Source organism: Mobula birostris, chromosome 20 (assembly GCF_030028105.1).
Source record: "Mobula birostris isolate sMobBir1 chromosome 20, sMobBir1.hap1, whole genome shotgun sequence".
NCBI classification, from domain to species: Eukaryota; Metazoa; Chordata; class Chondrichthyes; order Myliobatiformes; family Myliobatidae; genus Mobula; species Mobula birostris.
The window spans coordinates 7,068,014-7,356,371 of record NC_092389.1 but is presented as its reverse complement, the minus strand read 5'-3'; the positions used below and the strand labels follow the sequence as shown (position 1 = coordinate 7,356,371).

Sequence of the window (288,358 nt, the reverse complement as noted above, 5' to 3'; positions counted from 1 at the left end):
TGGAAGCGTGGAGCCCCCAACTCCCATGCTCCAAGAACGGAAGCCTAGAGCTGCAGTTCCCAAGCTCCAAAAACGGAAGCCTGGGGCCCCCAGCTCCCAGGTTCCAAGAACGCAAGCCCTGAGCCCCAAGCTCCCAAGCTCCAAGAACGTAAGCCTGGAGCCCCCAGCTCCCATGCTCCAATAACGGAAGCCTAGAGCCGCAGCTCCCAAGCTCCAAGAACGGCTGCTTGAAGCCTCCAGTTCCCAAGCTCTAGGAACGGAAGCATAGAGCCCCCGACTCCCAAGCTCCAAGAACAGAAGCCTGGAACCCCCAGCTCCCAAGCTGCAAGAACAGCAGCGTGGAGCCCCCAGCTCCCAAGCTCCCTGAACGAAAGACTGGAGCCCCCTGCTCCCAAGCTCCAAGACTGGCTGCTTGGAGCCCCCAGTTCCCAAGCTCCATGAACGGAAGCCCGGAGCACCCAGCTCCCAAGTTCCAAGGACGGAAGCACGGAGCCCCAGGCTCCTAAGCTCCAAGAACGGAACCCCATAGCCCCCAGCTCCATAGCTCCAAGAACGGAAACCGGAGCCCCCAGCTCCCGAGCTCCAAGAACGGAAGCCCGGAGCCCCCAGCTCCCGAGCTCCAAGAACGGAATCCCGGAGCCCCCAGCTCCCGAGCTCCAAGAACAGAAGCCAGGTGCCCCCAGCTCCCGAGCTCCAAGAACGGAAGCCCGGAGCCCCCAGCTCCCAAGCTCCAAGAACGGAAGCCCGGAGCCTCCAGCTCCTAAGCTGAAGAACGGAAGCGTGGAACCCCCAGCTGCCAAGGTTCAAGAACGGCTGTTTGGAGCCCCCAGCTCCCAAGCTCCATGAATGGAAGCCCGGAGCCCCCAGCTCCCAAGCTACAAGAACGAAGGCGTAGAGCCCCGAGCTCCCAAAACGGACGAGTGGAGCCCCCAACTCCCGAGCTCCAAGAACGGAAGCCCGGAGACCACACGTCCCGAGCTCCAAGAACGGAAGCCCGGAGCGCCCAGCTCCCGAGCTCCAAGAACGGAAGCCCGGAGCCCCCAGCTCCCAAGCTCCAAGGACGGAAGCCCGGAGCCCCCGGCTCCCGAGCTCGAAGAACGGCAGCCCGGAGCCGCCGGCTCCCGAGCTCTAAGAACGGAAGCGTAGAGCCCCCAGCTCCCAAAACGGAAGAGTGGAGCCTCCAGCTCCCAAGCTCCAAGAACGGAAGCCCGGAGACCCCAGCTCCCAAGCTCCAAGGACGGAAGCTCGGAGACCCCAGCTCCCAAGTTCCAAGAACGGAAGCCCGGAGTCCCCAGCTCGTAAGCTAGAGAACGGAAGCGTGGAACCCCCAGCTGCCAAGCTCCAAGAACGGCTGCTTGGAGCCCCCAATTCCCAAGCGACAGGAAAGGAAGCCTGGAGCCCCCAGCTCCCAAAACGGAAAAGTGGAGCCCCTAGCTCCCAAGCTCCAAGAACGGAAGCCCGGAGCCCCCAGCTCCCGAGCTCCAAGAAAGGAAGCCCGGAGCCCCCAGCTCCCCAGCTCCAAGAACGGAAGCCCGGAGCCCCCAGCTCCCGAGCTCCAAGAACGGAAGCCAGGTGCCCCCAGCTCCCGAGCTCCAAGAACGGAAGCCCGGAGCCCCAGCTCCCAAGCTCCAAGAACGGAAGCCCGGAGCCTCCAGCTCCTAAGCTGAAGAACGGAAGCGTGGAACCCCCAGCTGCCAAGGTTCAAGAACGGCTATTTGGAGCCCCCAGCTCCCAAGCTCCATGAATGGAAGCCCGGAGCCCCCAGCTCCCAAGCTACAAGAACGAAGGCGTAGAGCCCCGAGCTCCCAAAACGGACGAGTGGAGCCCCCAACTCCCGAGCTCCAAGAACGGAAGCCCGGAGACCACACGTCCGGAGCTCCAAGAACGGAAGCCCGGAGCGCCCAGCTCCCGAGCTCCAAGAACGGAAGCCCGGAGCCCCCAGCTCCCAAGCTCCAAGGACGGAAGCGTAGAGCCCCCAGCTCCCAAGCTCCAAGAAAGGAAGCCCGGAGCCCCCAGCTCCCAATCTCCAAGGACGGAAGCCCGGAGCCCCCGGCTCCCGAGCTCGAAGAACGGCAGCCCGGAGCCCCCGGCTCCCGAGTTCCAAGAACGGAAGCCCGGAGCCCCCAACTCGTAAGCTAGAGAACGGAAGCGTGGAACCCCCAGCTGCCAAGCTCCAAGAACGGCTGCTTGGAGCCCCCAATTCCCAAGCGACAGGAAAGGGAGCCTGGAGCCCCCAGCTCCCCAGCTCCACGAACGGAAGCCCGGAGCCCCCATTCCCCAGCTCCACGAACCGAAGCCCGGAGCCCCCAGCTCACAAGCTCCAAGAACGAAACCCAGAGCCCCCAGCTCACGATCTACAAGGATGGAAGCGTGGAGCCCCCAACTCCCATGCTCCAAGAACGGAAGCCTAGAGCTGCAGTTCCCAAGCTCCAAAAACGGAAGCCTGGGGCCCCCAGCTCCCAGGTTCCAAGAACGCAAGCCCTGAGCCCCAAGCTCCCAAGCTCCAAGAACGTAAGCCTGGAGCCCCCAGCTCCCATGCTCCAATAACGGAAGCCTAGAGCCGCAGCTCCCAAGCTCCAAGAACGGCTGCTTGAAGCCTCCAGTTCCCAAGCTCTAGGAACGGAAGCATAGAGCCCCCGACTCCCAAGCTCCAAGAACAGAAGCCTGGAACCCCCAGCTCCCAAGCTGCAAGAACAGCAGCGTGGAGCCCCCAGCTCCCAAGCTCCCTGAACGAAAGACTGGAGCCCCCTGCTCCCAAGCTCCAAGACTGGCTGCTTGGAGCCCCCAGTTCCCAAGCTCCATGAACGGAAGCCCGGAGCACCCAGCTCCCAAGTTCCAAGGACGGAAGCACGGAGCCCCAGGCTCCTAAGCTCCAAGAACGGAACCCCATAGCCCCCAGCTCCATAGCTCCAAGAACGGAAACCGGAGCCCCCAGCTCCCGAGCTCCAAGAACGGAAGCCCGGAGCCCCCAGCTCCCGAGCTCCAAGAACGGAATCCCGGAGCCCCCAGCTCCCGAGCTCCAAGAACAGAAGCCAGGTGCCCCCAGCTCCCGAGCTCCAAGAACGGAAGCCCGGAGCCCCCAGCTCCCAAGCTCCAAGAACGGAAGCCCGGAGCCTCCAGCTCCTAAGCTGAAGAACGGAAGCGTGGAACCCCCAGCTGCCAAGGTTCAAGAACGGCTGTTTGGAGCCCCCAGCTCCCAAGCTCCATGAATGGAAGCCCGGAGCCCCCAGCTCCCAAGCTACAAGAACGAAGGCGTAGAGCCCCGAGCTCCCAAAACGGACGAGTGGAGCCCCCAACTCCCGAGCTCCAAGAACGGAAGCCCGGAGACCACACGTCCCGAGCTCCAAGAACGGAAGCCCGGAGCGCCCAGCTCCCGAGCTCCAAGAACGGAAGCCCGGAGCCCCCAGCTCCCAAGCTCCAAGGACGGAAGCCCGGAGCCCCCGGCTCCCGAGCTCGAAGAACGGCAGCCCGGAGCCGCCGGCTCCCGAGCTCTAAGAACGGAAGCGTAGAGCCCCCAGCTCCCAAAACGGAAGAGTGGAGCCTCCAGCTCCCAAGCTCCAAGAACGGAAGCCCGGAGACCCCAGCTCCCAAGCTCCAAGGACGGAAGCTCGGAGACCCCAACTCCCAAGTTCCAAGAACGGAAGCCCGGAGTCCCCAGCTCGTAAGCTAGAGAACGGAAGCGTGGAACCCCCAGCTGCCAAGCTCCAAGAACGGCTGCTTGGAGCCCCCAATTCCCAAGCGACAGGAAAGGAAGCCTGGAGCCCCCAGCTCCCAAAACGGAAAAGTGGAGCCCCTAGCTCCCAAGCTCCAAGAACGGAAGCCCGGAGCCCCCAGCTCCCGAGCTCCAAGAAAGGAAGCCCGGAGCCCCCAGCTCCCCAGCTCCACGAACGGAAGCCCGGAGCCCCCATTCCCCAGCTCCACGAACCGAAGCCCGGAGCCCCCAGCTCACAAGCTCCAAGAACGAAACCTAGAGCCCCCAGCTCACGATCTACAAGGATGGAAGCGTGGAGCCCCCAACTCCCATGCTCCAAGAACGGAAGCCCAGAGCTGCAGTTCCCAAGCTCCAAGAACGGAAGCCTGGGGCCCCCAGCTCCCAGGTTCCAAGAACGCAAGCCCTGAGCCCCAAGCTCCCAAGCTCCAGGAACGGAAGCTTGGAGCCCCCAGCTCCCATGCTCCAATAACGGAAGCCTAGAGCCGCAGCTCCCAAGCTTCAAGACCGGAAGCCCAGAGCTCCCGAGCTCCAAGAACGGAACCCGGAGCCCCCAGCTCCCGAGATCCAAGAACGGAAGCCCGGAGCCCCCAGCTCCCAAAACGGGAAGAGTGGAGCCCCCAGCTCTCAAGCTCCAAGAACGTAAGCCTGGAGCCCTCAGCTCCCATGCTCCAATAACGGAAGCCAAGAGCCGCAGCTCCCAAGCTCCAAGAACGGCTGCTTGAAGCCTCCAGTTCCCAAGCTCTAGGAACGGAAGCGTAGAGCCCCCCGCTCCCAAGCTCCAAGAACAGAAGCCTGGAACCCCCAGCTCCCAAGCTCCAAGAACGGAAGCCAGCAGCCCCCAGCTCCCAAGCTGCAAGAACAGCAGCGTGGAGCCCCCAGCTCCCAAGCTCCCTGAACGGAAGACTGGAGCCCCCAGCTCCCAAGCTCCAAGAACGTAAGCCTGGAGCCCCCAGCTCCCATGCTCCAAGAACGGAAACCTGGAGCCGCAGCTCCCAAGCTCCAAGAACGGCTGCTTGAAGCCTCCACTTCCCAACCTCCAGGAACGGAAGCGTAGAGCCCCCAGCTCTCAAGCTCCAACAGAAGCCTGGTACCCCCAGCTCCCAAGCTCCCTGAACGGAAGACTGGAGCCCCCAGCTCCTAAGCTCCATGAACGGAAGCCCGGAGTCCCCAGCTCCCAAGCTCCAAGGACGGAAGCGTAGAGCCCCCAGCTCCCAAGCTCCAAGAAAGGAAGCCCGGAGCCCCCAGCTCCCAATCTCCAAGGACGGAAGCCCGGAGCCCCCGGCTCCCGAGCTCGAAGAACGGCAGCCCGGAGCCCCCGGCTCCCGAGTTCGAAGAACGGAAGCCCGGAGCCTCCAGCTTCCAAGCTCCAAGGACGGAAGCTCGGAGCCCCAGGCTCCTAAGTTCCAAGAACGGAAAACTGGAGTCCCCGGATCCCATGCTCCAAGAACGGAATCCTAGAGCCGCAACTCCCAAGCTCCAAGAACGGCTGCTTGAAGCCTCCAGTTCCCAAGCTCCAGGAACGGAAGCGTAGAGCCCCCAGCTCCCAAGCTCCAAGAACAGAAGCCTGGAAGCCCCAGCTCCCAAGCTCCAAGAACGGAAGCCAGCAGCCCACAGCTCCGAAGCTGCAAGCCGGCAGCGTGGAGCCCCCAGCTCCCAAGCTTCCTGAACGGAAGACAGGAGCCCCCAGCTCCCAAGCTCCAAGAACGGAAGCGTGGAGCCCCAAGCTGCAATTACTGAAGCCTGGAGCCCCCAACTCGCCAGCTCCTAGAACGGAAGCCTGGAGCCCCAAGCTCCCAACTTCCAAGAACGGAAGCGTGGAGCCCCCAGCTCCTAAAACGGAAGAATGGAGACCCCAGTTCCCGAGCTCCAAGAACGGAAGCGTGGAACCCCAAGCTTTAAGAATGGAAGCCCGGAGCCCCCAACTCCCTATCTCCAAGAACGGAAGCGTGGAGCCCCAAGCTCCCGAGCACCAAGAGCGGAAGCCCGGAGCCCCCAGCTCCCGAGCTCCACGAACGGAAGCCCGGAGCCCCCAGCTCCCGAGCTCAAAGAACGGAAGCCCGGCGCCCCCAGCTCCCGAGCTCAAAGAACGGAAGCCCGGCGCCCCCAGCTCCCGAGCTCCAAGAACGGAAGCCCTGAGCCCCCAGCTCCCAAAACGGCAGAGTGCAGACCCCAACTCCCAAGCTTCAAAAACGGAAGCCCGGAACCCCCAGCTCCTAACCTCCAAGAGCTCTAGGAACGGAAGCCCGGAGCCCCCAGCTCCAAAGCTCTAGGAACGGAAGACCGGAGCCCCCAGCTCCCGAGCTCCAAGAACGGAACCCGAAGCCCCCAGCTCATGATCTACAAGGATGGAAGCGTGGAGACCGCAACTCCAAGAACGGAAGCCCATTGCCCCCAGCTCCCGAGCTCCAAGAATGGAAGCCCGGAGCCCCCAGCTCCCAAAACGGGAAGAGTAGAGCCCCCAGCTCTCAAGCTCCAAGAACGGAAGCCTGGGGCTCCCAGCTCCGAGGTTCCAAGAACACAAGCCCGGAGCTCCAAGCTCCCAAGCTCCAAGAACGTAAGTCTGGAGCCCCCGGCTCCCATGCTCCAATAACGGAAGCCCAGAGCCGCAGCTCCCAAGCTCCAAGAACGGCTGCTTGAAGCCTCCAGTTCCCAAGCTCTAGGAACGGAAGCGCAGAGCCCCCCGCTCCCAAGCTCCAAGAACAGAAGCCTGGAACCCCCAGCTCCCAAGCTCTAAGAACGGAAGCCAGCAGCCCCCAGCTCCCAAGCTGCAAGAACAGCAGCGTGGAGCCCCCAGCTCCCAAGCTCCCTGAACGGAAGACTGGAGCCCCCAGCTCCCAAGCTCCAAGAATGAATGCTTGGAGACCCCAGTTCCCAAGCTCCAGGAAAGGAAGCCTGGAGCCCCCAGCTCCCTTGCTCCACGAACGGAAGCCCGGAGCCCCCAGCTCCCAAGCTCCAAGGACGGAAGCGTAGAGCTCCCAGCTCCCAAGCTCCAATAACGAAAGCCCAGAGCCCCCAGCTCCCAATCTCCAAGGACGGCAGCCCGGAGCCCCAGGCTCCTAAGCTCCAAGAACGGAACCCCATAGCCCCCAGCTCCATAGCTCCAAGAACGGCAACCGGAGCCCCCAGCTCCCGAGCTCCAAGAACGGAAGCCCGGAGCCCCCAGCTCCCGAGCTCCAAGACCGGAAGCGCAGAGCCTCCAGCTCCCGAGCTCCAAGAATGGAATCCCGGAGCCCCCAGCTCCCAAATTCCCAAAACCGAGGAGTGGAGCGCCCAGCTCCCGAGCTCCAAGAACGGAAGCCCGGAGACCCCAGCTCCCAAGCTCCATGAACGGAAGCCCGGAGCCCCCAGCTCCCAAGCTACAAGAACGGAAGCGTAGAGCCCCGAGCTCCGAAAACGGAGGAGTGGAGCCCCCAACTCCCGAGCTCCAAGAACGGAAGCCCGGAGCCCGCAGCTCCCGAGCGCCAAGAACGGAAGACCGGATCCCCCCGCTCCCGAGCTGTAAGAACGGAAGCCCGCAGCCCCCAGCTCCACAGCTCCACGAACGGAAGCCCGGAGCCCCCATTCCCCAGCTCCACGAACCGAAGCCCGGAGCCCCCAGCTCACAAGCTCCAAGAACGAAATCCAGAGCCCCCAGCTCACGATCTACAAGGATGGAAGCGTGGAGCCCCCAACTCCCATGCTCCAAGAACGGAAGCCTGGAACTCCCAGCTCCCAAGCTCCAAGAACAGAAGCCTGGAACCCCCAGCTCCCAAGCTCCAAGAACGGAAGCGTGGAGCCCGCAGCTCCCAAGCTCCCTGAACGAAAGACTGGAGCCCCCTGCTCCCAAGCTCCAAGACTGGCTGCTTGGAGCCCCCTGTTCCCAAGCTCCATGAACGGAAGCCCGGAGCCCCCAGCTCCCAAGTTCCAAGGACGGAAGCGTAGAGCCCCCAGCTCCCAAGCTCCAATAACGAAAGCCCAGAGCCCCCAGCTCCCAATCTCCAAGGACGGAAGCCCGGAGCCCCAGACTCCTAAGCTCCAAGAACGGAAGCCCGGAGCCCCCAGCTCCTGAGCTCCAAGAACGGAAGCCCGGAGCCCCCAGCTCCCGAGCTCCAAGACCGGAAGACCAGAGCCCCCAGCTCCCGAGCTCCAAGAACGGAATCCCGGAGCCCCCAGCTCCCAAGCTCCAATAACGAAAGCCCAGAGCCCCCAGCTCCCAATCTCCAAGGACGGAAGCCCGGAGCCCCAGGCTCCTAAGCTCCAAGAACGGAAACCGGATCCCCCAGCTCCCGAGCTCCAAGAACGGAAGCCCGGAGCCCCCAGCTCCTAAGCTGAAGAACGGAAGCGTGGAACCCCCAGCTGCCAAGGTTCAAGAACGGCTGTTTGGAGCCCCCAGCTCCCAAGCTCCATGAATGGAAGCCCGGATCCCCAGCTCCCAAGCTACAAGAACGAAGGCGTAGAGCCCCGAGCTCCCAAAACGGACGAGTGGAGCACCCAACTCCCGAGCTCCAAGAACGGAAGCCCGGAGACCACACGTCCCGAGCTCCAGGAACGGAAGCCCGGAGCCCCCAGCTCCCAAGCTCCAAGGACGGAAGCGTAGAGCCCCCAGCTCCCAAGCTCCAAGAAAGGAGGCCCGGAGCCCCCAGCTCCCAATCTCCAAGGACGGAAGCCCGGAGCCGCCGGCTCCCGAGCTCGAAGAACGGCAGCCCGGAGCCCCCGGCTCCCGAGTTCGAAGAACGGAAGCCCGGAGCCGCCGGCTCCCGAGCTCTAAGAACGGAAGCGTAGAGCCACCAGCTCCCAAAACGGAAGAGTGGAGCCTCCAGCTCCCAAGCTCCAAGATCGGAAGCCCGGAGCCCCCAGCTCCCAAGTTCCAAGAACGGAAGCCCGGAGCCCCCAGCTTGTAAGCCGAAGAACGGAAGCGTGGAACCCCCAGTTGCCAAGCTCCAAGAACGGCTGCTTGGAGCTCCCAATTCCCAAGCGACAGGAAAGGAAGCCTGGAGTCCCCAGCTCCCAAAACGGAAAAGTGGAGCTCCCAGCTCCCAAGCTCCAAGAACGGAAGCCCGGAGCCCCCAGCTCCCGAGCTCCAAGAAAGGAAGCCCGGAGCCCCGAGCTCCCAAAACGGAGGAGTGGAGCCCCCAACTCCCGAGCTCCAAGAACGGAAGCCCGGAGCCCACAACTCCCGAGCTCCAAGAACGGAAGCCCGGAGCCCACAGCTCCCGAGCTCCAAGAAAGGAAGCCCGGAGCCCCCATTCCCCAGCTCCACGAACGGAAGCCCGGAGCCCCCAGCTCACAAGCTCCAAGAACGAAACCCAGAGCCCCCAGCTCACGATCTACAAGGATGGAAGCGTGGAGCCCCCAACTCCCATGCTCCAAGAACGGAAACCTAGAGCTGCAGTTCCCAAGCTCCAAGAACGGAAGCCTGGGGCCCCCAGCTCCCAGGTTCCAAGAACGCAAGCCCTGAGCCCCAAGCTCCCAAGCTCCAGGAACGTAAGCCTGGAGCCCCCAGCTCCCATGCTCCAATAACGGAAGCCTAGAGCCGCAGCTCCCAAGCTCCAAGACCGGAAGCCCAGAGCTCCCGAGCTCCAAGAACGGAACCCGGAGCCCCCAGCTCATGATCTACAAGGATGGAAGCGTGGAGACCGCAACTTCAAGAACGGAAGCCCATAGCCCCCAGCTCCCGAGCTCCAAGAACGGAAACCGGAGCCCCCAGCTCCCGAGATCCAAGAACGGAAGCCCGGAGCCCCCAGCTCCCAAAACGGGAAGAGTGGAGCCCCCAGCTCTCAAGCTCCAAGAACGGAAGCCTGGGGCCCCCAGCTCCCAGGTTCCAAGAATACAAGCCCGGAGCCCCAAGCTCCCAAGCTCCAAGAACGTAAGCCTGGAGCCCCCAGCTCCCATACTCCAATAATGGAAGCCAAGAGCCGCAGCTCCCAAGCTCCAAGAACGGCTGCTTGAAGCCTCCAGTTCCCAAGCTCTAGGACCGGAAGCGTAGAGCCCCCCGCTCCCAAGCTCCAAGAACAGAAGCCTGGAACCCCCAGCTCCCAAGCTCCAAGAACGGAAGCCAGCAGCCCCCAGCTCCCAAGCTCCAAGAACGGAAGACTGGAGCCCCCAGCTCCCAAGCTCCAAGAATGGCTGCTTGGAGCCCCCAGTTCCCAAGCTCCAGGAAAGGAAGCCTGGAGCCCCCAGCTCCCTTGCTCCATGAACGGAAACCCGGAGCCCACAGCTCCCGAGCTCTAAGAACGGAAGCCCGGAGCCCCCAGCTCCCGAGCTCAAAGAAGGGAAGCCCGGAGCCCCCAGCTCCCAAGCTCCAAGAATGACTGCTTGGAGCCCCCAGTTCCCAAGCTCCAGGAAAGGAAGCCTGGAGCCCCCAGCTCCCAAGCTCCAAGGACGGAAGCGCAGAGCCCCCAGCTCCCAAGCTCCAATAACGAAAGCCCAGAGCCCCCAGCTCCCAATCTCCAAGGACGGAAGCCCGGAGCCCACAGCTCCCGAGCTCCAAGAACGGAAGCCCGGAGGCCCCAGCTCCCGAGCTCCAAAAACGGAAGCCCGGAGACCCCATTCCCCAACTCCACGAACCGAAGCCCGGAGCCCCCAGCGCACAAGCTCCAAGAACGAAACCCAGAGCCCCCAGCTCACGATCTACAAGGATGGAAGCTTGGAGCCCCCAGCTCCCAAGCTCCATGAACGGAAGCCCGGAAAACCCAGCTCCCAAGCTACAAGAACGGAAGCGTACAGCCCCGAGCTCCGAAAACGGAGGAGTGGAGTCCCCAACTCCCGAGCTCCAAGAACGGAAGCCCGGAGCCCACAGCTCCCGAGCTCCAAGAACGGAAGCCCGGATCCCCCAGCTCCCGAGCTGCAAGAACGGAAGCCCGGAGCCCCCAGCTCCCCAGCTCCACGAACGGAAGCCCGGAGCCCCCATTCCCGAGCTCCACGAACCGAAGGCCGGAGCCCCCAGCTCACAAGCTCCAAGAACGAAACCCAGAGCCCCCAGCTCCCGATCTACAAGGATGGAAGCGTGGAGCCCCCAACTCCCATGCTCCAAGAACGGAAGCCTGGAGCCGCAGCTCCCAAGCTCCAAGAACGGAAGCCTGGGGCCCCCAGCTCCCAGGTTCCAAGAACGCAAGCCCTGAGCCCCAAGCTCCCAAGCTCCAAGAACGTAAGCCTGGAGCCCCCAGCTCCCATGCTCCAATAACGGAAGCCGAGAGCCGCAGCTCCCAAGCTCCAAGACCGGAAGCCCAGAGCTCCCGAGCTCCAAGAACGGAACCCGGAGCCCCCAGCTCCCGAGATCCAAGTACGGAAACCCGGAGCCCCAGCACCCAAAACGGGAAGTGTGGAGCCCCCAGCTCTCCAGCTCCAAGAACGGAAGCCTGGGGCCCCCAGCTCCCAGGTTCCAAGAACACAAGCCCGGAGCCCCAAGCTCCCAAGCTCCAAGAACGTAAGCCTGGAGCCCCCAGCTCCCATGCTCCAATAACGGAAGCCTAGAGCCGCAGCTCCCAAGCTCCAAGAACGGCTGCTTGAAGCCTCCAGTTCCCAAGCTCTAGGAACGGAAGCATAGAGCCCCCCACTCCCAAGCTCCAAGAACAGAAGCCTGGAACCCCTAGCTGCCAAGCTCCAAGAACGGAAGCCTGGAACCCCCAGCTCCCAAGCTCCAAGAACAGAAGCCTGGAACCCCCAGCTCCCAAGCTCCAAGAACAGAAGCCAGCAGCCCCCAGCTCCCAAGCTGCAAGAACAGCAGCGTAGAGCCCCCAGCTCCCTTCTCCATGAACGGAAACCCGGAGCCCACAGCTCCCGAGCTCCAAGAACGGAAGCCCGGAGCCCACAGCTCCCGAGCTCAAAGAACGGAAGCCCGGAGCCCCCAGCTCCCAAGCTCCAAGAATGACTGCTTGGAGCCTCCAGTTCCCAAGCTCCAGGAAAGGAAGGCTGGAGCCCCCAGCTCCCAAGCTCCAAGGACGGAAGCGTAGAGCCCCCAGCTCCCAAGCTCCAATAACGAAAGCCCAGAGCCCCCAGCTCCCAATCTCCAAGGACGGAAGCCCGGAGCCCACAGCTCCCGAGCTCCAAGAACGGAAGCCCGGAGCCCCCAGCTCCCGAGCTCCAAGAACGGAAGCCCGGAGCCCCCAGCTCTACGAACGGAAGCCCGGCACCCCCATTCCCCAGCTCCACGAACCGAAGCCCGGAGCCCCCAGCTCACAAGCTCCAAGAACGGAACCCGGAGCCCCCAGCTCACGATCTACAAGGATGGAAGCGTGGAGCCCCCAACTCCCATGCTCCAAGAACGGAAGCCTAGAGCCGAAGCTCCGAAGGTCCAAGAACGGCTGCTTGAAGCGTCCAGTTCCCAAGCTCCAGGAACGGAAGCGTAGAAGCCCCAGCTCGCAAGCTCCAAGAACAGAAGCCTGGAACCCCCAGTTCCCAAGCTCCAAGAACGGCAGACAGCAGCCCCCAGGTACCAAACTGCAAGAATGGCAGCGTAGAGCCCCCAGCTCCTAAGGTCCAAGAATGGAATCCCGGAGACCCCAGCTCCCAAGCTCCAAGAACGGAAGCCCGGAGCCCCCAGCTCGTAAACTGAAGAACGGAAGCGTGGAACCCCCAGATGCCAAGCTCCAAGAACGGCTGCTTGGAGCCCCCGGTTCCCAAGCTCCATGAACGAAAGCCCGGAGCCCCCAGTTCCCAAGATCCATGAACGGAAGCCCGGAGCCCCGAGCTCCCGAGCTCCAAGAACGGAAGCCCGGAGCCACCAGCTCCCCAGCTCCACGAACGGAAGCCCGCAGCCCCCAGTTCCCCAGCTCCACGAACGGAAGCACGGAGCCCCCAGCTCCACGAACCGAAGCCCGGAGCCCCCAGCTCACAAGCGCCAAGAACGGAACCCGAAGCCCCCAGCTCACGATCTACATGGATGGAAGCGTGGAGCCCCCAACTCCAAGAACGGAAGCCTATAGCCCCCAGCTCCCGAGTTCCAAGAACGGAAACAGGAGCCCCCAGCTCCCGAGCTGCAAGAACGGAAGACCGGAGCCCCCAGCTCCCAAGCTGCAAGAATGGCAGCGTAGTGCCCCCAGCTCCCAAGCTCCAATAACGAAAGCCCAGAGCCCCCAGCTCCCAATCTCCAAGGACGGAAGCCCGGAGCACCAGGCTCCGAAGCTCCAAGCACGGAACCCCATAGCCCCCAGCTCCATAGCTCCAAGAACGGCAACCGGAGCCCCCAGCTCCCGAGTTCCAAGGACGGAAGCCCGCAGCCCCCAGCTCCCGAGCTCCAAGACCGGAAGCCCAGAGCCCCCAGCTCCCGAGCTCCAAGAATGGAATCCCGGAGCCCCCAGCTCCCGAGCTCCCAAAACGGAGGAGTGGAGCCCCCAACTCCTGAGCTCCAAGAACGGAAGCCCGGAGCCCACAGCTCCCGAGCTCCAAAAACGGAAGCCCGGAGACCCCATTCCCCAACTCCACGAACCGAAGCCCGGAGCCCCCAGCTCACAAGCTCCAAGGACGAAACCCAGAGCCCCCAGCTCACGATCTACAAGGATGGAAGCTTGGAGCCCCCAGCTCCCAAGCTCCATGAACGGAAGCTCGGAAAACCCAGCTCCCAAGCTACAAGAACGGAAGCGTAGAGCCCCGAGCTCCGAAAACAGAGGAGTGGAGCCCCCAGCTCCCGAGCTCCAAGAACGGAAGCCCGGAGCCCACAGCTCCCGAGCTCCAAGAACGGAAGCCCGGATCCCCCAGCTCCCGAGCTGCAAGAACGGAAGCCCGGAGCCCCCAGCTCCCCAGCTCCACGAACGGAAGCCCGGAGCCCCCATTCCCGAGCTCCACGAACCGAAGCCCGGAGCCTCCAGCTCACAAGCTCCAAGAACGAAACCCAGAGCCCCCAGCTCACGATCTACAAGGATGGAAGCGTGGAGCCCCCAACTCCCATGCTCCAAGAACGGAAGCCTGGAGCCGCAGCTCCCAAGCTCCAAGAACGGAAGCCTGGGGCCCCCAGCTCCCAGGTTCCAAGAACGGAAGCCTAGAGCCGCAGCTCCCAAGCTCCAAGACCGGAAGCCCAGAGCTCCCGAGCTCCAAGAACGGAACCCGGAGCCCCCAGCTCCCGAGATCCAAGTACGGAAGCCCGGAGCCCCAGCACCCAAAACGGGAAGAGTGGAGACCCCAGCTCTCAAGCTCCAAGAACGGAAGCCTGGAACCCCCAGCTCCCAAGCTCCAAGGACAGAAGCCTGGAACCCCCAGCTCCCAAGCTCCAAGAACGGAAGCCAGCAGCCCCCAGCTCCCAAGCTGCAAGAACAGCAGCGTGGAGCCCCCAGCTCCCAAGCTCCCTTAACGAAAGACTGGAGCCCCCTGCTCCCAAGCTCCAAGACTGGCTGCTTGGAGCCCCCAGTTCCCAAGCTCCATGAACGGAAGCCCGGAGCCCCCAGCTCCCAAGCTCCAATAACGAAAGCCCAGAGCCCCCAGCTCCCTTATCTCCAAGGACGGAAGCCCGGAGCCCCAGGCTCCTAAGCTCCAAGAACGGAACCCCATAGCCCCCAGCTCCATAGCTCCAAGAATGGAAGCCCGGAGCCCCCAGCTCCCGAGCTCCAAGAACGGAAGCCCGGAGCCCCCAGCTCCCGAGCTCCAAGAACGGAAGCCAGGTGCCCCCAGCTCCCGAGCTCCAAGAACGGAAGCCCGGAGCCCCAGCTCCCAAGCTCCAAGAACGGAAGCCCGGAGCCTCCAGCTCCTAAGCTGAAGAACGGAAGCGTGGAACCCCCAGCTGCCAAGGTTCAGGAACGGCTGTTTGGAGCCCCCAGCTCCCAAGCTCCATGAATGGAAGCCCGGAGCCCCCAGCTCCCAAGCTACAAGAACGAAGGCGTAGAGCCCCGAGCTCCCAAAACGGACGAGTGGAGCCCCCAACTCCCGAGCTCCAAGAACGGAAGCCCGGAGACCACACGTCCCGAGCTCCAAGAACGGAAGCCCGGAGCGCCCAGCTCCCAAGCTCCAAGAACAGCAGCGTGGAGCCCCCAGCTCCCAAGCTCCCTGAACGGAAGACTGGAGCCCCCAGCTCCCAAGCTCCAAGAATGAATGCTTGGAGAGCCCTGTTCCCAAGCTCCAGGAGAGGAAGCCTGGAGCCCCCAGCTCCCTTGCTCCATGAACGGAAGCCCGGAGCCCCCAGCTCCCAAGCTCCAAGGACGGAAGCCCGGAGCCCCCAGCTCCCAAGCTCCAAGGACGGAAGCCCAGAGCCCCCAGCTCCCAATCTCAAAGGAGGGAAGCCCGGAGCCCCAGGCTCCTAAGCTCCAAGAACGTAACCTCATAGCCCCCAGCTCCATAGCTCCAAGAACGGTAACCGGAGCCCCCAGCTCCCGAGCTCCAAGAACGGAAGCCCGGAGCCCACAGCTCCCGAGCTCCAAGAACGGAAGTCCGGAGACCCCAGCTCCCCAGCTCCACGAACGGAAGCCTAGAGCCGCAGCTCCCAAGCTCCAAGACCGGAAGCCCAGAGCTCCCGAGCTCCAAGAACGGAACCCGGAGCCCCCAGCTCCCGAGATCCAAGTACGGAAGCCCGGAGCCCCAGCACCCAAAATGGGAAGAGTGGAGCACCCAGCTCTCAAGCTCCAAGAACGGAAGCCTGGGGCCCCCAGCTCCCAGGTTCCAAGAACACAAGCCCGGAGCACCAAACTCCCAAGCTCCAAGAACGTAATCCTGGAGCCCCCAGCTCCCATGCTCCAATAACGGAAGCCAAGAGCCGCAGCTCCCAAGCTCCAAGACTGGCTGCTTGGAGCCCCCAGTTCCCAAGCTCCATGAACGGAAGCCCGGAGCTCCAGGCTCCTAAGCTCCAAGAACGGAACCCCATAGCCCCCAGCTCCATAGCTCCAAGAACGGAAACCGGAGCCACCAGCTCCCGAGATTCAAGAACGGAAGCCCGGAGCCCCCAGCTCCTCAGCTCCAAGAATGGAAGCCCGGAGCCCCCAGCTCCCGAGATCCAAGTACGGAAGCCCGGAGCCCCAGCACCCAAAATGGGAAGAGTGGAGCACCCAGCTCTCAAGCTCCAAGAACGGAAGCCTGGGGCCCCCAGCTCCCAGGTTCCAAGAACACAAGCCCGGAGCACCAAACTCCCAAGCTCCAAGAACGTAATCCTGGAGCACCCAGCTCCCATGCTCCAATAACGGAAGCCAAGAGCCGCAGCTCCCAAGCTCCAAGACTGGCTGCTTGGAGCCCCCAGTTCCCAAGCTCCATGAACGGAAGCCCGGAGCTCCAGGCTCCTAAGCTCCAAGAACGGAACCCCATAGCCCCCAGCTCCATAGCTCCAAGAACGGAAACCGGAGCCACCAGCTCCCGAGATTCAAGAACGGAAGCCCGGAGCCCCCAGCTCCTCAGCTCCAAGAATGGAAGCCCGGAGCCCCCAGCTCCCGAGCTCCAAGAACGGAAGCCCGGAGCCCCCAGCTTCCGAGCTCCAAGACCGGAAGACCAGAGCCCCCAGCTCCCGAGCTCCAAGAACGGAATCCCGGAGCCCCCAGCTCCCGAGCTCCAAGAACGGAAGCCAGGTGCCCCCAGCTCCCGAGCTCCAAGAACGGAAGCCCGGAGCCCCAGCTCCCAAGCTCCAAGAACGGAAGCCCGGAGCCTCCAGCTCCTAAGCTGAAGAACGGAAGCGTGGAACCCCCAGCTGCCAAGGTTCAAGAACGGCTATTTGGAGCCCCCAGCTCCCAAGCTCCATGAATGGAAGCCCGGAGCCCCCAGCTCCCAAGCTACAAGAACGAAGGCGTAGAGCCCCGAGCTCCCAAAACGGACGAGTGGAGCCCCCAACTCCCGAGCTCCAAGAACGGCTGCTTGGAGCCCCCAATTCCCAAGCGACAGGAAAGGGAGCCTGGAGCCCCCAGCTCCCCAGCTCCACGAACGGAAGCCCGGAGCCCCCATTCCCCAGCTCCACGAACCGAAGCCCGGAGCCCCCAGCTCACAAGCTCCAAGAACGAAACCCAGAGCCCCCAGCTCACGATCTACAAGGATGGAAGCGTGGAGCCCCCAACTCCCATGCTCCAAGAACGGAAGCCTAGAGCTGCAGTTCCCAAGCTCCAAAAACGGAAGCCTGGGGCCCCCAGCTCCCAGGTTCCAAGAACGCAAGCCCTGAGCCCCAAGCTCCCAAGCTCCAAGAACGTAAGCCTGGAGCCCCCAGCTCCCATGCTCCAATAACGGAAGCCTAGAGCCGCAGCTCCCAAGCTCCAAGAACGGCTGCTTGAAGCCTCCAGTTCCCAAGCTCTAGGAACGGAAGCATAGAGCCCCCGACTCCCAAGCTCCAAGAACAGAAGCCTGGAACCCCCAGCTCCCAAGCTGCAAGAACAGCAGCGTGGAGCCCCCAGCTCCCAAGCTCCCTGAACGAAAGACTGGAGCCCCCTGCTCCCAAGCTCCAAGACTGGCTGCTTGGAGCCCCCAGTTCCCAAGCTCCATGAACGGAAGCCCGGAGCACCCAGCTCCCAAGTTCCAAGGACGGAAGCACGGAGCCCCAGGCTACTAAGCTCCAAGAACGGAACCCCATAGCCCCCAGCTCCATAGCTCCAAGAACGGAAACCGGAGCCCCCAGCTCCCGAGCTCCAAGAACGGAAGCCCGGAGCCCCCAGCTCCTGAGCTCCAAGAACGGAAGCCCAGAGCCCCCAGCTCCCGAGCTCCAAGACCGGAAGACCAGAGCCCCCAGCTCCCGAGCTCCAAGAACGGAATCCCGGAGCCCCCAGCTCCCGAGCTCCAAGAACAGAAGCCAGGTGCCCCCAGCTCCCGAGCTCCAAGAACGGAAGCCCGGAGCCCCCAGCTCCCAAGCTCCAAGAACGGAAGCCCGGAGCCTCCAGCTCCTAAACCGAAGAACGGAAGCGTGGAACCCCCAGCTGCCAAGGTTCAAGAACGGCTGTTTGGAGCCCCCAGCTCCCAAGCTCCATGAATGGAAGCCCGGAGCCCCCAGCTCCCAAGCTACAAGAACGAAGGCGTAGAGCCCCGAGCTCCCAAAACGGACGAGTGGAGCCCCCAACTCCCGAGCTCCAAGAACGGAAGCCCGGAGACCACACGTCCCGAGCTCCAAGAACGGAAGCCCGGAGCGCCCAGCTCCCGAGCTCCAAGAACGGAAGCCCGGAGCCCCCAGCTCCCAAGCTCCAAGGACGGAAGCCCGGAGCCCCCGGCTCCCGAGCTCGAAGAACGGCAGCCCGGAGCCGCCGGCTCCCGAGCTCTAAGAACGGAAGCGTAGAGCCCCCAGCTCCCAAAACGGAAGAGTGGAGCCTCCAGCTCCCAAGCTCCAAGAACGGAAGCCCGGAGACCCCAGCTCCCAAGCTCCAAGGACGGAAGCTCGGAGACTCCAGCTCCCAAGTTCCAAGAACGGAAGCCCGGAGTCCCCAGCTCGTAAGCTAGAGAACGGAAGCGTGGAACCCCCAGCTGCCAAGCTCCAAGAACGGCTGCTTGGAGCCCCCAATTCCCAAGCGACAGGAAAGGAAGCCTGGAGCCCCCAGCTCCCAAAACGGAAAAGTGGAGCCCCTAGCTCCCAAGCTCCAAGAACGGAAGCCCGGAGCCCCCAGCTCCCGAGCTCCAAGAAAGGAAGCCCGGAGCCCCCAGCTCCCCAGCTCCACGAACGGAAGCCCGGAGCCCCCATTCCCCAGCTCCACGAACCGAAGCCCGGAGCCCCCAGCTCACAAGCTCCAAGAACGAAACCTAGAGCCCCCAGCTCACGATCTACAAGGATGGAAGCGTGGAGCCCCCAACTCCCATGCTCCAAGAACGGAAGCCCAGAGCTGCAGTTCCCAAGCTCCAAGAACGGAAGCCTGGGGCCCCCAGCTCCCAGGTTCCAAGAACGCAAGCCCTGAGCCCCAAGCTCCCAAGCTCCAGGAACGGAAGCTTGGAGCCCCCAGCTCCCATGCTCCAATAACGGAAGCCTAGAGCCGCAGCTCCCAAGCTTCAAGACCGGAAGCCCAGAGCTCCCGAGCTCCAAGAACGGAACCCGGAGCCCCCAGCTCCCGAGATCCAAGAACGGAAGCCCGGAGCCCCCAGCTCCCAAAACGGGAAGAGTGGAGCCCCCAGCTCTCAAGCTCCAAGAACGTAAGCCTGGAGCCCTCAGCTCCCATGCTCCAATAACGGAAGCCAAGAGCCGCAGCTCCCAAGCTCCAAGAACGGCTGCTTGAAGCCTCCAGTTCCCAAGCTCTAGGAACGGAAGCGTAGAGCCCCCCGCTCCCAAGCTCCAAGAACAGAAGCCTGGAACCCCCAGCTCCCAAGCTCCAAGAACGGAAGCCAGCAGCCCCCAGCTCCCAAGCTGCAAGAACAGCAGCGTGGAGCCCCCAGCTCCCAAGCTCCCTGAACGGAAGACTGGAGCCCCCAGCTCCCAAGCTCCAAGAACGTAAGCCTGGAGCCCCCAGCTCCCATGCTCCAAGAACGGAAACCTGGAGCCGCAGCTCCCAAGCTCCAAGAACGGCTGCTTGAAGCCTCCACTTCCCAACCTCCAGGAACGGAAGCGTAGAGCCCCCAGCTCTCAAGCTCCAACAGAAGCCTGGTACCCCCAGCTCCCAAGCTCCCTGAACGGAAGACTGGAGCCCCCAGCTCCTAAGCTCCATGAACGGAAGCCCGGAGTCCCCAGCTCCCAAGCTCCAAGGACGGAAGCGTAGAGCCCCCAGCTCCCAAGCTCCAAGAAAGGAAGCCCGGAGCCCCCAGCTCCCAATCTCCAAGGACGGAAGCCCGGAGCCCCCGGCTCCCGAGCTCGAAGAACGGCAGCCCGGAGCCCCCGGCTCCCGAGTTCGAAGAACGGAAGCCCGGAGCCTCCAGCTTCCAAGCTCCAAGGACGGAAGCTCGGAGCCCCAGGCTCCTAAGTTCCAAGAACGGAAAACTGGAGTCCCCGGATCCCATGCTCCAAGAACGGAATCCTAGAGCCGCAACTCCCAAGCTCCAAGAACGGCTGCTTGAAGCCTCCAGTTCCCAAGCTCCAGGAACGGAAGCGTAGAGCCCCCAGCTCCCAAGCTCCAAGAACAGAAGCCTGGAAGCCCCAGCTCCCAAGCTCCAAGAACGGAAGCCAGCAGCCCACAGCTCCGAAGCTGCAAGCCGGCAGCGTGGAGCCCCCAGCTCCCAAGCTTCCTGAACGGAAGACAGGAGCCCCCAGCTCCCAAGCTCCAAGAACGGAAGCGTGGAGCCCCAAGCTGCAATTACTGAAGCCTGGAGCCCCCAACTCGCCAGCTCCTAGAACGGAAGCCTGGAGCCCCAAGCTCCCAACTTCCAAGAACGGAAGCGTGGAGCCCCCAGCTCCTAAAACGGAAGAATGGAGACCCCAGTTCCCGAGCTCCAAGAACGGAAGCGTGGAACCCCAAGCTTTAAGAATGGAAGCCCGGAGCCCCCAACTCCCTATCTCCAAGAACGGAAGCGTGGAGCCCCAAGCTCCCGAGCACCAAGAGCGGAAGCCCGGAGCCCCCAGCTCCCGAGCTCCACGAACGGAAGCCCGGAGCCCCCAGCTCCCGAGCTCAAAGAACGGAAGCCCGGCGCCCCCAGCTCCCGAGCTCAAAGAACGGAAGCCCGGCGCCCCCAGCTCCCGAGCTCCAAGAATGGAATCCCGGAGCCCCCAGCTCCCGAGCTCCCAAAACGGAAGAGTGGAGCCCCCAACTCCTGAGCTCCAAGAACGGAAGCCCGGAGCCCACAGCTCCCGAGCTCCAAAAACGGAAGCCCGGAGACCCCATTCCCCAACTCCACGAACCGAAGCCCGGAGCCCCCAGCTCACAAGCTCCAAGGACGAAACCCAGAGCCCCCAGCTCACGATCTACAAGGATGGAAGCTTGGAGCCCCCAGCTCCCAAGCTCCATGAACGGAAGCCCGGAAAACCCAGCTCCCAAGCTACAAGAACGGAAGCGTAGAGCCCCGAGCTCCGAAAACAGAGGAGTGGAGCCCCCAGCTCCCGAGCTCCAAGAACGGAAGCCCGGAGCCCACAGCTCCCGAGCTCCAAGAACGGAAGCCCGGATCCCCCAGCTCCCGAGCTGCAAGAACGGAAGCCCGGAGCCCCCAGCTCCCCAGCTCCACGAACGGAAGCCCGGAGCCCCCATTCCCGAGCTCCACGAACCGAAGCCCGGAGCCTCCAGCTCACAAGCTCCAAGAACGAAACCCAGAGCCCCCAGCTCACGATCTACAAGGATGGAAGCGTGGAGCCCCCAACTCCCATGCTCCAAGAACGGAAGCCTGGAGCCGCAGCTCCCAAGCTCCAAGAACGGAAGCCTGGGGCCCCCAGCTCCCAGGTTCCAAGAACGGAAGCCTAGAGCCGCAGCTCCCAAGCTCCAAGACCGGAAGCCCAGAGCTCCCGAGCTCCAAGAACGGAACCCGGAGCCCCCAGCTCCCGAGATCCAAGTACGGAAGCCCGGAGCCCCAGCACCCAAAACGGGAAGTGTGGAGCCTCCAGCTCTCAAGCTCCAAGAACGGAAGCCTGGGGCCCCCAGCTCCCAGGTTCCAAGAACACAAGCCCGGAGCCCCCAGCTCCCAAGCTCCAAGGACGGAAGCGTAGAGCTCCCAGCTCCCAAGCTCCAATAACGAAAGCCCAGAGCCCCCAGCTCCCAATCTCCAAGGACGGAAGCCCGGAGCCCCAGGCTCCTAAACACCAAGAACGGAACCCCATAGCCCCCAGCTCCATAGCTCCAAGAACGTCAACCGGAGCCCCCAGCTCCCGAGCTCCAAGACCGGAAGCCCAGAGCCCCCAGCTCCCGAGCTCCAAGAATGGAATACCGGAGCCCCCAGCTCCCGAATTCCAAAAACGGAGGAGTGGAGCCCCCAACTCCCGAGCTCCAAGAACGGAAGCCCGGAGCCCACAGCTCCCGAGCTCCAAGAACGGAAGCCCGGATCCCCCAGCTCCCGAGCTCCAAGAACGGAAGCCCGGATCCCCCAGCTCCCGAGCTCCAAGAACGGAAGCCCGGATCCCCCAGCTCCCGAGCTGCAAGAACGGAAGCCCGGAGCCCCCAGCTCCCCAGCTCCACGAACGGAAGCCTGGAGCCGCAGCTCCCAAGCTCCAAGACCGGAAGCCCAGAGCTCCCGAGCTCCAAGAACGCAACCCGGAGCCCCCAGCTCCCGAGATCCAAGTACGGAAGCCCGGAGCCCCAGCACCCAAAACGGGAAGAGTGGAGACCCCAGCTCTCAAGCTCCAAGAACGGAAGCCTGGAACCCCCAGCTCCCAAGCTCCAAGGACAGAAGCCTGGAACCCCCAGCTCCCAAGCTCCAAGAACGGAAGCCAGCAGCCCCCAGCTCCCAAGCTGCAAGAACAGCAGCGTGGAGCCCCCAGCTCCCAAGCTCCCTTAACGAAAGACTGGAGCCCCCTGCTCCCAAGCTCCAAGACTGGCTGCTTGGAGCCCCCAGTTCCCAAGCTCCATGAACGGAAGCCCGGAGCCCCCAGCTCCCAAGCTCCAATAACGAAAGCCCAGAGCCCCCAGCTCCCAATCTCCAAGGACGGAAGCCCGGAGCCCCAGGCTCCTAAGCTCCAAGAACGGAACCCCATAGCCCCCAGCTCCATAGCTCCAAGAATGGAAGCCCGGAGCCCCCAGCTCCCGAGCTCCAAGAACGGAAGCCCGGAGCCCCCAGCTCCCGAGCTCCAAGAACGGAAGCCAGGTGCCCCCAGCTCCCGAGCTCCAAGAACGGAAGCCCGGAGCCCCAGCTCCCAAGCTCCAAGAACGGAAGCCCGGAGCCTCCAGCTCCTAAGCTGAAGAACGGAAGCGTGGAACCCCCAGCTGCCAAGGTTCAGGAACGGCTGTTTGGAGCCCCCAGCTCCCAAGCTCCATGAATGGAAGCCCGGAGCCCCCAGCTCCCAAGCTACAAGAACGAAGGCGTAGAGCCCCGAGCTCCCAAAACGGACGAGTGGAGCCCCCAACTCCCGAGCTCCAAGAACGGAAGCCCGGAGACCACACGTCCCGAGCTCCAAGAACGGAAGCCCGGAGCGCCCAGCTCCCAAGCTCCAAGAACAGCAGCGTGGAGCCCCCAGCTCCCAAGCTCCCTGAACGGAAGACTGGAGCCCCCAGCTCCCAAGCTCCAAGAATGAATGCTTGGAGAGCCCTGTTCCCAAGCTCCAGGAGAGGAAGCCTGGAGCCCCCAGCTCCCTTGCTCCATGAACGGAAGCCCGGAGCCCCCAGCTCCCAAGCTCCAAGGACGGAAGCCCGGAGCCCCCAGCTCCCAAGCTCCAAGGACGGAAGCCCAGAGCCCCCAGCTCCCAATCTCAAAGGAGGGAAGCCCGGAGCCCCAGGCTCCTAAGCTCCAAGAACGTAACCTCATAGCCCCCAGCTCCATAGCTCCAAGAACGGTAACCGGAGCCCCCAGCTCCCGAGCTCCAAGAACGGAAGCCCGGAGCCCCCGGCTCCCGAGGTCCAAGAATGGAATCCCGGAGCCCCCAGCTCCCGAGCTCCCAAAACGGAGGAGTGGAGCCCCCAACTCCTGAGCTCCAAGAACGGAAGCCCGGAGCCCACAGCTCCCGAGCTCCAAGAACGGAAGTCCGGAGACCCCAGCTCCCCAGCTCCACGAACGGAAGCCTAGAGCCGCAGCTCCCAAGCTCCAAGACCGGAAGCCCAGAGCTCCCGAGCTCCAAGAACGGAACCCGGAGCCCCCAGCTCCCGAGATCCAAGTACGGAAGCCCGGAGCCCCAGCACCCAAAATGGGAAGAGTGGAGCACCCAGCTCTCAAGCTCCAAGAACGGAAGCCTGGGGCCCCCAGCTCCCAGGTTCCAAGAACACAAGCCCGGAGCACCAAACTCCCGAGCTCCAAGAACGTAATCCTGGAGCCCCCAGCTCCCATGCTCCAATAACGGAAGCCAAGAGCCGCAGCTCCCAAGCTCCAAGACTGGCTGCTTGGAGCCCCCAGTTCCCAAGCTCCATGAACGGAAGCCCGGAGCTCCAGGCTCCTAAGCTCCAAGAACGGAACCCCATAGCCCCCAGCTCCATAGCTCCAAGAACGGAAACCGGAGCCACCAGCTCCCGAGATTCAAGAACGGAAGCCCGGAGCCCCCAGCTCCTCAGCTCCAAGAATGGAAGCCCGGAGCCCCCAGCTCCCGAGCTCCAAGAACGGAAGCCCGGAGCCCCCAGCTTCCGAGCTCCAAGACCGGAAGACCAGAGCCCCCAGCTCCCGAGCTCCAAGAACGGAATCCCGGAGCCCCCAGCTCCCGAGCTCCAAGAACGGAAGCCAGGTGCCCCCAGCTCCCGAGCTCCAAGAACGGAAGCCCGGAGCCCCAGCTCCCAAGCTCCAAGAACGGAAGCCCGGAGCCCCAGCTCCCAAGCTCCAAGAACGGAAGCCCGGAGCCTCCAGCTCCTAAGCTGAAGAACGGAAGCGTGGAACCCCCAGCTGCCAAGGTTCAAGAACGGCTATTTGGAGCCCCCAGCTCCCAAGCTCCATGAATGGAAGCCCGGAGCCCCCAGCTCCCAAGCTACAAGAACGAAGGCGTAGAGCCCCGAGCTCCCAAAACGGACGAGTGGAGCCCCCAACTCCCGAGCTCCAAGAACGGAAGCCCGGAGACCACACGTCCCGAGCTCCAAGAACGGAAGCCCGGAGCGCCCAGCTCCCGAGCTCCAAGAACGGAAGCCCGGAGCCCCCAGCTCCCAAGCTCCAAGGACGGAAGCGTAGAGCCCCCAGCTCCCAAGCTCCAAGAAAGGAAGCCCGGAGCCCCCAGCTCCCAATCTCCAAGGACGGAAGCCCGGAGCCCCCGGCTCCCGAGCTCGAAGAACGGCAGCCCGGAGCCCCCGGCTCCCGAGTTCCAAGAACGGAAGCCCGGAGCCCCCAACTCGTAAGCTAGAGAACGGAAGCGTGGAACCCCCAGCTGCCAAGCTCCAAGAACGGCTGCTTGGAGCCCCCAATTCCCAAGCGACAGGAAAGGGAGCCTGGAGCCCCCAGCTCCCCAGCTCCACGAACGGAAGCCCGGAGCCCCCATTCCCCAGCTCCACGAACCGAAGCCCGGAGCCCCCAGCTCACAAGCTCCAAGAACGAAACCCAGAGCCCCCAGCTCACGATCTACAAGGATGGAAGCGTGGAGCCCCCAACTCCCATGCTCCAAGAACGGAAGCCTAGAGCTGCAGTTCCCAAGCTCCAAAAACGGAAGCCTGGGGCCCCCAGCTCCCAGGTTCCAAGAACGCAAGCCCTGAGCCCCAAGCTCCCAAGCTCCAAGAACGTAAGCCTGGAGCCCCCAGCTCCCATGCTCCAATAACGGAAGCCTAGAGCCGCAGCTCCCAAGCTCCAAGAACGGCTGCTTGAAGCCTCCAGTTCCCAAGCTCTAGGAACGGAAGCATAGAGCCCCCGACTCCCAAGCTCCAAGAACAGAAGCCTGGAACCCCCAGCTCCCAAGCTGCAAGAACAGCAGCGTGGAGCCCCCAGCTCCCAAGCTCCCTGAACGAAAGACTGGAGCCCCCTGCTCCCAAGCTCCAAGACTGGCTGCTTGGAGCCCCCAGTTCCCAAGCTCCATGAACGGAAGCCCGGAGCACCCAGCTCCCAAGTTCCAAGGACGGAAGCACGGAGCCCCAGGCTCCTAAGCTCCAAGAACGGAACCCCATAGCCCCCAGCTCCATAGCTCCAAGAACGGAAACCGGAGCCCCCAGCTCCCGAGCTCCAAGAACGGAAGCCCGGAGCCCCCAGCTCCCGAGCTCCAAGAACGGAATCCCGGAGCCCCCAGCTCCCGAGCTCCAAGAACAGAAGCCAGGTGCCCCCAGCTCCCGAGCTCCAAGAACGGAAGCCCGGAGCCCCCAGCTCCCAAGCTCCAAGAACGGAAGCCCGGAGCCTCCAGCTCCTAAGCTGAAGAACGGAAGCGTGGAACCCCCAGCTGCCAAGGTTCAAGAACGGCTGTTTGGAGCCCCCAGCTCCCAAGCTCCATGAATGGAAGCCCGGAGCCCCCAGCTCCCAAGCTACAAGAACGAAGGCGTAGAGCCCCGAGCTCCCAAAACGGACGAGTGGAGCCCCCAACTCCCGAGCTCCAAGAACGGAAGCCCGGAGACCACACGTCCCGAGCTCCAAGAACGGAAGCCCGGAGCGCCCAGCTCCCAAGCTCCAAGGACGGAAGCCCGGAGCCCCCGGCTCCCGAGCTCGAAGAACGGCAGCCCGGAGCCGCCGGCTCCCGAGCTCTAAGAACGGAAGCGTAGAGCCCCCAGCTCCCAAAACGGAAGAGTGGAGCCTCCAGCTCCCAAGCTCCAAGAACGGAAGCCCGGAGACCCCAGCTCCCAAGCTCCAAGGACGGAAGCTCGGAGACCCCAGCTCCCAAGTTCCAAGAACGGAAGCCCGGAGTCCCCAGCTCGTAAGCTAGAGAACGGAAGCGTGGAACCCCCAGCTGCCAAGCTCCAAGAACGGCTGCTTGGAGCCCCCAATTCCCAAGCGACAGGAAAGGAAGCCTGGAGCCCCCAGCTCCCAAAACGGAAAAGTGGAGCCCCTAGCTCCCAAGCTCCAAGAACGGAAGCCCGGAGCCCCCAGCTCCCGAGCTCCAAGAAAGGAAGCCCGGAGCCCCCAGCTCCCCAGCTCCACGAACGGAAGCCCGGAGCCCCCATTCCCCAGCTCCACGAACCGAAGCCCGGAGCCCCCAGCTCACAAGCTCCAAGAACGAAACCTAGAGCCCCCAGCTCACGATCTACAAGGATGGAAGCGTGGAGCCCCCAACTCCCATGCTCCAAGAACGGAAGCCCAGAGCTGCAGTTCCCAAGCTCCAAGAACGGAAGCCTGGGGCCCCCAGCTCCCAGGTTCCAAGAACGCAAGCCCTGAGCCCCAAGCTCCCAAGCTCCAGGAACGGAAGCTTGGAGCCCCCAGCTCCCATGCTCCAATAACGGAAGCCTAGAGCCGCAGCTCCCAAGCTTCAAGACCGGAAGCCCAGAGCTCCCGAGCTCCAAGAACGGAACCCGGAGCCCCCAGCTCCCGAGATCCAAGAACGGAAGCCCGGAGCCCCCAGCTCCCAAAACGGGAAGAGTGGAGCCCCCAGCTCTCAAGCTCCAAGAACGTAAGCCTGGAGCCCTCAGCTCCCATGCTCCAATAACGGAAGCCAAGAGCCGCAGCTCCCAAGCTCCAAGAACGGCTGCTTGAAGCCTCCAGTTCCCAAGCTCTAGGAACGGAAGCGTAGAGCCCCCCGCTCCCAAGCTCCAAGAACAGAAGCCTGGAACCCCCAGCTCCCAAGCTCCAAGAACGGAAGCCAGCAGCCCCCAGCTCCCAAGCTGCAAGAACAGCAGCGTGGAGCCCCCAGCTCCCAAGCTCCCTGAACGGAAGACTGGAGCCCCCAGCTCCCAAGCTCCAAGAACGTAAGCCTGGAGCCCCCAGCTCCCATGCTCCAAGAACGGAAACCTGGAGCCGCAGCTCCCAAGCTCCAAGAACGGCTGCTTGAAGCCTCCACTTCCCAACCTCCAGGAACGGAAGCGTAGAGCCCCCAGCTCTCAAGCTCCAACAGAAGCCTGGTACCCCCAGCTCCCAAGCTCCCTGAACGGAAGACTGGAGCCCCCAGCTCCTAAGCTCCATGAACGGAAGCCCGGAGTCCCCAGCTCCCAAGCTCCAAGGACGGAAGCGTAGAGCCCCCAGCTCCCAAGCTCCAAGAAAGGAAGCCCGGAGCCCCCAGCTCCCAATCTCCAAGGACGGAAGCCCGGAGCCCCCGGCTCCCGAGCTCGAAGAACGGCAGCCCGGAGCCCCCGGCTCCCGAGTTCGAAGAACGGAAGCCCGGAGCCTCCAGCTTCCAAGCTCCAAGGACGGAAGCTCGGAGCCCCAGGCTCCTAAGTTCCAAGAACGGAAAACTGGAGTCCCCGGATCCCATGCTCCAAGAACGGAATCCTAGAGCCGCAACTCCCAAGCTCCAAGAACGGCTGCTTGAAGCCTCCAGTTCCCAAGCTCCAGGAACGGAAGCGTAGAGCCCCCAGCTCCCAAGCTCCAAGAACAGAAGCCTGGAAGCCCCAGCTCCCAAGCTCCAAGAACGGAAGCCAGCAGCCCACAGCTCCGAAGCTGCAAGCCGGCAGCGTGGAGCCCCCAGCTCCCAAGCTTCCTGAACGGAAGACAGGAGCCCCCAGCTCCCAAGCTCCAAGAACGGAAGCGTGGAGCCCCAAGCTGCAATTACTGAAGCCTGGAGCCCCCAACTCGCCAGCTCCTAGAACGGAAGCCTGGAGCCCCAAGCTCCCAACTTCCAAGAACGGAAGCGTGGAGCCCCCAGCTCCTAAAACGGAAGAATGGAGACCCCAGTTCCCGAGCTCCAAGAACGGAAGCGTGGAACCCCAAGCTTTAAGAATGGAAGCCCGGAGCCCCCAACTCCCTATCTCCAAGAACGGAAGCGTGGAGCCCCAAGCTCCCGAGCACCAAGAGCGGAAGCCCGGAGCCCCCAGCTCCCGAGCTCCACGAACGGAAGCCCGGAGCCCCCAGCTCCCGAGCTCAAAGAACGGAAGCCCGGCGCCCCCAGCTCCCGAGCTCAAAGAACGGAAGCCCGGCGCCCCCAGCTCCCGAGCTCCAAGAATGGAATCCCGGAGCCCCCAGCTCCCGAGCTCCCAAAACGGAAGAGTGGAGCCCCCAACTCCTGAGCTCCAAGAACGGAAGCCCGGAGCCCACAGCTCCCGAGCTCCAAAAACGGAAGCCCGGAGACCCCATTCCCCAACTCCACGAACCGAAGCCCGGAGCCCCCAGCTCACAAGCTCCAAGGACGAAACCCAGAGCCCCCAGCTCACGATCTACAAGGATGGAAGCTTGGAGCCCCCAGCTCCCAAGCTCCATGAACGGAAGCCCGGAAAACCCAGCTCCCAAGCTACAAGAACGGAAGCGTAGAGCCCCGAGCTCCGAAAACAGAGGAGTGGAGCCCCCAGCTCCCGAGCTCCAAGAACGGAAGCCCGGAGCCCACAGCTCCCGAGCTCCAAGAACGGAAGCCCGGATCCCCCAGCTCCCGAGCTGCAAGAACGGAAGCCCGGAGCCCCCAGCTCCCCAGCTCCACGAACGGAAGCCCGGAGCCCCCATTCCCGAGCTCCACGAACCGAAGCCCGGAGCCTCCAGCTCACAAGCTCCAAGAACGAAACCCAGAGCCCCCAGCTCACGATCTACAAGGATGGAAGCGTGGAGCCCCCAACTCCCATGCTCCAAGAACGGAAGCCTGGAGCCGCAGCTCCCAAGCTCCAAGAACGGAAGCCTGGGGCCCCCAGCTCCCAGGTTCCAAGAACGGAAGCCTAGAGCCGCAGCTCCCAAGCTCCAAGACCGGAAGCCCAGAGCTCCCGAGCTCCAAGAACGGAACCCGGAGCCCCCAGCTCCCGAGATCCAAGTACGGAAGCCCGGAGCCCCAGCACCCAAAACGGGAAGTGTGGAGCCTCCAGCTCTCAAGCTCCAAGAACGGAAGCCTGGGGCCCCCAGCTCCCAGGTTCCAAGAACACAAGCCCGGAGCCCCCAGCTCCCAAGCTCCAAGGACGGAAGCGTAGAGCTCCCAGCTCCCAAGCTCCAATAACGAAAGCCCAGAGCCCCCAGCTCCCAATCTCCAAGGACGGAAGCCCGGAGCCCCAGGCTCCTAAACTCCAAGAACGGAACCCCATAGCCCCCAGCTCCATAGCTCCAAGAACGGCAACCGGAGCCCCCAGCTCCCGAGCTCCAAGACCGGAAGCCCAGAGCCCCCAGCTCCCGAGCTCCAAGAATGGAATACCGGAGCCCCCAGCTCCCGAATTCCAAAAACGGAGGAGTGGAGCCCCCAGCTCCCGAGCTCGAAGAACGGAAGCCCGGAGCCCCCAGCTCCACGAACGGAAGCCCGGAGCCCCCATTCACCAACTCCACGAACCGAAGCCCGGAGCCCCCAGCTCCCAAGCTCCATGAACGGAAGCCCGGAGCCCCCAGCTCACGATCTACAAGGATGGAAGCTTAGAGCCCCGAGCTCCAAAAACGGAGGAGTGGAGCCCCCAACTCCCGAGCTCCAAGAACGGAAGCCCGGAGCCCACAGCTCCCGAGCTCCAAGAACGGAAGCCCGGATCCCCCAGCTCCCGAGCTCCAAGAACGGAAGCCCGGATCCCCCAGCTCCCGAGCTCCAAGAACGGAAGCCCGGATCCCCCAGCTCCCGAGCTGCAAGAACGGAAGCCCGGAGCCCCCAGCTCCCCAGCTCCACGAACGGAAGCCTGGAGCCGCAGCTCCCAAGCTCCAAGACCGGAAGCCCAGAGCTCCCGAGCTCCAAGAACGCAACCCGGAGCCCCCAGCTCCCGAGATCCAAGTACGGAAGCCCGGAGCCCCAGCACCCAAAACGGGAAGAGTGGAGACCCCAGCTCTCAAGCTCCAAGAACGGAAGCCTGGAACCCCCAGCTCCCAAGCTCCAAGGACAGAAGCCTGGAACCCCCAGCTCCCAAGCTCCAAGAACGGAAGCCAGCAGCCCCCAGCTCCCAAGCTGCAAGAACAGCAGCGTGGAGCCCCCAGCTCCCAAGCTCCCTTAACGAAAGACTGGAGCCCCCTGCTCCCAAGCTCCAAGACTGGCTGCTTGGAGCCCCCAGTTCCCAAGCTCCATGAACGGAAGCCCGGAGCCCCCAGCTCCCAAGCTCCAATAACGAAAGCCCAGAGCCCCCAGCTCCCAATCTCCAAGGACGGAAGCCCGGAGCCCCAGGCTCCTAAGCTCCAAGAACGGAACCCCATAGCCCCCAGCTCCATAGCTCCAAGAATGGAAGCCCGGAGCCCCCAGCTCCCGAGCTCCAAGAACGGAAGCCCGGAGCCCCCAGCTCCCGAGCTCCAAGAACGGAAGCCAGGTGCCCCCAGCTCCCGAGCTCCAAGAACGGAAGCCCGGAGCCCCAGCTCCCAAGCTCCAAGAACGGAAGCCCGGAGCCTCCAGCTCCTAAGCTGAAGAACGGAAGCGTGGAACCCCCAGCTGCCAAGGTTCAGGAACGGCTGTTTGGAGCCCCCAGCTCCCAAGCTCCATGAATGGAAGCCCGGAGCCCCCAGCTCCCAAGCTACAAGAACGAAGGCGTAGAGCCCCGAGCTCCCAAAACGGACGAGTGGAGCCCCCAACTCCCGAGCTCCAAGAACGGAAGCCCGGAGACCACACGTCCCGAGCTCCAAGAACGGAAGCCCGGAGCGCCCAGCTCCCAAGCTCCAAGAACAGCAGCGTGGAGCCCCCAGCTCCCAAGCTCCCTGAACGGAAGACTGGAGCCCCCAGCTCCCAAGCTCCAAGAATGAATGCTTGGAGAGCCCTGTTCCCAAGCTCCAGGAGAGGAAGCCTGGAGCCCCCAGCTCCCTTGCTCCATGAACGGAAGCCCGGAGCCCCCAGCTCCCAAGCTCCAAGGACGGAAGCCCGGAGCCCCCAGCTCCCAAGCTCCAAGGACGGAAGCCCAGAGCCCCCAGCTCCCAATCTCAAAGGAGGGAAGCCCGGAGCCCCAGGCTCCTAAGCTCCAAGAACGTAACCTCATAGCCCCCAGCTCCATAGCTCCAAGAACGGTAACCGGAGCCCCCAGCTCCCGAGCTCCAAGAACGGAAGCCCGGAGCCCCCGGCTCCCGAGGTCCAAGAATGGAATCCCGGAGCCCCCAGCTCCCGAGCTCCCAAAACGGAGGAGTGGAGCCCCCAACTCCTGAGCTCCAAGAACGGAAGCCCGGAGCCCACAGCTCCCGAGCTCCAAGAACGGAAGTCCGGAGACCCCAGCTCCCCAGCTCCACGAACGGAAGCCTAGAGCCGCAGCTCCCAAGCTCCAAGACCGGAAGCCCAGAGCTCCCGAGCTCCAAGAACGGAACCCGGAGCCCCCAGCTCCCGAGATCCAAGTACGGAAGCCCGGAGCCCCAGCACCCAAAATGGGAAGAGTGGAGCACCCAGCTCTCAAGCTCCAAGAACGGAAGCCTGGGGCCCCCAGCTCCCAGGTTCCAAGAACACAAGCCCGGAGCACCAAACTCCCGAGCTCCAAGAACGTAATCCTGGAGCCCCCAGCTCCCATGCTCCAATAACGGAAGCCAAGAGCCGCAGCTCCCAAGCTCCAAGACTGGCTGCTTGGAGCCCCCAGTTCCCAAGCTCCATGAACGGAAGCCCGGAGCTCCAGGCTCCTAAGCTCCAAGAACGGAACCCCATAGCCCCCAGCTCCATAGCTCCAAGAACGGAAACCGGAGCCACCAGCTCCCGAGATTCAAGAACGGAAGCCCGGAGCCCCCAGCTCCTCAGCTCCAAGAATGGAAGCCCGGAGCCCCCAGCTCCCGAGCTCCAAGAACGGAAGCCCGGAGCCCCCAGCTTCCGAGCTCCAAGACCGGAAGACCAGAGCCCCCAGCTCCCGAGCTCCAAGAACGGAATCCCGGAGCCCCCAGCTCCCGAGCTCCAAGAACGGAAGCCAGGTGCCCCCAGCTCCCGAGCTCCAAGAACGGAAGCCCGGAGCCCCAGCTCCCAAGCTCCAAGAACGGAAGCCCGGAGCCTCCAGCTCCTAAGCTGAAGAACGGAAGCGTGGAACCCCCAGCTGCCAAGGTTCAAGAACGGCTATTTGGAGCCCCCAGCTCCCAAGCTCCATGAATGGAAGCCCGGAGCCCCCAGCTCCCAAGCTACAAGAACGAAGGCGTAGAGCCCCGAGCTCCCAAAACGGACGAGTGGAGCCCCCAACTCCCGAGCTCCAAGAACGGAAGCCCGGAGACCACACGTCCCGAGCTCCAAGAACGGAAGCCCGGAGCGCCCAGCTCCCGAGCTCCAAGAACGGAAGCCCGGAGCCCCCAGCTCCCAAGCTCCAAGGACGGAAGCGTAGAGCCCCCAGCTCCCAAGCTCCAAGAAAGGAAGCCCGGAGCCCCCAGCTCCCAATCTCCAAGGACGGAAGCCCGGAGCCCCCGGCTCCCGAGCTCGAAGAACGGCAGCCCGGAGCCCCCGGCTCCCGAGTTCCAAGAACGGAAGCCCGGAGCCCCCAACTCGTAAGCTAGAGAACGGAAGCGTGGAACCCCCAGCTGCCAAGCTCCAAGAACGGCTGCTTGGAGCCCCCAATTCCCAAGCGACAGGAAAGGGAGCCTGGAGCCCCCAGCTCCCCAGCTCCACGAACGGAAGCCCGGAGCCCCCATTCCCCAGCTCCACGAACCGAAGCCCGGAGCCCCCAGCTCACAAGCTCCAAGAACGAAACCCAGAGCCCCCAGCTCACGATCTACAAGGATGGAAGCGTGGAGCCCCCAACTCCCATGCTCCAAGAACGGAAGCCTAGAGCTGCAGTTCCCAAGCTCCAAAAACGGAAGCCTGGGGCCCCCAGCTCCCAGGTTCCAAGAACGCAAGCCCTGAGCCCCAAGCTCCCAAGCTCCAAGAACGTAAGCCTGGAGCCCCCAGCTCCCATGCTCCAATAACGGAAGCCTAGAGCCGCAGCTCCCAAGCTCCAAGAACGGCTGCTTGAAGCCTCCAGTTCCCAAGCTCTAGGAACGGAAGCATAGAGCCCCCGACTCCCAAGCTCCAAGAACAGAAGCCTGGAACCCCCAGCTCCCAAGCTGCAAGAACAGCAGCGTGGAGCCCCCAGCTCCCAAGCTCCCTGAACGAAAGACTGGAGCCCCCTGCTCCCAAGCTCCAAGACTGGCTGCTTGGAGCCCCCAGTTCCCAAGCTCCATGAACGGAAGCCCGGAGCACCCAGCTCCCAAGTTCCAAGGACGGAAGCACGGAGCCCCAGGCTCCTAAGCTCCAAGAACGGAACCCCATAGCCCCCAGCTCCATAGCTCCAAGAACGGAAACCGGAGCCCCCAGCTCCCGAGCTCCAAGAACGGAAGCCCGGAGCCCCCAGCTCCCGAGCTCCAAGAACGGAATCCCGGAGCCCCCAGCTCCCGAGCTCCAAGAACAGAAGCCAGGTGCCCCCAGCTCCCGAGCTCCAAGAACGGAAGCCCGGAGCCCCCAGCTCCCAAGCTCCAAGAACGGAAGCCCGGAGCCTCCAGCTCCTACGCTGAAGAACGGAAGCGTGGAACCCCCAGCTGCCAAGGTTCAAGAACGGCTGTTTGGAGCCCCCAGCTCCCAAGCTCCATGAATGGAAGCCCGGAGCCCCCAGCTCCCAAGCTACAAGAACGAAGGCGTAGAGCCCCGAGCTCCCAAAACGGACGAGTGGAGCCCCCAACTCCCGAGCTCCAAGAACGGAAGCCCGGAGACCACACGTCCCGAGCTCCAAGAACGGAAGCCCGGAGCGCCCAGCTCCCGAGCTCCAAGAACGGAAGCCCGGAGCCCCCAGCTCCCAAGCTCCAAGGACGGAAGCCCGGAGCCCCCGGCTCCCGAGCTCGAAGAACGGCAGCCCGGAGCCGCCGGCTCCCGAGCTCTAAGAACGGAAGCGTAGAGCCCCCAGCTCCCAAAACGGAAGAGTGGAGCCTCCAGCTCCCAAGCTCCAAGAACGGAAGCCCGGAGACCCCAGCTCCCAAGCTCCAAGGACGGAAGCTCGGAGACCCCAGCTCCCAAGTTCCAAGAACGGAAGCCCGGAGTCCCCAGCTCGTAAGCTAGAGAACGGAAGCGTGGAACCCCCAGCTGCCAAGCTCCAAGAACGGCTGCTTGGAGCCCCCAATTCCCAAGCGACAGGAAAGGAAGCCTGGAGCCCCCAGCTCCCAAAACGGAAAAGTGGAGCCCCTAGCTCCCAAGCTCCAAGAACGGAAGCCCGGAGCCCCCAGCTCCCGAGCTCCAAGAAAGGAAGCCCGGAGCCCCCAGCTCCCCAGCTCCAAGAACGGAAGCCCGGAGCCCCCAGCTCCCGAGCTCCAAGAACGGAAGCCAGGTGCCCCCAGCTCCCGAGCTCCAAGAACGGAAGCCCGGAGCCCCAGCTCCCAAGCTCCAAGAACGGAAGCCCGGAGCCTCCAGCTCCTAAGCTGAAGAACGGAAGCGTGGAACCCCCAGCTGCCAAGGTTCAAGAACGGCTATTTGGAGCCCCCAGCTCCCAAGCTCCATGAATGGAAGCCCGGAGCCCCCAGCTCCCAAGCTACAAGAACGAAGGCGTAGAGCCCCGAGCTCCCAAAACGGACGAGTGGAGCCCCCAACTCCCGAGCTCCAAGAACGGAAGCCCGGAGACCACACGTCCCGAGCTCCAAGAACGGAAGCCCGGAGCGCCCAGCTCCCGAGCTCCAAGAACGGAAGCCCGGAGCCCCCAGCTCCCAAGCTCCAAGGACGGAAGCGTAGAGCCCCCAGCTCCCAAGCTCCAAGAAAGGAAGCCCGGAGCCCCCAGCTCCCAATCTCCAAGGACGGAAGCCCGGAGCCCCCGGCTCCCGAGCTCGAAGAACGGCAGCCCGGAGCCCCCGGCTCCCGAGTTCCAAGAACGGAAGCCCGGAGCCCCCAACTCGTAAGCTAGAGAACGGAAGCGTGGAACCCCCAGCTGCCAAGCTCCAAGAACGGCTGCTTGGAGCCCCCAATTCCCAAGCGACAGGAAAGGGAGCCTGGAGCCCCCAGCTCCCCAGCTCCACGAACGGAAGCCCGGAGCCCCCATTCCCCAGCTCCACGAACCGAAGCCCGGAGCCCCCAGCTCACAAGCTCCAAGAACGAAACCCAGAGCCCCCAGCTCACGATCTACAAGGATGGAAGCGTGGAGCCCCCAACTCCCATGCTCCAAGAACGGAAGCCTAGAGCTGCAGTTCCCAAGCTCCAAAAACGGAAGCCTGGGGCCCCCAGCTCCCAGGTTCCAAGAACGCAAGCCCTGAGCCCCAAGCTCCCAAGCTCCAAGAACGTAAGCCTGGAGCCCCCAGCTCCCATGCTCCAATAACGGAAGCCTAGAGCCGCAGCTCCCAAGCTCCAAGAACGGCTGCTTGAAGCCTCCAGTTCCCAAGCTCTAGGAACGGAAGCATAGAGCCCCCGACTCCCAAGCTCCAAGAACAGAAGCCTGGAACCCCCAGCTCCCAAGCTGCAAGAACAGCAGCGTGGAGCCCCCAGCTCCCAAGCTCCCTGAACGAAAGACTGGAGCCCCCTGCTCCCAAGCTCCAAGACTGGCTGCTTGGAGCCCCCAGTTCCCAAGCTCCATGAACGGAAGCCCGGAGCACCCAGCTCCCAAGTTCCAAGGACGGAAGCACGGAGCCCCAGGCTCCTAAGCTCCAAGAACGGAACCCCATAGCCCCCAGCTCCATAGCTCCAAGAACGGAAACCGGAGCCCCCAGCTCCCGAGCTCCAAGAACGGAAGCCCGGAGCCCCCAGCTCCCGAGCTCCAAGAACGGAATCCCGGAGCCCCCAGCTCCCGAGCTCCAAGAACAGAAGCCAGGTGCCCCCAGCTCCCGAGCTCCAAGAACGGAAGCCCGGAGCCCCCAGCTCCCAAGCTCCAAGAACGGAAGCCCGGAGCCTCCAGCTCCTAAGCTGAAGAACGGAAGCGTGGAACCCCCAGCTGCCAAGGTTCAAGAACGGCTGTTTGGAGCCCCCAGCTCCCAAGCTCCATGAATGGAAGCCCGGAGCCCCCAGCTCCCAAGCTACAAGAACGAAGGCGTAGAGCCCCGAGCTCCCAAAACGGACGAGTGGAGCCCCCAACTCCCGAGCTCCAAGAACGGAAGCCCGGAGACCACACGTCCCGAGCTCCAAGAACGGAAGCCCGGAGCGCCCAGCTCCCGAGCTCCAAGAACGGAAGCCCGGAGCCCCCAGCTCCCAAGCTCCAAGGACGGAAGCCCGGAGCCCCCGGCTCCCGAGCTCGAAGAACGGCAGCCCGGAGCCGCCGGCTCCCGAGCTCTAAGAACGGAAGCGTAGAGCCCCCAGCTCCCAAAACGGAAGAGTGGAGCCTCCAGCTCCCAAGCTCCAAGAACGGAAGCCCGGAGACCCCAGCTCCCAAGCTCCAAGGACGGAAGCTCGGAGACCCCAGCTCCCAAGTTCCAAGAACGGAAGCCCGGAGTCCCCAGCTCGTAAGCTAGAGAACGGAAGCGTGGAACCCCCAGCTGCCAAGCTCCAAGAACGGCTGCTTGGAGCCCCCAATTCCCAAGCGACAGGAAAGGAAGCCTGGAGCCCCCAGCTCCCAAAACGGAAAAGTGGAGCCCCTAGCTCCCAAGCTCCAAGAACGGAAGCCCGGAGCCCCCAGCTCCCGAGCTCCAAGAAAGGAAGCCCGGAGCCCCCAGCTCCCCAGCTCCACGAACGGAAGCCCGGAGCCCCCATTCCCCAGCTCCACGAACCGAAGCCCGGAGCCCCCAGCTCACAAGCTCCAAGAACGAAACCTAGAGCCCCCAGCTCACGATCTACAAGGATGGAAGCGTGGAGCCCCCAACTCCCATGCTCCAAGAACGGAAGCCCAGAGCTGCAGTTCCCAAGCTCCAAGAACGGAAGCCTGGGGCCCCCAGCTCCCAGGTTCCAAGAACGCAAGCCCTGAGCCCCAAGCTCCCAAGCTCCAGGAACGGAAGCTTGGAGCCCCCAGCTCCCATGCTCCAATAACGGAAGCCTAGAGCCGCAGCTCCCAAGCTTCAAGACCGGAAGCCCAGAGCTCCCGAGCTCCAAGAACGGAACCCGGAGCCCCCAGCTCCCGAGATCCAAGAACGGAAGCCCGGAGCCCCCAGCTCCCAAAACGGGAAGAGTGGAGCCCCCAGCTCTCAAGCTCCAAGAACGTAAGCCTGGAGCCCTCAGCTCCCATGCTCCAATAACGGAAGCCAAGAGCCGCAGCTCCCAAGCTCCAAGAACGGCTGCTTGAAGCCTCCAGTTCCCAAGCTCTAGGAACGGAAGCGTAGAGCCCCCCGCTCCCAAGCTCCAAGAACAGAAGCCTGGAACCCCCAGCTCCCAAGCTCCAAGAACGGAAGCCAGCAGCCCCCAGCTCCCAAGCTGCAAGAACAGCAGCGTGGAGCCCCCAGCTCCCAAGCTCCCTGAACGGAAGACTGGAGCCCCCAGCTCCCAAGCTCCAAGAACGTAAGCCTGGAGCCCCCAGCTCCCATGCTCCAAGAACGGAAACCTGGAGCCGCAGCTCCCAAGCTCCAAGAACGGCTGCTTGAAGCCTCCACTTCCCAACCTCCAGGAACGGAAGCGTAGAGCCCCCAGCTCTCAAGCTCCAACAGAAGCCTGGTACCCCCAGCTCCCAAGCTCCCTGAACGGAAGACTGGAGCCCCCAGCTCCTAAGCTCCATGAACGGAAGCCCGGAGTCCCCAGCTCCCAAGCTCCAAGGACGGAAGCGTAGAGCCCCCAGCTCCCAAGCTCCAAGAAAGGAAGCCCGGAGCCCCCAGCTCCCAATCTCCAAGGACGGAAGCCCGGAGCCCCCGGCTCCCGAGCTCGAAGAACGGCAGCCCGGAGCCCCCGGCTCCCGAGTTCGAAGAACGGAAGCCCGGAGCCTCCAGCTTCCAAGCTCCAAGGACGGAAGCTCGGAGCCCCAGGCTCCTAAGTTCCAAGAACGGAAAACTGGAGTCCCCGGATCCCATGCTCCAAGAACGGAATCCTAGAGCCGCAACTCCCAAGCTCCAAGAACGGCTGCTTGAAGCCTCCAGTTCCCAAGCTCCAGGAACGGAAGCGTAGAGCCCCCAGCTCCCAAGCTCCAAGAACAGAAGCCTGGAAGCCCCAGCTCCCAAGCTCCAAGAACGGAAGCCAGCAGCCCACAGCTCCGAAGCTGCAAGCCGGCAGCGTGGAGCCCCCAGCTCCCAAGCTTCCTGAACGGAAGACAGGAGCCCCCAGCTCCCAAGCTCCAAGAACGGAAGCGTGGAGCCCCAAGCTGCAATTACTGAAGCCTGGAGCCCCCAACTCGCCAGCTCCTAGAACGGAAGCCTGGAGCCCCAAGCTCCCAACTTCCAAGAACGGAAGCGTGGAGCCCCCAGCTCCTAAAACGGAAGAATGGAGACCCCAGTTCCCGAGCTCCAAGAACGGAAGCGTGGAACCCCAAGCTTTAAGAATGGAAGCCCGGAGCCCCCAACTCCCTATCTCCAAGAACGGAAGCGTGGAGCCCCAAGCTCCCGAGCACCAAGAGCGGAAGCCCGGAGCCCCCAGCTCCCGAGCTCCACGAACGGAAGCCCGGAGCCCCCAGCTCCCGAGCTCAAAGAACGGAAGCCCGGCGCCCCCAGCTCCCGAGCTCAAAGAACGGAAGCCCGGCGCCCCCAGCTCCCGAGCTCCAAGAACGGAAGCCCTGAGCCCCCAGCTCCCAAAACGGCAGAGTGCAGACCCCAACTCCCAAGCTTCAAAAACGGAAGCCCGGAACCCCCAGCTCCTAACCTCCAAGAGCTCTAGGAACGGAAGCCCGGAGCCCCCAGCTCCAAAGCTCTAGGAACGGAAGACCGGAGCCCCCAGCTCCCGAGATCCAAGAACGGAAACCCGGAGCCCCCAGCTCTCGAGCTCCAAGAATGGAAGCCCGGAGCCCCCAGCTCCCGAGCTCCAAGAACGGGATCCTGGAGCCTCCAGCTCCCGGGCTCCAAGAACGGAAGCCCGGAGCCCCCAGCTCCCGAGCTCCAAGAACGGAAGCCCGGAGCCCCCAGCTCCCGAGCTCCAGAGCTCCAAGAACGGAAGCCCGGAACCTCCAGCTCCCGAGCTCCAAGAACGGAAGCCCGGAGCCACCAGCTCCCGAGGTCCAAGAACGAAATCCCGGAGCACCCAGCTCCAAGAACGGAAGCCCGGAGCCCCCAGCTCCCGAGCTCCAAGAACGGAAGCATGGAGCCCCTAGCTCCCAAGCTCCAAGAACGGAATCCCGGAGCCCCAGCTCCCAAGCTCGAAGAACGGAAGCGTGGAGCCCCCAGCTCCCAAGCTGCAAAAAAAGGAAGCGTGGAGCCCCCAGCTCCTAAAACGGAAGAGTGGACACCCCAGGTCCAAAGCTCTAGGAACGGAAGCCCGGAGCCCCCAGCACCCCAGCTCCAAGAACGGAAGCCCGGAGTCCCCAGCTCCCGAGCTCCAAGAACGGAATCCCGGAGCCCCAGCTCCCAAGCTCCAGGAACGGAAGCCCGGAGCCCCCCTCCCAAGCTCGAAGAAGGGAAGCCTGGAGCCCACAGCTCCCAAGCACCAAGAACGGATGCGCGGAACCCCCAGCTCCCAAGTTCCAAGAACGGAAGCGTGGAGCCCCCAGCTCCCGAGCTCCAAAAACGGAAGAGTGGAGCCCCAGCTCCAAGTACGGAAGCCCGGAGCCCCCAGCTCCCGAGCTACGAGAACGGAAGCCCGCAGCCCCCATCTCCCGAGATCCAGGATCGAAAGCCCGGAGGCCCCAGCTCCCAAGCTCCAAGAACGGAAGCCCGCAGCCCCCAGCTCCCGAGCTCCAAGAACGGAAGTGTGGAGCCCCCAGCTCCCAAGCTCCAAGAAGGGAATCCCCGAGCCTCCAGCTCCCAAGCTCGAAGAACGGAAGCGTGGAGCCCCCAGCTCCCAAGCTGCAAAAAAGGGAAGCGTGGAGCCCCCAGCTCCTAAAACGGAAGCCCGGAGCCCCCAGCACCCCAGCTCCAAGAACGGAAGCCCGGAGTCCCCAGCTTCCAAGCTCCAAGAACGGAAGCGTGAAGCCCCAAGCTTTAAGAATGGAAGCCCGGAGCCCCCAGCTCCCTATCTCCAAGAACGGAAGCGTGGAGCACCAAGCTGCAAGAACGGAAGCCCGGAGCCCCCAGCTCCCGAGCTCCAAGAACGGAAGCCCGGAGACCCCAGCTCCCGAGCTCCAAGAACGGAAGCCCGGAGCCCCCAGCTCCCGAGCTCCAAGAACGGAAGCCCGGAGCCCCCAGCTCCCAAAACGGAAGAGTGCAGACCCCAACTCCCAAGCTCCAAAAGCGGAAGCCCGAAACCCCCAGCTCCTAAGCTCCAAGAACGGAAGACCGGAACCCCGAGCTACTAAGCTCCAAGAACGCAAGCCCGGAGCCCCCAGCTCCCAAGCTCCAAGAACGGAAGCCCGGAGCCCCCAGCTCCCAAGCTCTATGAACGGAAGCGTGGAGCCCCAAGCTGGAATTACTGAAGCCTGGAGCCCCCACCTCGCCTGCTCCTAAAACGGAAGAGTGGAGACCCCAGCTCCCAAGCTCCAAGAACCGAAGCCCGGAGCCCCCAGCTCCCTATCACCAAGAACGGTAGCGTGGAGCCCCAAGCTGCAAGAACAGATGCCCGGAGCACCAGCTCCCCAGCTCCAAGAACGGTAACCGGAGCCCCCAGCTCCCGAGCTCCAAGAACGGAAGCCCGGAGCCCCCGGCTCCCGAGGTCCAAGAATGGAATCCCGGAGCCCCCAGCTCCCGAGCTCCCAAAACAGAGGAGTGGAGCCCCCAACTCCTGAGCTCCAAGAACGGAAGCCCGGAGCCCACAGCTCCCGAGCTCCAAGAACGGAAGTCCGGAGACCCCAGCTCCCCAGCTCCACGAACGGAAGCCTAGAGCCGCAGCTCCCAAGCTCCAAGACCGGAAGCCCAGAGCTCCCGAGCTCCAAGAACGGAACCCGGAGCCCCCAGCTCCCGAGATCCAAGTACGGAAGCCCGGAGCCCCAGCACCCAAAATGGGAAGAGTGGAGCACCCAGCTCTCAAGCTCCAAGAACGGAAGCCTGGGGCCCCCAGCTCCCAGGTTCCAAGAACACAAGCCCGGAGCACCAAACTCCCAAGCTCCAAGAACGTAATCCTGGAGCCCCCAGCTCCCATGCTCCAATAACGGAAGCCAAGAGCCGCAGCTCCCAAGCTCCAAGACTGGCTGCTTGGAGCCCCCAGTTCCCAAGCTCCATGAACGGAAGCCCGGAGCTCCAGGCTCCTAAGCTCCAAGAACGGAACCCCATAGCCCCCAGCTCCATAGCTCCAAGAACGGAAACCGGAGCCACCAGCTCCCGAGATTCAAGAACGGAAGCCCGGAGCCCCCAGCTCCTCAGCTCCAAGAATGGAAGCCCGGAGCCCCCAGCTCCCGAGCTCCAAGAACGGAAGCCCGGAGCCCCCAGCTTCCGAGCTCCAAGACCGGAAGACCAGAGCCCCCAGCTCCCGAGCTCCAAGAACGGAATCCCGGAGCCCCCAGCTCCCGAGCTCCAAGAACGGAAGCCAGGTGCCCCCAGCTCCCGAGCTCCAAGAACGGAAGCCCGGAGCCCCAGCTCCCAAGCTCCAAGAACGGAAGCCCGGAGCCTCCAGCTCCTAAGCTGAAGAACGGAAGCGTGGAACCCCCAGCTGCCAAGGTTCAAGAACGGCTATTTGGAGCCCCCAGCTCCCAAGCTCCATGAATGGAAGCCCGGAGCCCCCAGCTCCCAAGCTACAAGAACGAAGGCGTAGAGCCCCGAGCTCCCAAAACGGACGAGTGGAGCCCCCAACTCCCGAGCTCCAAGAACGGCTGCTTGGAGCCCCCAATTCCCAAGCGACAGGAAAGGGAGCCTGGAGCCCCCAGCTCCCCAGCTCCACGAACGGAAGCCCGGAGCCCCCATTCCCCAGCTCCACGAACCGAAGCCCGGAGCCCCCAGCTCACAAGCTCCAAGAACGAAACCCAGAGCCCCCAGCTCACGATCTACAAGGATGGAAGCGTGGAGCCCCCAACTCCCATGCTCCAAGAACGGAAGCCTAGAGCTGCAGTTCCCAAGCTCCAAAAACGGAAGCCTGGGGCCCCCAGCTCCCAGGTTCCAAGAACGCAAGCCCTGAGCCCCAAGCTCCCAAGCTCCAAGAACGTAAGCCTGGAGCCCCCAGCTCCCATGCTCCAATAACGGAAGCCTAGAGCCGCAGCTCCCAAGCTCCAAGAACGGCTGCTTGAAGCCTCCAGTTCCCAAGCTCTAGGAACGGAAGCATAGAGCCCCCGACTCCCAAGCTCCAAGAACAGAAGCCTGGAACCCCCAGCTCCCAAGCTGCAAGAACAGCAGCGTGGAGCCCCCAGCTCCCAAGCTCCCTGAACGAAAGACTGGAGCCCCCTGCTCCCAAGCTCCAAGACTGGCTGCTTGGAGCCCCCAGTTCCCAAGCTCCATGAACGGAAGCCCGGAGCACCCAGCTCCCAAGTTCCAAGGACGGAAGCACGGAGCCCCAGGCTCCTAAGCTCCAAGAACGGAACCCCATAGCCCCCAGCTCCATAGCTCCAAGAACGGAAACCGGAGCCCCCAGCTCCCGAGCTCCAAGAACGGAAGCCCGGAGCCCCCAGCTCCTGAGCTCCAAGAACGGAAGCCCAGAGCCCCCAGCTCCCGAGCTCCAAGACCGGAAGACCAGAGCCCCCAGCTCCCGAGCTCCAAGAACGGAATCCCGGAGCCCCCAGCTCCCGAGCTCCAAGAACAGAAGCCAGGTGCCCCCAGCTCCCGAGCTCCAAGAACGGAAGCCCGGAGCCCCCAGCTCCCAAGCTCCAAGAACGGAAGCCCGGAGCCTCCAGCTCCTAAGCTGAAGAACGGAAGCGTGGAACCCCCAGCTGCCAAGGTTCAAGAACGGCTGTTTGGAGCCCCCAGCTCCCAAGCTCCATGAATGGAAGCCCGGAGCCCCCAGCTCCCAAGCTACAAGAACGAAGGCGTAGAGCCCCGAGCTCCCAAAACGGACGAGTGGAGCCCCCAACTCCCGAGCTCCAAGAACGGAAGCCCGGAGACCACACGTCCCGAGCTCCAAGAACGGAAGCCCGGAGCGCCCAGCTCCCGAGCTCCAAGAACGGAAGCCCGGAGCCCCCAGCTCCCAAGCTCCAAGGACGGAAGCCCGGAGCCCCCGGCTCCCGAGCTCGAAGAACGGCAGCCCGGAGCCGCCGGCTCCCGAGCTCTAAGAACGGAAGCGTAGAGCCCCCAGCTCCCAAAACGGAAGAGTGGAGCCTCCAGCTCCCAAGCTCCAAGAACGGAAGCCCGGAGACCCCAGCTCCCAAGCTCCAAGGACGGAAGCTCGGAGACCCCAGCTCCCAAGTTCCAAGAACGGAAGCCCGGAGTCCCCAGCTCGTAAGCTAGAGAACGGAAGCGTGGAACCCCCAGCTGCCAAGCTCCAAGAACGGCTGCTTGGAGCCCCCAATTCCCAAGCGACAGGAAAGGAAGCCTGGAGCCCCCAGCTCCCAAAACGGAAAAGTGGAGCCCCTAGCTCCCAAGCTCCAAGAACGGAAGCCCGGAGCCCCCAGCTCCCGAGCTCCAAGAAAGGAAGCCCGGAGCCCCCAGCTCCCCAGCTCCACGAACGGAAGCCCGGAGCCCCCATTCCCCAGCTCCACGAACCGAAGCCCGGAGCCCCCAGCTCACAAGCTCCAAGAACGAAACCTAGAGCCCCCAGCTCACGATCTACAAGGATGGAAGCGTGGAGCCCCCAACTCCCATGCTCCAAGAACGGAAGCCCAGAGCTGCAGTTCCCAAGCTCCAAGAACGGAAGCCTGGGGCCCCCAGCTCCCAGGTTCCAAGAACGCAAGCCCTGAGCCCCAAGCTCCCAAGCTCCAGGAACGGAAGCTTGGAGCCCCCAGCTCCCATGCTCCAATAACGGAAGCCTAGAGCCGCAGCTCCCAAGCTTCAAGACCGGAAGCCCAGAGCTCCCGAGCTCCAAGAACGGAACCCGGAGCCCCCAGCTCCCGAGATCCAAGAACGGAAGCCCGGAGCCCCCAGCTCCCAAAACGGGAAGAGTGGAGCCCCCAGCTCTCAAGCTCCAAGAACGTAAGCCTGGAGCCCTCAGCTCCCATGCTCCAATAACGGAAGCCAAGAGCCGCAGCTCCCAAGCTCCAAGAACGGCTGCTTGAAGCCTCCAGTTCCCAAGCTCTAGGAACGGAAGCGTAGAGCCCCCCGCTCCCAAGCTCCAAGAACAGAAGCCTGGAACCCCCAGCTCCCAAGCTCCAAGAACGGAAGCCAGCAGCCCCCAGCTCCCAAGCTGCAAGAACAGCAGCGTGGAGCCCCCAGCTCCCAAGCTCCCTGAACGGAAGACTGGAGCCCCCAGCTCCCAAGCTCCAAGAACGTAAGCCTGGAGCCCCCAGCTCCCATGCTCCAAGAACGGAAACCTGGAGCCGCAGCTCCCAAGCTCCAAGAACGGCTGCTTGAAGCCTCCACTTCCCAACCTCCAGGAACGGAAGCGTAGAGCCCCCAGCTCTCAAGCTCCAACAGAAGCCTGGTACCCCCAGCTCCCAAGCTCCCTGAACGGAAGACTGGAGCCCCCAGCTCCTAAGCTCCATGAACGGAAGCCCGGAGTCCCCAGCTCCCAAGCTCCAAGGACGGAAGCGTAGAGCCCCCAGCTCCCAAGCTCCAAGAAAGGAAGCCCGGAGCCCCCAGCTCCCAATCTCCAAGGACGGAAGCCCGGAGCCCCCGGCTCCCGAGCTCGAAGAACGGCAGCCCGGAGCCCCCGGCTCCCGAGTTCGAAGAACGGAAGCCCGGAGCCTCCAGCTTCCAAGCTCCAAGGACGGAAGCTCGGAGCCCCAGGCTCCTAAGTTCCAAGAACGGAAAACTGGAGTCCCCGGATCCCATGCTCCAAGAACGGAATCCTAGAGCCGCAACTCCCAAGCTCCAAGAACGGCTGCTTGAAGCCTCCAGTTCCCAAGCTCCAGGAACGGAAGCGTAGAGCCCCCAGCTCCCAAGCTCCAAGAACAGAAGCCTGGAAGCCCCAGCTCCCAAGCTCCAAGAACGGAAGCCAGCAGCCCACAGCTCCGAAGCTGCAAGCCGGCAGCGTGGAGCCCCCAGCTCCCAAGCTTCCTGAACGGAAGACAGGAGCCCCCAGCTCCCAAGCTCCAAGAACGGAAGCGTGGAGCCCCAAGCTGCAATTACTGAAGCCTGGAGCCCCCAACTCGCCAGCTCCTAGAACGGAAGCCTGGAGCCCCAAGCTCCCAACTTCCAAGAACGGAAGCGTGGAGCCCCCAGCTCCTAAAACGGAAGAATGGAGACCCCAGTTCCCGAGCTCCAAGAACGGAAGCGTGGAACCCCAAGCTTTAAGAATGGAAGCCCGGAGCCCCCAACTCCCTATCTCCAAGAACGGAAGCGTGGAGCCCCAAGCTCCCGAGCACCAAGAGCGGAAGCCCGGAGCCCCCAGCTCCCGAGCTCCACGAACGGAAGCCCGGAGCCCCCAGCTCCCGAGCTCAAAGAACGGAAGCCCGGCGCCCCCAGCTCCCGAGCTCAAAGAACGGAAGCCCGGCGCCCCCAGCTCCCGAGCTCCAAGAATGGAATCCCGGAGCCCCCAGCTCCCGAGCTCCCAAAACGGAAGAGTGGAGCCCCCAACTCCTGAGCTCCAAGAACGGAAGCCCGGAGCCCACAGCTCCCGAGCTCCAAAAACGGAAGCCCGGAGACCCCATTCCCCAACTCCACGAACCGAAGCCCGGAGCCCCCAGCTCACAAGCTCCAAGGACGAAACCCAGAGCCCCCAGCTCACGATCTACAAGGATGGAAGCTTGGAGCCCCCAGCTCCCAAGCTCCATGAACGGAAGCCCGGAAAACCCAGCTCCCAAGCTACAAGAACGGAAGCGTAGAGCCCCGAGCTCCGAAAACAGAGGAGTGGAGCCCCCAGCTCCCGAGCTCCAAGAACGGAAGCCCGGAGCCCACAGCTCCCGAGCTCCAAGAACGGAAGCCCGGATCCCCCAGCTCCCGAGCTGCAAGAACGGAAGCCCGGAGCCCCCAGCTCCCCAGCTCCACGAACGGAATCCCGGAGCCCCCATTCCCGAGCTCCACGAACCGAAGCCCGGAGCCTCCAGCTCACAAGCTCCAAGAACGAAACCCAGAGCCCCCAGCTCACGATCTACAAGGATGGAAGCGTGGAGCCCCCAACTCCCATGCTCCAAGAACGGAAGCCTGGAGCCGCAGCTCCCAAGCTCCAAGAACGGAAGCCTGGGGCCCCCAGCTCCCAGGTTCCAAGAACGGAAGCCTAGAGCCGCAGCTCCCAAGCTCCAAGACCGGAAGCCCAGTGCTCCCGAGCTCCAAGAACGGAACCCGGAGCCCCCAGCTCCCGAGATCCAAGTACGGAAGCCCGGAGCCCCAGCACCCAAAACGGGAAGTGTGGAGCCTCCAGCTCTCAAGCTCCAAGAACGGAAGCCTGGGGCCCCCAGCTCCCAGGTTCCAAGAACACAAGCCCGGAGCCCCCAGCTCCCAAGCTCCAAGGACGGAAGCGTAGAGCTCCCAGCTCCCAAGCTCCAATAACGAAAGCCCAGAGCCCCCAGCTCCCAATCTCCAAGGACGGAAGCCCGGAGCCCCAGGCTCCTAAACTCCAAGAACGGAACCCCATAGCCCCCAGCTCCATAGCTCCAAGAACGGCAACCGGAGCCCCCAGCTCCCGAGCTCCAAGACCGGAAGCCCAGAGCCCCCAGCTCCCGAGCTCCAAGAATGGAATACCGGAGCCCCCAGCTCCCGAATTCCAAAAACGGAGGAGTGGAGCCCCCAGCTCCCGAGCTCGAAGAACGGAAGCCCGGAGCCCCCAGCTCCACGAACGGAAGCCCGGAGCCCCCATTCACCAACTCCACGAACCGAAGCCCGGAGCCCCCAGCTCCCAAGCTCCATGAACGGAAGCCCGGAGCCCCCAGCTCACGATCTACAAGGATGGAAGCTTAGAGCCCCGAGCTCCGAAAACGGAGGAGTGGAGCCCCCAACTCCCGAGCTCCAAGAACGGAAGCCCGGAGCCCACAGCTCCCGAGCTCCAAGAACGGAAGCCCGGATCCCCCAGCTCCCGAGCTCCAAGAACGGAAGCCCGGATCCCCCAGCTCCCGAGCTCCAAGAACGGAAGCCCGGATCCCCCAGCTCCCGAGCTGCAAGAACGGAAGCCCGGAGCCCCCAGCTCCCCAGCTCCACGAACGGAAGCCTGGAGCCGCAGCTCCCAAGCTCCAAGACCGGAAGCCCAGAGCTCCCGAGCTCCAAGAACGCAACCCGGAGCCCCCAGCTCCCGAGATCCAAGTACGGAAGCCCGGAGCCCCAGCACCCAAAACGGGAAGAGTGGAGACCCCAGCTCTCAAGCTCCAAGAACGGAAGCCTGGAACCCCCAGCTCCCAAGCTCCAAGGACAGAAGCCTGGAACCCCCAGCTCCCAAGCTCCAAGAACGGAAGCCAGCAGCCCCCAGCTCCCAAGCTGCAAGAACAGCAGCGTGGAGCCCCCAGCTCCCAAGCTCCCTTAACGAAAGACTGGAGCCCCCTGCTCCCAAGCTCCAAGACTGGCTGCTTGGAGCCCCCAGTTCCCAAGCTCCATGAACGGAAGCCCGGAGCCCCCAGCTCCCAAGCTCCAATAACGAAAGCCCAGAGCCCCCAGCTCCCAATCTCCAAGGACGGAAGCCCGGAGCCCCAGGCTCCTAAGCTCCAAGAACGGAACCCCATAGCCCCCAGCTCCATAGCTCCAAGAATGGAAGCCCGGAGCCCCCAGCTCCCGAGCTCCAAGAACGGAAGCCCGGAGCCCCCAGCTCCCGAGCTCCAAGAACGGAAGCCAGGTGCCCCCAGCTCCCGAGCTCCAAGAACGGAAGCCCGGAGCCCCAGCTCCCAAGCTCCAAGAACGGAAGCCCGGAGCCTCCAGCTCCTAAGCTGAAGAACGGAAGCGTGGAACCCCCAGCTGCCAAGGTTCAGGAACGGCTGTTTGGAGCCCCCAGCTCCCAAGCTCCATGAATGGAAGCCCGGAGCCCCCAGCTCCCAAGCTACAAGAACGAAGGCGTAGAGCCCCGAGCTCCCAAAACGGACGAGTGGAGCCCCCAACTCCCGAGCTCCAAGAACGGAAGCCCGGAGACCACACGTCCCGAGCTCCAAGAACGGAAGCCCGGAGCGCCCAGCTCCCAAGCTCCAAGAACAGCAGCGTGGAGCCCCCAGCTCCCAAGCTCCCTGAACGGAAGACTGGAGCCCCCAGCTCCCAAGCTCCAAGAATGAATGCTTGGAGAGCCCTGTTCCCAAGCTCCAGGAGAGGAAGCCTGGAGCCCCCAGCTCCCTTGCTCCATGAACGGAAGCCCGGAGCCCCCAGCTCCCAAGCTCCAAGGACGGAAGCCCGGAGCCCCCAGCTCCCAAGCTCCAAGGACGGAAGCCCAGAGCCCCCAGCTCCCAATCTCAAAGGAGGGAAGCCCGGAGCCCCAGGCTCCTAAGCTCCAAGAACGTAACCTCATAGCCCCCAGCTCCATAGCTCCAAGAACGGTAACCGGAGCCCCCAGCTCCCGAGCTCCAAGAACGGAAGCCCGGAGCCCCCGGCTCCCGAGGTCCAAGAATGGAATCCCGGAGCCCCCAGCTCCCGAGCTCCCAAAACGGAGGAGTGGAGCCCCCAACTCCTGAGCTCCAAGAACGGAAGCCCGGAGCCCACAGCTCCCGAGCTCCAAGAACGGAAGTCCGGAGACCCCAGCTCCCCAGCTCCACGAACGGAAGCCTAGAGCCGCAGCTCCCAAGCTCCAAGACCGGAAGCCCAGAGCTCCCGAGCTCCAAGAACGGAACCCGGAGCCCCCAGCTCCCGAGATCCAAGTACGGAAGCCCGGAGCCCCAGCACCCAAAATGGGAAGAGTGGAGCACCCAGCTCTCAAGCTCCAAGAACGGAAGCCTGGGGCCCCCAGCTCCCAGGTTCCAAGAACACAAGCCCGGAGCACCAAACTCCCAAGCTCCAAGAACGTAATCCTGGAGCCCCCAGCTCCCATGCTCCAATAACGGAAGCCAAGAGCCGCAGCTCCCAAGCTCCAAGACTGGCTGCTTGGAGCCCCCAGTTCCCAAGCTCCATGAACGGAAGCCCGGAGCTCCAGGCTCCTAAGCTCCAAGAACGGAACCCCATAGCCCCCAGCTCCATAGCTCCAAGAACGGAAACCGGAGCCACCAGCTCCCGAGATTCAAGAACGGAAGCCCGGAGCCCCCAGCTCCTCAGCTCCAAGAATGGAAGCCCGGAGCCCCCAGCTCCCGAGCTCCAAGAACGGAAGCCCGGAGCCCCCAGCTTCCGAGCTCCAAGACCGGAAGACCAGAGCCCCCAGCTCCCGAGCTCCAAGAACGGAATCCCGGAGCCCCCAGCTCCCGAGCTCCAAGAACGGAAGCCAGGTGCCCCCAGCTCCCGAGCTCCAAGAACGGAAGCCCGGAGCCCCAGCTCCCAAGCTCCAAGAACGGAAGCCCGGAGCCTCCAGCTCCTAAGCTGAAGAACGGAAGCGTGGAACCCCCAGCTGCCAAGGTTCAAGAACGGCTATTTGGAGCCCCCAGCTCCCAAGCTCCATGAATGGAAGCCCGGAGCCCCCAGCTCCCAAGCTACAAGAACGAAGGCGTAGAGCCCCGAGCTCCCAAAACGGACGAGTGGAGCCCCCAACTCCCGAGCTCCAAGAACGGCTGCTTGGAGCCCCCAATTCCCAAGCGACAGGAAAGGGAGCCTGGAGCCCCCAGCTCCCCAGCTCCACGAACGGAAGCCCGGAGCCCCCATTCCCCAGCTCCACGAACCGAAGCCCGGAGCCCCCAGCTCACAAGCTCCAAGAACGAAACCCAGAGCCCCCAGCTCACGATCTACAAGGATGGAAGCGTGGAGCCCCCAACTCCCATGCTCCAAGAACGGAAGCCTAGAGCTGCAGTTCCCAAGCTCCAAAAACGGAAGCCTGGGGCCCCCAGCTCCCAGGTTCCAAGAACGCAAGCCCTGAGCCCCAAGCTCCCAAGCTCCAAGAACGTAAGCCTGGAGCCCCCAGCTCCCATGCTCCAATAACGGAAGCCTAGAGCCGCAGCTCCCAAGCTCCAAGAACGGCTGCTTGAAGCCTCCAGTTCCCAAGCTCTAGGAACGGAAGCATAGAGCCCCCGACTCCCAAGCTCCAAGAACAGAAGCCTGGAACCCCCAGCTCCCAAGCTGCAAGAACAGCAGCGTGGAGCCCCCAGCTCCCAAGCTCCCTGAACGAAAGACTGGAGCCCCCTGCTCCCAAGCTCCAAGACTGGCTGCTTGGAGCCCCCAGTTCCCAAGCTCCATGAACGGAAGCCCGGAGCACCCAGCTCCCAAGTTCCAAGGACGGAAGCACGGAGCCCCAGGCTCCTAAGCTCCAAGAACGGAACCCCATAGCCCCCAGCTCCATAGCTCCAAGAACGGAAACCGGAGCCCCCAGCTCCCGAGCTCCAAGAACGGAAGCCCGGAGCCCCCAGCTCCCGAGCTCCAAGAACGGAATCCCGGAGCCCCCAGCTCCCGAGCTCCAAGAACAGAAGCCAGGTGCCCCCAGCTCCCGAGCTCCAAGAACGGAAGCCCGGAGCCCCCAGCTCCCAAGCTCCAAGAACGGAAGCCCGGAGCCTCCAGCTCCTAAGCTGAAGAACGGAAGCGTGGAACCCCCAGCTGCCAAGGTTCAAGAACGGCTGTTTGGAGCCCCCAGCTCCCAAGCTCCATGAATGGAAGCCCGGAGCCCCCAGCTCCCAAGCTACAAGAACGAAGGCGTAGAGCCCCGAGCTCCCAAAACGGACGAGTGGAGCCCCCAACTCCCGAGCTCCAAGAACGGAAGCCCGGAGACCACACGTCCCGAGCTCCAAGAACGGAAGCCCGGAGCGCCCAGCTCCCGAGCTCCAAGAACGGAAGCCCGGAGCCCCCAGCTCCCAAGCTCCAAGGACGGAAGCCCGGAGCCCCCGGCTCCCGAGCTCGAAGAACGGCAGCCCGGAGCCGCCGGCTCCCGAGCTCTAAGAACGGAAGCGTAGAGCCCCCAGCTCCCAAAACGGAAGAGTGGAGCCTCCAGCTCCCAAGCTCCAAGAACGGAAGCCCGGACACCCCAGCTCCCAAGCTCCAAGGACGGAAGCTCGGAGACCCCAGCTCCCAAGTTCCAAGAACGGAAGCCCGGAGTCCCCAGCTCGTAAGCTAGAGAACGGAAGCGTGGAACCCCCAGCTGCCAAGCTCCAAGAACGGCTGCTTGGAGCCCCCAATTCCCAAGCGACAGGAAAGGAAGCCTGGAGCCCCCAGCTCCCAAAACGGAAAAGTGGAGCCCCTAGCTCCCAAGCTCCAAGAACGGAAGCCCGGAGCCCCCAGCTCCCGAGCTCCAAGAAAGGAAGCCCGGAGCCCCCAGCTCCCCAGCTCCACGAACGGAAGCCCGGAGCCCCCATTCCCCAGCTCCACGAACCGAAGCCCGGAGCCCCCAGCTCACAAGCTCCAAGAACGAAACCTAGAGCCCCCAGCTCACGATCTACAAGGATGGAAGCGTGGAGCCCCCAACTCCCATGCTCCAAGAACGGAAGCCCAGAGCTGCAGTTCCCAAGCTCCAAGAACGGAAGCCTGGGGCCCCCAGCTCCCAGGTTCCAAGAACGCAAGCCCTGAGCCCCAAGCTCCCAAGCTCCAGGAACGGAAGCTTGGAGCCCCCAGCTCCCATGCTCCAATAACGGAAGCCTAGAGCCGCAGCTCCCAAGCTTCAAGACCGGAAGCCCAGAGCTCCCGAGCTCCAAGAACGGAACCCGGAGCCCCCAGCTCCCGAGATCCAAGAACGGAAGCCCGGAGCCCCCAGCTCCCAAAACGGGAAGAGTGGAGCCCCCAGCTCTCAAGCTCCAAGAACGTAAGCCTGGAGCCCTCAGCTCCCATGCTCCAATAACGGAAGCCAAGAGCCGCAGCTCCCAAGCTCCAAGAACGGCTGCTTGAAGCCTCCAGTTCCCAAGCTCTAGGAACGGAAGCGTAGAGCCCCCCGCTCCCAAGCTCCAAGAACAGAAGCCTGGAACCCCCAGCTCCCAAGCTCCAAGAACGGAAGCCAGCAGCCCCCAGCTCCCAAGCTGCAAGAACAGCAGCGTGGAGCCCCCAGCTCCCAAGCTCCCTGAACGGAAGACTGGAGCCCCCAGCTCCCAAGCTCCAAGAACGTAAGCCTGGAGCCCCCAGCTCCCATGCTCCAAGAACGGAAACCTGGAGCCGCAGCTCCCAAGCTCCAAGAACGGCTGCTTGAAGCCTCCACTTCCCAACCTCCAGGAACGGAAGCGTAGAGCCCCCAGCTCTCAAGCTCCAACAGAAGCCTGGTACCCCCAGCTCCCAAGCTCCCTGAACGGAAGACTGGAGCCCCCAGCTCCTAAGCTCCATGAACGGAAGCCCGGAGTCCCCAGCTCCCAAGCTCCAAGGACGGAAGCGTAGAGTCCCCAGCTCCCAAGCTCCAAGAAAGGAAGCCCGGAGCCCCCAGCTCCCAATCTCCAAGGACGGAAGCCCGGAGCCCCCGGCTCCCGAGCTCGAAGAACGGCAGCCCGGAGCCCCCGGCTCCCGAGTTCGAAGAACGGAAGCCCGGAGCCTCCAGCTTCCAAGCTCCAAGGACGGAAGCTCGGAGCCCCAGGCTCCTAAGTTCCAAGAACGGAAAACTGGAGTCCCCGGATCCCATGCTCCAAGAACGGAATCCTAGAGCCGCAACTCCCAAGCTCCAAGAACGGCTGCTTGAAGCCTCCAGTTCCCAAGCTCCAGGAACGGAAGCGTAGAGCCCCCAGCTCCCAAGCTCCAAGAACAGAAGCCTGGAAGCCCCAGCTCCCAAGCTCCAAGAACGGAAGCCAGCAGCCCACAGCTCCGAAGCTGCAAGCCGGCAGCGTGGAGCCCCCAGCTCCCAAGCTTCCTGAACGGAAGACAGGAGCCCCCAGCTCCCAAGCTCCAAGAACGGAAGCGTGGAGCCCCAAGCTGCAATTACTGAAGCCTGGAGCCCCCAACTCGCCAGCTCCTAGAACGGAAGCCTGGAGCCCCAAGCTCCCAACTTCCAAGAACGGAAGCGTGGAGCCCCCAGCTCCTAAAACGGAAGAATGGAGACCCCAGTTCCCGAGCTCCAAGAACGGAAGCGTGGAACCCCAAGCTTTAAGAATGGAAGCCCGGAGCCCCCAACTCCCTATCTCCAAGAACGGAAGCGTGGAGCCCCAAGCTCCCGAGCACCAAGAGCGGAAGCCCGGAGCCCCCAGCTCCCGAGCTCCACGAACGGAAGCCCGGAGCCCCCAGCTCCCGAGCTCAAAGAACGGAAGCCCGGCGCCCCCAGCTCCCGAGCTCAAAGAACGGAAGCCCGGCGCCCCCAGCTCCCGAGCTCCAAGAACGGAAGCCCTGAGCCCCCAGCTCCCAAAACGGCAGAGTGCAGACCCCAACTCCCAAGCTTCAAAAACGGAAGCCCGGAACCCCCAGCTCCTAACCTCCAAGAGCTCTAGGAACGGAAGCCCGGAGCCCCCAGCTCCAAAGCTCTAGGAACGGAAGACCGGAGCCCCCAGCTCCCGAGATCCAAGAACGGAAACCCGGAGCCCCCAGCTCTCGAGCTCCAAGAATGGAAGCCCGGAGCCCCCAGCTCCCGAGCTCCAAGAACGGGATCCTGGAGCCTCCAGCTCCCGGGCTCCAAGAACGGAAGCCCGGAGCCCCCAGCTCCCGAGCTCCAAGAACGGAAGCCCGGAGCCCCCAGCTCCCGAGCTCCAGAGCTCCAAGAACGGAAGCCCGGAACCTCCAGCTCCCGAGCTCCAAGAACGGAAGCCCGGAGCCACCAGCTCCCGAGGTCCAAGAACGAAATCCCGGAGCACCCAGCTCCAAGAACGGAAGCCCGGAGCCCCCAGCTCCCGAGCTCCAAGAACGGAAGCATGGAGCCCCTAGCTCCCAAGCTCCAAGAACGGAATCCCGGAGCCCCAGCTCCCAAGCTCGAAGAACGGAAGCGTGGAGCCCCCAGCTCCCAAGCTGCAAAAAAAGGAAGCGTGGAGCCCCCAGCTCCTAAAACGGAAGAGTGGACACCCCAGGTCCAAAGCTCTAGGAACGGAAGCCCGGAGCCCCCAGCACCCCAGCTCCAAGAACGGAAGCCCGGAGTCCCCAGCTCCCGAGCTCCAAGAACGGAATCCCGGAGCCCCAGCTCCCAAGCTCCAGGAACGGAAGCCCGGAGCCCCCCTCCCAAGCTCGAAGAAGGGAAGCCTGGAGCCCACAGCTCCCAAGCACCAAGAACGGATGCGCGGAACCCCCAGCTCCCAAGTTCCAAGAACGGAAGCGTGGAGCCCCCAGCTCCCGAGCTCCAAAAACGGAAGAGTGGAGCCCCAGCTCCAAGTACGGAAGCCCGGAGCCCCCAGCTCCCGAGCTACGAGAACGGAAGCCCGCAGCCCCCATCTCCCGAGATCCAGGATCGAAAGCCCGGAGGCCCCAGCTCCCAAGCTCCAAGAACGGAAGCCCGCAGCCCCCAGCTCCCGAGCTCCAAGAACGGAAGTGTGGAGCCCCCAGCTCCCAAGCTCCAAGAAGGGAATCCCCGAGCCTCCAGCTCCCAAGCTCGAAGAACGGAAGCGTGGAGCCCCCAGCTCCCAAGCTGCAAAAAAGGGAAGCGTGGAGCCCCCAGCTCCTAAAACGGAAGCCCGGAGCCCCCAGCACCCCAGCTTCAAGAACGGAAGCCCGGAGTCCCCAGCTTCCAAGCTCCAAGAACGGAAGCGTGAAGCCCCAAGCTTTAAGAATGGAAGCCCGGAGCCCCCAGCTCCCTATCTCCAAGAACGGAAGCGTGGAGCACCAAGCTGCAAGAACGGAAGCCCGGAGCCCCCAGCTCCCGAGCTCCAAGAACGGAAGCCCGGAGACCCCAGCTCCCGAGCTCCAAGAACGGAAGCCCGGAGCCCCCAGCTCCCGAGCTCCAAGAACGGAAGCCCGGAGCCCCCAGCTCCCTATCACCAAGAACGGTAGCGTGGAGCCCCAAGCTGCAAGAACAGATGCCCGGAGCACCAGCTCCCCAGCTCCAAGAACGGAGGCCCGGAGCCCCCAGCTCCCGAGCTCCAAGAACGGAAGCCCGGAGCCCTCAGCTCCCGAGCTCCAAGAACGGAACACGGAGCCACCAACTCCCGAGCTCCAAGAAAGGAAACCGGAGCCCCCAGCTCCCGAGCTCCAAGAACGGAAGCCCTGAGCCCCCAGCTCCCAAGACGGTAGAGTGCAGACCCCAACACCGAAGCGCCAAAAACGGAAGCCCGGAACCCCCAGCTCCTAACCTCCAAGAACAGAAGACCGGTTCCCCGAGCTACTAAGCTCCAAGAACGGAACCGTGGAGCCCCAAGCTGCAATTACTGAAGCCTGGAGCCCCCACCTCGCCAGCTCCAAGAACGGAAGCCCGGAGTCCCCAGCTCCCGGGCTCCAAGAACGGAAGCCCGGTGCCCCCAGCTCCCGAGCTCCAAGAACGGGATCCCGAGCCCCTCCCCAGCTCCCGAGCTCCAAGAACGGAAGCCCGGAGCCCCCAGCTCCCGAACTCCAAGGACGGAAACCCGGAGCCACCAGCTCCCGAGGTCCAAGAACGAAATCCCGGAGCACCCAGCTCCAAGACCGGAAGCATGGAGCCCATAGCTCCCAAGATCCAAGAACGGAATCCCGGAGCCCCAGCTCCCAAGCTCCAGGAACGGAAGCCCGGAGCCCCCCTCCCAAGCTCGAAGAAGGGAAGCCTGGAGCCCACAGCTCCCAAGCACCAAGAACGGATGCCCGGAACCCCCAGCTCCCAAGTTCCAAGAACGGAAGCGTGGAGCCCCCAGCTCCCGAGCTCCAAAAACGGAAAAGTGGAGCCCCAGCTCCAAGAACGGAAGCCCGGAGCCCCCAGCTCCCGAGCTACGAGAACGGAAGACCGGAACCCCGAACTCCCAAGCTCCAAGAACGGAAGCCCGGAGCCCCCAGCTCCCGAGCTCCAAGAACGGAAGCCCGGAGCCCCCAGCTCCCGAGCTCCAAGAAAGGAATCCTGGAGCCCCCAGCTCCCGAGCTCAAAGAACCGAAGCCCGGCGCCCCCAGCTCCCGAGCTCCAAGAACGCAAGCCCGGAGCCCCCAGCACCCAAAACGGAAGAGTGCAGACCCCAACTCCCAAGCTCCAAAAAGGGAAGCCCGGAACCCCCAGCTCCTAACCTCCAAGAACGGAAGACCGGAACCCCGAGCTAATAAGCTCCAAGAACGGAAGCCCGGAGCCCCGAGCTCCCAAGCTCCAAGAACGGAAGCCACGAGTCCCCAGCTCCCAAGCTCTGAAAACGGAAGCGTGGAGCTCCCAGCTGCAATTACTGAAGCCTGGAGCCACCAGCTCCCGAGCGCCAAGAACGGAAGCCCGGAGTCCCCAGCTCCCGAGCTGCAAGAACGGAAGCCCGGAGCCCCCAGCTCCCGAGCTCAAGGAACGGAAGCCCGGAGCCCCCAGCTCCCGAGCTCCAAGAACGGGAGCCCGGAGCCCCGAGCTCCCGAAACGGAAGAGTGCAGACCCCAACTCCCAAGCTCCAAGAACGGAAGCCCGGAGCCCCTTGCTCCCGAGCTCCAAGAACGGAAGCCCGGAGCCCCCAGCTCCCGAGCTCCAAAAACGGAAGCCCGGAGCGCCCAGCTCCCAAAACGGAAGAGTGCAGACCCCAACTCCCAAGCTCCAAAAATGGAAGCCCGGATCCCCAGCTCCTAAGCTCCAAGAACGGAAGCCCGGAGCCCCTTGCTCCCGAGCTCCAAGAACGGAAGCCCGAGCCCCCAGCTCCCGAGTTCCAAGAACGGAAGCCCAGAGCCCCCAGCTCCCGAGCTCCAAGAACGGAAGACCAGAACGCCGAGCTCCCAAAACGGGACAGTGGAGCTCCCGAGCTCCAAGAACGGAAGCTTGGATCCGACAGCTCCCAAGCCCCAGACCCAAGGCTCCAGCCTGAAGCCTCAAGAGCAAAGATCCCAGCCTGTCTCCAAACTCAGGCCTCTAGACCCCAGCCATATCCTGTCCTGAAGCCATGTCCTGCCCTTGCCTGGTTCTGGGGTCCGAGCCCAAGGCAAGGTCCAGTATCTGTGTCCTTTTCCAATATCGGGCTCAGATTCGAAGCCTTACCTCCTCGTCCATGGTTTCTAGTCCTGGTCCCGCTTACCCTAGCCCAAGTCTCCGTTCTTGTCCCTGCACCTGGTCTGTATACTGTCACGTCCCTTCTCTAGTCAAGTCCTGCTCCTAGTACTTCAGTATCTGTGTCTCGCATTTGGGTCCGTTCCCAGCACTCCATTGTGACACTTTTAATTGTCTCCTTGTTCATTAGACTGCTGAACTTTCTAGCACTTTCTCAAGTGTGTAACACTAAATTGACAGATATATATTGGCTTCAAGCATGGTCTTGGCCTGAAGCATCCACTGTTTATTCTTTTCCACAAAACTATAAGAGATGGGACAGAATTAAGCCATTTGGCCCAGCGAGTGCTCCACGCTTTCATCATAGCTGATCATTTTCCCTTTCTAACCCATTCTCCTGCCTTCTCCCCATAACCTTTCATGTCCTGACTGATCAAGAACCCAACAAACTCTGTCTTAAATATACCCAATGATTTGGCCTCCACAGCTGCCCGTGGCAACAAATTCCACAGATTCACCACCCTCTGGTTAATGAAATTCCTCCTCATCTCCATCCTAAAAGGGTGCCCCTCCATTTTGAGGCTGAGTCCTCTGGCATCAGACTCCCCCACCAAAGGAAACATCCTCTCCACATCAACTCTATCTAGGCCTTTCAACTTTTGATAGTTTTCAGTGAGATCCCTCTCATTCTTCTAAATTCCAGCGAGTAAAGTCCCAGAGCCATCAGCTGCGTCTCATATGATGAGTCTTTAATTCCTGGAATCATTTTCGTGAACTTTCTCTGAACCCTCTTCAATATCAAGCACATCATTTCTTAGATAAGGAACCCAAAACTGCTCAGAGTACTCCATGTGAGGCTTCAGCAGTACCCTTATAAAGTCTCAGCATTACATTCTTGCTTTTTAATACCAGTCTTCTCAAAATGAATGCCTGCACTGCATTTGCCTTTGTCATCACTGACTCAATCTTTAGGTAAACCTGCATGAGGACACTTTGCACCTTGGATTTTTGAATTTTCTCTCTGCTTTTAGTTCTTCTACCAAAGTGCATGACCAATCACTTCCCGACACGGTATTCCATTTGCCACTTCTTTGCCATTCTCCTAATCTGCCTAAGTCCTTCTGTAGCCTCTCTATTTCCTCAACACTACCTGCTCCTCCACCTGTCTTTGCATCATCCGCAAGCTTGGCCACAAAGCCATTAATTCCATCATCCAAATCATTGACATACAATGATTACAAAAGCGGTCCCAATACTGACCCCTGTGGAACACCACTAGTCAGCAACTGTCAACCAGAAAAGGCTCTCTTTATTCCCAATTTTTGCCTCCTGTTAATTAGCCAATGCTCTATCCATGCTAGTATCTTTCCTGCAATACAATGTGCAGTTAGCTGGTTAAGCAGCCTCATGTGTGGCAGCTTGTCAAAGGCCTCCTGAAAATCCAAGTACACAACATCCACTGATTCTCCATTGTCTGTCCTGCTTGTTATTTCTTCAAAGTATTCCAATAGATTTGTCAGGCAAGGTTTTCTCTTGAAGAAACCATGCCTATTTTATCATGTGCCTGCAAGTACCCTGAAACCTCATCCTTAACAATGACTCTAACATGTTTCAAACCACTGAAGTCAGACTAACTGGCCTCTAATTCTGCCCCCTCCCTTTTTGAAGAGTGGAGCAACATTTGAAATTTTTCAGTCCTCCAGAACCATGCCAGAATGAACTGATTTTTGAAAGATCATTACCAATGCCTCCACAGTCTTTTTTTTTAATCCACCTGTTTCAGAATCCTGGGGTGTAGACCATCTGGTTCCAAGTGACTTCTTTATCTTCAGACGTTACAGCTTCCCAATAACCTTTCCTCAAGTAATGGCAACCTCATGACCCCGACACCTGGAACTTCCACCATACTGCCAGTGTCTTGCACAGTGAAGACTGATCGATGCAAAATACTTATTCAGTTCGTCGGCAGTTCCCTTGTCCCCCATTATTGCCTCTCCAGCATCATTTTCCAGTGGTGCGCTATCCACTCTCGCCTCCCTTTTACTCTTTATATATTTGAAAAAAAAACTTTTGGTATCCTCTTTCATATTATTGGCTAGTTTAACTTCATATTTCATCTTTTACTCCTCATGGCTTTTTAGTTGCCGTCTAGTAGTTTAAGAAAGCGTCCTAATCCTCTAACTTCCCACTAATTTTTGCCCTGTCTTTTGCTGTTATGTTCCATAGATGCTGCCTGCTGGATTTCCACGTTCGGCGGAATCTCTCTTGTTTACATATTAACGGCGCCGCCAGCGGATCGAACTTGGTACGCATGTGTGAGGGACTCTGTAGCCCAGCCGTTTGAGGCGTGAAGAAGGGAACGCTACGCGTGCGTGCTTTGCTGTTTCAGCACCGCGTGGTTGAAAAATTGTATTTAAGTCCGTGCGCGAGGTGCTTGCGCGGTTGATGTGCTTGCCCGTCCCGTCGGTCAAACTGGCAGGAAGAAGTTTCAATGTCAACTGAAATAAGTGAAAGAAAGGCAGATAGTGAGTTGACGGCAGGTATGAAAGTCAGAACAAGTTTGCCCTCTCCAGAACTAGACTAGAGGCAATATTGCTATGGGGTATCGCTTGACACACTTTAAAACCTTGAATTTTCAAGCTTTCCTACTATTTTATCTTCAATTCACTTTCTATATTTCTTTGTTATTTTCCAATCCTATAATAATCCTATAAGAACAGCACTCCTTGGAATGTTCCTCTGTTGTGGCCTGTGCCTCATTTGGTTGCACGGGCACACCTTGGTGCACCTCTCCCTTTTATCTCTGGTACAAATCCCTCCCCTCCCCCATGCAGTGGGCTTAGCAAAAGACTGGCCCAAGTGACTTCCACCACAAGTATTGCGATACCTGGGTGCTGATTCATTAGGGCCAAGAGTACTATAGAGTCTTGAATGCTCATAGGTACATAAATGTCACTTCCTCAAACTTGGGTTGTGTGCAGCTCTGCTGTGAACTTTTTGTATTTGCATGGTTTGCTATCGTTTGCGACATGACGTGATGATGTTGTCTTCTACACGCTGGTTGAATGCCCAAGTTGGTGCAGTCATTCATTGGTTCTGTGAAAATTACTATTCTATGGATTTACTGAGCATGCCTGCAAGGCAATGAATCTCAGTGTTGTATATGATGGCATATGTGTACTTGGATAATGAATTCACTTTGAATGTTGAACCTAGTGTGAAGCCCTGTCCTCTGGTGCTCTTAAAACGATGATGGCTTTGTTGCTGCATGCTTTCCTAAGATGTAGGGTGAGATACACCCTGGTTAGCATAATGAGGGTGGTCTGTTGTTGAACACTGACAGTGACTGTTCTACATATTATGAACTGGCCTGAACCTGTGGTCTTCCTCATTACCTGTTATTGGAAAGTGATGTTAACTTCCACGCCCCCTTCTTTACTCCCTTTTTCTAAGCTAACAAACTCAACAGTGGCCACTGGCCATTGAACTTGTTGTAATCTTCAAAACTCCTAGTCCAGCAAGAAGGAGGCAGGAATCCCTAGCAAAACTTCTTCTTAAGCCCATTACCCCTACAGAGGGCTAGGCCACCAACAGCAGCTCACCAGAGTACTCTATCCAGGGCCAATAGATGCTTGATCGGCCTGTGGCTCCTGCTTTCACTACACAACTTCTTGGCAAAAACCTTCCGAGGAATGAGGTCTTTAGAGCTTCTGCTGGTGTTTCTGTAGCTCTGGGATTTTACAAGATGGAGTTGTTAACCCCGTGCCCAGCCTTCTTCCTTTTGCACCCGAGCTTGGGACTGTCCATGGTAGAGTTCTGGCATAACTTGCATTTGGTCAATATATAAATCATAATAATCCCTTTTATAGCCAGCTAGTGCTGTAGTGGCATCTGCACCGGACTTTGGGGCGAGTTGTCCCCAGTTCAAATCCGACTGGTTCCTTGCAACACTTTCCATCTGTGTTGGGTTGAGTGTCATGCTAGTAACTCGACCTCGTAAATAAACAGGTAGAAATGCTAAAGCAACTGCAAAGTTGCTGCCCGATGCGCCACGAGGCGCAGAAAGGAAGAACAATAACAATAACTCCTTTTAGAAACATAGAAACATAGAAAATAGGTGCAGGAGTAGGCCATTCGGCCCTTCAAGCCTGCACCGCCATTTATTATGATCATGGCTGATCATCCAACTCAGAACACCGCCCCAGCCTTCCCTCCATACCCCCTGACCCCCGTAGCCACAAGGGCCATATCTAACTCCCTCTTAAATATAGCCAATGAACTGGCCTCAACTGTTTCCTGTGGCAGAGAGTTCCACAGATTCACCACTCTCTGTGTGAAGAAGTTTTTCCTAATCTCGGTCCTAAAAGGCTTCCGCTCTATCCTCAAACCGTGACCCCTCGTTCTGGACTTCCCCAACATCGGGAACAATCTTCCTGCATCTAGCCTGTCCAATCCCTTTAGGATTTTATACGTTTCAATCAGATCCCCCCTCAATCTTCTAAATTCCAACGAGTACAAGCCCAGTTCATCCAGTCTTTCTTCATATGAAAGTCCTGCCATCCCAGGAATCAATCTGGTGAACCTTCTCTGTACTCCCTCTATGGCAAGGATGTCTTTCCTCAGATTAGGGGACCAAAACTGCACACAATACTCCAGGTGTGGTCTCACCAAGGCCTTGTACAACTGCAGTAGTACCTCCCTGCTCCTGTACTCAAATCCTCTCGCTATAAATGCCAGCATACCATTCGCAAATAAGTGCTCTTATTACTGGGAATGCGATTTGTGTGCAAAGTGATGTATCACTATACTTCCCTCCATCTATGATCCATTCTCTTTGCATCTTTGTGCAGTATATTTTTTTTTTTTTTCCCTCTTAATGGTGCTGAAGAATGGTTTTAGTCTCACCATTATTTGCCAGATTTTAATTTTTACTTAATCTAAAACAGAATTTGAATTTTCATTCTGTCATTGTGAAACAGAATTGTACCATGAGACCGAAACTTGAAATTTTGCAGCTAATAGTACAAGGGGTGATTGATAAGTTTGTGGCCCACAGTAGGAGTCAATTTTAGAAAACTTAGCACATTTATTTTTCAACATGGTCCCCTCCTACATGCACACACTTAGTCCAGCGGTCGTGGAGCATACGGATCCCTTCTTTGTAGAAGTGGTCCACAGCAGGGGTGATTGATAAGTTCGTGGCCTAAGGTAGAAAGAGATGAATTATTAACTTCAAACTTTCTGCATTATCACTCAAAGAGTTGAACTGCAACGAGAGCGTCTTGGACCTCCAGGTGGTCCACAGCGGGGGTGATTGATAAGTTCGTGGCCTAAGGTAGAAGGAGATGAGTTATACAACTCTCGTTACATGCACGTGCAGTTAAACTCCTTGAGTGAAAATGCAGAAAGCTCGAAGTTAATAACTCATCTCCTTCTACCTTAGGTCATGAACTTATCAATCACCCCTCGTAGGTACTCAGTTATAATTATAGTAATTCCTTGGACCAAATAGTTTATTTTAAATGCTGTAATATCTAATAGCTTTTGTGATTTATCATTTAACTAAGAGTCTTACAACAGAATACAGAAAAATTGAGTGTATATGTGTGAGCAATCATCCTGGTCACTAATTTTGCATACATTATAATACTTAAAGTAGATTCAATGAAAAACATGTTTGTCCATTGCAAACACTGTATTTCCTGTACTATTTGCAGCGTATGATGGAAAAGGTAAAGTTACAAGTGGTTAAACATGAAAGTATCAGCTATTATTTGTACCACTGAAATAGTAATAACAGGAAAATGTTTCATCTCATTTAGAGTCAGATGTCAGCAGTCCCATCAAAATTTCTGATACTCAAGAGGCAAATCATAGAAAAGAAATGGAGGTATGTAAGTCTGACTGTTATGTAATTTTCACCTAGGTTTTTGACTTGCTGAGCCTTCGTGAAATATTGATGGGATTTTCTTAAACCATGAACAATTTATTGCATCTTAAAAACAAAGAATATGATCAAATCATTTAAATTACTTGTAAATCAATATCACCAAGCACCCATCATTTGGCCATCATGGTCAGCCTAATTACACTTTCTACCACCAGGCTCAGCAATACAAGTCACCCCTCTTCATGAACACATCCAAGTACTGTTTCCATGTGGCAGCTGTTACTGCCTCTACCATCACTGAGGCAGTAAATTCCAGATATTCTCTGTTTGAAACTATTTTGCCTCATCTACCAATTTTTTTTGTTACGTACCAGCAGCAATAGATCACAAATTGAGTCAGGGTTTAATGTTAAACCACTATATTTATTAGTATCTACTCAAAATATAGAAAATTAAATGAAATAAACAGAAGTTAACGGTGTTATGCGTGTGTGGCTCCCAAACTGTCAAGCTTAGGAACGGTCCTTAAAGTCTTAAGATGGCAAACTAGAAAGGTCCAGTAATCCATGGAATAAATGAGGGGAGAAACTTGTAAATCCACATTAAAATGTAGAGAGGAGGCGATTACGAAAGATTCCACAGGTTCCACGCTGGGAGAACGAAGTTACAGTCGCCGAGGATCTTATCCGTCAAGTCGTCCTGAAATCTACGTAGAAATATCACAAAGGTGATAGCCACAGAATATTCCTTTAGCACAAGTGGTTACCACATAACATACCCGAAACCAGGTAAGGGTTAACAAAAGTGGTCGCCACAGGATACTCCAACAAAACCCACATATGGATCATACAAAGTGACAGTCACACATCCGATGTGCACTGTGTGCCATTGATCAACCCAATCCTTCGGGCATGAGAAAGTATCAGACTTTACCCATTTGCACAGGAAGCCCCTGCCAGCAGCTTGCGGTCCAAAACTCCCTGTCCCTGTCCCTGTCTGTCACAGCTTGTTATACTGATGTCATAGTCCCACCTCAACCAGGCGTTTTAAAGTGACACCCACAGTAAACGAAACCGTGGTCACGTAACACCTCCCCACAAAAAGGGAAATTTGTGATCTGTAAGAGCTAAATTTGAACTGCAAACTACAATATGTGAAACAATACATTTACAGTTACTATATAGCACACTACAGACTAATATAACATATTGCAAAAGTGTATACAAATAGTAAATTCCACTATTAAAAGTACATTGGCAAGCTTAAAATCTGGAAAGACAGTCGGCAATTATATTATCCTTGCCTTTAATGTGAGTTATTTTAAGATCATACTCCTGCAAAATCAGACTCCAATTCAACAACCTTCTATTCTTGTTTTTCACTTCACTCAAGAACACCAATGGATTATGGTCTGTATAAACCACAAGTGGTTTCTGAGCTGGGCAAACATACACATCAAAATGCTGCAAAGCCAAAATAAGTGATAATAATTCCTTCCTGATGGTGGAATAATTTCTTTGATGCTCATTGAATTTCTTTGAAAAGTAAGCCACAGGATGGTCAACATCACCATAATCATCCCTTTGTAGTAACACTGCTCCTGCAGCTTCATCACTGGCATCTACGGCTATGGAAAATGGCTTTGCAAAGTCAGGTGACCTAAGATAGCTTTCAATTTATCAAATGCCTCCTGACAAGGCTCTGTCCAAACAAACTTTTCACCCTTCTTCAGGAGGTTAGTCAATAGGAGAGCAACATCATCAAAGTTCTTACAGAACTTGCGATAATATCCGACCATTCCCAGGAATCTTCTAAGAGCTTTTTCACTGGTTGGAATGGGAACCTCAGAAATTGCCTGAACTTTTGCCTGAACAGGAGCCAGCCTGCCTTGATCTACTACATAACCAAGATAGGTCACAGTGGCATGGCCAAATTCACTCTTAGCTAAGTTATCTGTAAGGTTGGCCTTTGAGAGCTTGTCAAACTGTCATAAGGGGGTGGCTGGGAACGGACCCAAGTGAAAGACACAGACACTGAAGTACTAGGAACAGGACTAGGATACAGGGTGAGGGCTAGGACATGGACACGAAAACCGGGAACCTGGAACAGGACAGGACAAGAGAGCTAGGAGCCAGGGCTTGGACTCTGAGCCAGAGACTGGACAAGGACCCAGAACCTGGGTCTTGCCTCTGGCTCAGACCCCAGAACTAGGCAAGGATGTGACTTGGCAGGCAGGACGAGGCTTGAGTCTTCAGGCGAGGCTGGAGACCAGAGACTTGAGGCGAGGCGGGAGACCAGGGACTTGAGGCGAGGCTTGGCTAGAGGCTTGGGGTCTTGAAGCTCCTCCTGGGCAGGGCGCGGATCTCCACCCTTCAGAGGCAAGACACAGGAAGGGACAGAGCCAACTGTAAGGTAACGGCAAGACAGCCTGGCTTACCCCTCGGAGGCAAGGGACAGGAAGGGACAGATCCAACCATAGGGTAATGGCAAGACGGCCTGGGTTACCCGACGGAGGCAAGGGACAGGAAGGGACAGAACCAACCGCAGGGTAACGGCAATACGGCCTGGCTTACCCGATGGAGGCAAGGGACAGGAAGGGACAGAACCAACTGCAGGGTAATGGCAAGACAGCCTGACTTACCCGACGGAGGCAAGGGACAGGAAGGGACCTAGATACAGGGTGGCTCCAAGACGAGACTTCAGGTGGGGCGAGGCGAGAGTTACCGGCAAGACAGGGCAAGGCTTTCGGCAATGCATGGTGAGACAAGAACTTCAGGCGAGGCGAGAGTTACCGGCAAGACAAGGCAAGGCTTCAGGTATGTAAGGTGAGACAAGAACTTCAGGCGAGGCGAGGCGAGAGTTACTGGCAAGACAAGGCAAGGCTTCAGGCAAGGAAACAGAAGACAGGGGAAGGGATACAAGGAGTAAGAACAAGAACAATCCAGCAGCCACGCCCTGGTCTCTGGAGGTATTTATGCAGCCAGCCCCAAAGAGAATCAGCTGCCTCAATTAGTGCTCAACAGGAACAGAAACAGGGTAGACAGGAAAACCTGGAGCAAGGGTCGATGGACTGGACCATGAACTGGAATGCGGACTTCACGGACTGGACCATGACACAAACAGCTTTTCCACTGCAGAGATATGGGCTTCCCAGGTGTCATTCCCCATGACCAAATCATCAATATAGGCATCTGTGTGTTCTAACCCTTGAATTACAGAATTAATCATTCTCTGGAATGTTCCTGGAGCATTTTTCATTCCAGATGGCAGAACATTGTATTCATACAACCCAGAAGGCGTTACAAATGCAGAGATTCCTCTACCTCTATCCGTTAATGGAACACACCAATACCCTTTTAATAGATTGATCTTTGCAAGAAACTTAGTCTTTTCAACCTTGTCTACACAATTATCCACTCCAGAGATGGGATAAGCAACTGTTTTTGTTACAGCATTTACCTTTCTGTAATCAGTGCAAAACCTGATACTACCATCTGGTTTAGGTACCATAACACAAGATGAGCTCCAATCTGAAGTAGAATGCCTAACAATACCATTTTCTAACATATACTCAATCTCTTGTCCAGCAAGTCTACATTTTTCAAGATTCATGCAATATGGATGCTGTTTGATAGGTTTGGCATCACCGACATCTACATCATGTGAGGCTACTGTGGTTCTTTTTGGAACATCAGAGAACAAATCCCTAAATGTCATGATCAACTGCTTCATCTGTTGCCACTGCTGTGGCTGTAAATGGGCCAGTTTCTCATCAAGATTTTCCAAAATAGTCGAATTTGTCAATCTGGCTGAAATAATGTTTGATTTAAAATAGGCCTGGTAAGTTCCCAGAGAGGTCAGACTCATTGTTATTGACAACAACAGTCACAGCTTCTGTCTGTTTCTCATGGTACAGCTTAAGCATGTTTACGTGACAAAGCTATGTTGGCCTTTGTCTATCTGGTGTCTTGACTATATAATCCACATCATTAACTTTAGACACAACTTCATAGGGACCATGAAATTTTGCTTGCAAAGGGTTTGTTTGCACAGGAAACAAAACAAGGACTTTATCTCCTGGCTTGAATGACCTCATTCTGGCTTCTTTATCAAACCAAGTCTTCATTCTTTCCTGGGCTGATTTTAAATTTTCCCTTGCTAAGTTGCAAGCCCTTTTCAATCTATCTTTGATTTTTAAAACATAGTCCAACAAATTAATATGCAGGTCATTGTTAATCTACTGCTCTTTTAATAATGCCAAAGGTCCTCGGACCCGGTGTACAAACACAAGTTCAAAGGGGCTAAAGCCTAGGGACTCTTTCACTGACTCCCTTACTGCAAATAGAAGAAGCAAATGCCCTCATCCCAATCCCTCTCATTTTCAATACAGAATGCCCTAATCATGGTCTTGAGGGAAGAATGAAATCTTTCTAAGGCCCCTTGGGATTCTGGATGATACGCAGACGATGTAATCTGTTTGGCTCCCAGTTTGTAAACTACCTGCTGGAATAATCCTGACATAAAATTACTTCCTTGATTGGACTGGATTTCTTTAGGCAAACCAAATAGAGTGAAAAACTTTATGAGAGCCTTCGACACAGTTTGAGCTCTTATATTCCTGAGAGGTATTGCTTCTGGGAACCTACGTGCTGTACACATGATGGTTAGCAAATACTGATGGCCAGCTTTAGTCTTGGGCAATGGGCCAACACAATCCACAATAACTTTAGAAAAGGGTTCACCAAATGCAGGAATAGGCTGCAGTGGGGTCACTGGGGTGACCTGATTAGGTTTACCCACAAACTGACAAGTGTGACAAGTCCGACAAAAGGTCGCAACATCTTTCCTCAAACCAGGCCAGAAGAATTGTTTAAAAATCTTATCCACAGTTTTATTCACACTTAAATGGTCACCCAAGGGCATACTATGGGCCTGGGTTAAAATCCCATTCCTATAGACATTAGGAACTACAACCTGGTGAACAATTGCCCATTCCTTACTTGCAGGAATATCAAGTGGTCTCCACTTCCTCATTAACACTCCATCCTTGAAATAATACCCAACTGGTACTTTCTCAATCTCATCACCTGGGAGAGCTTTTTCTCTCAAGGCTGCAATCTCAGGGTCTCTGGTCTGTTCTGCTATAAACTCCTTCCTGGACAGAGACAAATCTTTATAGTCAGACCTAATACAAGGATCCTGTTTCAATAATGATGGAAGGAAAGTCGCTGACAAGTCATCAAGACCTGAGTCCCAATTTGGGCTATCATGGGTAGCAGAACCATTCTGCACAGAACCATCCACATTGGCAAGCTTCTTGGCCATAGCTCGAGTTACTGCGCAGGAAGGATACATGTTAGAATCCATCTGTGGATCATCAGTGATTGGCTTTGTCATCACCTGCACTGCAGGGACAACTTTGCCACCTGTTAGGTCATTCCCTAACAACAAAGAAACACCTGTCACCGGTAAACTGGGCCATAGTCCTATCTTAATCGGTCCTGAAGCTAACTCTGACTTCAAAATTACCTTGTGCAGAGGTACAGAAACAATGTCGTCACCAATGCCTTGAATAAGATTTACCTCACCAATGGCAGTCTCATCACTAAACTCTAGATCATTGTGCAAGAGTGACTGGGAAGCCCCAGTATCTCTAAGAATTTTCACCGGTACCAGGGTTGACCCCTCATTCACTGAAACAAATCCCTCTGACACAAAAAAGAATGAATTCTTTCCTGACCAGGTCAGACGTCTCAGCCTTTGGAAGAGCTTCATCAGAAGGTCTGGAACGTTGTGGGTTTATAGGTGTTTCAATGTGTTGAACACAGGCATCTAGAACTGCCTCCTTTTCCTTCTTCTTCTTTAGGAGGAAACAGTTAGCCATAACATGACCAGGTTTCTTGCAATAGTGACAAGTAGGACCAGAATGTTTCTCCTTTAACTGTTTCCCTTCATCCTTACCTTTGTCACTAATTCCAGATTTAATTTCTGGTTTATCCTGACTATCCATGCTACTCTTTTGGAAGGTCTTACTCGGGGTAAACTTGAGTTAAAGCAAACTCATCTGCTAATTTAGCAGATTTTTGTAAAGCGGCAGCATCCTTCTCATCCAAATATGTCTTTATGTCATTATGGATGCACCTTTTAAATTCTTCAATTAAAACCAACTCTTTCAGTGTGTCGAGATCACCATCCACATTTTAGATGTGCACCATTGTTCAAAACACACAGGCTTCTCATAAGCAAATTCCACGAGTCTGGTTCACAGATTTCTTCAAATTCCAAAACCTTTGCCTATAGGCTTTTGGAACCAGTTCATAGGCTTTAAGCACAGCCTGTTTGACTGTCTCATAGTTAGCTGCCGTCAACTGATAGGGCAGAATAAGCCTGCTGAGCCTTACCCTTAATTACACTCTGCAACAGGAGAGGCCAGCGGTTTCTTGGCCACTGTAGGCTCTGAGTAACTTTCTCAAAATGTTGTAAGTATTTATCAACCTTAGTCTCATCAAATGGAGGAACCAATTTAACTTTCTGACTGGCAACAAACTTATCACCAGAGTCAAACCTTGGACTTCCTTGCTGTAGCTTCTCTAACCTCTCTAGCTCAAACTTCCCTTTTTTGTCTGCTTCCGCAGCTTCAAACTGCCTTTGTTTTTCATTTTCTCTTTCGGCAGCCTCTAGCTGTCTTTGTTGTCGTCTTTCTTCAACCTCTAACTCTAATCTAAGTTTCTCTAACTTTATTTGTTTCAGCTTCAACTGGAGCTCAGAGTTATCCGGTTTACTCTCAGGAAACATTTCTAACACCCCCTCTTCAAACTCCACCGTATATATATAGTGCTCAGCTATTCTCCTCTGAATCTGCCTTTCTCATAGCTGACCTTATCACAGTAAGTTCCAGCTTTTCAGCAATGAGTTACAAGTCTTTCTTTTTGGTTTCCCCTAATGCCTCAGAGGTTGGTGATGTCAGAAATGCATCAATATCCATTGGTGCTGGTTTCCACACACAAGTCAATCAAAAGGGAAGTAACCAATCAAATCGATAATCAATCAATCAATAAGCTCCAATTTTGTTCAAATTGCGGGACGAGCCCCCAATTTATGTTACGTACCAGCAGCAATAGATCACAAATTGAGTCAGGGTTTAATATTAAACCACTATATTTATTAGTATCTACTGAAAAATATAGAAAATTAAATGAAATAAACAGAAGTTAACAGTGTTGTGCGTGTGTGGCTCCCAAACTGTCAAGCTTAGGAACGGTCCTTAAAGTCTTAAGATGGCAAACTAGAAAGGTCCAGTAATCCACGGAATAAATAAGGGGAGAAACTTGTAAATCCACATTAAAATGTAGAGAGGAGGCGATTACGAAAGATTCCACAGGTTCCACGCTGGGAGAACGAAGTAACAGTCGCCGAGGATCTTATCCGTCAAGTCGTCCTGAAATCTACGTAGAAATATCACAAAGGTGATAGCCACAGAATATTCCTTTAGCACAAGTGGTTACCACATAACATACCCGAAACCAGGTAAGGGTTAACAAAAGTGGTCGCCACAGGATACTCCAACAAAACCCACATATGGATCATACAAAGTGACAGTCACACATCCGATGTGCACTGTGTGCCATTGATCAACCCAATCCTTCGGGCATGAGAAAGTATCAGACTTTACCCATTTGCACAGCAAGCCCCTGCCAGCAGCTTGCGGTCCAAAACTTACTTACTTACTCACTTACTCACTTTCTCTCTCGCTCTTTCTTCTCTCCAAAAGTCCCAGCAGTCTGTCGCAGCTTGCTATACTGACATCATAGTCCCGCCTCAACCAGGCATTTTAAAGTGACACCACAGTAAACGAAACCGTGGTCATGTAACACTTTAAACCCATGAACATTTTTGACTTGATGCAGAAACACACCATTCTTTCAGCACATGCTATTTTATGATCTCCTGAACAGATCCTTCTGCTAGGTGTTGCAGATAAAAATCCACCTGACCAACTTCTGCAATAAATGAAATGGTATAATGTACTTGTGTAGAAGGCCAACATTTGGCCTTCCCTTATTGGTATTGACAATCAATTAAGTAAAAAGCGTTCTAAGCGCTATAAATTCTAAACCATTTCAGTTTTTTTCTCCATAATCAATTCTGGGCTTCTGTCTTTAATTTTATAGTGGATTAGGCTTCAAGAAAGAATACTGTTGCCCCATCATTCTAATGACAGAATTTACTTTTTTCTGGAAGCAAGTTTCCAAGTTACCATTGTTTGAATAACTGATACTGAGATTTTCTTTGTATTAGTTTTTCTTTGTATTACTTTAATGCAGAAGCAGTAAGTACATAATTAGGCTGATATTTCATGTTTTAAAGTAAATCTGCTATTTTTTTAATCCTCGGAAGCAGACCAAGCAAATCTGTAAAATTAATTGTTGTCCCCTTTTGCATTTAACTAGTTGAATGTTTACAACAGTAATCTATGTTTGGTATTTTGCATTTTGTTTCAGCATGAAATTGAGAATGTAAGTATTCAAATTTGGTTTTCAGGCAGAATTCCTGTGGAACTTGACCATTTATTGATTTAGAGTAGGTAGATGATGAAAAATGTTTTTTTATTATCTGCAAAATACCTTTATACATTTGGATTTTTAAATATAAATAAATTATATGATATGATCGTATGTTTTGGTAAGATGTGATTTGAAATAGTTAAGTCTTTCTTGTGTAAATTCCAGTGGAACACATGAAGTCAATGTTTTGCTTGGTAGGAGGATAAACTTTTCCTGGAACACAAGTAATGAACGTTGAGAAGTAGTCTCAAAACACTAATGTGCATGAATACATTTTGCCTCGGTGTTTGAAATTTTGCAGGTATATTCTTCTGATCTTCTTGTAATTTTGAACATAAAATAAATGGTTGTGTATATGTAAAACCTTATTCTGTTGCATCAGCATTTCAAAGTAAAGTAATCACGCCTCGGAGAAAGTTGTTAAGTATTTAAGTGCAACTAGTTTCTTTTGTAAAGTAACCAATTACATGATCTTTTCTTTGTACACTGGGAGAATCCAAAGAATATTTTAATTTTTATTCTAATTATTCTGATTAACTTATTGGAATGGAACTTGCAAAGGATGATTGGGAGAGGAGTTAGATAAAGGGATATCTTGCAAGCATGAGGCTTTTACAATTGACATAGTGAGATTTCAACGTCAATATGATTCCATCAGATTAGAGAGTGAAGGGCAAGACTGGCGGGTTTAAGGAACCTGGCTGAAGAGGGATATTGAGAGTCTGGTCAGCAAAAAGGAGGCATGTATCAGGTATAGGCAGCTGGGATCAAGCAAAACCCTTGAGGCTCAGCTTGTAGGAGTGCACTTAAGAAGGAAATAATGAGGGCAAAAAGGAGAAGTGAGACATTCCTGGTATATTAAGAGCAAAGGAGCAACTAGGGAGAGAATAAGTCCCCTTAAGGATCTGTGAGATTGCCTTTGTGAAGTCAAGGGAAATAGGTGAGGTTATAGATGAATGCTTCTTGTCTGTATTATTTGGTCATGGAAGCAAGAATATCAGGGTAGTGTAGCGGTATAGTGCAATGCTATTACAATTCTGCTGCTGTCTGTAAGGAGTTTGTATGTTCTCCCCATGACCACTTGGGCTTCCTCTGGGTGCTCTGGTTTCCACCCACGTTGAATGGAGTGGGTTCGTTAGGCCAGAAGGGCCAGATACCGTGCTGTATCTCTAAATAAGTAAGATAAACTTGGAAGATAACAGTGATGTCCTGAAAAACCAACATTATGAAAGAAGAATCTTGGGGCCTGACCAGGTGTATCATCGGACATTGTGCGAAGCATGGGAAGAAATTGCTGGAGCCCTGGCCAGGATTTTTCTATCTTGAGGGCTTGAATTATAAGGAGAGATTGGTTGGGCTGGGACTATTTTCCCTGGAGTGAAGGAGGCTGAGATGCGACCTTAGAATTTTATAAAATCTTGAGGGACATAGATAAGGAGAATGTTCGCAGTCATTTTACTAGGGAAGCAGAGTTTAAAACTAAAGGGCATTGGTTTAAGTTGAGAGGGAGAAGATTTAGACGAGACCTGAGGGGCATTGTTTTCATATAAAGGGTTGTGGTATAGGGAATGAGCTACAGAGGAAGTGATGGAGATGGGTACAATTACAACATTTAAAAGGCATTTCGGCAGGTATATGGATAGGAAATATTTAGATTGATATTAGCTACATGAAGGCAAAGGGGACTTGCTCAGTAGTCACCTTAGTCTGCACGGACAGGATGAGTCAAAGGCCTTGTTTTATGCTGAGAGCAAGGGCTTCATATACAGTTCAACTATAAGTTACCGATGAGGTCATATGATTCTAATCCGTGAAGATGCTTCCTTTTTACTGCATTCCCTCTTTGAGATCGGCAAGTCGCTGAAGTATTTGTTAAGCATATTTTAATTTCTTAAATGCCAATTATTTTCATCTGCACAAAATCCTACACAACTGTCTATCCTGCAAGCTATCTGCTTGTCCTGATAAATTTTTCCAATCTTCCCTCCTATCCCCAACTACTGTAATTACCTAGGAATAAATGTATCACACTCTCAGGATCTTTGTTTTAGAAGTTAAATTACATTAAGTATGTGGGAAAATGTTTGGATGAAAGTTTGAAACAGATTAACTGTGAAGCTCACCTGGCTGCTCGTTCCCTCAGTAATTGGAGACCATAGAAAGAATGATATATTAATCAATACAAAGAGCTAAAACTGTAGCTGTTATTCCCTTGCTTTTAAAATCTGATCTTACAGAGATGTAAATGAGCTAGTTTTGCTTCCTTCCTATCCTGAATGAACTGAAAAAATGGATTTTAATTAAAAGGAAAAATAAAATGTTTTAGTATGATTTCATTCCACAAAACCTGTTGCCAGGAGTTCAGTCCTAATTAGTGACTTTGATTTACATGTGAACTTTGTTCATCTAGAAATACAGTATGTACCCAAATATTGAATGTTTGCAAAAAAAATTATAGTGTTATACCAACGTTTCTGTCCAGTCAAAATGCCTTTTCTTTTGATATTCTAGCATTTGTTCATGCTGGTGAAATTCCATGTCAAGTTGTGCAATCTCATTGGCTGTTAGAAGAAAATATGTGCAGTTTATTAGCTATTCAAAACATTTTACTGCTGTCTTAGAATTGTGACTAAAGTATGATGCAGAATTTGAGGTTTTGGTGCATGCCTCTGTCTCTTATATATCACAGAATGAATACGCTGAAACAACTATTGAGTCCAAATGGCTTGAAGCCTTGGCTTCTATTCCAGATGAAGGAGATTTCTGTTCTTATTCAGGACCAGTGGAAAAACTCACACATGGTAATGATATACAAATAATCATTTAACTTTATTTGTAACTGTCAATGTATTCCACTACTTTTTGAAGGTTTCTCAAAATACATTGTTAAAACTTCATGTTGGCACATAACTTTGGCCAGAATTCAAAACTCGTGGATGCAGCAACAAATTATTCCTATAGTACCCTATAATAGAATAAAATCTTAATTCTCATGAGACTTTATCAATCAAACTTTGACATCGTCTCTGAATTGATATTTTAGAGTAGATGGGGGAGGGGATGTTTAAAGGTTGTCTTATAAGAGAAAAGAGCAGAAAATAGGTTCATACCATAAGAGATAGGAGCAGAACTAGGCCATTCGCCCCATTGAGTCTGCTCTACCATTTCATGATGGCTGATCCATTTTCCCTCTCAACCCTATTCTCCTGCCTTCTCCATGTAACATTTCACGCCCTGACTAATAAAGAACCTATCAAGCTCTGCCTTAAATACACCCAGTGACCTGGCCTTTACAGCCATCTGTGGCAATGAATTCCACAGATTCACCACCCTCTGGCTATAGAAATTCTTCCTCAACTCTGTTCTAAATGGATGTCCATCAATTCTGAGGCTGTGCCCTCTGGTCCAAGGCTCCCCACTATAGGAAACATTCTCTCCACATCCACTCTATCTAGGCCTTTCAACATTCGATAAGTTTCAATGAGATCCCCTCTCATTGCTACCATCAGAAGTTCCCACCTACTCAAACGGGCAACCATTATACCAGTGCCCAAGAAGAGCAGGGTGAGCTGCCTTAGTGACTATCATCCAAGAGCACTTACATCTATGGTGATGAAATGTTTTAAGAGGTTGATTATGACTAGAACTAACTCCTGTCTCAGCAAGGACCTGGACCCAATGCTATTTGCCTACCACCACAGTAGGTGGATGCAATCTCATTGGCTCTTTATGCAGCCTTGGATCACCTGGACAATACAAATACCTATGTCAGGATGCTGTTTATTGACTGCAGCTCAGCGTTTAACCCATGACTGTGTGGCTAGACACAGCTCAAATGCCATCTATAAATTTGCTGACAATACAACTATTGTTGGCAGAATTTCAGATGGTGAAGAGGGGGACAAACAGGAGTGAGATATATCAGCTAGTTGAGTGGTGTCACAACAACAACCTTGCACACAACATCAGTAAGGCAAAAGAACTGATTGTAGACTTCAGAAAGGGTAAGACGAGGGAACACATTCCAGTCCTCGTAGAGGGATCAGAAGTGGAAAGAGTGAACAACTTCAAGTTCCTGGGTGTCAATATCTCTGAGGATCTATCCTGGACCCAACATATCAATGCAGCTACAAAGAAGGTACAACAGCAGCTATATTTCATTTGGAGTTTCAGGAGGTTTGGTACATCACCAAAGATACTCACATATTTCTACAGATGTACTGTGGAGGGCATTCTAACTGGTTGAATCATGGGCATTATCCTCAATAGTATCCAGGACATCTACAAAGAGTGATGCCTCAAAAAGGTGGCATCCATCATTAAGGACCCCCATCACCCAAGTCATGCCTTGTTCTCATTGCTGCCATCAGGAAGGAGGTACAGGAGCCTAAAGTCACACACACAATGATTCAGGAACAGCTTAATTTCCTCTGCCATCCAATTTCTGAATGGACATTGAACCTATGAACACAACATCACTACCTTTTTATTTCTATTTTTGCATGACTTATTTAATTTAGCTATTCAATATATATGTACTTACTGTAATGCACATTTTTTCTATTACTATGTATTGCAATGTACTGCTGCCGCAAAGACAACAAATTTTACGACGTATGCCGGTGATATTCAGATTCAATCTTCTAAATTCCAGCAGGTACAGGCCCAGAGCCATCAAATGCTCCATACAATATCCCTTTCATTTCTGGAATCATTCTCCAGAACCTCCTCTGAACCCTCTCCAATATCAGTGCATCCTTTCTTAGAAAATAGGCACAAAACTACTCTCATACTCCAAGTGAGGACTCACCCTAGTGCCTTATAACACCTCAGAATTACATCCTTGCTCTTATATTCTAGTCCTCTTGAAATCAATGCTAACATTACCTTTGCCTTCCTCACCACCGACTCAATCTGCAAGTTAAGCTTTAGGGAATCCTGCACGAGGACTCCCAAGTCCCTTTGCAATTGAGTTTTTTTAAATTTTCTCTCCACTTAGAAAATAATCTACGCTTTTATTTCTTCTACCAAAGTGCATGACCATACAATTCCTGACACTATTCCATCTGCCAATTCTTTGCCCATCCTCCTAATCCGGTCCTTCTGCAGCCTCCCTGCTTCCTCAAGAGAACCTGCTCCGCCACCTATCTTCATATCATCTGCAAACTTGGCCACAAAGCAATCAATTCTGTCATCAGAATCATTGACATATAACGTAAAAATAAGCAGTCCCAACACTGACCCCTGCGGAACATGACTAGTCACTGGCAACCAACCAGAAAAGGCACTGTTTGTTCCCACTCATTGCCTCCTACCAGTCGGCAATGTTCTATCCATGCTATCCATCTCTCCTGTAATAACATGAGCTGTTATCTTGCTAAGCAGCCTCATGTGTGGCAGCTTGTCAAAATCCTTCTAAAATTCCAAGTACACAACATCCCACCAATTCTCCTTTGTCTATCCTGCTTGTTATTTCTTCAAAAAATCACAACAGATCTGTCAGATTTTCCCTTGAGGAAACCATGCTGTTTTTGGCCAATTTTATCATGTGCCTCCAAGTACCCTGAAGCGACATGCTTAAAAATCAACTCCAACCACTGAGGTCAGGCTAACTGGCCTATAATTTGCTTTCTTCTGCCTCCCTCCTTCTTGAAGAGTGGAATGACCTTTGCAATTTTTCAGTCCTCTGGAACCATGCCAGAATCTAGTGATTCTTGAAAGATCATTTCTAATGCCTCCACAATCTCTTCAGCCACCTCTTTCAGAACCCTGGTCTATCAGTCCATCTGGTCTAGGCAACTTATCTACCTTCAGCTATTTAAGGTTCCAAAGTATCTTCTCCCTAGTAATAGAAATTGCAATCTCTTCTGCCTCCTGATACTCTTGAACTTCCAGCATACTGCTAGTGTCTTCCATAGTGAAGCTCCAGTGATCTGGTGCTGTGTGAAGTTTGCACTATGTCCTCACAGCCTCATGGATTTTCTCCAGCTCCTTCAGTTTCCTTCCGCATCCCCAAAACATGTGGATTGGTATGCTAATTGGTCACTGTAAACTGTTCCTAGTGTGAGGTGAGTGGTAAAATCTTTGAAGAGTTGATGGGAATGTGGGGAAAATTGAATTATGTTGTATTGTTCTAAATGGATGGCTAACTGCCATTGTGGACTCAAATGGGCCAAATGGCTTGTTTCTATGTTCTATGATCCTATGAAACCACTTGTCATCCAAAGGGCAACTACATATTGCTGCATATATCGTATATTGCCATGTGAACATAATTTATTGTCTGCTATCATGAATGTTTTCTAGTCTGTTTCTTCTGACAAGTTTACATTAAATAGAGAGCTCAGGACAGGCTGAGAAGTATTATCTTGAAATCTGTAAATCCCTGCAGTAGAGATGTATGATTGAGAAATTATAAAGAATTATTTGTATGCCATCAACTTGATTATTAGTTAATCAGAGCTACTGTTTCAATGCAGTCTCTAAAACATAAATCATCTGAACCTGTTTGAATTAAGTTGAATAGTTGAATTTGATCATTAGTACAAAGCTTAAATTTACATGATGGACAGCATCATTTTCAAGTATAAAGCAAGTTAGCAAATTGTGTATCGAGGTCTTCTTCGCATATTTAAGTCTCTGATTTGCCCTGATGGATAAATAGCCAATATAGACTAATAAATAACTAGATAGAAACTATTAAATATGTAAATCCACAAAAGACCAAAAAACAATTCTTAACATTTTGTTGCAACATTGCTTCTAAGTAATTCTAGATTATCCATCTCAATCATTTCAGGGCTTACATTGTCCATGAGTCCCTATTCCCATTAAATTTGTAATCATCACAATCTGTTTCAGAATGTTATTACTGGAATATCTTTCAGTTGTGAAAACACCTTATGAATAATTTTAAATGATTTATCTGCAGAAACATTTGTACAAGAAATGTAACTAAAGTAATATGCACCCAGTGCTTGACACATCAGGTAGCAAACCATTTGTCAACTTTATGTTAAATATCCTTCAGTGAGAGGGAATACAATCATTTGAATAAAAAGACATCAGAATGCAGAGGAAAAATCATATGGCATTTCATAAATGTGTTCCATTACAGATTGTGCAGAATTGTACTCATATTCAGATTTTTTTTTACAAGTTATACTCTTTGTTTTCAACAGATGTCAATGAAGTAGTTGATATTCTATTATCTACATATTCAGAAACTCTAAGGTAAATATTTTTCAATCAATATAAACATTAATTAATCAGGCTATTCAAAGTCTAGTAAAATCTTTCTTGATACTTATGTAAGCCAGAGAACAGCAGTGAATGCCAAGCATATTCAACAACTTAACACAATCCTGGAGGAAGCCAAGGCCATGGAAGGATATCTGAAACAGAAGAAAGAAGACCTCAGACATAAGCTTACCATGATTGCTAATACTCTAAAACCAGATTGATTGTTTTCAGTCTGCATGTAAAATTTCCAAATTTATGCATTGTAACGTTCTGTAATATTTAACATACTAAGAATTAACTGAGACTGTTTAAATTCTGATTATAATTATTCTTTTGCATTTTGCATCTTCTTTTGTATATTATTTTGTGCTTGGTAATCTCATGGGAGAAGGTGAGATTGAAAAGTTGTGTGCTCTGATGTTTCCCATAAGTATTTAGTAACTGAGTTTAGAATATAGGAATTAATGCCAATAACCCAGAAGATAATTCATGTGAATAATACAAGTTTAAGTTATGATCTTTCTCATGTCAAAATAAATCAGTACCTCACAAGCTTTCAGTTGTTTTCTTAAGTATGTATTTCCTATTTTAAATATGCTTTCTATTTTACTTAAATTTAACTTTAATGTTCCTCATGTATGAAGTAAGAAATAATAGTCCATGAATGAATAGATATTAACTCATCACAGAAGGTAATTGTGCTTCTTCTCATCAATGTTGATTTGTTGCTCACCTTATACTTTTAAAAGTATACTTCATTGTTACTATCCATCTCCATCGTCTTTGGACACTGCTTTGAGTGGGTAGTGGCTATATGAACAATAGCTGCTGTTGGTGACCACATTGGTAGTTATCTTGCATGGTGCGCTCTCCAATCAATCCAATGATAATGTTCCAGAAAGTCAAAGAAATATATTTGATCCTTTATTAGCAGCTAGCAAAACATACAATCTTGAAGAGATGAAAATTATGAAATCAAAACTAGTGATATTAAATGTACTTAAGTGGACTTAAGCGAAGTTAAGCATAATTAACCAAAGTTAATAAGTCAGCAAAAGATATGACACCCAATGGTCTCCAGCTTTAAACCACCTAGAACAAAGTACAAATACCCTTTGTTTTTACCACTCCCCCCACTCATGTGACCAGTTGCCATAAATAATCATAAGAAACACACAACACAAAACAGATGCATGGCTCCTTTATCCCAGCCCCCTAAATATTTTACTATAATAATTACAGCTACATGCTGCCAAAACACAGGAGATATGAAATCTTAACATACACACAAATGTCCTCTTTTAGTATGTGGTCTATCCTGGATCGCGATCTTCTCTTGACAAGCCAGGATGTTTTTCTTGACTAGATTCAGGAAAATCTGTCTTGAATTGCTGCTGCTAAAGCTCATCTAATTTCAAAACTGAAATCCTGTTAACTGTCAGCTGTGGCTAAGTGTAGTCTCTTCCACCTCTATGGTCTCCTTTCAATGGTCCATTTGCTGTCCAACCCAGCACTGTTCTGATTGCATAGGATTCATCATTAGCACTGTGAATGACTTGCAATGACTCCAATACTTTACGCATGTTCACCCCTACCAGCAGCTCAATTTCTGAATTCATTTCCAGGAAATGAATATACTTCAGGTGAGACCATTGCTGGAGATCTCTGATAAGGAATGTTCCCTTTGTGGACAGGCATACTTCCTTGAGTGTTGCTATTAGGCAGTTCACACTATCTAAGCCAGCCACTTCCAATCCTGAAATGACACAGCTACTCACAACCTTCTCTTGACCCATAGTGCATAAGAGAATGCGTGTTCTTTTTCCTATCAGGTTGAGCTTGTTCATGAGGCTCACTATACAGGACACTGTTGTACTTCCTGGATCTAGAAAACCATAAGTAACCAGTCTTGTTATCCTTTTTAGACTTCACCCAAACTGCAATTATAGGAAGTTTACAATCATGATCACGAGCTCCTATGAGGCCATTAAATACTAGGGCATTACTCGTTGCTGTGTTTGATTTTTTCATGGATTGTTTCAAATCTGTAGCTTTTTCATCAGAGTGAATATAAAATATGCTGGGAGGCTTGCCACTGCACATGTTGCATGAAAGGCACCTTCTGCAGTCCTTGCTGATATGCCCCATACACATGTAACACCATTTTCTTCTAGCAAGACTATCATCTTGCTATGAACCTTTTTCTTCAGCTGAGAGCATGAATCCAAACTATGTTCACCCTGAAAGAATAGACAAACCCTTTCATTACTTCCAGGTTCAGTTTTAGCTTTACTTTTCACAGTAGCCACACTAGAATGAATTTGTGATTTAGTTTTCTTCACACCTTTGCTTGTTGCCAGTGATGTAGTATTGTATTTTTTCAAAAACACTTGAGTGTGTAGAAATCTTTAGTTGCTTTTCAATAAAATCACAATGTCAGTGAAAGTAACCTTATGATTGTGCCTTCTTTGCAGTTTACAGACCACCAATCTCCATTTTTCCCTAAGCTTATGGGCAATTTCTTTACAATAATCTTATTAGTAAGCATGGCCAGCTCATGCATGTACTGCAATTCTTCCATGGCATGGCAACGGTATCTATGATAAAGGCTGTAGTCTTGAAGGGCTTTCATATCTTCTGATTTAATATGCGACCAAGAAAAAGCCTTTTCCATGTAGATTGCAGCAATTTTTTGCTCATCACCAAAATGTTCTTGTAGTAAGACTTTAGCCTTTGGATATCCTTACTCTGGGTTGGCTAGCTGGCAACCTTTGATAAACTCTCTTGGGTAACTGTCACAAAAAACTGTGGGTCAATTGTTTAAGAAAAATAACAAGATAGCTTGAGTCGCAAAACTAGTTTGAGGTGCTTTATCTACCTCAAAACAAGACAAAAACTGGGGAAAAAAAACAATATATATAGCTACCCTCAGACTAAACACAAAAAAAAACACTAACCCCAAAACCTTGGTAACCTGAGGCTTATAACTGCTAAGCCCCTCCCCCTAGACCAATCAAAAGCTAATTAACTCAATTATCCAATTAAAGATGGTATCCTCCACCATCAGCACACCTGTGCAGGTTGCTGTTGCCTTGATATGAGACAGCTCCATGCAGCAGCTCTGTTTTAGACCCAGTCACTATTACTGCTGGGGATGAGTGTTTTACCGAGTGAGCCATGTGCCGTCCGTAATCAGTGACGAGCTTTCATCACATTACCACCCTCCTCTCCTGCAGCGGCAATGTTTGGCAGTCTTGACAGGAAGTCCGCTGTGATGTTCTCCTTGCCTGCTTTGTGCCGCACACAGAACCTGAAAGGTTGAAGTTTCAGGTACCACCTAGTCACCCTGGCATTCCGGTCCTTCATTGTCTGGATCCAGGTCAGGGCTCTGTGGTCTGTCTGGAGGTCAAACTCCCTCCCAAGAAGGTAGTACCTGAGGCTGTCCAACACCCACTTGATTGCCAGACACTCCTTCTCGATTGTGGAGTACCAGGTTTCACGGGGCAGGAGTTTCCCGCTGAGATATAACACAGGACATTCCTCACCTGGCTCTCCCTGAGCCAGTACTGCCCCGATGCCTACACCTGAGGCATCCACCTGCACCAGGAAGCGGCGTTCAAAGTCAGGACTCTGTAACACAGGGAAGAGCATAATTTCTCCTTCAGGCCCTGGAAAGCACTTTCACACTCCTCACTCCATTCCACAGGATTATGGGCCAATTTGCAGGTGAGGTTGGTCGATGGGGCTGCTGGGGTTGAAAAGTGAGGGATGAACCGTCGGTACCAGCCCACTAGGCCAAGAAAAGACCGGACCTGGGTCTTGGTACGGGACCTGGGGCTGTTCAGAATGGCCTCAACTTTATCCACCTGAGGCCGGACTTCTCTCCCCAACTGATACCCCAGGTACCGGGTTTCCTGCCTGGCCCACTCACATTTCTGCAGGTTGAGTGCAAGTCCTGCCGCATTGATTGCACCTAGGATTCGACAAAGGTGCTCCAGATGTTCCTCCCAGATCAGGTTAAAAATGACCAGGCGCTGCAGTCCTCACAACCTTGCAGCACTCTGTCCATAAGCCTCTGGAATGTGGCTGGGGCACCATGTAAGCCAAAGGGCATCACTGTGAACTGAAAGAGGCCTAGAGGGGTCCTGAATGCAGTGAGGGGCCGGGACTGGCTCTCCAGGGGGACCTGCCAATACCCCTTGCAGAGGTCCAAGGTGGTGATGTAGTTGGCTCTCCCAATCCTCTCCAGCAGGTCCTCAATCCAGGGCAACCTCTATGGTTGGTCAGTCCAGGGGCCCCTGGGTCTGCTGAAACAGAACTGGGAGGAGAAGGTGGCAGCTAATACTGTAGAGGGGCAAGGTGTTGTACAATATATTCTCCAGATAGGGGACCGGTTGGAGCGGTACCAAGAGGAGGCCAGACTCAGCCTCCTGGAGGCCCAGAAGACCCAGAAGTGGTGGTATGACCAGCAGGCACACCAGCGTGAGTTCAAACCAGGTCAAAAGGTCTTGTTGCTCCTGCCCTCCTTATCCAGCAAGCTGCTGGCCAAGTGGCAGGGACCTTTTGAGGTTATAGGGAGGATGGGGCCTACAACATATGAGATCCTGCATCTGGAGAAGGGGAAACAAAAGCAAACTTACCATGTGAACTTCTTGAAAGCCTGGGAGGAAAGAAGCAGCCCTCCTTCCATCACCTCACTACTGGCACGTCGGGTGATTGAGGAAGATGACTCTGAAGGTGTAGTGGAGGCCTGGAAACAGCCTGCCAAGGTGGATCTCTCTCACCTGGATGGTAAGAAGCCAGTTGAATTGCAAGTCATATTCGACACCTTCCCTCAGTTGTTCACACAGAAACCAGGGCACAGGTAGAACTTACAGTGGAGGTAGATGGACAAAAGTATCTGATGACAGTGGGGGTGGTGGAGAATTTACCAGTGGAGGTGTTTTTGGGGTGGGATTTGCCTGTTCTGTATGATCTCCTAAGCAGGGGTAAAAGTCTCTGTAATGCTCGTGAACCTGTGTCAGAACTGAAAATGCATGTCTCTTGTTTTGTCGTGACACGGTCCCAGGCAAAAACCCAAGCTCAGTCTAGGATACAACCTTTGCCAGACTTGTGTGGTAGTCTGTGCAATGCTGGAACCAAAGGGCCTAAAAAGACACGTCGGCAACGGCAGTTAGAGAAACATACTGGTACACCTTTATCTTGTGAAATGCCTGAAAATGCTGTGTCAGATGATAAGTGGGAAGTGCCAGAAAACGTCACCATGTTACAACAGTCTGATCCTTTGTTAAAGTCTCTGTTAACCAAGGTCTTTATCTCTGCTAATGACACCGCCCAGTAGGTGGTTCAGTGTATGTCCTTCACAACGGCATCTTTTATCAGGGAGAGGAGCCAGGCAACAGGAGGTTAGTGGTGCCAAGTAGTTGCAGGTCCCTTATACTACACCTTGCACATACCATTCCCTGGGCAGGGCACTTAGGTCACCATAAGACATATCTCAGTTCTTTTGGCCTTCAATGCACACTGATGTGCAGACATATTGCAAAACGTGCTCAGAGTGTCAAAAAACTAGTGCTGTCCGTAAAGCAGACTGAGCAACCCTCCAATCCATGCCAGTGATTACCACCCCATTTAAGCGGATTGCAATGGACATTGTGGGGCCCCTGGAAAAAAGCTCAGCAGGATATCAGTACAATCTTGTTGTATGTGATTATGCCACACGATTCCCTGAAGCTTTTCCTCTCCGGTCGGTAACCACTCCAAAACTGATCACTGCTCTTGCCCAGCTCTTTTCTCATGTAGGCATCCCAGAGGAAATCCTGACTGACCAGGGAACCAACTTTACATCTCGCCTGATGAGCCAGCTGCATAAGGAGTTGGGCATAACTGCTATCAGGACATCCAGAGACAGATGGCCTGGTGGAGAGGTTTAACCAAACACTCAAGAGGATGCTCAGAAAGTTTGTATCTGATACAGGGAAGGATTGGAATAAGTGGTTACCCTTACTGCTCTTTGCCTACAGGGAAGTGTCTCAGGCGTCTACCAGATTCTCCCCTTTCGAGCTGCTCTATGGTGGCAGCGGTGGGATGGCCAGTCGCAAAACTAAGCGTGCTTTTAAAAAACGAACTGGGCTACGGTCTCAAAACCAGCAACTTCAGATGAAGAATGAGGATGAGTGGGAGACAGCGGCGACGTCAGAGGAAGAGGCACAAGGGGCAAGATCCAAAACCCGACAGCTGCAGCCTGGGCCATTGCCGGAAGGGGGTCCCTCAACCCTAGAGGTGGTAAATCTCTTCAGGGATTTTTTAGCCGCCCAGCAGAAGAGAGATGATGTTCTCCAAGAAGAGATCCGGGGCCTGCGGATCTCACTGGAGGCCTCCCGACAGCCGGTCCTACAGCCATCCCCAGCAGGGCAGTCCCCCACAACAGAAGGTGGGAGCCTTAGACTGGAACTTCCAATTCCAGTGCCCAGAAGGGGAGGCCCACCTGACACCTTCGACTTTGGGTTAGTTTTTCTTTTGTGTTTAGTCTGAGGGTGGCTATATATATTGTTTATTTTTCCCAGTTTTTGTCTTGTTTTGAGGTAACTAAAGCACCTCAATCTAGTTTTGCGACTCAAGCCATCTTGTTATTTTTCTTAAACAATTGACCCACAGTTTTTTGTGACATATGGTGGCAGTGGTGGTATGACCAGCAGGCACACCAGCGTGAGTTCAAACCAGGTCAAAAGGTCTTGTTGCTCCTGCCCTCCTTATCCAGCAAGCTGCTGGCCAAGTGGCAGGGACCTTTTGAGGTTATAAGGAGGATGGGACCTACAACATATGAGATCCTGCATCTGGAGAAGGGGAAACAAAAGCAAACTTACCATGTGAACCTGTTGAAAGCCTGGGAGGAAAGAAGCAGCCCTCCTCCCATCACCTCACTACTGGCACGCCAGCTGATTGAGGAAGATGACTCTGAAGGTGTAGTGGAGGTCTGGAAACAGCCTGCCAAGGTGGATCTCTCTCACCTGGATGGTAAGAAGCCAGTTGACTTGCAAGTCGTATTCAACACATATTCGCCCTCCTTATCCAGATAACTAGATTGAGGTAGATAATGCACTCCAATCTAGTTTTGCGACTCAAGCTATCTTGTTATTTTTCTTAAACAATTGACCCACAGTTTTTTGTGACATATGGTGGCAGCGGTGGGATGAGTGTTTTACTGAGTGCGCCATGTGTCATCCGTAATCAGTGAGGAGCCTTCGTCACAGTAACCTTCAGTGAACTGTTCAAGAAAATAGAAATATTTGCCATAATCATCAGACTTGCCTTCAACCCTATTCTTGAAAGCCCTCAAAAATGAATGATACTGCAATAGGTTGCCATCGAAAATTTGAATCTCTGTTTTCGGCAGAGATGCAGTGCATTGTTGTTGCACCGCTAAGCTTGCTATTTCCTTTTACATCCTTATGGCTTCCAGTACACTATTTGGACTTTTATCATCTGAAATATGAGTGTCACCATACTGTAAATCAACGTCCTCAGAAGCATCCTGTGCTATTGGATATGGCATAGGTTCAGAGTGCCTCCCTCACGCAGGCTGAGAGTGAACACCTTGAACTATTTCTTGGGGTCCAAACTCAAGGCTCATAGTCATTTGGGGAACAAATCTATCCCCATTGACATTGAGTATATTCGATTTTCTCTGTGCCATGTCAACATAGGAATACACACCATAGAACTGTCCTGCTGGAGCACCGCTAGTATCCACAGCACTTGAAGCCTTTAGTGCTTTTGCTTTGGCCATCTTGGCTACAAGTTCTTGCTGCAAATTAAGCTGCTCCATCTTTCTTCAAAACTATTCTGCCTGTTCTTTCAACACGTTTATCCCTCAATATTTGTTGCCTTGCGCATAACTTAGCTAAATCAGCCCCCGTTTTAACGTGTCCCGAGGACGCACGGGACTCTCTGCTAGCAATAGAACCTGCTGCATGCACGTTAGATGCACAGTCTTCATGAATACGTCATCCTGAAAGTCATCAGCTTTATACGTGATCAAACCATGCCCTGTGGCTTTATAAATATTTTCATTTACTCCAGCAACTTGACTTTCAACATCGCATGTTTGTTTCAGCTAATGTTTGTTCGACCGCTGCTGTGACTGTAGTAATAAGAGTCTGAATATTCGCAAAGCTTTCGATTTGTCTCTGAGATAGGCATTAAAAACAACATGTTATTTTGCTTAGCAACATCTTCACGAAGGGTTTTCAAATTGTCCAAATGAGATTGCACTGACTAGACATTTTGCTTTTATTATTAGAAACTTCTAATTAACGGCATTAAATCTTTAACTTTCTTAACAATTTTATTGTATTCCTTTAAAACACTGTCAATTCTACTTTCCAAAGCTTTCCCAGTAAGTTTAATTTCTCTTTTTGTCCTGACTTCAAGGTCACTGCTTCCAGCTTGACTCACGATGTCTTCCAAATGCATGAACCAGACAAAATAACAGCATTCAATTCAGATGTTGGCAATCAAGATATTTCAGCATTTCAACAGAACCAAGTGCCAAACTCTTAGGCAAACGCCACAATATAGAGCTTACGGTCAGCAATGACCACTCCAAACTCTGTTCCAACCCCAAACACACAGCATGAATCAACAACAGGCACTTCCTTGCCACAAGCTGCAGTGTCTCTAATTTTGTTGACACGTCCAATTGCTGATGTTCATTTGGTATAACTGTCAAGATCTTTTATTGACAAAATGTAGCAGATATTTGAACAAACCAATGCCACTGCTGGCGATCACACAGGTAGTTGTCTTGTATGACTTGCTCTCCAATCAATCAAATAATAATGTTCCAAAAAGTTAAAGAAGTGTATGTGATCCTTTATTAGCAGGTAGCAAAACATACAATCTTGAAGCAATGAAACTTATGAAACTAAAACTGGCGATATTAAGCGCACTTAGGCAAAATTAAATATAATTAAGTGATTTCAAATGTAATTAAGCTAAGTGGTCAACAAAACATACAACACCCAACAGTCCCCAGTTCTAAACTGCCCAGAAAAACGCATGAATACATAAATAAACCCTTCGTTCTTACCACGCGTCCACCTACGTGACTATTTACCATAATAAATATGCAACACAGAATACAATGCAGATAGAAAACACTTGCATGGCTTCTACAAAGTGGATGATACAATCTGAGGTCCAGCTGCATGTTTTCCTTCATATGGCACTGGGTTCATTCTGTTTTGTGATGAGATAACATTGTATATTTTGAGAACAGTCAAGAAATGGCTCATTCAGAGCCTTAAATACAAATTCCTTGTCTGATTCTTCAGTATCATGTTCAAAAAGTGCTGTACTATTGAGGGGGGCAAATTTCAATTAGATTTTAAATTGATATCCCAACTTGCCTCTTGGGTGCACGTGCACAATCTCAGGGCATTATTTCAAAGATAGAGTGTGGCTTCTGGGCCACGTTTATCCCACAAGAAATGTCATTTATAATATTTCAGCTATCCATTATATTGCTGTTTGTGGAAGGGCAAATTTCTGCATTGTATAAATTGTAATAGGGTTAAGAGGCCTGTTCAAACCGTACCTGAAACTGATTCATGTATAACAGATTTATCAGGTTCCTCTTTAACATTCTCCCATGCAATTTATTGTATATTGATTTTGAATTTCCTGTCTTTCTTCGCCCCTCCCCACAAGGAGATCCTTCACAATACTAGTATTCACTGTAGTCTTACTAAGAAAGGAACATTTCATATGCCCTTTTCTAGTCTCTTCCCAAACCCTTTGTCCATTGGGTCCCAGGCTTGTTAATTCTTCATCAGCATTCACAAGACAGGGCTATTTACTACTTGGGTACTCCTGGAGCACTATTTCTGCTTTGGCCACTCAGCACCATTTACAACTGCTGTTTAGATTTGGTGAAAGAGGCACAAGAGGCAACTGTGATTGGAGTCCATCTCATGATAAACACCCCCCCCCCCCCTTAAACTCTCAATAACCATATTCCCTTGCTAAATTCCTGTCTGGTCCCTTTGAGCTATTGCACAGGAGGTATGCTGAACATTCCCTAGGGCTGCCTTGTAATGTTTATCCTTACCCATTAATTGACCAATGTCCTTCATAGCTGGGTTTTCCATGATTCTGATATAGTAGGACCACAAAATGATTGAGTGATATGCATAACAACATATACATGTGTTACATTGGTATTCCTACAAAGGTAGTAATTAAATACCTTTTAGTGATAATACAATATTTCCATTTTCTTCACTAGGCAGCTTTAATAATTTCGCTTATTATTGTCATATACCAAGGTATACAGTGAAAATGTTTTCTTGCATAGCATCATACAGATCAACAATTACCTTGTATTATTTCAATGCACAACATAATAAAAAGTTACAGTACGGTGAAAATGCAGTGCAGGTACACAGTAAAGTGTTAGGTCACAATTAAGTAGATTGTGAGGTTAAGGGTCCATCTTATACTAGGGAATCTCTTAATTGTCTTCTAACAGTGGGATAGAAATGGTTTTTGAGCCTGCTGGTATGTGCTTTCAGGCTTTTGTATCTTCTGCCAAATGGGAGAGGGCAGAAGAGAAAATTTTTGGAGTGGGTGAGATCTGTGATTATGCTGGCTGCTTTATCAAGCCAGCAAGAAGTGTAGACAAGATTCTGTGGAGGGGAGGCTGGTTTTCATGATGTGCTGAGCTGTGCCCACAACTCTTTGCAGTTTCTTGAGGTCTTGGGCAGAGGAGTTACCATACCAAATCATGATTCATCCGGATAGGATGATTTCTATGGTGCATTGATAAACATTGGTGATAAATACTCAAAGGGGACATGCCAAATTTCTTTAGTCTCCTGAGGAAGTGGAATTGCTGGTGAACTTGAGCTTCCATAATACAATTAAAATTTTTATTCTGAACTCTCACAACGATGATGAGGCATGTACAAACAATTATTTTGCCCACATGCTGAGATCAAGCCAAAAGTGAACTTCAGTTTTTTTCCCTTCACTACTGTTTAGAGAAGAATGTTCTTAAATTCCATCCATATTTATTGCATAATAATACCTTTATTATACAACTGAGGGATGTTTACCCAATTTCACGTTTTAGAATTATTAAGTGTCCTAATATCACTCCTAAAGTATTTAGTTTGGTTCCACCACGATCTTCCTTGAATCAAACTCCAGTTAACTGTCAGAGTTAGCATCCTTATTGATTAGATTTTCCAGTTGCTCACTATCAATCCATACTGGAATTTTCCCTTGAATAACCTTTTGAAAAATTTCCCTCAATTGTTCCAACATTCAATTTCTTTCTGTCATTTTCAGCTGTTGCTTTTGCTTTTATCAGCCTATGGATTTGGCAGAGCATTGGATGGACACCTCTTCAATGTGAAAAGGAAGATCTTCTCACCAGCTGTTTGGTAAGGAAGGGAGACAGAATGTAATTTAAACAGCTGCCTCCTCTCTAAATTACCCATGGGCTCATTGCCAGGACCATTTTACCTATTTTTCCTCAATTTTTCAGTGTTCTGTTCTCCTGACAATGTTAATTGCAAACTTGGGTAAATAACATTCTATTCAAGTAGAATAAATTTGTGTGCTGAAGGTAATATCCATTAATACACTGAAGTCTAGCAGGAAATAATTTGGTGAAGAAACTGAAGTCAGCACAAAAGATGCTGAGGAAGGCAAATGTGATGTGAGCATTCATTTCAAGAAGACTCGAATATAAAAGCAAGAATGTAATGTTGAGCCTTTATAAGGCACTGGTGAGGCCTCACCTAGAATATTCTGAGTAGTTTTGGTCCCCTCATCTACAAGCGTACAAAAGGATGTGCTAACATTGGAGATGATTCAAAGGAGGTTTCTGAAAATGATTCTGGAATTGAAAGGCTTATCAGATGAGGAGCATTTGATGGTTCAGGGCCTGTATTCACTAGAATTCAGAAGAATGAAGGGGGATCTCATTGAAAGCTATTGAATGGTGAAATGAAACAACAGACCCAATGGGCCAAATGGCCTAATTCTGCTTCTATACCTTATGGTCTTATTCAGCCATTCTGGACATTGTCATATTTTAATTTTATCAGTAATGCTTTACTCATACTGAATGCATACAACATGCCCCTCCCTACCATCTCACCAACTCCACCAACAGCCCTTTCTCATGCATTCTGATTTCTAGACCATTCCTTTTCCTACTTGAGCCATTTCTTATCCTCCAGTCTATGAAAATTAAAATTTTACACAATAACAATTATATCTATTTCATTTTCCTTTGCCACTTATATATATTACTCCTTGGATGATGTCAGGGTATCTGTGACTACCCAGCCAGGGTTTTGCAGTGTTTGTTGTTCTTCATTTCATCTGGGTTATTTATGATGGTTTAACTGCATGTCCCAAATACACAAGCTCTTTAAGCTGTCTGTATTTGTGTAGTGAGCTCTAATTTGGTTCAGAGTTAATATTCTCCAATTATGCACTGATGGGTGGTTTCCTAACCTTTTTCAGAACGTTAGGGTTTACTTTCTGTTTGTCCTATTTATATCTGGTGTATATTAATTCTTATACCATACACATTTGGATTATTTATATTTTTGTATTCTGGTTTTTGTTATGAGTTTCAATATGATTTCAAAGTGAATTGAGCCTGTCTGCTATTCTGCTTCTTCCCATCCCCGCCCTGTCCATTGTTTGATTTTAAAGGAAGTCCTTTCAACTCGGACCCCATTCATTATTCCAGCTAGAATCAGGGTCTCATCTCTTTTATGGTGCAGTCCACTTCAGTAGTACATGTCTGGCTGTGTTTGATGCTAAAATCCCGTGTAATAGACCAAACATTTCAATAACCTTATTTATTTGACTCTGTGCCAGACATTTCTTTCACTACCGCTTACGCTAAAGGACGCGTCTGGCTTTTATTTTGACGTTGCTGTTAAGTAAGCTTCGAGCAACTGCTGGTAGTAATCTTGTCGCAGTGAAACCTAATTAAAACAGAACGACTTGCGTCGAGTATTCGTCAAGAATTTTCAAAAAAAAGTCTTCATAGCTTCACGGAATAATGATTGCCTTGGTGAAACTGTCACTGCAATTGTTTTGGATCGTAATGGAAGACATTATGAATTTTACTACCACGGCATTAAAGGTTGTTCCAGGTTAGAAATTCTCAACATTGCGGTTTTGGAAAATGCTTACAAAAATATTTATTGGTATTATATATTATGCGGAATTTTGTTTGTAGTGTAATCATGCTTATAATGCGGAAGTGAGAGTTTTGCTTTATTGAAATTCTCCAGTGAAACGGCGATACGGCAGACGCTTGTGCTTGGATTTTTTAAAAAAAATGGGTAGTAAATTGGTTAAGGAAGTTAGTTGTTGCACGTTCTTGGTGGCAAACAGATAGGTACTATGGCTTGAAAGTTATAGCAAGAATGACTGTTAAACCCAACAAAAAAAAAATTGCGTTATTTAAAGCCTTTATAAGGAGGGGACTCGCCATGTCCTTAAAACTAGTTCATAAACTATGGACGTAAAGCCTCTAAAAGGAGCCGTTCAGTGGTGATGGAATTGGGGGCGTGGATAGAAATCAGAAAATGTATTTCTAGATAGAGCTTTATTTGATGGTCGTAATTGTGGAGCATAAAGTTCAAATCAGAATGGTGGTTTGGGGCGGCATTAGTTGTTGGGTTGAATGAAATTAGTGAAAAAGAAGAATAAGACTATCTATAAATAGATATAAGGATGAGGTATTACAGGACTCCATGTAGAATTTATGAAGAGTAGAGAATCTTTATAGTCAGGAATCGATTACAGTGGCCAAGTTTCTGAGTGACAGAAGCCTGCATGAAGTTTAAATAGAACTGAAGTAGGGGTGGAAATTGGTGAGGTAGTGGAGGTGAAATTAAGAGTTCCATGAGCAGGAGATATGTTCAAATTGTGGATATCAAGACTCATCCTGCAAACTGATACAGGGACCAGACATGGAAATGGTTATGTGCAATAATGTGAACCAACAAGTTGTGTTTTCTCTAAGTTTAATTAGACAAACTTGTAGATCATCCTAAATGGAAATAAGCTACAGAAAAGCAGTAGCTCACTGAAGACTAGTTGATAAGTCCATAAACATCAATACAATTCCAAATTTAATCTTGATGATTGTAATAAAAAAGTTCAAACAGTAATGTTGAAACTATAAAAGATCTTTGAATGCTTAATCCAGATTTAGACTCTGGAGATGTTGCAGATGAACATGTGGCTAAGCTGATAGTACAGGAGGGAAGGCTTCAGACTGTTAGATCATTGGGCTCTTATCCAAGGAAGATGGGACCTGTACAAATGGGACAGCTTGCACCTGAACTGAAGGGGGACCAATATCTTTACAGGAAGATTTGCTAGTGCTGCTCCGGGGAGTTTAAATTAGAGTTGCAGGGGGATGGGAACCAGAGTGCCAGGGCAGCTAGTGGGGTGGTTCTGGAGGAAAGTAGATGTTAAGTCTACATGTGGGACTAGTGCTCTGAGTCATGTATATTTCAATACACCCAGTATTGTAGTAAGGAGGGAGAACTTAGAATATAGACCAGCATGTAGATTTATGATATTGCATCCATTAATGAGAGTTGGTTGCAGGAAGGGCAGAACTGGCAGCACAATATTCCGGGTTGTTTCTGACCAAATAGAGGGGAAGCTATTAAATGGGGGAGGAATGGCATTACTTGCCAGAGAAAATGTCACAGCAGTGCTCAGACAGGACAGATTGGAGGACTCAGCTACTGAGGCTATATGGGTGGAATTGAGGAATAAGAAAGAGATGACCATGTTAATGGGGTTATATTGTCAACCTCTCAGTAGTCGGTGGGATTTAGAGCAGCAAATTTGGGGAGAGATAGCAGACATTTGCAAGAAAATAAAGTTGTGATAGTAGGTGATTTTAACTTTCCACATATTGACTGGGACTCCCATGCTGTAAAAGGACTGGATGGAATAGAGTTTGTCAAATGTATTCAGGAAAAATTCCTTAATATATAGAAGTTCAAACTGGAGAGAGCATGATACTGGACCTCATATTAGGGAACAAGACAAGGCAGGTGACGGAAGTGTACGTAGGGGAACACTTTGGATCTAATGATCATAATTTCATTTTCAAGATAATTATGGAGAAGGATAGGTCTGGCTGAGGTTCTAAATTGGAGAAAGGCCAATTTTGATGGCATCATAAATGATCTGGCAGGTGTGGACTGGAATAGGTTGTTTTCAGGCAAAGGGATTCTTGGTAAGTGGGAGGCCCTTAATAGTGAAATATTGAGAGTACATAGTTTGTATGTTCCTATTAGAATAAAAGGCAAGGTTTTCAAGGAGTATTGAGGGCCTGGTTAAGAAGAAGAAGGTGCATAGCAAGTATAAGCAGCAAGGAACAAATGAGGTACTTGAGGAGTATAAGAAATGCAAGAGAACACTTAAGAAAGAAATCAGGAGGGTTAAAAGAAGGCATGAGGTCGCTCTGACAAACAAGGTGAAGGAGAATCCAAGGGCTTCTACAGATACATAAAGAGCAAAGGGATAGCAAGGGACAAAATTGATCCACTTGTAGATCAGCATGGAGCCAAGAGAGGTGGAGGAGATTTTAAATTGAATATTTTGCATCGGTATTTACTCAAGAGATCAACACTGTCTAGACTGAGGCAAAACAGTAGTGAGGCCATGGACTGTATCTGGATTACAGGTGCTGGCTAGCTAGAGGCAAATTAGGGTGGATACATCCCCAGGTCCTGACAAGGTATTCCCTAGGTTCTTGCAGAAAGCTAGTGCAGAAATTGCAGGAGCTCTGGCAGAGGTATTTAAAACATTCTTAGCTAAGGATTAAGTGCAAAACGACTGGAGGATAGATAATGTTGTTCTGTTGATCAAGAAAGACTCTTAGAATAGGCTGGGAAGTTAAAGGCTGGTGAGCCTGGCAGCAGTAGTGGGTACATTATTGGAGAGTATTCTAAGGGACTGGATATATAAGTATTTGGATATACAAGCAACACACACAAAATGCTGAAGGAACTCAGCAGGCCAGGTAGCATCTATGGAAAAGAGTACAGTTGACATTTCAAGCCAAGGCCCTTCAGCAGGCTTGATTAGGGATAGTCAACATGGCTTTGTGTGTGGTAGGTTGTGTTTAACCAATTTTATAGAGTTTTTTTGAGGAAGTTACAAGGAAAATTGATGAAATCAAGGCAATGGATGTTGTCCTCTTGGACCACATCTATTGGCAAGTCCTTTGACAAAGTCCCGCATGAGCGGCTGGTCCGTAAGGTCCAGTCACTTGGCATTCTGGATGAAGTAGTAAATTGGATTCAACATTAGCTTAGCAGGAGAAACCATAGACTGGTTGTCTCTCTTACTGAAGGCCTGTGACTAGTGGTGTGCCACAAGGATCAGTGATAAGTTCATTTTGTTTGTCATATCTATAAATGATTAGGCTGCTTAACATCCAATTAACAAGCTACAAGCCCAATGGTATTACAGGGAAGATTCTAGCATGGATAAAACAGTGGATGACTGGCAGGAGGCAGAAGGTGGGAATAAAGGGAGCCTTTTCTGGTTGGATGCTGGTGACTAATGGTGTTCCAAAGGGATCTGTGTTGGGACCGATTTACGTTATATGTTATTGATTTGGATGATGTAATTTGCTTTGTTGCAAAGTTTGCAGACGTTACGAAGATAGGTAGAGGGGAAGGTAGTTTTGAGGAGGTAAAGAGGTTACAGAAGGACCTAGATAGATTAGGAGAATGAGCAAAGAAGTGGCAGATGGAATACAGTATCGGGAAGTGTATGTCATGCACTTTGGTAGAAATGAAAGGGATGGCTTTTTTCTAAATAGAAAGAAAATATTAAAAAACTGAGGCGCAAAGGGACTTGGGAGTCCTTGTGCAGGATTTCCTAAATGCTAATTTTCAGTTTGAGTCTGTGGTCAGGAAGGCAAATGTGATGTTAGCATTCATTTCAAGAGGACTAGAATATAAAAGCAAGGATATAATATTGAGACTTTATAAAGCACTGGTGAGGCCTCACTTAGAGTGTAGTGCGCAGTTTTGGGTCCCTTATTTTAGAAAGGATATGCTGAAACTGGAGAGGGTTCAAATGAGGTTCATGAAAATGATTGCAGGATTGAACTGCTTGTCATATGAAAAGTGTTTGATGGTTCTGGGCCTGTGTTCACTGGAATTCAGAAGAATGTAGGGTGACCTAATTGAAACGTACTGCATGTTGAAAGAGCTCAATATAGTGGGTGTGGACAGGATGTTTCCTGTGGTAGGAGAGTCTAGGACAAGAGGACAGACCTCAGAATAGAGGGACATCATTTTAGAATGTAGATGAGGAGGAATTTCTTTAGCCAAAGAGTGGTGGATCTGTGGAATTCATTGCCACAGGTGGTTTAGAGGCCAAATCTTTATGTATATTTAAGGCAGAGGTTTATAGGTTCTTGACTGGTCAGGGCACAAAGGGATATGGGGAAGGCAGGAGATTGGGGGTGAGAAGAAAAATGGATCAGTCATGATGAAATAGCATAGCAAACTCAATGGGCCAAATGGCCCAATTCTGCTCCTATATCTTATGGTTTTATTGTCTTATAACATGGTAAACTGGATCAGCAAATTTGCAGATGACACCAAGATTGGGGGCATTGTGGACAGCGAGGAAGACTATCAAAGCATGCAGCAGGATCTGGTGAAATGAACTGAAAAGTAGCAGATAGAATTTAATTCAGACTAGTGTGAAGTGTTGCACTTTGGCAGGACAATCCAGCATAAGACTTGCATATGGTAGGCACTGAGATGTGTGGTAGAAAAAAAAAGTGATCTGGGAATACAGTTCCAAAATTCATTGAAAGTGGCAACACTAGTAGATAAGGTCGTATAGAGAGCTTTTTGCACATTGGCCTTCATAAATCAGAGTGTTGACTACAGGAGATGGGATGTTACATTGAAGATGTTGGTGAGACCAAATTTGTAGTACTGTGTGCAATTCCTACAGGAAAGATGTCAATAAGATTGAAAGAGTACAGAGAAAGTTTACAGGAATATTGCTGGGGCTTGAGGACCTGGGTTACAGGGAAAGGTTGAATAGGTTAGGAGTTTATTCCCCAGAGTGTAAGAAGGGAGATTTGATAGAGGTATATAAAATTCTGAGGGGTATAGATTGGGTAAATGCATGCAGGCTTTTTCCACTGAGGTTGGGTGAGACTACAACTAGAGGGCATTGGTTAAGGGTGAAAGGTGAACTATTTAAGGGAAACATGATGGGGGACTTCTTCACTCAGAGGGTGGTGCAGGTGTGGAACAAACGGCCAGCGGAAGTGGTGGATGCAGATTGAATTGCAATATTTAACATAAGTTTAGATAGGTATGTGGATGAGTGGAATGGCGATGGTGCAGATGAGGGTTGATGGGACTAGACGGGATAACAGTTCAGCATGAAATAGATGGGCCAAAGAGCCTTTTTCTGTGTGGTAGTGTTCTATGACTACGTAGTTTTGGAAAGTGTATGGTGCATAAGGCTGCAGTGCAATGTGGGGAAATAAAGATAGCTAACAGAGAGCAAGATAGTTATATTTGTTTGAAGGAGAATCATCTCAGTCCTTGGTGATCCCTGTGGGAATTTTATAGTGAAGTGAATAAGGCTCAATCAACTCGATCTGTTTTAGTGACATTCCTTCATCACAAGTTAAGTGCTTTCTCAAACTTGGTTCCATTGCAGCTCCTCTAATAATGATGAGATCTGTACCCACTTCCAGCAGAACTTTGTCTTGAGCTGATAAGTGGTGGTGGCATCCGTTAGTCTCACGAGACCATGGATCTGCGCCTGGAAAGTCTTGCTTCAGTCTGTGTTAGAGCAGCGTCTGTTGTGGCTGTAGATTCCCACACGGGAGTGACAGTCTCGGCTGCAGCAACTGCACTTGAAGGCACTGTCCTCCAGTGTTGTCTTGGTGCTGTTTTTCCGACGAGTGCACTTTTCTTCAGCAGCAAGCCTCAGCTTCTCTTCTCCTCTTTTTAGACCTCTGCGTAGTTCCAGCCTCCAGTGAGAGCGATCACTTTCAATGTCCTCCCACCTCTCGATGTTCATTTTCAGTGACTTCATGTCTCTCTTGCAAACGTCTTTGAAACGAAGATGGGGTGTGTTGTGCTGTCTTGCCAGAGGCCAGTTCCCCGTACAGCAGGTCTTTCGGGATCCTCCTGTCTGAACATGCGGTGTACATGGCCCAGCCAGCGGAGACGGCGTTGTTGGAGCAGGGTGAAGAGGCTGGGTATCTGGGCGCGGGCCAGGACCTCATTGTTGGTGACTCGGTCGGTCCACGTGATGTCCAGGATGCGTCTCAGGCTGCGAAGGTGGAAGACGTTGAGACACCGCTCTTGTCTGTAGTAGAGGCTCCAGGTCTCGCTGCCGTAAAGCAGAGTGCTGAGGACACAGGCCCTGTAGACTGCAACTTTGGTGTGCGTCGTCAACTTTCTGTTGTCCCAGACTCTCTTTGTCAGCCTGGCAAATGTTGAGGCTGCTCGTCCGATCCGTCTGTTGATCTCGGGGTCTAGGGAGAGGCTGTCCGTGATGGTGGAGCCAAGGTATGTAAACTTGTGAACTATCTCCAGCTCATAGTTGTTGATGGTAATGGCAGGGGGGTGTCAACGCCTTGGCCCAACACATTGGTCTTCTTCAGGCTGATGGTCAAGCTGAAGTCCTGGCAGGCTCTTGGGAAGCTGTCCATGAGGCGTTGCAGTTGCTCTTCAGAGTGTGTTGCCAGTGCCACGTCGTCTGCGAACATGTCCCTGATGAGTACTTCACGAACCTTGGTTTTCCCCCTCAACCGGGACAGACTGAACAGCCTCCCGTCCGATCTGGTGTGGAGGTAGACACCATCAGTTGATGTTCCAAAGGCATGCTTCAGCATGACTGCAAAGAAGATGCCAAACAGGGTGGGGGCAAGCACACAGCCCTGCTTCACAATGCTGTGATGTTGAAGGCCTCCGAAGAAGAGCCATCGAACTGAACGACACCCTTCACGTCTGTGTGGAACGACTGAACTATCCTGAGGAGCCTCGGGGGACAACCAATCCTGGCGAGGATTTTGTACAGGCCGTCTCTGCTCACGAGATCGAAGGCCTTCGTAAGGTCAATGAAAGTGATGTAGAGTGGTTGTCTTTGCTCTCTGCATTTCTCTTGTAGCTGTCAGAGGGAGAAGATCATGTCGATTGTGGGGCGTTCCGACCTGAAACCGCACTGAGACTCGGGATATACCCTTTTGGCTATTTTCTGCAGTCTGTTCAGGACCACGCGGGCGAAGACCTTCCCAACGATGCTCAGCAAGGAGATTCCCCTGTAGCTGTTACAGTCGCTTCTGTTCCCTTTGTTCTTATATATGACGACGATGCAGTCTCTCATGTCTTGCGGCACTGCTCCCTCTGTCCAGTACTGGCTGATAAGTAGAAAGTAACATTTCCACCACTAGAAGTTACAATGGCAATGATCATCTCAAAGAACACTCTGGCCAATATGTTTTAATATTTAATAGTCCTGCTGTTCTAGAATGCCTTACCATGAGCTAAAGTGTTAACTGGACTAAATGCAAAAATATTATTAGAAGTGCAGGGTGGGGGAAGTGTATTATTGCGCTGAATGATTAATCTATTTACTCCTCAAACAACTTACGTCATCTGTAAAGCCTCACCTTGAGTATTGTGAACAGGTTTGGGCTCCTTATCTAAGAAAAGATGTACTGGCATTGGAGAGGGTTCAGAGGAGGTTCACAAGGATGATTCCAGGAGTGAAAGGGTTACCATATGAGGAAGCATTTGAGGGCCTGTACTCACTGCAATTTAAAAGGATGAGGGGAGATCTCATTGAAACCTTTTGAATGTTGAAAAGCCTAGACAGAGTAGATGTGGAAAGGATGTTTCTCATGGTGGAGGTGTCTAGGAAAAGAGAGCACAGCCTCAGGATGGAGGGGCATCCATTTAAAACAAAGATGTGGAGAAATTTCTTCAGCCACAGGGTAGTAAATTTGTGGAATTTGTTACCACAGGCAGCTGTGCAGGCCAGGTCATTGGGTGTATTTAAAGTGGAAATTGATAGGTTCTTGATTGACTATGGCATCAAAGGTTACAGGGAGAAGGTTGGGGAATGGGACTGAGGAGGGGAAAAAAGTATCAGCCATAATTGGATGGCAGAGCAGATGTGATGGGCCAAATGGCCTAATTCAGCTCCTATGTCTTATTGTCTTATAGAGAAGATAAAGTTTGTTCAGTTCAGTTTGTGGTATTGAGTTGAGTAGTGATGGAGAGAGAGAGGGAGAGATTTGAGTCTTCAGGTGCGCTGACGCCGTTAATCTCCTCATTGTTCTTCGAAATCCTTTAAAGGTCACCAACTGTAACTTTAACAAAGGGGACTGGTTTTCTGTGGTGGAGCTATCCCCCAGGCCAGGGTGGACACATGGACAACTCCCCACCAGTCAACCCCTTTCCTCTTTCCACTGCAAGAGCGATGGATCGATCCACCTGATCGATCCTCCAAAACCCACTTTTTCTGCGGGCACAACAATGCTCATTCAGTGTCCAGAACATGTGTCTGAGGTCTGTATCATCTGACCTATTTTATCTTACCATACTGAATTTCAGCTGTCATTCAAATAACTCCTCCTTCCTCTCTCTGTGTAAGAAAATCACAAGCAGGCAAACTGTCCTTGAGAAGTATCAACACACTGCTGAAAATCATAACATCGAGTGTCCATCAAATAACGCCCTCAGTCACCATAGCAACTTACGAGCTGCTCGGTGCTGTCTCCAACTCAGCAGAAATCCAAAAGTTACTTCCAGTGCCTTAAAGTGACAGTCCAACAGTTAGTCTTCGTCTCTCTTTCTCTCTTTTAAAAACAACATGTCGGTGTTAAATAACTCTCTCTCTTTTCAAAAGCACAGTTCATAGGGGTAATTCAGGACCCCGTCACACACTGATTCTCAGATCCAAACATTCCCCATTCAAGCCTTGACTGCCTTTGATGAGGGAAAGGTCTACATCCTATCCCATAGCTGGTGGTAGGGTGTAGACCTTTCTCCTTTGCACATAAAAAAAATTAAAGTATTACTGCTTCAGTAACGATGAGGCTTTGGGCTATAGGAGTTTATAGCAGTGCGCCCATTAAGAAAGCATTTCTTGCCATGTGTATAGATCATACAGTATAAATTATACTTCAACTAATAATTTAGAAAAATAGAGGGCTATGGGTAACCCTAGTAATTTCTAAGGTAGGGACATGTTCAGCACAACTTTGTGGGTCAAAAGGCCTGTATTGTGCTGTAGGTTTTCTATGTTTCTATGTTAATAAAGTTATTCAACTGTAATTAAACTCATGTCAATGATTTCTGTTAAAATACTGACATTTACCGTGGAAATCGATATCCTGCTTATTTACACCGATAATATTAATGAATCAACAGAAACTATCATGAAATTTTAAACGTGAATTGCACCTCGAAGCTCTTACATTTTTTATTGTTTGCACGAGCTTGAGGTTCAAATTACATGCTTACAAAAACTGAGAACAAAATGTTACAGGGCTAGGAACATTCTTTAAATTGTTCCCATTACCTTACTTGCAGGGGCACATTTTAATAACTATATAATCTACTAAGAATCTGACTAGTAATCATCAATTCTACATTTCTTCACCCCAAGTTGTTTTATCCCGATAGTCTGCACCCAGCATAATCCCTGGTGCTGGTGTTGCCAAACCTCATCGAAATGGTGCTGGACGTGTCAGCAGCTGCTTCATAGATTGTGTCTCCTGATGTACAACGGCTGTTTGCTTCTAGACCCACTGATTTCATGAGGAAGTTGCTTCTACAGTGTTGCACTCTCAGTCTGTGTGCCTCGAGAACTGGGGCCAGATACCAGCTAGTCAGAAGATTTCGATGTCTTTGGAATCGAGTTTATTTTTTGGACTGAGATGGTGTTGGCTGACTCTGGTGACGAGAGGTTAAAGGTGCAATAGAAGAAAATGATGCACTGACAAAAGCACAATCAGAATCATTACATTTGACATATGAAGTGAAATTATTGTTTTGCAGTACCAGTACAGTGCAAGGACATAAAAATCTATAAATCAGAAAAATAAATAAATAGTGGGAAAAAAGTAATAACAAAGTAGCGTTCATAGACCGTTGAGAAAGCTGATGGTGGAGGGGAAGGGGCTGTTTCTGAATCATTGAGTGTGGGTCTTCAGGCTCCCGTATCTCCTCCTCGATGGTAGTAATGAAAAGTAGACATGTCCCAGTTCTTCTAAATTTGTACATGTTGATCATTGTGCCAGGCACTTTCCTCCTTCTGATGGAGCTGGGACTGATAGGGGTGAAGGCAGGGTCAGGTGATTTTTATGCCCCGTAGATTATTTCAGGCAGTTTGAATATGTTTACTGTGTTTGGAGCGCCCTCGGGTGGAGCACGGGTGCTCCTGCAGGAAAATGTGCGATTTCTAATCTGCCATTTTCCCGCAGAATAATGCAGACATCCCATCCTGCAAAAACTCATTTCAGGGAGGTAGCGGGAGACTTCCGGGAGAGGTGTGATGTCTGTAATAGAGTAGCTCCTTAGCAGCTGGCCAGCTAGTTTAAATAACGTTAGCTATGCTAATGAACAAATGACACCTGTTAAACTCACCTCAACATGTCTTTTACACTTAACCCACCATGGGCAATAGAAAAGTCACTGTTGCAAACAGTGCAGCGAGCAACACTGTCATTATTTTGACCCCTATTAGGCAGGGTTACTCTTTAGGGTAGTCTGGGGTGGCATACGTTTTTTTTAAAACACTCTGCCATGGCGTGCTCTCGCACGCGCGCTCTCTCTCTCGGTCGCTCGCACGCTCTCAAGCGCTGTCGCTTGCTTTCTCTCTTGCTCGCGCGCTCTCGTTTGCTTTCTCGCTTGCACGCTCTCTCGCTCGTGCTCTCTCTCGTGGTCGCTCTCGCGCCCTCTCTTGCTTTTCTCTCGCTCGCTCTCAAAAAAATTGGTTTCCGTGATATTGTATATAATTTGCGGGCATCAGGGAGCCACTATTAATATGCGGGAGACTCCCGGAACTTCCAGGAGAGGTGGGATGTCTGATAATGTTGATCTCAGGATTTAAAATTAGTTAGTGCTTTTTGTGCATATGTAGAAAAAAAATGAAGTTTGGGACTCTGGTCTGTTGAAGTGACACAGGTACTATTCAATCTCATGATTGTCCAGATACAAAGAAGTGTTTGAACTTTGGGTAGGATTGGGTTGCAATGGGTAGGATTGTTTAATCAATAATACAGTATCTCTTTCATACACAATATAAAGACCTTTCAAAGTTTTAACTCATAACGCAAGCAGAAAAATGCAGAAAATGACTTTGCACAAGTTAGGTTAAAGTATCAGCTAAAATTTACCTGCAATATTGCAAACTTAAAATTTTCTGTGAGCAGTTTAGTTTGTGTGAGAAAGTACAGTAATTTATTTTTAGTTATTTCAAAATATTAATGTACTCAAGTGTGGGAACCTGAGGCAACCATTAATACAGTCAAAGATTTTGCTAGATAAAAGCAACAAGTTTTAGTACACTGCTGGATCTAATCTGCAGGGAAGTAATTTGGGAGGTGATGCACTCCTGCTGCTGTTTACAGATGTTGTCAATTCCTTGAGAACAATGCCCTTGCCCCATTGCTTCCTCCCTGGCTTCATGTCCCCTTCTTGCCCGTAGTCTTGACTGCAATCTGGCGTCAGTTCCAGCTACACACTAATGGCGTTTGGGTTCATAGCTTTGGCTACATGCCCAAGAACATTAGTATCAGGAGCAAGAGGGGGACCATCCAGCCCTCTGTGCCTACTTGGCCATTTGTCATGATTATGGCCGACCTTCTACCTCAATGCCATTTTCCAGGGTTATCCTATATCCACTGATTCCTTGACAATCCGAAAATCTATTCATTCTATCTTGAGTGAATGCCATAACTGAGTCTCCAGAGCCCTCTAAATTAAGATAGTTCCAAAGTTTTGCTATTTATCAGTGAAAACATTTCCCACCTTGGTGCTCAGTGGACTATCACTTAACCTAGTTTCCTCAGTGGGGGAAATATCCTCTCCGTATCTAGCATGTCCAGCAAAATTTTGTAAGTTTTGATCAGAAATCATCTCATTCATCTAAACTCTAGAGAATACAGTGCCTGTTGACTCAATTTCTTCTCGCACTTCCAATGCACCATCGCTGTCTCCAGTCTAGGACATTTTTGATGAACCTCATGGCAAGTACATCCTTTCCTAGGTAAGGAGACCAAAGCTGCACACAATGCTTCAGGTGTGATCATACCAAAGCCCTATACAATTGCGATAAGTCTTTCTTACTCCTGTGATCAAACTCTCTTGTTAAAAAGCCTAGCCTGATTGTATCCCTGGTGCCTAGCTACAACAAACTCTAAAGTGCAACCTGATCTCCAGCACAAGATGCAGAGATGCATACCCGAGTTCTGCTCATGGACTTTATGCGTTCTGTGTTGCATTTGCTCACACTTCGAGGCTAAATATCAAGCTATTGCTGATTACAAACTATTACCTGAATGGAGAAAGATCACAATTCAGCAAAGTACTGAAAGACCTGTATGTATGTGCATAAATTGTGCATTAGCAGATATGTGCAGCAAGTATTTCCCAAAGCAAATGGCACATTGTCCTTTTCACAAGGCAACTGGAGCTTAGAGATAGAGAAACATTGTTAAAATTGCACAGGGTACTGGTGAGGCTCGATCTGGAGTACTGTACAGTGTCCTGGTCCTCTTATTTAAAGAAAGGATATACTGGCATTGGAGGCTCTCCGAAAGAAATGCACTGGGCTAATTCCGGGATGAGAGGGTTGTCGCTAGGAAATCTTTGATGAACTTCATGGCAGGTACATCCTTTCCTAGGTAAGGAGACCAAAGCTGTACACAATGCTTCAGGTGTAATCACACCAAAGCCCAATACAGTTGCAATATGCCTTCCTTAGTAACCACTGAAAAAATTAGATATACTGTATGTTTTGTTGGTGCTTAGCAGAATGAGGGTGTGATCTTATCAAAGAAGATAAGGAGTCCTGAGGGATCATGGCAGGGTAGACAGTGGGCTGTTTTCACCAGAGGGAGATCTGGAATGGGGGTGGGGGACATAGCTACAGCTAGAGACAAGCATCATCCCTGATGAAGACGGCAGAGCTTGTTATTGAAACATCGGTTAAAATCGATATCTATACCCAGCTGGAAGCTCGAGAAGAGTTTATTCATTCAATAACTTGTTCTTCCTGGAGGATTATATGTAATGCAGCTACATCTCTCATACATGCATCTAAAAGTGTCAATAGGAGGGAAAAGATGAAATATGAAAGCGAGCCAACAAACAACATCAAGGTGGATTGAAAAAGCTTTTTCAAGTATATAAAAAGTGAAAAAGAGATGAGATGGACATAGGACCACTAGAAATTGAGGCCAGAGAAATAATAATGGGGGACAAGGAGATGGCAGATAAACTAAATGAGTATATGGCATCAATCTTCTCTGTGGAAGACACTAGCAGTGTGCCAGATGTTGAAGGGTGTGAAGGAAGAGAAGTGAGTGCAGTTACTATTACAAGGGAGAAGATGCTCAAAAAGCTGAAAGACCAAAGGGTACATAGGTCACCCAGACCAGATGAACTGCACCCTAGGGTTCTGAAAGGGGTTGCGGTAGAGATTGTGGGGGCATTAGTAATGATCTTTCAAGAATCACTGGACTCTGGCATGGTTCCAGAGGACTGGAAAATTGCAAATGTCATTCCACTCTTAAAGAAAGGAAGGAGGCAGCAGAAAGGAAATTATAGACTGGTTAGCCTAACATCAGTGGTTGGGAAGATGTTGGAGTTAATTGTTAAGGATGAGGTTATGGAGTACTTGGTGACACAGGACAAGATAGGACAAAGTCAGCATGGTTTCCTTAAGGGAAAATCTTGCCTGATGAACATATTGGAATTCTTTGAGAATACAAGTAGGATAGATAAAGGGGATGCAGGGGATGTTGTATATTTGGATTTTCAGAAGGCCTTTGACAAGGTGCCACACATGAGGCTGCTTACCAAGTTAGGAGCTCATGGTATTACAGTTACTAGCATGGATGAGTATTGGCTGATTGGTCGGTGTTGGAACTGCTTCTTTTTATGCTGTATGTAAATGATTTAGATGATGGAATAGGTGGCTTTGTTGCCAAGTTTACAGATGATATGAAGATTGGTGGAGGGGCAGGTAGTGTTGAGGAAATAGGAAGGCTGCTGAAGGACTTGGACATATTAGGAGAATGGGCAAGAAAGTGGCAAATGAAATACAATGTTGGAAAATGCATGGTCTTGCACTTTGGTAGTAGAAATAAATATGCAGACTATTTTCTAAACAAGGAGAAAATCCAAAAATCTGAGAGGCAAAGGGACTTGGGAGTCCTTGTGCAAAGCATCTTAAAGGTTAACTTGCAGATTAATTTTGTGGTGAGGAAGACAAATGCAATGTTAGTAGTTATTTCAAGAGGTCTAGAATATAAGAACAAGGATGTGATGCTGAGGCTTTATAAGACACTGGTGAGGCCTCAGCTTGAGTATTGTGAACAGGTTTTGGCTCCTCATCTTAGAAAAGATGTGCTGGCTTTGGAGAGGGTTCAGAGGAGGTTCACAAGGATGATTCCAGGAATGAAATGGTTACCATATGAGGAACGTTTGATGGTTCTGGGCCTGTACTCACTGTAATTTAGAAGGATGAGGGGAGATCTCGTTGAAACCTTCCAAATGCTGAAAGGACCAGACAGAGTAGATGTGGAAGGGATGTTTCTCATGGCGGGGGAGTCTGAGACAAGAGGGCACAATCTCAGGATAGAGGGGCGCCCATTTAAAACAGAGATGCAGAGATGCGAAGAAATTTCTTTAGCCAGAGGGTGGTAAATTTGTGGAATTTGTTAGCACAGGCAGCTGTGGAGGCCAGGTCATTGGGTGTATTTAAGGCAGAGATTGATAAGTTCTTGATTGGCCATGGCATCAAAGGTTATGGGGAGAAGGCCAGGGAGTGGGGTTGAGGAGGGAAAAAAGGATCAGTTGTGATTGAATGACGGAGTAGACTCGACGGGACGAATGACCTAATTCTGCTCTTATGTCTTATGGTCTTATGCATAAAAAGGTACTGGTATTCCTGCATAAAGGTTGATAGTCACTGCCATTCCCATACCAATGTAATAAGTGCTTAACAATATCTTAATGGTTCAAATAATCAGGTTTAAATTATCAAAATGTATCAATAAGTTTGTCTGTCTCTGAGGTATTTCATTATTTCTTTTTTTAATCTTTGTGCTTAAGGACCCAGAGCTTTTGATATGAAAAAAAAAACACACTGGACTGTGTAAATAAATCCTACTCTAACTCTAAAAAAATCTGTATCTTACAATGAATTTTATAAAGTTTGTCAATGAATACAAAAGGATGTTGATCAGTTAATAATACGTGTGGATAAATGGTCGATAGAGTTTTAACCAGGAAAATGTGAGATGTTACACTTTGGAGTGTCAAATGTAAAGGTATATAGTTGATAACAGGACACTTAACAGATGTACAGAGGAATCTTGGGTCCAAGCCCAAAGCTCCTTAAAACTGGCTACACAAGTAGGTAGTGTAGTAAAGGAGGTGAATGGTGTGCTTGTTTTCATTGGCTATGGCTTGAGTATAAGAGTCAGGAAGTCATACTGCACAGTAACACAACCCATTGGACTGTTGTCTCACACCTCCAATAATCTAGTTCCATCCTGACCTCAAGTGCTGTCTGTGTGGAATTTGCCTGTTCTCCCTGTGACTGCATGGGTTTCCTCCCGTATGCCAACAATATGCAGATTAGTAGGTTCATTGCCCACTGTTAATTTTCCCCAATGTGTTAGTGAATGATGGTATCTGGAGAGGAGGTAGGATTAGTTTATGAGCCTATAAAACTTTGATTAGGCCACAGTTCTGGCCACCCCTTTACAGGAAAGATATAGCGGCTTTGAAGATGATACAGAGGAGGTTTATCAGGATGCTGCCTGGATCAAAGAGTATGAGTTATAAGGAGTTGGACTGTGACCAATTACTGTATAAAAGTACATGAAGAGAGCTACCTTTTCAATCAGGTCTGCACTCAAGATTGAAAAGGCAGAACTTCACAGCAGTTTTTTGGAGTTGGACTGAGACTAACCACTGTGTGGGAGTACGTGAAGAGAGCTACCTTATCAATCAGGTCCGCACTTAAGATCAAAAAGACAGAACTTCAGGGCAGTTTTTCAGACTTGGACAGCGACCAGTCACTGAGGGGGATTCATTAGAAAGGGTGAATAAAAATAATGCAAGTGCAAGTGGAGTGGCCATTCTTGGAGCAGCCGTTGTTGTGAGTGGATCAGTGTTTAGAGTGGCTTTGGCTCATCAGGCTTTGGCAAAATTAGGCTTGGGTGAGGTAAAGTATCTGGTAAGTTTCTCTTTTTGTTCTTAATTCTTCATTCCTCATCTGATGGGGCATAGTGCAGTGAAAATGCTCCAGAGGCAGTGCTTTGTACTGTGTGTGGGATATGGGAATTCTGGGAGACCTCCAGTCCCCGAATAAACGCAACTGCACCAGGAGCACCGAGCTGCAGCTCCTCAGAGAATGCATTAAGAAACTGGAGCAGCAGCTTGATGACCTTTGCCTCATACAGGAGAATGAGGAGGTGCCAGATAGGAGCTGCAGGGAGATCATGACCCCAAGATTGCAGGAGGCAGGTAACTAGGTGACTGTCAGGGGAGGGAGGGGAAATGCACAACCAGTGAAGAGTACACCTGTGGCCATTCCCTTCAATAATATGTATATAACTTTAGATATTATTGAGAGAGAATCTGGCCAAAATGGTAGGAAAAGAACACTGGCAGGGGTGATGGCAGAGCAGCAATGGCTGGAATTTCTGGAAGCAATTTGGAAGGCACAGGATATATACATCCTGATGAGGAAGAGGTATCCTAAAGGCAAGATGACACAACTGTGGCTAACAAGAGAAGTCAAAGCCGACATAAAAGCCAAAGAGAAGGCATATAATGGAGCAAATATTAGTGGGAAATTAGAGGATTGGGAAGCTTTTAAACACCAACAGAAGGCAACTAAAAAAGTCATTAAAAAGGAAAAGATTACCAAATATGAAGGTAAGCAAGTCAATAATATTAAAGAGGGTACCAAATGTTTCTTCAGAAACATAAAGTGTAAAAGAGAGGTGAGAGTGGACATCAGACCACTGGAAAATGATGCTGGAGAGGTAGTAATGGGGGACAAGGGAATGACAGATGAACTGATTAAGTATTTTGCATCAGTCTTCACTGTGGAAGACACTAACAGTACGCTGGAAGTTCCAGGTGTCAGGGGACAGAAGTGTGTGAAGTTGCCATTACTAGGGAGAAGGTTCTTGAGAAACTGAAAGGTAGATAAGTCACATGGACCAATGGTGTACACTCCAGGGTTGTGATAGATATGGCTGTAGGGGTTGTGATGATTGTGGTTAGTAATGATTTTTCAAGAATCAATTGATTCTCGCATGGTTCTGGTGGAATGGAAAAATGCAAATGTCACTCCACTATTCAAGAAGGGAGAGAGGCAGAAGAAAAGAAATGATAGGCCAGTTAGTCTGACCTCAGTAGTTGGGAAGATGTTGTAGTCGATTGTTAAGGATGTGGTTTCAGGGTACTTGAAAGCACATGATAAAATAGGCTGCAGTCAGCATGGTTTTTCTCAAGGGAGAATCTTGCCTGACAAATCTATTGAAATTCTTTGAAGAAATAACAAGCAGGATAGACAAAGGAGAATCAGTGGATGTTGTATACCTGGATCTTCAGAAGGCCTTTGACAAGGTGCCAGACATGAGGCTACTTAACAAGTTCAGAGTCCATGGTATTACAGGAAAGATACTAGTATGGATAGAAGATTGGCTGATTGGCAGGAGGCAGTGAATGGGAATAAAGGGAGCCTTTTCTGGTTGGCTACCAGTGACTAGTGGTGTTCCACAGGGGTCAGAATTGGGACCGATTCGTTTTATGTTATATGTCAATGAATGAATGATGAAATTGATGGCCTTGTGACAAAGTTTCTGGATGATACAAAGATAGGTGGAGGGGCAGGTAGTGCTGAGGAAGTAGAGGAGCTACAGAAGGACTTAGGCAGATTAGGAGAATGGGCAAAGAAGTGACAGATGGAATACAGTGTCGAGAAGTGTATGGTCATGCACTTTGGTAGAAGAAATGAAAAGTTTGTGCCTGGAATGGACTGCCAGTGATAGTAGTGGAAGCAGTTATGGTAGTGGTGTTTAAGATGCTTTTAGAAAGGCACGTGAATATGCAGATAATGGAGGAATATGGATCATGAGCAGATAGAAAATATTTAGTTTAATTTGGTACCATGGTGAAAACCCTGTTCCTGTGCTCTACTAAGCTGTGTTTTATGTGAAATAGACATCAGCTGCTAACCATCAGTGTCCTGTGCCTTTGCATCACCTCGGCGGGAGGAGAAGATGGCAGCGCACCACGTGTGCACAGCTCTCCGGTGAAAAATGATGTTGTATCTGTTAAGTAGGGGCCGTCGACAATTCTGATTTGATGGAGAGGGACGTGAAAGCACAGAGGAACTTATGGAGAAATTTCTGAAACCCCCGTCCGCTGCTGTCGTTACTGTGTGGTTGGGAATCTTTTGGATGGTAGGCCTCAAAATCCCTGGCCTTGCCTGCTTTTGGCGACCGAGAAGGAGGTCGAATCGTTCGGCAGAGATGCCGCTCAGTACTCTGTGTCGGAGAGCTGATCAGAGCTCGAAATTTTCGGATGACTCAGAGTCGGATTGTGGTCAGCATGGCAGGGAGAGTTTTTCTTCCTTCTCCCGTCTGTGTGAGATGTGGGACATTTGAGAAACTTTGAACTTTACTGTGCTCACGGACTTTCTTCATCAAGTTATGGTATTGTTGCACTGTTGTAACTATATGTTATAATTATGTGGTTTTGTCAGTTTTTTCAGTCTTGGTTTGTCCTGTGTTTTGTGATATCACACCGGAGGAAATAATGTATCATTTCTTAATGCATGCATTACTAAATGACAATAAAAGAGGACTACGTGTCTTCATAATCTAAAAGTTCTAAAGTATATTTTCTTAGTTTTTAGGCAGCTGATTCCTATTGAAAAGAAGAGAGTGATATACTATTCCAGGAGAAAGGGATTGGAGTGTGTCGCACCATTGTTCACATCTGTTGAGGAAACTCCAAAACCCATAGTGGCAAAGACCAAAGGGAACATCCCAAAATGGTTACAGGGAAGTCTGCTGAGAAATGGGCCCGGAAAATACGAGTTTGGAAATGACAGGTAGGTGTGTCATTTTACCCATTCTTGTGAGACCCTCCATGGGTCATGGTTGACCACAGATGTTGCATCCCAGCTGTCTACACGATACACAAGCCAGGGCAGTATGATATGGAGAGCAAGCTGTTGCCCGTGTACCTGGCTCACCCTCTCCACACAGCCGATGAATCCAAAGGACTGATACTGTTTGGCACAAGCAGTGTCGCAGGAGTTGCCAGTCAGCGCTGAGCTCAATGAAGGACTGCCTTAGGGACTCTAGCTCTGGATTTTTCCCTCAAGGTTCACTCCCAAAGCCTTCCCCATGAGTGGGTATAGGCACAAGGCAGCGGAGGTTTGAGATCAGAGTTTTCCTTCTCTCAAATGAGCTGCCAACAATGGCTGATGAGCCCTATTGCCTGAAATAACTGGTTTTAAGGCATCAGCAGCCGTCTTTGCCCCCTCTCCTGTCAGTAGAAACAGTTCTGCCTGGCTCAGCAGCTAAGCCACATATGAAGACCTGGAGCTGGACTTGGTTGTCAGAGACTATTTGAGACGCATACCACTGAGAGTATTTAATAGGTAGTGGGAGCTTGTCTCCCTGCCACCCCTAGCTACAACAACTTTAAAGAACCACCCATATTTATCAGTGTAAAAACATTGCGGACAGGTTACTCTTACTCTCTTACTATCTCTTCTTTCATTTAGTCCTGACGAAGGGTCTCAGCCCAAAACGTCGACTGTACCTCTTCCTACACCAGCAACTTTTATGTGTGTTGCTTGAAATTCCAGCATCCTCAGATTTCCTCATGTTTGCGGATATGTTATGTTGGCACCGGAATGTGTGGTGACACTTGCACATAGCACAACATTAGGTGTGTTGGTACGTTTTGATGTACATGTGATAAATAAATCTGGCTCTGAATCTGAATTTGAATTTATTGCATAACTCACTATCAGTTCCTAAAGATGCCAGACAACCTAGTAACAGCAGTTCTTCCGACAGAATATTTATTGGGAATATATCGTATCAATAACAAACACAGCAACATTAATAGCAAACATGGTGATTAACTATAATTTCAACTTGTTTACATGAAGCACATTAAAAATTGACAACTTACTTTCAAATTTGATACTAATTTTATTCACCATATAGTTTTGTTTTAACATTATATTATGCCTATTCTCGAAGAATAAAATCAATAATTCTGTTACAAACTATCCAAATGCATCAAAGAGGTGAAGAATTAATTAGTCAGAACTTGTTAGAATGGTAGCCCTCCCCTTCAGCTTCACAACAATTTGAACAAGCTGAACTCCTTGCAATAATAAAGGATTTTAATGTAGTAATGAGATTTATGTTGGAGAAACTCAGTATAGACCTGGATAAACTACTCAGATTTGATTTGGAATGATAAGTAATTGAGAACAAGAAAAAATGAGTGAAGGAAACATTGAGGAAAAAAATACATTGAACACTTTGAATAAACATTTATTGCCTGCAGGAATTTCATTTAGGATTATTCTGAATTAGAGAGGCTGAATGTTGGATTAAAGATCAGTTTATTTGTCACATGTACATCAAAACATTGGAATACACAGTGAAATGTGTTTTTTTGTGTGTCAATGACCAAAAGGATTGGGATTTTGCTGGAGGCAGTCTGCAAGTGTCATCACGCTTCCACCGCCAACATAGCTTGCCCACAACTCACCAACCTTAAATGTAAATCTTTGAAGCACCGGAGGAAACCCACACAGTCACAAGGAGAATGTACAACTCCTTAGAGATGGTGGCAGGAATCAAAGCCTGACTGGTGATTGCTGGAGCTGCCATCTGTTGCTGTAAAGCGATTGTGCTAACCATTACTCTACTGTAGCATTCCACAGAATGATACTGTGGAGATAGCAGTCTTAACATTAAATATTTCTTGTAACATGTCTTGGTTGATCATATTTCTTTGCTCTGAACTGCCCACCATCCAGGAAGGTAATGTAAATTGCAAACACACAGTTGATAGAATTTATTGTTGAAGCGGTTTCTGATTATGCATCAAAAGCTCTTTCCTAATGCATGCAAGATCTTTATTTTCAGTAACAAGATTGTATCATCGCCAGTCAGCATCATTAAATCGAGGATGATACTCTATACTTGCACTCTATAAAATGCCCTGTTCAATTCATGATATTTTTTGCAGATTTTCCCCAGGATCAAAAAGTATTACCTGTAAGGAGAAGGGTGACAAAGTTGCATTACTTTTTCTGGAATGTTGGAGGCTGAGGTGCAACCTGATAGAAGTATATAAAATTACAAGAGGCAAAGTCAAGGTCATTGTCCCAGGGTGGAAATGTAAATACTAAAGGGCATAGATTTAAGGTTAGAGAGAGAAAGTTTAAAGGAGATGTGCGGGGCAATTTTTTTTACACAGAGGTACCTGGAATGTGCTGCTAGGGGAAGTACTTGAAGCAGAGATGACAGCAATATTTCAGGGGTATTTAGATAGGCACAGAAAAGGCAGGGAATGGAGGGCTATAGAACATGTGCAGGCTGGCTGGTGAGATTAGTGTAACTTGACATCGTAGTCAGCACAGACATTGTAGTTTAAAGGGCCTGTTGCTGCTTTACTGTCATATGATCTATAAAAGTTCTGTGTTTATTATGAAAAGAGCTATTGATACACCCAGGGGTGCAGTGCTAGCCGGAGCGCACCGGAGTGCGTCCGGCACATCTTTAAGAAAAAAGCCGAAATAAACAAGCTAATTAATTAGGTGCCACCCAGGGTGATTTGAGTATCTCAGAAACTGCTGATCTCCTGGGATTTTTACGCACAACAGACTCTGGAGTTTACGAAAATGGTGCCAAAAACAAAAAAAAACATCCAACGAGTGGATTTAACAAGATGTTTTTGCTCACAGAACAGGCACTCGCTGGATGTTTTTTTTGTTTTTGGCACCATTCTTTGTAAACTCCAGAGTCTGTTGTGCGTAAAAAAAAAAAAAAAAAAATCCCAGGAGGTCAGCAGCTTCTGAGATACTCAAATCACCCTGGGCGGCACCTAATTAATTAGCTTGTTTATTTCGGCTTTTTTCTTAAAGGTGTGCCGGACGCGCTCTGGTGCGCTCTGGCTAGCACTGCACCACTGGGTACACCGATCCTGTAACCTTATGTGACATTAGAAAAGAAAATTCATGGGAAGAATGCCTTAATTGTACAATTTTTAAAATGTCTTTACAATTTCTTGCTTTCAAGGTTCTCCCATTCATCACCTAAACTAATTTCTGATGTGGAAGATGCCTCCTTGGTATGGTAATTATGAAAAGTAGATAACACCTTCCTGTCACAAACACGTGAAAGTCTGCCGATGCTGGAAATCCAAAGCAACACACACAAAATGCTGGAGGAACTCAGCAGGTCAGGAAGCATCTATGGAAATGAATAACTAGTCAATGATTCAGGCCGAGACCCTTCTTCAGGACTGGGGGAGGTTGGGGGGGCGGGGGGAAGATGCCAGATTAAAAGGTGAGGAGGGAGGGGAAAGAGGCTAGCTGGAAAGTGATAGGTGAAGCCAGGTGGTTGGGAAAGATCAAGGGCTGGAGAGGAAAGAATCTGATAGGAGAGGAGAGCACACCAAAGCAGAAAGGGAAGGAGGAGGGAACCCAGGGGAAAGTAATAGGCAGGTGAGAAGAAGTAAAAGGTCAGAGTGGGGAATAGAGGAAGGGGGGTGGGGTCACAGGTGGAATCTGTTTACCGGAAGGAGAAATCAATATTCATGCCATCAGGTTGGAGAGTACCGAGACAGAATACAAGGTGTTGCTACTCCAGCCTGAGGGTGGCCTCATCGTGGCTCCAGGAGGCCATAAATTGACATGTCAGAATGAGAATTGAAATTAAAACGTTCTCCCACCTGGAAGTCCCACTTGTGATGGATGGTGCGGAGGTGCTCAATGAAGTTTTTCCCCAATTTACAACGGGTCTCAGCAATGTAGAGAGATTGAGTCGTCTAGGACCGTATTTGCTGGAACTCAGAAGAATGAGAGGAAATCTTATAGAAACATATAAAATTATGAAAGGGATGGATAAGATAGAGACAGGAAAGTTGTTTCCACAGGTAGGTGAGACCAGAACTAGGGGACATAGCTTCAAGATACAGCGGAGTCGATTTAGGACAGAGATGAGGAGGAACTGCTTTTCCCAGAGAGTGGTGAATCTGTGGAATTCTCTGCCGCATGAAGCAGTGGAGACTACCTCAGTAAATATATTTAAGACAAGGTTGGATAGATTTTTGCATAGTAGGAGTTCTGGGGAAAAAGCAGGTAGGTGGAGATGAGTCCATGGCCAGATCAGCCATTATCTTATTGAATAGCGGAGCAGGCTCGATAGGCCAGATGGCCGACTCCTGCTCCTATTTCTTATGTTCTTATGTAGATGAGGCTGCATCGGGAGCACCAGACACAGTAGGCCTGTAACTTTCTTACACCTCTTACATTTTCTGGTGATATAGAAGCAAATCATGAAGCAGATTGAATCCTAACTGGCTCTCAGACCAATCCTGTGAAACCCATTACCTCACTTATTTCTCTCTCATCTATAACCTATTCAGACTTGCCAACTTCCCCTGGAGTCTCTTGCTCCCACCTACATTATGAAGAACTTACCGTTACCTATTAACCACTTAAACACTCTCAGCCATGCTCAAAGATGTATTCAAGGCTGATTAACAAAGATGCTGTGTACCCATAGACTTTTCTAATTATTTGGTTTGTAGTCAGTCAATAGATATTTTATTCAACGGTTTGACCCTCAGAAATTCAGTACTGGATGAAGACTAAGGGGTCATGTGTAACTTTCCAAGCTTTGCCTCCTAACTTTTCTTTTTTCTGCTCCCAATCAAGAACAAGGCCAGTGAGGGAGTGTGTCGGAGGGTTTGGGATTGTAGGAAGTGAGTTTTGTGAACTTTGGAGGACGGGTACATATCAGTGGTGAGGAGGGCCACGGATCACTGGCTTGAATTTGCTTTATCATATGCCCTTCAATGTATGAGAGCCTGCTTTTTACCCATGAGTTGCCTGTAGGTGAAGTTAGTCATACATGTGTAACTGAAAACTATGCGGATCGGAAAAACTGCAGAGGTTGGAAATGTGAAATGAAAACAGAAAACTCAGAATCTGTGGCAAGAGAGACAATCGGTGGCTCAGATCTGATGAAGGACTGCAGACTCAAAGTGCTGACAGTTTCAGTTTCCTGACCTGCTGATTTTTGTCCGCATCAGGTTGATAACCTTCAACCTGATGGCATGAACATCGATATCTCTAATTTCTAGTAATTTCTCCTCCCTTCCTCCTTCTCTCTTTTTCCATTCCTCGTGCAGGGTGCTACTTCTTCTCACCTGCCCATCACATCTCTCTGGTTCCTCTCTTCTGTCCCTTTCCTCCGTGGTCCTATTAGATTCCTTCTTCTTCTGCCCTTTACCTCTTCTACTTATCACCTCACAGCTTCGTATTTCATCCCCCTCCCCCACCCACCCACCTCCTCCCTCTCCTGGTCTCACCTGTCACCCCCCCCCCCCCAACATTCTTACTCCGTCTTATTCTGGCCCCATCCTTTCTAGTACTAATGAAGGGTGCCAGCCCAAAACATCGACAGTTTATTCCACCATAGATGCTGCCAGACTTGCCAAGTTCCTCCAGCATTTTGAATGTTTTGTCTGCACTTTCTGTTTTTGTTAAAATTGATGGAAGTTGTGTCCATGCATACGTTGCATGCCTTTGGATTTCAGTGGGATATCTAGGGACCACCAGTATCAGAAATATGAAGAACACTGAGGGATCATCAAGACTTAGTGACATGCACAACAAACAGGAATATGCTTTGCTCACTGTCTAAGAAACACAGTCTATTCTTCTTTCAGATATAATCACCTTTTTGACAGCCTGGCCTTGATGCATCAATTCAGATTTGATGATGGTATTGTTACCTACATGAGCAAGTTTCTACGCAGTGACGCGTACTGTATCAACAGTGAATACAACCGAATCATGGTATCGGAATTTGGAACTGTAGCAATGCCTGACCCTTGCAAAAACATTTTTGAACGCTTCACTAGTCGATTTGAAAAAGTTGGTATGTGTCAAAGAACATCTATTTAATTTTTTTATTGAAACTGGTGAAGGTCAAGTTTAATGTTTTACCTTCAAATAATGTTTTGTTTTAAGATGCAACAGATAATGGTTCTGTGAACTTCGCACTGTACAAGGGAGATTACTATGCAACCACAGAAACTAATTTTATCTATAAAGTGAATCCTAATACTCTTGAAACTGGAGAAAAGGTAAGGTTCATTCTTTTGCTTCATGAGCTCATTTCCACCTTGTTAAGGTGATTTGAAGTATGTGGCATTTTGCTGCTAGAGAGAATTTAATTCAAACAATATTACATTTGTGTAAGTAGCAGAAATGCTGCAGATGCTGGAAATCCAGAGCAACGCAACGCAACACACACACACACACACACACATACACACACACACACTCTCTTACTTGCTGGAGGAAATCAGCAGGTCAGGAGGTCAGGCAGTATCTATGGAAATGAATAAGCAGTTGATATTTTGGGCCAAGACTCTTCTTCAGCCCTGGGAAAAAAAAAGAATAACACCAGAATAAAAAGGTGGATGGGTGGGGGCGGTGGAAGGGGGAAGGAGGGTAGCTAGAAGGTAACACTCACAACACTTCAACCCCAGCATCTGCAGATTATTTTGTGTTTACGATAGCTAGAAGGTGATAGGTGAAGCTAGAAGGGTAAGAAAGGTAAAGGGCTGGAGAGGAGAGTGGACCAGAGGAGAAAGGGAAGGAGGAGGTGACCCAGGGGGAGGTAATAGGCAGGTATTGTAGAACTGGAGTCACACAGCTCTCTATGGACTACTAATGTGATTACACGTGCCTGTACACATTTCCTGGGGAAGTTATTTCAGTCAATATCAGAATTCCTTATGAAATGTCTTTTTTTATGAAGTTGAGAGATTATAGCAATCTTGATATAAGAGCTGACATTGGAATCTCCTTTTTTATCCCTCCTCACTATGATCTACCCTATGCTTTACCCTATTACCATTCTCGTAGTCAGTCTTCCACTGATCCATGAAAAATGCTGAATAACCAGCTCGCTTCCTCAACCTGTGTCAATGGTCTGCCTGCCAATATCTTTTGGAAAGTGACTAGCTTCCCTTTCTAGGCTGCAGTAACTGTCTCAGTGGTCCACCTGCCAACATCACCTGGTGAATGACCAATTCATCCTTCCCGACTGCGGTAAACTTTGATCGAAAGTTCCTACTTTTGAGGAATGCAGCTTTCCCTTGCTTTAACTCTAACTCTACACTTCCCATCCTTTGTCTCCCCCACCTGGTGTCTGTGTTAGCTTTTTGTTTCAATGTTTTTAATGTTCCAAAGTCACAGTTTATCGATTTTATTCCAGATGATCAAACTGAATTTCAGCAATTACAATAGATTAGGTGAGAAATAAAGACTTTAAAACTTTCTAGCAATTTCTTTTAAACTGTTCCTTCAAACTAGCCCTGTTTGCAGTGCGTAATCTTGGCGAATCAGGTGTCAAGTGATTACAGAAAGACAATACAAGTTCAGGATGTACAGATGCATTAAGAACATTTTTAAAAAACTCTTAGAAAAATAGAGGGCTTTGTGGGAGGGAGAGGTTATATTGATCTTGGAGTAGGTTAGAAGGTCGGTATCCTGAACTGTGCTGTACTGTTCTATGATGTAGCCTGGATTCTTCAAGATTATATACCTGATCATGGCAAATGGCATGACAAAGAGAGCCGTTACCTTGCGGCTCGTTGATCCAGGTTAACTCCTGACTTCCGGTGCTGACGGTGCAGTCTACACATTCTCCCAAGGATTTCCTTCAGAAGCTCAAGTTTCCTCCCACCTCCCAAAAACATTTGGGTTATTGGTGAGTGGTAGAATCTGGAGAGAATTATTGACAATGTGGAGAGAACAAAAGGAGATTAGGATAGGATTAGTGTAAATGGTTTCTTGACAGTTAGTGCAGACTCAGTTGCTGAAAGGCATATTTCAATTCTGTATGACTTTGTGATAACCAACTCCTAAAAGCTTCTTTGGACAAAATTCAGACATGAAAAGGCCTCCATTCTATGTTAAAGGATAGCATCTCAGATAAACAAATGCCCCTGGTGGCCAAACATATTGATTCCCTGCTGTTACTGAATGGTTCAGTTTCTCACAGCTTATAGCTTGTGCTCAGAGCCTTCTAAAGCTGGGCTCTCTCAAAGCATGTTGCAAATTCAACTATAATATTTCAGCTGATTCAGAGGGATCTTAGTGCCCAAGTTCATTGCTCCCTGAAAGTGACTGCACATTGATAAGGTGTAAAGAAGTCATATAGCATTATTGCCCTCATTAATTGCGGCATTGAGTTCAATAGTCTGGAAGTTATATTGTAGGTTTATAAAACTGTGATTATATTGCATCTGGAGTAATGCTTTCCATTCTGGTTGTTCAATTATAGGAAGAATGTGGGTGCAGAGCAGGTTTACCAAGATTCTGCCTGGATTAGAGGGAATGTGCTGTAATGAGAGGTTGGGCAAATTTGGGTTGTTTTCCTAGGAGTGGTGAAGACCGAGGGGAGAACTGATAGGAATTTATAAAATATGAGAGGTATGGATAGAGTTGCCAGGGTTGAAAAGTCTATTACTAGGTGGTAGGGGATAGTTCAAAGGAGATGAGTGAAGCAATATTTTTGCACCAAGAGTGGTACCTGTAATGTGCTGCCAGGTGTGGAGGCAGATATGGTAGATATATTTAAAAGACACTTAGATAGGGACATGAATATGTAGAGAATGGAGGGATTATGGACCATGCACAGGCAGAAGGGATTACTTGATTAGGTGTTGTTAACTGCTTACTTTGGCACAACATAGCAAGCAGAAATTCTGTTCCTGTGTTGTACTTTTCTACGTTCTATGAATGGTAGAGGATGGCACATGCAACCACCAACAAAATTATAGTGAATTACTCTTTGAGCAGTTGTTTCAATTTTCCAGTTGATTTTTTGGGCAATGTGCAATTACATTATACGTCCAAGCTTAGGAAACAAATTATAATTTTGTAAAGGACTTACAGTTTAAATAAGTATATTTATCTTTCATCAATTTTTATAATGGTATCAGAAAAGATATCTAAATTGTCTCTTAATACCATTTGCTTTTTTAAAAAAAAGATAATATATTGTTATAGAGTTGAAATGGGTCATTTTAAAAAGTGTGTGGCAGTTTTGTATACATGAACTGCTTCTTTTAATGTTAAGATAGACCTTAGATCTTAGAACATAGAATGGGATAGTTTAGTATTGGCCCTTTGGCACACAATGTTGTACAGATATTTTAACCTGCTAGTGGACAGAAGCAGAATACTATCAGCCTCAACCTTCTGCGGGTAAGCCAATTCTGAATTCACGCAGCCAGATTTCCATGGATCCCATCCCATGTCTCATGACTTTCTGAGTGAGCCGACTGTTCTAGCTTTATCTTCATCATTCTTAACACATAATATTACTCTTTCTCAAACAGATCCCTAATTTCTTAGTAAAAGAATTTTAGGAAGAAGTTGGTCACTATATGTGATTATTGCATTGAAAGGCAGAGCTGGGACATATCACTTTCCTTTGCTGATTATGCCTCATAGAAGTCGCTCGATATAAATTCAATACACTTTTACCAGAGAAACAGTGGGGTACACTACCAGCTTTGCAGATAGGTTTGCAACTGTATGTTACAAGACACTAAAATATGTACTCTTTATGCTGTCCATGATTTCCTTTGCAGATAAATTTGACCAAATTTGTTGCAGTGAATGGAGCCACAGCCCATCCACATTATGATCCCGATGGGACAACCTACAACATGGGCAACTCCTATGGTAGAAATGGTATGTACAATTGTGAACAACATTATAATTATTTTAATGTATACAAATGTTGTCTGAGAACTACTTGGGGTTGGGCCTATTTAAACCTTAATATTTTCCTTACATATGAGTGGGTGCATTGTGCATCCACAAGTGAAATTCTTGTTCGCTGACATGATTGTAACAGAATCCATGCATACTAACCCTAACTGTATGGTTTTGGAATGTGCAAGGAAACTAGAGCACCTGGAGGAAATCCACACTGTCAAAGGAAGAACGTACAACCTCCTGACAAGCAGCGGTGGGAATTGAACCCTGATTGGTGATCGCTGGTGCCGTAATAGTGTTATGCTAATCACTACACTACCGTGCTACCCATATGCCTGCGTTTGTAAAGGATGAGCAAATTGGAAATCCGCATGGCAGTAACAAATCAAGACTACAACATTTAGAATGTTTTTTATAACACTTCCAAAGGATGTCACACTCCTTTTGGAGAAACATACTCCTTTTTGTTGATCTGGCTGATTTAAATAGAGGTCATCAAAACCACTTATGGAACATATAGAAAGGCGTGTTATCAATAAATCTTTCTGGGTGGTGGTTAGACTTGTGCAATCTCCTGGAAGAGCTTGCATTTAAGGCCAATGGCAATCATTGGACAGGATGCAGGTAACATGAAGATTTGGTGAGGTTGGTGTATGTTAGACAGAGGTGTAGGAACCACTGCAGCTTTTGGTATATATTGCTAACAGATATTGGTGTATAGCTGTTCATACCACTGAGCTTGGAATTCTGGGAAATGATGATGAGGATAGTTATAAACCACTGGAGGTTGTGGACAAGTTGCTGGATGTGGAAGTGCACGTGATGCAGTTTGGCAGGAAAATGAGAGACAATATAAGGAGAGTAGTAGAATTTTAAATGTGATACGGGAATTATGTGACCTAGCGTATGTGTCCATAAGTTGTCAAAGGTAACAGGGCAAGTTGAAAGAGCAGTTAGTAAACTTGCAGATTCTGGGCTTCATAAATAGAGAGATAAAGATTGGCTTTATTTGTCACATGTACTTTGAAACAATGGAATGTGTTGTTTGCATTGAGGATGTGCTGGGGTAGCCCTCAGGTGTTGCCATGCTTCTGGCGGCAACAAAGTATGGTCTAACCTGTACGCCTTTGGACTGTGGGAGGAAAATGGGCATCCAGAGGAAACCCACATGGTCACAGGGAGAATGTACAAACTCCTTACATACAGGGCAGTAATTTAACCCAGGACATACAGCTGGCACTGTTAGTTGTTACACTAACTGCTATGCTACCTTGCCGCAGGGAAAGGGGACAGAAATGAGAATATCAAAACAAGGATGTAATGTTGAGACTTTATAAGGCACTGGTGAGGCCTCACTTGGAGTATTGTGAGCAGGTTTGGGCCCTTTATCTTAGAAAGGATGTGCTGACACTGGAGAGGGTTCAAAGGAGGTTCACAAAAATGATTCCAGGATTGTCACATGATGGCTCTGGGCCTGCATTTACTGGAATTCAGAAGGATGAGGGGTGACCTCACTGAAACCTATCAGATGGTGAAAGGCCTTGATAGAGTGGATGTGGAGAGGATGTTTCTGATGATAGGGGAGTGTGAGACCGGAAGACACAGGCTCAGAATATAGGGGTGTCCTTTTAGAATGGAGATGAGGAGGAATTTCTTTGGGAATTTCTTTAGCCAGAGAGTCCTAAATCTGTGGAATTCATTGCCATAGGCAGCTGTGGAGGCCAAGTCTTTATGTATGTTCAAGGCAGAGGTTGATAGATTCTTGATTGGTTAGGGCATGAAGGGATACTGGGAGAAGGCAGGAGATTGGGACTGAGAGGAAAATGGATCAGCCATGATGAAACGGCAGAGCAGACTCAATGGGCCAAATGGCCTAATTCTGCTCCTATACCTTATGGTCTTATAGACTAAAAACTTAAGTGCCTTCATGGAACATTTGCCGGCCAGTAGTGTAGTGGCGTCTGCACCAGACTTCGAAGCAAATGGTCCTGGGTTCTAATCCAGCTGGGTCTTTGCACACTTTCCATCCATTCTGGATTGAGCGTTGAGCCAGCAACTTGGCCTTTTAAAAAGAAAAAAGACAAATGCTGAAGAAGTGTCAAGGTTACCACACGATGCGCCAGAAGGGGAAGTGAGGAACGACAAAATGGAACATTGGCAATATTGCAACTGAAGACTTGCACAAATATTGGCAGGGAGTGGGCAGAGAGATGATACAGAGACCTTACAGAGAGCGCAGGGATGAGGATTGACTAAGAGAAGCTATGGTTGTTCTCCTAAGAGAGAAGAAGGCTGAGAGGAGCTTGGATTGAAAAATACAAAATTTTGACAAGTTAAGATTAGTAAATCAAGGGGAAATGGGTCCCTTGGCGGAGAGGTCAATTACCAGACGGTACAGATATACAATGTTCAACAAAAGAACCAAGTGATAATTGAGGAAAAACATATTATGCAATAAACAGTTTTGATCTGAGATGCACATTTAACTTTGGTTTTTAGGATGGAATTAGAAAACCACTTGAAGGCAAAATAAGTTGCAGGCCCATGGGGAAGGAATGAGGGAATGGAGCTTACTGGATTTCTCCATGCACACACTTAATGAGCCAGATGGCCATCTTCTCTGATTTCCCCATTTCTATTCCAAATTATTTCTTGGATGAAATTGTTATAGAAATGATATCATACAATGATGCCATTGAATTTCTATGAAAAATAAAATGTTATTAAAAACCAAAAAGTTAGCCTATGGACTTCAAACTCTGATTTTGGTTCTACACCTTACTTGCATCTTTCATACAATACATGGAAGCCCTGGAGATACACAGGTATGTCCAACAACTTGCAGTACATCCCTGGACGCCATTTCAACAATTTTCCTGTGCGTAGTATGTGACACATTAGCAAGTAATGTTGTTGCCTCAGCTCCAGCAGTGTGGTTTTGTCCACAAGGAGCTGTGCATTCTCTTTGTGATCTTGTGGGTTTCCCTCATTTGCTCTGGTTTCCTCCAACATCTCAGAGACGGTCTGGATGGTGAAACAGTTGGCTGCTGTAAAATAAACCTGGCATAGGTGGGTGGTCAGAGAAATGGGTAGCGATCAGAGGAGTAGTAGTTTTGCTTTGAGAGGTAGCATAGACTTGATGGGCCGAATTGCCTCCTTTTACATTGTATGAAAGTAAGAGAAAATTCATGAGAAAGTAAGGTTCTACAGCAACTAAGGAGACTGCTTCAGTTCAGCTTAAAGGGGCTTCCTGAGTAGACCCCACCCTGTTGTTGGGTACTTGTCTCTTTCCTGGCCATAGAGTCAGAGTCATAGAGTAAAACATCTAATGGTTTTCTCCACCCACTCACAACATGAACTGCTCTCCAGGCTCCTCTTCGTCACAGGCAGTCCCTTGGAATTATGGAAGGCTTGCAGCATTCTGTGGATCCTGAGATGGCTGCTGAGGCAGACCCTTTCACCCAGCATCTCCATGTGCTCTGAGTGCATGCATTCGAGACTCTCAATACCATGATGGATTCTCCATCTTCATTGTGTAATGGGACAGCGTTTCCCAAGAATCATCAGGGAAGTTACTTTTTTTTTTATCAGGGAGACTTTGAGCAGATCTTTGCATAATTTCCTCTCTCTACTTAGTAATTTCTTCTCCTGACAGAGCTCAGGAAAAACGTGTCTGGTCAGAGTACATGTTTTTGGGCATGTGAATATTGTGGTCTACCCAATGTAGCTGACTGAGGCTAATGCTGGGGCTCAGTGCTGGAGATGCTCGTCTGGGAGTGGATGTTGATGTTAGATCAGTTCCAGGCTCATAAATCCTTCCTGCCAACTTTCCTTATCCACTAACCTTACGCCCAACCCAGCCTTCTGAATTCTGAATGCATCCTTCCCATTCCCTCCAGTAGGCAAATAGAACTATCCTAGATGGGCATCTTGGTTGGCATAGGCCATTTGATACTGGATGACTATATGATTCTAATTCTAGGAGTTGGTCCTGAACTTGCCTGATTTCCTTTACCTGCTCTGTACTACAGTCAGATTACACTAAGGTCTTGGGCACAGACAAACACAAAAAACATGGATCTAATAGGCTGAATATTTGTGTTTTATTTTGTAGGTACGATGTATAATATCATTGCAGTTCCTCCACAACTGTCAGATGATGAAGAGACGCTTCGAGGAGCCAGGATAGTTTGCAACTTTAAACCAGAGGACAGCACAAGGCCGTCTTATTACCACAGCTTTGGTTCGTTGAGCTTACTAACTGATTACTTAAAATGTGAATCAATATTTATGTTTTTTCTCTTGTAAGGATGAACTTCAATATTTGCCTATCATATTAAAACACACTTTTTATATAAAAAACATAATATGAGCTATCTAAATTAACAGTTTCCTTATTTTTAAGAATTTTTTGGTGAGTAACCTAAACATAATATCAAGTATGTAATATGGGTCTTGATTGATGTCAGAAGGAATGAGAGAAGATAATAAAGAAAATCATAAAGTAGAAATTGTTATTCATATTAAACATTGTAAGAAGGATACAGAGAAGGTTGAGGAAGGGGGGAATTATAAGCACAAATTCATTACTGAACTCTTCGGATATTCTGGAACTCAGTAAAATGATTGGTTAAAAAGAAACTATTTCTTTGTTATTTCCCCTCCGTGTGGTGTGAGAAGGTGCATTTAGTAATCCTGTATATAATTTTTAAATCTCAGTTTTGGGAGGAATATGTCTAAACTGAAACTGGAGGCATATTATCTATTGACAAGGTGGACTAAATGTCCAGCAGAAGCTATTGAAGCTGAGTTGAATAATAATTCAACTCAGGATCTGGGGAGGATGTTTCTCATAGTAGGGGAGCCTAGGACCGGGGGCATAGCATCAAAATAGAAGAATGTCCCTTTAGAACAGAGATGAGGAGGAAGTTCTTTTGCCAGGTGATGGTGAATCTGTGAAATTCATTGCCACAGATGGCTGTGGAGGCCAAGTCATTGAGTATATTTAAAGCGCAGTTTGATAGGTTCTCGATTAAGATTCAAAATACATTCATTATCAAAGTATATATGTAGTACACAACCCTGAGATTCATCTTCCCATAGACAGCCATGAAACAAAGAAACACCATGGAACCCATTCAAAGAAAACGTCAAACACTCAATGCGCAAAAAAAAGAACAAATCGCACAAATGGCAAAAAAGCAAGTGAAATACACAGAATGCAAAACATCAAACCACACAGTCATTGAGACAGTCCAGGAATGTTCAGTTCAGTTTAATTTGGCGCTGTGCTGTTCATTGACTGCTGGCTGCAGAGCCAATCCACCCCGATCAAAGTTGCAGAAAATAGCAATATAAAAAGATTCGAAGTACATTTATTATCAAAGCAAGTGTGCAGTATACAACCCTGAGATTCATGACAGCCATGAAACAAAGAAAACCATGGAACCTGTTCAAAGAAAAACATCAAAAACCCCAATGTGCAAAGAACAAATCGTGCAAATGGCACTAAAAAATGAGCGAAAAACACGGAACGTAAAACACAAAACCACAAGTCATCGAAACAGTTCAGGAGTATTCAGTTCCGTTCAATCCAGTGCTGCTTTGCTTATCGACTACAGGCCACTGCACCAATCCACTCCAATCAAAACTGCAGAAAATAGCAACAAGAAACCAGAAGCACATCATAACATGAACTACAGAATCCAATCCACAAACCCCGTTGGTTAAACCTTGCCCAAGACCCAGTACTCCAGCAGCATCGACCAAGAAGGAGAGGGACCGATCGAACATGGACATTTCCTCTGGGAGTAAAGACAGACCAGTCACACGCAGGCCCTTTCCTCTGGCGAGAGAGAGAGAGAGATATGAAATGTAGGCACCTTCCTCCAGGAGCAGCAAGTGAGAGTGAAAGAGAGAAACAGATCGCCAGCAGTCAGACGGTAGTGAACACCCGCTCGCCTTCCGCTCTCATCCTTGTTGATTTCAATTTTCCTTGATGCTTTAATTGTCGGGATCAGCGAGAAATTGAGTCGACCATGGGCTCATGGTCCGTGTCCAGGCTTCTTGGCCTTGAGGCCATGCACTTTGCTCGAAACCTCACCGAATTCCCTCGGAGCAGCAAAGTGCCAGGTTGCTTAATTGGTCTGAAAATGCACCATCAAACTGTAGATCACAGGCTCCAATAGTAGTAGAATCACATTTGAAAGAAGAAGAAGAAGAGGCAAAAGAAATGAAAGAAGCAGTTTTGTGAACTGTCTGAAGGATGTTGCTCTTGGTCATGTGGTTCACTGACATCATCTTTCATAGAGGATATGTGATTTAAAAAAAGGAGAAACCAGAAAACATCATAACATGAACTACAGAGTGCAATTCAATTATTCAGGGCATCAAAAGTTATGGAGAAAAGGCTGGAGAATGGGATTGAGAGGCATAATAAATCAGCCGTGATGGAATGGTGGAGCAGATTCATTGGGCCGTGTGGCCTAATTCTGCTCCTATGTCTTACAGTTTTATGGTCTTATAGTCAATTCAGCTTCAAATAATAGCTGAACCAAAATTAACTTTTGGCAGATCTTTTATTTAAATGCATCTGACTGGGAAAGGTTTTGAGGAAAATAGAGATAAGAATAGACTTAAACTTTAAAATCCTCCACTTTTATCTTCAAAGCTTCCAGTTGTGATCAGAGCACTTAAGTGAAACCTTTATTGAACCAGATAAAATTGGTTCATATTCCATACCAAGTCCAAACAAATCAGATTACAAATTATATACTTTCAAGCAGAAACAGAGATTCTTGTTTCATTTATAATTGATTTAACCAGTGACTACATACCCATAACACGTATAGAACGGGCGTTGGAATTTTATAATCCTGTACTTACAGCATCTCTTTTTTTCTGTGATAGGAATGACCAAAAACTACATCATATTTATTGAGCAACCTCTAAAAATAAATATAATGAAAATTCTCACCTCCCGGCTCAGAGGTAAAAGTTTCGAATGTTCAATAAGTTGGGAGCCAGAACTCAACACCATTATCCATGTAGCTAATAAACACACCGGAGAGGTAACTCACTCATACCTTTTGCAGATTTTTATCTTTGTTCCTATGTGGACATGCCATGTTGCCATCAGAATGTGTGGCAACACTTGTGGGCTGCCCCCAGCACATCCTTGAGCATATTGGTTGTTAATGCAAATGACACATTTCACTGTATGTTTCAATGTACTGTACATGCGATAAATAAATCTGAATCTGAATTGTATGGCTGCATCAAAGGCTGTTGGGAAGTATGATTTGTTCGGAGATGTCATTTCTGAAACTTGTTCAACTATGAAGAAGGATATTCATGTTGTGAAAGAACTTAAGTGATATGATAATGAAGTAACAATATCCCAATATTGTCTGCCACACCAATCATATCAGAATCAGGTTTAATATCACTGGTATTCATTGTGAAATTTGTTGTTATGCGCCAGCAGAACATTGGAATACATAATAATAATAAAAACTGTAAATTACAATAAGAAGAATATACAGTGTCTATAAAAAGTAATTACCCCCTTTGGAAGCTTTCATGTTTTATTGTTTTACAACATTGAATCAAAATTGATTTAACTTGGCTTTTTTTTGACATCGATCAACAGAAAAAGACTCATGTCAAAGTGAAAACAGATCTCTACAAAGTGATCTAAATTAATTACAAATATAAAACACAAAATAATTGATTGCATAAGTATTCATATTCTTTAATATAGCACACCAAATCATCACTGGTGCAGCCAATCGGTTTTAGAATTACATAATTAGTTAAATGGAGATCAGTTTTTGGAGACATGCACAGTCAAGGTGTTTCAATTGATTGTAGTAAAAGTGCACCTGTGTCTGGAAGGTCCAGCTGCTGGTAAGTCAGTATCCTGCAAAAACTACACCATGAAGACAAAAGATTACTCCAGGCAACTATGCAAAAAAGTTTTTGAAAAGCACAAGTCTGGAGATGGATACAGGGAAACCCTGGAGTAAAACCTGATGCAATCTGCAAGAGAATTGCAGCCTGGGAGAAGATTTGTTTTCCAGCAAGACAATCACCCCCAAGCATAAAGCCAAAGCTACACAGGAATGGCTTAAAATCAGCTGTTCACTCACGATCCCCATGCAATCTGATAAAGCTTGAGCAGTTTTGTAAAGAAGAATGGGGAAAATTTGCAGTGTCCAGATGTGCAAAGCTGATAGAGACCTATCCACACAGACTCAAGGCTGTAATTGCTGCCAAAGGTGCACCTACTAAATACTGACTTGAAGGGGGTGGATATTCATGCAATCAATTATTTTATGTTTTATTACTTTAGATCACTTTGTAGAGATCTGTTTTCACTTTGACACAAAGAGTCTTTTTCTGTTGATTGATATCAAACAAAGCAAAATTAAATCCATTGTGATTCAATGTTGTAAAACACTAAAACATGAAAACTTCCAAGGGGATGAACACTTTTTACAGACACTGTATAAAAAATGTAATTAAATAAATAGTGCAAAAAGAGAGGAAAAAGTTGTGAGGTGGTGTTCATGGGTTCACTCCGTATTCAGAAATCTGATGGCAGAGGGGAAGAAGCTGTTCCTGAAACATTGAGTGTGTGTTTTCAGGCTCCCGGACATCCTCCTTGATGCTAGTGTAGGTTTTTGGAAATAAAGTGACGTGAGGCATTTTATGTTTAAGAAAAACCACAACAACTAATTTATTGTACTTCAAACACTGAACACAAAGCATGGTAACCCAACTTCATGTAGTTACATCATTATGTCAGACCAGCCTCTTAAAGCGAACCCCAACTCAATGTCAGTGGCTGTGAATTATGTACATTTCTACCAATTACATTATCCTTCACAGCCCCCCCCCCCAGAATTCACTAAAACCAGCATTGTGAGCCTGTCTGGAGCTCGGATGAGCTGCCTGGCTCGGGTCCCATGTTCCATGAGTGGAGGAACAGCAGGTGCCTCTGGCTCATCCCAAGGTATGTTGATGCACTCATAGTCATGTCGTGATAGCAGGGACATGGTAGCAGAATCCTCAAAATCTTGATGGGCTGGTTTAAGGTGATCTACCAAAAATACATGCAGGCTTACCCCTCCTATCTATAAGTATTTTCTCTCCATTCCAAAATGTGAAACGAGCCATCGTAAAAGGGCCTAAGGGGATGTTGGTGTGCATGTTATTTCCGGTCCTCACTGACTGTATACACATGGTGATGAAGTCAAAGATCCAGTTGCAGAAGGAGGTACAGAAGGTTTTGGAGCTTGTTGATTAGAACTGAGTATGGTTGTGTTGAATGCTGAATGGTAATCAATAAATAGCATCCTGATGTAGACATTCCTTTTGTCCAAGTGATCCAAAACCATGTGGAGAGCCAGTGAGATGACATCTGCTATAGACCTGTTATGATGATAGCCATTCATGATGTTAGGTTTCACTTTGTAGAAAGTAATGGTCTGCAAACCCTGCCAGAGCTGTTGTGCATCCAATTCCATCTCTAACCTCAATCAAAATTGTTTTAATGTTCTTAAGATAGCCTTCCATAGGTTGTACCTGGACTTCTTGTATAGTTCTGGATCACCAGTCTTGAATGCCACATATCTAGCCATCAGCAGACTGTGAATCTTCTGGTTCATTCACGGGTTTTGGTATGGGTACGTACAGTATCTTTTTGAAGGCAGACACATCCACACAGGTCTTGATGAAGTTGATGACAATTGTGGTGTATTCATTCAGATTTGAAGGTGAATCCCTGAATAATTGTCCAGTCCTCTGTCTCCCTTGTTCATACCTTCTTGATATCATCACTCGTGCTGTGGTCTTTAGTCTTTGCCTATATGCTGGGAGTAGAAGTACATCTAGGTGATTAGACCTTCCAAAGTGTGGGCATGGAATAACTGTGGTCAAGTGTGTTTGCTCCTCCGGTTAAGTAGGTGATATGCTGGTTGTAGTTGTTCAGAGACTTCTTCAAACTGGCCTGGTTGAAATCTCCTGCAATCATAGGGAAGGCATTAGTGTGCACTGTTTCGTGCCTGCTGCTTACGGTGCTCAGCTTCTCCAATGCCTGTCTGATGTTGGCCTAAACATTAGCAGAAGGTAATGCATTTTCCAGCTGCAGCTTTCTGCTGATTCAATTCAATTCAAGTTTAATTGTCATTCAACCATACATGAATATCCATGAATACAGCCAAACAAAACAGCATTACTCTGGGGCAGGGTGCAAAACACAGCACAAAGCACACATAGCATATACAAGGTAGCAAGCACATTAACATATCAGTAAGATACAGCCACACACAAAAAAAAAGTCCAGACCTGAGCCATGAATGCTGCAGAAATCTGCAGCTGATCACAATACAGCTTGTCTTCTGCTGAGTGAACACTGGGGGCAGCACCGATTCCAGCCTGGACACTGCACCACACCACCCTTGGTGGCTGTAAAAAGGAGACACTGCAGTTTGAGGACTACTCCTCACTACAACTGAGGTCACACAGCTCCCCCGCCATCTGACCCTGCTCACTGCCAGTAAGTCTGTGAATCGAACTTGTGGCATTCCACATTAACAATGTGCAAAAGGGTCTTGCGATTACAAGAAAAGTGACCAAGGCGGTCACTCACTATTAGACTGTACTGCGCAGCAGCATGATGTGCAGCTCCTTCACTTTCTCTGCCAACCAGCAACTCGCTGATGGGGTAGATCTGCAATAATTTTAAGTTCTTAATGTCTAGCATGATCTTGTGATCATAAAAAATACATTTAAAAAGGAGAATGGCACCTTTTGTTGACCCCATAGAAGCAGCTGTGATCGAATGTGCTGCCATCTTGCTGGAAATCTTCAGCAATGGACACAAAATACCAGAGGAACCCAGCAGGTCAGGCAATATCTATAGAGGGAAATAAAGAAAATGACAATATTCTCATTCTTGCATCATGTGTTTTCAGGATGGTGATTTCAAGGACAGTGTTGGAATAAGCCTTTCAACAAATCACTTAGCTGCCATTTCAGCGATATAAAAATATGGTATAGGAAGAGGGCCAGCCAAAGATGTCCCTGATAGCTCTGTTGGTAAATATGTATTTTAGAATTACATGTGGGCATTGAAGATCTAGAACTCCATTCTTGTTTCCTGAGCCTGTGTTGTTGGTTAATCCGAGCCAATATGATTCTGTGAGCTCGATTATTGACAAGGTGCTCTTTGGAGAAAAAAATCATGATTCCTTTTGGAAGGTTCAGACTTTGTGTATGGTCAGGCCAGTGTATGTTCAATGTGGATGACAGCCCTATCGTTATTGATGACGAGCTCCTGTTATGTCATGTTGTCTTTGGTTACAAGGTGAACGATTTGGTAAGAATGGCAGAACGTTATATAAAATACAGTTCAGGAAGCATCAACCAAATGTGAATTATGGTGCTGTTTCACCCCAAAATCATCACATTTCCTAGAAAGCACAAATTGGGACGAAATCTCACGCGTCTGTGCATTTGCAGCTTGGACTATACTGAGGAAGTTCAATACCATATGCACCAAATGATCAACTTGATTGGCACATCCACGAACCGAAGTATTTATTCCCTCCACTAATGTTGCAGCATGTGCCACCTACAAAATACATGGCAGCACCTCCACCTGCAGATTCCCCTCTAAATTGCACCTGTGCTGACTCGGACTTAGAAATAGATTGCCATTTGTTCATTGTTTCTGGGGCTAAATCCAGGAGCTCCCTGCCCAACATCATTGTGGGAGGACTTTCATGAGGCACTGCAAATGTTAAGAAAGGTATCAAGAGCAATTACTGATAAAGTCAATAAATAAACAATAAAGTCCTGCCAGCAATGACCACAACTTTAAAAAATGAATAAGCAAAAAAAAAAGCTGGAAAGACTTCTCTCTCAGAGAAGTTGTCGCATTTGAATCCTTTCCTATGTTAATTGGCAGACATCATAAACATTTCTAAGGCTGGATGTAACTGAGGATGTAACACAGGTCTACATAATTGAGGTAACTTGCATTCAAATTCTATCATGAAGATTTGAAGATTTAAATTCAGTTTATAATAATCTGGAAATAAAATTCTTGTGTCTAAAAGGATGTAATGCTGAGGCCTTATAAGGCATTGGTCAGACTGCACTTGTAATATTGAAACACTGTTAAGATACATCCTGATTGAACAATAAACCCATACTTTTAAACAAGTATACTCAAGAGCAAGTGAACATTGGCCTGCTTTCTGTAGCAGTGGGATGCATTAATTATTCTTTTTAAATTTCTGAAGGTGAATCCCTTCAAATATTACACCGAAGCCTTCTGCTTGTTTCATCATATCAATGCCTTTGAGGATAATGGCTTTATTGTACTTGATTACTGCCGTTTTGAAAGTGGGAAATTTCTGAACAAAATAACTCTGCAAAACCTGCGGCAAAGTGGCGAAGAATTGGATGAGGTAAAACAAAACATTATTTATACTTTCTGCTTTTATACTTACTGGTTTTTGTGTTCTAGATTGTTTACAATTAGCCAAATTATCAAAATCAAACTCAAAATAAAATTTATTATCAAGGTATGCATATGTTAACCATATACTATATTGAGATTCATTTTTTTGCAGGCATTTACAGGAAAATAAAGAAATACAATAGAATTTATGTAAAACTATATATAAATGAAGACTGACAAACAGTCAGTAAAATGTGCAAAGAAGTAAAATTGTGAGGTAAAGAGTCCTTGAACGTGAGTCTGTTATAGGTTGTTAAATTCACTCAGAGTTGTGGTGAATGAAGTTATCCAGGCTGTTTCAGGAGCCTGATGGTTATGGGGTAATGAGTATTCCGAAAACTCTGCCGTGGATGGTTGCTAGCCGAGCAGTGAAAGGAGGAGGGTTGGGCATGGAGCTAGCAACCCATCCCTGTAAAAACCTAGAGCTACAGGAACGCCAACAGAAGTTTCAAATCCATCATCTCGGGAGAGGAAGGATCTTCACCTAGAAGACATATAGATGGGCTACACCTGGACTTGAAAGACTGGCCCAGGACAGAGGACTGGCAAGCTGCTATCATTGGCCTGTGTCCGATTAGGGGTGACGGGCTTAAGAAGAAGAAGGACGACTGTATTCCTAAACCTGAGGTGTGGGATCCAAAGCTCCTGTACCTCCTTCCTGATGGCAGCAGCAAGGAGAGAGCATGGTCTGGATGGTGGGGGTCCTTGATGATGGATACTTCTTTCTTGTGACAGTACTCCATGCAAATTTGCTCAATTGTGGGAAGGGCTTTGCCTGTGAACAACTGGGCTGTGTCCACCAATTTCTGTAGATTTTTTTCATTCCTAGGCATTGGTGTTTCCATACCAGGCTGTGATGCAGTTAGGATACTCACCTCAGTGTAGATGCTTGTCAATGGTTTTGGTGATATGTTGAATCTATGTAAACTCTGAAGAAAGTGAAGGCACTGTTGTGACTTTGTAATGGAGCTTATGTGTTGGTCCCAGGACAGGTCCTCTGATATGATAACGCCAAGGAATTTAATGCTACTGACCCTGTTCACCTCTGATCCCATAATGAGGACTGGCTCATGGACTTCCTTCTATAGTTATTAATAACTGCCTTATGAGTTTGAGATGAGTGATCTTTGGTGTCAAAATATCACAAGAATACAAAGAATATTTTTAGTAATAATATTTACACTCAGTGTTACCTCCTCTACCTAATAATGTGTGGTTATTTGAGTTACTGTCACCTTCCTGTCAGCTTGAACCAGTCTGGCCATTTTCCTCTGACTTCTCTCATTAACAAGGTGTTTTCACCCACAGAACTGTTGTTCACTGGATTTTTTTTTGTTTCTCACACCGTTCTCTGTAAACTCTGTTGTACCTGAAAATCACAGGAAATCAGCGGTTTTCGACATACTCAAAGCCCCAACCCCATCTGGCGCCAACAATCAACCCATGGTCATGGCCACTTAGATCCCATTCTGATGTTTGGTCTGAACAACAACTGAACCTTTTGACCATGTCTGCATGCTTTTATGCATTGAGTTGCTGTAACCTAGTGAGCCCAATATCAGTGGTAGGGAAAATGCAATAATTAATTATTAAGAAATGATAAAGTAAAATTGAGAAATAGTTACAAGATTTGTTAGAGCTGACGTGGATTTATGAAAGGCAAATCACATTTGACAAATTTGCTGGAGCTTATGAGGCTTTAAGCAAAAGAATAAATAAGCGGGGTTCAATAAAGTACAATGAAGGTTCACCAGATTAATCCTGAGATTGGAAGTTTGTCCTATCAGAAAAGGTTAAGCAGTCTGAGCCTATACTCTAAAATTTAGAAGAATGAAAGGTAATCTCAATGAGATATAACATTTATACTTGGCTTGTCAGAATAGATAATGGGATGATGATTTCTCTGTCTGAATTGTCTTGAACCAGGGGTCACTGTATCCAATTGGCTATTCAGCACTGAGATGAGAAGAAATTTCATCACTCAAAGGGCAGTGATTCTTTGGAATTTTCAATACAATAATTAAGTGGAGGCTCAGTAACTGTGTATATTCAGGAAAGGTTAATAGCCTTTTGAATGTTAAGGGTATCAACCCATTTGTAGTTAGTAGTTGAAAGTGATACTGAGGTAAAATGTCAGCCACAATCCTATTAAATGGTAATGCAGGCAATTGATACTAGCTCTAATGTTATTATTTTCCTTCGACCCTCAACTCCACAATATTTTTCTATTCTCTTCTTTAGAAGTCCTTGGAACAATCTAGGCCAGGGGTTCCAGAACTTTTTTTTATACCATGGACCCCGACCATTAATTGAGGGGTCCATGGATCCTGTGTTGGGAATCCCTGATCTAGGTTTTGGCCTTCTGCTCTGATTGCTCCTTATTTCACTCTGTATGGCACCTTCATCAACATTAGATTGGCTATTCACTATAGTCCTGAATTTGTTGCCTTTCTAGTGATCTACTGTAAAGGTTCTTGTTAATGCATTTTAACATATTTTGCATTTTAGTTTTACAATACAATTCCAAAAGGATTGCCGTACAGGCTTGTTTTGCCTTTGAACATTAACTCCAACAGATCGACTGAAGAGAACCTCAACACTTTAACATACAGCAGCGCACTTGCCTTCCGAAAGGCAGAAGGAAAGGTATGTTCTTTATTTGCTGTCAGCATGCCAATCTTTATTTCATTTTTATGAAATACAGACTGTTTCTTGTTTGTAGTTAGCTTCCTTATGAATGATGGCCAAAGTTAAATGTACTCATTTAAATTTTAAATATATTACATTTTTGGCTACTGCGATCCCTCTCTCCCTAACGATACTGTAAAAATGCCGTAATTTCTGACAGAATGTGTAACAGGCACCACACAGTATACACAAGTGCAATAACCATTTGCTAATAGCAAATACAACAGCCAGACTGTGCAGTCAGTTGGTGTAAATTCCTGGTTTCACGCTTGAGTTGCCATATGTAAGCTCTGTCTGAAGCCTCTCAACCTCCCACAGCCAAACACAGACTCAGCAACACAGAGAATGCTCTGTCAGTACAATTTAAAGGGATAGTTAATTATTTACACATCAGTAGATTATTTAGATCGATTGTTACTACAGTTCTGTGTATCTTGGGAACTTTATCCCCACTGATCAAGAGTCGATGGAAAGTTGTCGGGATAGAGTAGAAGTAACCTGCCACTACCTGTAAGGAGTTTGCACATTTCCCCCGTGACCGCGTGTGTTTCCTCCAGGCGCTCTGGTTTCCTACACAGTCCAAAGACGTACCAGTTGATAGATTGATTGTCCTGTGATTAGGCTGGCACTAAATTGGGGGATCGCTGGGCGGCGTGGCTCAAAGGGCCAGAAGGGCCTACTCCGTGCTGAATCTCAATCAATAAATAACTACATACACTTTTCAATGCTTGCAGCATAATAATGTGTACAAACAATTTCAGTTGGTCTAATTGATTTCTCGCTGACATTATAACTAGGAGAATGGACAGAAGTTAAAAAGATGAGAAAAAAGACTTAGGGAAGAATAAGGAGGATGGATTTTTAGTTTTGTTGCTATCAGATGCTGTCTGGCCTGCTAACAATTTTCAGAATTTAGACTTTATACTATAGTGCTGGTAGAGGTCTCACCCATGAAGACCAGATAGCATCAGAGGTGATAACTGCGATTGTTTTCTAAGATTAGAGTTAAGGCAAATAGTGAGGCAGAAAAGAAAGACTATTACATTACTGACCTGGGAGTGATTGATACAGAGAGCCTCTAAGCACTTAGCTCTGCACTTGAAATGTCAGGTTATTCCTCATCACAATCACTAATTGCTTTATGATGTTTTGAGTACTCACTGTATACTGTATTTATCTATTCACATCCTCATTGAGATCAAATAATTCATGAAAAATGAAGATCCTATTATTTAAGAATATACTGCATACATTATAGGAAGAATTTGATTATATAGGAGAGGGTCATTATTTATCAGAATGATGTCAAGACCAGAAAATCTTAGCTGAGAGGAATGTTCATAGACAAGGTAAAATGAGCAGAACCAAATAGTTTGTGTGAAGGATTGAAAGTTTATTAAGTATAAAATGTTATAACTTCAATAACAAATGATAGTTCATGAGTAGCTCACCGCCGTTGGTCTCTGGAGCCCATTGAACACAGACACTACTCTCAGAACATCCCATTGGTCCCATTTCCCCACTTACTTCCGGTGTCTCACATAACTATCTATTCCGTTGTATCAACCACCTACTCCACTGATAAGTTACAGTGGTATATTAACCCACCAACCAGACAGTCTAAGGAAGGAGGGAGGAAACCAGAGCACCTATGGAAAATGCTTGTTCACAGGGCATAGAATATAGAACAGTAGAGCACAGTACTGGCCCTTCAGCCCATGATGTGCGGCCTATATAAACATACTAAATGATCAGAATCAGAATCAAGTTTAGTATCATCGGTATATGTCATGAAATTTGTTAAATTAGCAGCAGCAGTACAATGCAATACATCAGCAGTCCCCAACCTTCTTTGCACCGCAGGCCGGTTTAATATTGACAATATTCTTGCGGACCGGCCGATGGGGAGGGTCAGGGGTGGCGTTAGTCACGAACTGAATATAGGTGATAAGTCAACTATCAGTCACTTATAAGTGGCTAATATACTCAATTTCGTTTCTAAAAGGGTTTATCTAATGAATTTAATATTAAACACAGCGCATATTTTCCTTGCATGAATATAGTGATAAGTCAATTATAAGTCGCAGAGATATGATGTTGGAAATGGAGGCAACGTTTGCAGTGCTTTCGTGGCTATCTCAGGATATTTAGCCTTGACTTTGATCCAGAATGCCGGCAGAGATGCTATGTCAAACATACTTTTCAGCCTGTCGTCATTTGCAAGCTCGAGGAGTTGATCTTCTTCCCGCGCTGACATGGATGACTCACCGAGGACATTCACAAATGGGTTTCAGACCCATTCCTTTGCACGTCTTGGGTTATTTGTGGTTGGGAAGTAACGCTCGAATTCTGTTGACAGTGAAGATAGGTGATCGCACACCAGCTGTGAGAAGGACAGTGCAGCCTCAGTCTCTCCCAAACTCCCAGCTAGTGTTGGGACATGTCAAATATGCCCCTGTCCACTTGCCGTCCCCACAGTTCCAGATTGGCTTTGAAAGCAGACACTTTATCTGCCAACTTGAAGACAGTTGTCATTCTCCCCTGAAGTGGCAAATTGAGTTCATTGAGCAGGTTGAAGATGTCACACAGATAAGCGAGTTTTGCTGTACTCCTCGTCACTGAAGTGTGCTGCCAGTGGTGACTTTTTTCCTGAAAGAAATCTCTGTAGCTGCTCTCTTAACTCAAAAACCCTGGCCAGGACTCTCCCCTTGATAGCCACCTGACTTCAGTGTGTAAGAGAGGGTGTTTGTGCTCTGCATCCATTTCCGCACAAAGCTGCTCAAACAGACGTGAGTTAAGGGCTTTTGCTTTGATGTGCTTCAATATGCTGTCAAGATCAGGTGACATTTTTCGGCTAGCCAGCATTTCCCTGTGTATGACACAGTGTGTAGACTGGCATTCAGGAGCAACCTCTTTGACTCGGTTAGTGAAACCAGACAGCCGTCCAGTCATAGCTGCAGCCCCGTCTGTGCATATTCCAACACAGAATGACCAGTCCAGTTTGCCTGACATGTAGTCACTCAAAGACTTGAATAGTTCTGCCCCAGTTGTGTTAGTTGGCAGCGGCAGTGCACACAACATATCCTTGTGCACATCGTCTTGAAATATATATTGCATATAAACCAGCAGTATTGCCTTGTTGTCGACATCGGTAGACTGGTCGACCTGGATAGCATACCATGGTGACTCGTTAAGCCGTTCCAACAGCTGTGCTTCGATGTCCTCCACTATGTCATCGATTCTCCTTGAAACTGTGGTATCTCCTTGAAACTGTGGTAGCTGAAAGAGAAACCTGTGCCATCTTGTTAGCTGCAGCTTCTCCCAACAGTTCACGGCACACGTCCTTGGCTGCAGGCAGAATCAATTCTTCACCAACAGCAGAAGGCTTCTTAGCCTTAGCAATACGGCTAGCCACTAAGTACGACGCTCTCAGAGCAGCAGCATTTGTGGAGGTGGTGGCTCTCAGCACTTGCTTCTGTTCCGCTTGCTCGCATTTTTTCCGCTCAAAAAACTCAACAGGTTTGTCTTTAGTGCAGGGTGCTTGGACTCAAGGTGCTGAAGCAGTTTTGAGGGCTTCATTGCCTCATTAGACAGCTTGTCTCCACATATCACACATGGGGGGCTTGGAGCGTGCGAGTCACCGATCGCAATAAAACCATATTTTATGTACAACTCGTCGTACTTTCTGTTGAAGGAAGCTTTCTTTTTTTTTTGCTGTCTCGGCCTCAGCTGTCCCTGCGTTGTTATCATCATCGTTAGGCCTCTTATGTCCCCTACCACCTCTTCCAAAGAAACTCTCAAGCGACATTTGTTTTTTACACATGGAGTAGTTGTAGGTTAATGACCAACTGATGACCCCGCGTGGGTAATGACCTTGCGTGCGTTCAAATTCAACAGTGGGTGTGACAGGGAATGAGGAAAGGTGCAGCTGACTCATATCGTTTCATATCGTCAAATCATATCGCTTCCTTGCGGCCCAGTAGCACATGCTTTGCGGCCCGGTACCGGTCCGCGGCCCAGTGTTTGGGGACCACTGCAATACATGATAAACACAGATAAATAAATAAATAAATAAATAGATCACAGTAAATATATATGTTTATGAGTTAAATTAAAAATAGAATTAAAACAGAGAAAAGGTGGGGTAGTGTTCATGGGTCCAATGTCCATTTAGAAATCGGATGGCAGAGGGCAAGAAGCTGTTCCTGAATTGCTGAGTATGAGCCTTCAGGCTTGTGTACCTCTTACCTAATGGTAACAATGAGAAGCAGGCATGTCCTGGCTGATGAGATTCCTTAACAATGGACACCGCCTTTCTGGGGTACTGCTCCTTGAAAATGTCTTGGATACGATGGAGACTAGTATCCAAGAAGGAGCTGACTAATTTTACAACTTTCTGTAGCTTCTTACAATCCTGTGCAGTAGTAACCCCACCACCCCATACCAGACAGTGATGCAGCCTGTCAGAATGCTCTCCACGTTCCATCTGCAGAAGTTTTCAAGTGTTCTGGGTGACAAACCAAATCTCCTCAAACTCCTAATGAAATATAACCACTGTCTTGCCCTCTTTATAGCTGCATCAATATATTGGGAGCAGGTTAGATCCTCAGAGATCTTGACACCCAGGAACTTGAAATTGCTCATTCTCTCCACTTCTGATCCCTCTATGAGGACTGGAGTGTGTTCCCTTGTCTTACCCATTCTGAAGTCCACAATTAGTTCTTTGGTCTTACTGACAGTGAATGCAAGGTTGCTGCTGTGATACCACTCAACTAGCTCATATATCTCGCTCCTGTACACCCTCTCTTCTCCATCTGAGATTTTGCTAACAATGGCTGTATCATTATAGATGGTATTTGAGCTATGCCTAGCTGTATAATCATGGGTATAGAGAAAGTAGAGCAGTGGGTTAAACACACACCCCTAAGGTGTGCCTGCGTTGATCATCAGCGAGGAGGAGATATTATTACCAATCCGCACAGATTGTGGTCTTCGGGTTAGGAAGTCGAGGATCCAATTGCAGAGGGAGGTACAGAGGCCCAGGTTCTGTAGCTTTTTGATTGGGATGGTAGGAATGATGGTGTTGAATGTTGAGCTATAGTCAACGAACAGAATCCACATATACGTAGGTGTTTGTATTGTCCAGATGATCTAAGGCCGTGTGAATAGCCATTGAAATTGCATCTGTCGTAGACCTATTGTGGCAATAGGCGAATTGCAATGGGTCCAGATCCTACCTGAGGCAGGTGATTATTCTAGCCATGACCAACCTCTCAAAGCATTTCATCACTGTAGACATGAGTACTACTGGGCGATAGTCATTAAGGCAGCTCACACGACTCTTCTTGGACACTGGATCAATCTATCCCTTCCCTACTACACAGATCAGAACCATCCATTTTTCTTCTATCCACATGACTATCTAAGGGCCTTTTAAATGTTACTATTGTATCAGTCTCTACCACCATTCCAATAGGGTGTTCCACAAACCTATCAATCTGTGTAAAAAAAATTACCTCTGGTGCTCCGTCCCCAACCTTACCTCCACTCACCTTAATCAGGTGCCCTATGCTATTGGCCATTGCTGCCCTAGAAAATAGGTTTGGTTGTCCACTCTATGTATGCTCATAAATAAAAATTCAAGAAGGGTTCAACAACATAGAATAGATTGGATAATTTGTTTTTTTTTAAAGTTTGAAACAGTCAGGAACCTTAACTGATGTTTACAAAGTCAAAAAGCTGCAGCTCCTGTGTATCTGAAATAAAATTAGCATGGAAGCACTCAACAGATCGGACAACATCTGTGCAAAGTGAAACACAGATGACGTTTCAGCTGGAAGACCCTTTAGCATTTGCAATGTTTACTGTTTTTGTTGTATAAAGTTATGATAGACTAGATAGAATAAACACATCAAAATCTAGGAAGCATCTGGTAGGACAATTGGAGGGAAGATGAGGGAAGGTTTTTCTCTCGAGGAGTTGTAGTGTTCTGAAGCTCAGTGCCTGAGTGAGTGGTAGAGGCAGAAACCCTCATCACATTTTATAAGTACTTGAGACCAGGGACCCTCAGGGCCATGGATCCCAGCACAGGAAAGTGAAATTAGCTTTTGCAGTTCTCCTTTTAAACAGTACTTACCCAATGGACCAAGTAGCCTTCTTTTGTAAAATTTCCGTGATTCTTTTCTGCAATACAATGGTTTTTTTTCTTCTATAGATTTGGTGTGAGTCTGAGAAGCTCTATGATGATGATTTTCTGGATGAAGGTGGAATGGAATTTCCACAAGTTAACTATGCAAAGTGCAGCGCCAGGAAATACAAATACTTTTATGCATGTGGAGGCAACCATGTCATACCGAACTCTCTAATAAAGATGGACGTGGATACAAAGAAATATAAGGTATAAGTGAAGTGAAATCTAATAATGTTGTCATGGTACATGTGGACCAGCCCTAGTTTGAAAATCTGTGCCTTTTTTCTGTCTTTAATCATTATTTTGAATGAATGATCAGTTGTGAACCTCCTCTGTGCTTTGCTTTGAATAACAGTGGAATAAAATTATCCATATAGAAATAATACTTCCTCTGTATTTTGTGATGGGACCTTGCTTGATCAGAACTGAAGATCTATTTGGAACATCAATGATAGAGGTAATTAAAGAAGAAGAATGGGTGAACAGATACATGGATCTATTGGATTGAATAGACTGTCTCTATATCATAAATTCTAGACATTTCCCTGCCATTGAGACAAGAAAATATTGCATTAAAGTGTAGGATCTATTCTTATTACTGTAACGCCCTGGTTAAGATTTTAACTGCTCTGCTGTAGGTATTTCATTTTAGCAGTTCTATAAGAGCAGTGTGTTCTGCTTCTAGCATGTTTGGGTCTGAGCTAAAGACAAGGAGCTGTGTTGTTCAGTTTTGGAATGTTGTGTCAGCCAATCAGGATGATGGAATTGGGAGAAGGTTCTAGAGAGCGCTGGACGGAGAGGTTTTTGTGACAAAACTGGTATTGGTCAAGGTCTTTATGACGGGAGCTGAGAGAAGACTTGGAGGGAAGGTGGCTGAGGATGCCGTCCCTGTTGCACAAGGTGCTTGGTGCAGATGAATGGCTTCAAGGAGGAAGGACCAATACTCTTGTGGGGGAGCCTGTTGGTTCGAGGTAGATTTTGAGTGATACTTGGAAGGTGGTGCGTGCTTTCACGCAGACCATGGGTCCAGCACAGAGGTTAAAATCAGCTTCAAGATGAGCTCCAACTTATGTGCTCATTTGGACTAGGTTAACTATAATGGGCCCTTTTCATTTTTTCCTTTTCTTTTTCCTACCAACTGCTCTATATAGCTGACATTTGTAACTATACTTTCTTTATAACTGTATGTAGTGCATGGTCTGTTATTTCTTGCCAACAGGCAATTTCTTGGGGGCAGTAGTTACACAGAATTCACACAGATCAGGGTTTGGGGGCGAGACATCCCAGCTTCCTGGGTTTGGTAGGACCCAGGTCATATCGACCCTATACGTACCGAGTCCGATGGCTATAAGTGAGGGACTAACAAGCCTCACGTCGAGAGAAGCCCGGTAAAAAGGGGTGTCATTACTATGCTCCAAAGGGAGACACAAGAGACTCCAATTTGGAGCCACAAACAATTTGCTCAATCCATAGAGTTCCCTCCAGCAGAATGTTTGCCTCTTTATTCCAAATCCTTAATTTTCACCTGTTTGTGTTTTTCATGGCAAAATCTTGATCAATATTGCTTACAATATAAATAAAATGCCATTGTTTATATCTTAAGCACTTATGAAAGAAGTATAGCCTTCATTTTAACTTGTCTTCTTGACCCAAATGCTAGTTCACATTGTAAATAGTTCTTTAACCAGACGGTGGTATTCATTCCCATGGACAGATGTAGGGGACAGGTCATTGGGTATATTTTAAGTAGATATTGAAAGGTTCTTGATTAGTAAGGGCATCAAAGTGATGGGGAGAAGGCAGGAGCATGGAGTTGAGAAGGATAATAAAGCAGCCGTAATGGAGCGATGGGTAGACTTGATGGGCCGAATGGCCTAATTCTGCTCCAATATCTTATGGCTTTATGGTTCTACTTCTTCAAGAACATCCCCTCTCCTCTGTCTATCCTACCTTAACTCCTATGACCTTAACTCCAAACTCACCTCTCCTGAACCTTTTGGAAGAACCTTGGAAATTAAGTCCCAAATGAACCAAAGTGATCTTAACCATGTTCGTAAAAGATATCCTCTTTTAAAATGCCTGTGGTGAATTAACCCTCTTTGTTCTCCTCAACTCTACTTAAGTCTTTGATACGCTCGGCCATACTACCTCTTTTCCCACCAGCTCTCCTTAATTATCCAACTTGATGGAATTGTGCTCAATTGCCATAGTTCTTCAGTTCTTCCTTCTGTGTTTGAATCCAGACTTCTCTAATGATGGTTTTGGTTTTAATCCCAATTGTCATCTTGGTAATCCAAAGCAATGTAATATTGTCCCTTGCAATAAACCAACAAACCGCTGTAAGATGGCAAGGGGTCAGGCAACATCTGTGGAGGGAAACAGATAGCATCGATTCAGGTTGAGACCCTTTATCTGGACTTCTTATTTCCCTCCATAAATGTTGCCTGACCCACTGAGTTCTTACAGCAGTTTGTTTTTTTTTTTCTCTCTAGATTCCAGCATCAGCAGTCTCTTGTCTCTGTCTAACATTGTCTCCTTCTAGTCATTATCTATCTGTCCATTACTGCCTTCAATTCCATCTTTTCCTCTTCTGATATCTTGGTTTCCATCTGAACATCACTCATACTCCTTCCTTTAGTATCACCTTGTCCTCTCAATAATCTCTTAATTGGTGTTCCAGTTCTGTCATCTTTTGTTTAATCAAATTTATTGTGCCTCTATCCTATTCTATACAATTGTACTTGCTTACTAAACCAGCCCTTGCTGACCAAATATTTATCTCAACTGACGGCTATTGTTTTTGCCTCGTGACTTGGAATTACTAGAATTCACTCTTTAACACTTGGAAGTTAAAGGGTTTAATTCTATAAATTCTAGTTCATAAAATTGACTTCCTAGTCTGCTTTCTTCCCCTCTCCCACCTAGTCAGTATCTCCTCCTTTCATATAGTGTTTGCAAATCAGAAATAATTAACTGGTTTTAAAACACTGATGTAATAGAAATATCTAACTTGCCTTTGATCAAGCATTCAATATTTTATTTATCTTTGTGGGGAGACTTGGGCTTAGAAGACTGTGAACAAGCATAAGTTAGTCTGGTAATTGTTTTTTCTCCACAGATCTGGAGTGAGGAAGGCTACTACCCATCAGAACCAATCTTTGTGCCTTCTCCTAATGGAACAGATGAGGATGATGGAGTTATTTTGAGTGTAGCTATTTCACCAAATCAGGTAATTAGAAGTTTTCTTAGGCAGGGGTACATTTTTATTTTCTTCAGGCGAACAGCTTGCTCCCCATATTGTACTGCCCAGGCTTTTGTATCTGGACAGCTAGAACACAAGATCCATGGTCGACCCTGACCGATGGAGGCCTCACTCACAGGCAAGGGCTTTAAAGGATATGGAGCTAAGGCAGATAAATGAAATTGAAGAACTCACCAAACAACAGTCAGTCATGTGAACAAGCTTACTCTTTGTCCTGTGAATGTTTGGACGTTAATAAGGGACTTAGGAAAGTTAACCCCATTTAGACATCACAAAAACAGCAGTTTCAAGTACTAAGGAACATAAAAATCTGTAGATGTTTGAAATATGAAATAAAAATAGAAAAAAAATGGAAATTCTGATTTAGTTGGGCAATATCTGTGGAGATGAACGGGATTAATGTTTCTGGTCCATGCTTTTTTGCATAATTGAGAATGTCAGAAAATTAGCATATTTTAGGTTGCATAGGGGTGCAGGGTGGAGAAGGCAAATGGAATGTCAGTGGAGACCTGGGTTCTCTGGATGACACTAATGCAATTGTTGATGTCTGAGAGGATGATGGAGGTTTGTTAATCAGTTCTCTGTCCAGAGGAGTGTAAGTAGAAGAAGGTAAATGTTGGCAATAGAGAGAAAAAACTGGATCATTCCCCCACAACTTATTCTCTCTCAAACGCCCATGAAATCTATCACCTTCCAGGGAGGTTGAACTGATGTTGTCAGCATCAAATACAAAGTGGACATGTACAATTGGTTATTAAAGGCTGATAGAAACTTCTGCTTCAGGTGAGATCTGACCTCCATATACGTATGTTATCAATTTTGTATTGAACACTTATATTTCACAAATGATCCCAGAATCACATTTAGGAGCTCACGTTAATTACTGGTAGAGGATGGAACACCAGTGCAATGTTTTGATCTTTATTTATTTTCAACATGAATTTCTGACAAAATTAACCTCAGACCATTAAGGAAGTAAAAATGCTGCATGGATTATTTTACAATTTAGTGCTCAGAACCCAAACCCTTTTGGAGTAACCTACACGTCAGGCATTTGACCATGAATGGGGGAAGGGGAGAACAGGCAAAGTTCGCAGTACCACACACAAAATGCTGGAGGAGCATGCTCAGCAGGCCAGGCAGCATCGATTAAAAAGAGCAAACAGGCAACATTTTGGGCCGAGATCCTTCTTCAGGACTGGAAAAAAAGATTGGAGGAAGAAGTGCAAGGTGGTAGATGAAAGGTGAAACTGGGAGAGGTATCAAGTAAAGAGCTGGAAAATTGATTGGTGAAAGAGATAAAGAGCTAGAGAAGGGGGAGTCTGATAAGAGAGGGTAGAAGACTTTTGGAAGAAAGGGAAGGAGGAGGAGCACCAGAGGGAGGTGATGAGCAGGTAAGGATATAAGGCGAGAGAGGAAAATGGGAATGGGGAATGATGAAGGAGGGGGACTGGGGCAATTACTGGAAACTCGAGAAATTGATGTTCATGCCATCAGGTTGGAGGCTTCTACAGTTTCCAGTCCATTCACAGAAATGAACGAAAGATTCTTGCTGTGTCATTATGCCCCTGCTAGGAATATGAGCTGTAAATGATTATCTCCTAATATGTTTTTAATCATCAAGTGTTTGAAATGTGTATCAAAATGCAAGAAGGATTAACATGACATCAAAAATAATGGACGGAATATCTTTTATATAAAACTGGATTTTGGTATTCATGACTTTAATTGATACTTCAATAAAGACTCCATTCTTGTTTTTTTCAGAGCAAGGGTAGCATGTTGCTTGTGCTGGATGCTAAGACCTTCACTGAAATGGGGAGAGCAGAAGTGCCTGTTCAAATGACATTTGGATTTCATGGTGTCTTTGCAAAGCATTAGTTTATTGAATCAAGTCTATGGTTTGCACCGCTCTGCTATATTACCTGTAATCACTAGTAATCGAATATATTTTAACCAAAAGCTTACTAATTTTATATTAACAAATAATAGTAGATAAATTTAGCGTGACAGTTTCCAGTTGAACAACTCAATATGTGTCATATTGGACAAAGAATGTTCTCAGTCCCAATGCGGGCAAAGGCCTTAGTTGGAGTTCAAGTTTAACAATTCCTATTTACAGTGGGTAGATTAAAAGGATCAGATAAACCTAAAATGCTGCGCTATAGATGAAGCCAAAGAAAAAACTTGATCTTTTGTCTTTGCTGTTCTGATAGATAGTCACTGGATAGTATTATGATGCAGAGAGTAGATTGATCCACACCACCCAAGCCCATATTGATTCAGTGAAAGAGTGGGTAATTTCCCAACTAAAACCTGGAACCTATCATTGTTGATTAATTTAATGCAAATTAAATAGATTTTTGGAAGTAAATATGATTTTGGAATTTAGTATAGGAGCAGTTTGAAACATGCCTTGGTGAGTCTAGTGATCTTGGGAAGAAACAGTGGATTTGGGCCATTAGTTTCCAATATTCTCCACTACTGAATAATTTCATGTATTGTTTCTGAATCTACTGCAGAGTAATTGATAAACACTGATTAGTCAATATTGACACGTGCTGCTATGAGTGTAGGTGAAGGCTAATTAACAGAATTTAGTCTAGTTCCAACCTTTCTGAAGAAGACAGAGACAAAGAATTTCTGTTACTTGGAAAGTTAGGAGGATGACACAAGATCAAAGAAGTTAGACCAAGGTAGTTCAAAAATGAAGTTGGAAATTCTTCTATTCAGAATGTGCGGTAAAGTTTGGGGAACTTATGAATATATCAGTTGCTACTACATAAACCATTAAATGAAAAATCTATCAATTGATAAATTTTAGTTAAAGAAAGGAGTCAAGGAATATAGGAAGGGATTAAGGCAGGAACATGGCATTACATCATGCTCGAAGGTTTGAGATCTATTAAACTGTAGTTGGATAGGACTTGAAAATGGTACCACTTAACTATTTACTCTGTTATTGGCAATAAAGTGTTGGGATTATGCAAAACCTGGCACCATCTACCCACACCAGGCTTCTTTAATAAGAGCACATCTCATATGGAGCTAAACCCTAAGATAAGTCCCAAGTTTTGTCGCTTTTTTTACAAATTACTTGGCCAATCCTGGGGCAAGAATAGGAACTTTTCAGATACTTTCAGCATTTGGGATACAGGTCCATGCAGATGATGACAGTTTGCAAGTTGGAAAAGCAGCCACAAACCCAGTTTCCACACAACAAGAGATGCAGCAGTCAGCAAATCCATCCTGTTCTCCCAAATGCTCATTCATATACACTGGCTCTAAATAAATTAGATATTCAGAAGTTGGGAGGACCTGTAATAAGGAGCTCATCAGTCCATTCCCTTTCTCAATCACGTTCTAGTGACATCTAGTAAAGGACAGAATGGGAACAGTTGGGTAAGAGTAGGAGAGTAATTTATCATTTAATTTGTGATAGACCAAAACTGCATTCAAAACTGTTATCAGTCTTGTCAGCACCAAGTACAATGAAGTCTTATGCTGTCTATCAATGACTTAGATGATGGAATAGATGGCTTTGTTGCCAAGTTTGCAGATGATATGAAGATTGGTGAAGGGGCAGGTAGTGTTGAGGCAACAGGAAGGCTGCAGGACTTAGACAGATTAGGAGAATGGGCACGAAAGTGGCAAATGACGTACAATGTTGGAAAATGCATGGTCATGCACTTTGGTAGAAGAAATAAATGTGCAGACTATTTTCTAAACAGGGAGAAAATCCAAAAATCTGAGATCAGGATCAGAATCGGAATTAGGTTTATTATCACCGGCATGTGTTGTGAAATTTGTTAGAGGGACTTGGGAGTCCTTGTGCAGAACACCCTAAAGGTTAACTTGCAGGTTGAGCCAATGGTAAGGAAGGCAAATGCAATGTTAGCATTCATTTCAAGAGTTCTAAAATATAAGAGCAAAGATGTGATGCTGAGGCTTTATAAGGCACTGGTGAGGCCTCACCTTGAGTATTGTGAACAGTTTTAGGCTCCTTATCTAAGAAAAGATGTGCTGGCATTGGAAAGGATTCAGAGGAGGTTCACAAGGATGATTCTGGGAATGAAAGGGTTATCATATGAGGAACATTTGATGGCTCTGGGCCTGTACTCGCTGGAATTTAGAAGGATGAGGGGGGATATCATTGAATCTTTCGCATTTTGAAAGGCCTAGACAGACTAGATATGGAAAGGATGTTTCCTTTGGTGGGGGAGTCTGGGACAAGAGGGCACAGCCCCAGGATAGAGGGTCGCCCATATAAACCAGAGATGCAGAGAAATTTCTTTAGCCAGAGGGTGGTGAATTTGTGGAATTTGTTACTACAGGCAGCTGTGGAGGTCAGGTCACTGTTGTGTGTCTTTAAGGGGGAGATTGATAGGTTCTTGATTGGCTATGGCATCAAAGATTATGGGGAGAAGGCTGGGGAGTGGGGCTGAGGAGGGGAAAAAGGATCGACCATGATTGAATGGCAGAGCAGACACGATGGGGCAAGTGGCCTAATTCTGCTCCTATGTCTTATGGTATTATGGTCTAAGTTCTACTGGAAACTTCTAACTGTTTCTAAAAATATGAAAGACTTTTCAACCATCACGTAACCTCTTTAGTAATAAGCATTATTAAAAAAGTAACAACTATTTTATATATTCGTTTGTGTACAATATTGAACTTGCAGCACTTGCATACTGATCTGTTAATGATTCTTTCTACTGCTGAATATAGAAAATAGAATTAAAATGTTATTCTTGACTTTCATGCAAAATTGTTGATTCAAGATTTTTTATTCAAAATCTATGTTAAAAAAGAGCATATGATTCACAAATAAAAATTTGCAGTTAAATTGATCAAAATCCCTGGTTGTAATACTCATTTATGTGAACAAAGGGTTGGGGGCTGAATACTTTTACAAAGCACTGTGTATGTCACCAAACACAACCAAGAGATTCATTTTCTTGTGGGCATACTTGATAAATCCAATTACCATAATAGAATCAATGAAAGGTTGCACCAACTGGGCAAACAACCAGTGTGCAAAAGACAATAAATTGTGCAAATAGAAAAGATATAATAATAATAATAACAATAACTATTGAGAACGTGATATGAAGAGTCCTTGAAAGTGAGTCCACAGGTTGAGGGAACATTTCAGTGATGGGGCAAATGTAGGTGAGTGAAATTACCCCCTTTGGTTCAAGAGCCAGATGGTTGAGGGGTAATAACTGTTCCTGAACCTGGTGGTGTGGGTCTTGAGGCTCCTGTACCACCTTCTTGATGGCAACAGTGAGAAGAGAGCATGACCTGGATGATGGAGTTCCTGATGTTGGATGCTGCTTTCCTGTGACAATGCTCTGTGTAAATGTGCTCAATGGTGGGGAGGCTCTACCGGTGATGTACTAGGCTGTATCCACTACATTTTGTAGCACTTTCCATTCAAGGGCATTCGTGTTTCCATTCCAGGCTGTGATGCTGCATCAATATACTCTCCACTACACATCTATCAAAGTTTGTCAAAGTTTTAGATGTCATGCCGAACCTTTGCAGACTTCTAAGGAAGTAGAGGTACTGTCATGCCTTCTTAGTAATTGCACTTACATGCTGAGTCTAGGACAAGTCCTCTGAAATAATAACGCAGAGGAATTTAAAATTACTCACCCTCTCCACCTCTGATACTCCAGTGAGACCTGGCTCATGGACCTCTGGTTTTCTTCTCCTAAGGTCTATAATCAGTTCCTTGGTCTTGCTGACATTGAGTAAGAGGTTTTCCTAGTGGCACCAATCAGCCAGAATTTCAATCTCCCTTTCATATGCTGATTTATCACCTCCCTTGATTCGGCCTACAACAGTGATGTTGTGGGCAAATTTGAATGTGGCATTACTGCTGGGATGCAAGCCAGGGCCTGATCCACCCTGCCTGGGTCGCCTGGGCGAGAGTGTCTGATGCTGAAAGGCCCAATGACCCAAGGTTACATCACCTAGGGCAGACAACCCCAAGAGGCGGACCGCGGGCCAGGTCCGGACCGTGAGAACTAAATGTCTGGACCGCGACGACCCATTGGCACTTACGTGAACGCACCTGTCACAACATGTAAATAAAGCGCGCGCTGCTCTAATTGATTTTTGCCTCATCCCACACCGTACACCTGACCTACGCCCCCGTAGAGCGCGTGATGCCGAGTTGATTAAAACGTGTGCAATTGATATGGTTGGCTAAATTTTAAGTCATGATGAGAAAACCAAGAAAACGATTGTGGAGCTATTAAAGACGGTGCCATTGTCGGCTAACACGGCAACGAAAAGAGTAGAAGTTTTAGTGGAGGAGTGTTTTTCCAGTCTACTCACCGATTTGGAGAAAGCAGAAACCATATCACTAGCCATAGACTCGTCCTGTGACCGGACCGATATGGAAGAGCTATCTGTGTTCGCAAGATTTTTGATGGGAAGACCTTCGGGAAGATTTACTTTGTTTGCTTCCTCTGCCTGGGTGCACAACTGGGGAAGTAATTTTTAACGACTTGACACAGTTTTATCTTGCCTGCAGAGCCAAAAAGCCCAAGGATTTAAGAGGTTTTTAAGTAACAACAAGGTGACAGCACATGTTCTTTTTTTGTGTGACATCATGTCTCATCTAAATCAACTTAATCTGCAATTACACTGTTGCGGACATGTACGAGGCGACTGAAGCTTTCCAGTCAAAGCTGAACCTTTTGGAGAGAGACATTCACGGGAGAAAGTTGCGAGAGCATTGTGAGAAGAACGAAATACGGGAGGATCCAGTGATGAAGGATTTCGTGACAAGCCTGACAGAAAACTTCAGGGAACGATTTGAAAGCTTCCCTAAACTCTCAAGTGACATCTTCCTCTCCCTGAGACAGCTGTTCTCCGATTTGGCTGATGGCCAGTGGACTACAGAGGCCAAAAGGCTGGTGTCTTCCATAGATGAGGCAACTCTTCAGATGGAGGTCTTGAAAATGGGAACATCTGATTTGCTCAAAGCACAACACAAGGATGTTGGGGTGAGTGACTTTTGGATCAACGTGGTTCCCCAGCTCAATTCAAAAACACGAGAGCTATTGCGGTGCTCCTACTCACACTGTTCCCCTCCACATACATATGTGAGTCATCATTTTCTTCAATGAACTCTATCAAGAACCAGGACAGAAACAGACTCTCCAATGCACACCTTGGCCAGTGCCTCAGGATTGCCACAACAGAATACAGGCCCGACATCAGAAGGATTGCCTCATCCCGTCGCTGTCACTTCTCTCACTGATTGGTGAGTGAATCAATTTATTTTTGTCCATTTGTCAATCTTATTGTGGTATAATAATATTACAACAACAATAATACTGATAATTTCATTTATAGTTACACTTCATACTTCAAATGCTACATAGTTTAAAAAGAACAAATAGATTAAATGAGAGAACAGAAACAGTGGAAAAGGCAGTACTACTAAAACTCTGTGTGTGGAAGAGAAGTGGTGAAGACTACCATGTTTACTGTGTGTGTGTGTGTGTGTGTGTGTGTGTGTGTGTACGTGTACGTACATCTGCACGCACGCGCGCATGTATTTTAAGTCCCAGATGAGTTCTCGATTGTGATACCTAGAGTCATAATTAAATGGTTGGTTTTGGACTTATTTTGTTTCAAGAGTGCATTTTTTTTTCTTGTGTGACCCACAACACAGGCTTTGAGAATCCCAGGCCTAAATTATTACTACTACCACTACCACTACAACTACCACTAATACTACTACTACTACTAATAATAATAATAATAGCAGCAATAACAACATCTGCCCATAAAACAACTTACTGGTGCAATGAAAAAAAATCCTGGACGTTTTGGCCCTTGGCTTGGCATGCTTGACATAATTTGGCCCTTGTGGAAAACTAATTGGGGAACCCTGACCTAGTGCTTTCTAGGATAGGTCTCAGTATCATAAATAATCATAAGCTTTTTGAGCCATTTGCAATACTTTTTAGCAGGCTTGGTACTGGAGTTCATTTGAATACAGTTATATTAACACCCTGGAGACAATTGTGTGAAGATACTTTCACAGTGGTGTATTTATTTCCCTATGCATGTACAATGTTTGTTGGCAGTATTATGAGAAAATCACATTGAAAACCTCACATAGATTTTTTTTACAGCCCCTGTTGGGTTAGATTATTTTTCTAACTACTCATGCATTTTTTAACAAAACATTAAATGCTGTACAAATATGGTTGCCAGGCTGAACGTGAAGTCCAAGTAGCCATTTGGATCATGTTTAGGTTAGTGTTTGCAAGGCAGGGTGACATTATCTCCAGTTCACCTCCAAGATGCTATAACAGAGCACGAAGAATACGGTTAAGCATCAAACAATCATCTTACTTACTGAAGCCCATCACCCCTACTGGGGCATAGGCAGTCAACAGCACCTCACCAGAGTCCTCCGTCCTGGGCCTGTCTATCGAGTTGTCCCCAGGTGTAGTGCATCTTCTTGGTGTATCCTTCCTCTCCCAGGGATGAGGTCTTTGGAGTTTCTGTTGGCGTTTCTGTAGCTCTGGGTTTTTACAGGATGGGGTTGCTAGCTCCATGGCCACCCCTACTCCTTTCACAGCTGGGCTTGGGACTGTCCATGGCGAAGTTCAAACATGAACCGGTCTTTGTGTTCTGCACTGTGGAGTGCGTTGCCGTACACACTGCTATGGATATTGTGTGGGTATGGCTCATCTCCACATTCTTCCACATCACATTGTCTCATTGTCTGTGACTGTGCTTCAGTAGAACAAACTGCATGCAAATGGACATTTTGTTACACAGAAGGATGTAATACCTCCCAGTAAAATATTGTTGCCATCTCAATTTTCAGCTTCGGTCCGAGGAAATCAAATTTATTTGCGCATTTATAAACAATTTACTAAAGCACAGGAGGCTACGTATATGGATATTCCATTTACAGGTTATTATAGTGTATTATCAGAGACCTTGGTATGTGCTGTGATTCCCATATTACCATGAACCTAAAGGGGTGGCATGATAGTGTAGTGGTTAGCACAATACAGTACAGATGACCCAGGTTCAATTCCCAGTCCTGTCTGTACGGAGTTTGTACGTTCTCCCTGTGACTGCATGGGTTTCCTCTGGGTGCTTTGGATTTCCTCCACAGTCCAAAGACTCACCGGTTAGTAGGGTAATTAGTCATTGTAAATTTATCCTGTGATTAGGCTTCATTAAACTGGGGGATTGCTGAGGGTCATGGCTCAAAGAGCCAGCAGGGCCTATTCTGTGCTGTATCTCAATAAATAAATAAATTATGGAAGAAATCCATCTGGAACAATAGTGCAAGGCATTTTATCTTCAGCCAGTATCATCATTAGTCATGCAACACACACAAAAAGCTGGTGGAACGCGGCAGGCCAGGCAGCATCTCTAGGAAGAAGTACAGTCGACGTTTCGGGCCAAGACCCTTTGTCAGGACCAACTGAAAGAAGAGATAGTAAGAGATTTGAAAGGGGAAGGGGGAGGGGAAGATCCGAAATGATAGGAGAAGATAGGAGGGAGAGGGATGAAGCTAAGAGCCGGAAAGTAGATTGGCAAAATCATGTTTTAGCTGCTTGTGGGGAATTTCCTGAGAGCAAATGGACTTCTGCATTTTCCTCAGTAATAAATACACTTCTGAAGTGCATCTTCATCTCTCCAGTGCTTTCAGATGACGTGAGGAGGTCTTGAATGGTGCTGTAGAATTGCAGGGCTTTATCATTCATGAACGGCGTTGAGCTGAGTTCAATCAGAACACATTAAACTCTATTGGTTTGTAACATGTTGCTTTCTGCTCAATGTGTCTTACAATTCCAGCAATGACTATCTTTCTTTTTTTCCATTCATCTTTTTTAATACCTTCTCTGAATTGGCCATCTCTCAATCAACGTCACCACTTTCTTGGTTTCCTCTCCATCAGACAAATCTATAATCCTCTTGGCCTTTGCACCTTCTCTGCAATGTAAAACACGTTTGATTTGCAAATTTTCCTCATCCTGACCAAAGGGCACTGATAAGAAACATTGCTACTCTCTCTAGCATATTATTTTGATTTTGTTATGTCCAGAATTTAACTATGATAGAAATGATAACAGTGCACAACACCAAAATATATAGCACAACTCATAAATTCCACCCACATTGAACATCATTGAGACAGTAAAAACAACTGTAGTTTTTGAAGCTTTTTAAAACAAAATCAGGCACTGGGGCACGAAGGGGGATTTCAGAAGAGCTGATCAAAAAATTCTTCAAAATGTTGGATTTAATGTCTGAGTTGAGCGTAGTAAACAGAGTGCGAAATTACTAAGGAATAATTTGAAGGCACACACTCAGAGATTCAGGAACAGCTTCTTCCCCTCTGCCATCTGATTTCTAAATGGACATTGAACCCATGAACACTACCTCACCTAATATATGCCAGTAGTATTAAACCTGATTCTGATTTTGAAATCCAGAGTTAGGCATTGGTGCCACATATCTACAACTTTCCTACACTCCTGGAGTCAACATATAATTCCTGTTCTGCTCTGTAATGGTAGCAGGGAATAATAGAGTGATAGAAAATGACTTCAGCCATTATGCACATACAGTATTCTCTCTTAATGAAGCAGCCTGATACTTCTTTCCTCCCCAGTGATCTCCCACCTGGCACTTATCCTTGCAAGTGGAACAAGTGCTACACCTCCTCCCTCACTACTATTCAGGGTCCCAAACAGTCTTTGATACAGCCCTCAGCCGTGATGTTGTCAGCAAACTTGTACATGGTGTTGGAGCTGTACTTAGCCACACAATCACAGGTGTAAAGCGAGTAGAGCAGGGGGCTAAGTACACATCCCTGTGGTGCTCCTGTGCTGATGGAGATTGTGGAGGAGATGTTTTTGCCAATCCAGACTGATTGGGGTCTACAAATGAGGAAATCCAGGATCCATTTGTACAAGGGGGCATTGAGGCCCAGGTTTTGGAGCTTACTGATTAGTTTTGAGGAGTTTAGGAAAATACCTTTAGTTATTTCAGTAATTCAGTTCTTTAGGTGTGTGTGTTTTTTAATCATGAATTAATTTGTAGTTTTTATCTTCTTCTTCATGTGCCTTGCACGTTACACACTTGGGTGATCATGGCTTTCCACATCAAGCGATCCCACGCAGCGCCAATGATATCTCGCACACTTAGATCTGTTAGTTCTTTCACAGTGTCCATATATTCTCTTCTTTGCCTTCCTCTTCTGCGTTTCCCAGGCATAGGGCCTTGTAATGTTAGGCATTCTATTTCTCCCTTTCTGATGACATGGCCCAGGAATTTAAGTTTCTTTTTAATCTATTAAGCAATATTCATTTGGTTGCCATAAAATGATGGTAATATGTACATAACTTTTGTGTATTCCACATTTTGCCATTGTTTACCCTATTGCAGAGTCTGTTTTCATTTTGCGACTCCTGTGGTATGCTTCATTTCAAAAACCTACTAGAGTTTCTATGATAAAGAAATGATAACTGATTCAAGACTTTTGGAAACTGTAATAGTACAATTTTCTATTGGGAATTTTACATAAACAACCAGCATTTTATGCCAATTTATTTCTTTGACAAAACTGCATTTTACTTATGGTGAACATTAACACGTAATATTTGTTGTGGAAATCCCAAGTGTAGTTTACTTTATATTCAAAGTACATATTCTCTATATCCATAAAAACTTGGGGAAAATTGTTTATGTTCTGAAATAATAAATACTTAGTGCCTGTTATGCCTCTGGTGTTTAGGGCAGCAATGAAGTTCCTCCATCTCTGTCTGTCCTTCGCCATCAAAACCAATTTTGGTATTGTTCTTGGCAGTGTTCAGGGCTTCCTTCATTGTGCCAGTAGCTTCCTCATAGTTTTCACTACTGTCAACTATGCAAGTCCCAGTCCCAGGTGGAGACTCAGGAATACCATTGCACACAGACATAGAAGTATTCTTCATTGCTGTTTCCATAACAGTTTTGTTTGTTCAGTCAGCATTGTTAAAACTGAGCTGAACCCCTGAACCTGGAGGACTGGTGGACTACTCTTAGTTTGGCCTCTACTCTTTGACCTGTTTGGCATGGGTGACCCTACCAAGAGTCAAAGTTCAAGGCTCTGTCTAGAGCCAATGTAGCTTCCTGGGTCATTGAGGCATGCAAACCTCCAAACCATGTCAAGGTCTGGTTTACAGTAGCCACAAAAGGATACCAGAAGATAGTTTTCTGATATCATAAGTTCAGTTTCCTCAGATAATATTCTAATTTTCTAGTTATATGCTTGTTTAAAATAGGTATTGGATAGATTTGCAAGCATTCTTTGTGGCAAATTGTGATGCTTATTTTTCTGATAACCAGGAAGATTACAGCTGACCCAGAGATAATGTGATTTTACAATTCACACTGAAAACTTAATTCAAAACCTGTTTTATCAGTCCCTGTAACTAGAAACAGAGAACCACAGAATACCACCGGTCAAAAAGAAGCTATTAATTTTGTTGTACACGTGCCAGTTCGCTGGCTCAGATATCTCATTTGTTCCGCTCCTCTGTTCTTTCCCCAAAGGCTAGAAACATTTCTTTTCAATTATTTATTCAGTTCCCATTTAACCATTAGTATTCTACATGCTTCCAGCACCCCTTCCTGGAGTGTATTTCAGATGAGACTGGCTGACTGTGGAAAAACAATTCCATCTACTCAAGCTTGAAAGATCCAAAGTATTGCTAGCACTGACAACAGAAAGTGCATTGCATTTCAGGGCTGATTGTTAGGAATATTTTAAGAGATCATTGCATCCAACTTTTAGCTGGAGTGCTGTTCTTGGCTTTGAGTAAACACTGAATTCACATAACTCTAAACTAAACAGTGTTTTGCTCTGGTAATCAACTTAAGTCAGAAGAAAGCTGTTTTCAGAATCAGGTTTGTTATCATTGGCCGGCTGGTGGCGCAATGGCATCAGCGCCGGACTCTGTAGCGAAGGCTCCCGAGTTCGTATCCAAGTCGGGCCATCCCCCGAGCACGCTTTCCATCCGTGCCGGGTTGAGTGTCGAGCTAGCCACTCGGCCTGGTAAAAACAAAAAAGGGTCGAGTCAGGAACGTTCATACTGTGACCCAGTTAATCTGAAAGGAGACCAATCCTGACACCACGCACCAGACAAGAATGGCTGACTGTCTGGTGCGATACGCTAAAAAAAATAAAAATAAATCATTGGCATACGTTGTGAAATTTGTTAACTTTGTGGCAGCAGTACAATGCAATACAGTACGGTACGTGATAATATAAAACATAAAGTAATTACAGTAAATATATAGTTAAATTTAAAACAGTGCAAAACAGAAATATTTTCTTAAAAAGTAAGGTAGTGTCCAAGGGTTCAATGTCCATTTAGAAATCGGATGGCAGAGGGGAAGAAGCTGTTCCTGAATCGCTAAGTGTGTGCTTTCAGGCTTCTGTACCTCCTCCCTGATGGTAACAGTGAGAAAAGAGCATGTCCTGGGTGACAGGGGATCCTTAATAATGAACGCGCCTTTCTGAGGCACCGTTCTTTAAAGATGTCTTGGATACTACAGAGGCTAGTACTCAAAATGGAGCTGACTAATTTTACAGCTTTCTGTAGCTTCTTTCGATCCTGTGCAGTAGCCCCCCCCCCATACCAGACAGTGATGCAGCCTGTCAGAATGTTCTCCACGGCACATCTGTAGAAGTTTTCAAGTGTTTTAGATGACAAACCAAATCTCTGCAAACTCCAGATGAAATATAGCCGCTTGTCTTGCCTTCTTTATACCTGCATCAATATGTTGGGAGCAGGTTAGATTCTCAGAGACCTTAGTACCCAGGAACTTGAAATTGTGCTCTCTCTCATTTCCTGCTCATTTCTGGCTATCTTACTGCTTACTGGGAAATTTATCTCATTGGTGGGATTTTTGTTTGCCTCGGCATGCTTACCCTGGTGTAAGATATCTGATGATGCTATAATGCTGTTTGCAAAATTCATCTGCCATGAAATTTTCAACGTCGTTGATCCGGAAAACAACAGTGGAAGCAATCAGCTTTCATCTACGGTTTTCTGAGCTTGTGTTATTCAAAGGGTCAGCACACAATTTGTATTGCTTTTGTCTTTTTTAAGAGGAGAGGCAAGGAAATTTGCAGGGGTAGAGAACTTTGGGGACTATAGGAATTAAATTGTGAACAATAACAGTATTGTGCTCTGCCGTGGAGTTTGATCAAAATCGATGACTAAGCATGATTACATTCGTGGACTGTGTTTAACACCAATGGCAAATTGGTCCTCACATCCAGAAATTTGCAAAATTTTCCAGAGTCTAGTTTGAAATGATACAGGTTGCTTACATCCAGAGATGCAAGTTCGCATTATTCTCGTGCTTGTCCCAACACTTTGCTGTACTGTCAGCTGCCACAGGTGCAGTTGCCATAGCAACTGAGTGGCAGCGTCACACACGGGCATACAGGGAGAGACAAGGTAAACGAGGCACACCTTCACTCAAAGGGACATGGAAGTGAGATCCATGCTGAGAATCAGTCTGTGCATTAGGTCCACCATTACATGGGCGAGGCTAAACACAAACTTGAGGAACAGTACTACATGTTCAACCAGGAGAGTCAATAACCAAACAGCAAGAACACTGAATCCTCCAATTTCAGGTAAGCTGGTCCCCCTCCATTCTTTTCTCTCTCTTTATGATCTCCCAGCTCTCTAAAAGCAATTTTTTCTCCCCCACCCCCACAGCCCGCTCCATCAGCCCATCACCCACACACTCCTCTCACTGGTTCCCTCTCCCACCCCACCTCCTTTATTTGATTCCCTGCTCCACCTTCCTCCCTGATCAGATTCCACATCTGTTGACCTTTGTTGCCTCCACTGAATTGCTCCCGCCTTTCTCAATCCAACCTGACCCCATCTGCCAATCACCCCTGGATCCACCTATCACTTGCCAACTCTTGCCTCATTCCACCCCCTCCCCATCACCGCTTTCAGTACAGGCCATCTCCCCTTGACTTTTTCAGTACAGATGAAGGGTTTCATCTGGAAGTGTCTACTATCCATTTTCTGGGCCAGCGAGTTCCTTTAGCAACTTCATTTTTGTTCAAGATTCCTGCGTCTGCATTCCCATGTGTCCCTACCATTAGATGGACTTGGCAGGAGGTGGTTACAGCTGCCCCCTCCAGATGGAGAACCTTCTGCAAAATGGAACAATGCTGGAAGAAAGGCCATTTTATCATAAGTGGAAAGCCAACTTTTTATTGCTGGAAGATGAATTTTATCCTCTGGAACAGGTGTTACAATTGCTATCTTATAACTTGCATGACATCAAATAGCCAAATGGAGCCTACCAGCCTCCAGCTTTGTGAACTTTGGTCCAGATGTGGTCAAGAAATGTTTGTGATCTGCTGGAGGTACTGAGAGGGTCGAGTAGTGTTTGTGGGGAGGGCAGGAATTGTCGACGTTTCAGGTTAAGACCCTGTATCAGGACTGAGTGTGGAGAAGGAAGAAAGCCAGTGGGAGGAGGAGGGGGGAGGGAGGCTGTAAAGAGAAGGCAAGTAGATATTTACAGAATTTTCTGTTTTTACTTACATCTCTAGCAATTTTTAAAATGTTCATTTTTTTTGTGTTTCTTCACCTCGAGTGCTAGTGAAATTTGGTGAGCAAAGTCAATGAGACAACTATACAACTCAACAGACCACCCTTGAAGTTAGTATGGAGAGGATCATTGGGCTTATATTGGTAATTTTAAAGACACTTTATGAAAATCTTCTTTCTCAAAGTTCCTGCAGCTGGCATGCGCATCTTCCATTCAGCTGGGATACAAGGGTAGGGATGTTGAGCCAATTGTCCCCAGGCAGCCTTATTCTACCTTCAGGCCCTCCTGCTCCTGCTCTTCCTTAAGCCCTGGCTTGGTGACTTGTCAGAAACATAATGGAATACTCTACATGTGACTGGACAAGTGAAGTGTAAATATCATTCAAAAAGCTCGAAAACATCTGGGATGAAGCAGCTTGAGTAAAGGGATTTCATTAGGTAGAAGAAGCCATGACAGATTGTAACAGTATTTATATAGTGTCATACATGACTTGTAGATGGTGGGTTTTGATCAGCTTCCCATTCAAGATTAAGTTTTTTTTTAAAGATTAGCTTTATTTGTCACACGTGCATTGAAGCATACAGTGAAACATGTCACTTTTGTCAATGACCAACACAGTCCAAATATGTACTGGGGGCAATTGTCCCAGACTTCCAGCACCAATATAGCATGCCTACATCTTACCAAAGCTAATCCATACATTTCTGGAATGTGGGAGGAAACTGGAGCACCCGAAGGAAGCCAATGCAGTCATGGGGAGAATGTATAAAGTCCATAAAGACAGCACAGGAATTGAACCCCGATTGCTGATCACTGGCGCTGTAATAGCACTGCGCTAACCGCTATGCTTCTGTGCCTTCCTTAAAACATTCCCTTCACCTCTGATAAATTGTGCCTGCAATACCCACCATCTACAAGTCGTGTATGACACTATATAAATGCAAGTTTTCCTTTACAAGTAGCCGTTATAATCTGTCGTGGCTTCTTCTACCTAATGAAATCCCTTTACTCAAGCTTAAAGTCTATATTTTAACAATAGGTCATAAAGCCTTGCCTGCAATTTCCCCATCTGTGGCTTAGTTGAACCTGAACCCAGCATGTACAAGTATATGGGAAAAGGAGGGCTAAACCTCCTTCACAGGACTGGTATAAGATCAATGGGCCGAACTGCCGCCTTATAAACCATAAGAATCAAGGATTCTAATAGTCAGCACGGTCAGACATGCTACATAAAGATAATGCAGCAGCTTTACCTCCTGCTTCTGGAGATAACAAAAACATTTGTTAATTTATAGCAAGGTAAAACCTACATGCATTGTGTGGAATCAGACATAATGCCTTTAACGTTCTACAGGCTGGATAGCATCGGTGGACAGAAAAAAAACCACAATTGTTTATTTTTTCAGTTGGATGTTCTTTTCAAGTGTAATTACTTTTTAAAATTATCTTAAATCTGGGGCACTTTTCAGTTTGTTAAATGACCCCAAAGCTGAGGTGCTTGTTAGAATTCAGAGTTATGATCAGGTGAAAGTAAGAAATTTCAACCTGCCTCAAACCTAACTAGCAGTTAGAAAAGGAATGGATTCACCCTTCGACTGTTAAGGCCACATACCTCACATTTTATTTCAAATTTGGCTGGCAATATTTCCTGATCATTGTGGGAATCTGGCAGCTAAAGGTGGGCAAAGAGTGCCATGTGAGGTGGTATCCTTTACTAGCATGGACTATGGACTTCAAGCAGAGAGGACAGGCCATACTCCCACCTTCACCTCCTCCACCAAACCAAGAATAACACACCCCTATACTGTTCTAATTCTTGAAAGGTACATTGCACGATGCAAAATCATAAAAATCTAAAGCTGCTGCTAGAAATGTGAAATAAAAATAGAAAATGTTGGAAATGATCAGTGGGTGTAGTGGGAGACCAAAGTTAGCTTTGCAGCTCCCATTCCCATTCACCCGGTGAGAATAAAGTATTCCTTGTGCTGCATTGCATTTGGACTTGATTTGATTTTCAACAATGTGACTGGTTCAAAAACAAAACTCTGGAAAAAAACAAACAGGTCAGGCAGCCTCTGTGGAAAGAGAAACAGAGTCAATGTCTCAGTTCAAAGTTCAATTAAAACAAAATAAGAGCAAGACAAATCCCTTTCCCACCCACTCACTCACATACACACAAGTTCAAGTTTATACCTGTATACTGCTAAATGAAACAACATCCCTACAGACGAAAGTGCACAACACAGTACATTCTGAATTTCATGAAGTACCAAATGCATATTACTACTCATTCTACAGAATTAAAAATATCCAATTGAAATTCTAAACAATTCTGTGGTCAAAATAATAATTTCTAACTTTACACTACAGAATAACAGACACTTGTGAATCTGTTGGGGTCGGTCTACTGCATCTGGTGCTCCTGATGTGACCTCCTCTACTCTGGTGAGAGCTGACATAGATTGGGGAACCGCTTCGTCGAGCACCTCCACTCCATCTGCAAAAAGTGGAATTTCCCAGTGGCCAACCATTTCTATTCCTATCCCCATTCCTGTTCTGACATGTCAGCCCATGGTTTCCTCTTCTGCCACAATGAGGCGCTCTCAGTTTGGAGGAGCAATGCCTTATATTCTTCTAGATAGCCTCCAACCTGATAGATTTCTCAACCTCCAGTAGTTTTTTCCTTCTTCCCTGCTCTATACCCCCCCCCCTTACCTTTTCTCCTCACCTGCCTATCATCTCCCCCTGGTGCCCCTCACCCTTCTCTTTCTCCCATGGGCCACTCTCCTCTCCCATTGGATTCTTTCTTCTCCAGTCTTTCACTTTTTCTGGCTATTACTTCCCAGCTTCTCACTTCATCTACCTCCCCCACCCACCGGGCTTCACCTGTCACCTTCTAGCTTGTCCTCCTTCCCCTCTCCCCAACTTCTTATTCTGGCATCTTCCCCCTTCATTTCCAGTCCTGATGAAGTGTATCGGCCTGAAATGTCAACTGTTTATTCCTCTCCATAGATGCTGCCTGACCTGCTCAATTACTCCAGCATTTTGTGTGTGTGTGTGTGTTACTCTGGATTTCCTGTATCTGCAGAATCTCTTGTGTTACATGTTTACAAGCTGCAATACATCTCTAAATTCGATATTCTTACTTTTGTTGTTAGCAATAGCACATCGATCCCTTGCTCTGCTGCATTATAATACTTGAGGTATTAATTAGCTTCTTCTTGTAAAGTGTAACGGTAGTGGGCAGACCAACATAAAGTGTATTACTGCCACCTACTGAGTTGGAGTATGGAGCAAAGAGACAGGAAATATACCTACTAAATTCTCTCTTCTCCCCCCCCCCCCCCCAAAACCTCCAATAATATCAAAAAATCTAATGCTTTTTAGAAAGTCAAATATGCACTTATATACACTACGATTCAGTAAGTATTTATTATCACATGTGTCACTCCCAGATAAAGGTCAAATGTCACACGTGATTCGCCTCAATGTAGGCCAAGTGGCTACTTAACACATTGTTGCTCACAAATTGGTTGTTGCCCTTATCAACAGTGAAGAACCTCAAAAGTTTGTGAAAATTGTCACAGGATTCTTAAAAATAAGATATTTCAGTGCATTGTGTAAATTAGATTGCTAAGGTTGAATAAATTATGTTTCCTTAGTTTCCATTTGCAAGATGAGAAAATTCAAATGAAGTTAAAAACATTCTAAAGCTCTATGCTTAACACAATCATTACTACAGTTCTGATTGAAAAGCTCCAAAACCTGGGACTCTAACTCCCCTTGTATGTTTGTCCATCGTTGGCGTCGATGAGGACCTCGACACCATTTTGATGGTGTCAAGACTAGCGCGTGATCTGGATTTAAGTGAGGGAGAGTTGCGCAGCGTCAGCCTCACTCTCTCTTCCCAATTCCCATCTGGATCCAGTGGCAAGACAGAGTCTAGACGGCTGGAGATGGGACTAGGCGCAGTGGATGACCAGGACGTCTTCTGTGTCTTGTCCTGCTCTACACGTTCCACGACGCTTGCAGAGACTGCCGCCTTGACCGTTGGACCTTCCATAGGTCTGGTCCGCTCAATCCGCCAGAGTCTGTCTCCACATGCTGGGATAGACAACTCTCTCTCTAACTAGATCCTCGATCACAGTCTGTGCGGGTCAGAAATAACATCTCCACCTCACTGATAATTGACACTGGCGCATCACAGGGATGTGTGCTTTGCCCACTACTCTACTCTCTCTATACTCATGACTGTGTGGTTAGGCATAGCTCAAATGCCATTTATAAATTTGCTGACGACACAGCTACTGTTGACAGAATTTCAGATGATAATGAGAGGGCGTACAGGAGTGAGATATATCAGCTAGTTGAGTGGTGTCACAACAACAACCTTGCACTCAACGTCAGTATGACGAAAGAGCTGCTTGTGGGCTTCAAAAAGGCTAAGACAAGGGCACACACACACTAGTTCTCATCGAGGAATTTCAATTCTTGGGTGTCAACAAATCTGAGGATCTATCCTGGGCGCAACATATTCAAGTCAAGTCAAGTCACTTTTTATTGTCATTTCGACCATAACTGTTGGTTCAGTACACAGTAAAAATGAGACAACGTTTTTCAGGACCATGGTGCTACATGAAACAACACAAAAACTACACTAGACTACAGACCTACCCAGGACTGCATAAAGTGCACAAAACAGTGCAGGCATTACAATAAATTATAAACAAGACAATAGGCACAGCAGAGGGCAGTAGGTTGGTGTCAGACCAGGCTCTGGGCATTGAGTCCGATGGCTTGGGGGAGAAACTGCTACATAAATAAACAGCTGAATGGCGGCGTCCGGGATTCCGTCACTTTCTGTGCTCCTGCCGAGTATTTCATTGGAGTTGGATGTAGTTCAATTTATTGTCCAGGGAGCGGATATTGGAGAGCAGAATGGACGGAAGAGCCGGCCGGCTAGGGCTTGCTTTTTGCCTGGCACGTACTCCTTCCCGCTCACCTCGCTTCCGCTTCCTCGCAGACCGCTTATGGCAGTTGATGCAGTTACAAAGAAGGCATGACAGTGGCCATACTTCATTAGGAGTTTGAGGAGATTTGGTATGTCACCAAAGACACTCTCAAATTTCTACAGATGTACCTTGGAGAACATTCTAACTGGCTGCATTACCATCTAGTATGGGGGGAGTGGGAGTCACTGCACGGGATTGAAAAAAGCTGCAGAAAGTTGTGAACTCAGTCAGCACCATCTTGGGCACTAGCCTCCCCAGCATCCAGGACATCTTCAAGGAGCAATGTCTCAAAAAGGTAGCATTAAGGACCCCCATCACCCAGGGCATACCCTCTTCTCATTGCTATTATCAGGGAGGAGGTACAGGAGCCTGAAGACTCAATGATTCAGGAACAGCTCCTTCCCCTCTGCAATCAGATTTCTGAATGGACATTGAACCCATGAACACCACCTCACTATTTTTTTCTCTTTTTGCACTATTTATTTCATTTAAATTTTTAAATATTCATATTTACTGTAATTTAGAGTTTTTTATTATTATGTATTCCAATGTACTGCTGCCAACATATGCCGGTGATATTAGACCTGATTCTGATCAATGTCAGCACATCTTTTCTTAGATAAGGAGCCCAAAACTGCTCATGATACCCCAAGTGAGGCCTCACCAATGCCTTATAAAGCCTCAACATCACATCCTTGCTTTTATATTCTGGTCTTCTTGAAATTAATGCTAACATTGTATTTGACTTCCTCACCACTGACTCAACCTGCAAATTAACCTTTAGGGAATCCTGCACAAGGACTCTGAGGTCTGTTTGCAGCTCAGATCTTTGAATTTCCTCCGCTTCTGGAAAATAGTCTATGGTTTTATTCCTTCTACCAAAGTGCACGTCCATACACTTCCCGACACTGTATTCCATTTGCCACTTCTTTACCTTTTCCCCTAATCTGTCCGAGTCCTTCTGCAGGCCCTCTGCTTCCTTAACACTACCAGCCCCTCTCATATCTTCGTATCATCCACAAACTTGGCCACAAAGCAATCAAATACGTGATCTAAATCATTGACATACAACATAAAAAGCACCAGGCCCAATACTGACCCCTGCAGAACAACACTAGTCACTGACAGCCAATAAGAAAAGGCTCCCTTCATTCCCACTCTTTGTCTCTTGCCAATCAGCTACTTCTCTATCCATGATAATATCTTACCTGTAATACCATTGGCTCTTATCTTGTTAAGCAGCCTTATGTATGGCACCCTGTCAAAGGCCTTCTGAAAATCCAAGCACATAACATCAACCGATTACTCTTTGTTTATCCTGCTTGTTATTTCTTCAAAGAATTCCAACAGATTTGTCAGGCCAGAAACCATGCTGACTACAGCCTATTTTATCATGTGCCTCCAAGTACCCCAAAACCACATCCTTAACAATCAACTCCAATATCTTCCCAACCACTAAGGTCGGACTAACTGGCCTATAATTTGCATTCTTCTGCCTCCCTCCCTTTTTGAAGAGTGGAGTGACATTTGCAATTTTCTAGTCCTCCGGAACAATGCCAGATCTAGTGATTCTTGAAAGATTATTGCTAGTCCCTCCACAATCTCTTCAGCTATCTCTTTCAGAACCCTGGGGTGAAGTCCATCTGGTCCAGGTGACTTATCTACGTTCAGACCTTTCAGTTTCCCAAGCACCTTCTCCCTAATAATGATAACTTCTCGCACTTCTGCCCCCTGACACTCTCAAACTTCCTGCATACTGCTAGTGTCATCCACTGTGAAGACTGATAGAAAATATTTATTCAGACCATCCACTTTTCCTTTGTCCCCCACACTATAGCGCTCCATATAGATGTGCTCAATAATGGGGAGGGCTTTACCCATGATGGACAGGGCCATATATACTACGTTTTGTAAGAGTTTCTGTTCAAGGGCTTTGGTGTTTCCATACCAGGCCGTGATGCAACCAGTCAATATACTCTCCACCGCATGCTTATAGAAGTTTGTTAAAGTTTTAGATGTCATGTCATTATCTTCGCAAACTTCAGAGGTGCTGCTGTGCATTCTTTGTATTTGCACTTATGTGCTAGACCTAAGATATTGATGCTCCCACTGGGAAGGAGGTACAGGAGCCTTAGGTCCCACACCAACAGGTTCAGAAACAGTTATTATCCTTTCAACTATCGGGCTCCTGAACCAGCATGGATAACTTCACTCACCTCAACTCGGAACTGATTCCACAACCTATGGACTCACTTTCAAGGTCTCTACAACTGTGATTCTCAGTATTATTTATTTATTTATTATTGTATTTCCTCAACTTGTCTTCTTTTGCATTCTTATTTGCATGTCGTTTTTAATTGCTTCTTTTTTTTTGTTCTACCGTGAATGTCTGCAAGAAATTAAATTTCATGGTAACGTATACGTACTTTAAACTTTGAACTTTAACAGAACCTGATAAGAATAGAAGATGGTGAGTGAAAGCTCATAAGGGAGTGACTAGTGGTGTTCCTCAGGGGTCAGTATTGGGATCGGTACTTTTCACATTGTTTGTCAATGATTTAGATAATGGAATTGATGGCTTTGTGGCAAGATTTGCCGATGATACAAAGATAGGTGGAGGGGTAGGTAGTGCTGAGGAAGCAAAACAATTGCAGCAGGACTTAGACAAGTTGGAAGAATGGGCAAAAAAGTGGCAGATGAAATACAGTGTTGGGAAATGTATGATAATGCATTTTGGTAAAAGGAACAGTAGTGTGGACTATTATCTAAATGGGGAGAAGGTTCAAACATCAGAGGTGCAGAGGGACTTAACAGTCCATGTGCAAGACTCTCAGAAGGTTAATTTACAGGTTGAGTCTGTGGTAAGGAAGGCAAATGTGATGTTGGATAAAATATAAAAACAAGGAGACAATGCTGCGGCTTTATAAGACACCAGTCAGGCCGCACTTGGAGTATCGTCAACAGTTTCAACATATCTCAGAAAGGACGTGTTGTCATTGGAGATGGTCCAGACGAGGTTCGCGAGGATGATTCTGGGAATGAAGGGGTTGACATATGAGGAGGGTTTGGCAGCTTTGGGCCTACATTCACCGGAATTTCGAAGAATGCAGGGGATCTCATTGAAACCTACTGAATGTTGAAAGGACTAGATAGAGTGGATGTGGAGAGGATGTTTCTTCTGGTGGGGGTATCCAGAACTAGAGGGCACAGCCTCAAAATTGAGGGGCGACCTTTTAGAACAGCAATAAGGAGAATTTTTTTTTTAGCCAGAGAGTAGTGAATCTGTGGAATGCTCTGCCACAGACTGTGGTGGAGGCCAAGCCTGTGGGTATATTTAAGATGGAAGTTGATTATTTCCTGATGAATTAGGGCATCAAAGGCAATGGCAAGAAGGCAGGAGTATGGGGTTGAATGGGATCTGGGATCAGCCACGATGGAATGTCTGAGCAGACCTGAATGGCCTAATTCTGCTCCTATTTCTTACAGTTTTATGGGGTGGAATGGTGGGTGGGGAGGGAAGATATGGCGGACCAAGTGGGGAGAGTGTGTGGGCGATAGGTGGATGGAACCAGATAGGGAACAAAGCTGGTCCTCGCTAACAATATGAGTGATTCTTCAATCGCTCCTTTCCACTAACAGTACAATTAAACCAAATATCTCCCAGTACAAATCAGTATTGAAGATTATTTATTCCTTCGTGAATATATTGGGATCTCATAAAGTTTACAATACATTTAAAATACAGACTTTGTTTTTTAACATTATTAACATAGCAAAAGTGCTCTTTCTTACATTATAAACATTAATTTTATTGATTTTTTACAGAATTGAACAAATGATAAGAAATCTTTTTGTTCGTCTGTTGATTTAATTGTATCCCAAAGTAAGTAGATAACATAATGCTACTGGACGAGCGAGCAGAGGGTTCAGTTTTGATCTTGGGTGCTGTCTCTGTGAAGTTAACACATTCGCCGTGTGACAGTGTAAGCTTCCCACACTGCAAAGAAAATTATGGTAAATGTCTAATGTACATTATCCTTTGTGTCAAGTTGATGAGCATATGTGAGGTAATAAATTGCAAGAATATAGGTGGTGTGTGAACAAAGTCACCAGAGAGACTTAGCAGGTAGAAATGAAGTCATCCCTTTATTCGACAAAATGAGACACAGCTGGCATCATATTGAGACCCCTTCAGAGAAAGAGGCCTGCTTGACCCAATACTACATGACATTTTATATGCTGGAGATCAAAGGACAATTCCGCATTTACAATGCATCCACAATGCCTCCTTTGAACATACACACAAACTTCACACCTCCCTCTTCACACCCACACTACAGATACCCAAATTAATTTAAATCAGCATTGGCTGGCCTTCCAATTAACTGCGGCTCATGGCTCTTAGGAACCCAGTTTTTAAGAGCTGCATTTTAAATTTAATCTACATTCCATATTCAGATTTGAAGATTGGAGGCAGAAGTTTGTTGCTGAAGTTAATTGCCGTATGTGCTAACCCCAAAAATGCCCTCCCAGTCCCATCTCTTGGCCTTCCTGAATAAAATTAAATTTGTAGCTGGAAAGACCAAACTTAAGGAGGATCTACTCAAATAGGGCAGCAAAAATGCCCTGCCTCAGAATCCCTCCCAATTACTCTATGTGCATCTACATCTACCATATCCCCCTGCCAGGCAGTGAAGGGACCCAAGTTATAAGAGGGGTGACACTGGCAGGCAGTGGAGGGACCCAAGTGAAAACCCCCCTGTACATGGACGACGTCGCCGTCTTCTGCTCTGATCCGAGGTCAGTTCGCAGGTTGATTGGCACCTGCGAACAGTTCGAGCTAGCGTCGGGGGCCAGGGTCAACCGCACGAAGAGCGAAGCCATGCTCGTCGGCAAATGGCCTGACCGATCCAGTGTCCCCTTCACCATCAGGTCTGATCACGTGAGGGTGTTGGGGATCTGGTTCGGAGGGGCCGAGGCGTGCAACAAGAGCTGGCGGGAGCGGACTGCCAAGGTGAAACAGAAACTGGGACTGTGGGGAGGGCGCTCCCTGTCGATAACGGGCAAGAACCTGGTCATCAGGTGTGAGGTGCTCTCAGGGCTGCTGTACTTGGCGCAGGTCTGGCCCGTCCCCCGCTCCTACAGCTTGGAAATCACCCGAGCTGTCTTCAGATTCGTCTGGGGATCCAAGATGGAGTGGGTGAGACAGACCGTCATGCACAAGTCCCTGGACAATGGGGGCAAGAACGTCCCCAATGTCGCCCTCACCCTGATGGCCAGCTTCGTATGTGGCTGCATCAGGTTGTGTGTAGAACCCAGGTATGTGGGCACCAAGTACCACTATGTGCCCAGGTTCTACCTGTCGCCCTGGCTACGAAGGATGGGTCTGGCCCCACTCCCGCGCAACGCCCCAGTCAGCTGGTCGTTGCCGGCATACCTGTCCTACGTAGCAAAGTTCTTCCAGGAGAACGCCTTTGACCACAGGGCCATCAGGCAGTGGTCGGCACGTAATGTCCTGCAGGCACTGCAGGAGAAGGATGTGATGGACACAGTGGGGTGGTTCCCTGAGCAGACTGTCCAGTTCATCTGGCAAAATGCCTCATCGCCAGATCTCACCAACAGGCACCAAGACTTCGCCTGGCTGGCGGTGAGAGGGGCCCTCCAAGTCAGAGCCCTCCTGTACGCCCGGAATGTCGTCTCCGCACCCCACTGCCCACGGGAGGACTGCAGTGAGGAGGAGTCTGTGACCCACCTCTTTGCACACTGCCAGTTCGCAAAGAGGGTGTGGAGGAGGATGGACGGGCTAGTGTCACGTTTTATCCCCAGCAGCTGCGTAACAGAGGACTCTCTGATCTACGGGCTGTTCCCGGGGACGCACACGGAGACCAACATCCGGTGCTGCTGGCAGATCATCAACTCGGTGAAAGACGCTCTTTGGTCGGCCCGAAACTTGATGCTCTACCAGCACATGGAGATGTCCGTGGGAGAATGCTGCCGACTGGCACATTCTCGGCTGCAGGAGTACGTGCTGAGGGATGCACTGAAACTCGGTGCAGCCACCGCAAGGGCCCGGTGGGGAAGGACCACAGTATAGGTTTCTCCACCCGTGGGAGTGGGAGGGGTCGGTGGGCGGGGAGTATACCCCTCAACAATGATATGGTAAGCTGAACTACTGGAGTGCCACGTGGGTGGCTATAAATACGGATATGTACTGAGTATAATGGAAACGTATGTAAAGGATGGAAAGTTATTGAATGGTTTATTGTATATATTTATATTTATTTTTGAATAAAGTATATTTTGAAATTTTAAAAATATCATCCCCAGTGGCTACCTACAAGACGCTAAGCAGAGAGATTGTTCCAGGTATTTCAACAAGTCTTTAAAAATGCAGCTTTGTCATTCATATGCCTGTTGCCTCCTTCCCTGCTGGCTGACTGCACTTCAATCATATTCTTTGTCTTCACCGTTTCATTCTCTGGTAGCTAAATCTCTCTCTTTTCAGGGGCACCAGCAAGGTAAATGTATTAGGCTCGCAGGCTCTCTCATTGGTCCACAGGAGGGGTTGGGGTTGTCTCTATTTGAATGACTGTAAAGACCTGTCCCCGGTGGCACCCTCTTCTGAACTGTCCAGTCGATCGCTGGCCTGACTGCTGAAAGGGCCCAACTCATTTGTATTCACTCCCCATTCAGGCTGGGGGTGACTGACTACTTTCGGATGCTGTGTGCAATTTCTTCTCTTTCTCAGTCTGCCATGCCATCGAGGTTGTGGAGCCTGATGTCTCTGTTGTAACTTGGATCCATCCCCATCTATTTTCCCCAATTTTTTTTCAATTCTATACTGTATAATTACTCATCTACCTTCAGCAACCAGTCTTCACGACAAAGTACCATTACTATTAGACTTTAACTTGCTATTCACAGCTTTCTATCACGCTCTCAGTATCTTCTGCTTTCGTGTTTGCCGTGGGTCTGCTTCCATCAGTTATGCAGCCAGTTCATCACTTCGGTTTTCTGCAATGACTCTTTTACTGGGTACTCTGTCTGTGGGGGCAACAAGAAAATGAGTTGTGCGGTTTAACCTGAGTCCAGTGTTTCCACTGGCTGCCTCACTGAGTCTGCACACAGACACAAGCATCATTTGTTAAAAGTACCATCTGTGGTCCTATCCACCTGGGGGCAAACCCTGGCCTTTCAGGCAGCACCCTCACCATGACATGGTCATCCAGCTGTGGGAGGACTATTTCCTTTCCCTCCAACTCTCTCTGACCGGCAATGTTCTGCTGTTGTTTTGCTCAGTCCTTCGACACTTTACCCTGGTTACTGTGGTCCTTCACGTCTCCATGTAATCTTGCCAAATTGGCAGTTGCTTCTTTCTGTACACTTGTGATTTTTGTTGCTTCTCGTTTTTCCGTTGCCCTCCTCACACTGAAGTCTGCCCACTCGTTTCCTTTCTGCTCTAATGGCTCCTGATTGTGCTTGGCCCCTTCCTTTGGGACTTCCTGACATGATTCCCGTACACCGCCCTGTCCCTCCTCCCTGCAGTCTCTTTGCATTTGCTCTGCGGGTCACACACGTTCGCTGTCCCTGTCTTCTCCATGTTATTTCTCCTTTCCCTGAGCCTGTGATAGCACCTGCCTTACTCAGTGTGTGTATCCCCAGGATAGGACCTTCATTGGTCAGTATTCAAATTGGAAAGAGGAGGCACTACTGTGGATTCTGCCTGCTTTGGTGACTGATTTTTCACACTTTGCTCACTTTTCAGCCACTGCCTACAGCCATGGCTGAGACGCTGCAGCTGTAACAAATCATCTCCACCCTCCCACATCTATTCCAGGAGTTCCTTGCTCTCTGCTCTGTGAGGTTATCCACTTTGGTGGCAAAAACAGGAAAACAGATTATTATTTGAATGGTGGCCAATTAGGAAAAGGGGAGGTGCAACGAGACCTGGGTGTCATTATACACCAGTCATTGAAAGTGGGCATGCAGGTACAGCAGGCGGTGAAAAAGGCAAATGGTATGCTGGCATTTATAGCAAGAGGATTCGAGTACAGGAGCAGGGAGGTTCTACTGCAATTGTACAAGGCCTTGGTGAGACCACACCTGGAGTATTGTGTGCAGTTTTGGTCCCCTAATCTCAGGAAAGACATCCTTGCCAGAGAGGGGGTACAAAGAAGGTTCACCAGATTGATTCCTGGGATGGCAGGACTTTCATATGATGAAAGACTGGATCGACTGGGCTTATACTCTCTGGAATTTAGAAGATTGAGGGGGTGATCTTATTGAAATGTATAAAATCCTAAAGGGATTGGACAGGCTAGATGCAGGAAGATTGTTCCTGATGTTGGGGAAGTCCAGAACAAGGGGTCACAGTTTGAGGATAAAGGGAAAGCCTTTTAGGACCGAGATTAGGAAGAACTTCTTCACACAGAGAGTGGTGAATCTGTGGAATTCTCTGCCACAGGAAACAGCTGAGGCCAGTTCATTGGCTATATTTAAGAAGGAGTTAGATATGGCCCTTGTGGCTAAAGGGATCAGGGGGTATGGAGAGAAGGCAGGTACAGGGTTCTGAGTTGGATGATCAGCCATGATCATACTGAATGGCGGTGCAGGCTCGAAGGGCCAAATGGCCTACTGCACCTATTTTCTATGCTCCAGCTGCTGGCCACAAAGCAAGTTCTCTGCGATGTCACAGCAGCTGCATCCACTACAGCTACAATACGACTTCTCTTCCCCCTCCTCTGGTCTATCTCACCGGCCCATGATACTATTGTGAAGTAGATCGGTCCCACTGCTATCCCCAAATCTAAAACTTCCTGGGCTGAGCTCAGGTCTTCCTTTAGCATTTTCAGGAAGACTGGGTTAGGTCATCCCTCCCTGGATTATCCAAACCTGTATACTCATATGCTCAATATTTATGTTCTGCGTAATCTATGACAGGCTCATCAGCTCTCTGAGTTACTGACATTATCATTCCCAGTTACTCTCTCTTCTCCCCAGTTGTTGCCTCACTTCCCCCTTAAAGAAATGATATCTCTCTTTATTGCTGGCATTCCCTGTAGTTGCCCATGTACCACCTGGAACCCCCTGGGCTAAACTGTCCTACATATTCCTCGGGCACTTCACTTTTACCAACCTATGGATGTCTTCAGGGTGCATCTGGTGAATTTCAATCATTTCCTTGAGCTTGACCAGAATTCTGCATTCCTGCAGGCAACATTAAGTGAGGGCAACACTGACAAAGTGCCCTGCTTCTCCCCAGGGCTGTAGGGCTTAGGATGGCTGTAATCAATGTCAACGACTTGCTTGGGTCATCATGGTTCTCGACCTGACGTTACTTGCCCTCAGTTGGAGCCATCCTGACAGATATATCTGGGGATAACCTCTCCCTCAAATTTCTCCACACTAATTCCCAGACTACACAAAATATGAATGACGATACAATTTAACCAGTGTATATACTTAAAATGGCAGAGTATGTACTCCCTGATCTTCTACTTATGTGTGTCTGAACTCATGATGGAAGCTGATGGGATTGTTCCAATGAGATTCAAAAGGAATACGTGGCTTTCTCCTCTGTCATAGTATGTAAGTTATTGGACAAAAATGAACTGCAGGTGTTGGAAACACTAAGCAGGTCAGGTAACACCTGTGAAAGAAGAAGAAGAGTTCATGATTCTGGCCAAAGTGCATTCTGTGTGTCACTGAGCTTGGAACATGGTTGAATGGCCTCTCAACTGAAACCACCTCTCTCAGCACACTCTACTAGGGGTGATAGGGGCTGCCGTCTCCCTTTCTTTCCGGCTTTACAGTTCCCACCAGGCCAGAGTTTCTTCAATGGTAACAAGCTCAAATGGGGGGGGGTGGGGGGGGTTCTTTGTCACTTGAGCAAAGGGGGTTGTGCCAGGCTCCCTGCCCAGCAGTGTGCAGCCTGAGCCCGAGTAGTCATCAGCTGCAAAGCACAGGAGGGTACATACCTGTGAGTGTTCAGACTGGAGATCTAAAAGTCTTGTAATGAATCAGCACTCTGTGTCAAGTACCAAGATCGTGGATTGCAAATAACAGGTTGATCGCATTTCTCTATCGCCTTGGGTCCCAGCAGAGTGGTGTAGAAGGCATTCTGATTAATTGCCTGTATTGTGGAGTATGTAATATCCTAAGGTGCAGGGTGAGAAAATAAAACATTGTTTAATTTTGCTTGATTAAAATACAATAACATGCTATTAACCTGTTAGGATGATGCACACGTTAATTATTTATCCAACCAACTTCCCAGTCAGAGTGCACAACTTCACAGTGGGATGGTTGCATGCCCAGCTGAGATCAGGTTACTCAATACAAAACTTGGGCTCTAATTATCTCACTGAGAGGTGGGAATCATTAGAATTAATAATAAATCTTAAAGACATCACTGTGTTGTGTATTTAATTTTCCTGTCGCTAATTCAGATTGAAGTGGCTGAAATATCAGAATCAGGTTTATTATCACCGGCATGTGACGTGAAATTTGTTAACTTAGTAGCAGCAGTTCAGTGCAATACATAATCTAGCAGAGAGAGAAATAAATAATATTAAGTAAATCTTGTTCTGTATACTTTATACAGTATACATATATTGAATAGGTTAAAAATCGTGCAAAAAACAGAAATACTACATATTTTAAAAAAAAGTAAGGTAGTGTCCATGGGCTCAATGTCCATTTAGGAATCGGATGGCAGAGGGGAAGAAGCTGTTCCTGAATCGCTGAGTGTGTGTCTTCAGGCTTTTGTACCTCCTGCCTGATGGTAACAGTGAGAAAAGGGCATGCCCTGGGTGCTGGAGGTCCTTAATAATGGACGCTGCCTTTCTGAGACACCGCTCCTTGAAGATGTCCTGCATACTTTGTATCTAATAAACTTGTTCATTCTAATTGTATTATTTCTTGTAAAAGTTGTTTAATTAATGTTTTTCTTGTGAATGCTGTTTATCTGATGCTATGTGCCTGTGATGCTGCCACAAGTAAGTTTTTCATTGTACCTGTGCGTTCATGTATTTTGCATATGACAATAAATTGGGCCTTCAATTTAAGGCCATTAATATTCTTGAGTTCTGGAATGTTGCTCCTGCAGTTTAGAAATTAATCTTGTCCATTCATTTACATTTTTGTACACATTGTGCTCAGTTTAATGCAATGTTCAGCATATATTAGGATTTCAAAGGTTGAAAAGGGTTCATAGGTACTTTTATTTTCACAGTATGTATGCTGAGTCAAATGGACTTCCAGAGATATTAAGATTAATGATTAGCTTACTTGTCACATGTACATCGAAACATACAGTGAAATTTTGTGTCAATGACCAACACAATCCGAATATGTGTTGGGGGCAACCCACAGATATCGCCACACTTCCATCACCAGCATAGTATGACCACAACTTACTTACCCTAGCCCTAACCCGTACATCTCTGTAGGAGGAAACCCACGTAGTCACAGAGAGAATGTACAGACTCCTTACAAGACGACAGTGGGAATTGAACTGATCGCTGACACTGTAAAGAGTTATGATAACTGTTACGCTGCTGTGCTGCTCCATGCCGATGGGCTTTAGAATAAATGAAATTGTCCTACAACTGAACATCTGGTTTATATTTAAATAACTCCTTATTCTCTTAAGGTTGTCATAGCTGGGGTAGGTAGTGTGGATAAGTTCCCACAACCTATTAAATGCTCACAATGGCGTGCATCTCAAATAGCCTCTGACTATTCTGCTGACAGGAGAAGGGGCAAAGGTGAGTTACCGGTGTTTGAAAACCAGTGGCTTCCAGCAGTTGGGGCTTGTCTGCCATGGTTGGCAGCTCTTCTAGGAGAAGGAAAACCTCCACTGCCTTGCAGTTATACCCACTCAGAGGGAAGGCTTCGACAGGAGTCCCTAAGACAGACCTACATCGAGTTCGATGCGGACTACTTTTTCGACGCTGCTGGTGGCAAACTGTATTGGCCTCTGCCTTTTCTTTGGACTCGTCAGTTGTGTGGAGAGGAGGAGCCTGCTACACGGGCAACAGCTTGCTCTCCATATCGGACTGCCCTGGACTGCGTATCATGTAGACAGCTGGGATGCAATATCAATAGTCGACCATGACAAATGGAGGGCCTCAAGATTTAAATAATGGCTATTTTGGCATGGCTCTGGGCATGCATTGTGCAATTAAACATTTATCTGCAAGGCAATCAAATTTTATGTAATATGTGGGGGTATCTAATTGGTGGCCCAAAATATAAGCCTGCTTACCGTCTGTGGCACTATGGACTTGAAGACCATTTTGTGCGTGTTTTAGCTATCATTAATTTGTAACAGGATTGATCTCCCTTGCATGGTCTTTTGCAAAGTCAGTGTGCTTGTTACCATGGAGAAGTCTAGGGGCCAGAGAGAGTTGTGCAATGAGCCAAAGTGAAGCAAGGTTCCAGGTTTCAGCGCATCCACCAGCAGCTGACTAGAGAAGTGCAAAGGGTTCAGGTGGTTGGTAACATGTGGAGCAGGTGCTGGTAACGGCCTGCTTTCACCATTCAGATTCAGATTCATTTATCTCATGTCCAAAGTAATACAATCAGTGAACAGCAATGGAGGTGGTCATTTTGTGAGAGTGTCCTTGCAGCCACTATTTTGTGAACTGTTTGGTGAACTGATCCTTGCTCTGGGATAACTTAATCAGAGTAATTGAATATGGCCACAAGGAGTTTCAGCTAATGACCTGCTAAAGCTGAGACCATTCTCAGGCAAGTAGCTATTTTTTATTTAAAGTGACAGGCTTGCAGGAGGAGTAATCTGTGATTTTATTAGGCTCAGTGTCTGGGTCACCTGGTTTGACTGGTTTGAACCAGTCAGAGTTGAAAAGAACAAAAGGTACGAGGGTGACGGCAATGACCATAGAACAATACCAGTTGTAGCCCTGGACCAGAGCCAATAAAAAGGTGGTCCAGGTCAGTCAGATAACCTCGAACCAACGACATGGAAACACAACATTTGAACTGATAATAAGTGTTTAAAGGTAAGGAGCTTCAAAATGCAAAGCAGTGACAACTCTCCAGAGATCAGCCATCATGGATGGGGGGGACCCCTCGGACACATGGAGATTGCAGACATCCCACCTCTCCTGGAAGTTCCAGGAGTCTCCTGCATATTAATAGTGGCTCCCTGATGCCCGCAAATTATATACAATATCACGGAAATCAATTTTTTTGAGAGGGAGCGAGCGAGAGCGTGCGCGAGAGTGACCGAGAGAGAGAGAAAGTGCCATGGCAGAGTGTTCCAAAAAAAGAAAATATAAAACATATGCCACCTCAGACTACCCTAAAGAGTAACCCTGCCTAATAGGGGTCAAAAATAATGACAGTGTTGCTCGCTGCACTGTTTGCAACAGTGACTTTTCTATTGCCCGTGGTGGGTTAAGACTGTAAAAGACATGTTGAGGTGAGTTTAACAGGTGTCATTCATTCATTAGCATAGTTAATGTTATTTAAACTAGCTGGCCTGCTGCTAAGGAGCTACTCTATTGCAGACATCCCACCTCTCCCAGAAGTTCCGGGAGTCCCCAGCAAATTGATGGTGCTACCTCCCTGAAATGAGTTTTTGCAGGGTGGGATGTCTGAGAATGGAGCGGGTCCATGAGGAAGTGTCAACTCTTTTCCTGAGTAATACCTTTTCTCTTCATTGACCTGTCATGGAGGGTCAGTGTGCACACAGGTACTCAGTCGTGAACCCACGTGCTTTTTAGTTGAGACAATAAAGGTACTTGTCAGTAAATACAGATTCTCTCTGTGCCCAACTGATCATTATTATTAAGGGTTGAATCATTATTACAGAGTAAAATGCGTTGTCTGCATTAACAGCTAACGCCACCTGAGGATGTGCTGGGAACAGCCTGCAAGTGTCTGGTGGTCACAATGTTTAGCAGAACAGCAACAAAACAACCACAAAACAAGCCCCTTTCTTCTCTCTCATCTACCCACCCACCCACTCACACTTACAGACAGTCCTCCAACTCCAGGACAGGCCACACACCTTCAGCCTCCAGTGGACTTGCGGACATCAGACTGCTGACTGCCCCAGCACAGCATGCATCTCTGAGCCCTGCATCTCAGTAAAGCACTGCCATATCATCCACTCACAGGCAGCGCCTCTGCACCAGGTCAGAGGCAATTCACTGATGCCGGGGTGGCAGCAGAGAGCAGGGATTCGCTCCAGGATTCTGGTATCCACGGTGCTGGCACAGCAGAGTGAAGGGCAGGGCTTCAGGCCAACTTCCCAGTCCCCAGGCTCCCACCACGGTGGGAAGAGAAAGAGTTTACCATCACTGCAATGGGATGACAGGGGTGTATACCAGGGTGCCTTGTACCCAGGTTCCCCACTGAGCATGGCACAGTCCAAACAGATGAATTTATATAGAATTTATACAGTAGGGTACCAACCAGTGAGTGTTCAAAATGGAAGCACTGTTAACAAGCTAGTAATCTATTTGTCAATGTGCAGATAATGCATTATAAAGATCACTTGCATTGCAATTCCATACTGCCTCAGGCTAGAAAACAGTGGATAATATGACAATTACTGTACCTGATCAGTCCTTGTTACTGTGGAGTATATGATGTTGCTCTAGAGTACAAGATGGAAAGAAACGTTAGGTGTAATTTTACATGACCTGCCCGCTATTATCCAGTTAGGATGGTGTAACATATCCCAACTCAGGAATCAGAATCAGGTTTATTATCACTGGCATATGTCATGAAATTTGTTAACTTAGCAGCCACAGAGCAATGCAATACATGATAATATAGAGAAAAAAACTGAATTACAGTAAATATATATCAAATAGTTACATTAAGTAGTGCAAAAAAGAGGAAATAAAAAGTAGTGAGGTAGTGTTCATGGCTTTAATGTCCATTTAGGAATCGGATGGCAGAGGGGAAGAAGCTGTTCCTGAATCGCTGAGTGTGTGTCTTCAGGCTTTTGTACCTCCTGCCTGATGGTAACAGTGAGAAAAGGGCATGCCCTGGGTGCTGGAGGTCCTTAATAATGGACGCTGCCTTTCTGAGACACCGCTCCTTGAAGATGTCCTGCATACTTTGTATCTAATAAACTTGTTCATTCTAATTGTATTATTTCTTGTAAAAGTTGTTTAATTAATGTTTTTCTTGTGAATGCTGTTTATCTGATGCTATGTGCCTGTGATGCTGCCACAAGTAAGTTTTTCATTGTACCTGTGCGTTCATGTATTTTGCATATGACAATAAATTGGGCCTTCAATTTAAGGCCATTAATATTCTTGAGTTCTGGAATGTTGCTCCTGCAGTTTAGAAATTAATCTTGTCCATTCATTTACATTTTTGTACACATTGTGCTCAGTTTAATGCAATGTTCAGCATATATTAGGATTTCAAAGGTTGAAAAGGGTTCATAGGTACTTTTATTTTCACAGTATGTATGCTGAGTCAAATGGACTTCCAGAGATATTAAGATTAATGATTAGCTTACTTGTCACATGTACATCGAAACATACAGTGAAATTTTGTGTCAATGACCAACACAATCCGAATATGTGTTGGGGGCAACCCACAGATATCGCCACACTTCCATCACCAGCATAGTATGACCACAACTTACTTACCCTAGCCCTAACCCGTACATCTCTGTAGGAGGAAACCCACGTAGTCACAGAGAGAATGTACAGACTCCTTACAAGACGACAGTGGGAATTGAACTGATCGCTGACACTGTAAAGAGTTATGATAACTGTTACGCTGCTGTGCTGCTCCATGCCGATGGGCTTTAGAATAAATGAAATTGTCCTACAACTGAACATCTGGTTTATATTTAAATAACTCCTTATTCTCTTAAGGTTGTCATAGCTGGGGTAGGTAGTGTGGATAAGTTCCCACAACCTATTAAATGCTCACAATGGCGTGCATCTCAAATAGCCTCTGACTATTCTGCTGACAGGAGAAGGGGCAAAGGTGAGTTACCGGTGTTTGAAAACCAGTGGCTTCCAGCAGTTGGGGCTTGTCTGCCATGGTTGGCAGCTCTTCTAGGAGAAGGAAAACCTCCACTGCCTTGCAGTTATACCCACTCAGAGGGAAGGCTTCGACAGGAGTCCCTAAGACAGACCTACATCGAGTTCGATGCGGACTACTTTTTCGACGCTGCTGGTGGCAAACTGTATTGGCCTCTGCCTTTTCTTTGGACTCGTCAGTTGTGTGGAGAGGAGGAGCCTGCTACACGGGCAACAGCTTGCTCTCCATATCGGACTGCCCTGGACTGCGTATCATGTAGACAGCTGGGATGCAATATCAATAGTCGACCATGACAAATGGAGGGCCTCAAGATTTAAATAATGGCTATTTTGGCATGGCTCTGGGCATGCATTGTGCAATTAAACATTTATCTGCAAGGCAATCAAATTTTATGTAATATGTGGGGGTATCTAATTGGTGGCCCAAAATATAAGCCTGCTTACCGTCTGTGGCACTATGGACTTGAAGACCATTTTGTGCGTGTTTTAGCTATCATTAATTTGTAACAGGATTGATCTCCCTTGCATGGTCTTTTGCAAAGTCAGTGTGCTTGTTACCATGGAGAAGTCTAGGGGCCAGAGAGAGTTGTGCAATGAGCCAAAGTGAAGCAAGGTTCCAGGTTTCAGCGCATCCACCAGCAGCTGACTAGAGAAGTGCAAAGGGTTCAGGTGGTTGGTAACATGTGGAGCAGGTGCTGGTAACGGCCTGCTTTCACCATTCAGATTCAGATTCATTTATCTCATGTCCAAAGTAATACAATCAGTGAACAGCAATGGAGGTGGTCATTTTGTGAGAGTGTCCTTGCAGCCACTATTTTGTGAACTGTTTGGTGAACTGATCCTTGCTCTGGGATAACTTAATCAGAGTAATTGAATATGGCCACAAGGAGTTTCAGCTAATGACCTGCTAAAGCTGAGACCATTCTCAGGCAAGTAGCTATTTTTTATTTAAAGTGACAGGCTTGCAGGAGGAGTAATCTGTGATTTTATTAGGCTCAGTGTCTGGGTCACCTGGTTTGACTGGTTTGAACCAGTCAGAGTTGAAAAGAACAAAAGGTACGAGGGTGACGGCAATGACCATAGAACAATACCAGTTGTAGCCCTGGACCAGAGCCAATAAAAAGGTGGTCCAGGTCAGTCAGATAACCTCGAACCAACGACATGGAAACACAACATTTGAACTGATAATAAGTGTTTAAAGGTAAGGAGCTTCAAAATGCAAAGCAGTGACAACTCTCCAGAGATCAGCCATCATGGATGGGGGGGACCCCTCGGACACATGGAGATTGCAGACATCCCACCTCTCCTGGAAGTTCCAGGAGTCTCCTGCATATTAATAGTGGCTCCCTGATGCCCGCAAATTATATACAATATCACGGAAATCAATTTTTTTGAGAGGGAGCGAGCGAGAGCGTGCGCGAGAGTGACCGAGAGAGAGAGAAAGTGCCATGGCAGAGTGTTCCAAAAAAAGAAAATATAAAACATATGCCACCTCAGACTACCCTAAAGAGTAACCCTGCCTAATAGGGGTCAAAAATAATGACAGTGTTGCTCGCTGCACTGTTTGCAACAGTGACTTTTCTATTGCCCGTGGTGGGTTAAGACTGTAAAAGACATGTTGAGGTGAGTTTAACAGGTGTCATTCATTCATTAGCATAGTTAATGTTATTTAAACTAGCTGGCCTGCTGCTAAGGAGCTACTCTATTGCAGACATCCCACCTCTCCCAGAAGTTCCGGGAGTCCCCAGCAAATTGATGGTGCTACCTCCCTGAAATGAGTTTTTGCAGGGTGGGATGTCTGAGAATGGAGCGGGTCCATGAGGAAGTGTCAACTCTTTTCCTGAGTAATACCTTTTCTCTTCATTGACCTGTCATGGAGGGTCAGTGTGCACACAGGTACTCAGTCGTGAACCCACGTGCTTTTTAGTTGAGACAATAAAGGTACTTGTCAGTAAATACAGATTCTCTCTGTGCCCAACTGATCATTATTATTAAGGGTTGAATCATTATTACAGAGTAAAATGCGTTGTCTGCATTAACAGCTAACGCCACCTGAGGATGTGCTGGGAACAGCCTGCAAGTGTCTGGTGGTCACAATGTTTAGCAGAACAGCAACAAAACAACCACAAAACAAGCCCCTTTCTTCTCTCTCATCTACCCACCCACCCACTCACACTTACAGACAGTCCTCCAACTCCAGGACAGGCCACACACCTTCAGCCTCCAGTGGACTTGCGGACATCAGACTGCTGACTGCCCCAGCACAGCATGCATCTCTGAGCCCTGCATCTCAGTAAAGCACTGCCATATCATCCACTCACAGGCAGCGCCTCTGCACCAGGTCAGAGGCAATTCACTGATGCCGGGGTGGCAGCAGAGAGCAGGGATTCGCTCCAGGATTCTGGTATCCACGGTGCTGGCACAGCAGAGTGAAGGGCAGGGCTTCAGGCCAACTTCCCAGTCCCCAGGCTCCCACCACGGTGGGAAGAGAAAGAGTTTACCATCACTGCAATGGGATGACAGGGGTGTATACCAGGGTGCCTTGTACCCAGGTTCCCCACTGAGCATGGCACAGTCCAAACAGATGAATTTATATAGAATTTATACAGTAGGGTACCAACCAGTGAGTGTTCAAAATGGAAGCACTGTTAACAAGCTAGTAATCTATTTGTCAATGTGCAGATAATGCATTATAAAGATCACTTGCATTGCAATTCCATACTGCCTCAGGCTAGAAAACAGTGGATAATATGACAATTACTGTACCTGATCAGTCCTTGTTACTGTGGAGTATATGATGTTGCTCTAGAGTACAAGATGGAAAGAAACGTTAGGTGTAATTTTACATGACCTGCCCGCTATTATCCAGTTAGGATGGTGTAACATATCCCAACTCAGGAATCAGAATCAGGTTTATTATCACTGGCATATGTCATGAAATTTGTTAACTTAGCAGCCACAGAGCAATGCAATACATGATAATATAGAGAAAAAAACTGAATTACAGTAAATATATATCAAATAGTTACATTAAGTAGTGCAAAAAAGAGGAAATAAAAAGTAGTGAGGTAGTGTTCATGGCTTTAATGTCCATTTAGGAATCAGATAGTAGAGGGGAAGAAGCTGTTCCTGAATTGCTGAGTGTGTGCCTTCAGGCTTCTGTATCTCCTTCAAGGTGGTAGCAATGAGAAGTGAGCATGTCCTGGGTGGTGGGGATCCTTAATGATGGACCTGCCTTTCTGATGCACAGCCCTTTGAAGATGTCCTCGATACTACGGAGACTAGTACCCATGATGGAGCTGATTAAGTTTACAACTCTCTGTAGCTTTCTTCAATCCTGTGCAGTAGCCAGTTAGAATGCTCTCCATGTAGAAATTTCTCAATACAAATCTGGGACTTAAACTGGACAGTGAAATTATGCTAGAATTATGAACATTTACTTTAAGTATTACACATCCCTGAAGCTAATTTTAATTGCAATAACATAGACTGGGGAGGTTTAGAAACATTAAGATTCCAACGTTCTGGAATATTGATGCTGTAATTAAAATTTAATTTCACCCTTTCAATTATAGCTTTGTTTTACAAATAAAACCTAAGAGATTCTCCAGATGAGGGAACTCCAGAGTAACAGAAGCAAAATGATGGAGGATCTCATCATCTGTGGAGGCGAATGAACAGTCAATGTTGGTGAAGGAACTGGTGAAAGGACTCAGCTCGAAATGTCGAGTGTTCATTCCTCTCCATAGGTGCTGAATTTAATCCCATGTTAAATACATGCTCGGCTTTCATTTTCAGCATAATTTTGCTTTACTGTTAAATTATATGTTGCAATGCTCAGTGGACTTCAAGCTCCTGAGCTCAGGAGAGAAAATCCTGGACAGATGTACTTCTGTGAACCACTGGGAATATTCAGATAGGTAAAGTCACTTCCCCATAATTGAATGATCTGATGACATTCACAGTTTAGATTTGAATATTGTCAAGTTTGTCATGACTCTGGACATGTAAAACTCTGTGGTCTAGAAAATCTATTGTCTGCAGTCATAGAAATCATAAAGTCAGAGAACACAGCCCCTTTGGCACATGTACTTCACGCTAATCCATTAATCTGCCTACTCCCATCGACCTGCACCAGGACCATAGCCCTCCATACCACTCTCATCCATGTACCTATCCAAACTTCTCTTAAATGTTGAAATTGAACCTGCATCCACCACTTCTGCTGGAAGCTTGTTCTACACTCTCACCATCTTCTGAATGAAGACATTCCCACTCATGTTACCCTTAAACATCTCACCTTTCACCCTTAAGCCATGACCTCTAGTTGTAGTCTCACCCAACCTCGGTGGAAAAAACATACTTGTAGTGCCACTGCCTATACACCTCATAATTTTGTATACCTCCATCAAATCTCCCCTCAATCTTCTACATTCTAAGGAATAAGGTCCGATCCCATTCAACCTCCAAGTTAGGCCTCAATAATGTCTTGTACAATTTCAACATAACATCCCAACTCCTGTACTCAATACATTGATTTATGAAGGCCAATGTGCCAAAAGCTTTCTCTACGACCCTATCTACCTTTGATGCCATTCTCAAAGAATTATGGATCTGTATTCCAGGATCCCTCTGTTCCACCACACTCCTCAGTGCCGTACTGCTCACTGTGTAAGACCTACCCTGGTTGGTCCTCCCAAAGTGCAACACCACACTGGTCTGCATTAAATTCCATCTGCCGTTTTTCAGCTAGTTTTTCCAGCTGGTCCAGATCCTGCTGCAAGCTTTGATAATCTTCCTCGCTGTCCACTTCACACCAAATGTTGGTGTCTTCCACAAATTTGTTGACCCAGTTAACCACATTATTATCCAGATCATTGATATAGATGACAAACAACAATGGACCCAGCACCGATCTCTGTGGCACTCCACTAGTCACAGGACACCAGTCAGAGAGGCAACCATCTACTACCACTCTCTGGCTTCTCTCGCTAAGCCAATGTCTAATCCAGTTTACTACCTCATCTTGAATGCCAAGCAACTCAACCTTCTTGACCAACCTCCCATATGGGACCTTGCCAAAGGCCTTGCTAAAGTCCATGTAGACACCATCACTGTCTTGCCTTCATCAACTTTCCTGGTGACTTTCCTGGTGATTGGTTAGCACGACCTACCACGCACAATGCTATTTTGACTATTCCTAATCAGTCCCTGTCCATCCAAATACTTACATATCTGGCCCCTTAAAATATCTTCCAATAACTTTCCCACTACTGATGTCAGGTTCACTGGCCCATAATTTCAACGCTTATTCTTAGAGCCTTTCTTAAACAACAGAGGAACATTAGCTATCCTCCAATCCTCAGCCATGGCTAAAGATGTTTTAAGTAACTCTGCTGGGCTCCTGTAGTTTCTGCACTAGCCTCCCATAGGCTCCAAAGGAACACCTTGTCAATTCATCCACCCTAATTTGCTTCAAGACAGCAAACACCTCCTCCTCTGTAATCTGTATATGTCACAACCACAGATTTGGCAGCCCAGTAGATACAGCAATTGCGCTTGTGAATATGCATGTGTCAGCTAATTATTATTTAATTGTGATAGTATTTAACTCCATTCATTGCATCGCAGTATTTGTCGACACTTGGACATAGCTATGCTTCGCTTTCTGCATTCCGCCTTGCCTGAGAAATTGGACTGTCGAGTCAACTGACTGTGAAGACTAGCAGTATTCATTTTATTTTTAGTTGTTCTTTTCAGCCGCAGTGAAGGCTTCGTTCACCATTTGAGAGTTTTAGCTAACAGCTGTGTTTGGCCTAGTGTTTATTGTTTTCTTTTCCCTTTAACAGTGTTCGCATTAAAGTCTGTGAAATATCGACCTGCTTCAATGTCTCTCACTCCATACTTGGGCCATGTCCACGACAGCAAGTCTCGAATATACAAGGACGGACTCAGCAGAGAGAGAGAGCAGTTGACCTTGGCCATGAGATTCGTTGGTCAGAGTGATTCATCGAGGCAAAAATGTTCCGTTGGAATTCCTATGTATAAACTCTGTTTCTCTCCCCATCGTGATAGAAGGATCTTGCCAAATAATAGACCCAGCGAAGTTTGAACAGTGACGTCTTGACTTTGGTGGCTTGAGGAGAGGGTGCCTTCTATTCTGAGTGCATGTCCTGACTCTACATTCCGAGTGTCCCGAGTCTACATTCCGAGAGTCTCTACTCTACATTGAGCTTCTCCAGTATCCATTCCAAGCTGTTCAAGTCACAGGGTCCGAGGTTCCCAGCTTTGTGGTCCTGTGACTCAGGTCTGCATAACAAATGAGCGCTTCAAGCAAGCTTATCAATTGATTCAACAAATCATCATTCAAGTCAATAGTGTAAATTCTGGTAGAGCCCTGCTCCAAAAGCTGATCCCTGGCTGGAGTGTGCAAATACACAAGTAAAGTCACCCTATCAAGAGTACTTTTAACCTCTTGATGAAAGTCATGGTACAGACTGGGAAAATTGAACTTTCATATCGCAAATTAAACAGATCTACAGAGAACCAGCTGGCTTAGCGATGAAAGAAACCTGTCTATGCTGTCTTGATCTGTAAAATTGAGAGTATATCCTAATTGCCTCTGGGAAAAATGTGAAAGATAAAACGCTAAGATTTGAAAAGGTTCCTTCTCTAGGTTTCAAGTTTTATGTTTTCAAAGTTTCCCAAGGACTTCTCTCTATGTTGCCAATGTTTTTATTTTTCTGATTGTTTCCAAGGCTTATTCAATGTCCTCCCCATCTTGAGGACTCCCAAGCCTCTCTCTCGGCCCCGCCCAAGGTTTCTTGATCTCAGTTTGTTGGGGTTCCCTGGTCTCTCAGTCTACTGGGGTTCCCTGGTCTCTCAGTCTACTGGGGTTCCCAGGTCTCTCAGGATTCCCCGGTCTCTGTCTGTTGGGGTTCCCAGGTCTGTCAATCTCTCTGGATCCCCATATCTCCCTGCCTCTCGAATTCTCCACGTCTCCCTCTCAAGTTCCCTAGGTATCTCAAATCATCCCTGGATCTCGAGTTTTCAGGTCTTCCTGGGCCGTCAGGTGCAGCTATTGGGAGGGAGGTCATGTAGTGACTTCAGGCCTATGCAAGGCATCAGAGCACTGGGCTCAGAGATTTTTAGATCACCTGAATTGGTTAATTGTTAATTAACAACAGTTATTAATGATTTAAGAGTTCCTTGTGCTTTTCTTGAGCGACTCACTTTGTAATGCAGTTTCCTGGTGCTTGCTGTTTAAGTTTATTTTGATAGGCTCAGGGATTCTGTGTTAGTTTTATTGTTGAAGCAGATGCCCGATTTGCTCCAATCGGAGGGTCCTCGTTAAAATGATTTGTCTCATGGTGTCACTTGGTCAAGCTACCTCTGTTTAAGCTCTTGTTTCCGTCTCTACGTGGGGGTCTTGGCTTCGATATTGGCAGTGCACATCATGGCACTTGTCTGCCAGCATCACTGAAGGACTTCTTGGACAGGTCCCTCATTTGGGACTTCTAGCGGACACAGATCTGTGGCACCTCAGGGGCTGCGCCTAGAGAGGGGGGCCCTGTCACAACCACGGATTCGGCAGCGCAGCAGATACGGCAATTGCGCTTGTGAATGTGCACGTGTCAGCTAATTATTTCATTATGATAGTATTTAACTCCATTCATTCCGTCGCAGTATTTGTCGACACTTGGACATAGCTATGCTTCGCTTCCTGCATTCTGCCTTGCCTGAGAAATTTGACTGTCGAGTCAACTGACTCTGAAGAGTAGCGGTATTCATTTTATATTTAGTTGCTCTTTACAGCAACAATGTAGGCTTTGTTTTCCATTTGAGTGTTTTAGTCAAAGGCCCTGTTTGGTTTAGCATTTATTGTTTTTTTTCCCCTGTAACACTGTTCACATTAAAGTCTGCGAACTATCGACCTGCTTCAGTGTCTCTCACTCTGCACTTGGGCCATGTCCGAACCGTGGTGACAGTATAGGGTCCATAACCTTGCTGTTGCTTTGCCTCACTTTTATAGACTCTGTGTCCGTGTCCCGGGTAAATACAGATGCAAAAATCCATTTAAGATCCCCCATCGCTTTTGGCACCACACATGGATTACCATTCTAACCTTCCAGAGGACCAATTTTGTCCCTTGCAATCCTTCTGCTCTTAACATATCTGTTGAAGCCCTTGGGATTCTCCTTCACCCCTTGTCTGCTAGAGAAATCTTATACCTTCTTTTAGCCCTTCTGATTTTCTTCTTAAGTGTTCTGTTGCATTTATTACACTCCTCAAGGACCTCATTTCTTCCTACCTGCCTGTACCTGCTCTACATCTCCCTCTTTTTCTTAACCAGGGCTTCAATATCTCTGGAAAAACCAAGGTTCCCTAAACCTGTTATCCTTGACTTTTATTCCCACAGGAACATACAAACCCTGTATTCTCAAAATTTCACTTTTGAAGGCCTGTCACTTACCAGGAACACGTTTGCTAGAAAACAACCTGTCCTAATCCACACTTGCCAGATCCTTTTTGACAACATGAAAATTGGTCTTTTTCCAATTTAGAATCTCAAACCAAAACGCAGATCTATCCTTTTGCATAATTGCCTTGAAACTAATGGCATTATGATCACCAGATGCAAAGGGTTCTCCTACACAAACTTCTGGCACCCTGCCCTGTTGCATTCCCTAATAGGAGATCAAATATTGCTCTCTCTCTAGTTGGGATTTCTATGTACTGATTAAGGAAACTTTCCTGAGCACATTTGACAAACTCTTTCTCATCTAGTCCTTTTACAATATGGGAGTCCAAGTCAATACGTGGAAAGTTAAAATTACCTGCTATCACAACCTTACATTTCTTGCAAAAGTCTGCAATTTCTTTACAAATTTGCTCCTCTAAATCCCATGGACTGCTTATAATATAATCCCATTAACGTGGTCATACCTTTCTTATTCCTCAGCTATCTATAAAGCCTCACTAAATGAGCTCTCCAGTCTGTCCTGACTGAGTACTGCTGTGACATTTTCCCTGACTAGTAATGTCACCCTTCCCATTTAATCCCTCTAATCCCTCCTGCTCTGTCACGTCTAAAACAACAGAACCCTTGAACATTGAGGTGCCAGTCCTGCCCCTTCTGCAACCAAGTCTCATTAATGGCTACAGTGTCATAATTCCACATGCTGATCCATGTTCTAAGCTTAACAGGTCAAATTCAACCTATTTTTTTGTGCAAAGGGTATCAAGTTATATCTAAAAGCTGACAGTTTGTGCATATACTGGCTACAGTAATATACCCTCTACTGATTTGTGTGTAAATGTAGTTAGTCCACACAAACTGACCTCCCTTCTGTGATCTTGTACTGAGCAATTGAAACTGGTTCTCAGTATGTACAGTATATATCACCTTAGAAAAACTTACTTGGCATTCCATAGGCTGAACTGAATCATTCACCACTGTCCTACAGAAATAACAGAAAATGGTTGTTACTGAGCCCTATTTTTGATGCAGAAAATGTACTTATTTTACATGGTGGATATCTAGAACAAATGTCCAGGGTGACACAGTAGCATGGCGGTTAGCGCAGCATTTTATAGTGCCAGTGACCAGCAGTCAGAGCTCAATTCCCGCTGTTATCTGTAAGGAGCTTGTATGTTCTGCCTGTGACTGTGTGGGTTTCCTGTAGGTGCTCCAGGTTCCTCCCACAGTCCAAAGACATACAGCTCAGCGTTAGGTTTAAGTAGGTTGTGGGCATGCTGTGTTGGCACCAGGAGTATGGCAATGCTTGTGGGCTGCCCCCAGCACATCTTCAAACTGTGTTGGTTGTTGATGCCAATGAGGCATTTCACTGTATGTTTCGATGCTTTGATGTACGTGTGACAAATAAAGCTAATCTTTAAATCTTAAGACAATGATTTTGCTCTATCACTGACTCTTCTGACTTCAGTTGTCAGGATCCATAGCACTGATTCCACTTTCATTTCTTCTATACTCTGCCTAGAGCTTGATGTTTTCATTGTACCCAAAGCATTCACCACCCTGCATAGGTGGTAGGGACATTTTCAGTGATTTTCTTGGAGCTTAACTTTTATGCAGAAGAACTACATTACCAAAGGTTTATTTATTATCAAAGTATGTATCCATATACAACTCTCAGATTCATCTTTTCCAGATAGCCATGAAACAAAGAACGAACATAAACATCGTTCAGAAAGAAACTTCAAACCCACCCCACTCCCGTACAAAAAAGAACAGAATCCCAATCATCAACCTCCCCCCAAACACCCCTCCCTGACATAAAACACAGCAAAAACAGCAACCCCTCCAGACCCCCTCCCCTGCACAAAAAAACTAACAGAATGGAACAAGAACATCAACCCGCAAACCCCCTCTCCTCACGCAACTAAATGGAAAACACTCACACAATCACTTGTTTAAACAGTGAACACCACAATATGCTTCCCTGTAATAATATTCAACAAAAATTTACACTGCCACATTCAGAAACATTAGTGTAGATACCCATTAGCGTGGGCATGGCTAAATTCCAAGGACAGAAAGAAAGAATTAGAAAGGCACAGAGTTAGAGCACAAATTCCAGAACTTGGGACCTTGGAAGTTAGAAGCAAAGATGCCCAAATTAGAGAGTACATACTGTATCTTGGAGGTTATAAGACTGGAGGAGATTATAGAGACAGGGAAAGTCAAGATACTGGAGAGGTTAAAAACAACACAGGTGTGAAAGATGATTGAAACAAAGATTTTAAGATGTTTTAGACTAAGTGGCTCCATGGTAGGCAGTTACTGCTCCAGCTACCTGGGTTTGATCCTGATCTAGGGTGGTGTCTGTTCAAACCCTCTGACCCTGGGGACTTGTCATGTGCACAATTATGGTGAGGTACAGGTACAATGAAAAATATGCCTACGGCAGCATCACAGGCCCACAGGTAGAAAAAACACACAGAATATAAATTATACAAAATTGTACATAAATTATATCAGACAGTGAAGAAAAAGACTGTGCAAATCAAGACGATAAGGCAAGAAGCAAGAGAAATTCTGCAGAGGCTGGAAACCCAAGCAACACACACAAAATGCTGGAGGAACTCAGCAGGCCAGGCAGCATCTATTTAAAAGAGTACAGTCGATATTGCTGAAGGGTCTCGGCCTGAAACGTCGACTGTACTCTTTTAAATAGATGCTGCCTGGTCTGCTGTGTTCCTCCAGCATTTTGTGTGTGTTGCTTACAATAATGCAAAAGCATAATTAGAAACAAGCTCATGGTAGTGCAAGAGGTAGTCCTTGGTGTTCTTTGGATTAGGATTGTAGAGATTGGTTCAAGAATCTGATGGTTGTAGGAAAGTAGCTGTTCCTGAACCTGGTGGTGTGGGACTTCTGATGGTAGCAGTGAGAAGAAAGCATGACCCAGAGATGGGAATCCTTGATGTTAGGTGCTGTTGTCATCAATCTTTGAATATTTTTCGAGGCCGAGATATATACGTCGGATCTTGATAGGCAAGGCTGGGAGGAATTGGAAGATTACCACAGATAGACAGACATGCTGAGCTGAGATTACAATCAAATCAGCCACGATCTTATTAAATGGAAGAATGGGCTTCAGAGGCTGAATAGCCTACTTTCACTTCTGTTGGGATAGTCAGAGGTTGAATGGCACCTGATCAGAGTTAAGGCAAATAGCACCATGGTCCTGACTGGTTGCATCACAGCCTGGTATGGAAACACCAATGCCCAAGAACAGAAAATCCTACAAAAAGTTGTGGATATAGCCCAGTCCATCACAGGAAATGCCCTTCCCACCATTGAGCATACCTACAAGGAGCATCGTCACAAGAAAACAGCATCCATCATCAAGGACCCTCTTCCCCTCAAAATCTAGACCATGCTCTCTTCTCACTGCTGCCATTGACAAGGAGGTACAGCAGCCTTTTTTATTCTACTCCTGGATCGATAAAAGGAAGCTTGTGATATTTTTAAACATTGTTTTTTTAAAGCCAATTCAATGAGATCACCACAAGTGTAAGAGATTAAGAGATAGACAAGAGATTAGATCACTTCGCAGAAGTACATATTGTTTCACTTTCTATAATGTGTAGTTAAAGACACAAAGAACAGCAAATGGTATTACTGTATAAAGTTTCAAAAGTTCACTAAGGACAACAGACCCATTTTAACATGGATAGCAATGGTTGGCAACTCAAATGGAGTGATTATAACTCAACTCACTGGGCAGTAAATCCACTTGCTTCGGTGGAATACCTATTTTCCAGTTTGTCTAAACATTTTCATTATTGACATCAATGTAACTGGGTATGTTGCAGAATTGCTACATTTGATCTTATCAGTTTCTAGATAAGTGGGAAGACTGGATAAATATTTTGATTGTATAGCTCCTAATGCATCAAGTTTCCCTTGAAACACCAACATTTTTCTATCGAAGTGAGAACTGTAATTTGTCAGAATGCTGATTGGGAGTGAGATCATGTGTCAGTGGACAGTTGTTTGAGAATATGAGAGCAAAATAGCACAGATCGTGTGAGATTGAACCCTGCCCCTGGTGCCTGCCTGCCTACACTTTCCTTTTCCTGATCCAGAAGATGAACAAGCTGACCCTCCAGAGCTACAAGCCATCCTGCAGGACAGAGTGTCTCCGAGAGGCAAGTGGGCCTCAGGCAGCCTGAGGTAAAAACCCTGTCCCCAGGAAGCCCTGATGACTTGAGGCAGTTTTTTGGTATCAAAGGCCTTTGAATCATTTTAATTTTCTCTGATTGTCAAAGATTTCTAAATTATTCAAATAGATTTAAACAATTTAAAATGACATTAAAAAATAAAACAAGCAAAACACAATGAAATACAAACAAGTGAAATAATTCAAACACTTACCTCCAGTTACTATATATTTTTCCAAAACTTCCTACTTGCCTTCTCCCAGGCATGAAGCTGAGAGATCATATGCAAACTAACAAGTGCATAATTCCCACTTTCCACAAGTCTGTAGTCTACCACTGATGTCTCTGGTAGCAGAAAGGGTGGTCAAATGTGCCAGCAACTAACCTGTGAGTAGTTTGTTTACTCTTGTTACAAAAAAAAACCAAGATTCAAGTTTATTTGTCACATGTATATCGAAACATACGGTGAACTGTGTCATTTGCCTTAACAACCAAAACATCAAGGATGTGCTGGGGGGCAGCTCACTCTGTTGCTGTTTGCAGACACTATTTAATTACAAAAAGTATGGAGTAGTTTAAATGTAATTTCTGAAATTTACCTGTTTCGAAATTTAGTTTTCACTTTCAGCTTCAAACATATAATTAAAATTACAATGAAGAGGACCAATCCAGTGACACCCAAGCAAATTCTAATCTTCCACATGTAAGAGGATGCATCATCGTCACTTGACAAATCTATAATGCAAGAAATGTGACTATATTTAGACACGTACAGGTGTGGCAATGCCCATGAATACAGCGAGATTCTGTTGCAATAATTTAAATTGGCTAATTTTTCGGCAACCATTTTATCTTCCTCATGCATCACCGTCTGTTGGCGGGGGGTGGCTACTGCACAGGATCGAAGTGAGCTGCAGAGAGTTGTAAGCTTAGTCAGCTCCATCATCAGAACCAGAATCAGAATCAGGTTTATTATCACCAGCATGTGACGCGAAATTTGTTAACTTAGCAGCAGCAGTTCAATGCAATACATGATATAGAAGAAAAACAATAAAATAATAATAATAATAAATAACTAAGTAAATCAATTACAGTATACGTATATTGAATAGATTTTAAAAGTACATAAAACAGAAATAATATATATTAAAAAAGTGAGGTAATGTTCAAGGGTTTAATGCCCATTTAGGAATCAGATGGCAGAGGGGAAGAAGCTGATCCTGAATCGCTGAGTGTGTGCCTTCAGGCTTCTGTATCTCCTACCTGATGGTAACAGTGAGAAAAGGGCATACCCTGGGTGCTGGTGGTCCTTAATAATGGACGCTGCCTTTCTGAGACACCACTGCTTGAAGATGTCCTGGGTACTTTGTAGGCTAGTACCCAAGATGGAGCGGACTAAATTTACAACCTTCTGCAGTTTCTTTCAGTCCTGTGCAGTAGCCCCCCTCCCACCATACCAAACAGTGATGCAGCCTGTCAGAATGCTCTCCATGGTACATCTATAGGAGTTTTTGAGTGTTTTTGTTGACATGACAAATCTCTTCAAACTCCAAACGAAGAATAGTCGCTGTCTTGCCTTCTTTATAACTGCATCGATATGTTGCGACTAGGTTAGATCCTCAGAGATCTTGACACCCAGGAACTTGCAACTGCTCACTCTCTCCACTTCTGACCCCTCTATGAGGATTGGTATGTGTTCCTTCATCTTACCCTTCCTGAAGTCCACAATCAGCTCTTTCGTCTTACTGACGTTGTGCCAGGTTGTTGCTGCGATGCCACTCAACTAGCTGCTATATCTCACTCCTGTACACCCTCTATCTCCATCTGAGATTCTACCAACAATGGTTGTATCATCAGCAAATTTATAGATGGTATTTGAGCTATGCCTAGCCACATAGTCATGTGTGAACACTACCCTTTGTAGTATCCAGGACATCTTCAAGGAGCAATGTCTCAAAAAGGTGGCATCCATCATAAAGGACCCCCATCACCCAGATCATGCCTTGTTTTCATTGCTACCATCAGGAAGAAGGTACAGAAGCCTGATGGATTCACTCTCAACAACTTACACACTCAATGATTCAGGATCAGCTTCTTCCCCTCTGCCATCCAATTTCTGAATAGACATTAAACACATGAACACTACCTCACTATTTTTAAAATTTCTATTTTGCATTACTTATTCGATTTAAAAACGTGAATTACAGTAAGTATATTATATATATAATTCATGTTTTTTTCTCTATGACTATGCATTGCATTGTACTGCTGACAAATTTCACAACATATACCGGTGATATTAAGTCTGATTTTGCTTTTTCTGGTTTACATTTATACTGTGCCTATGATATAGCACAACAGTCCAACATGATTTTAATGAACATGGAATACAATTAGGCATTAATTCACATAAATAGGACAGGTGCCCAATTGTTTGGTCTGAGATGCTTTAAGGAATAAGTTAAGAGGTTGAGAGTTTTAAGAAAGTAATTCCATAGTTCTTAGCCAAGGCATTTAAAGGCATAGATGTCAAGAGAGCAGTGAAAGAAATTGAAGGATGCAGGGTTTCATAATCATTTATGGCACTCACAGACTCACACAGACAAATAAACTAGGAGCAGGAAAAGGCCAGAGAACCCTTCAAACTTCTTCTTCCACTTAATTGTCTGAACTGTGAGCTTCACTCTTGAATTTCTTCTACTCACAATAAACTTCAGCTCCATTGCTTATCAAATATTTGTGCCTTTCTTAAAAATATTTTCTTCAGTGACTCTCTAGAGGGAATGGCTGAGGCAAGTCCAATAGCAGCATTTAAAAGACATTGGACAGGTACATGGATGGTAAACACAAGCGATTCTGTAGCTACTGGAAATCCAGAGCGACACACACAAAATGCTCGAGGGTCTCAGCAGGTCAGACAGCATCTATGGGGGGGAATAAACAGTTGACATGTTGGGCCATGACCCTTCATCAGGACTGGAAAGAAAGGGGGCAAGAGCCAAAGTAAGAAGGTGGGGGTGGGGGTGGGGGAGGAGTACAAGCTGGCAGATGATAGGTAAAACCAAGTGAGGGGGGAAGGTAGGTGGGTGGGTGTCAGAGGGAGTGAAGTAAGAAGCAGGGAGGGGATAGGTGGAAAGGCAAAGGGGTGAAGAAGAAGGAATTTAATAGGAGGGAACAGTAAACTATGGAAGAAAGGGAAGAAGGAGGGGAACCATAGGAAGGTCAAGAGGATCAGTTGTTGTTCAGACCAAACATCAGAATGGGGAAGAAATGTGATCTAAGTGTCTTTGGTAATGGAATGATTGTCGGTGCCAGACAGGGTGGTTTGAATATCTCAGAAACTGCTGAACTGGAATTTTCACACACAACAGTCTACAGAGAGTTGTGTGAAAGACAAAATAACATCCAGTGAGCCGCAGTTCTGAGGGTGAAAACACCTTGTTAATGAGAGAAATCAGAGGAGAATGGCTAGATTGGCTCAAGCTGACAGGAAGGCAAAAATAACTCAAATAACTACATCTTACAACTGTGGTGTACAGAAGAGCATCTCTGAACATGCAACAGATCGAACCTTGAAATGGCTGGGCTACAGCGGCAGAAAACCACACCGAGTTCCACTCCCACACCTAATAAAGTGGCCACTGAGTATATCTCGCAGTATCTGCTTCACAACTTACCTTCCTGCCTATCTTTTTATGATCTGCAAATTTAGAAAATATACCATCATTGACTTTAACCTTTTATGTAGAAATCAAATTCCGGAAGTCTGCAATGATCAGAAGTCAGATTCTTGTAGGATATATAGTGTAAATGGAGGAAATCTTCGGACTGTTTATATAAAGAAGCACTTAGGAGAAAAAGACCATAGCTCGCCAAAAGTGGCAACATACTGTAGATGAATAGGGTTGTGAAGAAGATACCGGTATGCTTGCTTTCATAGATCCAGAGGACAACTTGTTGCAAGGATCAAGGATTAACTTTATTCGCCATATACGTTTACATGTATAGGAATTTGCTGTGTGTTGGTCAGAGTGTGACATGCAACAAAATACAGTGACATTCAACAATTACAAAAAAAATAAAGAATTATATAAAAATAAAGTGAGAAATACAGATATGGAATAAAATGTGCATAAATACATAAATACCAGCATGTACTTACAATGTAAATAGCATTGTAAAAATGTTTTAATGTGCTGCAACTGTATAAAACATTTGGAGTATTTGTACACGGTTCTGGTCATCATGCTACAGGAGGAATCTGGTCACAATAGTGAAGGTGCAGAAAGGATTCAGCAGGATGTTGCCTGAAATGAAGGGATGTAGTTGTAAGGAGAACTTGGATAGGAGGGGTTAATTCTCACTGGACCACAGAAGACAGAGGGGTGACCTTACAGAGGTTTGTAAAATTGTGAAGGGCATAGATAGGATGGTCAGAGATTTTTTCCCCCACATCAGTGGAGTTTAGAGGTCACAAGTTTAAGTGAGAGAGGAGAAATTTAAAGAAGGTGTGAGAGGCAGGTTTTTCCACACAGGGGTCGAAAGAAGCGAGCTGCAAGAAGTCATTAGTCGAGGCAGATACACGGTTTAAAGGACAGGGATGGACAAGAAAGAAATAGAGCTACATGGATAAACGCAGACAAATGGAGTTAGAGTAGATGGTTATTGTGGTCAGCATGAATAAAGTAGACCAAAAGGGTATGTTTCTGTTTTGTGCATTTCTATGAATCTATCTATAAGCAGTTGAGGCAGCCCTGCCCAACCCTGTGGTATATCACCTATTGCACCTTGCTCATCAGGAAAAGGCTTTTATATCTACTGTTTCCTGTTATGTTTATCAATGTTCAGTGTATAGAATGCCTCCTTACACAATCAGTTTTCATTTTCTGCAGTAAACTTGCATCTTGTACCTGATGAAATATTGTTTGGAAATAAATAGTATTTACCTGAGGTTTCACTTTACCCACAGGATTTCTTTAAAGAGCTCTAATAAATTGCTCCTTTTCTCAAATCTATGTTGACTTTGCCTGATTACCTTGAATTTTCCAAAATGCCTTGTTATAACATGTTTAATCATAGCTTCTAATCTTGTCCATTTGACAAATGTTACCGTATCTGGCCCATAGTTTCCTCCCTTTTTGATTAAAGGAGTGCATGTGTTATTTTCCAATCTCAGGAATTTCAGAAAATTAAAAGCAACAGCCAACTTTTGGAGCCATAAAGATGTACAGCACAGAATCAGGCCATTCATCCCATTGAATCCAAACCAACCAACAAACACTCATTTACCCTGATCCACACTATTCCATTATTTTATTCTCCCCACCTTCCAATTAACAGCTCCATCCCCCACCTCGATACATAGATCTTCCCACTCATCTACACACCAGAGCAATTTATACTGTAGTGGTCAGTTAGCCTACCAAACAGTATGTCTTTGGGATCAGGGAAGACATGGTCACAAGGATTAAGTGCAAACACATAGACAGACAGGAGCCAAGGTCAGGATTGAAATTCTGTAAGAGAGGGTTAATGATCACTTGGGAAGGCAGAAAATTGGGCTTTGTCAAGGACAGACCCTGTCTGATCAATTAATCAAATCCTTTGAAAAGGCAGCAAAATGTATTGATGAGGGCAGGGTAGTAGATATAATTTAAGTGAAGTCTTTAACAAGGTCCCACACTAGAAACTGTTTCAAGAGATTAGGGATTCAAGGGATCCAGGCAAAGTTAGCAAACTGGAAATAGTTTCTGTGTTATGCTCCACCTTTATAAAACATTGGGTCAGATTTCAGTCAAAATACTGTATGCAGTTCTGGTCATCACAGTACAGAAAGAATGCAATTGTTCTGGAGAGTGTGCAAAAGAGGTTCACCTGGATGTTGCCTGGGATGGAGCAGTTCGATTATTCTGGAGTGGAGGGTGTTAAGAGGAGATATTACTGAGGTATATAAAATTATGCACGGTTTAGATATGATAGATAGACCAGTGGCCAATCCAGTCATCAGAAGTTTTGAGAGGAGGTCCACTGCCTGAGGATAAAAGGCAGGAGCAAGTGCAGTGGCCGTTGTCGCAGCGGCCATCATCTCAGTGGACATAGTCAGAATGGTGATCTTAAGGCTTTAGCTCTTTGAGGCTTCACTCAGAGAAAGCAAAGGAAAGAAGAGCTCAAATTTTTCATTCTCTTCTTTATATCCGCTCAGCTAGGACAGTGTAGATGCGAGGCAGGATGGTCCTCTTGTAGGATGTGGGAAGACAGGGAGACCTCCAGTGTCCTTGACGACTACAACTGCGAGAAGTGCGTCCATCTGCAACTTCTAACAAACCGCATTAAGAAGTTGGAGCTGGAACTCCAGATCATTTGGGGGCTGAGGGGGTGACATATAGGACAGATAGGAAACTGGGTTACAGTCAGGAAGGGGAAAAGGGGTTAAGGAGTACCCCCATGGCCATCCCCCTCAACAACAGGTATATCACTTTGGATGCTGTTGGGGGGGAGAATGACCCAACAGAGAAAGATCGCAGTGGTTGGGTCTCTGGCACTGAGTCTGCCTCTGTGACACAGAAGGGTAGGGGGGGGCAGGAGGCACGCTGTGGTAATAGGGGAGTTGTTAGTTAGGGGAATGGACAGGAGGTTCTGTAGGTGAGGACGAGATTCTTGGATGGTATGTTGTCTCCCTGGTGCCAGGATCCGGGATATCTCGGATCGAATCTTCAGCATTTTTAAATGGGAGGGTGAACAGCCAGAAGTCATGGTCCATGTAGGTGAGTAGGATGAGTGATGAGGTTCTGCATAGGGAGTTCAGGGAGTTCAGTGCTAAGTTAAAGGACAGGACATCCAGGGTTTGCTACCCATGCTACGTGCTAGTGAGGCCAGAACAGGAAGATTATACAGTTTGATACATGGTTAAGGAGTTCATGTAGGAAGGACAGCATAGATTTTTGGATCATTGGGCTCTCCTTCAGAGAAGATGGGACCTGTAAAGAAGGCACGGCTTGCACCTGAATTGAAGAGGACTAATATCCTGGCAGGAAGAATTGTTAATGCTGCACAGTGGGGATAAACTAGAGCTGTAGGGAGATGGGAACCAGAGTGCCAGAACAGTTAGCAGAGAGGTTGTGTTGACAGATGTTGGTAAGACCTCAGGCAAAGTTAGGAGTCAAAAGGTTGAGCGTGGTGCGACCAGCGTCCTGAACTCTGTATATTTCAGTGCAAGAAGTATCATAGGAAAGGCAGATAATAGTGCAGGTAGCTAGTTTACAAACAGAGTCAACATGTAGTGAAGAGAGGCTGTTGATAGGGCAAAACTGCAGTCAATAGGATGAGTTGCAGCATAAAAGACGGACAAAATCGAAAAGGCTGAATACAGGACTGAAGGTGTTGGATTTAAATGTGCGCAGTATATGGAATAAGGTAGATGAATTTAAGAACATAAGAGCATAGGAAATAGGAGCAGGAGCCGGCCATCTGGCCTATCAAGTCTGCTCCACCATTCAATAAGATTATGGCTGATCTGGCCATGGATTCATCTCCACCTACCTGGCTTTTCCCCATAACCCTTAATTCCCCTACTATGCAAAAATCTATCCAACTTTGTCTTAAATATATTTACTGAGGTAGTCTCCACTGCTTCATGCGGCAGAGAATTCCACAGATTCACCACTCTCTGGGAAAAGCAGTTCCTCCTCATCTCTGTCCTAAATCTACTCCCCCGAATCTTGAGGCTATGAATTTGCAGCACAGTTGCAGATTGGCAGGTATGATGTTATACTCATCACAGAATCATGGCTGAAAGAAGATTATAGCTGAGAGCTTAATGTCCAAGGATACACATTGTATCGAAAGGACAGGGAGGAAGGCAGAGGGGGTGATGTTGCTCTGTTGGTAAAAAAAATGAAATTATATCATTAGAAAGAGGTGACATAGGGTTGGAAGGTGTTGAATCATTATTGATAGAGCAAAAGTAAAAATACCTTGATGGGAGTTGTATACAGACTCCGAAACAGTAGTAAGGGTGTGGTCTACAAGTTACAATGGGAGATAGAAAATGCATGCCAAAAGGGCAATGTTATAATAGTCATGGGGGACTTCAATATGCAGGCAGCTTGAGAAGATCAGGTTGGTGCTGGATTTCAGGTGTGGGCAATTTCCAAAATGCCTATGAGATGGCTTTTTAGAACAGCTTGTGTTTGAGGATCAGCTCTTCTGGATTGGGTGTTGTGCAATGACCCAGAATTGATTAGAGAGCTGAAGGTAAAAGAACCTTTAGGGGAAAAAAATGATCATAATATGATCGAATTCTCTCTGGAATTTGAAAAGGAGAAGCTAAAGTGGGATGTATCAGTATTACAATGGAGTAAAGGGAATTTCAGAGGCATGAGAGGAGATTTAGCCAGAATTGATTGGAAAAGAACACTGGTGGGGATGACAGCAGAGCAGCAATGGCTGGAATTTCTGGAAGCAATTCAGAAGGCACAGGATATATACATCCTAAAGAGGAAGAAGTATTCTAAAGGAAAGATGACACAACCGTGGATAACAAGACAAGTCAAAGCCAACGTAAAAGTCAAAGAGAAGGCATACAATAGAGCAAATATTAGTGGGAAATTAGAGGATTGGGAAGTTTTTAAAAACCAACAGAAGGCAACTAAAAAAGTCATTAAGAAGGTTAAGATGGAATATGAAAGTAAGCTAGTCAATAATATTAAAGAGGAAACCAAAAGTTACTTCAAATACACAAAGTGTAAAATAGAGGCGAAAGTGGATATCAGACCACTGGAAATAATGCTTGAGTGGTAGTAATGGGGGACAACGAAATGGTGGACAAACTGAAAAAATATTTTGCATCAGTCTTCATGGTGGAAATTCCAGGTGTCAGGGGTCATGAAGTGTATGAAGTTACAATAACTAGAGAGAAGGTTCGTGGGAAACTGGAAGGTCTGAAGGTAGATAAGTCACCTGGACTAGATGGTGTACACCCCCAGAGTTCTGAAAGCAGTGGCTGAAGAGATCATGGAGGCATTAGTAATGATCTTTCAAGAATCACTAGATTCTGGAGTGGTTCCACAAGACTGGAAAATTGAAAATGTCACCCCACTCTTCAAAAGGGAGAGAGACAGAAGAAAGGAAACTATAGGCCAGCTAGTCTGACCTCAGTGGTTGGGAAGACGTTGGAGTTGATTATTAAGGATGAGGTCTCAGGGTACTTGGAGACACATGATAAAATAGACCAGTCAGCATGGTTTCCTCAGGGGAAAAACTTGCCTGACAAATCTATTGGAATTCTTTGAAGAAACAACAAGCAGGATTCACAAAGGAGAATCGGTTGATGTTGTGTACTTGGATTTTCAGAAGGGCATTGACAAGATGCCACATATGAGACAGCTTGACAAGCTATGAGCCCATGGTATTACAGGAAAGATTCTAGCATGGATAAAGCAGTGGCTGATTGTCAGGATGCAAAGAGTGGGAATAAAGGGAGCCTTTTCTGGTTGGCTTCCAGTGACTAGTGGTGTTCCACAAGGGTCTGTGTTGGGACTGATTCTTTTTTACGTTATATGTCAATGATTTGGATGATGGAATTGATGGCTTTGTTGCAAAGTTTGCAGATGATATGAAGTGGAAGGACTGGTAGTTTTGAGGAAGTAGAGAGGCTACAGAAGGGCTTTGACAGATTAGGAAAATGGACAAAGAAATGGCAGATAGAATACAGTGTTGGGAAGTGTATGGTCATGCACTTTGGTTTAAGAAATAAGAAGGTTGATTATTTTCTAAATGGAGAGAAAATACAAAAAACTGAGGCACAATGGGACTTGGGAATGCCTGTGCACAATTCCCTAAAGGTTACTTTGTAGGTTGAGTCTGTGGTGAGGAAGGCAAATGAAATGTTAGCATTCATTTCAAGAGGATGAGATTATGCAGTAAAAGTAAGGATGTAATGTTGAGACTTTATAAAGCACTGGTGAGGCCTCACTTGGAGTATTGTGAGCAGTTTTGAGCCCCTTATCATAGAAAGAATTTGCTGAAACTGGAAAGGGTTCAAAGGAGGTTCATGAAAATGATTCCAGGATTGAATGGCTTGTCATATGAAGATCGTTTGATGGCTCTAGGCCTGTATTCACTAGAATTCAGAAGAATGAGTAGTGACCTTATTGAAACCTATCGAATATCCACTATCGAGTGGATGTTGAGAGGACGTTTCTTACGGTGGGAAAGTCTACGACCAGAGGACATAGCCTCAGAACAGAGGGACATCCTTTTGGACCAGAGATGAGCAGGAATTTCTTAGCCAAAGAATGGTGAGTCTGTGGAATTTGTTGCCACAGGCGGCTATGGAGCCCAAGTTTTTGTCTATATTTAAGGCAGAGATTGATAGATTCTTGATTGGTCAGGGCATGAAGGGATGTGGGTAGAAGGCAGGAGATTGGTGCTGAAAGGAAAAACGTGGCAACACAGGTATATAAGGTCATATAGAGAGCTTTTTGCACATTGGCCTTCACAAGTCAGAGTGTTGACTACAGGAGATGGGATGTTACGTTGAAGATGTTGGTGAGACCAAATTTGTAGTACTGTGTGCAATTCCTACAGGAAAGGTGTCAAGAAGATTGAAAGAGTACAGAGAAAGTTTACAGGAATATTGCTGGGGCTTGAGGACCTGGGTTACAGGGAAAGGTTGAATAGGTTAGGAGTTTATTCCTCAGAGTGTAAGAAGGGAGATTTGATAGAGGTATATAAAATTCTGAGGGGTATCGAAAAGGTAAAGGCAAGCAGGCTTTTTCCACTGAGGTTGGGTACAGACAGCATTTAAGAAGTGACTAGGTGACCACTTGAATTACTTGGGTAATAGGATCTAAAGATCTGGGTGTTGAAGTTAATACAGGTAGGTGCCTACTGGTTGGCATGGACCAGATGGACCAAATGGCCTGCTTCTATGTTGTGCAATTCTATGATCCCAGGTGTTTGACACTGTGAGGCAGTGGCTCCACCAGGTGAGTCACCGTACCACCTATAAAACCCTTGGATATTGTCCATTAGAACCAAGTATCAACAACCTGCAACTCCAACTATGGGTGACTGTAATTTTCCCAAATTCCTCCTTGCCTTCCTATTCCTAGTTTTGGAGATATTATTAGTTGCTTCAAAACCGTGTCCTATGTTGGAGTGTGGTTGAAATAGCAGCGGTGATCACCTGCACCTCACTTAAAGATAAACTGTTAAGTTTTTAGTTAAGCAAATGTTTATACCTAGGTGTGAAGATTGTGTAGTAATCAGCTTAATGATGCTTGAGTCATTTTCAGCTCCTCGGGTTTGAGATTTTGGTATATTAGGCAATCAATGTGCGAAGTGCATTCTATAACTGTCTCAGTATATCTTAATGAAAAAGTTTAATTAACTCAAAATATGCAAACAAACCTTGCTATTGATAATTGTAATTATTTCAGCAATGCTGCATTTACAATTTCATTCAATTATTAGCTATTTCCCAAGTTGTGAGAAAGAATAATTTTTGTTTAACGGTTCTGCAATGCAAATTTATAGAAATTAAATAAGATTTTGGACAGCACAATTACAGATAATCTCCGAAGAGGAGCACAGCCTTGTCGTAGGGTTTGGAGGCTTGTGTGCCTCAATGACCCAGAGAGCTATGTTGGCTGGAGTCAGGGCTTTATTCTTTGGCTCTTGGTAGGGTCACCCATGCCAAAGAAGGTACAGTATATGGCAGGCTTGTCTTCATTTGCAGGGTTTTGAGTATAAGAGTAAAGATGTTATGTTGCAGCTGTATAAAACTGGGCTGCGCTTGGAGTTCAGACAGTGGTAGGGATCCATGGCATAAAAATGGCTGGGAACCCTTGATTTAGAGTATTGTGTGCAGTTCTGGTTACAGGAAGAATTTGGAAGCTTTAGAAAGTTTAAAGAAGAGGTTTACAAAGATGCTGACCAGAATTAGAGGATATGAGTTATAAGGACAGGTTGCATAAATTTGTGTTGTTTTTTTCTGGAGCATCAGTGGCTGTGGGGAGAAGTTTTTAAAGCTTTGGGAGGCATAGATAGGGTTGACAGAATCTTTATGCCAGGGTAGAACTGTCAAATACACTTAAGCTGAGAGAAAGTAAGTTTGAGGGAGATATGCAGGGCAAGTTTTTTCTACACAGAAAGTATTGGTGTCTGGAACGAGTTGCCAGGCGAGTGGCAGAGCAGATACAATAGTGATGTTTAAGAGACCTTTAGTTGGACGCATGGATATGCAAGAGATGGAGGGAGTGGATCGCGAGCAGGCAGAACAACTTAGCTTAATTTTGTAATACACACAAGATGCTGGAGGAACTCAGCAGGCCAGGCAGTATCTATGGAAAAGAACAAACTGTCAGCGTTTTGGGCTGAGAACCCTCTTCAGGACTGGAAAAGAAGGGGAGAAGTCAGAGTAAGAAGGTGGAGGGAGGAGAGGAAGAAGTACAAGGTAGTGGGTGATAGGTGAAACTGGAAGTGAGGGTGAAGTAAAAAGCTGAGAAGTTGGTTGGTGAAAGAGATAAAGGGCTGAAGAAGGGGGAATCTGATGGGAGAGGACAGAAGACCATGGAAGAAGGGGAAGGGGAGGAGCACCAGAGGGAGGTGATGGGCAGGTGAGGAGATAAGGGAAGAGAGGGAAAAGGGAATGGGGAATGGTGAAGGGGGGGATGCAATTACTGGAAGTTCAAAAAATCGATGTTCATGCCATCAGATTGGAGGCTACCCAGACAAAATATAAGGTGTTGCTTTCCTCCAACCTGAGTGTGGCCTCATCACGACAGCAGAGGAGACCATGGAATGACATGCGGAATGGGAATGGGAAGTAGAATTGAAATGGGTGGCCACCGGGAGATCCCGCTTTTTCTGGCAGATAGAGTGAAAGTTCTTGGCAAAGCCATCTTCCAATCTACATCGGGTCTCACCAATATACGGGAGGCCACACCAGGAGCACAGGACACAGTATATGACCCCAAAAGACTCACAGGTGAAGAGTCGCCTCACCTGGAAGGACTGTTTGGGACCCTGAATGGTAGTGTCCCCCACCCCCCTCACCATTCCCCATTCCTATTTCCCTCTCTCACTTATTTCCTTACTTGCCCATCACCTCCCCGGTGCTCCTCCCCCTTTTCTTTCTTTCATGATCTGCTAACCTCTCCTATCAGGTTCCCCCTTCTCCAGCCCTTTATCTCTTTCACCAATCAACTTCCCAGCTCTTTACTTCACCCCTCCCCCTCTCCCAGTTTCACCTATCACCTACCACCTTGTACTTCTTCCTCCCCTCCCCCCACCTTCTTACTCTGACTTTTCATATCTTTTTTCCAGTCTTAATGAAGGGCCTCGGCCTGAAACATCGACTAGTTTACTCTTATCCATAGATGCTACCTGGCCTTCTGAGTTCCTCCAGCATTTTGTGTGTGTTATTCGGATTTCCAGCATCTGCAGATCTTCTCTTGTTTGTAGCTTAATTTTGTGTTATGTTTGACACATACAGTATATTATGGGCCGAAGGGTCTCATCTTATATTCTGTTGTTCTATGTTCTATTTTCTAGCTCACTGTCTCACAGCTTTTATGACCTGTGTCCATTCCTGACCTTGGGCCATTCTCCTTAAGTTTCTCCTGGGAGATCTGGTTTCCTCAATGATTCGTGGGTTGATAAGTTAATTGCTACTCTAAATTACCCCTGCATGTAAGAACATACTGGAATCAGAGAGTTTAGTTGGGAAAGTAAGAGAAAAATGTTATTAGTGTAGGTTTAGTGAAAATGGGAAATTAATGTTTGATGCAGTGAGTCAAAGGACTTGTTTCCTTACTGTATGAGTAAATCTTCCATTTTTTTCTATTCATCTGTCAGTTGTTGGGATTGCTGGCATGGCCATCACTGACAATCCAGCCCCAATTCCCTTTGAGGTGACCACTTTGAAAATCATGATTTAATCTTTTAGTTAGTTTGTTCCAAGTCCAAACCAAAAGTGATGTCTCTGGTACTTCTTCCACTAAAGGAAACCATACGTTCTTTATGAGATCATTATCTATGGGACTTTATTCTGAAATTATGCTTCCTGCACAGCTTCTGGTTCCTTAAGGTTGTTATCACTGGGGGTGACAGTGAGGATAAGCTCCCACTATCTATTAAATACTCCCAATGGCATGTACCTCAAATCGCCTTTAACAACCAAGTCCAGCTCCTGGACCTAGCATGTAGCTTAGCTACTAAGCCCGGCGGAACTGTTTTACTGACAGGAGAAGGGACAAAGGTTGGTTACTGATACCTTAAAACCAGTCGCTTCCGACAAATGGGGCTTGTCAGCCGTGGTTGGCAGCTCATCTAGGAGAAGGAAAGTCTGATTTCAAACCTCTGCTGCTTTGTGGCTATACCCACTCATGGGGAGGCTTCAGGAGTAAACCCTGAGTGAAAAATCCAGAGCTGGGGTCCCTAAGGCAGTCCCACATTGAGGTCAATGCTGACTGGCAACTCCTGCGACTGGTGGCAAACTGTATCAGTGTCTGCCATTCCCTTGGATGCACCAGCTACATGGAAAGTGGGAGGGGGAGAAGGCAGCTGCATGGACAACAGCTTATGTCCATATTTCACTGCCCTGGCTTAGACAGCTGTGACTTAATATCCATAGCTGACCCTGACCATTGGAGGGCCTCAATATACAACTTGTCTTACACTTCAAAGAAACATTTGTTGCTGTAAAGCATGTTGAGACATACTGACCTTGTGAAAAGTGTGGTTATACAGCAAATACAAGCTCCTCTTTCTTGCTTCACCCTTAACTACTGCACCTTGAGCCAGCTTACCTGAGGTGTCCGTGCTGTTCACTGCAGACATCGTGCTGTTCTTCAGAGACATTGTGTTGCTATTTGGAGCTACGGTGATGTCTTCATCTTCCGACTTCTGCTCTTTACCTGACATTCCCAATTAAATAAAAATAACCAAAATCGATTTATAAAAATACTAGGAAATAACAATTGAGATGGAAAGCATTTGTAGTTAAGAAACTAACTGCAAAACAATGTTATTGAGAACTATTCTGAAGTTGTCTTATGGGAGATAGAACCCATATGGTGGATCAGTGCAAAGCTACAGTACTGGATTGAATAACAGAAGCTAATTGAACCAAATTTCAATTTTCCTCAAGGAGTACAACAGACCCTGAAGCTGCCTTTTAGGCCGCGGCTTATCTTTCCTTCCTTCTCAATCCACATACTTCAAAAGTTCAATGATTTAATTATCTAGAGTCAATAGACATAGGTGCAGGAGTAGGCCATTCAGCCCTTCGAGCCAGCATCACCATTCACTGTGATCATGGCTGATCATCCACAATCAGTACCCCATTCCTGCCTTCTCCCCATATCCCTTCACTCCGCTATCTTCAAGAGCTCTATCTAACTCTTTTTTGAAAGAATACAGAGAATTGGCCTCCACTGCCTTCTGAGGCAGAGTATTCCACAGAACCACAACCCTCTGTGTGAAAAAGTTTTTCCTCAACTCCGTTCCAAATTGTCTACCCCTTATTCTTAAACTGTGGCCTCTGGTTCTGGACTCCCCCAACATCGGGAACATGTTTTCAGCCTCTAGCATGTCCAATCCCTTAATAATCTTATATGTTTCAATTAGATTATTTAAAATATTAAAATAATATGAGTCATAGCCCATAGAGCAGTACAGTGCAAAAGCAGGCTCTTCAGCCCATCTAGTCCATGCTGAACTATTATTTTTCATAGTCCCATCAACCTGCATCTGGATTTATGTAACGTACATCCCTGGTGGCATCTTTCTTGAGAGAGCCAAGATAGGGATCATTGTCTGCTTAGCTCTGGAGAATCTCGGGAGTCATCCCAATATTTCATACCTTTCAATTAAAGAATAGATGAGATTGGAAAGGGTTGATTTCACTTCCCTTCATGCAGTAGTGATTTAACCCATTGTGAGTGCAAATATAACAGGGCAAATTTTAATTAACTCAAAGCAGTTTGTGGATACCTATGTAAGGGTTTCTTCTTTCATGTTACTTACTAAGGCTAATAATGAAATGGCTTCTCTGTAACGTTCTCTGCAGCAGCGTGTTTGGGTTATTGTTAGTGATAACGGACTTGTATTCATTTGCTAACCAATTGGGATAGATGTTATTCTTTCTGTCTGTGTGAAAGCTGTTAGTTTGCGTGGGCTTTGGGGAGAAGGGCGAAGAGGATGAAGAGAGAAGACGTGGCTTGAGGAGACGGTTGCCAGACCCGCTGGGACTGGGCTCGGGGCGGGAGCCCAGGGGTCGACGGCGAGTGGAGGAGGATCAGCAAAAGGGAATCCGTGAGCTCCAATGTTTGTGCACTGGACATGTTTATCAGATTATTGGCGCCTTTTATTTGTTTTCCTTTTTTTTTGTTTCTCTACTAACCCCATACTTAAATATAAAATCTTAACCGTTTAACCGCACATTGTGGACTGAATGTTATTTCAGGGTACTGATGTTACACAGGGGACACAACACGCAGCATCCACCCAAACAAGAGTGCTATAGTTTGGCCAGGTGAGATCATGCCACTAGGCAAAGCGAGTCTTACACCTATTAAATTTTTTTATTAATTCAATGGTTTCCTGGCTAGTTGGTGTTTATTGCTTGTCTGTAATTGCACTTGTGAAGCTGCTGGTGAACTCTTTGTTTGAATTGTTGTGGTATTTAAGGTACTGCCACAATGGGTAAGGGCCCCAAGATTTAAAATCAACAATAATGAAAAATTGATTTTTTTTCTACGTGAGCAATATATAAATTAGACGAGAACATTTAGTGTTTGACCTCCTTCAATGGGTTCAGTCCAAAACTCAGGGGACTTAATACCCAGGATGTAACAGCTTGTTAAATGGCACTAAGGCTCAGCATCCTCTCCTCCATCACTGGTAACTTTAGGTTGTGTTACCATGCACCTGCTGACACTTGCAGGTACAGTGTGCCAGTGATGGAACAGAGGACATTAAGCCTCTGTGTCATTCTAACAGGCTGTTCTGTCCTGGATATTAAGTCCCTTGAATTTTGGACTGAACCCATTGAAGCAAGTCAAACACATTCACTTCCCTCCTGATGTCCCTTGTAACTAGTAGATAGGTTTTGAGGAGGTGAGTCAGTCACAACAGAATATCCAGAACTGCTCTTGTAGCCACAATATTTATGCAACTGAATGAGTGACAGACATCCAGCATCACTATTTATTGTTGAATAATAAATGTATGTTAGGAACATGCAGTTGCCTCTTAAATATGGTGTCATATTGAATCTATGTGAGAGAAATCCCAGCATTTTACGTGGGTGAGACCATCCAATAAACAAGGAGCATAAGGGAAGAAATTGACTCTAAGAACAACGTTTAACTCTTAACTGTGGAAAATGAATGCTCAGAAAGACTTAGTTCTGTGGGAGAGCAGAATGAATTGTCACTGTGAATAATTAATAAAGGTGCTACAAAACTCAGTAGGCGGCTGGTGGCACCGGATTTCAAGGCGAGCGGTCCAGGGTTCAAATCCTGCCAGCTCCTTGCACGCTTTCCACCCACGCTGGGTTGAGCGTTGAGTTAGCAACTTGGCCTCGTAAAACAGACAAATGCTAAAGAAACAGCAAGTCTGCTGCCTGGTGCGCCACAGGGCATGGGAAGGAAAAACAACATCAAAACTAAGTACGACATAAGGTTATGTTTATATTTATATTTTGCTTATTTTGTATTATATGAGGTAATTTGGTCTCTCTAATCTACATCATACACAGAGTAATTCCATCAATTCCATTCCTCCCACTAATTTCCCTGCAACCTATTCCCTCTCGTATGCACATCAATTTTACCCTGTTCGTGCTCCTTATCCATCGACTGGGCTCACGTGGGTTATGGAAGGAAACTGGAGCACCAGGACAAACCCGTTGAGGTCATAGGGAGAACATTCAAACTCCATGCAACACCTTCATAAATCAGGATTGAGCAGGGCTCACTGAACTGAGACAAGATCACCACGTTACTCTAACTTGCATTTGAATTCCACATTACAAGCACAATAACATGATGTCCTACCTTGGACAGTTAAATTCCAAGATTCTTGATGAAGTGGCTGCCCTGTCTTCACTTTGCAGTAATAGATTCCACTGTCAGCAGCAACAAGTGATTTAATATACAGAGAAGCATCTCCATGGCTCCCATTTCCAGATGCAAAAGAGATTTTCTGATTCGAAATGAATATATAAACCTTTCTCCCAGAAAGTGTTATTATCTGCAGAAAACGTAGGAATTACAACTTTAGGAATGTTTCACACCAACACCAACCTGCATCTTCATTCATCTTTCCCTGGATTAGAATCTTGGGTTTTGGGTAACAAAAGTGTGAGATGCCAGATGGTGAATGGGACAGACATTATTGAAAGCTGAAGGTACTCAGTCCATCCAGGTTCAGTAGTGATTTTGTTTTCAATCTTTCAAACCATTCAAGGAACTGCTTAACAATCAAACTCCATTATATAACTCTGTTCATCAATTAGACTTTATGATTTTGAACAATTTTCTACGCAGTGTTAGAGACTGAGTGGTGATCTTATAGAGTTGTATAAAATAATGAGAGGCATAGATAGGGCTTTGCAGTAATAGATTCCACTGTCAGCGGCAACAAGTGATTCAAAATACAGAGAATCATCTCCATGGCTCCCATTTATAGATGCAAAGGAGATTTTCTGATTCCGAAAGGTTTTATAAACCCTTCCCCCAGAAAGTCTTTTCCTCAGGGTTTGGGAATCGGACCAGTGGGTATAGGTTTAAGGTGAGAGAGGAAAGATTTAATAGAAACTTGAAGACACCTCCATTTGAACAATATAATACTAAAAGATATAGGAGCAGAATTGGGCCATTTGGCCCAACAAGCCTACTCTGCCATGTCATCATGGCTGATCCACTTTCACTCTCGGCCCCAATCTCCTGCCTTCTCCCTGTATCCCTTCATGCCCTGACTAGTCAAGAATCTATCAACCTCTACCTTCAATATACCCAAAGACTTGGCCTCCACAGCCACCTTTGGGAATAAATTCCACAGATTCACCACTTTCCAGCTAAAGAAATTGCTCCTCACCTCCGTTCTAAAAGGGCATCCTTCTGTTCTAAGGCTGTGTCCTCTGATTTTAGGCTCCCCTACCAGAAAATATCCTCTCCACATCCACTCTATCGAGGCATTTCAATGATGACACCCCTCACTCATCTGGATTCCATTGAGTACAGACCCAGAGTTATCAGATGCTCTTCATATGATAAGCCTTGCAATCCCAGAATCATTTTCGTGAACCTCCTTTGAACCGTTTGCAATGGTAGCACATCTTCTCTTAGATAAGAGGCCTAAAAGTGCTCACAGTACTGTCCTCCAAGTGAGGCCTCACCAGTGACAATAGACAATAGGTGCAGGAGTAGGCCATTCAGGCCTTCGAGCCAGCACCACCATTCACTGTGATCATGGCTGATCATCCACAATTAGTACCCCGTTCCTGCCTTCTCCGCATATCCCTTCACTCCGCTATCTTTAAGAGCTCTATCTAACTCTTTCTTGAAAGAATCCAGAGAATTGGCCTCCACTGCCTTCTGAGGCAGAGCATTCCACAGAACCACAACCCTCTGTGTGAAAAAGTTTTTCCTCAACTCCGTTCTAAATTGTCTACCCCTTATTCTTAAACTGTGGCCTCTGGTTCTGGACTCCCCCAACATCAGGAACATGTTTTCTGCCTCTAGCGTGTCCAATCCCTTAATAATCTTATATGTTTCAATCAGATCCCCTCTCATCGTTCTAAATTCCAGTATATACAACCCCAGTCGCTCCAATCTTTCAACATATGAAAGTCCCACCATCCCGGGAATTAACCTCGTGAATCTACGCTGCACTCCCTCAATAGCTAGAATGTCCTTCCTCAAATTTGGAGACCAAAACTGTACGCAATATTCCAGGTGTGGTCTCACCAGGGCCCTGTACAACTGCAGAAGGACCTCTTTGCTCCTATACTCAATTCCCCTTGTTATGAAGGCCAGCATGCCATTAGCTTTCTTCACTGCCTGCTGTACCTGCATGCTTGCTTTCAGTGACTGATGAACAAGGACGCCTAGATCTCGTTGTACTTCTCCTTTTCCTAACTTGACACCATTCAGGTAGTAATCTGCCTTCCTGTTCTTGCCACCAAAGTGGATAACCTCACATTTATCCACAGTAAACTGCATCTGCCCACTCACCCAGCCTGTCCAAGTCACCCTGCATTCTCATAACATCCTCCTCACATCTCACACTGCCACCCAGCTTTGTGTCATCGGCAAATTTGCTAATGTTACTTTTAATTCCCTCATCTAAATCATGCTTCATAAAGCCTTAACGTTGCATCCTTGCTTTTATATGTAAGACAAGCTTTTCACTGTATCTCTGTAATAAACCAATACCATCTTTTTTTTTTCCAAATACAACAGGAAATTTGTTAGAACAAACAACAACAGGAATTCTGCAGATGCTGGAAATTCAAGCAACACACATCAAAGTTGCTGGTGAACGCAGCAGGCCAGGTGATGCTGCCTGGCCTGCTGCGTTCACCAGCAACTTTGATGTGTGTTGCAGGAAATTTGTTAGCATTTTTGTTTCAAGTGCGGGGGTTGATTTTCACGTTGCCGTTTGCATGATTTGTTTTTTTCTGTGCGTGGTGAAGGAGGGTTTTTCTTTGAATGGTTGCTGTTGTTTTCTTTGTTTCATGGCTGTCTGGAGAAGATGAATCTCAGGGTTGTATACTGCATGTATACTTTGATAATAAATGTAACTTGAACCTTTAATGAAATGAGCTGCCAAAGGAAGTAGTTGAGGCAAGTACAATAACAACACTTAAAAGACAGTTGGACAGGTTCATAGATGGGGAGGTCTGGAAGGATATGGACCAAATGTGAGTGAGTGGAGCTAATTTTGATCGGCATCCTAGTCAGCATGGACTGTTTGCACCAAAGGGTCTGTTTCTGTCCTCTAATTTCCTTCTTCACTGCTGCCTTGAAGAGCAGTCTTTTCTTTATCATTATATTGTAGTTACTTATGCGAATGCTACTTCTGTCAAAAGCAACATTGAGTTTTAACTATCTAACACTGTTTCATATGGACTTTAGTAACAACCTTCTTTCTATTTTATAGTCATGGATAACAGCAGATTTGTTGACTGGCCAAGCCACCAAAGTTACTTTAATCTTTCACATCTGAAGCATAACTGCTACTTATTTCCTTGCTAGTGCATTTCGAGTAGTTAATATGAGGCAAGGTTTACCCTCAGTGCATTGAAGCTATTCTCGTTATCCAAGTTAACACGATTAACCAGTCTTACTAAAATATCCAAAATGAAACTATCCAGGATGGGCAGCGGGACAGCAGTTCATGTGGGGACATGTTTTTCTTTATAATAAAATAAATATTTCCAATTTTAGAAGAGAGATGACATTTACTTAAAAATTCCGGTGCTTGTCTTCCTTTGGTAAATTGTAAATAATGTGGGTATTCCTCATGTTGAGTGTGACTGTTTCCACACATGCTGAAGTTCTGAAATGAGAGTGATACTATGCTATTTATTAGTATTTTTAATACAGTGGTCTCTCTACTGAATTTTCATTCTTAAACTGCACCATCTTCAAATATTCTGGCTCAAATTTACAAAATTCTAAATGGTCCTGACAAACTGGATGCAGGTAGTCTGTTTTCCCTCGTTCAGGAGTAGAGTCAACACTGGAATTGACACCATGAGCATGACTGAATGAAGAGAATTCCAAGGTGGTATTCATGATTCATTAGCTGTCCTTTACTTTTCAGATAAGCTAATGACACAAAGTGACTAGGAAAATAAAAAAAATGAAGATCACAAGATTGATTGCAAGGATACAGGGGGTGTCGTATGAGGAATATTAGGACAGGTAGCGTCCATTTTCATTGGAGTTAGAAAATGAAAAGTGATATTTGAAACAATTTGGATTCTCAGATGGATAAAGGGATGAATAGAAACACAGAAACACAGAAACATAGAAAACCTACAGCATAATACAGGCCCTTTGGCACATAATGCTGTGCCAAACATGTCCTTACTTTAGAAATTACCTACGGTAACCCATAAGCCCTTGATTTTTCTCAGCTCCATATACCTATCGGGGAGTCTCTTAAAAGACCCTATTGCGTCTGCCTCCACCACCATCGCTGGCAGCCCATTCCATGCCCTCACCACTCTCTGTGTAAAAAACTTACCCTGACATCTCCTCTGTACCTACTCCCAAGCACCTTAAAACTATGGCCTCTTGTGTTAGCTATTTCAGCCCTGGGAAAAAGCCTCTGACTATCCACAGGATCGATGCCTCTCATCGTCTTATACACCTCTATCAGGTCACCCCTCATCCTCCGCCGATCCAAGGAGAAAAGGCTGAGTTCACTCAACCTATTCTCATAAGGCATGTTCCCCAATCCAGGTAACATCCTTGTAAATTCTCCTCTGCACCATTTCTATAGTTTCCACATCCTTCTAGTAGTGAGGTGACCAGAACTGAGCACGGTACTCTAAGTGGGGCCTGACCAAGGTCCTATATTGCTGTAACATTACTTCTCGGCTCTTAAACTGAATCCCACAGTTGATGAAGGCCAATACACTGTATGCCTTCTTAACCACAGAGTCAACATGCGCAGCAGCTATGGACTCGGACCCCAAGATCCCTCTGATCCTCCACACTGCCAAGAGTCTTACCATTAATACTATATTCTGCCATCATATTTGACTTATCAAAATGAACTACCTCACACTTAGCTGGGTTGAACTCCATCTGCCACTTCTCAGCCTGGTTTTGCATCCTATCAATGTCCCACTGTAACCTATGACAGCTCTCCACACTATCCACAACACCCCCAACCTTTGTGTCATCAGCAAATTTACTAACCCATCCCTCCACTTCCTCATCCAGGTCATTTATAAAAATCACGAAGAGAAGGGGTCCCAGAACAGATCCCTGAGGCACACCAGTGGTCACCGACCTCCATGCAGAATATGACCTGTCTACAACCACTCTTCGCCTTCTGTGGGCAAGCCAGTTCTGGATCCACAAAGCAATGTCCCCTTGGATCCCATGCCTCCTTACTTTCTCAATAAACCTCGCATGGTGTACCTTATCAAATGCCTTGCTGAAATCCATATACACTACATCTACTGCTCTACCTTCATCAATATGTTTAGTCACATCCTCAAAATTTTAATCAGGCTTGTAAGGCACAACCTGCCTTTGACAAAGCCATGCTGACTATTCCTAATCATATTATGCCTCTCCAAATGTTCATAAATCCTGCCTCTCAGGATCTTTTCCATCAACTTACCAACCACTGAAATAAGACTCACTTGTCTATAATTTCCTGGGCTATCTCTACTCTCTTTCTTGAATAAGGGAACAACATCAGCAACCCTCCAATACTCCGGACCTCTCCCGTCCCCATTGATGATGCAAGGATCATCACCAGAGGCTCAGCAATCTCCTCCCTCGCCTCCCAGAGTAGCCTGGGGTACGCCTCATCCGGTCCCGGTGACTTATCCAACTTGATGTTTTCCAAAAGCTCCAGCACATCCTCATTCTTAATGTCTATATGCTCAAGCTTTTCAATCCACTGCAAGTCTTCCCTACAATCACCAAGATCCTTTTCTGCACTGAATACTGAAGCAAAGTATTCATTAAGTACCTCTGCTATTTCCTTCAGTTCCATACACACTTCTCCACTGTCACACTTGATAGGTCCTATTCTCTCACATCTTATCCTCTTGCTCTTCATATGCTTGTAGAATGCCTTGGGTTTTCCTTAATTATGTCTGCCAAGGCCTTCTCATGGCCCCTTCTGGCTCTCTGAATTTCATTCTTAAGCTCCCTCCTGCTGGCCTTATAATCTTCTAGATCTCTATCATTACCTGGTTTTTTGAACCTTTTGTAAGCTTTTCTTCTCTTCTTGACTAGATTTACAATAGCCTTTGTACACCACGGTTCCTATACCCTACCATCCTTTCCCTGTCTCATTGGAATGTACCTATGCAGAACTCCACGCAAATATCCCCTGAACATTTGCCACATTTCTGCCGTACATTTCCTTGAGAACATCTGTTCCCAATTTATGCTTCCAAGTTCCTGCCTGATAGTCTCATATTTCCCCTTACTCCAATTAAACGCTTTCCTAACTTGTCTGTTCCTATCCCTCTCCAATGCTATGGTAAAGGAGATAGAATTGTGATCACTATCTCCAAAATTCTCTCCCACTGAGAGATCTGACACCTGACTAGGTTCATTTCCAAATACCAGATCAAGTACAGCCTCTCCCCTTGTAGGCTTATCTGCATTTTGTGTCAAGAAACCTTCCTGAACACACCTAACAAACTCCACCCCATCTAAACCCCTTGCTCTAGGGAGATGCCGATCAATATTTAGGAAATTAAAATCCCTACCACGACAACCCTGTTATTATTACACCTTTCCAGAATCTGTCTCCCTATCTGCTCCTCGATGTCCCTGTTATTATTAGGCGGTCTATAAAAATCACCCAGTAGAGTTATTGACTCCTTCCTGTTCCTAACCTCCACCCACAGAGACTCCGTAGACAATCCCTCCATGACTTCCTCCTTTTCCGCAGCCATGACACTATCTCCGATCAGCAGTGCCACGCCCCCACCTCTTTTGCCTCCCTTCCTATCCATTCTGAAACATCTGAAGTCTGGCACTCCAAGTAACCATTCCTGCCCCTGAACCATCCAAGTCTCTGTAGTGGCCACAATATCATAGCTCCAAGTACTGATCCATGCTCTCAGCTCATCCACTTTATTCATAATACTCTTTGTATTAAAATAGACACATCTCAAACCATCGATCTGAGCACATCCCTCCTCTATCATCTGCCTATCCTCCCTCTCACACTGTCTACAAGCTTTCTCTATTTGTGAACCGACCGCTCCTTTTTCCGTCTCTTCAGTTCGGTTCCCACCCCCCAGCAATCCTAGTTTAAACTCTCCCCATTCGCCTTAGCAAACCTCCCCGCCAGGATATTGGTCCCCCAAGGATTCAAATGCAACCCATCCTTTTTGTACAGGTCACACCTGCCCCAAAAGAAGTCCCGATGATCCAGAAATCTGAATCCCTGCCCCCTGCTCCAATCCCTCAGCCACACATTTATCCTCTGCCTCATTCTATTCCTATACTCACTGTCGCGTGGCACAGGCAGTAATCCCGAGATTATTACTTTTGAGGTCCTGCTTCTCAACTTCCTTCCTAACTCACTGCAGTCTGTTTTTAGGACCTCCTCCCTTTTCCTGCCTCTGTCATTGGTACCAATATGTACCACGACCTCTGGCTGTTCACCTTCCCACTTCAGGATATTCCCAATCAGAAACATCCCTGACCCTGGCACCCAGGAGGCAAACTACCATCTGTGTTTCTTTCCTGCGTCCACAGAATTGCCTGTCTGACCCCCCCTAACTATAGAGTCCCCTATTACTGCTGCCATCCTCTTCCTTTCCCTACCCTTCTGAGCCACAGGGCCGGACTCTGTGCCACTGTTGCTTCCCCCAGGTAGGCCATCCCCCCTAACAGTACTCAAACAGAAGTACTTATTGTTAAGGGGGACAGTCACAGGGGCTCTCTAGCATCTGACTCCTGCCCTTCCCTCTCCTGACTGTTACCCACTTACCTGTCTCCCAAGGCCCCAGTGTGACTACTTGCCTATAGCTCTTACCTATCACCTTCTCACTTTCCCTGACCAGATGAAGGTCATCGAGCTGCATCTCCAGTTCCCTAACTCAGTCCCTAAGGAGCTGCAGCTCAATGCACCTGGTGCAGATGTGGCCGTCCGGGAGGCTGGGAGTCTCCCAGACATCCCACATCTGACACCCAGTATCTACTAAATATGGATGTTAAGATAACAATTCCATTTGTAAATGGAAATAGAACTCAGGCATAGGTTCAGGATGAGAGGTTGCCCTTTCAAGATAAAGAAAAGGAAGAAACTTTAGGAATTCTCTACCACAGAGAATTTGTAGGCCGAGTTATTGACTGCATTCAAGGCCAATGTTAGTAATCTTTCAGACTGGTGCTTCATGGTCGGCTGATCCAGAAGATTAAGTCATATGGGATCCATGGTGACTTGGTAGGTTGGATTCAAATTTACCTTTTCCCAGTCTTCAACTCCACTGCAGTCACAGAAATGCACAGCACAGGAGCAATGTGACTACCAACAAAAAGGTTTTAAGGGTCATGAGATTGATTGCAGGGACATTTTGGGTTGTTTTATGAGGGATATTGTAACAGGTTGGGTCCATAGTCATTGGAATTTTGCAAATAAGACTTTTCTATGACACTCATGACACCTAAAACTTTGAAAAACTTCTATAGATGTGTGGTGGAGAGTATATTGGCTGGTTGCATCACTTCCTGGTATGGAAACACCAATGCCCTTGAATGGAAAATCCTACAAAATGTAATGGATATGGCCCGGTCCATCATGGGTAAAACCCTCCCATATTGAGCACATTTATATGGAGCTCTGTCACAGGAAAACGGCATTCATCAACAAGGCCGTGCTCTCTTCTCACTGCTACTATCTAGAAGAAGGTACAAGAGCCTCAGGACCCACTCAACCAGGTTCAGGAACAGTAATTATCCCTCAGCCATCAGGCTCTTGAACCAGAGGAGATAACTTCACTCAACTTCACTTACCCCATCACTGAACTATTCCCACAACCTATGGACTCTCTTTCAAGGACTCTTCATCTCATGTTCTCAATATTTATTGCTTTATTTATTATTATTATTATTTTTGTATTTGTACAGTTTGTTGTCTTTTGCACATTGGTTGGTTGTTCTTCCTGTTGGTTTTTCATTGATACTTTTGTGTTTCTTGGATATATTGTGTATGCCCACAAGAAAACAAATTGTATTTGATAATAAATTTACTCTGAACTCTGAACTTTGAACTTCGAAGTGATCTCACTGAAATATTAAGAGTGGATGTAGACTAATTAACAAACTTCCACCACTGTTCCCATCTTCTATGACTTTTGTTTATTTATGTGAGTTATCAAAATCTGAAAATGCTAAAAACTTCAGTATCTCCTAGCCCTAAGTATTGTATATTTATTTACCAATTTATCTGATTCATTAAAGTTTTTACTTTTGACCGTCCACTCGATGTCCAAGTAGCCATTTGGATCAGATCTAAGTTGGTATTTACAAGTCAGGGTGACATTATCTCCAGCTTGCCTCCAGATCAAGTTGTGTTTCTTCACTTCAGCTGCCATACCTAGTACAGAATGTAAAGAGAACGTTAAGCACCAAACTTGCAACAGTCTTTGTGTGGTGCGCTGCAGAGTGTCTTAAAGTGACTGTACACAGCACAATGGAGATCATGCACGTATGCTTTACATCGACATTCTCCTGCATCTCATTGTTCCTACATTTAAATCATGTTTCAGTATGAAAGCCACATTTGTGACATGGGAGAAACATCACGTCACATTTCCCAGTCCATAGAAATGTTTCATTGCTGCCCTCACAATCTTCAGCTTCGATTAGTCTGGCAAGGAAAAAAAAATTAAAAGAAGGATGTTCATATATATTGTTAAATAAAAATTGATAAAAACATAAAGGTCCAACAACAACTTCTTCCCCACTGCCATCATGTTCTGAACAGACCTAATGAGACCTTACACTACCTTGTTCTATATTTCTAACTTCTCTCTTAATTTATATTAATTTTGTTATATTTATTTCATTCATTTTGTTGTGGAAGTTATAATTAATGTCAATGTTAATTTGTTTCTCCTGTTTGTGATGTACTGTGTGGCTGCTGCAGAAAGCTTATCTTCATGGCATTTACACCCTGAGTATGTATGCCCATGACAATGAACTCATACTTGAACTTGAGGAAGGTGCAGGTTGCTAAATAGGTGTTTGATTTTAAAAGTTAGAGGCATAGCTATGTGTGACTCGGCTATTATGATTTCCACCTTTTAAAAGTGCAACCTATCTAATCATGCATCTTTGGACTGGTAGAGGAAACTGACATGATCATAAGATTTTCTTACAGGCAGTGGCAAGAGTTTACCCTGATTGGTAAATCGACTGCGCTAACTGCTATACTACTGTGCCGTCCCTAAAACTTCAAGATGGTGGGGATGCCTGCGGCCCTTTTGTGTTGTGTGTTGGACACAGGAATTGACGCAGCTGGATTTGAGCAGAGGAGGTTTACCAGGATGCTGCCTGGACTAGAGAGCATGTCTTATGAGGAAAGGTTGAGTGAGCATTTCTCTTTGAAGCAAAGGAGGATGAGAGGTGACTGTAAGAGGTATAGAAGATGATAAAATGCATAGATAGAGTGAGGAGCCAGCACCATTTCCCTAGGGCAGAGACGGGTCATACGAGAGGGCATGTGTCTCCTCTGACCAAAAATCTGAATCCTTCCTTCCATATGCCCATCACCCTCTAAAACTCCTCCATCTTTATGACCCAGGAGTGGCAGTCCCCTAAGTAGCCAGTGCCCTCACTTTCTGGAAGTTCCCTCACTCAACTATCCCCTTGAACAACAGACAGCACCCAACTCTCGCTGCAAAACTGCAAAACCAGAACTTTCTCCCCTACATCAGTTGTGCAAGTTGCAAGGGAAAGGCTTAACCTTGTACAAGACTGATACTGCTGCTGTTCAACAGTCAGGCAATATGGTTTACACAGCGACTGTTTGACACTTTTGTAGAGGTGCTAAGGAAATTCTACACCAATATACGTATGTACATGCACACCATTTTAAAGCATCGGCTCGAATTGTGCAATAAGAATAACAAATCTCCCCCAGAGCAGTTTACAAAGTTCAGTACTGGTATGTAAGGGCTAATGATCAGAAGCTTGGTGAATGGACTGGTTTCTAAGGATGGTCTTAAAGGAAGAAGGAGGGCATGGAGACAGAGATTTAGGCTGGAAATTCTGAAATAAGGGATGGCTCCCAATTGTAGTGTATTTGTGATATTTCAGAGGGTTAAAGTCCTGTAGGAGAGTTCAGAGATTGGGAGGGCGTTGGCAAAAGTGAGGATATTAAAATGGATTTGCCAGAACAAGCAGTGGTGTTGATGGCATGGACAATGCAAATTAAGATGTGGTCAGATAGAGAGCAGAACATGAGACCGTGAGTCTCATAAAGGAATACAGATGTACACGCATAAACACAGGCACACACATACACATACACAGAAGATATCACAAGTTTGATTCAATAGTTTAGTACTATCCGCTGATTTAATTCTGGAAACAAAACTAGAATTATATTTATTATCACTGATTTATATTATGTGAAATTCATTTTGTGATAGCAGTACAGTGCTATCCAGTGACTGTAGATAGCATAAAAATTAATATTAATTTCAAAACCAAATAAATAATACAAAAACAAGGAGTAACGAGTGTCCTGATGAAGGGCCTTGACCTGAAATGTCGTCTGTTTATTCCCCTCCTGACTTGCTGAGTTCTTCCAGCATTTTGTGTGCGTTGCTCAAGATTTCCAGCATCTGCAGAATCTCTTGTGTTAATGACGTAGTGTTCATGGGTTCATGGACCATTCAGGAATCTGATCAAAGAGGGGAAAGAGCTGTTCCTAAAATGTTGAGTGTACATCTTCAGTCTCCTGTACTGCCTTCCTGATGGTAGTAATGAGAAGAGGGCTTTTTCCAGATTTAACTGATATTATGTGGCTCAATGAAATAATTAATTATGTCCTTTCCTCTAACTCCTCTGAAAATAACATTAAAATATTTATAATTACAAACAGTCCGGTTCACAAACTTAAGTTTGGACCACGTCCTTTTTCCAGTTGAGGATGGTTACTGATTTAAGTTAAGTGATTCATGCAACTTATTATAGATTACTGTCAATAATAAGTTTTACTCTGGCACAGTTAATTCTCAGTAGTGTAGCCCAGAGCAAAAACAAGTTTAGTTTCAAAGCACAGGTTGTCCACCCCAGGATTTAATCCAAAATCTGAGGGGCAATGGATTGCTACATTGGACAGGAGTTAAATAGTCACCTCATTCCGTTGAATGAAATAGATTCCAATGAAAGATATATTGGACAACATTCATTCCACAATTAATAATACCAAAATAGTTTAACTAATAATTCATTTGAATATTACCCACGGGTTACTGCTGTTCTCAGGTTTCTATTTAGAAATAATATATATCTTCTACTTGTTGGCAATCAACACTGGTGCACCTCAATGATGTGTGCTTAGCCCACTGCTCTACTGTCACTACACCCATGACCATGTAGCTAAGCACAGCTGAAATGCAGCATATATTTGATGATGATCAAACTGTTGTTGGCGGAATCTCAGATGGTGACAAGAAGGCATAAGGAGTGAGATAGATTGGCTGGTTGAGTGGTGTCACAGCAACCTCGTATTCAACGTCAGTAAGACCAAGGAATTGATTGCAGACTTCATGAAGGAGAACTTGAGGGAACATACACCGGACCTCATTGAGCTGTGGGAAGTTCAAGTTTCTGGGCATCAGCTTCCTAGAGGATCTATCTTGCGCACAATACGTTGATGCATTTATGAAGAAGGCATCCAGAAACTATACTTCATTAGGAGTTTGAGAAGATTTGGTACGACACCAAAAACTCTGCCAAATATATGGTGGACAAACAAGAGAGAATCTGCAGATACTGAAAATCCAAGCAACACATACAAAATGCTGGAGGAACTCAGCAGACCACACAGCATCTTGGAAAAGAGTACAGTCAACACTTCAGGCCAAACCCTTTGGCAGGACTGAAAAAAAAAGCTGAGGAGTAGATTTAAAAGCTGGGGGGAGGGGAGAGAGAAACACAAGGTGATAGGTGAAAGCTGGAGGGAGAAGGATGAAGTGAGGATCTGGGAAGTTGATTGATGAAAGAGACAGAAGGCCGTCGAAGAATGAAAATGGGGGAGGAGCACCAGAGGGAGGCGATGAGCAGGCAAGGAGATAAGGTGAGAGAGGGAAAAGGGAATGGGAAATGGTGAAGGAGGGGGTTGGGGGGCATTACCGAAGTTGATATATGGTGGAGCACATTCTAACTGGTAGCATCAGCATCTGGTATGGAGTCTCCAATGTACAGGATCAGAAAAAGCTGCAGAGGGTTATAGATTCATCCAGCTTCAGCGTGTGCACGAGCCTCCCCACCATCAAAGGCATCTTCAAAAGTCGATGACCCAAGAAGATAACATCGACCATTAAGGACCCTCACCACCCAGGACATACCCTCTTCTTATTGTTACCATCAAGGAGGAGGTACAGAGGCCTGAAGGCACACACTCAACAATTCAGGAACAGCTTCTTCCTCTTTGATAGCGGATTTTTGAACGGTTCACGAACCCCTAAACACTACCTCATTATTTTGCTCTCTTTTCGTGCTATTTAATTTCTTATATATTTCTTATTGTAACCTATAGTAATTTTTTATGTCTTGTACTGTACTACTGCCACAAAGCACCAAATTTCATGATATATAAACCTTTTGAAAGTAATACACATAAACTGATATTCACTGTCTGTTCACTTCAGGAAGGAATTCAGCAGAAGAACTCAGAGACAACTACATGAGCTGATATCCCACCAGATTTAATTTTTTTAAAAAATCAAGGTGAAACTACCAGGTTTTTGTAAAGGTTCAGCTGAACCTTCAGTTTTAGTTTCTGGTTTGTATGGAACTCTGCAACGACATGACCCTTAACCGTCTGCTAGCTAGTCCCTCAACATACGAAGGTAGCTTGCTGGCATTTCTCAGGGGAAATGAAGGATGCTGGTTTTGCATCAGAAAATCAGGGGGCTGAAGCACTAAGATCAACATCTGACGTGTTCTGGGACATCTTAGAGACGTATCAGTTCTTGTTTTATATCATCACCTGATTTGCCGTTTAAGCGTTGTTGCTTTCCTCTCTTTGCTATCTTCCCCATCTCCACATTCCCTCCCCAGTCATTGTCTTTAACATTTTCCATTACCCGTGTTTCTTTCTTTACAAATGGTATCAGCCTGCCTTTGCTGTTTATTTTTGTTTCCAGGACATGCATTTTTCCTTCATGCCACATTTAGAGATCAGCAACCCAACTCCATAGCTAAAAAAAGAATTTAAGGATGGTTTGAAGGAAGGGGAGGGAGGGAGGGGAATCCCTCCCTCCCCTCCCCTGAAGGAAAAGGCATATATTTTTGCAAAGATTAGCAGAATTTTAGAAACCAGCAAATTTGTGATTAATGTGGTAACAGAGAGAAAACATATTACCAGTGGGAAACTTAAAAAATGCCAATAAATAAATATAAGGGAAGAAAAAAAGCTAGAGTAAATTTTGGCCCTTAGAGGTTGAGTCAGAAAAATTAAGAACGTGAGAAGAATTTTGAATAGATCATTTTAGTGGTAGATACTAAAAGCACCTCAAAAGATGTTAAAAAATAGGGACAAAGGGAGAGGGTAATTTGAAATAATTGTCATCATAAGGAAAATTAAGTATGAGGCTAACTGATGGGAGTAGAGGATGGCAATGCACATGGATTTAATTATGGGAAAATGTGAGATTATCCATTTTAGTGGCAAAAATAGGAAAACAGAGTTTATTTCAAAAAACAGAAGGACTAAATGATGCTACTGTGCAGAGGCATTTGGGAAGATGTCAGTGAATCCTGTGGTAAGTACTGCAGTTTCAGAGTATTACAGAATGGCACAAAAAATACTCCGTTTAGCTCATTGAAGCATGTTATAACCCCACTGTTAAATGTTAAACATGTATCTGAACAGAGCTCAATCTTATCATAACATCACCCGACCTACTCTTCATTATTATGCCAGTGTCATCCAGCATCGTTGGTATCTGTATGTATTGGCTGGACCTTTTGGTCCTAAGAACGTAATAGGGCCCAAGAGTAAGGCCTGCTCCACCAATCAATAAGATCATGACTGATCTGGCCATGGATTCATCTCCACCTATCTGCTTTTCCCCCATAACCCATAATTCCCCTGCTATGCAAAAATTAATCTAACTGTGCCTTAAATGTATTTAATGAGGTAGCCATTACTGCTTGCCTGGGCAGAGAATTCCACAGATTCCTACTCTTTGGGAAAAGAAGTTTTTCCTCATCTCTGTCCTAAGTCTATTCCCTGAATCTTGAGGCCACGTCTTTAGTCCTAGTCTCACTTTCCAGTGGAAATAAATTTCCTGCCTCAATCTTATCAATTCCATTCATGATTTTATATGTTTCTGTAGACCACCCCCCCCCACCCCCCACACACACTTATTCTTGTGAATTCCAGTGAGTATATTCCCAGGCAACTCCATCTCTCCTCATAGGCTAATCACCACAATTAACCTTGTGAACCTCCCCTGTATTGCTTCCAAAGCCAACAGATCTTTCCTCAAATCTTAAATTCAATTCCTCTAACAATGAAGACTAACATTTTATTTGCCTTCTTGATAACCTGTTGGACCTGCAAACCAACCTTTTGTAATTTGTTCACAAACACCCCCATATCCCTGTGCACAACAACAAGCTGCAATCTTTCACCATTTAAATAATCATCTGATCTTCTATTTTTCCTTCCAGAGTGGATGACCTCACATTGACCAACATTGTACTTCATCTGTCAGACTCATCCCACTCACTTAACCTGTCTATATCTCTCTGCACGTTCTCTGCAGCCTCTGCAAAATTTGCTTTTCCACCTAATTTAGTGTCATTAGCAAATTTAGATATGCTACACTTGGTCGCGTTTTCCAAATTGTTAATGATTATCGTGAATACTTGCGGGCCCAGTACTGACCTCTGTGGCACTGTGCTCACCACTGACCTGAAATCTCATTCCACCTCGTGGACTTGTGGAGAGATATAGCATGGACAGAGGCATAGAACACACACTGTCCATCAACCATCCATTTACGCACTCTATATTGATACCCCCAAGTTTCTACGACTCACCTACACACCCAAGTCAATTTACAGTGGCCAACAAAATCTGTCAAATGACATATCTTTGGGATGTAGCAGTAAACCAGAGCCCTTGGAAGAAATCCATGTCATCACAGGGAGAAGGTGCAAGCTCCATATTGACAGCAGCCTAGGTCAGGATGTCTTGTGCGGCTTCAGCATAGGCTGAGCGGGCTAGGGCTTTTCTCTCTGGAGCAAAGGAGGATGAGAGGTGACTCGATAGAGGTGTACAAGATGATAAGAGGCATAAATCAAGTGGATAGCCAGAGACTTTTCCCAGGGTGGGAACGGCTAATGTGAGGGGGCATAATTTTAAGGAAAGTATAGGGTGGAAATCAGAGGAACGTTTTTTTACACAGAGAGTGATAGGTGCATGGAACACTCTACCAGGGGTGGTATTAGAGTTAGGTACTTTACAGACCTTTAAGAAGCTCTTGGATAGGCACATGGATGATAATAAAATAGAGAACTATGTAGGAGGGAAGGGTTAAATAAATAAATCTTAGAGTACAGTACAGTGCAAAAGTCTTAGGCACATCTGTATATATATATATATCCAGGGTGTGTAAGACTTTTACACAGTACTGTGCTTGTCAATGTGGAGCAGCGAGTGAGTTTGTAAATCTGGCAGGCGCAAAGGATGTTGGGAATGGTGAGGGTGCAACGCCGTGGGTTGGGTGTGGGACAGGTGGCAGAGAAGGAGTGCCAGGGGCAGGAGGTGGTGCAGCCCTGAGACACCAGGCAAGGTCACTTGATTCCAAACAATTGGTTTATTGATCATTACGCAATGTCTCTCTGGTGCTTCCTGCTCTCTCCCACCTCCCTTCACCTTTTCCCAACCATGATTGCCCTCTCCCTGTCCCCTTCCCACTCTCAGTCCATAATAGAGACCCATATCAGACTCAGCTTTATCATCACTCACATATGCCATGAAATTTGTGTTTTTTTTGTAGCAGAAGTAGCAGAAGTACAGTGCAAATTACTACAGTGCAGTACAGTGCAGATTACTACAGTATTGTACAAAAGTCTTAGGCACCCTAGCTATATATATGTACCTATGACTTTTGCACAGTAATGTAGGTTAAAAGGTTGACACAACATTGTGGGCCAAAGGGCCTGTACTGTGTTGTATTCTATTATTCTACTATGTTCTATATTGAATATGCATTACGTGTGTATAATCCCAGATCTGCACTAAAGCACCTGGACCATATTCCTCTATGTCCTTCATGTCCTTGTACCTATCAAAACTTCCCTGACATGTTGTACAAGAACCTGCATCCACCATTACCTCTGGTAGCTTGTTCCACACTCGCACCAGCCTCTGATCGAAGAAGTTCCCCCGAGGTTCCCCTTAAATGTTTCACCAAAACTTACAACCTCTGCTTCTAGTTTCACCCAACCACAGTGGGAAAAGCTTGCTTACATTAATCTTATCTATACCACTCTTAATGATTTAACCCAAGCCTAACCATGGGACAATTTACAATGACCAATTAGCCTACCAAATGGTATGTCTTTGAACTGTAGGAGAAAACTAGAGCAACCAGAGGAAACCCACGCGGTCACGGGAAGAGAATGTACAAGTTCCTTACAGGCAACAGCGTGAATTGTACCTGGGTTGCTTGTAAAGCATTGTGCTAACCACTACGCTATCGTGCCGTCCAGTATATTCCAGAGTAAATGCCTTTATAAAGGTAAATAAATGTATTTATTTTCTGCTTACACAATGTTCTAAATGAATGAGTCAATCGACCAATCAATCTATCAATTTGTCTAGAGTAGTGTTCCTGACCTGGGGTTCACAGACTCCTAGCTTAATGGTATTGGTCCATGGCATAAAACAGTTTGGGAACTCCTGGTCTAGAATATGTCAAAAGAAACAGAGATTGAATGGTAGATGAACAAAGTAAGATATTCTGTACCAAGTTTATGGAGGAAACTGAAAAAAAAACATTTGCTTTACATATCAAAATGACAATGACCTCTCCCGGCTAATGTCTGGGTTGTGATAAAACTTAGGGGAATTTTGGCTTTTTACTCAGACTGGAGTCACTGAGTGATGGTGTCACAGGTACCAGGGAATATAAAAGGAACATCACTTCAAACTTTATTGGAAGCTGAACATGGCAAAGAGGTTTAAACCAGTAAAAGTAAATTTTACAACTGATGACACAAGATTTTTCACAATATGAGAAATAAATTTCTAGATAGAATAATGGAGATAGAATAGAATAGGATCATATGTAATGCTATTATCCAATAATATCTAGATGGAAAATAAATGCCGTGGGATTTTTTAAACAGATGGATTTCTAGATGAATTATAAAAAGGTTCTGAATGTTCTTCTCATCCATAACTAACTTGTGATCAGTGTTGGTTAAGCAAAATTCCTTTTTATTAGTATAGAGTAAGGATAAAGATAAAAGTATTTTTTCCTAATCATATATTTTGGCATTTACTAGCCCATGCACTTTTTGTGCTGTGCTTCAGTTAAACATTCACCTAGTGATCATTAAAAACTAATTCAGGACAACATACACTTTGTAGAACCATCAATTACAATTTAAAATTTTCAAGATCTCAATAAGATTTCTAAAGGGTAATAAACACTTTCTGCTAATTAATCCATTTATCAAAAAAGAATTTCACTTTTTAATTCACATTATGACAAATAGAGCAGTGGCCATGTTCTGTCTCTTAAATACCAAACTAATTCTGGAACCAATTTGCCAACTTTCCCTGGATCCTAAGAGCTCCAACCTTTAGGATCAGTCTCCTGTTTGGGACCTTGTCAAATCCAAGTCATTTATATCCACCACACTGTCCATTCAATAAATTTTGTTCCCTCTTCGAAAATTTCAAACTACTTGGTTGAGCAAGATCCACCCTTAACAAAGCCGTGCTGACTATCTGATAAATTTTTGTCTTTCCAAGTAAGATTAATGTTGGTCCTCAGACTGTTTTCTCTTTGGTCCCTTATAGGCTCAGCTCTTTCCCTGGTTATGTTCTTACCATTAATGTAGTTACAAAATGCTTTAAAATTATCTTAACTCTGTCCCCCAGTAACACACAGTGTCCTCTTTTTTTCTTCTGATTTCAGATACCCTCCTACACTTTTTATGATGCTTGTCAGATGTAGCTATTCCCCGTCTATTTTGGCAGGTCCTGCCTTATGGTATTGAAATCAGCCTTCCTCTAATTCAAGACATTAGTTTCTAATCCATTCTTACCCTTTCGGCATGTAATTGCTTTGAAACTTACACCGTCAGGGTCACTATCTCCAAAGTGCTCTTCCATTGACACTCCAACCACTTGCTGTCTACATGCTATATTGTTCCAGTACTGCCTTCTCTACCTACACACTTGCAAAGCTCTCCTTTCAAAATTCCAATCAAACATTTTCATACTAAACCTACCCCGGTTAATATTGAGGAAGTTGAAATCCACAATTATTACAACCCTATTATTATAACCCTACATTATCTGCTCTACTTTCTGCTGCCTCTTAAGAAGCCGTGAATATAACACCATTAAATGATCACTCCTTCTTGTTTCTGAGTATCTGTGTGGCCTCATTGGAAGAGCCTTCTCGGACATCATCCCTCCTAACTGCAGTAATGGACTCCTTAATTAGTATTGTAAAGCTGCCTCTTCTTTCCATCTACCCTGAAGATCCTATGCCCAGGATATCAAGTTGTCCGTCCTGCCTTCTTTCAACCATATCTCTGTGATGATAATAATATCATATTCCCAAGCACTAATCATATTCTCTGTTTATCTGCTTTACTATTCAGACTATTAAAAGAGATATAATTCATCCTTGTATTTTCCATGTGCTTTGTCATGCCTATATATACTCTATCTGCTGGACTTCCTTCACATAATAAATTAATGCATACATTACAAGAGCTATATGTACAGTATAGTACATTCAAACTCTTCACATCCATTGAAAATAATAGATGAAGTTTAAAAGAGAAAAATAAATGAGATGTAATAAAATGTATCTTACCTTCTGTAAAACTCCAGAAGAAAATAATTATCAAAAGGTAATTTTTGCACATCACGTCAATTTCACTTCCTCAAACTTTATTTTTAATCGTTGCTAGTTTTTGCTGATAACTAAGTAGATAGGTGAATGTTGTCACATTATCATCTAGAAAGAACAGACAAAAGCAACCACTCCAAATTACACTTAATGGTGTGACATTTGCTCTGTCTGATACCTAAGCAGGTTGTTGCTAACTCAGAGAGAATGTGACCGAGAGAAGTAACCACATCCTAGTATTTGCAAATTTGCAATATTCTGGCACCTGACTCAGAACTTATCTGTTCCTGTGTGTGTATATTATATATATATATCTATATATATACAGTGGCATGCAAAAGTTTGGGCACCCCTGGTCAAAATTTCTGTTACTGTGAATAGCTAAGTGAGTAAAAGATGAACTGATTTCCAAAAGGCATAAAGTTAAAGATGACACATTTCTTTAATATTTTAACAAGAAAACCTTTTTATTTCCATCTTTTACATCTGTAGCCAGCTAAGAGTCTGTCAATTCTTGTTTGGGGGATTTTCACCCATTCTTCCTTGCAAAAGGCTTCTAGTTCTGTGAGATTCTTGGGCCATCTTGCATGCACTGCTCTTTTGAGGTCTATGCACAGATTCTCGATGATGTTTAGGTCGGGGGACTGTGAGGGCCATGGCAAAACCTTCAGCTTGTACCTCTTGAGGTAGCCCATTGTGGATCTTGAGGTGTGTTTAGGTTCATTATCCTGTTGTAGAAGCCATCCTCTTTTCATCTTCAGCTTTTTTACAGATGGTGTGATATTTGCTTCCAGAGTTTGCTGGTATTTAATTGAATTCATTCTTCCCTCTACCAATGAAATGTTCCCCGTGCCACTGGCTGCAACACAAGCCCAAAGCATGATCGATCCACCCCCGTGCTTAACAGTTGGAGAGGTGTCCTTTTCATGAAATTCTGCACCTTTTTTTCTCCAAACATACCTTTGCTCATTGTGGCCAAAAAGTTCTATTCAAAAGGTTCAAAGGAACATCTAAACAAGCCTGATGCATTTTGGAAACATGTCCTGTGGACTGATGAAGTTAAAATAGAACCGTTTATTCACTTTGATTTTGAAAGCTGTGTGTCCACCACCTTCTCTCATACCGCCTTTCACATTGTAACAATTCATAATGTAAAAATAATCCCACACATAAACATAAATATCATCATTGCTATTTCAGGTCCTACTAATGAATATACTTTTTCAAAACTTGTTACTTCTAATTTTAGAATGGACACCTGCTATTAGCTTGGTTAAGGGTATTTTTGTATATTAGGAAGCTTTGAAATATTGCAGCAATACTATGCTCCATCCAGTTTGAGATGCGACTGATCTTTTACTTTTAATAAACTTGTTATCCTTCCAGATTGAAATCTTGGCATTTGCCAATTTATAGAGGGCAGAAGCATCAAGTAATTGACAGATTTCATCTTTATTAGCTCTCATCTACATTGTCAAATATTCAGCAAGTGTGTCACCATACTGGTGGACACATAACACAACAAAAAATGGATAGATGTTGGCCCAACAAAGTATAGATTCAGAGCATTCACAGAGTCATACAGCAGGGAAACAAGCCTTTTGGTCCAACTGGTCAATGTTGACCAAGGTACCCATCCAAGCTAGTCTGATTTGCTTCCCCTCCCCCACCTTCTTATTCTGGCATCTTCTCCCTTCCTTTCCAGTCCTGATGAAGAGTCTCGGTTGAAATGCCAACTGTTTATTCATTTCCATAGATGCTGCTTGACCTGCTGTTTTTGTGTGTATTGCTCTGGACTTCCAACATCCACAGAACTTTTTGCATTTATGGCTGCTCATTTGCCCATTTAAGCTTGACTATAACGTTTCCAATCTATGTAGTGTATCTCTCCAATTGTCGTCTAAAAGCTGTTATTCTTCCTTCCTCAACAACTTCCCCTGGCAGCTCATTCTACATACATACCACCTTTGTGTAAAAAAAGCTGCCTCTCAAGTTCCTGCTAAATCGCTCCCCTCTCACCTTAAACCCAAGCCCTCTAATTTTTCATTCCTCCAACCTGAGAAACGACTGAGTGAATTCACCATGTCTATGCCCTTCATGCTTTTGTATATTGGATTAGACTGTGAAATTGCTACTTTTCTCTTTGTTAAACTATTCATATGCTTCCTTGCATCTTTATATAATCACCTGTACATGTGTCATTGTTTGGTGATTTTCAGCAATTGTAGTATAGTTGATTCTGCAATTTTCTAGAAATTTCTCTGTAGCAGGTGTCCCACCACTGAATTGGGCTATTTCATACGTTACTCCATTTAAGATCATAAGACCATAAGACATAGGAACAGAATTAGGCCATTTGGCCCATCGAGTGTGTTCTGCCATTCAATCACGGCTAATACATTTTTCCCCTCCTCAGCCCTACTGCCCGTCCTTCTCCATGTAACCTTCAATGCCGTGTCCAATCAAAAACCTATCAAACACTGCCTTAAATACACCCAACGACCTCACCTCTACAGCTGCCTGTGGTAACAAGTTCCACAAATCCACCACCCTCTAGCTGAAGAAATTCTCCGCATCTCTATTTTAAATGGGCACCCCTCTATTCTGTGACTGTGCCCTCTTGTCCTAGACTCCCCCACTGTGGGGAACATGCTTTCCACATTACTCTGTCTAGGCCTTTCAACATTCGAAAGGTTTCAATGAGATTCCCCCCATCCTCTAAATTCTAGCAAGTACAGACCCAGAACTATCAAACGTTCCTCATATGATAACCCTTTCATTCCCAGAATCATCCTTGTGAACCTCCTCTGGACCCTCTCCAAATGCCAACACATCTTTTCTTAGATGAGGATCCCAAAACTGTTCACAATACTCAAGGTGAGGCCTCACCATTGCCTTATAAAGCCTCAGCATCACATCCCTGCTTTTGTATTCTAGACCTCTTGAAATGAATGCTAACTTTGCATTTGCTTTCCTCCCCACCGACTCTATCTGCAAGTTAACCTTAGGGTGTGCAGCACAAAGACTCCCAATTCCTTTCACATTGCAGATTTTTCGATATTTTCCCTGTTTAGAAAATTGTCTGCACATTTACTTCTACTACCAAAGTGCATGACAATGCATTTTCCAACATTGTATTTAATTTGCAACTTTCTTGCCCATTCTTCTAATCTGTCTATGTCCTTCTGCAGCCTACCTGTTTCCTCAACACTACCTGCCCTAACACCAATCTTCATATCATCTGCAATGCCATCTATTTCATCATCTAAATCATTGATACACTGCATGAAAAGAAGCTGTCACAACAATGAACCCCTGTGAAACACCATTAGTCACTGGCAGCCAACCAGAAAAGGATCCTTTTATTCCTACTTGCTGCCTCCTACCAATCAGCCAATGCTCTAACCATGCCAGTAACTTTCCTGTAATAACGTGGGCTCTTAACTTGGTAAGCCTTGTCAAAGGCCTTCTGAAAGTCCAAATATACAACATCTACCACAACCCCTTTATCTATCCCAATTGTAATCTCCTCAAAGAATTCCAACAGGTTCATCAGGCAAGAATTTCCCTTAAGGAAACCATGCTGACTTTGTCCTATCTTGCCCTGTGTCACCAAGTACTCCATAACCTCATCCTTAACAATTGACTACAACATCTTCCCAACCACTGAGATCAGGTGAGTGAGTGAGTGAATGAGGCCTCCATTGGTCAGGGTCAACCACGGATGTTGTGTCCTAGCTGTCTAGGTATGCAAGCCTGGGCAGTACAATATGGAGGGCAAGCTGTTGCCCATGTGACAAGCCCCCCCTCCATGCATCTGATTAACCCAAAGGAACGGCAGAGTCCCATACAGTTTGGTACGAGCAGTGCTGCAGGAGTTACCTGTCAGTGTTGAACACAACATAGAGCTGCTTTAGGGTCTCCAACTCTGGATTTTTCCCTGGGGTTTACTCCCGAAGCCTTCTCCGTGAATGGGTATAGCTGCAAGGCAGCAGAGGTTTGAGATCTGAGTTTTCCTTCTCCTAAATGAGCTGCCGACTACGGCTGACGAGCCCCATCTGCCCGAAGGCATCAATTTACAACACCCTAATCCCATTTTATTCTCTCTAACTTCCCATCAACTGTTCCATATGCAAACACCTCACAGACAGTCCAAGGTCAAGGCTGAATCTGGTTCACTGCTGCTGTGAGGCGACATCTCTGCTTACTGCACCACTGTGCTCAGCATGTTTTCATTCCCATTCAGTCTACAAGAGACCCACCCATGAGGTAAGGAAGGTCTCAGTTTTAGAATTTGTTTCTCCCCAAACATCACATCTCTAATTAGTCAGACAATGGCTCCTTGAATGTGTTATCTTTCCAAAAGAAATCTATTTAAATCACAATTAACATTAAAGTTTGTAAGGAAGATTTTTTGCATCAACTCTTAGTGAGATTATCAATGTGCTCTGTGGTTACAAGAAGGAAAGAAAGGAGGAGACACAATTTCTGAATTGTCAGCAGGGAAGTCAACATAATTAGACGTTATCAAGTGTTAGTGGGTGTAGATTTGAGACAGAGTGGTTGAATCAGCCAACAGATAATTAGATGGTACTGTAATTATTTTCTCTGATGTAGATTTTAAGATAGGGGGGACCCAGTTGACTATGGATCACTGAAGGTGAAGGACACCACAGCATGGAAAATCAGTATGTGAGGATTCAGCCCCACATGGCATTTGTGGAGCAGCTCAATGGCATGGTTACAGCCCACAATCAGAGCCAGTCAGGTGCTTAGTGCATGAGTGCACACTCACAGAGCGTAATTGGGTGACATTACCATAAACTAGTGCTGACTGAAGGAATGACGGTCACTGTTCCAGGCAGGGCTGCGTGGCTTTGGACGGCTTTAAGCCAGCTTGTGCTGGGAAGGCACTCTCGGATTGCTAGATTCTGTACTTCATTCATCGGTGGAAGAGATGATGAGGAAAGGTGAGGTCCGCTACAACCCGGACCTAGATTGACAAGGAAGAGGTAACAGGTGGATGATGCTGGAAGGTTGACACCATGAGCAAGACCTCAAGCGCTTGGAGTGTTTAATCATGCCTGGTACAGTACAGTGAATTGAGCAACAAATGCCATCGTCCAAACTCTGCATAGAGTCATAGAGTTGTACAGAATAGAAACAGGCTATTCAGCCCAACATATCAGTGCCAATCTGTACTAATCCTACTTGCCTGTATTAATTTCATACTCATTCAAGTACCTGTCTAGTTGCCTCTCAAATGTTGTCATTGTTCCACCACCTCCTCTGGCAGCTCATTCCAGATACCAACTATTCTTTCTGAAAGATATTTAAATCCTTAGATTTCCTTTAAGTATCCTCCTTCTTATCAAATCAAGTTTAATTATCATTCAAACATATTTGGGGGTGTTGTGGATAGTGTGGCATGCTGTCAGAGGTTACAATGGGACATTGACAGGATGCAAAACTGGGCTGAGAAGTGGCAGATAGAGTACAACCCAGATAAGTATGAGGTGGTTCATTTTGGTAGGTCAAATATGATGGCAGAATATAGTATTAATGGTAAGACTCTTGGCAGTGTGGAGGATCAGAGGAATCTTGGGGTCCGAGTCCATAGGACACTCAAAGCTGCTGCGCAGGTTGACTCTGTGGTTAAGGCGGCATACGGTGCATTAGCCTTCATCAACCATGGGATTGAGTTCAAGAGCTGAGAGGTAATGTTGCAGCTACATAGGACCCTGGTCACACCCCACTTGGAGTACTGTGTTCAGTTCTGGTCACCTCACTACAGGAAGGATGTGGAAACCATAGAAAGGGTGCAGGGGAGATTTACAAGGATGTTGCCTGGATTGGGGAGCATGCCTTATGAGAATAGGTTGAGTGAATTCGGCCTTTTCTCCTTGGAGCGACGGAGGATGAGAGGTGACCTGATAGAGGTGTATAAGGTGATGAGAGGCATTGATTGTGCGGATAGTCAGAGGCTTTTTCCCCAGGGCTGAAATGGCTAACACAAAAGGACAGGGTTTTAAGGTGCTTGGAAGAAGGTACAGAGGAGATATCAGGGGTAAGTTTTTTACACAGAGGGTGGTGAAGGCGTGGAATGGGCTGCCGGCAACAGTGGTGGAGGCAAATACAATAGAGGCTCCTGGATAGGTATATGGAGCTTAGAAAAATAGAGGGCTATGGATAACCCGAGGTAATTTCTAAACATGTTTGGCACAGCATTGCAGGCTGAAAGGCCTGTATTGTGCTGTAGGTTTTCTATGTTTCTATACGTAGATACAGCCAAACAAAATAATGTTCCTGTGGGGCCAAGGTGCAAAACATACATGGCACATTCAAAATAGTGAGCAGAAAAAACATAGTCATGCAAAAGAAAACACATATATGGTCCAAGACCCTGAGCATCATGTCCTGCAAATTGATGGTATAGTCTCCCGGCAGTGTGCAGATGCACGCAATCCAGCCTGTCTTTCCACCAGTCAAACATAGAAGGGCAGCAGTGGCAGAAGAAGCCAGTGCTCAAATGAGCACAGATCACCGCCACCGCCATCTCCTCGCCTGGACTGCAGTAGCAGGCAAGTCCATGGCCCGAGGCCTAGTCCTTGCTACAACCGAGGCTACACAGTTCCTTGTTGCCTGCTTCGTCACCAAACAAGAGAACCAGCCCAATGTCCAACAGATTCTTGCAATCCCAAGAAAAACATCTGAGATGATCACCCTTGGTTACACCGCACACCACACTCACCCGCCAACGATGCCTTCGAGTAGCAGGGAACAACACGATCTGCACCCAGGTCAGCTCCTTCTATGACCCATTGGCTGGCTCCTTCTCCGACACACCGGCCGGTTCTGCCGACACGCTGGCTATGCATTTTGACACCTCAGCCAACTCCACCAACACCCAGTCCAGCTACTCCTATCAATGAGCAGCTCACTGATGGGGTAGTCCCACAGCACCCAAAGCTCTTGGAGCCCAGCACCATCTTGTGATCGTAAAAAACACATTTTACCAAGAAAAAAACACCTTTGGTTGGTTCCTGAGAGGCCGCTGCATCCAAATGCACCACCATCTTACTGGAAGTATCTTAATCCTACGTCCTCTAGACACTCCGCCCACGGGAAAAAGATATTGGCTATCTACCCTGTCTGTGCCTCTCATAATTCATATACTTGCATCATGTCAGCTCTCTGCCTCCTTTGCTCCAGGGAAAATGAACTCAGCCTATCCAATCTCTTCTGATAACTCAGGCCATTCATTTGAATTTTCTCTGCACCTACCTTCTCTAGCTTAACCACATCCCTCCTACAGTGTGGTGATCAGAACGGCATGTAAAATCTATCTCACACTTTCCACCTTGACACTCTGCTAACGCCCGTTATCGGTCTCCACCTTCATCTACCACTCACTAACTCTGTCAGCCCATCAACATTCACAACCACATTTCACAGTTTACATAATGTCAACTACTTTGCTGAGACATTCTGCAAAGGAAACTCAAGCATATATTTCTTTCGCATGCAGCAGATAATATCTCAAAACCAATGGTAACAGAAGCAGACTGACACTCAGTACAAGTGTATAGAACTACTGATCAGGAAAACAGGATGCTGGAGAGTCCAAGGCCGGCAGTGGAGCGGAGGGTATCCAAGGTGACGATGAATGTTCCTTTGTTCTTTTGTTCTCTCATCTCAGCTCTCCTCAGTGAGATGGTGGTGATATGAGCAGGTGTGACTCCCCTCACTATGAGTGAATTCTGGAGGTCACCATGATGACTTTTAGCACAAAAGAAACCCTATCATTCACCTGACACTTCCCACCTCCTAGTCAAGTACAGATCTTCAGTGTTCGATAACAGACCACTTGGTCCCTCAGGCCTATTCCGCTTTTGATAAAATCATGGCTGACATCTTACCCCAGTCTCGCTTTCCTCTAAACCATGTATCTCTTGATTCCCTTGGATATCTAAAAGTTGACCAGTCCTTACCTTGGAGTATTGTGTTCAGGTTTGATCGCCCTGCAAAAGGAATTCTGTTATTGACCTGGTGAGTGTGCAGAAAAGATTCATGAGGATGTTACCAGGACTCAAGGGACTAAGTTATAGTGAGAGGTCGGTTAAGATAGGACATTATTCATTGGAACATATGAAAATGAGAGGAAATCTCATGGAGATGTATAACATCATGATGTGTACAGATAGGGGGAATGCACTCAGTCTTTTTCCCTGGGCTGGGGAATCAAGAATTTAAGATGACAGGGGAAAGACTTAATACAAACTTGAGGGGCAACTTTTTTTTTACATAGAGGGTTTTACAAACATGGAATAAGCCCCCAGAGGAAGTGGTTGAAACAGGAACAATAACAATGTTTAAAAGACAGTTGGACAGGTACATAGATAGGAAAGACTTAAAAGGTTGTAGGTCAAATGCAGGCTAACGTTGTTCACGTTCAACATTGATAAATGCTCAGTGAGACTGTTCATGTGATTCTTCCCCACCAATCCTTGCATTGATTCCTGAACTTCTGCAGTCCTTTAGATGAAAGCACTGTTGGGGCGAAAGATGCAGGAGTTAGGGTGAAGATCAGTGATGCACCTCCAAAGCAGGATGATGTGCAACTTTGAGGGGAATCTATGGGTGCTGGTGATCCATGTGCTTGCTGCCTTGGTGGCAAAGATCACAGGTTTGCAAAGTACTGAATGAATGTGAAGTGTTTTTTGCAATGATTACAGTGGGAATCAAAGTTCGGGGTGGCAAATGGGGGGGGGGGAGTTAATCAAATGATGGTGGGGTGGAGATATGTCTCTACCAAAGGAGGAGCAAGGTGCTCCTTCCCTCCGCTAGCCTGCAGGTCACCCTTGGGCAAGGTGTAGCACCTGCTTAGTACCTCTGATCAGGCTCACGTGATGGTGCATATCACAAGCCCTGGTTATGATGCCAGGCAGACAATATCTGAAGAGAGTTGATAGTGGCGGGGGTCACCCTTCTTGTAAAGACACTGCCCAGAACAATCATGCTCATGGACCATGATCAGCCACGTCATATAACACAGTACATAACGAATAAATGAACAGATCAAATTGTGTGCTTGTTCTTGGATTATGTTCAGCTCTGAGTGTTGGTGGAGTTGCACTCAACAGAGCAAGTCAAGACTTTTGCATTACATCCCTGACCCTTCACTTGACGTAACTCACTGGCTACTAGGAAACCAGTCTCTGACGTAGTACTTATGTGGTTGATCCAACTGAGTTTATGGTAGCTGGTGGTCAACAGTAAATTCAGAATGGGTTGATCAGGATCAGATGAAGGGTCTTGGCCCGAAACATGAACTGTTTATTCCTTTCCATAGATTCTGCCTGACCTGCTGAGTTCCTCCAGCGTTTCGTGTGTGTTATTCTGGCATATTAAATTATGATATATATGGGAATTTCTTAAGATGATAGCTCAACTGGTCTGTGGGATGGCTCTCCTATGTTCAACACTAAAATGGAAGTGATTGAGCCAGGTACGATCCTACCATTTAAGAAACACTTAGATAGGCTCAAGGAAAAGTGGAGTTTGGAGCTATATGGCCCAAAACCAGGAAGTTGGGCAAGCTGGGTGGGCACTGTGGTCAGCAATACTTCCACGAAGGTGTGTACATGTGCATGTGTACACATCTTTTGCTGCTAGCGCACAAAGGAATTTAAACTGCGCACAAAAGGTTGTCTCTCTCTACCTCATTGGCATATTAAGTATATTTCACAATTGTACACAATCACATTTCCTTTTCCAGTTTCTGATGTGGATGATGTTGACAACGTGGAGTTTGCGATGATTTGTCTGCAGATTTTAGAACTGGCTTATTTATACTGTTTTTATTGAAGAAATTATTGATTCACTATGTCAAATTCCAAAGAGGCAAAGGGCGTGAAGCACAAAAGAACTGCTAGTTCATTTAAAGCGGAATGGCTTAATGAAACAGTAGAAACTGCTACACTGAAAGCTCATGAGGTCAGGAACGTACAGCTATGAGAAATATTTATGTACAATACAGAAACTGGTGTGACCTGTGTGTATTGTCGCGATGCAAAAGTTGCTGGAGAATTTGCAAGTGGGAAGAAGTGGAGAGATATTTGGAAACTTGAGTTTCTAAAGCATCATTTAGCAAGAAAATCACATATGGACGGTGTGCAAAAGCTCCGGTGATAAAAATCTTTCATTACCCACGACAGGCCTGCTACTTGTGTTTTGTGAGAGTACAGATGAATGAAAATGTAAAGAATCAAACCCAGAGGAGATCACAGTTCTTATTGACAGTGTTTTGCTCGTTGTTAAAATAAATACCTCTGTATATAAAATTCAGTGCACACGTGTTGTTGTCACTGGGCAAAGTATTGCACAGCACAAGTTTTTGTGCAGACTGGTCATTACAGGTTAGAGGGGACATTGGTGGTCATCATGGACATCATGGACTGTTCAGGCAGTGTCCACACTGTCTTGCTGTATTATTCTATAACCAGACTCTCAGATGTTTGAAAGGACTCCTTGGACTAGGAGCAACTAAGCATTATGACACAAACTGATACAGGCCAGTTTATCCAGTTAAATAAGTTTACCATTTTAATATACTGGATATGATACAACAGACTGGAAATTGGCTGGGAGGGTGGGAAAGGGGCTTGTTTTGCTGTTGTTGCCTTGTTCTGTTCTGTTGCTGCTACTTGTGTTTGTTCTGCCGAGCATTGTGGACATGTTCTGTTGGTGACGGAATGCGTGGCGACATTTGCGCATGCTTGTTTGTGTTGGCTGTTAACGCAGACAATGCATTTTATTGTATGTTTCAATGTACATGTGATAAATAGATACAAATCTGAAATCTTAATCAGTCTCTCAGATGTTAGAGAGGTCGATTTTGGAAGATTCATTGGGCTAGGAGCAACTCTGCATTAGTACCCAGACTGATACTGGTTGGTCTGCTGGGCTTAGTCTATTCACCATTTCAATGTGCTAGGTACAATACAGCTGTGGCTTTCTACATCTGCCTCGCCCCCTTCTGTTCCTTACTCCAGCAACACAAAGGCCCACCACATCTTCCCCACCCTTGTGCCCCTTTCTGACTTCTGTAGGACCACCCTCTTTGTGAATCTCTGATCCATTCATCCTTACCTACCCATCTCTCTCCGAGGCAGGACACTCACCCCTGCACTTGTATAAGGTGCAACACCTATCCCTTCATCCTCCTCCCTCACTGCCATCCAGGGACCCAAACAGCCCTTCCAGCTGAGACAGGGGTTCACCTCTACCACCCTGATCTATGGCGTTCGGTAAAGTCCCTTCCTTTACATTGGAAAAACCAGGTGTAGACCAGGCTACCGTTTGACAGAACACCTGGGTTTTGCCTGCAGCACCATGGAGCTTCTGGTTGCAGGTCATTTTAACCCTCCTTTCCACTTCCACACTGACCTGTCTGTCCTCAGCCTTCTCCACCATCCTGGAGAGCCCAACGCAAGTTGGAAGACCTGCATCTCATATTCATCTTCAGTAGTTACAGCCCAATGATATGAACTGGTTTTCCAGTTCAGGTAATCCCCATCTGTTCTTCCCCTCCACACATTGGCCTGTCTGACTCATTATCTTCTCTCTCCCTCATATACTGGAAATATCCCCTCTCTGTCCTGACATTCGGTTTCAATCCATGCTGCTCACCTCTCTGAATTCCTCCAGCTACAGTGGTTCCCAACTGGGATCCATGAGTCCCTTGGTTAATGGTTGGGGTCCATGGCATAAAAAAGGTTGGGAACCCTTGTGTCTAGCAGATTGCTTGTTGGTCCAGATTCCAGTATCTGCAGTCTCCTATGTATCCACAGATTCAGTTCTTTCGGTATGCAGGGCTGGGTTATATTTTTTCAGGGGAGAATTAAGGGGAAACTTCTACAAAGTCAGCAGACCTTGAAGAGCAACACACACAAATTACTGGAGGAACTCAGTAGGTCAGACAGCATCTATGGAAATGAATGAAAAGTGGACGTTTCGGGCTGAGTCCCTTCAGCACCTTGAAGAGACTTTGCAGTGGATTAGTAGAGTTTTGGGGGATTTTTCCTCACTGTTACTATCTGACTGTTTTCAAATTCAGACTTCAGCTAAAAGGAGACTATTTCTTCAATAGAGAAACCTTTCACGCTGAGCTTGTGGTTAGGCATAGCAGATGGCCCAAGGCAAATGTCAATTCTGATTCATGGCTCCCAAATTGCATTGTTGCTTTATTGATCTTTTTACACAATAGCGACCTTTGTTCAGAGCTGAGAGGCCTGTGAAGATCCCTGAAGAACAACTCATCAGGGTTGTCTGTACAGCATGCCTCCCCACCCCCAGGTATCTCCTACCACCCATTCAAGGTTGTGCTGTTGGGATACCAATTCCCTAACTCCCTTCAAAACAGCATGATATGGATTTGGATTTATAATCAAGCTGTTCAGTGTTGGATCTTAACACTACTGAGACAGTAACTTCACCCCATCAGTGAAGTACTTCAGAAGTGAAAGCAGCTCACAACCACTTGCTCATGGTGTGACATTTAGAAAGTTCCCTTGCCTTAGGCTTCAGTCTTGTTCCCACTTGCCATTTAGATCATAAAACTATAAGAATAGAATTAGGCGGTTTAGCCTGTCGAGTCTGCACCATCATCGACAAAAGAGAATTTGCAGATGCTGGAAATCCAAGCAACATACATAAGATGCTGGAGGAACTCAGCAGGCCAGGTAGCATCTATGGAAAAGAGTAAACAGTCAATGTTTTGGACCGAGATCCTTCATCAGGACTGGAGTCAACTGTTTACTCTTTTCCATAGACACTGCCTGGCCTGCTGAGTTCCTCCAGCATTTTGTGTCTGTACCATTATCTAATCATTTCTGATTGTATTTTCCAACCATGTTCTCCCACCTCACAACACGCTGGAGGAACTCAGCAGGTCAGGCAGCATCCGTGGAAACGATCAGTCAACATTTCGGGCCGGAACCCTTCGTCAGGACTCAGGTTTCGGGTTCCAGCCCAAAACGTTGACTGATCGTTTCCACGGATGCTGCCCGACCTGCTGAGTTCCTCCAGCATGTTGTGAGTGTTGCTTTGGCCCCAGCATCTGCAGATTATTTTGTGTTAATATTCTCCCACCTTCTCCCCATAACCCTGAACCCTACAATTCTCTGCCTTAAATACACCTAGTGATCTGGCTATTTGTTATGGCGATTGATCTACTGAACTCTGAGCACACTCATTCACAAAGATGGGGAAAGACTCCTGTCCTTCAAGCCTGGGTTGATTTCCTTCTCCCCAGTTACGTGCTTGTAGGCAACATTAGTTTAAGGCAATTCAGGGAGAAGATATATTTGAGTATAATTTCTGTTTACTTTTGTTTTTCTTGACAAACAAAAAGGGGAAAAGTTGAATTGGTTAGTTCCTAGAGCATAGAAGAATGAGTGGAGATTTGATAGAGGTGTACAAAATCATGAGGAGTATAGATATTATAAATGGAAACAGTATTTTTACACTGAGGTTGGGTGAGATACAACTAAGTTCATAGGTTAAAGGTGAAAGGTGAAATGATTAAGGGGAACATGAGGGGGAGCTCCTTCACTCCGAGGATGGTGAGATTGTGGAACGAGCTGCCAGCGTAAGTGGTGGATGTAGGTTTGATGTCAACATTTAAGAGAAATTTGGATAGGTACATGAATGGGAAGTGTATGGAGGGCTATTGGCAAGGTGCAGGTCAATGGGACTTGGCAGATGAATAGTTTGGCATGGACCAGATGGGCAGAAGGCTGTGTTTCTGTACTGTAGCATTCTATGACTATTGCGAACTCTATGTACCCATGATGCTGCTGCAAGTTTTTTATTAGCCCTGTGCATATGTGTATTTGTTGCCATGACAATAAACGTGAATTTTGACTACTTTAGACAAGACAGTTAACTACAAGAGACAACACCAGGACTGCTACACTATCTCTTTGTATAAGTGGAATGGGCTGCCGGTGACAGTGGTGGAGGTGGATATGATAGGGTCTTTTTCTTTCTTTTCAAATCCTTTTATTGTTATATTATACAAAAGAAATAACATGAGTACATTGAAGTAACAACACTTACAATGTCTCAAAAAAGACATTATCTTAAAGATTGAAAAAAAATTGGATAACAAAAAAAACCTACTAAGCAGAAAAGTGAGAAAAAAAAGAACCCATTAGGTGTACAACCCCGGAGCCATGCGTCATACAAAAAGCTTCTAAAAATAAACATCAAACTGCCAGCAAGAAAAGAAAATATACTAAAAAATTTACAATTAGATCATGGAAAAATTATATCAATTAGCTCAAATGATAATAACGAGCAAATGAGCCCCATCTTTTCTCAAAATCAAATAAAGGTTCAAAGGTTCGACTTCTAATTTTCTCCAAACTAAGACATAGCATCACCTGAGAGAACCATTGTGACAAAGTGGGAGCTGATGTATCCTTCCACTTCAACAAAATGGCCCTCCTAGCTATCAATGTAATAAATGCAACAACATGTTTGTCAGAGACAGAAATACCATGAATATTGTGAGGAATTATTCCAAAAAGCACAGTTAATTTATTAGGTTGTAGGGTCTTTTAAGAGACTCCTAGACAGGTACATGGAGCTCAGAAAAATAGAGGGCTATGGGTAACCCTAGGAATTTCTAAGGTAAGGACATGTTCAGCACAGCTTTGTGGGCCGAAGGGCCTGTATTGTGCTGTAGGTTTTCTATGTTTCTATGTTTCGAAATACGGTGCAATTGGCAATGATGTGGGCCTTGCACTCACCTTGGATGTGCGAAAGTGCAGACTACCACAGAAAAAGAAGTCTTGTTCCATTTTACTCTTTTTGAGTACTGTGAATGGAATCTCTTAATAGAATCACACTACAATCTATTTACTTATTGAGACACAGTACAGAGTAGGCCTTCCCGTGCTGCCCAGCAACTCCCAACCCAACCCCAGCCTAATCATGGCACAATTCCCAACGATCAAGTAACTTACTGACCAGTACATCTTTGGAATGTGGGAGAAAACCAGGGAACCCGGTGGAAACCCATGCGGTCACGGGGAGAATGTACAAACTTACAGGCAGTGGTGTGCATCAACACATCTGTAGGTTGTCCTCCAAACTGCACACCATTCTGACTTCATTGTCACTGGAAGAACACACACCACCCCTTGTTGAAGGGTCAGCAGTTGAAAGGGTGAGCAGCTTCAAGTCCCTGGGCAACAACATCTCGGAGAATCTATCCTGAGTCCAACACATTGATGCAATCAAAAAGACAGCACACCAGTGTCTCAACTTTATTAGGAGTTTGATGAGGTTTGGTGTGCCACTCAACACTCTAGCAAATTTGTACAGATGTACCGTGGAGAGCATTCTGATTGGCTGCATTACTGCCTTGTATGGAGGCTTCAATGCACAAGATTGGAAAAAGCTGCAGAAGGTTGTAGACTCAACCAGCTCTGTCACAGGCACAACCATCAAGGACATCTTCAAGTAGTGATGCCTTAAGAAGGCAGCATCCATCATTAAAGACTCTGACCAACTAAGACACAGCCTCTTCTCATTACAACCACATAATGAATCTGAAGACCCACACTCGATGTTTTAGGAACAGCTTCTTGCTCTCTGCCATCAGATTTCTGAACGGTACATGAACTCATGAATATTGAATTGATTTGACTTTATTTCTTACATCCTTCACATGCATGAGGAGTAAAAATCTTTATGTTACGTCTCCATCTAAATGTGCAATAATTTATAATAAATAGAACAGTCAATGTAACATAGAAATACACTCAAATCAGCATGAGTTAATCAGTCTGATGGCCTGGTGGAAGAAGCTGTCCCAGAGCCTGTTGTCCTGGCTTTTATGCTGCGGTACCATTTCCTGGATGGTAGCAGCAGGGAATAGATTGTAGTTGGTTGGGGTGACTCAGGTCCCCAATGATCCTTCTGGCCTTTTTTTCACACCTATCTTTGTAAATGTGCTGAATCATAGAAACATAGAAAACCTACAGCACAATACAGGCCCTTCGGCCCACAAAGTTGTGTCAAACATGTTCCTACATTAGAAATTACTAGGGTTACCCATAGCCCTCTATTTTTCTAAGCTCCATGTACCTATCCAAAAGTCTCGTAAAAGACCCTATCGTATCCGCCTCCACCACTGTTGCCGGCAGCCCATTCCATGCACTCACCACTCTGCGTAAAAAACTTACCCCTGACATCTCCTCTGTACCGACTCCCCAGCACCTTAAACCTGTGCCCTCTTGTGGCAGCCATTTCAGCCCTGGGAAAAAGCTTCGGACTATCCACACGATCAACGCCTCTCATCATCTTATACACCTCTATCAGGTCACCTCTCATCCTCCGTCACTCCAAGGAGAAAAGGCTGAGTTCACTCAACCTGTTTTCATAAGGCATGCTCCCCAATCCAGACAACATCCTTGTAATGGGAATCATGGGAAGTTCACAACTACAGATGTGCTGGGCTGTCTGCATCACTCTCTGCAGAGTCCTGTGATTAAGGGAGGTACAGTTCCCATACCAGGCAGTGATGCAGCCAGTCAGGATGCTCTCAATTGTGCCCCTGTAGAAAGTTCTTAGGATTTGGGGGCCCATACCAAACTTCCTCAACTGTCTAAGGTGAAAGAGGTGCTGTTGTGCCTTTTTCTCTACACAACTGGTGTGTACAGACCACGTGAGGTCCTCGGCGATGTGGATGCCGAGGAACTTAAAACTGTTTACCCTCTCAACCCCAGATCTATTGATGTCAATAGGGGTTAGCCCATCTCCATTCCTCCTTTAATCCACAACCAGCTCCTTTGTTTTTGTGACATTGAGGGAGAGGTTGTTTTCTTGACACCACTGTGTCAGAGAGATGACTTCTTCCCTGTAGGCCACCTCATTATTGTTTGAGATTAGGCCAATCAATGTAGTGTCGCTGGCAAATTTAATTAGCAGGGTATGCAGGGGAGTGGGGATGACTGGAAAAATTTGATCAGCCCATGATTGAATGGTGGAGCAGACTTGATGGGCTAAATAGCCTACTTCTGCTCCTATACCTTGTGGTCTTATGGTCTTATTAGAGCTGTGGGTGGCGACACAGTCATGGGTATACAGGGAATAAAGGAGGGGACTTAGTACACGGCCCTAAGGGGCTCCTGTGTTGAGGGTCAGAGGGGTGGAGGTGAGGGAGCCCACTCTTACAACCTGCTGGCGATCTGACAGGAGGTCCAGGATCCAGTTGCACAAGACAAGGTCCAGGCCGAGGTCTCTGAGCTTCTTGTTGAGCCTGGAGGGAATTATGGTGTTGAATGCTGAACTGTAGTCCAAGAACAGCATTCTCACATAGGCATCCTTCTTCTCCAGATGTGTAAGGATGGTATTTAGAGCAGTGGCTATTGCGTCGTCTGTCGATTGGTTGTGACGGTAGGTGAATTGTAGGGGGTCCAGTGTGGGTGGTAGCAAGCTGCAGATGTAGTCCTTGACCAGCCTCTCAAAGCATTTGCTTATTATTGAGGTGAGTGCGACAGGAAGCCAGTCATTCAGGAATGCTACCTTGGTCTTTTTTGGTACAGGGACAATGGTGGATAATTTGAAGCAGGAGGGCACTCTAAACTGGGAGAGGGAGAGATTAAAAATGTCTGTAAACACACCTCGTTATTCCTCTTTTACACCATTTATTTACTTTTGAAACTTAGAGTAATATTTTTACCTCTTGCACTGTACTGGTGCCGCAAAACAACAAATTTCATGATACAAGAGCTTCTGCAGACGCTGCAAATCCAGAAATTTTCACAAAATCTAGAGGAAACAAAATGCTAGAGGAACGCAACACGTCAGGCAGCATCCATGGAGGGGAATAAATAGTTGATATTTCGGGCTGAGACCAGTCCATAACAATAAACATGATTCTGACTCTGATTCTGGGTGTAAATCCTGGAACGCCCTCCCCAACAGCATTAATTGACATCCACGAAGAGCTGTCATTGCTTGTAATTTCTCAGTAGTAGCAGCAGGTGGTGCTCTTGCACTGCCCATCCAGGCAGACCTTCAAATCCTTTGCTGACGTTCACACTCCCTGGGACACCGGTCCCTGCTGGGAGACAGTCCCTTGGAATGCGTAATAGCAACATAAATCCACTGAGGCACAAAATGCATACAATTTATGTTTCAAGGCAGCACTGTTAATATTTCTGCACGCAAAGACTTTATTGTTGGTACAGGCTACATGCCTGTGACAATGTTATATTGCTGAGGCACAGTCACAGTATGAATCCACCCACAGATACAGAAAGAACAGCATATTCGTACTGTAGTATACTCAGCCCTGGCCTGTCCTATGCTCTTGCACTGGGCTGCTCTTGATGCTTCACTAGGATCATTCCAGCTCAACAGAGCATTTCACATTGAACATTACAGCACAGTGCAAGTCATCTGGCCCGTGATATTGTCCTCACCCCTAAATCTACTCTAAAATCAGTCTAAAACTTCTCTCCCACATAGCCTTGTATTTTGCCCACCCAAGAGTTTCTTAAATGCCCCTAATGTATTGGCCTGTACCACTAGCCCTGGCAGTGCCTTTCATGCACCCACCACTCCCTGAGTAAAAACGTACCTCTGACATCCCCCCCTATACTTTCTTCCAATCACCTTAAAATTATGCCTCCTCGTTTCAACCATTTCCACCCTGGGGAAAATGTCACTGCTGTTCACTTGATCTATGCCTCTTATCATCTTGGACAGCTCTATCAAGTCTAAAGACAGCAAAGCTTAGCTCACTCAATCTGTCCTCATAAGCCATGCTCTCCAATCCAGACAGCATCCTGGTAAATCTCCTCCGCACCCTCTCGAAAGCTTCCACGTCCTTCCTATAATAACCAGAACTGAACACGATATTCTAAGTGTGGCCGAACCAGAGTTTTATAGAGTTGCAACATTATCTCGAGGTCTTAAACTCAGTCCCCTGACTAATGAAGGCAACACACCATTCTCCTTCTTAACAACCCTATTAATCTGAGCGGCAACTTTGAGGAATCTATAGATGTGGACCCCAATATCCCTCCATCCCTCCACACTGCTAAGAATTCCACCGTTTACCCTGTATTCTGCCTTCAAAATCGCCCTTCCAAAGAGTATCACTTCACACTCTTCAACATAGAACATGAAGACAAGAGATCCTGCAGATGCTGGAAATTCAGAGCAACCCACACAAAATGCTGGAGGAGCTCAGCAGGTCAGGCAGCGTCTATGGAAATGAGTAAACAGTTGACATTTCGGACCAAGACCCTTCATCAGGACATGTTGTTCATTTTCTGTTCAGACTTAAGCAGTTTTGTCAAATGCTAATATTCTCCTGCTCTCTGGCTCACCCCCATCTTGTCATTGCCTGGTTCATTGTGTTTGCACACCGTTTTGACCCTTTCCCAATACTTTTCAGAATTCTAACCTCAACCAGGTGATCACTTTAGTCCGAACAGTGGAATGTGTGCCCGTCTCCATCAAAGTGCTTCGTTCATAGTGTGAGTAACCACAGGGATGGTAACACCCCTTGCTGGCTGCAGGGAGCACGACTGCTCCCTCTCTGATCATCTGGTTGTATCCAGCTGTGCCCCAGCTGTTGCTGATTCAGCAGATGGTTCTGCTTCGTGGTAACAGGCTGCCTAACATCTCCTGCCCTCAGCATATCCTACAGGGAGGTTCTGGCAGGCTGTCCGCATGCTGAGTTTAGGAGGGACAGTGCCACTGCATGTCTGGAATGTTGCCAGTGTACCTGCTGCTGGGGTTAATGGAAGACACTTCACAATCTATTTCATCTCTAACCACCTCACCCCACCCCAGCCCCCAGCCCATAATCCTGAAGACCATAAAGCAGAGGAGCAGAATTAGGCCACTCATCCCATAGAATCTGCTCTGCCATTCCATCATGGCTGATTTATTATCCCTTTCAACTCCATTCTCCTACCTTCTCCCTGTAACCTTCAACACCCCGAGTAATCAACCTCTGCTTTAAATATACTCAATGACTTGGCCTCCACAGCCATCTGTGGCAATGGATTCCACAGAATCACTAATAATAAATAATAAAAGCATCCGTTAGTCTTGCGAGACCATAGATCTACACCTGGAAAGTCTTCACTCTCCAGGGCGCAGGCCTGGGCAAGGTTGTATGGAAGACCGGCAGTTGCCCATGCTGCAAGTCTCCCCTCTGTTGTCCAATGTTATCCAAGGGGAGGGCATTAGGACCCATACAGCTTGGCACCAGTGTTGCTGCAGAGCAATGTGTGATTAAGTGCCTTGCTTAAGGACACAACACGTTCCCTCGGCTGGGGCTCGAACTCACGACCTTCAGGTCACTAGTCCAATGCCTTAACCACTTGGCCACGTGCCCACAGAATCACTACTCTCTGGTTAAAGAAATTCCTCCTCAACTCCGTTCCAAATGGACATGCCTGTATTCTGAGCCTGTGCCCCTGTCCTAGATTCACCCACTATAGGAAAACATCCCCTCCATTTCCAGGAACCTGCGAAGATTCCTGCCCTCCTCAAGTGTTGCTTCCTTCCATCTCCCCCTATTCCATCATCCTTTTTCTGGTTTTAACACTCATCACTAGATTAGCTTTGATCATACAGAATGTCAGAGTAGACTGAAAGGGCACTTGGATTCCTCTTCTTCCTTGTTCCATCATTCTTGCTTCTTCCCCCTTCCTTTCCAATCCTGATTAAGGATCTCGGCCTAAAATGTCAACTCTTTATTCCTGTCCGTAGATGCTGCCTGACCGGTTGAGTTCCTCGAGCATTGTGTGTGTGTTGCTTTGGGTTTCCAGCATCTGCAGAATCTCTTGTGTTTATGGATTCCTCTCATTCCTATGTCTTATGTTTCATTTGTTATGTCAGTGGAAACCACTGCAGTGCTCACTAGAAATGACGTTCTGGAGGGGCACACACCAGAAAAGCTGAAATAAGCAGCATGCTGAGAAATAATAAACAAAATAAACTCAGATACACTTTTCTACAAGACCTTTCACTACTTCACAGAACCCAAAGTATCTCAGAGCTATCTCCAAGTATGAGAACTATTATTATGCAGGAAATATAGCCAATTTATGCACAGCAAGTTTCCACTGCCAACAATAATGTCCAATTAATTAGCTTTTATTGATATTAATTGGGAAAAGTATGGAGAGCTCTGAACCTGATGTTCTGAAGCCACTTATCTCCAGTTGAGAAAGCACACTGGTGCCAGAGCAGTATGGTAGCATAGTGGTTAGTCCAACTCTTTATAGCAGCAGCAAGCAACAATTGGGCTTCAATTCTCGCTGGTCTCTGTAAGGAGTTTGTACATTCTCCCTGTGACCATGTGGATTTCCTCCCAGTGCTCTGGTTTCCTCCTACATTTCACAGGTGTATAGGTCACGGTTAGTGAGCTGTGGGAATGTATGTTGGTGCTGGAAGTGTGGCAACACTTGTGGGCTGCTCCCAGCACAATCCTCTGTCTGTGTTGTTGTTGATGCAAAGCGATGCATTTTGATGTATATGTGACAAATAAAGCTAATCTTTCATCTTTTCACAACTGTCCCCAAAGGTGGCACTGCTGACAGTACAGCACTCCCTCTGTACTCTGAAATGCAAACTCGATTCTTCAGTTGGACTTGAACCCAAAACCACCCAGTGCAAAACAAAATTAACAACTCACTGAACCACAGGAGCATTTAGTGATGAGTATGAAATGCTGTCCTTCCTGGTGAAGCCCATTGGTAAAGTGATCACCAAAGTCTTGAATGACACTTAGCTGAAGTGTCACATCCCTTCATTAGTATCTGTCTATTGAGGCTTGCTGTTCCTCAGCTCCCCACTAGAGGGTGGGAAAGAATCACCTTCTGACATCTCAATGTTCCCCTTTTACACAACATGGTATTTGCTCATGCTAAATTGTTATAGATTTCACATGATACAGCTCCCTGCTGCAAAACATACTTCATCGTGGCTGGTTTAAGTGTTTATTCTTTTCTTGCGAATGCCAGTGAGATACTTCACATAGTCCATCACAGGTAAAGCCCTCCCCACCATTGAGCATATCTACACGGAGCGCTGTCGCAGGAAAGCAGCATCCGTCATCAGAGACTCCTACCATCCAGGCTATACTTTCTCCTCATTGCTGCCATCAGGAGGAACACACAGGAGCCTCAGAACTCACACCACCAGGTTCGGGAACAATTATTATCCCTCAACTATCAGGCTCTTGAACCAGAGGGGATAACTTCTCTCAACTTTACTCATCCCAACACTGAGCTGTTCCCACAACCTGTGGACTCATTTTCAATTACTCTTCGTCTCATGTTCTCGATATATATTTGTTTTTAATGTATTCTTATTCTTTCTTTTTTTTCTTTTTGTATTTGCACAGTTAGTTGACTTTTGTACATTGGTTGATAATCTTGTGTGTGGTCTTTCATTGATACTATAGTGTTTCTTGGTTTTTACTGTGAATGCCCACAAAGAAAAAATCTCAGGTGACATATCAGTACTTTGATAATACATTTACTTTGAACTTTGAACCTAACCATGGAGAGCATCACATATAAGCTTGATGTGCCTCTGAGTCAGTTGTACAGGTCTGCATACTCCAACAGAAACCACTAAGACATAATTCTGGACTTAATACCTTCTTGATGCCAAGTTGACTGGGAGATAGGGTGCCAAAGATTGTTTGAGCAATGGTGCAGAAAGAAAGGAATCAGCTAATGTTCCTACACAGTCAAGCAATGGTGTGCATAACACTTTACAGTGCCAACAATCAGAAGATCAGGGTTCAATTCCCACTGCAGTCCGTATATTCTCGCCTTGACCACATGGGCTTCCCTAGGGTGCTCCGGTTTCCTCCCTCATTCCAAAGACATACAGGTTAGTTTTAGTAAATTGTGGGCATGCTATACTGGCACAAGAAGCATGGCAACACTTGCGGGCTGCCCCCAGCACATCCTCGGACTGTTTTGATCGTTGATGCAAACGACACATTTCACAGTGTGTTTCATGTACATGTGGCAAATAAAATTCATCTTTAATCTTTTAACTTTATGTCACATGGGGGCACTGGGAGCGGACCCAAATGCTAGACACAAACACGTCTTGTGAGGTTAACTAAATTGAGTTTCTTGCTCGTTACAAGGAGAGCAAAGCAGAAGCGGGAATAGCGTAATGGACAAGGACTCAGGCCCTGGACTAGGCTGGGACTAAGGGTCTGGGCTAGGACTCGGAACACGGACCTCCAGAGCCAGGACTTGATACTTGAAACCTCCAGAGCCAGGGACTCTTCTTATTCATGGGAGAGACACAGACACAGGACATAAAACACTGAGCCGGGAATCCTCCTTAGACACAGGACGGAGTCGGAACTCTTCTTGACACAGGGTCGGGACCCTTCCAGGGTACAGGGCCGGGACACCTTTTAAACACAGGACATGGATACGGAGACCACACAACGATGGACAGTACTATAACTGGGCACAGGTACGCTCCAAGCCGCGGCAAGCTGTTGACTCACCTCGGCGGGTTAACTTTGACGGACCCGCTCTTGCAAGGGAAGACGGTTTGCTGGCACTTGCTTCGGGAGGAGACTAGGCTTGCTCCAGCAAGAAACTTAGTTGGCTCCGGCCAGATGACATTGGCTCGCACTAGCTTCGGTAACTTCGTAAACGCTCTCGCGCCGAACGGCTGAAAGCCGGAGACTTATAAACTGCCAGTTCAGCCGAGAGTAAATTGCCTCTAATCAGCAAGACCGAGGGACACGGGAAAACAGGGATCCAAAGGGAAACAGGGAGTCAACGGTCTGGATTGTAACACAAACAAAGTAAATTTAAAGGGAACCCGATCCGGACCATGACACTTTAAGCACATGGTCATTGGCAGAAAAAAAAATTGGAATAATTTCAAAGTCAAAGTCAAAGTAACATTTATTATCAAAATATGGTCTTATTCGGGGCATCAAAGGATATGGTGAGAAGGCAGGTGTATGGGGTTGAGTGGGATCCAGGATCAGCCATGATGGAATGTTGGAGCAGACTCGATGGGCTGAGTGGCCTAATTCTGCTCCTATGTCTTATGGTCTATGTATACTGTACACAACCTTCAGATTCATCTTCTTGTAGGCAGCCAGAAAACAAGGAATCCCAACAAAATCCATTAAAAATGCAACACAACAAAAACTGTCAAGACTAAATGTCTGGAAAATGTTGCTGTTGGTTGTTAGTGCAATCTTGCTCACAAAGCCAATCAATACTCTGTCCCTGGGCTCACATGTGAAAGACAGGGTGAAGTTTGCACGTCCTTTCTGTGATGGGGTGGGATTCCCCCGCATCCTAAAGAAGACTGGGCTGCTGGTTAATGGTAAATTGGGCCCCCATGTACATGGAGAGGTGGGCTCACCATTGGCAGAAGTGAGAATAGGCTAGAGGAAAATGCGGTTCATAAAATTGTTTCACAGGTTGGTATAGATCCTAGAAACCAAATAGCCTCCTCCTAACTATAGGAAAATATGAGAATAGCCTTCTACCGGGGCAAAAATGGCTAATGTGGTGGGACATAATTTTAAGGTGGTTGCAGGTACAATAAGTATGGGGGAGATGTGTAGGTAGGATCTTTTACACAGAAAGTGGTGGGCACTGCCAGGGGTGGTGGTAGAGGCAGGTTCATTGGGGACATGAAAAGACTTATACAGGCACATGGATGAAAGAAAAGTGGAGAGCTATGAGGGAGGGAAGGCATTAGATTGACTTTGGAGTAAGTTGAAAGGTCAACACAGTGACTTGGGCTGAAGGGACTGTACTATGTTCTATCAGTGGCCAAAACTGTAAACTGGACAGGTTCCTGTTGGGCCTATAGAAATAGACAGCATGGTAGAGTAGTGGTTAGTGTAACACTATTACAGCGTCAACGACCTTGGTTCAATTTTGTTTGTGTGTTCCCCCGTGACTGCGAGGGTACCCTCCATGAGCTCGCACATTCTAACGATGTGCGGATTAGTAGGTTAATTGGTCACATGGGTGTAATCGGGCAGCGCAGGCTCGTTTGGGCTGGAAGGGCCCTTTACTATGCTGTATCTCAAAAGAGAATAAAATTCTCTGATGCATTGTGCACATCACCGGAAAGAGTAGCATCACTAATCGCTCGCAAGATCGCCTTCGGGACAGGATACCTCACCACATCTTTGACTGGTCATTGGGGGTAGTGGAGGTGTGTCGAGATAGGAGTAAGACATCAATGCCCCTGCAAAAACATACGTATTGTCACAGTGTAAATCAAAAGTAGGTTTTAACCTGCATTCTTGGTACAATGGCCTCCTGTCCTTCAAATTTGACCAGAGGCGAGACATTTCCAGATAGATTTCCAGATACGGTGCTTTACATTTTTTTTAGAATTCTGACCTCCGTCTGGACACAATCTGTTCAATAAGGTAGTCTGAAGGGGAACTTTGAAATTCTTTGCCTGGACAATCAGCAGGGATTCTCAACATCTTCTGAGTGAGTGTTTCTCTTTTATTGAAGCAAATGGCAAGTGTTATTTTTGTCAGTCTCTCCTGACTGGGAGCAAAAGATTTACGAGAAATAGTTGTTGCTACCGATTAGGCCAGAATGTGCTTCTGTACAATCAACCTCCCCTTCTACTGAGCTACCAGCCTCACAAGATGTTTCACACAGGATGACAGAAAACGCATAAAGATCAAGTTAAATAGCATTAAACTCTGACGCAGGTAAAGATAAGTGATTCATTCTGTAGGAATAAAAATCTGTTGCTAATGAAATGCTTTTATCTGTCTCAGTGATAAGTGCTTGAATGCAAGACCTGTGGAGGCATGTTCACTGTTTTCTGGTTTTACCCAGTGACATGGGAAAAATTGAGTTCTCCCGAATAGGGAAAACCTCGATTCTGCATGTGCTTCAGACAGAAGAGTAGGAAATTTAGAAAGTGAACTTCCATCTTGTATTCATAAGCAAAGATGTTCAAAATGTTCAAATTAAGTTTATTGCCAAATACGTATATGTTACTATGTACTACCTTGAGATTAATTTTCTTGAAGGCATTCACAATATAACAAAGAAATACAATGGAATCAATGGTACACTGATACATCTCTGCACTCTGTCAGTGCACTGTTGTACTCTATGTTATAATATGTACTGTAACCAATAAAAAAACACAACCTGATATAGTGGTCCAGTGTTTGCAGGGACACTGGCCATGCTCATGACAAAATGATCTATTGGCTGACACCTTGTACACAACATAAATCATCGGTCCCTTCCACATTCCCTCCAGAGCCTCCAACTGCCCTTTCTCCTCCTCCTCTCACCCAGATTGCCCCCCTCCTCACTGTCCCCACCTCCATGCTCAACCTTCCTTTCTGATCAGACTCCATCATCTGCAGCTCTGTGGCCTCCAACTATCATCTCCCAGCTTCTGTCACTATTTCTACTCTTCCCTCCTCCATTTGCCTATCTTCCCTCCTCTCCTGGATCCACTTGCCATCTCTTGTTCCACCACCTCCCCTCATCTCTTTATACTGGCTACCTTTCCCCTGCTCTTCTGCTCCAGGTAAAGAGCCTTGACCCAAAGCATCAACCATTCTTTTCCCTCTTCAGACACTGCCTGACTTACTGAGTTCTTCCAATAGTTTGTCTTTTATTTTAAATCCACGTTCCAGCATCTGTAGTACATTGCAGCTCCAAACAACCAATCCAGGGTGGTTGGTATGCTTTGAAGTGACAGACACCACTCACACCTTTCTTTACACCAGCAGCAAAGCAGTAGGAACTGTGAGCAGTTTCAAACTCCTGGGAGTGCACATTTCACACAACCTCTCATGGTACCAGAACAGGTCCTATACAATCAAGAATGCTCACCAACACCTCTACTTTCTGAGGAGGCTGAAGAGAGCTGGACTTTGCACATCTACACTCATGATCTTCTACAGATGCACAAGAGACCATCCTAACAAGCTGCGTCACTGCATGATACGGAAGCTGCACTGCGGCAGATAGGAAGGCTCTATAACAGGTAATCCATATGGCCCAAAGCATGATTGGCTCCAGCCTACCCAATATCAAGGACATATACACAGAAAGGTGCCATAAATAGGCCAACAATATCAGGAAGAATCTTACTCATCGAGGACAGTTTATCTCACTCCCATCAGGGATGGGACCATGTAGCATCCACACCAGCAGAACCAGACCCAAAAACGGTTACTTTTCTCAACCAGAAAGGTTGATCAACACCTCCACCCAGCGACCCACCCCTCCACACCCCTAACCACCACTCTTTATCATTTCCTGTCACAGTCACCTAATGTACAGACACTCGTGTCACTTTATGTTCATACAATCTATGTAGTGTATAAGCTATGTTGTGTTTTTATATTTATTGTGTTTCTTATTATTGTGTTTTTCACCTTAGTGTGTTCTTTTTTATCCTGCATCAGATCTGGAGTAATAATTATTCATTCTCCTTTACACTTGTGTACTGGAAATGACATTAAACAAGCTTGAATCTTGAATCTTGCTGTTGCTGAGAGAGTTTGCAAGTAGTGTGGCCTCGGACTGAAGGGTTCTATTCCCTGTGACTGAATCTTCTTCATACAACCTCAATCCAATCCTCTGGCACTACCTCAGTCAATGATCTGGAAAACTAGTTGGTCTGGTACAGCAGACTGTGCCGAAGACGCCAGCGGCGTAACAGGCATTTGGTGATGATGGTACGGTGGATTGAGTGACTCCAGTACTGTTCCACTAGGATGGCTGTTGACAGACACTGTCTGGGGAACAAAGCTGTGATAATGGAACTAATTTGAAATGGGCACTTGCTTGGAGAAAACATAGAAGCAAATTCCCAAAGAAGATTAAAGGGGTGACATAGAACTAAATTTAAAAACACCACAGAAAAAGGCCAACGATCTCTTTGACCTCTCTACTATCAGGCAGGAGGTACTGTAGCATTACGATAAGAACTGTTAGGATGGAAAACAACTTCTTCCCCTGGGCCATCAGACCACTGAACTCCCTTCCACTCCCTGGTTTCATCACGTACGAAGTGCCATTAGTGTTATACTGTTTACTTTTTAACTTGTATCGTATATGCACCTTGTTATTTGTTAATTTATTTGTAACATATTACTTTTTGTGTTATGTGTGTAAGTTGTGCACTTTGGTCTGAAGAAACTTTGTTTCGTTTGGCTGTATACACATGACAGTAAACTGAACTTGAACTTGAACTTTTGACCCAACGCCCATTCCTTCTTTCTTCTTACCCAATTTCCACTTGTATGTCCTCACTACTCCATTGAACCAATGAAATGCACCTTACACCATCTCTCTGGGTGGAGTGTTTTTTTTTCTGCAATTACCAATAAATCCAATAGAGAATCTTGTTTATGGTGTTAGGGTCTACAATGGTGAAGATTATACAGGGTTCAGCCTGGTGGAGACTACTTGCTAAATGGACTGGGCTTGGTTCTCCTTGTGTTGCTGATAATGAACAATCAGGAGCAATAGACAGAATAGAATTAAGTGTCAATTCTGTCATTTGCAATATCTAGATTATATCCTGTAAATCTTATATAAAAATTTGCAACTTTATTTTGAGAGGGACAGGTAAGCAGAGATAGGCATGCATCAACTGCATGTGTTTAAATATTAATCTGATTGTGTGGGCTGTTTTGAGCTTATAACCATCAGGCCTGGGTCTCTAATAAAGAGCTGAGAGAGCATATTATTGCAGGTTTTAAGTAGCTCCGCAATACTTTAACTGAGATAGATGGAGTCAAGATGTTTCCCCATGACACATCCCAAAACTAGGAGCTTTAAATGGACCATAAAACTGAGGAGCAGAATTAGGCCATTTGACCCATTGAGTCTGCTCCACCATTTCATCATGTCTGATTTATAAAAGACAAACATTGATAATACTAAAAGAAAAACTCAAAAGAAAACTCTTTTCAATGAATGTTGTTAGAACTCGGAGCCATAAGGACTTGGAGGAAATCTGGAGAAGTTGTTCTCGAAGGACAAATGTATGTAATTGGATAAGAGGATAAAGCAGCTTCCGTGGAGAACCAGAGCTTGGCTGAGATATTTTGTCGTACAGTTTATGTAGCTGTTTGCATTCCTTCACTGTCCGTGAGAGGTGCCACTGGAACATTTGACCAAAAGTGCCCCCCTCAGAAAAGAGCTATTGATTCAAGTAAATGAATGTGCTCTCAATTCAAACCAAGTTAGTAGCTCTGAAACAGAGACAACTGGACAACTGAGTGGTCCTCAGAACCTTTACATTATGGAGGCCATGAAAAGTGTTGTGCTTCCAGATGCTACAAGATACAAATGGACAGACGTGATGCTATCTATGGTTAAATATATTGCTGGCATTCACTTTGTTGGATTTCATCAAATATCAGTTGGACAAGGCTGAAAAGAAAGACTCAATTCTTATGACTTCTCAAAAGGCTTTAGTGAGTGAAATTTCTTTGTCGGTTGGTCACTACCTTGGGGCAGCATGGTAGTGTAGAAAATAGCACAATATTTTACAGTACCAGTGACCTGGGTTCAATTGCCACCACTGCATGTGGGGAGTTTGTACGTTCTCCACGTGACTGCGTGCGTTTCCTCCGGGTGCTCTGGTATCCTCCCCAGTCCAAGAATGTCCCAGTTTGCAGGTGAATTGGTCATTATAAATTGTCCTGTGATTAATCTAGGATTGCTGTGTGGCGTGGCTTGAAGGACCAGAAGGGCCTGTACTGTGCTGTATCTCAATAAATAAATGAGAATAGTGTGGGAAACAAAGTTAGTCCCAAGTCTCTGTGCCTCCCTGGCACCTAAATGGAAAAACTTCTTTGCTTCTTGTGTGACTCTCTATTACCTTGAGTAACATTGATCTTGACTGAATAAAGTTCTGTTCCATTGTTGGAGTGACTTAACAACATTAAAAAGTTATATATTAATGCAAAATGCTCTTGTTACATTGTGGGAGACTTAGGCCATCCGGCCCATCGAGTCTGCCCTGCCATTCAATAAGATCATGGCTGATCTGTCCGTAAACTCAGCTCCATCTACCTGCCTTTTCCCCATAACCCTTAATTCCCTTACTATGTAAAAACCTATCCAACTGTATCTTAAATATATTTAGTGAAGAAGCCTCAACTGCTTCCCTGGGCAGAGAATTCCACAGATTCACCACTCTCTGGGAAAAACAGTTTCTCCTCATCTCCATCCTAAATCTGCTCCCCTGAATCTTGAGGCAATTCATTGCTAAAATATGTGTTACAGATATGGTTGCACTCTGCATTTCCCATATCTCATCATGTGTTGAAATTGTGTGTGTGTGTGTGTGTGTGTGTGTGTGCGTGCGCGCGTGCGCATGCGCATGCATGTGTACACATAAACATGTAGGCAACATGCATAACACATATTCATATTCATGCACAATTTTACATTTTGATATTAAGAAGGCAGATCTAGAAATAGTTTCTAACCTATTGATTTTAAAGTCAGTCTGCATTGACCAGGGTCCAGTCTTACTTCAGTCACGAGTTTCTCTATCCACAGCCCACTTCCTTTGTTAGCCATCAACTCCAGCTATCTCCCTGGCATTGTCCGATCTTGGAAATAGACTTACCAAGCTTTGGATCACGTATCCATATCTTCACCAAACCCATCTCCTTTCACTTCTGAGTCAAATGATCTGCTACCGAAATGCTCATCTCCACCTCATCACCTCGGACATCAGCTATTCCAGTGCTTTTCTGAAGAAACTTGTTCACTCATAACTTAGCCACCTGTGTCCTCAGTCACACTAAATCTCACTCTCTCTCCATGCCAGTGTTTGCTGATCGACATTGGCTTCTGATTTAATAATGCCTCCATTTTAAAATCCTTGTAACCTTCTGCTTTCCCCCCAAACTCAGTCATCCTACCATCGTAGGAAGCCAGCCATTTCTTAGTAGTTATTGAGTCAATTAACTGGAAATCCCTGGATTCCAGATCAAGATTCGAGATTGTTTATTGTCATTCTTCAGCACGTGAGTGCAAAGGAGAACAGAATAAGCAGAAAAAACACAATAAATATGAATATTTATAATTTTATAAAACACAACATGCAAGTAACTGATATATACATAACCAATTGTTTCTACATGAAATGACAGTAGCTGATGTGGATGTAGTGGTGCTCAGGTGTGTTAATGGATGGAGGTGTTGATCAGCCTGATAACTTGGGGGAAGTAACTGGTGGTCCTGGTGTGGATGCTGCATAGCCTCTTCCCTGATAGGAGTGGGACAAACAGTCCATGAGCAGAGCGGGTGATGATATTGCCGGCCTTTTTCTGGCACCTTTATGTCATTGATGGTGGGTAGACTAGTGCTGGCGATGAGTTTGGCAGTTTTAACTGCCCATTGTAGAGCCCTCCTGTCTGCCACCGTGCAGTTTCCGTATCACACAGTAATGTCAGAATGTGTGAGGTGCAAGGGGAATGCTCAGAAAATGGAAATGAGGCTATGGTCAGTGCTGGCCAGCCTTGTCACTGACACCCACATCCAAAACCTAATTTTAATTACAAGCAATCTTACTCGTCTTTTCATTGAGAGATTATTTACAATCTCTAAATTGTATTTAAATTGTGCAGGCATATTGAACAAGAAGTCCTTAATTGAGTATTGTTATGTGTTACGCCTCATTAGCCTCATATGAGAGGAATGTATTTTACTGTATTTCACGACAATGAGTAAGATTAAGTTTAATGGAACACAGCATCTTTACACATGGTGAACAGTTAAAGCAGACTCTGCTAATAATGGAGCTCCGCTTAATTGTTTAACCCTCAGATGCAAGGCTTTCCAATTAAAGTTTGTAGAGATCTCCATGGAATTGCCTTTCTAATCACAAAGCACAATAACTGGCTGTGGAACTGGCTGATGGCCCAGTGCAAGTTCTCTCTTTGATTTGTGAACCTCAGCCTTCATGGCTTAGCAAGGGGAAAAAACAATGTATATAGGACCTTTCCTGACATTCAGGTGTTTCACTACATTTCATTAGGAGCTTGAAGAAATTTGGTATAATACCAAAGACTTCAGCAAATTTCTATAGATGAGCCTTGGAGAGAATTCTGACTGGTTACATCACCACCTGATACGGGAGCTCCAATGTGCAGGATGGGGAAAAGCTGCAGAGTTGTAAACTCAGCCAGCTCCATCATGGGCACTAGCCTTCCCAGCATCGAGGACATCTTCAAACAGCGGAGCTTCAAGAAGGAAGCAACTGTTGTAAGTGAGGAAATAGATTTGGTAGGGTCTCAAAGGCAAGGACTCTGGACACGCAGCCTTGGTAGTAAAGGGTTTTATTTACAGAAGGCAAACATGGGGAAATGGCAATAAAAGCAAGACGCACACGCGCACAATTTACAGTAGTCGGATCGGCAATAAAACACGCGGTCAATTAATAACGAACGTGGGAAAATCACATGGGAACAAAGTACACGCTCACACACACACACATACAACCAAGGGAAAAGTCAATACGATACCCACCACCCCTTGACTCTGTGCAGGCACGGCTCTCTGCTTTTAGGGACAATAACCAACGCTGCCAACCCTACTCAATGCACAACTCATCAATAATTTCTCCAGCGCTGTTCCACGGTTCTCAGCCTGGAGTGAAGCAGGGTGGTCCCTCCGATGGCAAAGAGAGAGGGTCCAGCACACATGGCACCCTTTATAGTGCAGCAGGGCTGGCTGGAGGGTCCAGCCCAGGTAATTCACAGGGGGGCCAAAGGCTCGGTGCCAGCAGGGTTAAGCTGATTACAAAGGCCAATTGCCTGAGGCCAAGTACAAGGCTAATTAAAGGGGCCAATGGTTAGGTGTGCATTGATGGCTGAGGAGCGGTCAAACCTTGATTGGCAGGTGGCATGTCTTTCGACCAGGTAATGGGCAGTGCTGTCACATGACAGTCATGACCCCTCCAATACAGCATCCATTCTTGAGGACCCCAACCACCTAGGAAATGCCCTCTTCTCATCACTACCATCAGAGAGGAGGTACAGGAGCCTGAAGACGCACACTCAATGTTTTAGGAACAGCTTCTTCCCCTCCTCCATCATACTCTGTATGGTCGATGAACACATGAACATTATCTCGCTGTTTTGCTCTCTTTTTGCAATGCTAATTTATTTTTATATATTTTTCATTGTAACTTATCGGAATTTTTGATGTATTGCACTGTACTGCCGCTACAGAACAACCTATTTCATGACATATGTCAGTGCTTATCAACCTGACTCAAAATGCTGGAGGAACTCAACAGGTCAGGTAGCATCTATCGAGAGAAATAAACAGTCGACGTTTCAGGCAGAGATCCTTCATCAGGACTGGAAAGGACGAGGGCATAAATTCCAATTCTCATCTGAAATGTCAGGGAAGTTACTACTGTACATAGGTTGAGCACAGGTAGTATGAGAGGTTATCTAAACACTCTACTGTTATAAGGCCAATTGTAAAGTAAAGGCATCCGTTAATCTTGCGAGACCATGGATCTGTGCCTGGAAAGTCTTCACTTTCCAGGGCGCAAGCCTGGGCAAGGTTGTATGGAAGACCAGCAGTCGCCCATACTGCAAGTCTCCCCTCTCCACGACACCAATGTTGTCCAAGGGAAGGGCATTAGGACCCACACAGCTTGGCATCAGTGTTGTCGCAGAGCAATGTGTGATTAAGTGCCTTGCTCAAGGACACAACACACTCCCTCGGCTGGGGCTCGAACTCACGACTTTCAGGTCGCTAGTCCAATGCCTTAATCACTTGGCCACATGCTCAATTGTACCCTGGTACAATAAGATGGACTCTTGACCTCACAATTGACCTCGTTATGATCTTGCACCTTTTTGTCTGCCTGCACTGTACTTTCTCGTTACCTGTTACACGCTATTCTGCATTGTTGCTTTACCTTCTTCTACCACATTGAACTGTGAAATTATCTGATCTGTATGAACAGTATGCAAGACAAGCTTTGTACTGCATCTTGGTACATATGACAATAACAAACTAATACCAATTCCTGTTCCAATTTGATAATTTTGGTAAATCCATTTATTATTGGCACATGTACCAACACACACTCTGTGCTTCAGGAACAACTTCTTCTCCTCCGCCAGCAGATTTCTGAATGGACAACAAACTTGTGTACACTACCTCACTATATTTTTTGCTCTCTTGTTACACTAGTTATTTAATTTAGTTTTTAATGTATACCTATTGTAATTATTAAGCTTTGTTATTATTATTATTATTATTATTATTATTATTATGAATTTCAGTGTACTGCTGCCACAAAACAACAAATTTCATGACATATGCCGGTGATATTAAACCTGATTCTGATTCCAAAGTACAGTGATAAACTTAGCTGACATAAGGTTCACACAAATCACTTCATTACAATGGTGCGTTGAAATAGTACAAGACAAAACAATCGCAGAATTGATGGTGCAACTGTAACGAAAACCAATTTCCCCTGGGATCAATAAAGTATGACTATGACTAGAATATTACAGTTACAGAGAAAGTGCGGTGCAGGCAGACAATAAGGTACAAGGTCATAGCGAGATTGGCTGAAGGACAATTATTGTCCAAGGCCTTTTTATTTGACATAATATGACAGAATCTCTTGTACCACTAAGAGGATGGGCTTCATCTGAAAGATCCCTCAGTATTGTACTAGCAACATCAATCTAGATTATATAATCTGGGGAGTTGAACCCATGATCTTTCAACTCATCTGTATAGTTAACACTGGGCACAGCAAGTGGGATACTAACTAAATTGGGACTGAGTACCCATTTCCTTCCGGTGCCTGATCTGAAAGCGTTGGAATGCAGCAAGTTGACACAATTATCCCCCAATCTAGGCAGTGAGGAAAGTGACAAACCAATGGAATTGTTGAATTTGATCCAATAGCATCCCAGGGTAACTTGGGTCGGCCACAAAGCTAAAGCAACAATCTTATATTGATAGATTTTGGTCAGTTACAGTCTCAAGTGGATGGTACAGCCTCCAGATGGAGGAGGGAGTGGTGCATCGCCAAAAAGATGGCAAACATGATGGTCGTGAGTCAGTCTTCCAAACATTATTCCTGTGAAAAAATGAGAGGACTCTGGTATGATGCTTCTCCAGCTGAGTAGTGAAATAACCCCATTTTTAACCTTGGAGAGGAAAGGCCTGAGACAAGGTCAAGGTGCATGCATTTAAAACGAAGGGGAAGTTCAAAGGTGATGTGGGGGACATGATTAGTTCACACAGAGATTGGAGGTTGCCTGGAATGTGCTGCCATGGCTGGTGGTGGAAGCAGATATGACAAAGGCATTTAAGAAGCTGTTAGGTAGGCACGTGAACATGCAGAGAATGCAGGGATATGGACCATGAGCAGGCAGAAGAGATAGGGTTAATCAGGCAACACTAGTTTAACTAGTTCAGCAAAGCATCATGGGCTGAAGGCCTGTTCCTGTGCTGCATGTTCTAAGATACTCAAGCAGTTACCCCTCATTGAGCCAGATCCCTCAGGAGTTCAGGAGGAAATTACCAATGGTAAATTATTCCCAAATTCCCTTTTGAAATCCCAGAGACAAAATGATAGCTTGGGCAGGGATATCAGTGCTGGAATTTTTATAACCATGCTGAACTCTTCCAATTGTGTTTTTCTATTTGGCGGAATTCTTGCTGAAAGGGAAATTCCTGGTAATTTTTTTCCTGCAGGTTCTTAAAGTGTATTAAAAAAAAGAAGCATTTTCTTTGTTGTGAAAGCTCACTTCAGCTGCTTTGTCCTTTGTGGTCGCTGGTAATACTGCACGATATGTGGAGGGCGAGGAACCTCACATCTGATTGTAAACCGGAATGACCCACAAAGGGTTAACAGCCATCCAAAACTCCCTTCCCCACCCCCATCCCATTATCCTTCAGTGAGTCACTCCTGATAAAGCTGTCTTTTGTTTCACTGACCTTCCAAAGAATGCACCGGGTGGTATCAGCCATTGGCAATAATGTACTGATCTTTCACCAGTGGGTTGGAGGTATACCCTAGTGGGACCAGAGATAAGCCCCATTGTTTGACTGTGTGTACAGTAATCATTACCTGAAGAGTGGTTGGTTTCCCTCATGCACCAGCACATGATCACTTGTCAAATGTTGGATAGAAATATGAATAGAATATTGGTCGGAATTGTGAAGAATTTCACACTAGGAGGATTTGTTATCAAATACTTTGCAAGATATTAATAGCAAATGAAGAAAAACTCCCTCTGTTGTCTCTCCAGCTTCCCTTTCTTCCATGGTCCACTGGCAAGGTTTGTGCTTTGTAATTGAGTTCTGCTGAGACTACATGCATACAGAAGGTGTTATGTTTGGTCTGCCTTAGGAACTCAATTTAAGCGAGGATCTTCCTTGGAAGAAACCGGCATGAGGGAGGAAAGAATGAAATCTGAGCCCTGATCAACCAAAAATGACTGTCAGCATTGACATAAAATCTCAAAATGACTTAGCAGGTCAGCCAGCATCTGTTGAGAAGGAGAAAATGTTTTTGTTTTCAGATCATCTGCTTAAAATAAAGGTTGAGTACCCCGATCCGAAATGCTTGGGGCCAGAACTGTTTCAGATTTCAGATTTTTTGGATTTTGGAATATATAATGAGATAGCCTGGGATCGCCATCATTTCCAACTCTGAACTTATGTGGTAAGCATTCTTTGTCTTACACTTGTTCATCACACAAATGTACTTAACAGTAAAAATTATTACATACCATTAAGAAAATGAAAATCTACTGTGTTCAGGGTAACAAAAGCAGCACAGCAGCATCTCGAGAGAATACCTGAATCAGCTGTTGAACAACAACAAACAACAGCAGGCGTTCAGTCTCCACCTATGATGCCGTGATTTCATCAAAAGATACACTGTATTTGCATTTTACATTTTTTAAAGTTTTATGTAAGAAATAAAAAACGATCAGCATCGTAGACTTGTTCTGGTGTTAGATTTTTTGATCAGTGATGATCTTTACAAACACATCAATTAATTTCTCTGCTGCTTCATGATCAGCAGACACTTTATCAATAAAATTTTTAAATCTTTGAAAACTTAATACCGTGCCTTTTCTGCAACCAGCCTGCTGAATATTCACAATTATCTTCAATTTTCAGTTTTTCTTGATAGATCTTTGCTTGTTTCATGATCAGCACACCATTAAGAGGCATATATTCACTCTGATGCTGACGAATCCAGTCTTTCAATACACAATCGAGATCTTTATTTCTCACTTTATGCAGTTTTTCTATTTTTCATTAACTTCTGTTCATTCCATATGTAAGGTCATTTCTCAGAACTATTTGTAATGCACATCGCCTGGGAACCTTCTCAGCATCTTGTGGAATTTTCCATTTGTGACATCATGTGAGCGTTCAAAAATGTTTGGATTTCAGAGGTTTTCGGATTTTGGAATTTTGGATGAGGGGGTACTTAACCTGTATTAATATTGCTGCAGAAACTGTCTAACCTCTGAATGTTAGATCATCTGCCATCAGATTTCTGAATGGTCCATGAACACTACCTCTCTATTTTTCTCTCTGTTTTGCCCTACTTATTTTTTAATATATTTCCATTGTAACTTATGTATTGCACTTACTGCAGCAGCAAAACAAACAAATTTCCCCAGGTACGTCAGTGATAATAAACCTGATTCTGCCTCATTTCCAGTATTCCGTAGAATACTAAATTGTATAGACCGATAAACACTCTGTTCCCATCAGACCGTAAGATATAGGAACAGGATTTGCCCATTCAGCCCATTGAGTTTGCTTCTCTCCTTCCCCTCTTCTCTCCAGTCAGTTTTCCACTATACAAAAGATGTTTCTCTTTAGACATTCTTTCACTGTTTTTAATTGATGATGCTTGCAATGTTGGCCCCAGATATTGCAAGCACAGGATTGGAAGCTTTAGAGTGCACTGTGGGAACGGCTGAGGAAAATCAGCAGGTTCCAGTCATTTTGCTTTAAGCAGCCATTCTCCAGTCCCAGCTGTGTTGTGGTTGGTTGGGATGTCACTACAGAACATTGGTTTAGAGAGGGGCATCTGAACCCAGCTCAAAGAGGGACCACTTCCAAATCCACTAAAGCAGAGAGGCAAGTCACCCTTAATCCCAAATGACTGCTAAGGACCTCACATTGTAACAACAATAATATACTGAGAAGTATTTCTCTGGTTGCAAAGCCGCTTGAAATATTTTGAAGTAATATTTTAAGTCAGTTCATAAATGCATGGTCTTCCTTTTCATTGAAGGAAATTAATTTACCAAAAAAAAAGGAAATATTTTTCTTTCCCAAGAATCCGTCATTTTCAGCCATATTAAAATGTTGCTCAAATCTTGTGTAAACAAACTATTGCATATTTCTCTCTTCATTGACAATGCTTTATTATTAAAGTCATCATTCTTGTTACCAAATCGATCCATGCCTTGATCCTTTCTATTCCTCTTGCCCAACAAGAGATCTGCCTCCCTCAATCCTGTCCTCTGGTACCTTCCCAGTTTCTTTTGTTTCACCATTGGCAGTGATGCTCACAGATGCCTCCGACCTGCGCTCTGGAGTTCACTCACTCCCCCTGAAAAGGATAAAAACTTGGATATTTGTCCCAATGCCTCAATCGTCAGGCCTGGAGTCAAATTAATTTTGTTTCCCTTTATAGTGTGCAGTTCAGAAACGTTGTGGAGGATTTGAAACGTGTGCAGAAGAGGTTTACTAGGATACTGCCTGGATTAGAGGGTATGTGCTATAAGGAGAGGTTGAACAAACTCGGAGGGTTGAAGTCTGAGGAGAGTCCTAATAGAAGTTTATAAAAAGATGAAAGGCATTGATTCATTGACAGTCTAGTGTAGAAATATCAAATACTAGGGAACATGCTTTGAAGTTGAGAGGGGAATGTCAAAGGAGGTGTGTGGGTGAAGTTTCTTTTTACACAGAGAGTGGTAGATGCCTGGAACATGCTGCCAGGGATAGTGGTGGAAGCAAATATGACAGTGATGTTTAAGAGGCTGTTAGATTGATACTTGAATATGCAGGCAATGGAGGGATATGGATCATGTGTAGATCGCAGAGAGTTAGTTTAATTTGACATCTGTTCAGCATTAGCATTCAGGCTCAAAAGGCTTGTACCTGTGCTCTACTGTTTCATGTTTTTTGTTAACATGCACCTGCAGATGGAGGTAGATCGCCTTTCTCAGCAGAGGCTGGTAGATTTGCAGGGTTTGTAAAGATCACTCTGACGTTTCTTTTGTGGTCACCATTATGGATATTAGCCAAACTTAAATGCTTCTGCTCCCTTATAGGATTTAAAACAGTTGATTAGTTCAAAGTTCAAAGTAATTTTATTATTATGAGAGTACATGCATACTCAGCAAATCTATAGAATAGTAACTATAACAGGACCAATGAAAGAACAGGAGCGCAGAAGACAACAAACTGTGCAAATGCAAATTTCAATAAATAGCAATAAATAACAAGATAAAGAGTCCTTAAAGTGAGACTATTGGTTGTGGGAACATCTGAATAGATGTGTGTAGTTGTTCCCTTTTATTCAAGAACTTGCTGGTTGAGGGGTAGTAACAGTTCTTGAACATGATGGTGCAAGTCCTGAGGCTCTTGTACCTTCTACCTGATGGCAGTAGCGGGAAAAGAGCATAGCCTGGGTGGTGAGGGTCTTTGATGATCGATGCTGCTAGCTGTTAGCACAATGCTCTTACCTCTTAGGCCTCGGCGACCACAGTTCAATCCCGGTGTCCTCTGTAAGGAATCTATACATCCTCCTCGTGTGCACGTGGGTTTCCTCCGGGTGCTCATTTCCTCCAACAGTCTAAAGATGTATCAGTTATTAGGTTAATTAGTCATTGTAAATTGCTCCATAAGTAGGCTAGGGTTAAAGCAGGGGTTGCTGGGCAGTATGGCTCAAAGGGCCGGAAGGGCTTATTCTGCACTGCAGCTAAATAAAATAAACAATGCTATTGTACCCATTTCTACGGAATGCAGCTTGGGAGTCGGAGTGACTATGATGGGCAAGTGATTTGCTAAAAAAAGCTGAACAAACAAATCTTAGTTCCTGTTGACCATTCAGTATGAAAGCTACTCTGATGGCCACTGTGTTTACTGCAGGCAAGTACAAGAGATTGCAGTCATGTGCATCCAACTCACATGAAGCAACATGCTTGGGTAGCAGAGCATACCATTCTTTAGGAAACCCTGTGGTTCCCAGCATGAGGCCAGCAAGCAGGTCTCTGCCACGTCAGGTATGTACATGGGTGAAGAATGTCACCATTTCTTTCAATTATCTCTCCCTGAGGTCCATATTCTGATCAAGAGTTTCTGTGAGGATAGGTTGAGTGAACTAGGGCTTTTTCTCTCTGGAGCAAATGAGGATGAGAGGTGACTCAATAGGGGTGTACAAGATCATACGAGGCATTGATAGACCAGACTTTTTCCCAGGGTGAAATGGCTAATAGCAGGGGACATAATTTTAAGGTGATTGGAGGCAAGTATAGGAGGGATGTTTTTTTACACAGAGAGTGGTGAGTTCATGGAACAGCCTACCAGGGGTATTGTTCGAGACAGATACATTAGGGGCATTTAAGGAACTCTTAGATAGGCACATGCATGCATGCATTGTGTGCAGTTTTGGTCCCCTAATCTGAGGAAAGACATCCTTGCCATAGAGGGAGTACAAAGAAGGTTCACCAGATTGATTCCTGGGATGGCAGGACTTTCATATGATGAAAGACTGGATCGACTAGGCTTATACTCGTTGGAATTTGGAAGATTGAGGGGGGATCTTATTGGAACATATAAAATCCTAAAGGGATTGGACAGGCTAGATGCAGGAAGATTGTTCCCGATGTTGGGGAAGTCCTGAACGAGGGGTCACAGTTTGAGGATAAAGGGGAAGCCTTTTAGGACCGAGATTAAGAAAAACTTCTTCACACAGAGAGTGGTGAATCTGTGGAATTCTCTGCCACAGGAAACAGTTGAGGCCAGTTCATTGGCTATATTTAAGCCGGAGTTAGATATGGCCCTTGTGGCTAAAGGGATCAAGGGGTATGGAGGGATGGCTGGTACAGGGCTCTGAGTTAGATGATCAGCCATGATCATACTGAATGGCGGTGCAGGCTCGAAGGGCTGAATGGCCTACTCCTGCACCTATTTTCTATGTTTCTATGATAGAACAATGGAGGACTATGTAGGAGGGAGGGGTTAGATTGATCTTAGAGTAGGTTAAAAGGTCAGCACAACGTCATGGGCCGAAGGGCCTGTACTGTGCTGTAATATTCTATGTTCTATGTTCTATATACTAAGTAATTCAGATTTGTAAATCAAATCAGAATGTAATTCCTTTTGTGACTGCGGGATTAAGATCAGGGTCAGATGTTAAAGGTCAAAGTATAATGGAATGTGCCTGACACCTGAGAACACTACCTGCGCATGCAGGTGGAAAGGATCTATTCATTGGCTTATCACCATCAGATAGCCATGTGGCTGTCCCAGAAACATGGCAAAAAAAATCTCTAATAATTCACCAATTAGTACAAGGCAAACACCAGCTAGTATCATGCAGTTCAAATGCATTTTTAAGCATAAGTTACTAGGACACCAGGTGTAACTGGTTGCTATTTAAACATTCAATACCTGTCAGTCAATAGTTACCTTGTTAATGGGGTCATTTGTTTAAAGACAATATTTACTGATCAAACCAATTCATTCCCTATCTGTCCTGCAATGTTTGTTTTAATGGGATAATTGGATAATGGAATCATTTGATTGGTGTGGTGGAAACATTCCTCTTAGGAAATTTCTAGGGTAGTTAAGGAACATGCAACTCAGATGGAAAGGTACAGCTTAACAATTAAAAATTTCTTCCTTTTCACCTTTCATATCCTGATGAAATTTAAGTTTCAAGCATACTAAACAAGACTAGTCTACCAATGCTTTGAATTTAACTTTTGCATCCTTCTGTTCATATTCTGCCATGACTTTGTCTCTCCCCATCTCTCTAATATCTTTATATCCTCTGTACTCTAATTTTGGTCCCTTATGTACCTGCAGTTATCCTCGCCCCACTGTTAGTAGCCACGCATTCAAGGAAGTGAGCCAAGTTCCGGAGTTTCCTTGCTAAAAGCTTTTAGCACTCTCTCCATGTTCTTTAAAGCTTTATATTAACTAAGCTTTTGGTTTCTTAACATATATCTCGAATGTGTTTGATGTTAAGGTTTCTGCTATACTGCTCCTATAATGCACATGGTGATCAGTTACTACATCAAAGACATCATGTAAATAGGAATTACTGAGGTTTACTAAAATCTGTCTTTGATTTCCCCCGGTATCTCCGCCAAATGACGGCTTCACGTGTGAGGTTTGGCAGTCAGTGTAAAGCAGATTTTTGACTGTGGGGGACTTCCATCAAACATTGGACCTATCCTCATCCTCAGTAGCAGAGTATGTTGGACTCATCAGCTGTTCAGACTTTGAAAAGCTGGATTGGAAGCAAGGGAGCCTTGATCCCAAAAGGCTTCCCAAGAAAAAGAAAAAGGAAATGAGGAAATAAATTCTCCATCAAGGGCTCCGGATGAAGAGGTTTATTGTTCGATTTCTATCTCTTCTTGGTAAGTATCCTGAAGCTGATTGAGACCCAAGACTCCCGTAGATGTCAGCTAAAGTAGAGGACCTTCATGGCCTCTTGTCTTTGGTAACTAGTCGCCACGATATGGCTTATAAGAACACCCCTCATTGACCCCTGTTTCTCCAGAACAACCCTGACCTATTGATAGAAGATTTGTAGAATCTTAATGAGTGTGACTATAGATGAATATTTAGTATTTTGTGTTCCTGTAACTTGTAAAAGGTGTCATCTTCCTTGACCTGTGCATGTGAGATGTCCCTGGGACATTGTTGCCTCTCTCAGTGACCAAGTTGTAGTTTGCAACTTGCTCTTTGTGTGAAGTAGTGCTACCCTTGTCAAACACAGCTCTCATTTTGCCTCGCAAACACGAGAAAATCTGCAACTGCTGGAAATTCAAGTAACACACACAAAATGCTGGTGAACGCAGCAGGCCAGGCAGCATCTATAGGAAGAGGCACAGTCGACATTTCAGGCCTGAGTCCTGATGAAGGGTCTCGGCCCGAAACGTCGACTGTACTTCTTCCTAAAGATGTTGCCTGGCCTGCTGTGTTCCACTAGCATTTTGTGTGCGTTGCTCTCATTTTGCCTCTCTTGTTCTGGATTTTGCCATTAGAAAGAGTTGTGTCTCTTGTCTATTTTATCAAATTATTTAATCAGTTTAAGGTGCCAATTAGATCACCTCATGATCCTTCAAAGTGAGAAACCTAATCTGAGCCTGTGCACATAATGTAACAGTTTTAGCCTCAATATTATTATAGTCTTATCTTTCAAATGAAATCATTGCTAACCTGTGCTTCAACATCATCTACCTACATAACTCTAAGGTATTGCCTAAACACACCTTTCCCTTTCCCTTTCTCTGAACTGCACTCAATGTATGGTTGTTGTCCATCATGTCTAGTGATGACAGGAAACCTGTGCCAGAGAGTTTTTTTTTAAATGGAAAAGCAGTTGCACTGGGGTAGTCCCCCTCTCTCGATCTCAGAAGTCTAGGTCCAGTGGTACGAACAAACAGAAGTCGGTGTTGGGACCGATTCTTTCTATGCTGTATATCAGTGATTTAGATGATGGAATAGATGGCTTGTTGCCAAGTTTGCAAATGATGCGAAGATTGGCAGAGCGGCAGGTAGTGTTGAGGAAACAGGTAGGCTGCAGAAGGACTTAGACAGATTAGGAGAATGGGCAAGAAAGTGGCAAATGAAATGCAATGTTGGAAAATGCATGGTCATGCACTTTGGTAGTCGAAATAAATGTGCAGACTATTTTCTAAATGGGGAGAAGATCCAGGAATCTGAGGGGCAGAGGGACTTGGGAGTCCTTGTGCAGAACACCCTGAAGGTTAATTTGCAGGTCAATTTGGCGGTGAGGAAGGTAAACGCCATGTTAGCATTCATTTCAAGAGGTCTGGAATACAAAAGCAAGGACGTGATGCTGAGGCTTTATAAGGCACTGGTGAGGCCCCACCTTGAGTATCGTGAACTGTATTGGGCCCGTCATCTTAAAAAAGATGTGCTGGGGAGAGGGCCCAGAAGAGGTTCACAAGGATGATTCCAGGAATGAAAGGGTTATCATACGAGGAACATTTGATGGCTCTGTGTCTGTACTTTCTGGAATTCAGATGGATGAGGGGGGATCTCACTGAAACCTTTCGAATGTTGAAAGGCCAAGACAGAGTAAATGTGGAAAGGATGTTTCCCATGGTGGGAGAGTCTGGGACAAGAGGGTACAGCCTCAGGGTAGACGGGTGCCCTTTCAAAACAGAGATGTGGAGAAATTTCTTTAGTCAAATGGTGGTGAATTTGTGAAATTTGTTGCCACAGGCAGCTGTGGAGGCCAGGTCTTCAGGTGTATTTAAGGCAAAGATTGATAAGTTCTTGATTGGCCATGGCATCGAAGGTTACAGGGAGAAGGCCGGGAACTGGGGTTGAGGAGGAGATTTTAAAAAATGGATCAGCCATGATTGAATGACGGAGCAGACTTGCTGGGCCAGATGGGCTAATTCTGCTCCTATGTCTTATGTCTTATGTCTTATGACAAACTGGGGCTTTCGTTGTTTGCAGTGGATGACCATGATGTCTTCTGTGCCTTGTCATGCCCTTCGCTCTCCATGGAGCGTTGCAAAGCTGCCTTCCTGGCCGTTGGATCTCACTGTAGATCTCATTCACCCAGTCTGCCACTGTTGACTTTACATACTAGAACAAGCATGTCCCTATCTCACCGGGGTGTGAAATCACCTGGTTTAGGACGCCTGTCGAAGCAGTGTACTGGGGTGTGGCCGCTGTCGCGTACAGGCAGCTGCATGGAGCCGCAGGCAAAATCAAGTGTCCAGTGGCAAAGGTGAGTGAATAGACAGGACAACCCCTTTCACCAGATGTGCTGCCCCTCCTTGGGTACCCCATACACCCCAACTCAATGTGTAAAGAATAAGAAATTAATCAGGGAATTAATTCACCCAACGTGCAGAAAAAAAGTAAACAAGACATCGCTCAGTGATTTTGAAGAGCAAACCGAATGAATATTTCTCCTGTGTATGTTAACTCCTTCTCTGCATTTGTCACGACACCTGAAAATGAAAATAAGAAGTTGCTTCACATCCTGAATTCCTTTCATGTGAGAAGATATTTACAGCTTGCAATTTAACAGCACCGTCATCCTCATCAGTAACTAATTAAACTAATTGGTAAACTCCAAGACCTGGGCGATACCTCCTTGTGCAATTGGATCCTGGATTTCTGCACTTGTGTAGACCCCAGTCAGTTCAGATTGACAAAAACATCTCCACAATCTCTATCAGCACTGCAAGGAGGTGTACTTAGCCCTCTGCTCCACTCGCTTTACACCTATGACTGTGTGGCTAAGTACAGCTCCAACACCATGTACTGTACAAGTTTGCTCAGGACACCACTGTTGTGGGCTGTATCAAAGGTGGTGATGAATTAGCATACAGGAGGGAGATTGAAAAATTGGCTGAGTGATGTAATAACAACAACCTCTCAATCAATGTTAATAAGACCAAGGAACTAATTGTAGGCGTCAGGAGAGGGAAACCAGAGGTCCATGAGCCAGTAATCACCAGAGGATCAGAGGTGGAGAAGGTCAGTAACTTTAAACTCCTAGGTGTCACCATCTCAAAGGACCTGTCCGGGACCCATTATTTAAATATAATTGTGGAGAAAGCGTGACAGTGCCTCTATTTTCTCAGGAGTCTGTGGAGATTCGGCATGTCATCAAAAACCTTGGCAAACTTCTACAGGTGTGTGTTGGACAGTGTGCTGACTGGCTGCATTACGGCCTGGTATAGGCAGAAAATCCAACAAAAGGTAGTGTATTCAGCTCAGTACATCACGGGTAAAACCCTTCCAACCATTGAGCACATCTGCATGAAATGTTGCCTTAGAAAAGCATCATCCATCATCACAGATCCTCACCACCCAGGCCATGCTCTTTTCTCACTGCTGCCATCAGGTAGAAGGTACAGGTGCCTCAGGACTCTCACTACCAGGTTCAAGAATAGTTACTACCCCTCAACCATCAGGCTCTTGAACAAAAGGCAATAACTACACTCAGTTAAGGACTCTTTATCTCGTTATTTCATGCTCGTTATTTATTGCTATTTACTTATATCTGCATTTGCACAGTTTGTCGTTCATTAACCCTGTATACAGTTACTGCTCTGTAGATTTGCTAACAATGCCCACAGAAAAAGAATCTCAAGGTTGTATGTGGTGACCTGTATGTACTCTGATAATAAATTTTACTTTGAACTTTCATTTGGAAATATTTTAAGTAATGACTTCCTCTTCTCATCGATTGCTGTCAAATGTAATTCCTGTTTTTATTTCAAGGAATTCACCTCTATCCTCACGAATCACTGTTTGGATACAAATAGTATTTTTATTCAGTGAGCTGGTGTATTCAAAGACCAGGCAGACTTGCCACTTATTGCTCTTCACATTAGATGAGTCAGTTTTGAACTAATATCCACAGAAAGGCAATGACTTTGGCTTTTTCACTAATGGCTTTCTTTATATTCATCAGATACATGTCAGGTTAAGTGGACAAGTATTTTGATGAAAGGAATTGGCTAGTGAGGGCCTATGTCTTAGTCTAAACTGTACAGGAAATATGTTTAATGTCACATAATACATTCTGGCCACTTTATTAGGTACACCAGTACACCTGCTCATTAATGCAAATATCTAACGAGCCAATCATGTGACAGCAACATAAAAGCATGCAGGCATGGTCAAGTGGTTGACATATTGTTCAGACCAAATATCAGAATGGAGAAGAAATGTGATCTAAGTGACTTTGACCATGGAAAGATTGTTGGTGCCAGATGGGGTGGTTTGAGAATCTCAGAAGCTGCTGATCTGGAAATTTCACACACAACAATCTCTAAAATTTACAAAGAGTCGTGCGAAAAGCATTCAGTGAGCGGCAGTTCTGTGGGTGAAAACACCTTGTTAATGAGAGTGGTTAGAAGAGAATGGCCAGACTGGTTGAAGCTGACAGGAAGGTGACAGTAACTCAAATAACCACACGTTACAACAGTGGTGTGCAGAAGAGCATCTCTGAATACACAACATATCGAACCTTGAAGTGGATGGGCTACAGCAGCAGAAGATCACGAACACACACTTAGTGGCCACTTTATTAGGTACAGGAGGCCATTATTAAAGTGGCCACTGAGTGTATTTTGCTCATGGCTCAGTTTGGGATTAAACTTTGCATCATGATATCATGTGTGTGGATATCGCTTGGACTTGCAGAGATGCTGGAAATAGTATCTCGTGCGTAGGCAATCCCTCAGAATAGAGGACCTCCTTTTTTCTACTCAGGATTAATGGATCTTGAGGTGGTTAATGAGGCCATTGTGGAAGCAGACTCTTCCCTGGGTGCGGCAGGTGGTGCTGACAGGGTGGGTAGGTAGTTTGTGAGGTGGTGCATTCCTGCACTGTTTATACAGGTCCTCTGGTGCTGTTGATGCATGATCCTAAGGTTGCTCAGCTCCTTGGCATTGCCTTCGCAGATTCCTTTCCCTCTTCACATGCCCCATTTTGCTTTAAGTTTATGCTTAAAACCGATTCATTGTACCTTTAGCTCCACCATGGTCGATCCTAAGCTCAGCTGCAAAAGGAGTAGAGTTCGGCATGAGGCTAATGACCCCATCCCGTTTATATATAAAAAAAGATCTACAGAAGCTCCAAAGACCTCATTCTTGGGAGAGGAAGGATGTTTGTCCAGAAAACACCAAGAAGATGGGCTACACCCTGGGACATCTTGAAAGACTGGCCTAGAAGAGAGAACTCTGGCAATCTGTTGTCAGTGGCATATGTCCCAGTAGGCTTCCTGTCGGTTTGAACCACTCTGGCCATTCTCCTCTGACCTCTCTCATTAACAAGGCATTTTCACCCACAGAACTGCTGCTGACTGGATGTTTTTTTGTTTTTTGCACCATTCTCTGTAAACTCTAGAGACTGTTGTGTGTAAAAATCCCAGGAGATCAGCAGTTTCTTAGATACTCAAACCTCCCCATCTGGCACCAATCATTCCATCGTCCAAGTCAGTTAGTTCACAATTCTATCCTGAAGCATGGGTCACAGAAGGACTGGTCTTAATGCATACAGAGCAGCATAGTGACACAGGTAGTAGAGCCACTGTCTCACAGCTCCAGTGATCCCAGTTCAATCCCCGTCTCTGTTGCTGCTTGCGTGGAGCTTTCAAGTTTTCCCTGTGATTGTGTTTTTTTTTTTCAGATGCTCTGGTTTCTTTCCACATCCCAAAGGCATGCATGTTAAAAATTTAACTGGCCACTGTAAATCATCCCTAGAGCTGTGCACATACATCCACTGATGCCTCTGGACACATCTTCAATGATGTTCCTGGAATCACCGGGTGTTTCGGGTCTTTCAACATCATACAACCTCCTCCAGGTGACCCAGCCAGGGCTGATCAGACCCCAGCTTGTGTCCAGATGGCTAGCTACTTATGACTCCATGGCTCCTCTCTTTTGAGCCACAGCCATCTTGAGGCCCTCTCTGCTGCATCGGTGGTACTGCGGATGGCTCTCCTCTTCCTCTCTCCCTTGATGCCCAAATTGCTGAAGCCTCTAGCTAAGGAACGGGCTACGAATCCCCTACAACCAGCCTCCACTGGGAGCCACCTCGCTCTCCATCCAGCCTGCTGACAGTTGCTGACCAGTCCTGCGTACTTGGAGAGCTTCCTTTCTATTACTTGGAGAGTAGTAGAATGTGAAGATAATTGATGAGATTCTGGAGAGAATAAACCGTAGGCAGTGCAGGATTAGTGTAAATGGATGTTTGATGATGAATGTGGACTTGAAGGACTAATAGGGTCTCTCTCTATGCTTCCACAACTCAATCAGTTGATTTAGACAGTGCCTTGAACATGAATGTCTCTTTATACAGCCTGAGGCCAAAGTTTAGTGACCAAATACAAATTTCTGGTTAGTGTTTTGGTTTAATAGAATCTCAGGTGAGGATAGAGAAAGGGAAACCTTTTAAGGGGGGACTTCCAGGGCTTTGGGGCCTAGCAAGGTAATGGCAAGACTGTCCATGGAGAGCTTAGATGGCCAGATGGCTTAGGATGCTGAGGGAGATTAGGAGTGAGGCCATGGACAAGGTTCAGAAACTTAAATAGGACTCTGCTGGGAAAAGACTTTTAGTATCTAGCCTCTCAGTAGTCACTCTAATGGGATAAATCCACTGGTTGGTATTTAGTGAATCCATATTCCGGTTCCACATTGATCCTATAGGAGTGGCATAAGGAGAACTAAAGAATAGAGGAATGGGGCACATGGAATGGCTAGAATCGAGTTGCCTATAAAAGACCCCTGCAGCTGTTCCTTTGAGTCAGACTCCCAGTGATCAGGAGGGCATATGATGGTCAGCTGCTCTCCTCGTGCAAGTAACTTGCTTCCAGAATGAGATAATGCTGTTTAGACCATAGTCTGTTAAATATTGTTTACAAATGGTCCATTTTGTATTGTTATCACTTTATTTATGACATGTGCACCCAGATCCTCATTTTCACAGACTAATATTATCACGGGAGATAAACTGCAGATTTAAGTGCTCGGGCAATGGGCGTTTAAAGTGCGTACTCAGCATGCTGCGACGCTCACTCCACCTGGAAGGAAGGTGCACAGCAGGGCAGCCTCTCAGACTATGCTCCTGATGTCGATCCTTGCCTTAACTGGTAGTGTTGCCAGAGTAATGACTCTCATTGAGACAGCACCTTTACTATAATAAAACATGATCAACCAGATCACAAAACCATAATCAAAGTCAAATTCAAAGTAAATTTTATGATCAAAGTAGATATGTCACCATATACTACCATGAGATTCTTTTTCTTGCAGAAATACAATAGAACTTATGAAAAACTATACATAAACAAAGACTGATAAACATCCACTGTGCAAATAAAAAATAAATAATTAGTACTGACTAATTCAAAAGTGAGTCTGTAGGTTGTGGAGTCAGTTCACTGTTGAGGTGAGTGGAAGTTCTCCACACTGGTTCAGGAGCTGAATGGCTGAGGGGTAATAACTGTTCCTGAACTTGGTGGCGTGGGACCCAAGGCTCCTTTACTTCCTGCCCGATGGTAGTTTGATGGCCTGAATGGTGGGGGTTCTCGAAGATGGATGCTGCTTTCTTGTGGCAGCGCTCCTTGTAAATGTGCTCAATGGTGGGGAGGGTCTTTGCCTGTGATAGTCGGGGCGGTATCCACTACTTTCTGAAGTTTTTTCTGTTCCTGGGCATCAGGTACTCGTTACAGCTCCAGCTCCCCAGTCTGTAGTGGCTGCGAGAGTTTTCCTCAGGGTGTTCTGGTTTCCTTTCAGATCCCAAGGATGAATGGACTGGTATTTTCGCTGGTCCTGGTAAATTGCTTCCAGTGGGTACATGGCCAATACAGCACAGGAAATGGCACGTCAACCTATCTGTGCTGAACATGATGTTAACGGCACGTCTGCCTGCATGTGGTCAATAATCCCTCAGTTCCCTGCCTGTTTGCTTGAATGCCTATTAAGCACCATTGTTTCTGCCTCCAGAATGTCCTCTGGCAGTGCCTTCCTCTCTTGTTTAAAATTTCCACCTTGGGAAAATAGCTCTGATTACCTCCTCTGTCTATGCCTCCCAAAATTTTCTATGCTTTAATCATGTCGCCCCTTGGCCTATGACACTCCAGTTTGTCCCAGTTTGTCCAACCTTTCCTTGTAGCTGATCCCTTCTAATTTGGAACAACATCCCGGTGAATCTCTTCTGCACCCTCTTCAGAGTCCCTGCATCCTTTCTGTAATGCAACAACCAGAACTGCACATAATGCCTCAGATATGACCTAATCAAAGTTTTATACAGCTGCAACATGACTTCCTGACTCTTGTACTCAACAACCCAACTGATGAAGGTACGCATACCATCTGACCTCTTTACCACCCAATCTACTTGTGTCGCTATTTCTGTGGACATGCATCACAGGACTCCTCCATACATCAATGTTCCTAAGGACTCTGTCAATTACCATATTGGTGAGTGGTAAGAGAGGGGAGGTATAGATAGGAATACAGGGAGGATACATGAGGCATTAGTGTGCAATTAGTGTTAACGGGCACTTGATGCATGGATTTGGTAGGCTAAAAGAGCCTGTTTCCATGCTGTAAGACTCAAGTACTCTAAAAATAACTCTGACCCAAAAAAAGTGAGATTGTGGAAGCTTGGTCAATTAAATTGGTTTGGGGGAGATTCTTACAGGAACAGTGTGGTTTATGAAGGGATTTCCAGAAGTGTTTTTTCAGGTAGGTAAGTGCATGGCCACTAATGGTGGCATAAAAAGAATGGGGACTGAGGACTGGATGGCTTTTAAAAACTTACAGAAGAAAACTAAAAATCATTAGGAAAGAAAAGATGAATTATGAAAGGAAGTTGGCAATTAACATTAAAAAGGATACTAAGAGTTTTTAAAAAATATATGAAGAGTAAAAGAGTGACATGGGTAGGTGTAGGACCGATTGAAAATGATGCTAGAGAAATTATAATGGATAACAAAGAGATGGCAGAAGAACTAAATGAGTATTTTGCATCAGTCTTCACAGTGGAAGACATTAGCAACATATCTGATAGCCAGAGGTCTCGGAATAGAATTAGGTACAGTCAAGATTACTAGAAAGAAAGTGCTTGGGGAGCTAAATGAACTAAGAATAGGTAAGTCTCCTGGACCGGATGGGGTGCACCCAAAGGTTCTGAAGGAAGTGGCTTTGGAGATTGTGGAGGCACTGGAAATGATCTTCCAGGAATCAGTAGACTCTGGCATGGTTCTGGAGGACTGGAAGGTTGCAAATGTAGTTCCTCTGTTTAAGAAAGGAGGGAGGCAGCAAAAAGAAAATTACAGACCTCTTAGTCTGACATTGGTAGTTGGAAAGTTATTAGAGGCGATCCTCAAGGACGAGGTTATGAAATACCTCGAGGTGCATGACAAGATAGGCGCAAGCCAGCAAGGTTTCATGAAGGAAAGATCCTGCCTCACCAACCTATTGGAATTTTTTGAGGTAATCTCAAATAAGATTGACAAGGGAGAGGCTGTGGATGTTGTGTATTTGGATTTTCAAAAGGCCTTCGATAAGGTGCCACATAAGAGGCTGCTTAATAAGATGAGAGCCCATGGAATTACAGGAAAGATATTGGAATGGGTGGAGCATTGGCTGATAGGCAGAAAGCAAAGGGTGGGAATAGAGGGATCCTATTCTGATTGGTTGCCAGTTACTAGTGGTGTTCCGCAGGGCTCGGTGTTGGGGCCGCTTCTTTTTACAATGTATATCGATGATTTAGATTATGGATTAAATGGTCTTGTGGCTAAGTTTGCGGATGACACCAAGATAGGTGGAGGAGCAGGAAGTGCTGAAGAAACGGAAAAGTTGCAGAGAGACTTAGTCGGTTTAGGAGAGTGGGCAAAGAAATGGCAGATGAGATACAATGTTGAGAAATGTACGGTTGTACATTTTGGAAGAAGAAATAATCGGGCAGATTATTATTTAGATGGGGAGAAATTTCAAAAATCGGAAGTGCAATGGGACTTGGGGTCCTCGTGCAGGATTTCTCTTACTAGCTCTTCTTTCAGTTAGTCCTGACGAAGGGTCTCAGCCCGAAACGTCAACTGTACCTCTTCCTAGAGATGTTGCCTGGCCTGCTGCGTTCACCAGCAACTTTTATGTATGTTGGTTAACCACCAGGTTGGATTGGCGGTAAGGAAAGCGATTGCTATGTTGGCATTCATTTCAAGAGGAATAGTGTACAAGAGTAAGGAGGTGTTGATGAGGCTCTATGGGGCACTGGTGAGACATCATTTGGAATACTGTGTGCAGTTTTGGGCCCCCTATCTTAGAAGGGATGTTCTGATGTTGGAGAGAGTTCAGAGAAGATTTACGAGGATGATTCCTGGAATGCAGGGGCTAACATATGAGGAGCGTTTGTCAGCTCTTGGACTTGTATTCATTAGAGTATAGAAGAATGAGAGGGGATCTCATAGAAACATTTCGAATGTTGAAAGGGTTGGACAGAGTAGATGTGGAAAGGTTGTTTCCCTTGGTGGGTTAGTCCAGGACAAGAGGCCACAGTCTTAGAATTAGAGGGTACCCAGTTAAAACATAGATGAGGAGAAATTTTTTAGCCAGAGGGTCGTGGATTTATGGAATTCGTTGCCACATACAGCTGTGGAGGCCCAATCATTGAGGGTGTTTAAGGAGGAGATTGACAGGTATCTAATTAGTCAGGGTATCAAGGGATATGGGGAAAAAGCCGGAAATTGGAACTAGATGGGAGAATAGCTTAGCTCATGGTGGAGTGGCGGAGCAGATTCGATGGGCCAAATGGCCTACTTCTGCTCCTTTGTCTTGTGATCTTGTGATGAGATGCCAAAACTGAGAAACGGGTCCGGAGTGCTGGAGGAGATTGAACTCTGTGAACAACCTATGTTAAAACCATTTAAGTGGGACCCACTCTTTCAATTGGGATTTCCAATTGTATTTCCTAATTTTTGGATGGAACAGATAAAATGAAGAATTTCCTAAAAGGGTGTATAAAGTTCAGTAAATGGTAGAAAAGGTGAAAGGATTAAATGATCACACAATAAACTTTCTGTAAAATATATGAATGTGGCTTCTTGGATAATTACACTAAGAAATTAGTGACCAAGTGATTCTCTGTGCTTGTAATCCTTTATGAGAGAATTGTATTGCCATATAACATACATTTTAAAAACTGATGAAACAAAAAATTTGGCACACTGAATAAAATTGCTCAACTTTATCCCTACCCCCCAAAACTGATAATCCCCAAACACCGATGCTCAGTTATAACACAGAGCCGAAGCCGATTAGTTCACATGGCTGTGCGTCTTGTGGCACTCTCCAAACACATCCCCATTGTGCTCGAGTAATATTGTTTGACTAGTTGTCTGATCTGTGCCAATAAGTGCTTATCAGACTGGCCAAAGTCCAGACTGTGAATCATTGTGACTCTAACTGTGCCAGATCTTGGCGTGCAGTCTTTTGACTGCTTGTTCTTTCTGTGCCTAGCTTGTAAACACAAGCATTAATCTCACTTCGAAACAATCAAGAAGCCCCAACATCATCGGGTAAAAGAAAAATACACCTGATTTCTACTGGGCGAATTTAGTACTTACTCTGGCAATTACTTAGTTACTGCTGACTTAGTTTTCTTTGCTCAGTTTTTAGATTAATTTAATAGTTGGTTATGAAGTCCAGGGAAACTGTACCTGGACCTACCTTATTTGCTTATTAAGCCGTAGACCCATGCCTTATACATGACTGTTTTCACTTCCTTCAGCTACATTGTTACTTTAAAATCTCTCACCACTATTGTCATTCCAATACTTGACATTTAGTTCCAGTTGTACCCCTGTATGATGTTAATCAAGAAATTTAAATTAAATGAATTACAATTTCCATTTGGAGACCTTTTTCACAATTTGACTGTTTCTTGCTGATTCTTGTGAATTTTCATTCACACAGAATCAGTATTGAAAAATGGAGCATTTTCCATTTGAAGTTACCAATATTATTAGCACTCTTGGGTCATAGAGAACAGAGATAATACATGGAAAAGTGAACTACCCGGTTCTTCTCCTCGCCATACTTTTACTAAATTATGCAGCAAATGTGCCACTACTTGAAGCAGCTGCTCCTGAACTACAACTACAACCTCATCAATGCCCAAATGATCAGGAGACCAGAGCATAACGTCTTGAGCAATACACATAAAATGCCAGAGGAACTCACAAGTCAGAGTCACAGTCACTGCATTATACAGTATGGAAATGAGTCCTTCAGCCCAACTCTTCCATGGCAACCAAAATTTCTACCTGAGTTAGTTCCATTTGCTTGCATTTGGCCCTCATCCTTCTCAATCAGGGGTTCCCAACCTGGGCTCCATGGACCTCTTGCTTAATGGTAAGGTCCATGGCATAAGAAAGGTAGGGAAGCCCTGCTCTAAATGTTTCCTGTCCACATATCTGTCTTAATGTCTTCGAAGTATTTTAATAGTATCTGCTTCTGGAGCTTTCTGT

At 46.5% G+C, this 288,358-nt stretch overlaps 2 protein-coding genes across 5 annotated transcripts; one reads left to right on the top strand and one right to left on the bottom strand.

Annotated features, from left to right (window-relative positions):
• The first annotated feature begins 91,439 nt into the window (after positions 1-91,439).
• Positions 91,440-150,371, top strand: LOC140212755 (carotenoid-cleaving dioxygenase, mitochondrial-like). Its single transcript, XM_072283928.1, has 12 exons — positions 91,440-91,645; positions 110,696-110,900; positions 116,783-116,994; positions 117,087-117,202; positions 120,728-120,830; positions 124,972-125,100; positions 127,767-127,927; positions 133,169-133,336; positions 135,898-136,035; positions 142,292-142,474; positions 145,386-145,496; positions 147,297-150,371. Exons 1-12 carry the CDS (start codon positions 91,552-91,554, stop codon positions 147,408-147,410), a joined length of 1,734 nt encoding a protein of 577 aa, XP_072140029.1. The 5' UTR covers positions 91,440-91,551; the 3' UTR covers positions 147,411-150,371.
• A 19,498-nt stretch (positions 150,372-169,869) lies between these two features.
• On the bottom strand, positions 169,870-236,911 carry LOC140212754 (uncharacterized). Of its 4 annotated transcripts, none has more exons than XM_072283925.1 (10): positions 236,861-236,911; positions 222,071-222,228; positions 212,967-213,162; positions 209,715-209,822; positions 195,501-195,636; positions 191,636-191,675; positions 184,981-185,019; positions 180,762-180,800; positions 176,149-176,327; positions 169,870-173,215 (listed from the first exon to the last, which is right to left on the bottom strand). In XM_072283925.1, the coding sequence occupies exons 1-9, from the start codon at positions 236,880-236,882 to the stop codon at positions 176,172-176,174; spliced, it is 894 nt and encodes a 297-aa protein (XP_072140026.1). In that variant the 5' UTR covers positions 236,883-236,911; the 3' UTR covers positions 169,870-173,215; positions 176,149-176,171. The 4 variants fall into 4 exon arrangements, with proteins under 4 accessions (XP_072140026.1, XP_072140024.1, XP_072140027.1 ...); XM_072283923.1 differs by lacking the exon at positions 236,861-236,911 and adding an exon at positions 232,943-233,166; XM_072283926.1 differs by lacking the exons at positions 169,870-173,215; positions 236,861-236,911 and adding exons at positions 177,594-177,699; positions 232,943-233,166 and having other exon boundaries at positions 176,242-176,327.
• Between the last annotated feature and the right edge of the window lie 51,447 nt (positions 236,912-288,358).

Excerpts from the sequence above, each read along its gene's own strand:
- LOC140212755 (XM_072283928.1), top strand. The coding sequence starts at position 91,552 with ATGATTGCCTTGGTGAAACTGTCACTGCAATTGTTTTGGATCGTAATG. Across the intron at positions 116,995-117,086 it reads TAGTCGATTTGAAAAAGTTG|ATGCAACAGATAATGGTTCT; the intron begins GTATGTGTCAAA and ends TTTTGTTTTAAG. Across the intron at positions 142,475-145,385 it reads TGGATACAAAGAAATATAAG|ATCTGGAGTGAGGAAGGCTA; the intron begins GTATAAGTGAAG and ends TTTTCTCCACAG.
- LOC140212754 (XM_072283923.1), bottom strand. The coding sequence starts at position 232,994 with ATGTGCAAAAATTACCTTTTGATAATTATTTTCTTCTGGAGTTTTACA. Across the intron at positions 191,676-195,500 it reads AAAACTAAATTTCGAAACAG|GACAGTGGTGAATGATTCAG; the intron begins GTAAATTTCAGA and ends TTATTTCTGTAG. Across the intron at positions 176,328-180,761 it reads CAGTAACAAGGACTGATCAG|GATATTACATACTCCACAAT; the intron begins GTACAGTAATTG and ends CCTGCACCTTAG.